Raw genomic sequence first — 243,793 nt, 5'->3', positions numbered from 1 at the left:
GATGGAGCCGTGTATTCCTAAAGGGTCACAGGGACCACCAGGGCGCCAGTGGGAGGCCAACCGCCCTGTCCTCCAGGGACCCGGGAGGGGCACAGGTGGGAGCCCGAGGCAGAGCCGCCACCGCGGTCCCGGGGCCGCGCGTTTGCTTCGAAACCCTAGGTGGCAACAATCGCACGCAGGTGACCGCTACATGGAAGAGGTCAGTCGCCGGGTTAGGGAAAAAAGAAAAAAAAAAAAAAAAGGCATGTAAAACACTCCCTTCTAAAAACAAAGGGCTGCAAATTTCTTTATTTCTCTTACTGAAGAACAAAAATACCCTTGCAATGGCTATTGAGTTTCCACAGGTACGAGGCAGATGCTAGCTAGCACACCCACTTCCAACAGTATGACTTGTTTCCTATCCGTCTACTACCTGAGTGGCGTCAGTGTAGGTTCAGGCACCATTAGGAACGTTTGACCAAACACGTACACAGCACGGACAGAGGATCGCCGGCCTCCCGGTGGACCAGGGCGCGGAGGAGACACCAACAGCGTGGAGAGGACAGCCCAGCCGGCGGGGCCGCGGCGCGCGCTCAGGGCCGGGCCGCGCGCGCCTCGCGCCGCCGCCGCAGCTCCTCGCGGTAGCAGTACGAGCAGTAGTGCTCGGTCTCTGCGCGTCCGTAGAACGCGCAGTTCTCGCGCTGGCAGCGCCGCTGCGCCGGCCCCGCGCCGGGGCCGCCCCGGCCGCCCTCACCGTTCGATCGCGCGGCCGGCGCGTCGGCGTCGGCAAACTCCAGGCCGTCGCGCGCCGCGCCGAAGCCGTTGGTGTAGGTCTGCGACTTGGGCTCGGCCGCGCCCGCCGCCCCCGCCGCGCCGGGCAGGGTTATTGGGACGGCGCGCGCCAGCGACTCGACCGTGTTGACGGTGCGCAAGGCAGCGGCGCGAGCCGGGCTGTAGCTCTGCGACGACAGCGAGCGGTTCTGCTGCGGGTACGTGGCGCACGGCCGCAGCGCGCCCACGGCCGGGGCGCACGCCTCGTCCCGCGCGCCCGCCGCCTGCACGTGGATGACGCTCTGGCGCCCCGGCGCCGGGGGGCTGCGGCCCGGGACCGGTCCGCTGGCACCCGCGCGTCGCGCGCCGCCGCCGGGGCCCGGGGAGGCCGCGCCGCCCGCCGCTGCCCGCGCCGCCCTCGTGCCCGCCGCCGGCCCGGGGCTCGGGCGCTCCTTGAGCTTGAGCACCAGCTGCGTGGGAGGCCCGGCCGGCGGGCCCGGCGAGGCGCGCTCGGGGCCCGGCGCGCCCTCGGCCTCTGGCCTGCGCGGCGGCCGCTTGGCCGTGGAGGTGGCGGCGGCGGCGGCATCGCGGCGCCGCTGCTCCTGCTCGGCGCTGAAGCGCTCCTGCGCGCTGGTCAGGTAATAGCCGATCATCTCTTCGTGGAACTGGTGCCGGTGGCTGGTGAGCAGCAGGCCGGCGAATATGAACTTGCGCTCGCCCTGCATGGCGGCGCGCAGGATGTTGAGGCTCAGCTTCACGTCCGTGCTGTACTTCCAGGCGTCGCCGCGGGGCCCGCCGCCCTTGTCGGCCGGCGACGCGCCCGCCGTCTTGTCCGTGGGCGACGGCGTGGTCTTCTCCGAGGGCGACGTGCTGGCCGAGGCGCCCGACTCCTCCTTGCTGCCCTTGCGCGCCTTGGCCTTCTTCTCCTTGCCGCGCTCGGGCGGGTCGCTGTGCTTGCCGTTGGCGGGGTTGGCGCGGCTCATCTTGCCGTGCACCAGGCCGCCCAGGCCGCCCATGTTCTTCTTCAGCTTGATGCCCAGCGTCTTGCTGAAGCTGCCCAGCTTGTTGGCCACAGAGTCCGCGCGGGTCTTGTCCTTGTCCTTGCGCTGCTTCTCCTTCTCCTTGTCCTTGCCATTCTTGCCGTTATTGCTGTTGGAGTTGCTGCACACCGAGTCGCGGTCCGAGTCCAGCGAGTCGGGCAGGGACTGCACGTCCTCCCCCGCCGAGGCCGTCGGGGACTCCGGCTGCGCCAGAGGGGCCTGCAGGGGAGAGGGAGGGCAGGGACGGGAGGAGGTTAGAGATCAGTTGGCCCCACGCGGCCGGTGGAGGCAGACCCCGCCGCCGCGGTGTGGCTTCCAGCCTCACTGCCCGAAACCCGAGCTGTGTCCCAGCTTGAGAGTCTCCTGATTCTCGATCTAGAGCCGCTGCCTTCACAGCCCTCGTGGGGGCGAGAAAAGAACACCCAAAGCCACGTCATGACATACTCCAGGCAGCTGGACTCTGGAGCCAGACTGCCATCCACTGTCACTCGTGCCATCAGTAACATGGGGTATCGGGACCTGCCTCAGGGAGCCCTGTGAAGTTTAGATACATGTAAACGCTGGAGTACAAAGCACTCTGAGCAGTGCCAGTTTGTCCTGGGTACTGTGTGCCAGGCACTGCCCTCCTTGCTTTCCTCATGAAACTTAAAAAATATTCGTTACGAGCCCCACTTTATGGGTAAGTAAATTTATGTCTGGGGAGGGCCAATTATTTGTAATTTTTGTTTTTTAAACAAATCCCTTTTCCTGGGACTTTACTACTGAGATCACAAAAACATCAGTCAGATACTTAAAGCGAATTCCTCTTAGCATCTGGAGGCAGGGCCAGCATGGGTCCTCCCTGGGGTAGGGGGCCAAGTGGGGCGCCAGCCCCCTGTCTCACAGCCCTCCCCTCATGGAGGGGAGAAAAAGAGGAGAGAGAAGAAGAAAAGGAGGGGGTGCCGAGGAATCGCGCTCTCGGTTCCCTGCCTTTTCCAAGGACCCACACACAGTTTTATAGTTAATTCCGCTCCGTGGCAGCACATCGTGTTCCCATCTCGGCAAGAGAGAGTTTTGTGTTGTGAGTTGCCTACGGTTTGTTTTCTGAGTGGGCGTGTTTATTCCTGTCGCTCTGGAGAAAGTAAGGGGACAAAAACTCCCGTAGCCGGAGCGTGCGCCTACGTCCAGACTCGCAGGCACAGGCGCACAGAGGCACGCGTTGCAGCCCAGCCGCCCGGCGGGGCCGCGGGCAAGGCTGGGATGCACTTCGCCTGCCCGCCCCGGGCCGAGTGCGCCTGCCGTCCGTCCCGGCGCGCGCCAGGCTCACCCGGGTCTCAGAGGGGATCCGGATCCACGTCACATTCATGTAGCTGTGCAGAAGGTTCAGCTTGGCTTCTAGCGACAGGATCAGGCTATCGAGAGAGCAACACCGAGTGAGATGCGCCCCAGCTCGCCCTCGCGCACCCCGCCAGTGCAGCCAGCCAGCCCCGAGGAGCAGGGGCGCCGTGTCCAGCCCCTCCCTGGGAAGCCCGGAGACAGACCGCCCCGTAGGGCGCCAGGGGAGGGGACACAGGGTAGGGTCTTACTGGGCCAGCCGGGCGTTATCATTGTCGTCTTTCCCCCACTCCCAGTCCTTCCCGGGGTCCACCGCAAAGTGCAGAGGCAACAGCTTGTGCTCTGAATCCGTCAGGGGGATCACGGCTGGAACGCAAAAGAGAGAGACCCGTGCCAGGTGGCTCGGGGGCGGGGACGGGAGGCTCGAAGTCCCCGTGACCCCCAGGGAAGACAGGAAAAGGCCACCGAGACCAGGTGTCTCCATGATTGAGGAAACCGAATGGAGTTGTACACAGGACCTCTACGCCAGGAGGGGTGTTAAGGCCCGAGGTTTCAAACGTACCACGGTTTAAAAAGTTTCCTCTTTATGGTGGAGGCTGAAGAGCATTTGGAGACCTGGGCTTGACCTGGGTCAAAAGACAGCTGCCGTCCTTGGGCAGCAGACAAAAAACAGCTATTACTGCTTCTGTGGTTTCTAACGAACGACCCAGGCCAGACAGCGCAGTGAGCAAGGTCACCTGGGAGGGGGCATGGGGCCAGGCCCGCCCATCTCCTCCCAGAGAAGGGGAGCGAGGGCTGCCTGCGCATCTGCTCTGTGTCGCTGCGGGACCCACGGACCCTGTGGCCCTTGCCACAGGGAGCTCACATCCTGTACTAGGGACAGGATGAACAGGTGACATACAGCTCAGGCTGTCAGGTGGTGATAGCGCCCTGAGGGTGAACAGCAGGCTGAGGGAGCTTTGGCAAGCTTTTCTAGGGCTGACCAGTGAGCCTTCTGAGGAGGGAACGCATAGGTGGACAAGGCAGTGAGGAGAGATGGGCTTCACACTGCACCCAGGGATGGATTCATCAAAACACACCCCTGCCCTCCTCAGAAAGGCTGGGCTGGAGGCTGCTGTTTACAGGTTTGTCTGGCATCTGCTGGGAGCTTCTGAGCCTGGTGGGATCAGCTCCCTAGTGACGGGCTTGCTCTTGTTGTCAGGGACAGAAAGAATGCGGGGAGAGAATAGTAGCCATCCCATTTCTGCCCTCTGGGCAGCAGCGTTGCGTGGGGACTGCACTAAGCTCCCCTGCAGGCCTCACCTGAGCATCAGCCCCAGCAGAGTAACACAGCCTGGGGCTCCGCCAGGCCAGCTGCTGTGTGCTGCCCTGAGTGCTGCCTGGGGAACCAGCCTGCCCAAACGCTGGGGCTGGCACGTGTGGGTGCGGGGCCTGGTGCACCTTCAGGTGTGACACTCAGACCCTGCTGTGGCCTCCACAGGGAGGTCTCGCTTCCGCTGTCGCACCGGCCTAGGAGGCAGTTGTGGCCGGGCCCCTTTCTAGAGGGGGAAGTGGGCTAGGAGCTGAAAGCTCATGGATGGGGGCCTCCCTGTTTCAGGCTTATCCTTGCCTATTCAGGCCCTGGAGCGCCTCTTTCCTGCTCCTGTGCTGGCGGCCAGATGTTGCCTGTGCCTGATTGAACACATGGGGCCTCCCACACGCTGCTTTCCTTTGGCACCGAGAGCCCCATCTTTGGGGACACTGAGCCCCCAGGCACCACTCCAGGATGCACGGGGCCTTGCTCCTTCCTGGGGTTTACCTTACCTTCTCCTTACTTCCCCCCCTCCCCCACCCCATGCTGGTCATGAACCTGGTGTCACTTCCCCAAGATTCATGACAAGGGAATCATGGCAAAAACAGAAAAGACAAATCAATAAACAATAAATACATAAAATCTACGATTGAATGCCGTTAATAATTGATTTTCTGGTAAGAAATCAGAAACATTGACTCAGTGCTGCCCTCCAGTTGCTAGAGACACACAAATAATCCTCTTCCTCTACCCCAGCCCCTAACCCCTCACATAAGGGAAACACAGCTTTGCTCCAGAATTTCCTTTTCATCTCGATGTGGCTGGGTGGCACTGTGCTCTGGTCTGGGAGGTCAGGGGCCACTTGGTCTGCCTAGGACACAGACTGCTCAGTCCTGCCTTTGTGTGGCTGTGACACACAGGCTGCCCCTCCCCAGGCTGAGCTGTAGGGTAGTCACACCCAGGGAGGGCTGCAGGATAGCTCAGGACCAGCCTCCCTTGGGCCATACCCAGGAGCTAGTCCCATAGTTCCAAGGGTCACCACGACAACAGAGAGAGGGTTGCCCCGGCTTCCCACCCATGGGTGTGGGCAGGGGGTAGAGGCTCCCTCTGTAGACAGGGCAGCATGGCTCCCTGGAGGGCTTGGTAAAGGCACCCACTCCAGGCGCCATTCAGATGGCCAAACCAGTGTCCAGGAAACGGGCCCAAGGGCTCTTTTAAATAAGCATCCTCTGTGGGTCTTAAAATCAAGCAAATCTGGGAAACATTGTTCTAGAATAATCTGTTAGGAGCAGTTTCTGTGGGTGCAACGTGGGCGATTTGGGGTCTGGTTGTCCACCTTCCCAGGGGAGAGGTGCCTTGAGGGCGCCTGCCCAGGCCCCCGCCCTAGCATTACGAAAGAGCACATGCTTTGCTCGCACCCATGGGACGTGAGCAGAAGTGCTGGGGGAAGCCCTGGGCCACGCGGTTGTGGGGTGGGTGCGCCTTCTCCCATTCACCCCTTCCCGCCGTGATGCCTTCTGATGATGGCAGCCCTACAAGAGATCAGGAATGCGCTCCTGACTCCCCACTTGGAGGGGACCTGCCTGCCCGTCAGGAACACCTGTTTTAGACTTTATCTGCAGGAGAACCAAACTCCTATCACATGAAGCCACTGTGGTTTTGGTTTATTTGTTTCAGATAAACCAGCTAAAGTAGTACAGCTGTACAGCCCCCCTCAGCCTCCCTACCAAAGGGCTCCTGGAAATTCCTACACTCAGTAGCTGGGCTGGAATGGACTTCCCGGACTCCCCACCCTGACACACCCCCCCCCAGCTCCCCCGCCCCAACACACAAAGCAGAAGGTTGGAATCACCTGAAGGTGCTAGAGCCTGACCACCCAGCAGGCTCCTGGCAGCCTCTCAGCCTGGATGTCAGAAGGCGTCTTCTGTGCAGAGGGCACAGCTATGGCCCGCTGGTCAGGGCTGGGGCTGCAGGGCCCAGGAGCCCCACCTGTAGCTGTACAGCCTAGAGCGGCCTCGAAAACAGGCCTCTGTGAGCCTCAGGTACTTCCGTTGCCTCTGCCTCTCACTTTACACACTTACTTTTCCCTGTTGGAAACCTGGCCTCACCCGGTGAGAGGGGGAGTGACGCGGTGACTTGCCCTCTGGTGGCAAATGTCAGGAACAGCAAATACTTTTCAAAATAAACCTGCAACCTTTTTTTTCCCCCTTTGAAAAAACTCTCTTCTATCTTTTAACCTGGAAACATATAGGCATCATCTCAAACTAGCCTGGACAAAGGATAACCGAAGCAGCAACCAATTTTCAGTACTTATTTTCTAAAAAAGAGTGGAGACCTCTGGTTTCTGTTTGGGATGTGAAAAGCCGAAGGAGCAATGTCCCACCAGTATCATAACAACGAGCTAGATGAACTGCAGCTTCACAACTTTCCTGTAACCCGTCTGAGAGCTGAAGTCACAGGCAACGGGCCAGCCACAGATGGAAAGACAGGTGCCTTTGAGGAGGGATGGACATGAGCTTAATTGGACCCCACTAAGCTGGACCCCACTAAGAAGAATTCAGCTAAAATTGTTAACAAGTTGGTAAAGGAAGGGTGTAGCCTAGTGAAAGAATACAGAACCTTGGGGGCCACAGACATAAGGGAAATTCCCAAGAACTTGCAGGCCCCTCTCCATGGGACCTGACCTGGTGCTCAGAAAAAGACTGGCCAGAATTCTGAGAAAGTGTCCTTCACGGACCTTTCCCATCTGCTAAGGAAGGAACTGCAGAGAGCAGGGCAACACACACTGTTGGTCTTAGGGCACTGGGCCTTTCCAATCACTCCCTCCCCCCAGATCCAGGGACACAGCACCCACCAAAGATAGAGGTTTAATCAGAACAACAGAAACATTACCCTTCTGGGCTGTGTCTCCTGCACCCAGGCTAACAAGCTGTAACAGCAATGTACTGCTAGAAAAGGGGCAAGAATATGGAGAGAGACCCTCACCGAGGTGAGGCTCAGCACAAAGGTATAGCAGACAATGGGAAATACCAGCCCCACCATAAACACAAGATACAACTAGAAGGATTTGAAGGCTGGATAACCAGGGCAGCATCACATCCTGACTAGGCTCATCCAAACTCCGTGCAGCAAAAGGGAAGGAATCAGAACGATATGCCTTAGTCTGTACTGCCCTACTCAAGATGGCTAGCTTGCCACGAAACATTTTTGGCATAAGAAAAGACAGGAGAAAACCAACACATTGACAAGAGAAAAGACAGGTCACAGAACAAGACAGGTATGACACAGGTATCGAAACTATAGGATGTGATTTAAAATAACTGATTAGGGACTTCCCTGGTGGTCCAGTGGTTAAGACTTTGCCTTCCCATGCAGGGGGTGCGGGTTCGATCCCTGGTCAGGGAGCTAAGATCCCACATGCCTTGTGGCCAAAAACCCAAAAAACATAAAATAGAAGCAATATTGTAACAAAGTTAATAAAGATTAAAAAAATAAAACAACTGATTAATAAGTTGAAGACTCTAATAGAAAAAGTAGATACCATGCAGAACTTGATGGTTAATTTCAGCAGAGAGTAAGAAAGAGTCAAATCGAAATGCTAGAAATAAAAATACACAATAATAGAAGTAAAGAATGACTTTGAAGGGCTGATCAGTAGACTTTACACACCTGAGGAAAGAAGCTGTGAACAGTAAGATAGGTCAATAGACATTAATCAGATTGAAACAGAAAGAGAAAAAAGGGGTTGCAGAACAGAATACCCAAGGTCGGCGGGGCAGTATCAGATAGTACCAGATCTGTGTAAGTGTAATCCCAGAAGGAAAAGAGGGACAGAATAAAACAGAAGAGATATTTAAATAAATAATGGCTGACATTATTTACCTAAATATTTCCAAAATGAATGACAAACTCCACCACAGACCAAAGAGGCTAAGAAAAAAACAAGCAGGGAAAACAACAGCAACAAATCTGTATACATAGTATATTCAAACTGCTAAAAACCAAAGACAAAGAGAAAATCTTGAAGGCAGCAGGGGAAGAAGACACATTACATACAGAGAAACAATTCTAAGGATCACAGCAGACCTCTCATGATAAAACAGGTAAGACAGAAGACAATGGAGTTATATCTTTAAAGTGCTGGATGAAAAAACCCTGCTAATCCAGAATTCTGTACACAGCAAAAATATCTCTGAAGCACGAAGGAGAACTTTCTCAGACAAAAATGAGAAAACTCGTCCCCTGTATACCTGCACTAAGAAATGTTAAACGAAATTCTTTAAGGGGAAGAATATGTTCCCAGTAGAAACTTGGATTTACACAAAGAAATGAAAAGTGACGGAAATAAAATAAATGAATTTGAAAATAAAATTCAGCTTTCTTCCTTTTAATTACTCTGAGAAGTAAGGCAAAGAGAGCAATAGTGTATTACATGTTTACAGCACATGTAAAAGTAAAGAGCTTGATAATAATGGCCCAGAGGATGGGAGGGAGGGGTTGGGAATACATTGTCATGAGATCTGTATACAACACATGAAGTAGAATGTTACTTGAAAACAGAGTCTCAGTAATTAAAGATGTTCACTGTAAACACTAGGGAAATCACTAATAATTAAAAATACAGGTATAATAGTAAATCAACAGTGGAGATAAATGGAACCATTAAGAAGCTCAATTAACACCAATGAAAGAAGCGAAAGATCCTTAAAAAACTAAAAATAGGGCTTCCCTGGTGGCTCAGTGGTTGAGAGTCCGCCTGCCGATGCAGGCGGACACGGGTTCATGCCCTAGTCCGGGAAGATCCCACATGCCGCGGAGCGGCTGCGCCCGTGAGCCATGGCTGCTGAGCCTGCGTGTCCGGAGCCTGGGCTCCGCAACGGGAGAGGCCACAATAGTGAGAGGCCCGCGTACCGCAAAAAAACAAAACAAAACAAAACAAAACAAAAACTAAAAATAGAACTATTGGGTTGGCCAAAACGTTTGTTTGGGTTTTTCCATAAGATGTTTGGAAAAACCCAAACGAACTTTTTGGCCAACCCAATACCATATGATCCAGCAATCCCACTCCTGGGCATATATCCGGAGAAAACCATAATTCAAAAAGATACATGCACCACAATGTTCATAGCAGCACTATTTGCAATAGCTAAGGCATAGAAGCACCCAAAATGTCTATCAACAGAAAAATGGATAAAGAAGATGTGGTACATATATACAATGGAATATTAGCCATAAAAAAGAACTAAATAATGTCATTTGCAGCAACATGATGGACCTAGAGACTGTCGTACTGAGTGAAGTAGGTCAGACAGAGAAAGACAAATACCATATGATATCACTTATATGTGAAATCTAAAACAAGGGTACAAATGAACTTATGTACAAAACAGAAATAGAGTTACAGATGTAGAAAACAAATCTGTGGTTACCAGGGGGTAAGGGCAGGGGAGGGATAAATTGGGAGATTGGGATTGACGAATACACACTACTATATATAAGATAGGTAACTAATAAGGACCTACTGTACAGCATAGTGAACTCCACTCAATACTTTGTAATGGCTTATATGGGAAAGGAATCTAAAAAAGAGTGGATATATGTATATGTATAACTGATTCACTTTGCTGTACACCTGAACCTAACACAACATTGTAAGTCAACTATACTCCAATAAAAATTAAATTAAAAAGTAAGAAAAAGGAGACAGGGAAAGAGAAAAAAAGAACAAAAAAACAGATGGAACAAATAGAAAAGAGCTACCATTAAATGTAAATAGTTAAAATGTACCAATTAATAAATGACATTGTCAGATTGGATATAAAAGCAAAACTCAAGTATATACTGACTGTAAGAAATCCATTTTAAATATGAAGACATACATAGGTTAAAAGATACTAATAAAAAAAAAAAAACTGGAGTGGCTCCAGTGCAAGGCCTGTTACCAAAGATATAGAAGAACATTACAATTCTCCATGAAGCTATCACAATCCTACATGTGTGCATGGGCTTCAGAGTACATGAAGCAAATACTAACAAAAATGAAAGGAGAAAGACACATTCATTATGGATGGAGACTGCCACTTTTCCCTTAGGAAACGACAGAACAATTAGAAAATCAGCAAAGATATAGAAAACTGAACTATGTCATCAGAGACCTTGAATTAATGGACATGTATGGAACCCAACAACAGCAGAACATGCATTCTTTTCAAGACCCCATGGAATATTCACCAAGGTGGAACATATTCTTGGCCAACCTTCACAGATTTAAGAATAGAAATCATAAAAAGTTTGTTCTCAGACCATAACTAAATAAAACTATGTACCCATAACCAAGAAAGATATTTGGAGAATCCTCAACTATTTGCAATTTAAACAGTGTGCTTCTAAATAATCTTATCGGTCCCTAATCCCTGTCCACCACTGTGATGGTTAATGTTATGTATCAACGTGCCTGGGCTAGGGGATGTCCAGAGAGCTGGTACACATAATGTCTGGGTGTGTCTGGGAGGTGGTCCCGGTAAAGATTAGCATTGGAATTGATAGACTGGGTACAGAGAACTGCCCTCACCAACATGGGCAGGCAGCATCCATTTCATGGAGGGCTTGAAGAGCACAAAAGAGCCAAGGAAGGAGGAATTTGCTCTCTTTGAGCTGGGACATTGATCTTCTCCTGCCCGCAGACATCGGTGCTACTGGTTCTTGGGCGTTTGGAATCGGACTGAATTACACCACTGGCTTTCCTGGTTCTTCAGCTCACAGTTGGCAGATGGTAGAACTTGGCCTCCATAATTATGTGAACAAAGTCCTATAATAAATCTCCTCTTATATATATATCTGTATGTATCCCATAGGTTCTGTTTCTCTGGACATCCCTGACTAACAGAACCACTAATCTGTTTTCCATCTCTATAATTTTGTCATTTCAAGAATGCTATAGATCTAGAATCATACAGAATGCGGTCTTTGGGGATTGGTTTTTTCCCTTCAGCATAATTCCCTTGAGATCCACCCAAGTAATTGCATGAGTCATAGTCATTCATTTTTATTGCTGACTAGGATTCTGTGGTATAGACAGTATGTTGAACCATGCACCCGGGAAAGACATTTGGGTTGTTTCCAGTTTTTGGATATTACAGATAAAGCGGCTATAAACATTTGTGTACAGGCTTTTGTGTGAACGTAACTTTTCATTTTTCTGGGATAAATGCCCAGGATTACAATTGCTAGGTTATATGGTAAGTGATGTTTCCTTTTATAAGAAGCTGCCTAACTTTTCCAGAGTTCACTGAACCATTTTTACATTCTCACCAGCAATACAGGAGCAATCTGGTTATTCCACATCCTCTCCAGCATTTGGTGTCGTCAGTTTTTAAGATTTTAGTCATTCTGATAGGTGTGTAGTGACGTCTTACAGTGGTTCTAATGTTGACCATCTTTTCATGTGCTTATTTGCCATCCATATATCCTCTTTGGTAAAATGTCTGTTCATGTCTTTTCCCATTTTTTATTTGGATGGTTTGGAGATTTTTTTTGCTATTGAGTTTTGAGGGTTCTTTGTATATTTTAGATGTAAGTCCTTTGTTGATAGGTGGTTTTCAAATATTTTCTCCCAGTCTATAACTTGTCTTTCCTTCTTTCTTCCTTCCCTCCCTTCCTGTACCCCCCTCTCTTTTTCTCTTTCTCTTTTTGCAGAGCAGAGGTCCAAGTTATTAATTTCATCTTTTTTTGGGGATCATTCCAATCCCAAAAGACTGCATTCTCTGTATGATTCCAGTTATGCAACATGCTGGAAATGACAAAATTCTAGAGATGAAGAACAGATTCGTGGTTCTATTAGTCAGGGATTTCCAGAGACACAGAACAAACAGGACACATATATAAGAACTCTTGGGGCTTCCCTGGTGGCGCAGTGGTTGAGAATCTGCCTGACAATGCAGGGGACACGGGTTCGATCCCTGGTCCGGGAGGATCCCACATGCCACGGAGCAACAAAGCCCGTGTGCCACAACTACTGAGCCTGTGCTGTAGAGCCTGCGAGCCACAACTACTGAGCCTGCGTGCCACAACTACTGAAGCCTGCACGCCTACAGCCTGTGCTCCGCAACAAGAGAAGCCACCGCAATGAGAAGCCCGCACACTGCAATGAAGAGTAGCCCCCGTGTGCCGCAACTAGAGAAAGCCCGCGCTCAGCAACGAAGACCCAATGCAGCCAAAAACAAATCAGTAAAAAAATAAATTTATATTAAAAAAACCCAACACCTACCTCTAGGTCCATAGTTGTGCATTTTACATTTACTTTATGGTTAATTTTGAGTTAATTTTTGTATAAATGAGGCTTGGGTTTAAGTTTTTTTTTTTGCTTATGGATGTCCAATCACTTCATCACCATTTGTTTGAAAAGACTATCCATCCTCTATTGAATTTATTTTGTTTCTCTGTCAAAATCATATTTTGTGGGGTTATTCCTGGGCTCCATATTCTGTTCCATTGGTCTCTGTGTCGAACTCTCCGTCAATACCAGGTACTGTGTCAGGATCTCTGTATTCATTACTTACAAGTCCTGTACCAGCTACAGGATTTTTGCTCCAGTTTTACAGAAGAGGAAGTGAAACTCTGGTACGTAAGTGACTCCAAGCCAAAGCTGGAGCTGTGATTGAAAAGCAGGTCTGCCTCACTCCACATTGTGTACTTTGTCTTCCACTACTGTGTCACCCTGCCTTTTTTTGAATTATCTGAAATTAGTAGATCGTGAGCATCTAATCTCGTTCATTCATTCATTTATTCATTCAACATTTAATTGCCTCCAGGTGTCTTGGTGCTGGAGACACAAAGATGAGAAAGACAGGACATCTGGCTTCAAGACATCCAGGATCTGGCCAGTGAAGAACAGGAGCCTCTGAAAGGTGGTCCTTGTCATCCTTCTCCTCTCCCTGCTCCCACCCCCATGGCGGCCTTGGCTGTGGCTCACCAGTGCCTGAGAACAACCTCCAGCGGGCCTGACGTAGAGTCCCTGGCTGGGCGAGAACCTTGCATCCTTGCGCCTCTGGGAAAGATCAGACTTGCTTTATGAGGATTTGCTTCATGAGACCTCGAGGTGTAAAGCAATGGCAGCCCTGTCCCCTCCACAAACGCAAGGAAAGTGGTGAGTTCCTGCTCGATGGGCTGCCCATGGCCTCACGCTCCAGACCACCCACTAGGCTCTGATCAGGATGCTTTCTTTCCCACAGACCCTTTCCCCAGAAAAACGTCCCCAGAGACAATTCTCTGAGCCGACTCAGGTTATCAGGAAGCCGGCCATTTCTTCTGGATACGTGTCCTCTCATGCATCAGACGCAGCCCTGGGGGACGGTGTTGAGGGGGGCTTCTCGGAGAGCAGAAGCAGTCTGTCACGCTGGCTGACCAAGAGGTTCCCTCCCCATGTCCGGGGGGCAGGACAGGTGCCTGGGGCTTTGTTTTCCTTCTCTTCTGCAGGAGGATTGATGAAGGCCGTGTCCTGTTCTGACACCATCCATCAGAAGCCTGCAGGTCCACAGGGAGCCTGGGGCAGCCTGAGGGAGAGACGGCACTTCATATGGAGATGGGGGCTGGGCTGATTCAGGAGTGGGGGAGATGGCGGGTGGGGGTGCTCCTGGGGCCACTCTTTCTGTGGCTTAGACACCCTGGGGAGGCCTGGGGGAGCCTGTGTCTGTGCCTCCTGCTCCCTCATCTCTCCAGGCCCCGATTTCCTCGTGAAAGACCCTTGGCCAGTTCTTTCCGTGTAGCTGAGCACAGCTGGCATCTCTCTGGAACTGAGTCTCAGGCGCCAGAGCTGATGGTCCTTGGGGTGACGCAGGTGTTGGTGGACAACTGGACTCCTGGGCATTTGATCAGCAAGACCCAGCTCTCTGAATTCGCGTCCCCCTGCAAGGCCAGGACAGAGCTCACGGCCTTGAAGTTCCACACATGGCTCCTGGTCACGTAGGGGCCCTTCGAGATATTCTTGGGTCAAGAACCAACAATGTCAAAGATGACACCCCTCGTCTGGTCCCCGGGCCCTGGGGTGCAGGGTCTGAGCTAAGAGTTTGGATGCCCCCAGAGACTCTTCCTCTTCTCCAACAGTGAGGGGCCTTTGCAGGTGTGGCCCAGGCCTCCAGGGGCCATGCTCGAGGCTACAGCAGGAGCAGCAAAGGAACGGGGCGAGCGGTTCAGCAAGGCTGCCTGCAGACCACGCGGGGAGGCAAGTTGGCTCTGCACGCCCACGCCGAGTGTGTCTTTTAGTGGCAAGCTGCAAGCCTAGAAAGTGGCTGAAGAGGAAGGAGGCTGATTGCAAAGACAATGCAGGGAATTTGCATTTTTTACACACTTCCTGGTTTCTACAAGCCTTCTTGCTACCATGAGTTCATCTGATTCTTATAATGTCCAGTAACAGTGGGTTGGTACGTAATTCCTCCCATTATTTTATTCAGACAGGTCCACAGATGGGCCAGTTTGATTAGAATATGATGAAGAAGTGATTTTTAAGTAAAAATCACTTTATTTTAGATAGCTATATTAACAAAATTATATTATAAAATCCATTTAAATGGAATATTTAATAGTATTCATAGCCTGTTAAGACCAATTTCTACTTAATGGGAGAGAGGTGCTGTTTATTATAAATCAATCCTGTAAGAAAAAGCACGGTTTGTCGTCAAATAGACTGGAAATGAAATGTCACATTATATATGGTTCAGGAAATCATAAAATGTAGATTGGCATTTAGTTTAACTATGAGCTGTGCATAAAATACAGATTGAAGACAGAGTTCATGTCCTGTAGTGTGGGGTTATTCTGTTTGGCACCACAAAATTCCCAAATTGCTCAGTTTTGTAAACGTGGGGTATTGTTTCTAAGTGGCAAGAGATATAAAGTTTCAGGCTGCTCTTGCAAAAGCTTTTTTTTTTTTTTTTTCAAATATCACATTTTGGGTGTGTTGAGTCTGTTTCCAGTAAATAAACTACAAACTCTGGTGTGATCATCCATGGATGTCAGTCTCAGCCTTCAGAGCTGTCTGACAGCTGCGTGGGCATCACTGTCCAAGCCCCTGTTCACATCAGCATCCCCTCCTCCGTCTGTGACCAGTTGGCTCTTTAGAGGCTGCAGAACGCGGCTCTCTGGGTCACCTGAGCGGGAACCCCTAGGGAAGGCACAGGGACACTGTGAGGGCACCCTGACCCACATGTGGCCCCTGGATGTGGCCCCAGAGGCTCTCAGGCTGTTTGCATTTAGGAGGAAAAACTATTGAAATAATTACTATATATATATATATATATATATATATACATATATATATTTATTTAAAAAGAATAGAAACAGATGGTATTAACATCTCCCAGGAAGCGAGGCACCCCCTCCCCCATCCTCTCCCATGCTGAAGGTCCCTAAGTCACCAGGTGTGAGTTGCCGTTATATCCCAAGCAAACTTTGGCTTGGGTACCACTTCCCGGACCTTGTCTCTGGGAGATGCCTGTTCCCTGATTATCACCCTGTTTGGCCAAGTCTGCTTTTTGGAAGTCGCACCATCCACCATACTAACCTGCCCTAGTGACCCTTCACTGGCTGTGACCATTCCCTGGGGATGGCCCTCCTTCCTCAGTGTCCTCCTCTGTCAAGTGGGCACAGAACATGCAGAGGGTCAAGTGTTGCCCTTGGAAAGGACCTAGACCAGGCCTGCACACAGGAAGTGCCTGCAAGTACTGGCGTGACTGTGGGGTGCAGACTCAGCCCAGGTCTGAGTTTTGCAGAGCCATCTGAGGACATGGCACAGGGAGGCCACGGGCACCATGCTGTGGGCATGGGAGGATCCTTCCTGCAAGCTGCAGAACTAGGGTCCAGGTGTACTGGGGGCACAGGACTAACATCCTCCCCGTGGAGAAAGCAGGGGACCATCAATCATCTGTGGAAGTTACCATGAAAGTACGGGTAACTTATTTACAAAAGTCCCAAAATGCGCTGGCAAAGCCTTGCCCACTCAGCTTGCCCACACCTGACCAATCCCTCCAGCCCAAGCCTGCCCACTGCAAGCAAGCCCTGCCTTCTCCCCATGGGAACCCCAGCCTGCAGGACACAGCGGGGTTCTTCCTAGAAGCCAGCCAACCTCAGCAGCCGGGGGAGGGGGTGGGGGCGGCAGAAAGAGCTGTAAGGGAGCAGTGGGTCCTTTCCCAACATAGTTTCAACACAGGGAAGGACGAGAGGTTCAAAGGACACCTCATGGAATTTTTAAGCCGCCAGGAGCTTGGACACATTCAGATGAGATGCACTGGGCCAAGCAGAAGAAAGGGAGTGGCGGGAAGAAGGCAGTCCCATGTCACATCCTACAACACGTTTTGTCTCGTTCTCAGGCTCCCAGAACATCGTTCCTCAGACGCAAGAACAAGACAGCTGCTCTCTCTGGGCCTGTGATGACTGTACCTGTCAGCCTCCATCCCAGGGTGCTGGGAGGTCCGGGGTGGGGGGCGCCCTCCACAAGGTGTCCTTTGCTTGGGGCAGGGCGACGGCTCTGCTCGGCCATGGGGGACCAGCAGGTGCCCTGGACCTTGATGCTCTGTGTCCTACACCCTTGCCTCCTCCCCAGGCTCCGAGACCACAGGCCTGGTGGCTCGGTCCTGAGCCTGGGCCCAGCTGTGGTCTGAGAGTCTCTTATCTTGGCTTCAGAGAATAATGCCTGGTTCCATGCTAGAAACTGGTGTTACTGTACTTTCTTAGTCCCTCTCCTAGCCGAGCGAGGGCACAGGCTGGGACTCTGTTTTCTTGTCTGCCGCACTGAAGGAGGGCTGCAGGCGAGAGAACCGATGGGGCCAGCAGGTGCGTGACAAAGAGCCCCACCGCCCCCCGGCCCTCCTTCCTAAGGCCTCCAGTCTGAGGACACCAGCCCCTGAGTTTGGGGCACCTGGTAGCGGAGCTTGTTATGGCCACTTATAAGCTGTCTCTGGGGCCCAGCTCACCTGGTGAGGCTCAGCTCCGCTCAGACCCATGCCTGAGGCCTGGCTGACCCCGGGAATGGAAGGAATTCAACTCCAAGCACTTACCATGTCAGGTGTGGGCTGTCCGGTACTGTCACTGTCACAAGTGTGCTGTCACACTGAATACTTGTTGAATGAACCTCCCCCTGGCTCAGGCCCTTGCGGGTGTACACAAGAGAGCTGGAGCCCGCCCACAGCCTGTCGCCTGGACCACGGGCCAGCTGCTCGTCCCCAGACCCAGACCTTGCTCTCAGAGCAGCTGGCGCCCACGGCAGGCTTTGGGGGCTCTCGACCTTGCATACAGTGGGCCTGCTCTTTGTTCTGCTGGGCCTCCCAGTGGGACCACCCCTTCCCCTGGAGAGGAGTTGAGAGACTAGCCACGTTCCAAACATCTGCTGGGACCTGGATCTACAGAGCTTGCAGAATATTACTTTGTAATAAGTCTGCCACCAGCAACAACAGGTCCCAGGACCCCCACGCTTGAGCTGCTGAGGGGTGGGGAGCTCACACACTCTGACCAGGCCCCTGATGGATCTGAACGCAGCATCCGCTGGTCAAGAAGGTGACAGTGATGAACTGAGCCAGAAATAATGAGAAACATGGCAGTTTCTCATTCATTCCCATGGGCTTGAAAAACCTGGTATTCTCATTCTGTCTGAATTGGTTTGCTCTGGTGGCCATAACAGTGGTACACAGAGTGAGGGGCTTAAAGAGCAGACATTTATTCTCTCACAGTCTGGAGGCTGGAAGTCCAAGGACAAGGTGTCAGCAGAGTTGTTTCTTTTTGAGGCCTCTCTCCTTGGCTTGCAGGTGACTGTCTTCTCTGTGTCCTCCTGCAATCTCCTCTCCGTGTGTGTCTGTGTCCTAACTTCCTCTTCTTATAAGACCACCAGTGGATGAGGGTCCACCCTGATCACCTCACTGTATTTTAATTACTCCTCTGAAGACCCCATCTCCAAATACAGTCGCAGCCTGAGGCCTGGGGGTTAGCTCTTCAACACATATATTCAGCCCTTACCAACACCTCTCCCTTCATGACAAGCCAGGGTACCTGAACTCAGAGGAAGGTCCCGTCACTAGTTCACCAAGGAAACGCAGGATCTCGCCTGATACTTTCCTGCTTTTTATGTTTGCAAGGTGGTGGACCTGAGCTTCCTGGAGAGCTGATGAGGGAGGCTTTCCCCGAGCATCATCATGAATTCCTGGACCGAAGCAACTTCATGTTTCTACTCTTTCCAGTGGTGGTCCTCACTGTCCCTCTCATCCTGTGGGAGCCTCGTCCATCAGCCCGGAAGCCCTTCTGACACTACCCTCGCGGTCTTTGAAGATGCCTTGTTTCTTCCAGAACAAGATGCGATAGAATCTTTGTGCATACTTCCTGCCCCAGATCTGGCCATGCTCTTAGACACCGGAGTTTGGGGGCGAACAGGACCTGCTTGCAGCAGGGGATGGCGGCAGGGGCTTGCCTGGAACAGAAGGTGAGGAGGCTGCAGGCAGGATGGAGGGGCCTGGTCATCTCCAACATTCCTGAAACGCCCCACCTGCCCCGAGGGGCCTGCCTGCCCCACAATGTTAAGAGTGTGGTGTGTGTGACAACCAGCCCTCTTCCTGTCTGAGCCATGTCGGGTTTTGGTGACCTGCGGTCGAAGGGGCTCTAACCTGCAACCAGGAAGCCCTGTGAACGGACGGAAGCCCCGCACGGCAGGGAAGGGCAGGAAGGAAGAGGATGGTTTCCCACTATCTTTCCTCTCACTGAGCATCCTTGGTCCTCGTAGGCAAGGATGCTGTAGGGGTGGTGACCTTAGTGTCTGTAAAGAGCTTCCTGGGAGGCTCCCTGGGGGCAGAGTGCAACGCAGCTTGAAGGCACAGAGCTGGAGACATTCTGGAAGGCGGAGTGAAAAGCCCCGGGCCAGGCCGAGGTCTCAGTTCAGCAGGGTCAGAAGGCTCCTGCCTGCTTTGGGGTGGGGGGGGTTCTGGCACAGAACCAGGGCTCTAGGAGAGAAAGCCTCTGGGCATGAAACTTCCTGGTGGCATTTAGATGTTGTGGCGGGAGTGGGGGGGGGCGGACAGGAGCGTGCCATCAAGTCAGCCGCGTGGCGCCAGGTCTGTCTCTCAGCAGGACCGCCCCCGCCCCGGCTCTTCCTCCTGTGGGGGCGTGGCCACGGCCAGGACCGCAAGACGCATGCGCCACCCTCACCCAGGCAGCCCGGAACCTGACATACACGGGCGGTACGCGGCGGCGCTGGGAGTAAGGTTGCTTCTCTTTCTGCGTTGAAAGAGAATGGATTTTCTCCTAAGGAGCACAGCACTGACAGTCTCACGCACCACCGCTTTTTAGGGAATTAAGAACCTAACAGCCAACGTGGTTTATTTCCAGATGAGGACCCAAGTTGGTAAAGAACTCATTTTTGCACTTTTGCTCTTCCCCAGATGAGTGGTCATTGCTGGTGAAATAAAGAGAAGAGTCCAGATGGAACTGCCTGGAAACATCACATCCTCTCCCTGATTCAGAGCTGGCTCACTGAACCCCCACGCATCACCTCACCCCCTTCTTCCTCCACTGCACTCACTTCTCAGGCTGCTCTGAAGCCGGGAAACTGCAAGTATAGAGCTCAGCCTTAGTAAGATGCCAGCACGTGTCGAGGGAAGGTGTTCTTCCCAACTGAAATGACAAAGTTTCAAGAAGAGAGGCATTTGGTCCAGCCTGGAATACAGATGTGATGCCTGGAGCTGCAGCACCTATTCTATGACCATAAGGCTGAAACCACACAATAAGGATGGTGGAGCAGGGAGAGGCTGGAGCCTGAGTACCTGAGAATGTCTAGAGCTGATGCACCAGCCCTGGACCACCTACCTCAGGACTCCCTGTTAGAGAAGCAGCAGCAGCAGCCATTTTCTCCTTTGAGCCCCTTGCATCCCAATGCTATTCTGAACTATCTTCTTTTGGGGGCTAATATCATGGCCTTCTGTGGTTGCTTCCATTTCCTTGGCATCATAAAGGCTGAGAAGAGAGGCTGAGTCTGTTCCCTGAGCAGGTTCCTGACATCTTCTCAGCTTCTCCCCACCATCCTCAACCACTGGGTAACAATAGCAGAATTGCTAGGATCTCGTATTTGCAGAAAGCCCCCGACAGCCTCTGCTGTTGGGCTGGAAGGTAGGACAGTGCCCCACAGGAACCCTGGGGTAGGCTTCCTCTGGTGATGGCTCCCCGGACAATGTCTACTCTGTTCCTCCTGCCCATGGCAGGTCCTTTCAGGGAGATGCTGGGCACTAATGGTGGCCAGGAAGGGAGCCAGTCAAGGCCTTTAGGTTTATCTTAGAAGCAATATTTAAGGATCAGGGGACAGGCCTGGCTTTGGGACAGGCAATGTCATTCCCAGGGGTGACTGAGGACTTCAATGTGTGGAAGTGACCATGGTGGTCACTTCATTATTAAGTGGTGATGTCCTTAAATGTATCAAATGAAAATAGACCAAATGGGAGAGTGGGCGGAAAGGAAGAGGAAGGGCAGAGGACAGGGGAGGGGGGAGGGAATGAGGGTGAGGAAGGGAAGGAGAAAGCATTCATTTCCAGGGGGATGGGTGTTATTGTACCGGCAACAGATAAGGGGACAGGCTGGGAGGGCACATGGCGCCCCTCGGGCAACGCGGTGAGGACACGGCAGCACCCAGGCCCAACACCATCACGCTCCTATGACATGTGCTTGCTGGGCCACACCAGCGACATGCCAGCCACCCACCAGCAACATCCCTGCATCAGCCCAGCACTTCTGCTCAGGTCTATCTGGCTGTTCTTCCCATTTAGAGTAATTGCTCCCCTGCTGAATGGAGCTCGTGACTGCTCGGGAAACATCCTGCCTTGTATAGTACGTGGCTTGATGGGGGTGCCTGTCTCCCCTACAAGGTGGTAAGGGCCCCAAGGCAAGGACAGTGTCATCTTTGGGTCCCCAAACCTGGATGCAACAGGTGCTTCACTGAATGGGCCCTTGGCCGCCCAAAAAATACTGCATGCAGGACCACTGGACTTCAGGCCAGTGGGAGGAGCAGGAAGCAGGGTTGCACCTACCAGCACCCACCAGCTCAGTGAGGGTGGCACAGGGGATGTGTCGGTAGCAGTACTTAAAGCCTCAAAGTCTGCAGAGCATTTGTATTCTTTCCCAATGTGTGAGGGACCTGACGGTGTAGCACAGAGGTTACCCAGCCAGTGGGAGCCGCTACACGTGCTTTGCTTCTGCTTGTGCGAGGGTCGTGAGGACTGAACGGGTCAATGTGCAGCCCTGCACATTGGTCATGTGAGGGCTGAGGAGGCAGGGACCACACTGCTATTAGGAGCAAGGAGCCCACGACACCGCTGCTCAGAACCCACACTGGGACCAGAATCCACTTATGGGAAAAAAGTCTTTAGAGGTGAAACCACCTGCACCTCTGCAACGCTCCCTTGCTAGGCGGTAACCCCTCCACATTTGTCCTTTTATTGAAGAGCACCTTCATATTGGCCTTGAAAGCATCCATAAGCAGTATCTGGAAGGCCTGAAAGGAAGCTCAGTGCCTCTGTGAGGAGGGAGCTGGGCTCTGAAGGCTCTGCTCAGCAACTGGAGATGCCAGCCCTGGGACTTTGATCTCTCCCTGACCACAGAGTCTCTGGGAGACTGGATGAGAGGCCCCACACCTGGCCTGGATCCCTGGTCCTGAGAAGGGCCCTCTTTTTTAAATTTTCTAAATGAAACACAGCCAATTTTATTCAAATTCTCCAAAATTTATACTCGATATGTTAATTGTTTCTAAAATGTTTCACCTTTAAATCATGGATTATTATTTCACCTTTCTTTTAGAGTTTTTTTTTCATTTTTTTCTGTACAGTTCTTCTATAGAAGCCAAAGTCCTGAGTTGCCCAGTTAGGAGCCTCTGACCTACTATCCTGATTAAGTTTCTTCTTAATATTCATGGCCAACATCTGGCTTCTAAATGAAAGGCTTTTGGTCTTTTCAATCACTTGCTGATAGGGTGAGGCTGCAGAGAAAGGGCCCTCCTGTCTCTCAAGAGCCACGGTGAGCTTTGAGAAGACCTGGAAGCCATTAGGGAGGTGCCAGCTCTCACTGGCCAACACGCAGAGAGACAACAGAAAAGGCAAATGGCACCTAGGCCTTAATGACGAAACATGTCTTCCTATGGCTAAAGTGAGACGTCTGTAAATAGCACAGGAAAAGGACGTGATAGTCCCCTTACAGCCAGTGGCAGCCCTGCTCCCTCTCCTTCTGGACTCACATCACCACAGGATGAGCCACCATGGATTTCCTGGGACCACATCCTATGGCAGGGACCCTGAAACTGGTCAGTCTTTCCTTCTTTTAGTATCCTGGGAGTTCTCTGTCTAACCAGACACAGAAGTGAAAAAGGAAGAGCTTCCTTTTATTTGCTCAGTTGGTCACACATCCATCAGCAGTTAACATTCCAAACAAAATCCTGCCATTTCCACAGCAGACACATAATGCATTGACTGAAGACAGGCCCCACATGAGTCTATGTGACTGGTGGTTGGAGTTGTGCAGTGCACAGCCTGTGGGCCCAGCCCGGCAAGCCTCTCTGCAGCATTGAAATGGCTCCTGGCAGGAAACTCCCATGTAATGAATTGAATGGAAAAATCCATCTTTTGATTCAAAAGCTTACTTTAGAGCAGAGGCTGGCAAACATTTTCCATAAAGCGCTCATTAGTAAATATTTTAGTCTTTGCAGGCCACACAGCCTCTGGGGTTGCTTCTCAACTCTGCTGTTAGGGCACAAAAGCAGTAGCCATAGACAATACGTCTTTGAACAAGTGTGGCTGTGTTCCGATAAAACTTTATTTACAAACAGGCAGTGGGCTGTAATTTGCTGACTCTCTGCACTAGAAGGGCTTTTAATTAATTATTTATTTGTTTGTTTATTAAGTGTAAGTTTATTACTAGTCCAGAGTTTTAATATTTTGATCATCTGGTTGGTCTAACAAAGTAGACGGACTTTTAAAAATTACATCTGAGGGCTTCCCCGGTGGCACAGTGGTTGAGAGTCCTCCTGCCGATGCAGGGGACACGGGTTCGTGCCCCGGTCCGGGAAGATCCCACATGTCGCGGAGCGGCTGGGCCCATGAGCCATGGCCGCTGAGCCTGCGCGTCTGGAGCCTGTCCTCCACAACAGGAGAGGCCACAACAGTGAGAGAGGCCCGCGTACCGCAAAAAAAAAAGAAAAAAAATTACATCTGAGATTAATTACATCCATATAGTATATGCGTACATGTGAAAGGGAACCATAGTGAAAGTTATTTAAGGGTGGCTTGATTATTAATTTGCTTCATAATTTAAATTAAAAGTTGTCTGTGGCATTATTTTCTTTTTTAAAAACGGAAGTATGATTGATTTACAATGTTGTGTTAGTTTCAGGTGTACAAGCAAAGTGATTCAGTTATACATATATACGTATATATTCTTTTTCAGATCCTTTTTCCTTAGAGGTTATTAGAAAATATTGAGTATAGTGCTATATAGTAGTTTCTTGTTATTCATCTATTTTATATATAATAGTGTGTATATGTTAATCCCAAACTCCTAATTTTTCCCTCCTCCCCTTTCCCCTTTGGTGACCATAAGTTTGTTTTCTGTCTGAGTCTGTTTCTGTTTTGTAAATAAGTTCATCTGTATCATTTTTTTTAGATCCCACGTATAAGTGACATCGTATGATATCTGTCTTTGTCTGACATCACTTACTATAATAATCTAAGTTTCTTAGTATGATAATCTATGATAACGATAATCTAAGTCCATTCCATCCATGATGCTGCAAATGGCATTATTTTCAATGATAATTTTTTGCATGCATATGGTAGTTTTAGGCAAAACCTATCATTGCTGAGTGCGCTTCCCAGGGAGGTCTCCATATTCCGCCTCCTGCCCCTCCCGGCCCACCCCTTCCCCACCTTGCACTGTTACGTGGCGGCGGGCGTACCTTGTTCTCTCTGCTGGTCTCTCTGCTCCATGGACACAAGGGCAGAGAAATGCGCTTGGTCGTAGGCAAGAACCAGAGGTGAGCAGTGGCATCTGTTGGGAGGCACCTCCAAGGGCAGGTAAATCCCTCCGAAGGGGATTGGAGCAAATGCTGCAGACACAAACAAGGGTGAGGGCATGTGGATCTGGAGGGGGCGTGGACAGCATCCCTCACTGTCCTGGGGGAGGTGACAGGGCGGAGGGAAGGGAGGGCGGGCTCAGGCTGCAGCCCCGGGCGTTGTCATCTGTCTTCTACTCCACAGCAGAGGGGCCTCCACCCACCTGGCAGGAGCTCCCTGGGAGCTAGGTGATGCTTGCCACCAATGGATAGGGAAGCCCAGGCTCACAGGGGCCAGGCCCATTAGGCCCCAAGTCCTGTACCTGACCAGGGCACCCTGCTCCACCTGCCTCCTTGGGCAGAGTCCTCCTGGCTCGTTTGCCCCTGCGCCCTGTCAAGCTGCACCCTAGGAACAAGCAGGGCTGAGGGGATTCTGCTGTGACCTGCCGGGCCTGCCTGCTGCCCTGAGTCTGGCCAAGGTGATCAAAACACCCACCCCAGATGGTCAGCCAGGACGTGTGCTGATGGCCACCTAGAAACTCGTGTTTTCCTGAATGTACTTATTCCTCTCCTGTGTTCACAAAAGCATCTGCATACAGAACAACGTATGTGCTGCGTGAGAGCTTATTTGTTCTAGGTTTTGAGAAGCTCAGTGAGAGCACTCCAGGCCCAAGTCGTGAGTCAGATGGGAAAGGAGGGACAGGGATCAGCTCCTTTAGCAACCGGGACACAGTCTTGTTCATTTCCTTACCAATGGGGGAAAAAGCCTAAATCCTCACTGAAATACAGTAACTACTGGAAATACCTGCCCTGACACGGCATCTGTTTTTTAATTACAAAGAACCTTGCCTCTTGGCCTCAGACTCAGTGACTCACTGCCCTTCTGTGGAAGGAAAAGACAGTCGACATCAGGGATGTCTTTGATGAGATCAGGATTCCTCCCCACCCTTGCTTTGTCTATTATCAGTGACCATGGTTCTGCCCCCCTCTCTGCTGAGAGGCAGGGTGGGTCCGCCTTTGAGAGGGCTGCACCCTCCAAGACAGGTGCAAAGGAAGGAAGTGTGGACCCAGCTCTGTGGGATCTGATGAGTACAGGGACCCCGATGGGAGGCCGGGCTCTGCACCCAGAGAGCTGCAGACCCCGGCAGGCCTGTGTCACTGGGAGTGACCAAGGTACTCCCAGCTCCCTGCCTTCTGTGGTAACCACAGCCACGAGAGGCAGGACACTTACACTAGGGTGACCTTCCTGATCCATCCACCATCCTGGCCCCTCCTGTGTCCCTCCTTTTCAGAGAGCATGGTGCCCTGTGGGCTCCGGCAGAAAGGCTGGAGGGAGGACACACGTGGAGCCCTCCCTGCCTGGGTTGACCCTGCTTCCTCAAGGCCTCAGCTGAAGGCAGGGGCACATTGTGTGGCCTCTCTGAGCTTCGGGCTCCTCGTCTGTAGAGCGGGAGGCAGTGTCTACCCTGGGAGGTAGTGGCCTGGCCGAGGGAGAGGGTGCACATGATTGGCAGTGCAGCGGGTACCGGCCTTGGGAAGTCCTCCATCCCTTCCTCCTTCTCCCCCAGCCCTGGTCCCATCACAGCCTTGCGGATGACTTTGCATTTTCTGCCTTTCTTGTTTCTTCTTTAAGACACATGCGAGGGGCAGGAGGGGACTGGAGTGGCTGAGTGGCCAAGTGGCCCTGGGATGAGGCCGGCACTGCTGGAGGGTGTGGGCAACAGGTGGGCCCGGAGCCCCTCGGGGTTCATCCCCACCCCCACTCAGCCACATTTCTCCTGCCGTGGACACACGGGGTGGATGGACGGCCAAGAGTAATCTCTCCTGGGAATTCCCTGGCTGTCCAGTGGTTAGGACTCTGCACTTTCACTGCTGAGGGCCCGGGTCCAATCCCTGGTCGGGGAACTAAGATCCCACAAGCCGTGTGGCACGGCCAAAAAAAAAATAAAAAAGAGTAATCCCTTATCTACTGGGAGGAGCCAGAAACATGTGGAGTCGAGGAGAAACGAGGAGAAATAAGACCTTTGTCCAGGCAGAGTAAGGCTCTGTGTCCTTCTGGAGGCTCAGCCATTACGTTGGACTGTCCCTTCCTTACTCGGGATGTTACGCTTTCTGGGTGATGAATAAAATACATCTGTTTCATTATGAGTAAACTTACCTTCCCCGCCTGAGTCCCTCAGCATCGTATCTGCTACGACGACGATGGGCCTCCTTAATATGTGGGCAAGGACGAAAACGTGGAACTCCTCCAGACTCTCGTACACAGGGTCCTCGGCGTTGTCCATGCTGGGGACACAGTGAAGCAAGCCTGTCACTGGAGCGAGTCGGGACAGGGAGTGGAGGACAAAACACCTCCCTGTGGCCCTTCCCTGAGTGGACCCTGGCCGTCGCGGCCAGCTGAGGCCACGGCCCCCCTCCACGCCACTCGATATTGGCAAGCACACTGAACCCAGCTCTCCACCCTGACCATGGGGTGGGTGGTCTCAGGAGAGAAGCCGAAGCAGAGAACCTGACAACGTGGGCAGCCAGCTCCCTTTAAGATGCAGTCTCCCTGGGGGCAGAGGCGCCCAGAGTGTGTGACAACATGGGGGCTGGTTCTCTGGGCGGGTTGACGAGGATGCAGTTGGGGCAAGAGGCATGGAGGTTCCCCCTTGGGTTCATGCTCACAACCAGCAGCTTAGGCTGAAGCTTTACCCTCAGGGGGTCAGGTGTGCCTGGGCACGTCTGATGGGCCGGTGGGTCCACTGCTACCAAGGTCTGTGGGCCTTTCTGGGGGATACCCCGACTGAAGATGGTGGTAAGAAGGCTGCCTTGAGTGGTAGTGGAGGGAGTGACAAATGCCCAACCCAGGCCACTCGGACCCTCCCCAGCCATCCCCTGGCTCTTCTCTGAGGCTCAGGGGAAGAGTGGGCTCCAAAACCTGCATCACTCATGACTCTAGGACATGGGCAGAGAACTGTAGCCTTGATGTCTCTCAACAACCAGGCCAGTCCAAAGGGAAGAAGCATGGAGAGAGGAAGGCCAGTGCCCTGAGGTTGATGGGGCCTCTTGGGCACTCGAATGGGGCGGGGCAACCAGAATTAACTGAGGGTGGTCTCTAAGCAGGTGGGGCAGAGTTAGCAAGTGTGGCCCTGCTTGAGAATTCTGGGGTGGGGTGGCCTGGGGAAAGGGTTCTATGTACATAGCCTGCAGCCAACTGCTTGTGTGGCTTCTAAAACAAAGGCTCTGAATCCTTGGGGATGCCTCATAATCACCTGGGGAGTTTTGTTGTTATTGTACCAATAGTTTTTTCTTGTTCTTTTTTTGGTGACTCAGTACACCTTATTTTAAGACTTAAAAAAAAATGGCAGCACCTAAAAGCTCACAAAAAATTTGCAGAGTATAAGTAGCTTTTTTGTCCTTCTGAACCATTTGAAAGTAAATTGCCAACCTGAAATCCCATCACCCGGCAGAACTTCGTGTGTATTTCCTGTGAGTGGGGTTACGTTCCTGCAGATATATTCTCCTGCATCACCATCAGAACTGGGAATTCGTCTAATCACGAAGGCAACAATGCATCTGTCACCGTGAAAGACCCCAGTCACCACGTGCCATCTGCCCCAGTTCTGGATGGTGTACTGCATTCAGCTGTGGTGTCTCTTTAGCAGTCCTCAGTCTGGAACATTCTTCAGGGTACTTGACGTTCAAGACCTAGGCCGTTTTGAAGACCACAGACCCAGTATTGTGTAGAATGTCCATGGTCTGGGTGTGTGTTTCCTCACAATCAGAGCAGATTGGGTCACACTGCATCCTTCTCGTGGTGTCCAGTTGGGTGGATCTCGTGGCCGTCAGCCAGGCTCCCCCTTGCAGAGCTGCTCCCTTCCTCTCCGTAATTAATAAGCATTTTATGGGGAGGAACTTGGAATCTACAGACATATTCCACTCCTCACCAAGCCTTGATACATTTACTGATTCCAGGCTTCTATTTGATTCACTGTGTTATAATCCATCCATGTGATTATTTTGATGCTCAGATACCCACCCTGGTCAGTGGGGCTTGTTCAAGTGGAATCTGTGTCTGTGTGACAGCCCCTGTCATTTTTTAGAGCACATCCTTGCTTTCCAGCACAAGAAGATGGTCAAGGCTGTGAACTAAAAACGCCGCCTGCCATTTCAGTAAACAAAGGCTGTTGCGGCCATCAGACACTACAGGTGCCCTAACGGTGAGCCCTGAAGGAACTCAGGATGGAAGCAGGATGGCCCCCCCTCCCCCATCTAGCAGTCAGCTGTAGCAGCCACCCCCGACGGTGCACACTGAGGGGACCCAGGATGAAAAAACACAGGATACTGGCCCCAGAGAGCTGAGGTACATATCGATAGGAGTGATTTCAGTGAGCCCAGACTCTTGCATCTTCCCATACACAGAAAAGCACTAAATTCCTTAACTTGAGATGTCTGGTTTTCTTTAATTAATAGTAATCTTTTGACGTTCTGACTACCCGGTATTTGTTACAGAAATGCCTATGTATCCTGGTTCCCCTCCTTACCTCTTTGGAGCAGTCCCTCAGAGGCACCTGACAGTCTGTGTCCCTGGCTTAAGTCCTCAGTTCCATCCATCGAATAAAACATAACTCTCAACTTTTAGGTTGTGTATTTTTTTTTCGGTCAACAAGATTCATCTTGTATCTCTTCTGCTTCAGCCCTGGATTTAGCCATTTCTCCTGTTTTTTTTTTTTTTTTTTTTTAAGATAGTGGATAATGGTGTTTAGAAACCAAAATATGATTATCGCTGATGTCATTGCTCCTAGACTCAGTAAGTAGAGCTGGGGAACGCGCGTGTGTGTGCGTGTGTACACACCCACATGTGTACACAGACATTTTCATCTGTCATCTATCTATCCATCCATCTATTATCTATCTATCTACCTATCATCTATCTATCTGAAACTTTGAGTCCCCTGATACTCCCAATTCCAATCTAACACCCCAGAGTTCATTCTACTTGTAACTCCTTTCTCCGAAAGTGAGAAACCTGGTTTCTACCAATCTTAAGCTATTTCCTTATTTGATCCTGGTATGTAAACAGCCCCCAACCAATGCTGCTTCCCTTCCCCTGAGTTGCCCTCTTCACTCTGTCTGGCTCTGACACCCTGACCTTGGTCTCTGTGTCCTACCACCCCCCCACTCTGCCCACTGCAGATGCCCACCTTGCTTTGATGAACCTATGGATTTAGGACTGAATTTTTCAGGGAGGAAAGGGAAGTGGAAGAAGAGTGTGTTAAATGCATACACACATGCTGAGTCTAACACAATGCACTTGGGTGTGCATTTCCAAACATCCTGGGTAGTTATCCTGTCCAGCCACAGCTCAGAGGGTATGTGAGGTCAAGGGCTCTGAGCAGGTGCTCACTCACCCCTGTCACACGGTGAGAGCTCACAGGCAGGTGTATGGCTGAACGAGACAAGCAGCAGCACGGAGAAGACAGAACACAGACTTACAGTCTGCGTACTCAAGAGAAAAATACCTGACCAGCTACGCAGAGGGGACCCACAACAACCACGGTGCAACGTCTGACTAAGTATTAGGCACCACTGTAGTGGCGTGGCTTTCTGCTCATGCAAAACTCAAAGCAGGGCCATTGTATTTCAAACTGAAAAAACAGCACATATTTATTGAGTACTTGCTACAAGCTGGCACCATGAAAGGCACTGCAGAGGCCCCCAGGTAACATCTGTCCATCCAGCCATCTTTTATCCCTCCATCCACTCATCCACCCACCATCCATCTGTTCACCTGTCCAACCATCCATCCAATCATCCATTTGTCTATTCACCCATCCATCCATCCATCTACCCATATATCCATCCATCCAATCATCCATTTGTCCATCAATTCACCTATCTACCCATCCACCCATCCATTTATCCATCCATCCACCCATCCATTTGTCCATCCATCCATCCATCCATCCACCCACCCATCCACCTGTCCACCTGTCTGTCCATCCATCCCAGATCTGTGCTAGGGCTGGAGCATACAGTTTCACCATATACATCTGGAGGCCTCATGGCCAGACATGGGCAGCAGTGATGGGGGTATAGGCCCAACTGGGAAGGGGTTATGGAGATGAGCCTGGAGCAGAGCGACCTTTCTTCACTCCTGTTTTGGTGTTGAACATGAGAGCCAAAAGTCAACTGTGATTCTGCTCAGTGGCCCAGGAGGTTGCAGAGAGGGTCCCAGCTCTACCCTGGGCGTAGCTGGAGAATCCCAATATCCTTCCTTACTTGCTCCAGCTCCTTGCTCCCAGGGTGCAGGGAGCAAATTTGAACTGGGGGTGGGTCCTGGTTCTGTGCTTTCCCTTCAAAACCATGGCCATGCCCTTGTGCTTCAAAAGCCTCAGTGACTATTCCTGTTCATTAAACGCAGGCTGTAACATTGGCTCGACAACTCCTCAGGCTCCTCTGAGGGGCAAATGGGCTCATGACTGGGACGACACTTTGGAACAGTGACCTGCGCATGTGAGTTACTGTGATGGAGCCCGTTGGTAGAAATCAGCTCCAGCAAAACCAGTCCTGAATATTAATGTCCACTTCTCATCCCAAGGCTTCACATCATCTTCCTGTGAGTTTACTGAGCAAATGCTAGATGCGGGATTGTAAATTGGATCTCGCCTCTGGGAAAAAACACTTAAAATCCCTAAAATACAACACCTAATTGGTGTTGACTGTTAAGAAAACTAACACGCACTATAACTGCTTCATCCTCACATCTGGGCGTGTCTGAGAGCTTCTTCACATGCTCTAGGCCACAACACACCTGTTCCCTCTTCTTCAGTGTGTACCTGGGGAGGGGGAATCAGGAGCATAGGGATACCCCACCCACCCAGTGAAAACCCCCTGAGGAAGACAAGGGGTGACCTGGACAGAGGCTGGGCCAGACCCCCCCCCCCCCCCCGGTGGGACCAAGAAGCAAGAGCGGTGGAGTGAGGTCCAGATGGCATGGAAGTCGGTGGCAGGAATGAAAAGGCACAGTGCAGATTAGGGGATGTCCTGGCTTAAACGGCAGCCACAGCCTTAGAGGCCACCCCAGCAAGAGGCCATGTCATGGACAAGGAAGCCGGTCTGGGCAGCCGGTGGGGTCTTGCCCAAGGGCAGTCACCCGGCCGCCCAGAGGCACAGCTTGGGTGCAGGCCCCCCAGGACACTTCCCCTGTCCCCCTCCCCAAGGTGAGGTGACCACACCTCCTGTTTTACTTAGGAAAGTCCTGCTTTATGGGTCACCAATGGCCAGTGGCCACTCTCCCTCCTCCAAATGTACCAATTTGGATGATAACTTGTACAGTCATCATCCATGGTGATTATCTATGGTGACACAGTTATCAGTTTCTGGTGTACCCTCCCATCCAAACGTATAAGCATACATGGATGGACCTAGAGATTATCATACTAAGTGAAGTAAGTCAGAGAAAGATAAATATCATGTGATATCACTTATGTGTGGAATGTAAAAAATGATACAAATGAACTTATTTACAAAACAGAAACAGACCCACAGACATAGAAAACAAACTTATGGTTACCAAAGGGGGAAAGGGGGAGGGATAAATTAGGAGTTTGGAATTAGCAGACACACACTACTACATATAAAATCAATAAACAATAAGGACCTAATGTACAGCACAGGGAACTCTACTCAATATCTTGTAATGACCTATAATGGAAAAGAATCTGAAAAAGAAATATATATATATATATGTGCACAACTGAATCACTTTGCTGTACACCTGAAACTAACACAACATTGTAAATCAACTATATTTCAATAAAAATTAAAAAAATATAAGCATATATGTGTTTGTGTGTGTATGCATACGCGCACATATATAGGAATATGAATGTATGTGCATATTTAGATTCTATACACATACCCTCCCCCTACCTCTAGGTGAAAGGCAGGGCACTACATGGGCTATTCTGACCCTTGATTTTCCTCTTAACAGTACATCCCAGAGAGGCCTCCGTCATAGTATGTGGGTCTCCTCCCCTCTCACAGCTGCATGGCAGCATTTCTGCCAGTGGTGGGACTCGACCCCTTCTCCCAGGCAGGGTTTGGAGCCATGACGACATCTTTGATGAGCTGGCACATAGGTAGAGAGGGGGGCTGGAGAGTCAGCCTGAGGGGTTCACAGGGGCTGAGGCCAGCCGGTGCCCTGCTGTGGGCCTTTGTATCCAGTCAGGAACTGTGTCTGCCCAGACGGGAAGCTTTTCAAAAAGATTTCCTAAGGCACAGTGTAGGCTGCTAGGGCCTTACTAAACGCTATGGCCTGGGGATCCAGGAGGGAAGGATGGTGGCACCCCTGGCACTTTGAGGGGACCAAGAGGGTCTCGGGCTCAGACAGGAGCTTCTCAACAGTGGCCAGGGTAGGCTGGGGGTGAGGGCTCATTTCACTGTCTAAAATGAATAGGCTGGGGTCATTTGTGTGACAAATATTTACTGAGTATCTGCTCTGGGTATAGCACTGTTGCTAGGTGTGTGTGTGTGTGTGCGCGCGCATGTGTGCACATGTATGCAGGTCTAAGCGGTAGAGACAATTAACAGATGATCAAACAAATAACTATCAGGTGTTAATAAGCACAGTAGTAAAAAGGGGCTGCTTTAAACAGGAAGGTCAGGGAAGGCTCCTGACAGATGAAGAGTTGGCTTCAATCGTATTTTCAATTAGCAATGTCTTTAAAAATTTGACCTGGATTCCACATTTGCAAATGTGAGAACTCGTTAGGTGAACAAACATTCTTCCTGCTTGGTTCACTGGTAAAAGTCACAGCACCTTGAGGAATATTTGTAAGACAGCCTCCTTTTCCACAAGGGGCCAAGCCCTGACCCTGCAGGGTGGGCACCTCCCAGCAGTGGCATGCCACTCACCTTTCCTTAAAAGACTGACTTAAGTTCATATCTCTGAGACTGTGCATCAGGTAACCATTTAGGATTCTAGTTATTTCTGAAAAAGTCCAATAAAAAAGAAAGGCAGCAAACATATTATGAAATTATGTAGGCACAGCAATGAAATTATGGAAAGTCAGTTACAAAATGAGCAGCACACAAGAGAGATAGGGGCCTGGGGTGTCAGTCACTCTGTGGGGGCTGCCCAAGAGTCCTTGAAACGGCCCCCTCTCTCAGCCTCTTTTTCTCTTTGTTCAAACAGCCTCTCAGCCTCCATAACCTGTCTCATCCAATGGTGAGCAAGTAAGCTTTTCTTTTATAAAAGGTTAAAGAACAAAATTGATTACTTTCATCACAAATCTCAGGATAAGTTCTTGATTCTTGCTTTTCATGCCTGTTTTGCATGTGATAAGAGCATGGGTTTATATTTGTGGTCAGTTCCAGGTTCAGATCCTGGCTCTGTCTCTTCTGGGCTGTGGGATGCTGGGAACTGACTTAATTTTCTGAAACTCAGGTTTCTGTCATTGGCCATGATAAGAACAGCTTTGCAGCCCTGCTTGACGCAGAACGTAACACATGTGCTCAGTAGACGACATGGCTCTAATTCCTGCCTGATGATGCTATTCTTCCCCATCTCTAGGGAATCCTTATCCTCTAAGAAGGCCAGCCCTCCCTGCACGAGCTCCCAGTCAAAGGCTGTGTGGGAAAATGGTGTGAGCACTCATCCCACGAGGGCTGGCCTTTGCTCCCCGCCTGCTAATGGCTCAGGTCTGGGCACTGGTGTCATGGGCTCCAGGCAGGAATGCCTCCCCTAGGGGTGTGTGGAGGCACAAGTGCTTAGCTCCGTGCCTGCTGCTCCTGGATCTGGCTCTGTAGGTACACACAGCCCCAAGTGGCCAGCACTGAGCTAGGGTTTGGAAAAGAATCAAAAAGAAGCATTGGGTTGGCTGCACCAACAGGATATTGCAGTCTGAAGGGGAGACAATATAAAACATACACAAGTCCTGCATGAGCAGGGTGCAGGACAGGGCTATGTGCACAGTGGTGCATTCTGGCTGGAGGACAGAAAAGGGAGTCCCAGGGATCCAAAAAGTACCTAGAAGATTATAAAAAGAGGGCTTCAGAAAACAATCCCATGAGGTTGTTTATGAACTCCTGGACTCCCCTCTCCCCAACTCTGAGCTGTGCATGCGTGGATCTGTCCTAATCAGTACACCAAAGGCTCTGACGACTTACTGAAGAGACCCCCGCCCAGGTCACAGACTGCATAATGTGAAGCTTAGCCAAATAGGACAGCAAAGCTTTGAAAACCACAGCCCAGAGAAGGCAGGTTGAAATTTATAGTATGAACCTACCTGATAGAATTAAAAAGTCAACATTTTTCTTAGATTATAAACAAGACTCAGAGTCTCATAAGATCCAAAATGTCCAGGATGCAATCCAAATGTACTCGACATATGAAGAACCACAAAAATCTCAATGCCCAAGGAAGAGAACAATCAAAAGACACCAACTCTGAGTTGGTAGATATCGGAATTATCTGACAAAGATTTTAAAGAAGTCATTATGAAAATGCTCCAATAAGTGATGAAAATTTTAGAACCTAAATATACAACAATTGGAAGCAAAAAATTCACTGAGTGGACTCAACAGCAGATTGGAGATGAGAAAGAAAAAGGGTCAGTAAATCTGAAGATGGATCAACAGATGACCCAATCTGAAGAAGAGGGAGAAGAAAAGATTGACAAAATGAGGATTTCAGGGCTTCCCTGGTGGCGCAGTGGTTGAGAGTCTGCCTGCCAGTGCAGGGGACACGGGTTTGAGCCCTGGTCTGGGAGGATCCCACATGCCACGGAGTGGCTGGGCCCGTGAGCCACAGCTGCTGAGCCTGCGTGTCTGGAGCCTGTGCTCCACAATGGGAGAGGCCGCGATGGTGAGAGGCCCGCGCACTGTGATGAAGAGTGGCCCCCGCTTGCCGCAACTAGAGAAGGCCCTCGCACAGAAACGAAGACCCAACACAGCCAAAAATAAATGAATGAATAAATAAATATTTATTTATTTTAAAAAAATGAGGATTTCAGTGACTTGTCAGTCAATGCCAAAGGTGTAATACTCATGTCATGAGGGTCCAATAAGGAGAAAGAGTACAGTGCCCCTAAAAAGAAAAAAATATTTAAATAAATAATGACTGAAAGCTTCCTAAGCTGTGCAAAGATACAAACCTGTAGATTTAAGAAGCTCAGAGAACTAAAGAGGATAAACCTAAAGAAACTCATGGCCAGACACAACAAAATCAAATTGCTGAAACCTAAGGACAGAGGAAAAATGTTGAAAGCAGCCAGATAAAAGTGACACTCTCAACAGGGGAACAATAATTCCAATGACTGTAGATTTCTCATCAGGAACCACTGGAAGACAGAAGAAGGAGAAACAAGATTTTTAAAGGATGTTAAACTAGAATTCTATATCCAGTAAAAATATCCTTCAGGTATAAAGGTGAAATAAACATATTCTCAGATGAAGAAAAGGGGATACATAACCACCAAATCTCCCTAAAAAAAGTAAAGGAAAATGTTCAGATTGAAAGAAAATGATACAAGAAGAAATGCTGGAATATCAGAAATGAAGGAAGCACAACAGTTACAGTCATGATCTGCATACATATTAACAGACTATCCTTTTCCTCTTGAGTTCTTTAATATATATTTGAAGACTCACATTAAAATAATTATATTGGCTGGTGGGGTAGTTAAAGTATGTAGATGCAATACATAAGAAAATTAAAACATAAAGGAGAAGATAAGGGACCCATATTGTGACAAGGATTTTGAATTTCACTTGAATTCCAAAAGGGATTGCTTAAAATATGTATATTGTAATTACTACAGCCACCACTTAAAAATTATATGAAGAGATGTTAAAATCACAAAAGTTAAATTAAAATAGAAACTTAAAAATTCAAATAACTGAAACAAGGAAAGGGGAACATAGGAACAAAAAAAAAACACAAAAGGAAAAAGAGAACAAATAATAAAATGAAAAACCTAAATTCAAGCATGTCAATCATTACATTAAATACAGATTGTTTAAATGCAGCAGTTAAAAGATAGAAATTGTTAGAATCAATAAAAACTATTTGCTGTGTTGAAGAAACTCACTTCAAATATAATGATACAGGTAGGTTAAAGGTAAAAGGATGGAAAATTACAGATCATGAAAATTTTAATCAAGAGAAAACTAGAGAAGCTTTATCAATGTCAGGCAAAGTAGACTTCAGAGCAAAGAAAATTGCCCCAGATAAAGAGAAATACTACATAATGATAAAAGGATAAAATTCAGCAAGAAGATAGAATAGTCCTAAATGAACGTGGATTTAACAATAAGACTTCAAAATACTTAGAAAAAAAACCTGACAAAACTGAAAGGAGAAACAGAAACAGCCACAAGTATAATTGTAGGGCTACAAACTTCTCTCTTGGTAACTGAAAGAACAAGTAGACAGAAAATCATCAAGGGTATAGAAACTTTGAACAAAACCATCAGTCGATTGGATCTAACTGACATCAACAGAATACTCCATCTAACAAGTACAGAATACACATCTTTTTAAAATGCACATGGAATATTCACAAAGATAGACAATATGCTTACTTCTTAACAAAACTGAACACATTTTAAATAATTTAAATCATACCAATTATGTTCTCAGACCATAATGCAATTAAACTAGAATTAGTAAAGAAAGACAACAAAAACATATTACACAATACACTTTTAAATAATTCAGTGGTAAAAGAGAAAGTCTCAAGGGAAATTAGAAAATATTTTAAACAGAATGAAAATAAAATGCAACGTATCAAAATTTGTTGTATGCAGCTAAGCAGTTCTTAGAGGGAAATTTATAGCCCCAAAATGCATATATTACAAAAAAGAAAGATCTCAAATCAATAATCTAAGCTTTCACCTGAAAAAAGTAGAAAAATCAGTGCAAAATAAACCCAAAGCAAGCAGAAGGAGGGAAACTCTAAAGGTAAGAGCAGAAACCAATGAAATTAAAATCTAAAAATCAATAGGGATAATCAATTGAGCCAAAACTGGTTCTTTTAAAATAACTTTAATAAAATTGATAGAACTTTAGCAAGGCTGACCAAAAAAAAAAAAAAGAGAAAGACACTAATTGCTGAGTCTGAAAAGAAAGGGAATATCACTAAAGTCCCTCCAAGATATTTATAAGTTAAAAAAGGGAAAATTACAAACAATATTATGCACATAAATTCAACAACTTAGATGAAATGGAACAATTTGTCAAAAACCACAAGCTACCCAAACCTACTTATTTCTGTAACTATGAAAGAAATTGAATTTATAGTTAATAAACTTCTGAAAAGGAAATGTTTGGTTGCAGATGATTTCATAGGTTCAGTGAAGTCTACCAAACATTTAAAGAATAAATATTACCAGTTCTATACAATCTCTTCTAGAAAATAGAAGAGGAGGTAATAGTTCCCAACTTGTTTTATGAGACTAGCATTACTCTGATACCAAAACTAGACAAAGACAGTAGTATATAAAAAGAAAACTACATTCCAATAACCTCCATGGCCACAGATGCAAAAATTCTCAACATAATATTGCCAAATTGAATGAACAAAATAAAAAGTTCAGGACACCAAGAGAAAGTGGAATTAATCCCTGGAATGCAAGGATTCCCTGCAATGGAATCCCTGGTTCAATATTCAAATATCATTCAATGTAACCCACCACATTAATGGTCTAAAGACAAAAAAAATCCACATGATCATATTAATTGATGTAGAAATGTATTAGATAAAATTCAGCTTTCATTAATGACAGAAACTCTTAACAAAAGGAATAGAAAGAAACTTCCTCAACCTCATAAAAGATACCTACTAGAAACCTATAACAAACATCATATTGATGAGATATTTCTGACTAAGACTGGTAACGAGGGAAGGGTGTCCTCTCTCACCATGTCCACTCAACATCATACTAGAAATCCTAGTTAGTGCGATAAGTCAAGAAAAAGAAATAAAAGGCATAGAGATTGGAAAGGAAGAAATAAAACTATCCCTACTCATAGATGATATGAATGCCTATGTGGAAAATCCCAAGGCATCTACAAAAAACCTCTTAGTGCTGATAAATGAGTTTCATAACATCACAGAATACAAAGTCAAAACGAACATCAAATCACATTTCTATAACTAGCAATGAATAATTGCAGACCCAAATGAAAACACATACACATGTGCATGTACACACACACACACACACACACACACACGTTTACAATAGCTCCAAATGAAATATTCAGGTATAAATCTAATAAAACATGTATGGAACTTGTGTGATGAAAATTATAAAATGCTAATGAAACAAATCAAAGAAGATCTAAATAAATGAAGAGACATATAGTGTCTCCCTAATACATGGAAAAAGATGTGTAAGTAGACTCAACATTTTAAAGATTTCAGTCCTCCCCAAATTCATGTATAGATTTAATGCAGTACCAATAAAAATCCTAGCAGGATAGTTTTCAGATATAGATAAGGTGATTCTATAAATTTGTATGGGAAAGTAAGAAAAAAAAAGACCAGAAATATTGAAAAAAGAGAATAAAGTTGGAGGAATGATGCTACCCAATTTTAAGACTTATTATAAAGTGACAGTATTCAAGAGGGTGATATTGTCAAAAGCATTGACACATATTTCAATGGAACATAATAGAGAAACTCCCTTCAAAACCCATATAAATATTGCCTATTGGTTTTTGAAAAAGGTAAAAGCAATTCAGTGATGAAAGAATAGTCTTTTCAAGAAATGATATTGGAAAGTCAGACATTCATGTGTAAGTAAATGGAACACTGATCTGTTCTCCATCACTATAGTTTTGCCTTTTGGATAATGTCATACAAATGACATCATACATACAACATATAACTTTTTGAGACTTGATCCTTTCATGCAAGTTGTTGCATGTATCAATAGTTTGTTTTTAATTCATGAATAGTATTCCATAATATTGATGTACTCCAATTTGTTTATCAATGGACATTTGAGTTATTTCCAGTTTTTGGCAATTATGAGTAGAACTTCTATAAATATTTTACATAGACCTTTGTGTGAATGTACATTTTCATTTCTTTGGGGCAGATTTTCTCAATCTTGGCACTATTGAAATTTTGGACCAGATAATTCTTTGTTTTGGGGGGCTGTTCTGTGCATCTTAGAAGGTTTAGCAGCATCCCTGGCTTCTGCTCATTAGATTCTAGCAGTATCCAGCCCACCCTCCAGTTGTGACAACCAAAATATCTCTAGACCTTGCCAAATGTCCCATGGGGGCAAAATCATCCCTGGTTAAGAACCACAGCTTTAGGGTAAATACTTAGCAGTAGGACTGCTGGGTCATATGGCAAATGTATTTTTTAATTTACAAGAATCTGTCAAACTGTATTCCAGAGTGGTTGTGTCATTTTACATCACCAACAATGTGATGTAAAATTTGCTTTGCATTCTCACCACCACCTGGTATTGCCAGTATATTTTCTTTTTGACCTTCTTACCGGTATGTAGTGGTTTTAATTTTCATTTCCCTAATGGGGTCTACATTGTATTCTTCAAACTGAGAGGGTCCTGGTTTTCTCCCTGCCTCCCAGGAGTATAGTGACTGTTGGATATTGCTTGGTAATTTAAAATAATTCCTCTCATTAATTCATCATAGAACTAACGCTTACAAAGGTTTTCAATATTTGGCAAGGAGGAAAGGGAGACTCAGGGAGGCTGAGTTGGAAAATGCCTTTCTGTACATTCACAGAGAAAGACAACTGATGGTAAAGGTTTAGTCTGTTGTTAATGAAGGCTGGGATCTGAAATGATACTCCCTTGAAACACATCCTGGAATTGGACTAGAAAACAAAGAGGCCTTATTCTATCACTCACAGAAAAGAGCAAGAACCCAATTCTCTATAAACAGAGACAGAGGCTTCTGAGCCAAGAGGTAGGAGGAAAAGCAGGGACCAGGGAACCTGGGAGGCAGAATACCTGAATTTGAACTATGGGTTTTCCACTCAGTAGATTACCCTGGACAAATCATTTTTATCCTGAATCCAAGTTTCCTCATACTTTAAATGAGAGTTACAATCCTTATCTCACAGGGTTACTGTGATGGCAGAATGAGATAGTGTGTGCGCAAATGCACAGCACATAGCAGGAAATTAATACATGTTGAGTTAATGAATAAATCTTTTTCAGAGCCTATAAAGACAAAGTAAGAAGTTGAATGTATTTAGTCTTTGATTTCATATAATTGTTTTATTTCAAATTAGCCAACCTGGACTGAGTGCCAGGAAGCTGATAGCTTTCTGTCTGATTTATTTCCTTTGATGACATCATTCATTCCATGAATTTAAAGTTAGAATTTTATACCCAGACAAACTATCCACCAAGGGTGAGACAGAATAAAGACAGATTCAGATACGCAAGGACCCAAAAAAGTCTATTTGCAAGTACACTCCTTCTTGAGAAGCTATAAAGCTTGTCACAGTGTATGCTCTGGGAAACTGCAGGGTTCTGGACTCAGGTCTGGGTCTGCATTCTAGCCCCACCAGTTACAAACTGGAGGTAAGTCAATTAATCTCTCAGAGCATTAGTTTTCCAACGTACAAAGGAGGATGATGCCTAATTTATAAAGTGGAGATAAAGGGTGTAAGGTGGTGACACTTAGGTAGTATGTAAGGCAGGTAGGTGCCCAGCGGAGGTTCATGCCTTCCTCTCTCCAATCCTCACTGTGTCCAGTGCAATCCTATAAGCTGTTTTTGTGTTCCATTCCCAGAGGTCCAGGCTCTGGAGGTCAGGCTGCAGAGTATACAGTGCAGTAACCCTGACGTATAAGCTCACAGGAAGGATCTGCTCTACAGTCAGAGACTCCTGAAAGCCCCTAAAAGCTCCAACCTTTTCAAGACTCAAAGGAATGAATTTCTAAGGGTGGAATATCAGACACTGAGATGAGCGAGTGTGAGGTGAATGTGATAACCACTACACTATGGACAGTGAGATGAACCAATGGAGAGTCAGGGAAAAGGAACACATTTCAAGTATTTGGGATGGGCCTTTACAACATACCATATAGGCAGCAGGCAGGCCAACTCACAGGCTGAGTGTGACAATGTCTTAATAAACATTATTTTTACAGTTGTATAAACTTCTTTCCAAACACTTTCAAACCCATGATTTCACCGCCTCATCCAACAGCATCAGAGAATGTGGCTGATTGCTTTCATGGCCACAGAGCCTTCTTACTGCTGTGTACTTGTCTATTTGCAATGTGACCCGGCCCCTCCTCTTATTAAGGATGGAGTCTCTTTCTCTGCCCAGAGGCTGGCTCAGCCATGGGACAAGCAGAGAGTTGAGCCGTGCCTCTACAATGGGGGCTGCCTCCTCTTCCTGCTCTGATCCATGTTGTAAGGAGCCTGAGCCTTCTCAAGGATGAAAGCCCATCTGGACAGAGGCCCAGCGAGAGCCAGAGCTGTGAACCAGGCCATCCTGGACTATGCAGCCCCACCCACACCAACTGCCAGATGCTGCAGTCCCAGGAGCAGCTCCAGGCAATTCCAGACCAGACTGCTGACCCCCAGCATACGAGCAAATCCAGGGGGTCTGCTTTAAGCCACCCAGCTTTGGTGTGGTTTTCTCCACAACCATCAAAAACCGATACAGCCTGGCAGGGACGTTATTACCAAGTGCATTTTACATCTGAACAACATGGATGTTCAGAGAGCTTGGGAGACGGGCCCGAGATCACACGCCCAGCCTGGGACTCTAACCCAGGTCATCTGAGTCTGGGCCTCTGGTCAGGGTCCACCAGGCATCCCCCCTTCCTAGTTCTCAGTTGCCTTGAAACCAGATGAAGCACCCAGAGGCCACCACTAACTAACTGCTTTCAGAGATTTTACCGGTTTTGGAACAAGTAATGGATTCCTCCCGTTGCACACACCCCCTCTTCCCGCAGTGTCCAGCATGGGGGTGGGGCAGTGCTGCACGTGCCAGCCGGTGATGGACAATTTCACCTCAGCACTGCTTTCCCTGCAGACCTGAGGCTGGACTTACTTTCTTCTCTCCTCCGTGTCTTCCTTTTCCTTCTGGGGAGTAGCCCTCTTCCCCATGGCCCCACTTGCAGCCCTGGTGACGGGCGAGCCTAGTTCACCTTTGGTGGAGGGGCTGTAAACCCCAGCAGCAGTGTGAAGGAGGTCACACTTCACACGTCGTGCCTCAGAGGGTCTCTGGAGGAGCAGCAGCACAGAACGTCTGATTTCTCATTTTAGCCACAGAGAAACATACACGTTTTGATTTGCAAGTAGGAGCAGCAGAGACAACGGATCCTGTAGTTCTGAGTGCGCCTGCGTGGAAGCCCCCGCCTCTGCCTGCCTCGGCTCTCACCATGTTTGCCGCGTCTGTGGGTGCAGGTGCCACCCCATCTTTCTCACGCATCTGAACTCAGCAGGGAGCTCACACTGGCCTTGCCTTCCTGAGGTCTTGGAGGGCATCCCACTCTGTGGTCACCAGTCCTGAGCAGCCTGTCCATGGTGGCTCTCTGGCTGGTGGCCCGCCCTGCCCAGATCCCAGCCTGGTCTCCACCCTTGTCCGTGGTCAAGTCGTGGACAGGCATCCCTGCCTCCAGGGTCTCCTGCTGGGGCTTGGCCAGTGAGCCTGGGGACCGGCCACTGCGAGTCGTTGCGGGGGAAGGCAGGAAGCAGGCCAAGCGCATCCCTGGGTCTGGCCCTTGGTCCCTTCCGGCCTCTTCAGATACTTAACCTGGTTGCTTTCTGGAAAAAAAATGATACTGGGCCAGTGTCCATGCTGGGAGCTGCAGTGTGGCATCTGTCTCCATCTGTCCCAGGGCCAGGCAGCCAGGGGCTGGCTGGGCAGGAGCAGTGCTTGCACTTGTCACTCACCATGGTGGCCAGGTTCCCAGGGCATGGGGGGAACACGAGGAAAGCCACTGTAGTTTTTCTCACCATTGTACCTGCAAATGCACTCATTTGCCCAGCTCTCTCCTTTCCTCAGGATAAACTCTGGGAAGTCTGTGTGGCTTTTCTGGTCACTTTTCCTAGTTCTGTTCAGGGGGCTATCACATCAGCCCTGAGCCGAGCCCACTGCAGGCCTAGCTGGTTCTTCTCTGTTTCTCGCTTCACCTCCTCCCCGTTCTCTGGCAGCACCTGTGCCCCCTGAGGGGCCAGCGCAGGCCAGACAGGAGAGGCCAGAGGGCAGCCAAGGCCATCTTGGCTCTCCTCCTTTGGGTGCCCGCTGGGCTTGGGGGAGGTCTTAATGCTGACTCCATTTCCAAGGACGTGCTTTTGCAGGTCTTCAGACCTCCCCCCAGCTGAGGGTCTCTGCCCTCCATTCCCTGGACAGAGGTAGTGGTGCCCCAAGCCAATGGCTGTGCCCGCCCTTCAGGCCTGGCCTTCTCCCTCATAGGCAGAGTCCTGAAGACAGCGTGGCCCAGGCCTCCTCCCAGGATTTGCACTCAGTCTCCGCAACCCTGGAGCCCCAGGGATGCTCCCCATCCCTCAGCTCAGCACGAGGAGGGGACCCTCTTCCCCTTGCCAAGAGAAGACAGAGGCAAAATGCAGAGATGCTGACAACTTGCTTAAGAAAAGTCTCTCTTTTGGACTTTTGCACCCCAAGAGAAGGTGGACCCCCCAGCAGGGGTACACCTCCTAGAAGGAGGAAACAGTCCTGTTCTCTGTGGTGTGACCGCTGAAGAGCTCTCCAGGGAGGTGGATGTGGGAAGGTCCCGTGAGAGTGACTAAAAGCCTCTGTGAGGTCTCTCTCACAGAGCTCAAATGTTACCACAGTAATGTGTCAGAACCAAAACAGCCTTGGTTCTAGAAGCTCCCCACCTGCGTCTGGGATCTACCTGCTGCTGTGGGTCCAGGTGACTGTCCGGAGCCCACACACAGCCCTGCAGACTGCAGTTATTGGGCCAGGAAACCCTGTGCCCTCCACATATATATAATGGAATATTACTCAACCATAAAAAGGAACAAAACTGAGTTATTTGTAGTGAGGTGGATGGACCTAGAGTCTGTCATACAGAGTGAAGTAAGTCAGAAAGAGAAAAACAAATACCGTATGCTAACACATATATATGGAATCTAAGAAAAAAAAGAAAATGGTCATGAAGAACCTAGGGGTAAGATGAGAATAAAGACACAGACCTACTAGAGAATGGACTTGAAGATACAGGGAGGGCGAAGGGTAGGCTGTGACAAAGTGAGAGAGTGGCATGGACATATATACACTACCAAACGTAAGGTAGATAACTAGTGGGAAGCAGCCGCATAGCACAGGGAGATCAGCTCCGTGCTTTGTGACCGCCTAGAGGGGTGGGATAGGGAGGGTGGGAGGGAGGGAGATGCAAGAGGGAAGAGATGTGGGAACATATGTATATGTATAACTGATTCACTTTGTTATAAAGCAGAAACTAACACACCATTGTAAAGCACTTATACTCCAATAAAGATGTTAAAAAACAAACAAACAAAACAAAAAAACCCTGTGCCCTGGCTTGGGAGGGCATGGGGTGGGGGAGGATTGGAGCCCCTGGGACCATTTAAAATCCAGGAGAAACCAGACATGGGGCTGGGACACCACCTGCAGAGCATTTCTGTGCCATGATCTGTGCAGAGCGACAGGCAAAGGGACCCTCCCGAGGCCCTGGCACGTGTCAGAATCCTGCCTGCACCCGGGGTTGCCACCCAGCACCTCTCACGGAAGAGGACACTAGTGGCCAGGATGATGCTTACCTGCTCCCCAAACCTTCTGGTCCGAGTTGCATGGAGGGAATTTAAAAAGACCAGGGCGGGAGTTCCCTGGTGGCCTAGTGGTTAGGATTACAGGCTTTCATTGCTGTGACCTGGGTTCAATCCCTGGTCAGAGTTGCGTGGTATGGCCAAAAACACTTCCATCTTTACAACTGAAACCAAACTAATGGTGAAGGGGTCCTGCGAGGAGGGGGACATTTGGAGGCACAGGGCAGCTACCATCGGGTTGGCAGGTCTCAGCAATGCCCGAGCGCCGGGCGAGTGGTCAGTTGGTCCAGCATCTTCTCCCCCGACCCCATATCCTCAGGGCTTAAGGAGTGGGAGAAAGAGGAAGGGACAGTAGGGGACACAGCCGCTGCCCATCACCTAGGGGCCTCTATGTGGTGGTCCTGCCTCGACCTTGGCAAACCCGAGTCCCTGTGAGGGGCGACAGGGACAAACAGATGTCGTCTGCTGCCTGCCCCCAGTCTCCTGCTCTGAGTCCTCTGGGGCCCCAGGGAGCAGCAGCAGTGCCCAGGCCATGGCCTTAGGAGTCAGATGGCCCGAACCAGCCATGTGACTGTCAGTCAAGTGCCTCCTGGATGGGAGGACTCGGGGGGGGACACAGTATGTGGCGACTGTGACCTGTTATTCTTATCATTACTGCTGTCATTCCCCACATCTTCCCCACCCTGGAAGAGTCACCAAGCAGGATCCAATGTACCAGCGTCTACAGAGCAGCAGGGGCTGGAGGGACAATGGGGAAAAGGATGGCGAGGAACCCTTTAGACGCATCCCAGGCAAGACTCAGCAGTGTGGGAAAGTAGAGAGCAGGCTTTCAGGAATGGATTGAATCTTTAGGACATTTGTCCCCAAATGTCCTAAACAAGACAGATTTTTGGTGTTGACAAGTCTCCCGATTAAAACAAAGTGACAGGGAATTCCCTGGCTGTCCAGTGATTGAGACTTTCTCCTTCTAATGCAGGGGGTGCGGGTTCAATTCCTGGTCGGGGAATTAAGATCCCACGTGCTTCGGGGCCAATAGAACAAAATGTAAAACAGAAGCAATACTGTAACAAATTCAATACAGACTTTCAAAGTGGTCCACATTAAAAAAGCACAAAAAAACAAAGTGACAAAACAACCCTGTAGGAATAGTGTTTACAGGTTCCCTTATCATCTCTAAGCCTTGTCTTTGAAGGGCCTCTGTCTGGTGCTGGCCTGGAAAGCGCTAGGTCCTGCTGCAGAGGCTGAGGACCCAGATGCAGAGATGCATGGGAGCAGGGTAGGGCCTGGGATGCACTGCCTGCAGGGGCTGTCTAGAGCCTCTGATCCTTTCTTGGGTCTCCCGGCTGTCAACAAGCATCCTCTCTTGTGTTTGGCTGAGACTTTTTCTAGGGGGTGACAACCTGGCCCTCGGTTTCAAAAAGCTGGGGCCAAAGGGGCTGCAGCTGCCCTGTTGGCTGCACCTTCATTCCCACGTGGGGACGGTCCAGCCGTGTCTGCAGGAAGAACAGCCTCTGCCCACGTGTGCAGAGCAGTAGAGCCTGGGTGCCAGGAACACGCAGGATGTCCCTGGAGCCCGTCTGGGAGGCGCTGGGCTCACCTAACCATCTTTTGTTTCACTGTGACTTCTTAAAGCCAGAAATTAGATGTTCAGATGAAAAAAACCCAAATCAGCAGCCTTAGGCTTCAGAGACTGGTGAGTGCGTGGGCAGTGTGGGCCCTCCCGAGGCTGGCTGGGCGGTGAGTCCCTCCCTGCTGTGGTGTCGGGGGGCACATGTGAGCTTATGAGATGCACATGGGGACTGTGCACACTTTCCCCCAAACATCTGGCAGGGTCCTGATGTTCCCCGCCCCCCCCCCCCGCCCACCTGCCCTGCATCCTTGGTAGAATCTAAGGTCTGAAGGCGGGGGTCGTCCTCATGTCACACCCAGCTTGGGGGTCCCGTATCCTCCCCAACTTCCCGTGCCGCTGGGGGCGGGGGCACGGCCGGGGCAGCACTTACCCCCCGCCCGAGCCGCCGTGCTTGCTGATGTGCGTGCGTGGCTCGCTGGAGGCCAGCTTCAGCAGCTCTGTCCACTCCCGCTCCCACTCTTCCTCCGTGTACACCAGCCCTGACTGGCGCAAAGGGGGGCGGGCTCAGGAGGGGGCGGCCACTCCTTACGCTCCACCCAGGCGAGCCTCACTTCCCGGTTTCGTCAGCCCCTGGGCCTGGGGCACCTGTTAGTGGCCGAGGACCATCCCCATTTGCTCTGACAGAATTTGTTCAGAACCCCCAATCTCCAACCTCCATGCCGTTGGGAGTCCACCCAGCAATAGGGGTCATTTCCAGGGGTGAGAACGACCAGTGTAACCTGTACACGCACCGGGCAGGGCACCGACCACTGACACGTGTGTAGGGACCCGGGCAGACCCATCTTCAAGGGCTTCCAGGCCAGCAAAGGGCCAGTGCTCACCGAGGTTCAGGGATGAGGATTCCCTTTGGACTGAGCACACACACTGGGGCTGGGGCCGTGGGCCGTGCCAGGGCCAATCTGTGGCTGCACCGGCAGTGACCTAACGGGTGACCATCTAATTCACCATTCAGGTTGGGACAGCCTTGTGAGTGAAGGCGATTGGTTTTCATAATTACACCAGGACGGGTGGGGGAAATGGACGTCTGGTGGCTGTGGGCAGGGCCTGACTGTTGCAATGGGCTCCTCTTTATTGGGTCTGAATTGGGGACGGAGTCATTGCTGCTGATCTCACAAGACAGACTTGGCCTCGGGGCCCAGATCCGGACCCCGCCCTGGCTTTGGCCACGCACAGTGTGGTCCCGGCTCTGCCACGCCGACAGGTACCTACCTCCTTGTTCTGCTGCGTCTGCTGCCACCTCCATCTTCGCTTCAGGGCCTCCCTCTCGGCCCCCGTCCTCATCATGGTGTAGAGAGCTTTCCGCAAAACCAGGTCCCGGTCGTGAAAGCCCCACATTCCTGCAGCCGGGAGGCCCGTGAGGGGCAGAGGAGAGAGGAGGGACGTGAGGAGGAGGGGGCAGGCCGGCAGGCGCTGAGACCACCACCGCCTTCCAGCCTTGGCCCCCGCAGCTGTGTGAGCAGATCAGCTCAGTAGCCAGCTGTTCAGTTCTGACGATTAGCAAGCAGCTGCCCTCTGTGCTCCCTTGTGATGTTTCCCGTGGATGCAGGCAGCGGTGAAGGAGCACGGACCCTCCTTAGAGCAACAACAGTTTCGCTAAGTGCTGCCTGTCTCAGGGGCCCTTGGCTGGCTGCCCTCAGCCTCTCAGGTTTGCTCTGAGGGATATAATGTTTGTGGTTCGGGCCTTGTGTTTGAGTGGGAGAGAGCCTGTGGGGACAATCGGTGATGTGCCCTCACACAGGGCCCAGAGCCAGGATGGCAGTCAGACTCCGGCTTCATCGGGGGTCTGCCGCATCTGATGTCTGTGGCCCTGAGGCATCTCAGCACACATCTGGGGCCCACGGAGAGCACCTGCTTCTGAAGGAAGTGCCCCTCCCGGCCTGTGCCGGGTGCCCAGGGGTCAATAAAGACAAAGCAGCATCTCTGAGTACGCCTTTGGCGCAGCTCAGAAGTGGCCAAGAAACCCAACCAATGGAAGAAGCATCGTGAAAGAGAGATGCAGCTCTGGCTACAGGGAGAGAGTGGGGGAATTCATTCATTCATTCATTTGTTTAATTGAATCCCATTAATTCCACACTTTTTTCACAAGAGGGGTGAGGCACCATTCTGAGTGCTGGGAATATCCACAGCAGCAACCAGGACAGACTGAATTCCTAAAATCTCACGGAGCCCACATTGAGGGGAGGAGAGGCACGTATGGAATTAGCATGTAACACCCTATGTTGCGGGCAGCAGCACCGTCGGGGGGATGAAGCAGGCCAAGAAGGCAGAGTGGTGGGTGGTTTGGTCACGGCGTGAGTGGAGACATTGGAGCAAAGACTTGAGTGGTGAAGGACAGGGCTGAGTCACAGGAAGAGGCCAGGGCTGGCCCCGAGGAGGCCCACGTGGCATACTAGGGAGGGAAAGGTGGCTGGAGCTGGGATGGAGGGGAAGAGGTGGAGACTGGAAAGGTGGACTTAAAGTGAGCTGGGACCCCCTGGAGAGCTTTCAGAGAGCAGTGACCCGCACTGACTGCTGATCAAAAGCCCAAACTGGCTGTACATCCTTTAGTGCAAAGACACGCGGATAACCCTGGGCTGCTGCGGGCTTTCTGTCCAGGGAGGCTTTGGTCTTTTTCTGCAGCACAGGCAGAGGGAGGTGGCTATCAACTCTCCTTTTATGAACAGGCTGAGCTGAGCTTTCTCATCCCTCAGACCTGCCTGCAGCCTCCTCCCAGGCAGGGCAAGTCCCGGGTCCGGTCTACAGGCCATGGCTCCTTGTTTGGGTCTCTTTTGCAAAGAGGGTCTCCTTGTCCCATACATGTTTGCCCACAAGCCTGACTCCAGGATTACCATCATTTCTATGTGTGCCCCACAGCCTAGGTCAATGCCAGGGCTGGTCAGCAGGTCCAGTAAGCATTGCTGGTGAGGGTGGTATGGCCACTTCGGGCAGTCCTGCTCCTGTGGGGTCCAGCAATTTAAATACAAAAGGGGAACAAAGTACTGGGAGAAAAGAACCAACAGGCCACGAGTCCCAGGCTCAGTCTTGGCCTAGCCTCTCTTGCAGCTGGGGTGAGGGCCACCTGCAGAAGGCTTTCTCTTCCCAGGCAGACCTGGAGGGCCTGCAGTGCTCATGGGGAAACACATGCCATCAGACAGGACCACAGTGGCGTGTGGCCAGCTGGTTTGTGGCCTTATCCACCCATGGTCATGCCGGGGACAGTGCCTCTGCATGCTGCAGTTTCAGAAGGACAAAGGCATTTCCATGCCTGAAACTTTGTAAAGAGGCTGCTGGTTGACACAGAGGAGAGATCTCTTCTTTCATTTTCCTTCTCCAGGTTTTATACAGAACAAGATGAAATAGTTCCATAAGAGGGAGATAGTGAATACATTACGATGGAATAGGACACAACTAGCAAAAATATGTTTTTGAAGAACAGCATGGAAAATTCTCAATACGATTTTAAGGGAAAAATGTTGGATTCCAAACTGTGAACACCGTGAGATCCTAATTTCACTGGAAGAATAGACAAAAGTGTGGAAGACAATATACCAAAATGTTAAAAGCAGCCATCGCTGGGCAGTGAGATTGCTGATTGTTATTTTACTATGATGAATGTGGAGTCAACAGACAGAAATGCGTTAGTTTTGAAAGGGAGGAGGTGGGTGGGTACCCTTGTCTTCCCCATCACTCCTTGTCAAGCCCATGGAATGTGGGATGTTCCCTTTGCTCTTGGGCTCCATCCTCCTCTGGGCATCTCGGGGCCCTTTCCAGGTCCCCTCATTACCCTCTAAGCCTTTTCAGGCTCATCTCAGCCCACCTCTTACAGAATAGGCCTCACTACAGGTCTGAAGCAAGGTCTGGGGCGTCCTTGCTCTGGGACACAGCATCGGGTTAAGGTCATGTTTACCTGGGGAGGCGAGTTTGACCAACAAGGACCATACTCTCATCGGAGGGGCCCATCCCTGGAGAGGGTCCTCATACTGCAGGACTGATAAGGCGCCACTGGCACTGATACTGGGGTCCCCGGCACAAATTCAGTTCTGCCTGTGTTGTAAGCCTGGGTCCAGAGGGGTTAAGTGAGCTTCCAGAAAGTCTACCATGACCTTCCATCATCCAAATATTGCCACCCACACTTGTGCATTTGCTGGTGTCGCTTTTTGTAACCAGGAAGCTCGCATCTCCATTGAAGGAGGTTGCTGACCTCTCTGTGGTGTATTCTGACTGTGCCGTGTTATTTACCCAAGCAGTACCTATGTCTGTCTTTTTGTCAGTCTGAGTGCATCAGCTGCAGTCAGTGTGGTGGCCCCAGACCTACCCAACCTCATGCACTGCTCCCCAGACTTCCTGCTCGAGCCCAACAGGGCTTAGCCCCGACCCCAAACACCATGTTAATTTCTGCCTTTCTACTTTATCTATGTGGTCTCCGTGCCTGGAAGGTCCTTTCTTATAGTCTTTCAAGTTCTTCAAGGCTCAGTAAAATCTCACTTCCTCCAGGAAGTCCTCTTTGATTGCTCTAGATCACGATGTCTAATGCCCATCCCTGCAGCTCTGCTCAGGCCTCCTTCTATCAGGACAGGTCTTTTCTCGTGTGTGCTCTATGTACCCACCAAGCCTGCCAGCTGCTTGACAAGAAGGGCAGGAATTGTTGGCTCCATCCCTTGGGGACTCTTCCAGATGACAGTAATGCACGTGGCTCTACTTAGTATATGATTGTCCTTTAATGACGCACAGAGCAGGCCTGGGCACTGCCACCCTCTGTCTACACTGTGGGGCTTACCCAGTGAGGCAGCGTGTAAAAGGCAGTTCCCGTCCCCTGTCGTGGCCAAAGGAAGAAGCCGTTTACAGCTCGTGCACACGGTGGACCACCAGTTCAGGCGACCTGGAACAGAAGCTCACGTTTAGAATCCCAAGACAGGCAAGGATGTTTGCTAAGTAAGCTTAAACATTGGCGGATGATTTTCTAGAGGATTCTAGAGAACTTCATTGGTAAGGTGGAGGGTTATGGCTACTTATTCTAAAAAAATATATAGATTTTTTTCCTAAGATAAAAAACGGCCAAATTCTCCCATCAACTAGCAAGAAACTCAAGACTAAAGCCTTCTCTCCTTGAATCTGGGAACACATTTTACACAAAATATAAAATTTTTCTTTGTGTAATTTCCTTGAACACAGTTTCCCCTCCCAAAATTTATTTTTCTAAAAAAATACCATCCTTCTTTGTTGATGCATACACACCTTTGAGAGTATGGTTTATATTTAATTTTTTTAATTGACGTATAGTCGATGTACAATGTTCCAGGTGTACAGCAAGGTGGTTCAGTTATACATACATGTATATATATATATATATATATATATATAATTTTTCAGATTCTTTTCCATTATAGGTTATTACAAGATATTGAATATATTTCCCTGTGCTATAGAGTAGGTCCTTGTTTATCTATTTTATATATAGTAATGTGTATCTGTTAATCCCAGACTCTTAATTTATCCCCCCTTTCCCCTTTGGTAACCATAAATTTGTTTTCTGTGTCTGTGGGTCTATTTCTGTTTTGTAACTAAGTTCATTTGTATTATTATTTTTTTAAGATTCTACATATAAGTGATGTCATGTTATATTTGTCTTTGTCTGACATTGTAGCCAGTTTGGTAAGTCATGTTAAATTTCATCAACACATCTCGAGACTTCTGCTTGCAGGAAGACAGAGTAGACATCCTCTCCACTACCCTTTCTACTAACTACAACTAAAACCCCTGGACATTAAGTATAAAACAACATGGGAAGACTGAAAGGTGGCGAGAAGAAGGCAGACTGACTAGGAACCTCAGGACTTGAGGCACAACCTGGTGGTAGGTGCCCTGGGTTCCTCTTTGCCTCACAAACCCCAGAGTAGATGCTAGAGAAGGTTACAATCTGGAAATAATGGAGGCTGTCAAAAAATCATGCTCTCTCTAGTCAGAACACCAGGAGAGGGGTCTCTTAGCCAGAGAGCCACTGCTTAGAAAACAGCTGTTCTATTCCAGCCACACCCACAGAACAAACTGTAGCCCTCCCACCACTCTTCTAGCAGAGGCCGAGTGGGGAGCTGAGACTTCATCCTTGCCAGGCTGCCATGAGTCACTCTCTACCCCCTCCCCCACTGCCAGGTGGTGTGGAGTCAGCACTTGAACCCTGCTGGATGGTAATGAGGATTCCACCCTTACCAAATGGAGAACATATGGGGAGCCTGGACTTTCACCCCAATCTGATGGTGATGAGGTTCCCCCACTACCGCCCAGCAGTACCAAGAAGCCCATGCCACATTAGGTTCCAGCAGAGGCAGTGTGGAAAACCTGTAAGTCCACCCCCATCTGATGGCTGTGAATCAATGGCGTCCTACACCTAATGGAATGGTGTCAGAGAAGGTCTGCTAAAACACAAGATTTAAATGATTCAGAGTCTTATAACTTAATACTCAAAATATACAATTTTCAACTGCAAATTATTTACAGCAAGAACCAGGAAGACCTCAAATGGAATAAGGAAAGACAACTAACCAACACCAACACAGATGACACAGATGTTAGAATTATCTGACAGAGATTTTAAAGCAGGCATCATAAAAAATGTCTCAACAAGCAATTACAAACAGGCTTGAAACAAATGAAAAAAAAAAGAAAAATGTCAGCCAAAAAAAGTCTCAACAACAACAACAAAAGAAGATACAAAGAAAAGCCAAATTAGGATTTTGGAACTAAAATAATCCAACAATTGGTTAAAAAAATTCAATGGATGTGCTCGATAACAGAATGGAGAGAATAGAAGAAAGAATATGTGGATGACAAGGTATAACATAGAAATTACAGAAACTGAATAATGGAGAGAAAATAAACTAAAAAAGATCACGTGACCATAGTCCCATAGGAGAGGAGAAATAGGGTAGAGCTGAGAAAAGTATTCAAAAAAATAATCACTGAAAACTTCCCAATTTTTGTAAACAAACAAAACTATAAATATATGAATTCAAGAAGCTGAGAAAATTCTAAATGGGAAAAACCCATGGAAATTCATGCCAAAACACATCATAGTCCAATTTCTGTAAACTAAAGACAAAGAAAAAGCCTTGAAAGCTTCTAAAGAGAAACAACTCCTTACCTATATGGGGAAAACAATTGTAATGACAGTGAATTTCTTATCAGAAACCATAGAGATCAGAAAGAAGTGGAACAATGTTTTTCAAGTGCTAAAAGAAAAGAGCCATCAATCCAGAATTCTATGTACAACAGAAGTATCCTTCAGAAATAAAGGGGAAATCAACACATTCTTAGATGAAGGAAAACTAAGAGAATTTAGGTTTCCAGTAGACCTAATTTAAAAGAATGGCTAAAGGAAGTTCTCTAGACAGAAAGGAAATGACAAAAGAGGAAATCTTCAAACATTAGGAAGGAACAACATGGAAAGAGCAAAAATATGAATGAATACAGAGACTTTCCTTCTCCTCTTGAATTTTCTAAATTATGTCTGACAGTTGAAGAAAAAATTATAACATTGTCTCAATGTGTGTAGAAGAAATATTTAAGACAATTATAGATGGTGGAGGATAAAGGAGCATAAAGGCAGGTAAGGTTTCTATGCTTCATAAAAGTGGTAAAGTGTCAGCACTTTATGTGTATGCTTTGATAAAGTATGTGTATATAACATAATATCTAGAACAACCACTAAAAAGACTATACAAATAGACACACTCAACAAATCCTATACAAACTCCTGCAGAAAATGGCCAGTATTACCTTGATACCAAAACCAGACAAAGAAAATACAAAAAGGAGAAAAGTACAGATCAATACCACTCATGAATATGATACACAATTCTTAACAAAATATAAACAAGTAGAACTCAGCATTTTTATAGAAAAATTATACACTACACTTAAGTGGGGTTTATTACTGGGATGCAAGGCTAGTTTAATATTTGAAAATCAATCAATTAATATAATTCACCATATTAACAGTTTAAAGAAGAAAAATCACTTGATCATATCATCAATGCAGAAAAGCATTTGATAAAATTTGATACTCATTCATGACAAAAACTCCCATTAAAACTAGGAACAGAGGGGAACTTTCTCAACTTGGTAAAGAACATCTACAAAAACCATACAGCTAACATCATACTTAAATGTTAAAGACTGAATTCTTTCCCCTTAAGACTGGGAAAAGGTGAGGATGCTCTCTCTCTACCTGCTCTTCAACATAGTACTGGAAGTCCTAGCCAGTGAAATAAGTCAAGAAAAAGAAATAAAAGTAACACATATCAGAAAGAAAGACCTAGCACTGTCCTTATTTGCAGATGACAGGATGGTTTATGTAGAAAATCAGAAGGAAGCTACAAAAAATACTATAACTCATAAATGATTTTGTCAAGGTCACAGAATACATGATCAACATACACAAATCAATGGTATTTTGACATACTAACTCTGAACACATGGGCCTCAAATTTTTAAATATCATACTATTTACAATAGCTCAAAAATTAAATACTGAAGTATAGGTATAAAATAACATCTTCAGTACTTGTATGCTAAAAACTATAAAGTGCTGATGGAAGAAATCAAAGAAGATCTAAACAACTGGAGAGACATACCATATTCATGAACTGGAAAACTCTCAACACAGTAAAGATGTGAATTCTCTCTAAATTGATGCATAGATTAAATGCAATTTCTATCGTAATCTCAGCAAGGTGTTTTGAAGAAAGACGATTATTACCAATTTAGAATTCTATACCCCAGAAAAATAGAAAGAAAAAATTCATCACCAGCACACCTGCAGTAAAGAATTCTAAAAGGAGATCTCCAGACAGAAGGAAAATGACTCTATGGGAGGCAGGGTATACAAAAGGAATAAAGAGACCTGAAAGGGCAAATATGTTGGTAAATATTGATTGTTTAAAGCAATACTAGTAATGGCTTTTGGGGATCAAATTATATGTAGAATTAAAACACATGACAGCAACAACACAAAATATGGGAGTCTGTAACAAATGACATAAATTCTAAGGTTCATACATTGACCAGAAAGAGGTAAAAGTGCTAACTTAAGATAAATTCTAATAACTCAAAAATGCATGTTGTAAACTCTAGTGTAACCACAAAAAGAATAATAAGAAATGTATAACTAACAAGATAGTAGAGGGGAAAACAGAATGATAAACATTCTTAAATAATTCAAAAGAGTACAAGAAAGAGAAAAAAGAAACACAATAACAAAAAACAAACAACAAGATAACAGATTTAAACCAAAAGAGCATTTATATTAAATGTGGATGGACTAAATATTCCAATTAAAAGACACTGTCAGCCCTCCTTAAAAACCAACTATATACTGTTGACAAAAGAAACTATAAATATAATGACACAGAAATTTGACAGTAAGTAGGCAGAGAAAGATATATCATTCAAAAATAAGTAAAAGTAAAGCTGGCAAACTTTTACTGCTATCAGATGAAGTAGACATCATTAAGACATGAGATAAAGAGGGATATTTCATTGTGTGGTCCGAGCACATACTCTGAATGATTTCAAATCCTTTGAAATTTATTGATACAATCTTTATGTCCCACCATGTAGTCAATTTGGAAAATTGTTTACTTGAAAAGAATATATATTTATTCTGCAATTGGTAGGTGCCATGTGGTATATATGTAAATTAGGTTAAGCTCTTTATTTATGTTCATTTGATCCCTACTGATTTTTTTGAATATTGATTCTATCATTTATCAAGAGAATTCTGTTAAAAATCTCCAGTTTTGATTTTAGATTTGTCTGTTTCTGTTTCAAGTCTGTCAATTTTTGCTTTATATATATTTTAGGCTAAATCTTAGGTGTATACATATTTAATACTGTTATATTTTCAACTGACTTGACTGTGTTGGAGTTTCCTAAGCTATAGGCTCTGAGCTTTGACACAAATCCACTGTGTTCATGGTATCCCCCCATCTCTGCTTCTGCAACACCGATGGGGTTTGGAGGGCAAGGGAAACTGACATAAACATGGAACTCGTGCTGCTTGCTATGCTGTGAGTGATGAAGTCCTCTGTCTCTGACCCAGGAGTCTCATGTCTTTTGCCAGCATCCTTGAACCTGTGTTGGGCTGACTAGCTAGCTTGCAAGCAGAGTAGGATCTTCACAGTTCTGGACAGTTTTTGAAGATGGGGATGAGATTCCAACAGACACCGGGCTTTCTAAAAGAGACAGGACATGGGGCCTCTTGGGCTAGGTTAGGAGATGGGAAAAGATGCCCTAGGATCCTGTAGGGAACTCTCTTACCCAGGTGATAGGCAAAGGGCCAGTGACTAAGGGCCTAACTGTCCTATCAACAACTGTTTAGAGGTGAAGCAGTGAGAGGTAGGGCTGAATGGGGGCTGATGCTCACTCCCTTCCTGTGTGACTCCAAGGAGCCCCCAAAGTTGATACAGGGCTTCTGGTGGACCAGACCATTGGACGTTCATTTGGCTGAACTGCAAAAGTGCTCAGATGTGAAAGTAACTGCACCTGGCTCTCTCCCTCTGTACCTCCTGGCCCCTCCCTACTTCTCTACCCTGACATCAGCTGCTTTCATGAAAAGTCGTAGGGATGGGGCCCAGGTCTCCCTGCCCCAGAGGAGGACCAGAGGTCACATGTACCTGTCCAAGTGAGCTGGGACACCTCATGGAGGAGAGGAGCTCAAACTTTTATGGCTATGTTGGAGAAATGTGCCAAAGTCACCATCCCACACAGTCACCGGGGGAAGGGGCATCTGAGTTCAACTGATGGGGGTTGGGTATGCTCATAGTGGGGAACAGAAGCTCGTGGGATCCTGTGAGCAGTAGCGCCCTTGGGTCTAATCCAGGGCAATCTTGTTGCTGCTTCTACACTTGAATGTACCACAGGGATTAAGTCCACATGCATGGACATCCTATCCCATAAGTGCCAGAGGGGATTCTCCTGATCAGAAGAGCCAAAGGTAGAGAAGGGCCAATGGGGAAAATACTCCTGCCATTTACTCCTTGTGGATGGGTCAGGGCTGCATGTGAGGGCTCTACCCACTGTCCAAGGTTTCACCTTGTAGTTGGTGACTGCTGACCTGCACATCAGAAGCTCAGCCTCGGGGCCTGAACTGTGTGATATCACAGCTCAGCCAGCTGGGTGGCTGATAAGTCCCCCCAAAATTCAGGGGCCTCCTTGCCAAGTCAAGTTCCTTGGGATGCTGTTGGGGATTCGCAATGCTCAGTCCCTCTGGCAGTCAAGGAAAACTGCTGTATCTTCAGCCCCCACACCCCACTTCCAAAAGAAGGCTCCTCCTTAGGCTCTGGGTTGAAGATGCAATGTGCCTCAGCTGGGCATACTAGTTGGTCTTTTATGACCTCCAACTTGCAAATCAGCCTCCTGTGAGTAGAGCCAGCCTATCAGGCTATGTTGGAAGTGGTCCAGCAAACTCTTGGCATATTTGCTACTTTTGGGGGCCCTTTGAGTTCCAAGTGTCTGTGGCCAGTGCTCTCGCTGACCGGAACCTCTGGCGAGGGGAGGCGGCATCCACCCAGAAGTGCCCCTTGGGGTTTCAGGCTTGTCACATCCCTGACGTGGCTACCATGTTCATCCCTTTGGGAAAGCTGCAATTAACCTGCTACTGGACTCCAGCCCAAACTGGACATCTCCCCCGTGGAGGCCCAGTGACCCTGGCCTGATATTCCCATTTTTGGGTGGTCAACTCAGCTTCAGTGCAAAACAAGGTGAGAAGTGCCCAGTGAGCATCACTCATCAGATGCAAATGGTGTATTCAATCACACAGCAGGCCTGGTCACAGCAGCCTCTGGGTTTTACATGAAGAAGTAGCAGCTGCCCCTCCGGAAGAAACTATCCCCCACTCTGAGCCTGAAGCAGAGCTGCTGGCTCAGCAGGGCCCTGGACGCAAGGAAGCCCCTGAATGCCTAGGCTGTGCACTGATGCATCAGCTAAGCTGAGCCTGGTAGTGGTGGCTGGACCATGGTGGCTGTGTGGCTCCAGTGCCAGCTCTGCAGATACCAAGGTGGACTTGGTCATTCTGTCCAGTGGGCAGGGCTCAAGGCTGTTCTCATAGCTCTGGCCAGCACTCCCTGGAGGAAGTTTGCTATGTCTTTACTGACCCTTGGGCTGTTTGGCCTACTGGTTTGGTCTGTTACTTGGAAAACTACAGACTGGTAGATTAAAGACACACTTTTTTGGAGCCAGGAAATGTGATGAGAAATCACACATGCTGATCAAACTATCTGGGTCAGTCTTGTCCACGGGCATGGTGAGGGCCCGTCCTCCGATGAGACTAACTGGAATCAAGCTGCTTGTTGAGGCTGCGCCTCTCAGACCACCATCACTGCTGCCTGGACCCCTTGCTGCACTGCACATGGTGACTGCCACCACACAGGGCCAATGAAGGAAGGACTCCTAGGTCTGATGCAGAGGCTGCCACTGCATGCCACACCTGGGACTCCTGCCAAGAGTCAACCCGTTTGTCTTGTGGTGGAGGAGGATGCCCTGCCCCTGCCTGCTCCTGGAGGGCTGACTGTCAGCTTCGCCTCACCGCTGTTGACACTTTTAACAGAGTTAACTCTGTGACCCTTGAAACTAATCCATGATATGCTTTTGGCTTTCGAGACCACGTTCAGTCTGACAATGAGAAAAGGGAACACTCTTGCACTGCTGGTGGGAATGTGAATTGGTACAGCCACTATGGAGAACAGTATGGAGGTTCCTTAAAAAACTACAAACAGAACTACCATATAACCCAGCAATCCCACTACTGGGCATACACCCTGAGAAAACCATAATTCAAAAAGAGTCATGTACCACAATGTTCATTGCAGCTCTATTTACAGTAGCCAGGACATGGAAGCAACCTATGTGTCCATCATCAGATGAATGGATAAAGAAGATGTGGCACATATATACAATGGAATATTACTCAGCCATAAAAAGAAACGAAATTGAGTTATTTGTAGTGAGGTGGATGGACCTAGAGTCTGTCATACAGAGTGAAGTAAGTCAGAAAGAGAAAGACAAATACCATATGCTAACACATATATATGGAATCTAAGAAAAAAAAATGTCATGAAGTACCTAGGGGTAAGACGGGAATAAAGACACACACCTACTAGAGAATGGACTTGAGGTTATGGGGAGGGAGAAGGGTAAGCTGTGACAAAGTGAGAGAGTGTCATGGACATATATACACTACCAAACGTAAATTAGATAGCTAGTGGGAAGCAGCCGCATAGCACAGGGAGATCAACTCAGTGTTTTGTGACTGCCTAGAGGGGTGGGATAGGGAGGGTGGGAGGGAGGGAGACGCAAGAGGGAAGAGATATGGGAACATATGTATATGTATAACTGACTCACTTTGTTATAAAGCAGAAACTAACACACCATTTAAAGCAATTATACTCCAATAAAGATGTTAAAAAAAAAGAAAGAATGAGATGGGTTTCCATGTGCTGACAATAAAAATCCTTCAAGATATATTAAGCAAAAAAAATAATAATAATAAATAAAAAGGGCACTCAGTGATGGGCTGATAGTCGAGATATGCAATGAGCTTTCCACATTCCCTACCACCCCCAGGTATCCGGTACAGCTGAATATTGGGTTGTCCTCTAAAAAAGAGACTCAAATGATTTCTGGCTCTCCCTCTCTCCTCTTCTGGGTGTGTACCTGTTTTAGTCAGCTCATGGTGCTATAACAAAATACCATAGACTGGGAGGACTAAACAGTGGAAATATATTGATCACAGTTCTGGAGGCTGGAAGTCCAAGAGCAAGGTGCTGGCAAGGGCTCTCTTTCTGGTTTGCAGACAGCCGCCTTCTCACTGTGTCCTCATATGGCAGGAAGAGAGCAAACTCTGGTTTCTCTTTCTCTTCTTAGAAGGACAGTAATTCCATCATGGGGCCCCATCCTTTTGCCATCATCTAAACTTAATTACCTCTCCAAGGCCCCATCTATAAATAACATCACATGGAGCGGGGTGTTAGGGCTTCAACATGTGGATTTGGGGGAGACACAAACATCCCATCCATAATGGTGCCTTAGTATGGCAGTTTGTTCACTGTATGTCTGCCCTAGAAAGGGATCATCCTCATTCAGCTCTTCCCTAGTAATGATCAGGATGAACAGTGTAGGGGGTTACACAGAGCTGGCCGGAAAATTTAATTCCATCCTGACCATTTCTGGGTTATATTAAAATTGCTTGTAAAATTGTTTCCAGTTTATGAATGGTTTTATCTTATATTTCTAATGTTATGTGAAATTACTAGTGACATATTTGGGAATGAAATCTAATGGTCAGCTCTTAGGGCCTTCAACTCTTTGTGAAATTTCAATCAAGTGAGAATTTTTTGTTGTTGTTGTTGCTGTTTTTTGCGGTACGCGGGCCTCTCACTGTTGTGGCCTCTCCCATTGCGGAGCACAGGCTCTGGACACGCAGGCTCAGCGGCCATGGCTCACGGGCCCAGCTGCTCTGCGGCATGTGGAATCCTCCTGGACCGGGGCACAAACCCGTGTCCCCTGCATCGGCAGGCGGACTCTCAACCACTGCGCCACCAGGGAAGCCTGTGAGAATGTTTATGATACCTATTTCCAACAAGTTGTGAAAATACTTAATTAAAACTTTTTTTTTTTTAGGAAAGAATAATACTAAGAGGATTGGAACAGTTGGAGGGGCATCACATTATTTAATAAGCCATCTGTCATTATTAAGAATACATTTTAATAAAGGGTGTTATTGTTTCAGTAAGTAAATAATGAAATATGAAGGATAAGAACTGCAAGTAATACTAGAAAATTACGGCCCTCAAAAGTACATTTAGTTCAGAGTCAGAGAGAGAGTCAGAGCCTAATAGATTACCACATTAACCAAGTTTAATATAATAAACCTTGCCAGGGTTTCATTTAAATGGGGGTACTTATCAGCTCTACAGTGCTTTTTTGACTAAGATTCAGAAATTGCATTTTAATGATAAGTGAGTTTATTAATATAAAATAATGGTACCCTTATTTCTGAAGGAGAACGTATTAAAATTAACATTACAAAATTAAATAGACCAGCATCTATTACGTGAAGACACTGATGCTTATGCTAACAAATTGGTAAATTCTCGCCATGTGCAAGTCATCTTATTAAGGCTAAATGAGAAATGTAATCAAGGGTCTCACGTGACAGTGCCCCTGGATGGCTGGTTGGAGACATAATTAGAAACAACATGTCGGCACTTAGTAATTTTGTTTTTCCAGACTGTGAATTAGCAAGCTGTCTCACCTTACTTTTACAAAGCCTTTTTATAAACAACCAGGCTGGGAGAAATGAAAACTGGGTTGCCACAAAGTGAAAGAAAATGACAAGATTCTTGCTTATAAGGTATGACACTCAACAGAGTGACTGTCACACCTAAGAGCCCGACACATCAAATATGAAAGTGGCTGGACCCCATCCATCCTCTGAATGGGGTCTGAGTTGACAGTGGCTACTCGCAAGAGCCAGTAGGTGCAGCGGACGGGGTGGGGTTGGGGGCCTGTCATGGAAATGGGGGGAGCGGGAGGGGACATGTTAAGAGGCCTGTGGTCTGCATTTATGACTGACCTCCCATTCTTACTCACAAACCCCTGATCTGTCTGGTGTTTCTCAGGTGAGAGGAGATTCCCTGCCTGGCCCTGTGGAGAGCCAAGTTTGATGTGTTCAAGACAATCTGTGCAGCTCCATGCCCCTTGGCAGGGACGGGCGTTGGTGTGGCCACAGGCTGCCACTTGGCCCATGAGATGTAACAGGAAATGTGCTGGGCAGCTACTGGGAAATTGTTGGTCGCCCTTCAAAAGGGAACATGGGGCCTCTCCCTTGCTGCCCTGGATGATGCTGGGTGAGGATGTGTCACTGGGTGCATCTACAGCCACACTATACCCGAGTGGAGGCAGCACTGACCTGCCAGCCGAGGACAGGAGGGAGGAGCAGAAAGGTGGGTGTGCCTGGGTTCCCCACTCCCCCTCACCCAGGACACTGCGGAGCTGCCAGCCCTGCCCCCAGACTTACTGTGTGTGGGGTATAAAAATGTGGGATGGAAAGGTGGAACTCCCGCAGGCTGTGTTAGGGTCTCTCCTGCTCACAGCAGGACCCACGGTACACCCGCCAGCTCTGTGTGGGGTGCATGTTCCCATTTTACAGACAAGGAAACAGACTCAGGGAGAGAAATAAACCTGCCCAGGGTGCACTGACTCTTAAAGGAGCCCTCTCACCCAGGGCAAAATCAGATCATGAACAAAGCTGGTCTAATTCAGTCGGACATGGTTGAGTTTGGGGCAAGCAGTTTTAACGTCTCTGAGCCGCTATCATTTCAAAAAACAGATTCTTCACCAAGTAGCAGAGCTGCAGCTCAAGTGAAGTAAGATTCAGCATGCTGTGCAGCGGGGCCAAAATATATGTGTGTGAGTGTGTGTGTGTGTGTGTGTGTGTGTGTGTGTGTGTGTGTGTATGAAGTCGCAGACCAGTCCTTCTACCAGGCTGCTTTGGAGAGACCAGGGGCACCCAGTCCCCCTTTCCGGTATGCTCTTGCCCTCTCTTGCTGGTTTCTCTTTCTATTTTTTCTTTGAAAGTTTTAAAAAGGGCTGAGAGCAATACTCCCATCCCTCAGGACCAAGCAAATGCCAACTCTCTGTCATAATCTGCTTCAGCTCATGCCTTTCAATGTATTGAATAAAAGAAAACAACACTAAAGATCAAGTTTAAGTTCCCTTTATGTGCCTCCCCAATTTTCATTCTCATTCCTCCCTCCCCAGAGGGACCACCACATGAATTTGGTAACTTTTTCATTATGTAACACGAAGATAATGTCTTTTAAGTCATATCATAAGCAACATTAATATGCCATTAAATGTTGAAAAATGTGTGCTGTGCACAAGGCTCTGCCTCTAGTTTCTACAACAAAACCATATTATCTCCTTCTCTCCCATGTTCCTTCCCCTGTGGTCTCTGTCTCCCTCCCACCCCCACTCTCTGGGCTCACCAGTGTCCAGGCCGAGCAAGCTTATAGAGGAATGGAATATGGAATAATTGGCTGGGACTCAAAAAATTATTATCACAAAAAACAAAAGAAAAGAAAAGATATGGGACATTCTTGTAGAGAGACTAAAGAGCCATAATCAAATGCAACGTAGAAACTTTGTGTCTTGGAATGAAAAACAAATTAAAAATGAGATTTGGGGGCTAATTGGGAAAATATGAATATAAGCTCTGTATTACATAGCATATTAAGTGAATGCTATTTTTCTTAGGAGTGATAGTGTTCTGGTTTTATAGGAGAATTTTCAGAAGATACATATTTGCAATACAGAGTCAAATGGTTCAGCAAAAGTTTTATATACTTATGTATAAGTTTTATATATATATATGTGTATGTTTATATATATATATATATATATATATATATATATATATATAGAGAGAGAGAGAGAGAGAGAGAGAGAGAGAGAGAGAGAGAGAGAGAGAAATAAAGCAAATGTGACAAAACTGAAAATTGGTGATTCTTGGTGCAAGATTTATAGATACTAATCTTCCAACTTTCCATAGATTTGAAAATGAATGCCATGTGAGTCTGTCCCGCAGTGTTACACGTATGAATGGAGACATTCTATTCTGGTGCCAAAGACAATTCCTCACTTGTAAAGGAATTGACTCACTTGTCTTAAGTTTTAAAAGATTGGTTGAATTCAGTTAAACATATTTGGGGGGAACCTAACTGATGCTTGTTGGACTGAACCTAACTGATACTTGTTGGACTGAAATTTTCTCCTCTTCAATAGATGAGTTGGAATTTTAACAGTTTGGTTATAATGTTTTATTTTTTCAGAGGTACAGAGCCCTGAAGCTTACAGGTGACTCCTCTGACACATATCACGTCCATGCCCTTTCACACCCATGCAGACAACATTCATAAATCACCATCCTTTTCAAGGCAGACATGCTAATCAATCATCACTCTTCCCACAAAGGAGACAGAAGACCTGCTCATCCTTGATTCAGAGCTTTATGCAATAATGGCCAAAGTTGACGATCATGCTGGAATGAATTATTCACCCATAAAGTGGGCTTTGGAAAATCTGTATTTGAAGAACTGAGACCAAAGGTTCTAAGATAGTGAAGGGCTTGGAGAGGCAGCTGTCAGAGTGGTTAAGTGCAGGAACTCTGGGGGTAGACTTCATGAGTTCAAATCTCAGTTCCACTGTTTCTTAGTGGTGTGACCTTGGGCAAGTTACTAACCTCTCTGTGTCTTGGTCCCCTCTTCTGAAAAATGGGGATAGTAACAGTATTGACCTAATAGAGTTTTTATGAATAATATATTATTTAACATTTGGAAATCACTTAAAACAGGGCTTGACGTATAGAAAGCATCGTATATGTGTTTTTGTTAAAACAGGTTCAAAACCCTTGGTTAAATCAAGGAGTGTATTTACAAATAAGCCAACGGTAAATGACTGAATGAACCAATACCCTTTGGCTTAAAATGTACCTTCACATACTAAGGTCCTTTTGGGGGTAAGCAGGGTTGCTTTCGCATTCACAGAGGAAATGTCTAAGAAAAGGAAGCTCTTTTTGTGCAGACTGCCTGCTACTGCTCAGTAAGGTCCATTGGTGCACAAGGAGGTGAGGAGCCATCTAGGAGCTCCTACTGGGCTTTGCTGCAGTATTTTTTTTTTAGAGGTTTTGCTTGTTTCCTTGTTTCACCTCATTGCTTCATCCAAAGCTTCACATAATGGTGTATGGCCATCTGATTCTGAGAGGTGAGTGCCAGAAAGAGAAGACAGTCCACCACTTCTTTGGGTGTGAACATAGGTGAACTTTGTTCATTTTCTGATTGACTCACAACTTTGTTCACTTTTGGTTAATTCCTCCCTCCTCCAACCCAAGAGTGACCCTGTCTCATCAACCTCTTGCACCATCAAACTTCACCCAGGCAACAGTACCATTGGCCATTTAAAATTACTGCCTGTTTGTTTTTTAATTTTATTTCGCTGCAGTACTTTTATTGAATTTTACAGAAGTATCAGTTCATAGCACATTGGGAATTTTTTAAAAAGTGGCCCTTCGGTACACATGGCTTGAGAAGCACTGTCTAGAGGTCATTGGAGATGCAAATTACACTCTTGAATCAAGTAGGTGTCTGCAAATAGCATGACAATTTTTTTGCCTACCTTCATTGTTTAGGTTGTGGTATTTGGAGAAAGAGACTTTAAAAAGTTGAGTAGGTGTAAGGGGAAAGGAATACTGTTAGGAATATAAGGGAGGAATAGGAGCTCAGCTAGCCTTCTAGGTACCAAGTCCAAGGGACCAAAGAAAATGACTCTAAACACTCTGAACTATTTCTTACATCCCTACAACCTCCCATGATATTTACTTTTGTTATTCTCTAGTTAATTATTCTCAATTTCTCTGTAAGGCTTAACAAAAAGTAATTTAAAATAATAAATTATTTTAAATTGTGTGCATGTGTGTAGAACAGCAAAGACAGTGGGAGAGGAAGGCTTTGTCGTCCAACATTAGAAGAGAGAAGCTCCCATCTCTGAGACAAGGGGGAGGACATAGGTTTAAAGAGAAAAAAGGATCAGAGAAAATAAAAGTCCTCTGCGTCAACAATCCTTTGAAACATATATCTAAGACTGAAATAAAGTGTGGTAAATCCCTAATGACCAAAAGATAAATATGGAATGGAAATTAGAAATATGCTCTTAACCTGCAACTACCTGTGGGTGGAGACATTTTGCCCATTTAATCACTACACAAGAACCAGAAAAAAAGCCTTGAGGCCTGTGATGTGGGGAATTGGGATTGAGGACCCCTTCCCTACTCCCCCAAACATAAAGTTAGGACCCTCAAAAACAATTCCTTGAGTCCAAGGATTAGAAGTAATTTTCCTACTGGCAAAGGAAGCTGAGAAGTACATTTGTCTCTTCTAGACTGGGATTAGCACAGGAGAAAAAAAAAGAAAGTCCAAAACAACTTCTCCCAGAAATGTTGTAATTATTGACTTGGCTCTGATTTGAGCTAAAATTGATTTGTGGCTTGGAACCCCTAAGCCAAGAAATTACCATAAAAGTTGATTATAGGATGGTAATTTCCCTTGGGAGTCTGGCAAAAACGATCAAACAAATATATTGCTCAACGTCACTGAGTATACTCTCAACACAGGCCATACAAGATTCCCACAGATTAATGTACTGCTCACAACCCCAAATTATAAACCTAACAGGAAACAAGCTATGTAAGAGCCACAGACACAAAATCAGCTATTCATAGATATCTATGAACTTGAGGTTAAGAATTGTCAGCTAGAGACTATAAACAAGTATATTTAATATGTTAAAGACATAAAAGAATGAAACAGAACACGACCAAAGAATAGGAGGTAGGTTTGGAAAACAAAAATAGAAGTTAAAAATGGAAGATGACAATTAAGATAAAAAACTCAGAATCAGTTTAATAACAGATTAGACATCACTGAAGAAAAAAATTAATATACTTGAAGACAAGTCAGAAGACATTACCCAGAATGCAACTAAGAGGGGAAAAAAGAGAGAGAGAATACAAAAAAGAGGTTATGAGACAAGAAGAACAGATTGAAAAGTTCTAACACTGTCTAACTGAAATTTGGAAAAAAAATGAGGCAAGGCAATAGTGAAGAGATTCTGACTGAGGATTTTCCAAAAGAAATATATAGAAATAAATTCACAGATTTAATAAGGCTAAGACATTTCAAGTAAAACAAACAAAAATAATATGTTCCTTAGCAAATCCTTGTGAAACTGCAGAATATTAAAGACAAAGAAAAGATCTTAGAGCAGAGTTTAAAAAGATTATTCTCAAAGGAGTGGCAGACTGACAGCTAATGTCTCAAAAGAAACAATGGAAAACAGAAGTCAATAGAATAATATCTTCAATGTGCTGAATGAAAATAACTGGTAACCTAGGATACTATTTCTAAGAAAAATGTTTTTCAAAAATGGGGGTAAAACAAACACATTTTAAAACTAATAAAAACTGAGAGAGTAACACAGAAGACACTCATCCAAGAAAATTCTAAAGGATGAACTTCAAATAGAAGGAGGATCTGATATGTAAGAAGAAATGAAGAGAAAGAGAAATGGTAAACATATGGGTAACGCTAAATGAACACTGACTGCATAAAACAATAATAATAATGTCTGATGAGATTAAAAACACAGAACTAAAGTATTGATAAATGACACTAACTTATAAATCAGGAGGGGTGGTGAATAAAATGAATCCAGTGTAAGGTCCCGGTATTATCTGGGCATAGGTTAAGGTGTTGATTAATCTGAGATGTGATTCATATGCATGTTAGATTTTTTAAGGCAACCTCTCAATAACAGATAGAGAGTGTATACCTTCAAAATTAGTAGAGGAAAAGAATAAAATGATTAAAAAATAATCAGAAGATTTAAAAGAGGGCTTGTAAAGGGAGAAAAAAACCCACATAGAACAGGGATAAATAGTGGTTACACTAAAAATTACTGCATTCACTAAAAGATAAAAGTTGTCAAACTGATTTTAAGAATAAAGCAACCACATGCTGTTTACAAAAGACACGTAAAACATAGGCATCCAAAGTGCTAAAGGTTAAAGTATGACAAATGGTGCAAATTTTAACATAAAGAAAGCTAGGATAACTGTATTAATATCAAAGGCAAAAAGCATGACTAGAATTAAATAGGCACTTCACAATGTTAAGTAACTCAATTCATAAATATGTAACTTTAGTTGCTGTATCTAATAACATATCTTCAGATTTAGATATGATTAAGTATCTATAAAAATAAAAGAAGATACAGACAAGTGTACAATCACAATGGGAGATTTTAATGCATCTCTCGCAGTAATTAAAAGAACAAGTATAAAAAATAGATATATAAATTTGAAAAACACAATTAATGACAAAATGGACATATGCAAAACAATGCAGTCCCAACAGAAGACTATATTCTTTTCAAACACACATGGAAAATTAAAAAATGGGGGCTTCCCTGGTGGCGCAGTGGTTGAGAGTCCGCCTGCCGGTGCAGGGGACACGGGTTCGTGCCCCGGTCTGGGAGGATCCCGCATGCCGCGGAGCGGCTGGGCCCGTGGGCCATGGCCGCTGAGCCTGCGCGTCCGGAGCCTGTCCTCCGCAACGGGAGAGGCCACAGCAGTGAGAGGCCCGCGTAACGCATAAAAAAAAAAAAAAAAAAAAAAAAAATGAACCATATTTTGGGCTATAAAGCAAAAGTATGTACACATATAGACCATGTGCTCTGACCACAGAGCAATTAAGCTAGAAGTCCATAATAACAGCAACTAGGAATATTTCAAAGATTTTCCATATATTTAGAAATTGAGAAACAGTTCCAATAATTCATGGGTCAAAGAATAAATCAAAGTGAAAATGAGAAAAATTTTGGGGGCTGTAAAATAGTGAAAACACTACATTTCAAAACTTGTGGGATGTAGCTAAAATAATCAGAGAGAATTAATAACTTTCAATGCTTGTAAGAGAAAAGAAGAGGGGCTAAGAATTAATGAATTAAGCATTCATCTCAGGAAGTTAGAAAAGAAACATTAAAAATGTAGAGAGAGGGCTTCCCTGGTGGCGCAGTGGTTGCGAGTCTGCCTGCCGATGCAGGGGACACGGGTTCGTGCCCCGGTCCGGGAAGATCCCACATGCCGCGGAGTGGCTAGGCCCGTGAGCCATGGCCGCTGAGCCTGCACTTCCGGAGCCTGTGCTCCGCAACGGGAGAGGCCACAACAGTGAGAGGCCTGCATACCGAAAAAAAAATAAAAAATAATGTAGAGAGAGACCTTCAAGATGGTGGAGGAGTAAGAAGTGGAGATCATCTTCCTCCCCACAAATACATTAGAAATACATCTACATGTGGAACAATTCCTACAGAACACCTACTGAACGTTGGCAGAAGATCTCAGACTTCCCCAAAGGCAAGAAACTCCCCACGTACCTGGGTAGGGCAAAAGAAAAAAGAAAAAAACAGGGACAAAAGAATAGGGGCGGGACCTGCACCTCTGGGATGGAGCTGTGAAGGAGGAAAAGTTTCCACTCACTAGGAAGCCCCTTCACTGGGGGAGACGGGGGGTGGCGGGGGGAAGCTTCGGAGCCACAGAGAAGAGCACAGCAACAGGGATGCAGAGAGCAAAGCGGAGAGATTCCCACACAGAGGATCGGTGCCGACCAGCACTCACCAGCCTGAGAGGTTTCTCTGCTCACCCGCCGGGGTGGTTGGGGGTTGGGAGCTGAGGCTCGGGCTTTGGAGGTCAGATCCCAGGGAGAGGACTGAGGTTGGCTGCGTGAACACAGCCTGAAGGGGGCTAGTGTGCCACAGCTAGCCGGGAGGGAGTCTGGAAAAAAGTCTGGAACTGCCTAAGAGGCAAGAGACCATTGTTCCGGGGTGCGTGAGGAGAGGGGATTCAGAGCACCGCCTAAACGAGCTCCAGAGACAGGCATGAGCCGCGACTATCACTGTGGACACCAGAGAGGGCATGAAATGCTAAGGCTGATACTGCAGCCACCAAGAAGCCTGTGTGCAAGCACAGGTCACTATCCACACCTCCCCTCCCAGGAGCCCACCACTGCCAGGGTCCCGTGATCCAGGGACAACTTCCCCAGGAGAACACACGGCACGCCTCAGGCTGGTGCAATGCCATGCTGGTCTCTGCCGCTGCAGGCTTGCCCCACATTCCGTACCCCTCCCTCTCCAACCCGGCCAGAGTGAGCCAGAGCCCCCTAATCAGCTGCTACTTTAACCCTGTCCTTTCTGAGCAAAGAACAGACACCCTCAGGCGACCTACATGCAGAGGCAGGGCTAAATCCAAAGTTGAATCCTGGGAGCTGTGTGAACAAAGAGGAGGATCCCACAGAAGCAGCAGATTAAACCTCCACAATCAACTTGATGTATGCTGCATCTGTGGAATACGTGAATAGACAACGAATCATCCCAAAATTAAGGTGGTGGACGTTGGGAGCAACTGTAGACTTGGGGTTTGCTTTCTGAAAATAATTTGTTTCTGGTTTTATGTTTATCTTAGTTTAGTATTTAGAGTTTATTATCATTGGTAGATTTGTTTATTGATTTGGTTGCTCTCTTCTTTTTTTTAATATATATATATATATATATATATATATACATATATTTCCTTTTTCTGAGTGTGTATGTGTATGCTTCTTTCTGTGAGTCTGTCTATATAGCTTTGCTTTTACCATTTGTCCTAGGGTTCTGTCTGCCCGTGTTTTTGTTTTGTTTTTAGTATAGTTTTTAGCGCTTGTTAGCATTGGTGGATTTGTTCTTTGGTTTGGTTGCTCTCTTCTTTCTTTCTTTTTTTAATTACTTTTTAATTATTATATTTTTAATAATTTTTAAATTTTTTATTTTAATAACTTTCTTTTCTTCTCCCTTTTCTCCTGAGCCATGTGGCTAACAGGGTCTTCGTGCTCCAGCCAGGTTTCAGGCCTATGCCTCTGAGGTGGGAGAGCCAAGTTCAGGACACTGGTCCAACAGAGACCTCCTGGCTCCATGTAATATCAAATGGCTAAAGCACTCCCAGAGATCTCCATCTCAACGCTAAGACGCAGCTCCACTCAACAACAAGCAAGCTATAGTGCTAGACATACTATGCCAAACAACTATCAAGACAGGAAAACGACCCCTCCCAATAACAGAGAGGATGCCTAAAATCATAATAAGGTCACAGACACCCCAAAATACACCACCAGACGTGTTCCTGCCCACCAGAAAGACAAGATCCAGCCTCATCCACCAGAACACAGGCACCAGTCCCCTCCACAAGGAAGCCTACACAACACAGTGAACCGACCTTAGCCACTGGGGGGAGACACCAAAAACAACGGGAACTACGAACTTGCAGCCTGTGAAAAGGAGACCTCAAACAAAGTAAGTTAAGCAAAATGAGAAGACAGAGAAACACACAGCAGATGAAGGAGAAAGGCAAAAACCCACCAGACCAAACAAATGAAGAGGAAATAGGCAGTCTACCTGAAAAAGAATTCAGAGGAATGATAGTAAAGATGACCCAAAATCTTGGAAATAGAATGGAGAAAATACAAGAAACTTTAACAAGAACCTAGAAGAACTAAAGAGGAAACAAACAATGATGAACAACACAATAAATGAAATTAAAAATACTCTAGAAGGAATCAATAGAATAACTGAGGCAGAAGAACAGATAAGTGACCTGGAAGATAAAATAGTGGAAATAACTACCACAGAGCAGAAGAAAGAAAAAGGAATGAAAATAATTGAGGACAGTCTCAGAGACCTCTGAGACAACATTAAACGCACCAACATTCGAATTATAGGGGTCCCAGAAGTCAAACAGGAAAAGAAAGGGACTGAGAAAATATTTGAAGCGATTATAGTTGAAAACGTCCTTAATATGGGAAAGGAAACAGTCAATGAAGTCCAGGAAGTGCAGAGAGTCCCATACAGGATAAATCCAAGGAGAAACATGCCAAGACACATATTAATCAAACTATCAAAAATTAAATACAAAGAAAACATATTAAAAGGAGCAAGGGAAAAACAACAAATAACACACAAGGGAATCCCCATAAGGTTAACAGCTGATCTTTCAGCAGAAACTCCACAAGTCAGAAGGGAGTGGCAGGACATATTTAAAGTGATGAAAGGGAAAAACCTACAACCAAGATTACTCTACTGAGGAAGGATCTCATTCAGATTCGATGGAGAAATTAAAAGCTTTACAGACAAGCAAAAGCTAAGAGAATTCAGCACCACCACACCAGCTTTACAACAAATGCTAAAGGAACTTCTCTAGGCAGGAAATACAAGAGAAGGAAAAGACCTACAATAACAAACCCAAAACAATTAAGAAAATGGTAATAGGAACATACATATCGATAACTACCTTAAATGTAAATGGATTAAATCCTCCAACCAAAAGTCATAGTAGAGTGGCTGAATGGATGCAAAAACAAGACCCATATATATGCTGTCTACAAGAGACCCATTTCAGACCTAGGGACATATACAGAATGAAAGTGAGGGGATAGAAAAAGATATTCCATTCAAATGGAAATCAAAAGAGAGCTGGAGTAGCAATTCTCATATCATGCAAAATGGACTTTAAAATAAAGACTATTACAAGAGACAAAGAACAACACTACATAATGATCAAGGGATCAATCCAAGAAGAAGATATAACAATTGTAAAGATTTATGCACCCAGCACAGGAGCACCTCAATATATAAGGCAAATGCTAACAGCAATAAAAGGGGAAATCGACAGTAACACAATCATAGTAGGGGACTTTAACACCCCATTTTCACCAATGGGCAGATCATCCAAAATGAAAATAAATAAGGAAACACAAGCTTTCAATGATACATTAAACAAGATGGATTTAATTGATATTTATAGGACATTCCATCCAAAAACAACAGAATACACTTTCTTCTCAACTGTTCATGGAACATTCTCCAGGATAGATCATATCTTGGGTCACAAAACAAGCCCCAGTAAATTTAAGAAAATTGAAATCATATCAAGTATCTTTTCCGACCACAATGCTATGAGACTAGATATCAACTACAGGAAAAAAAATCTGTAAAAAATACAAACACAGGGAGGCTAAACAATACACTATTAAATAACCAAGAGATCACTGAAGATATCAAAGATGAAATCAAAAAATACCTAGGGCTTCCCTGGTGGCGCAGTGGTTGAGAGTCCACCTGCCGATGCAGGGGACACAGGTTCGTGCCCCGGTCCGGGAAGATTCCACATGCCGCGGAGTGGCTGGGCCCGTGAGCCATGGCCACTGAGCCTGCGTGTCCAGAGCCTGTGCTCCACAAAGGGAGAGGCCACAACAGTGAGAGGCCCACGTGCCACAAGAAAAAAAAATACCTAGAAACAAATGACAATGAAAACATGATGACCCAAAACCTATGGGATGCAGCAAAAGCAGTTCTAAGAGAGAAGTTTATAGCAATACAATTATACCTCAAGAAACAAGAAACATCTCAAATAAACAACTTAACCTTACACCTAAAGCTATTAGAGAAAGAAGAACAAAAAACCCCCTAAAGGTAGCAAAAGGAAAGAAATCATAAAGATCAGATCAGAAATAAATGAAAAAGAAATGAAGGAAACGATAGCAAAGATCAATAAAACTAAAAGCTGGTTCTTTGAGAAGATAAACAAAATTGATAAACCATTAGCCAGACTCATCAAGAGAAAAAGGGAGAAGACTCAAATCAATATAACTAGAAATGAAAAAGGAGAAGTTGCAACTGACACTGCAGAAATACAAAGGATCATGAGAGATTACTACAAGCAACTATATGCCAATAAAATGGACAACCTAGAAGAAATGGACAAATTCTTAGGAAAGCACAACTTTCTGAGACAGAACCAGGAAGAAATAGAAAATATAAACAGACCAATCACAAGCACTGAAATAGAGACTGTGATGAAAAATTTTCCAACAAAAAAAAGCCCAGGACCAGATGGCTTCACAGGAAAATTCTATCAAACATTTAGAGAAGAGCTAACACCAAACCTTCTCAAACTCTTCCAAAATATAGCAGGGGGAGGAACACTCCCAAACTCATTCTATGAGGCCACCATAACCCTGATACTGAAACCAGACAAAGATGTCACAAAGAAAGAAAACTACAGGCCAGTATCACTGATGAACAGAGATGCAAAAATCCTCAACAAAATACTAACAAACAGAATCCAACAGCACATTAAAAGGATCATACACCATGATCAAGTGGGGTTTAACCCAGGAATGCAAGGATTCTTCAATATATGCAAATCAGTCAATGTGATACACCATATTAACAAATTGAAGGAGAAAAACAATATGATTATCTCAACAGATGTAGAACAAACTTTTGACAAAATTCAACACCCATTTATGATAAAAACCCTCCAGAAAGTAGGCATAGAGAGAACTTACCTCAACATAATAAAGGCCATATATGACAAACCCACAGCTAACATCATTCTCAATGGTGAAAAACAGAAAACATTTCCTCTAAGATTAGGAACAAGACAAGGTTGCCCACTCTCAAAACTCTTATTCAACAAAGTTTTGGAAGTTTTAGCCACAGCCATCAGAGAAGAAAAAGAAAGAAAAGGAATCCAAAGTGGAAAAGAAGAAGTAAAGCTGTCACTGTTTGCAGATGACATGATACTATACATAGAGAATCCTAAGGATGCTACCAGAAAACTCCTGGAGATAATTGATGAATTTGGTAAAGTAGCAGGGTACAAAGTTAATGCACAGAAATCCCTTGTATTCCTATACACTAATGATGAAAACTCTGAAAGAGAAATTAAGGAAACACTCCCATTTAGCACTGCAACAAAATGAATAAAATACCTAGGAATAAACCTACCTAAGGAGAAAAAAGACCTGTATGGAGAAAACTATAAGATACTTATGATAGAAGTTAAAGCTGATACAAACAGATAGAGAGTTATACCATGTTTTTGGATTGGAAGAATCAACATTGTGAAAATGACTCTACTACCCAAAGCAATCTATAGATTCAATGCAATCCCTATCGAACTATCAATGGCATTTTTCACAGAACTAGAACAAAAAATTCCACAATTTGTATGGAACCATAAAAGACACCAAATAGCCAAAGCAATATTGAGAAAGAAAAACGGAGCTGGAGGAATCAGGCTCTCTGACTTCAGGCTATTCTACAAAGCTACTGTAATCAAGACAGTTTGGTACTGGCACAAAAACAGAAATATAGATCAATGGAACAGGATAGAAAACCCAGAGATAAATCCACACACATATAGTCATCTTATTTTTGATAAAGGAGGCAAGAATATACAATGGAGAAAAGACAGCCTCTTCAGTAGGTGGTGCTGAGAAAACTGGACAGCTACGTGTAAAAGAATGAAATTAGAACACTCCCTAACACCATACACAAAAATAAACTCAAAATGAATTAAAGACCTAAATGTAAGGCCAGACACTATAAAACTTTTAGAGGAAAATATAGGCAGAACCCTCTATGACATAAATCACAGCAAGATCTTTTTTGACCCACGTCCTTGAGAAATATAAATGCAAAGAAAAATAAACAAATGGGATCTAATGAAACTTAAAAGCTTTTGCACAGCAAAGGAAACTATAAACAAGATGAAAAGAGAACTCTCAGAATGGGAGAAAATATTTGCAAACGAAGCAACTGACAAAGGATTAATCTCCAAAATTTACAAGCAGCTCATGCAGCTCAATATCAAAAAAACAAACAACCCAATCCAAAAATGGGCAGAAGACCTAAATAGACATTTCTTCAAAGAAGATATACAGATGAAGGATACTCAACACTACTAATCATTAGAGAAATTCAAATCCAACCTACAATGAGATATCACCTCACACCGGTCAGAATGGCCATCATCAAAAAATCTACAAACAATAAACGTTGGAATGGGTGTGGAGAAATGGGAACCCTCTTGCACTGTTGGTGAGAATGTAAATTGATACAGCCACTATGGAGAACAGTATGGAGGTTCCTTAAAAAAGTACAAATAGAACTACCATATGACCCAGCAATCCCAGTACTGGGCATATACCCTGAGAAAACCATAATTCAAAAAGAGTCATGTACCACAATGTTCACTGTAGCACTATTTACAATAGCCAGGAAATGGAAGCAACCTAAGTGTCTATCGACAGATGAATGGATAAAGAAGATGTGGCACATATACAGAATGGAATATTACTCAGTCATAAAAAGAAATGAAATTGAGTTATTTGTAGTGAGGTGGATGGACCTGGAGTCTGTCATACAGAGTGAAGTAAGTGAGAAAGAGAAAAATACCCTATGCTAACACATATACATGGAATCTAAAAAAAAAAAAAAAGGTCAGAAGAACCTAAGGGCAAGACAGGAATAAAGATGCAGACCTACTAGAGAATGGACTTGAGGATACGGGAAAGGGTAAGGGTAAGCTGGGACAAAGTGAGAGAGTGGCATGGACATATATACACTACCAAATATAAAACAGATAGCTAGTGGGAAACAGCCACATAGCAGAGGGAGAGCAGCTCGGTGCTTTGTGACCATCTGGGGGGTGGGATAGGGAGGGTGGGGAGGAGGGAGATGCAAGAGGAAAGATATATGGGAACATATGTATAACTGATTCACTTTGTTATAAAGCAGAAACTAACACATCATTGTAAACCAATTATACTCTAATAAAGATGTTAAAAAAAAGGAATACTTATACTAGAATAAAGTATTAGTTGTTTATCTGAAATGCAAAAGAAAAAATAAAACCTAATGAGAACATTACAGGAGATGAAAGATCAATATTTCCCATGAACATCGATGTCAAAATCCTAATCAAAACACTAGCAAATCAAATTTAATGATACACAAAAGGCATGATATCATAACTAAATGAGGTTTACTCCAGGAATGTACGAGTGGGTAAACATATGAAAATCAACAAAATAATCCACCAGCGTACTGAAAAACAGGAGGAAAATCATATGATCACTTCAACAGATGAAGAAAAAGCATTTGATAACTTTCAACATCATTTATGAATGATAAAAACATAGCAAACCAGGAATGGAAGGTGACTGCCTTAATCTGATATGTAGTATCTACAAAAATGCTACAGCTAACATCATATTTAATGGTGAAATAGTACAAATTTCACTCTGAGACTGGAAACTAGCCAAGGATATCTGCTATTAACTATCCAATTCAAAAATTTCCTGGAGGGTCTACCCAATGCAACAAGACAAAAAGAACCACCCCCCACCAACTGGAAAGGAAAAAATAAAACTATCATTCTTTGCGGTTTATAGGTCATGAACCTAGAAAGTCCAAAAGATCCTACAAATTTCTAGAATTTATAAGTAAATTTAGAAATGTTCTAGAATACAAGATCAATAAATAAGAAGAAATTGTATTTCTATATCTCAGCTGTTGCTGGCATTTGAAAGATGTGTTTTACAATAAAAAAATACATAAAATGCATAGAGATAATCTAATGAATAACATTCAAGTCCTTTACTTTGAAAACTAAAAAATATTTGTGAGAGAATTAAGGAACATACCATGACCATGACTAGGAGATTTAACATTGCAGAGATATCAATTTTCTCTCAATTGATCTATAGATTAATTTATATGTAATTAACTTACATAGGTTCCATATTAAATATATAATTATTCTATATAGAGTTCATATACATTAATTTATATAGAAATGCAAAGGCTGTGAATAGCAAAGACAAATCATAAGAAGAAAAACAAAGCTGGAGGACTTATACTGCATGGTAAGACTTAAACTGTGGTCATTTTGTTCCAAGGACAGAAACACCAATGGAACAAAATAAAGTCTGAGTCAGACCACACATATACAATCACCTGCTTTATGTCAAAGTTTACCTTGCAGCATAATAGAGAAAGAATGGTTTCAACAATGGTACCAGGGCAGGTGTATAAACATACAGGAAAACGGACTTTCACCACATGTCACACCATATATAAAAGTTATTTTTAGGTGGGTTGTAGATTTAAATGTGAAAGGCAGGAGTTTTTATCTTCAAAAACCTGGGGTAGGCAAAGATTTCTTAAACCAAAATAGAAGTTCTCGAAGTAAAGAAAAAAAAGGTAAATTTAACTACTTTATTATTAAGATCATCTGTTCATTAAAGTGTATCAGTCAGAGAGTAAAAGGGCAGCCCATAGAGTGGGTGGAGTCTGTGATACACATCTGATAAAGGACTCATATTCAGAATGTGTAAGGAATTCCCACAAATCAATCAAAAAGACAAAGGTAAAAATGGCAAAATCCTGAAAAGACACCCAACAAAAGAGGATATTCAAATGGCCAGTAACATGAAAAGGTACTCAACTTTATCAGCCATCAGAAAATAGAAATTAAAGCCACTATGGGACTACCACACTTCCAACACAGTGACTAAAATGGAAAGACAAAAAATGTGGGCTATCCAGAACCCTCAACAGTGGAAGAGCGAATTGGTACATCCACGCTTCAGAAAACTATTTGAAAAACTGTTATAAAGCTGAATATATGTAAATCCTATAACCCAGCAATATTGTAATAGGGAAGAAACTTTGTATTCTATTACAAATGAATCACTAAAGGGATGTTTCCTCTAAGCTTAAATTATACATAATGGCCCATCTCTGCGAACCCTGCCTCCCAGGTAATGAGCATTAAGCTTAAATACCTCTGTTTAGCTCACAGGAAACATCCTGACCAGGCCCACCTGTGAATAACTGCTGGAGGAAGAAATTAACACCTCCCCTCCGGAGGCTGATGGGAACCAGGAAGTGTTTGACTTTACTCCCTTCCCTTTTAGTATAAAAGAAGCCTGAATTCTAACTCAGGCAAGATGATTTTTGGGATGCAAGTCCACTATCTTCTTGGTTAGCTGGCTTTCCAATTAAAGTTGTTATCTCTTGCCCCAACAATTCATCTTTCGATTTATTGCCCTATTGTGCTGAGAGCAGTATGAGCTTGGACTCCGTAACAATACCACTCCTAGGTATGTATCTTCAGAAACATATTCATGTGTTCATTGAAAACATGTACAAGAATTCCATAATGACACTCTTTACAATAATCAAAAATTGGAAACAACCCAACTGTTATGGACTGAATGTGTCCCCCCATATTCGTATGTTGAAGCCCTAACCCTGGTGTGGCTATATTTGGAGATGGGGCCTCTAAGGGAGTAATTAACGTTAAATGAGGTCAGAAAGGTGGGGCCCTGATCTGAACAGGATCAATGTCCTTGTAAGAGACACCAGAGAGCTCATTCTGCCTCCCTTTCTCCCCTGAGGGTCTTTCACAGGAAAGACCACATGAAGACAAGAAGGTGCTTGTATACAAGCCGGGAGGAAAGCCCTCACCAGAAACGGGATCAGTTGGCACCTTGATCTGGGACTTCCAGCCTCCAGGACTGATAAAAAATATATTTCTGTTGTTTAAGCCACCCAGTCTGTGGTGTTTTATTATGGCAGCCCAGATTGACCATGACACCAAATGTCCATCATAATACGATGGATAAATAATTTGTAGTATGTGCACATAGGCACATCTTGTTCTATTGCACTTGGCTTTAGTGAGCTTTTTACAAACTGAAGGTTTGTGGCAACACTGCATCAAGCAAGTCTGTCAGCATCATTTTCCAGCAGCATTTTCTCTAACTGTGTTTCTGGGTCACATTTTGGTAATTCTCACAATATATCAAACTTTTTCATTATTATTATATTATTACAGTGATCAGTGATCTTTGATGTTACTACTATGACTCACGAAGACTCAGATGATGGTTAGCATTTCTTTAGCAATAAAGTATTTTTATTAAGGTATGTACATTGGTTATTAAATGTGCTGTTGCACGATATAGTATAAACATAACTGTTATATGCACTGGAAAACCAAAAAATTCGTGAGACTTTCTTTGTTGCATTATTTGCTTTACTGTGGTGGTCTGGAACCAGACCCAAAAAATCAGAGGTCTGCCTGTACATTGCAATACTAATTATGAGAAAAAATAAACTATAATTACACTTAACAACATGGATGCACCTCTCATACCCCTCAGGGACCAGGAGCGCCCCTGCTCCCCCTGTCACTTCTGAGCCATCTCTCCTCCCTCCAGACTTGCACCCTCCCTCTAGGGACCCACACCAGCGACATGCCGGGCATACTTAGCAGCATCAACTTTCTGTCACTGCCCCTCAGTCCTGGAGATGTGGGACCTTGGTGCAGGGACTGCCAGCCACCTCATCCCCAGTCACTTCCAGGGATTTGAAAGAGTACTTCTTTTCAGTGGTGTCCCCAAGCACGCTTAATCCTTGCCCCCAGGTTGCTGTATGTCTGTACTGCATCATGTACTCCACAGGCCCTCTGCAGGTGTGTCTACCTCTGGCAGAACTGCATCTCTGTGCCGGGCTTGGGCTCAGGGTGGCTGATACACACTGGGAGATGGGGTCTGGGCCCCCCAGGACTCCTGTGTGCTGATGGGAGGGCGGAGAGAAAGTGTGACCTGAGCTTGAGGGAGACAGCGTCATTACACGAGGTCAGGCGTGGGGCTGTCCTGCCCAGAGGGAAGGGAACGCACTCTCGTAACTTACAGAAGCCACTTTATCTGACCCCACTCTCATCCTCTAGAACACAGATTTCTTCTTTTCCTTCCCGTTCACCTCACGATCTGAGATCCTAATGTAACTAGCACTGTCTCCCCGCAATGATTCAAGGCTCTCCCTGGGGCTTCTGAGAAATCAGGGGAAGTACGTACATTTCGGGGTGGGAATGCCACCTGAAAAGGTGCCCCTTTGATACAATTCAGACAGTGTTCTTGCCCAAATTCTCCTTCTAAGCCCCCTCCTCTTCACCACCACGCTCACCTTCTAGAAAATATGTCCCAGGGTTGGTCACCAATGTGCTCCCAGGTCAGGGAGAGGATGCCTTGGAAATCAGCATGTGTGTCAGATGACACTTCATTATCTTCAAAAACTTAAGCACTAATTAACTGCTCATATATGTCAAATAGGGCACCCCATGAAGCCAGGCTTAACCAGACAGAATCTGCTCCCATCAGACCTTAAGCCCCCTCCTCCAGGGGGGCTGTTTCCCCACCTTGCCCAGGACTCTGGACACAGGAGGGGAAGCACGGTGGTGTGAATTCACCAGCACCGCATGTTTCATCTCGAAGTAATCTTGCACACTAGAAGTCATCCTTCATCTAGAAGGAATCTCCTACACCTAGAATTAACCTTTTGTGATCTGAGAATTAATGCCATCTTCAACAAGCCATCTTCCCTAGACATGATACCTTTCATTCACATTTCTTATGGGAAATTTATCATTTTCTAAATATCAATTCAGCCCACATATCCAGTCACACTTTTCACATAATCGAATCACAACAAGACTTAGTTATACGGCTAGGGGATGGAAGGCAAGATTTTAGTGGTTTGATTTAAGTTTGGTCCTGGAAGTTAAGACTCTTACCCAGTTGAGAGCATTCCTGGGGCTGTTAGTCAGCTGTGGCTACTATGGAAGATCACCCAGCTCTGGTAAATGCCAGCACCTTCCAGCCTCTGGAGAACAAAAATGGCCCAGTGCTATTCTAACATCTCCAGCTGGATCCAGAATGGGATGCCCAAGATAAAGGATTTTTTGCAGGAGAAGTGGGATTGAGAATATGGTTCAAAGTTCTTATTCCAAGCTTGGACAGGGTGGTAGTTCACATCTCCCCACACAATGACTTCATTTAAGAACAGAAAAAAAAAAAACATGGGAATGAATACTGTGAATGTTAAAAAACAAAAAAGAAATCTTGAGCTCCTGCAGAGATGAAAATCAGATGAACATCACTAAGGGAAGGCTGTAGTATTACGTAGTGGTGAGGGGCCATTAATTACTTATTCTGCCTTTTCCAAGTAACATGATAATAGGACCACTTAATTTGGGTGGTTACTGCATAGTTTAAAATAAGATGTCATATGTATCACAATGTTCACTGCAGCTCTATTTAGAATAGCCAGGACATGGAAGCAACCTAAGTGTCCATCGACAGACGAATGGATAAAGAAGATGTGGCACATATATACAATGGAATATTACTCACCCATAAAAAGAAACGAAACTGAGTTATTTGTAGTAAGGTGGATGGACCTAGAATCTGTCATACAGAGTGAAGGAAGTCAGAAAGAGAAAAACAAATACCATATGCTAACACATATATATGGAATCTAAAAAAAGAAAGAAAAAGTTCTGAAGAAACTAGGGGCAGGACAGGAATAAAGACACAGACATAGAGAATGGACTTGAGGACACGGGGAGGGGGAAGGGTAAGCTGGGACAAAGTAGGAGAGTGGCATTGACTTACATACACTCCCAAATGTAAAATAGATAGCTAGTGGGAAGCAGCCACATAGCACAGGGAAATCAGCTCGGTGCTTTGTGACCACCTAGAGGGGTGGCATAAGGAGGGTGGGAGGGAGACACAGGAGGGAGGGGATATGGGGATATATGTATACGTATAGCTGATTCATTTTATTGTACAGCAGAAACTAACGCACCATTGTAAAGCAATTATACTCTAATGAAGATGCTAAAAAAGAAAAGATGTCATTTTGCTTGTCACCCATGAAGACACTTAGATGAAAGAAAACAATGGGACAATTCTCTAGCAGAAAGACGAGCACATTTTTGCCCTAAATATGACCCTGTGATTCCCTTTAATATCCCTGCCCTTCTGCAGCCACCCACACACCCAGCGCTACTGACCTCCCTTCTCTGGGCATCACTGTGCTGTGCACGTGCTTCTGAGATTTCCTCCAATGGGACTGTGATGATTTGCTCCTGGTCTGTCTCCCTTATGTTTCTGCCCATGCTCCAGACTCCCTCAACCACCAACAGTGCACAGGGCTGTGTCAGGGGTGCTGTGGGAGGCCCCTACGATGGGCATATCCCTCCTACAGATTTCATCCCACACTAACTCCCATATTTGCATCCTTAGCCCAGACTGTTCCTGAGCTCCACAGCCACATTTTCAACTGGACAGCAATTTTCCAAGTCTCACCAAGATCTCAGACTTTGCTTCTCCATCCCCCCCAACCCCTCCTCCAAGGGTCTGCATCTCTTCACAGCACCACCATCTACCCATGTGCTAAAGGCAACATTTTCAGGGTCACGCTCGACTCCTCTCTTTCTGCCATTGCCCCATCCAATCCATCAGCGAGACCTGCAGGTCTTTCCTCAAAACAGATCCTGCCTTCACATCTAGCTGCTTCTTATCACCTCCACTGCTGCCCCCATGGCGCTGGGCTAACGCAGCAGCTTCCCGCCATGCTGTTCCTGCTCCTTTTTCCTCTGCAGAGTCCACTCTCAACACGGCAGCCAGGACGTGTCAGTGTGAATCCAAACATGTCACCACCCTTTCTCAAAGTCCTTCCGGGGCTGCACAGCCTCCCTACTGTGAACCCCAAGGCTCAGGAGTGTTCCCTGGCCCCTGCTACCATTCTCTCACCTTCCTTTCCAACCCCTCCAGCCCTCACTCCATCCACTCCTGTGTCCCGCCTTACTTAAATGTGCCAAGGCTTTGATGGTGTCCATGGCTCATTCCTCCCTGCCCTCAAGAGCCCTGCCTTGTGTTCCCTCCCTCCACTTCAGAGCCCCTACCTCGTGGCCTCACGCCATATTGATGGCCCACCTTGTCACCTTTCTTCCCCACTAGAACTTCATCTCCATGAGCGCAGCAATTTCACCTGCGTTGTTCTCAGCGATGGGACACTCAGCACCTGGGTGGGGTGTCTGTGGGAGCGCAGGTCAAGCTTGCCTTGGCTGAATCTGTCTTGGCAGCTGTCCTGCCTACAACTTTAAGATGGAAGGAAGTGAGGCTCCAGGGGGCCTCTCAGCTGGTTTGGGATAAGGCGGGGCTGCGCTGACTCACATGAAAACCTGCACATCTTAGGGCTTCTCTGCCAGATTTGCTCCAATCCAACTCTCCTCCCGTGTAGACAGACTCAACACCACAACTCAGAGGTGTCCCCACACTTTCTGAAGTCTAGACCTCAGTGTCCCGTGTGTGCAGTAACTGCTGTATGCAGACATGCCTCTGCCTTTGGATCCACGAACTCGCTGGAGCATCACACCATCTCATCCACACTGTGGGGGTGTCCCAAAGGGGTGCCAGATGTTACGTTCCAAACTGAGAGACCCATGATCTCTGCGTCTTCTTACGTGTGAATGCAGCAGGATAACCCGGTTGAGAAACAAATGCTTTCTTGCATTCTCATCTTCCTTCCTCTCTCAGGAGGTCAGCGGTTTTATGTCCTGAAAATGTGGCCCTCCTGTTGTCCCCAGCTGTCATGGGGTGGGAGTACGTCATGCCCTCCGGGGTTTTAAGGCCCGAGGAGAATGGCACTCCCTCTCCTGTGGGTTCTGTGGGAGGTGAAGCTTCACTACTCGATACACAGACTCCTCAAACAGGTGGGGCTGCCCACGTGCCTTGGGGAGCTGGAGGACCATTCGGGATACCCGCCCTACGCTGGGCTCCGAGGGAGTGGAGCTGGGTCCCTGGGAGGGACAGCTGGACCATAGGCAACACAGGCCATCTTCTTGGCCCATTTTCTTTCTTTTTTAAAAATTTGTTTATTTTGTTTTTGGCTATGTTGGGTCTTTGTTGCTGCATGTGTACTTTCTCTAGTTGCAGTGAGCGGGGGCTACTCTCCGTTGCTGTGCGCGGGCTTCTCATTGTGGTGGCTTCTCTTGTTGAGGAGCACAGGCTCTAGGCGCGTGGGCTTCAGTAGTTGCAGCATGTGGGCTCAGTAGCTGTGGCATGCGGGCTCTAGAGTGCAGGCTCAGTAGTTGTGGTGCACAGGCTTAGTTGCTCCACAACATGTGGGATCTTCCCGGACCAGGGCTCAAACCCGTGTCCCCTGCACTGGCAGGCGGATTCTTAACCACTGCACCACCAGGGAAGTCCTTGGCCCATTTTCTGGACCACGTGAGCCCTGGGTTCCCGTCCAGCCCCCGGGGAGGGGGACGTCCCCCACCCTGAGGCCCTAGGACAGAGTTTACATTTCCTTCCAAACACAACTTGAATTATGTCTTGAACAAGTAGATATTTTTCTCTAAATTTTTTTTGACATCTGTATTTCCATCTCCCATGAACACAGTAAATAATATTGATTATCAATGGTTGATTCACAGCGATCTGAGCACTAATTACTGGACGGAGGAATGGACACGCTACACCTGGCCACAGTGAGCAGCTTTCTCCCTACTGTTCCTCGGTGGAGCTCTGTCTGCCCCACGGAGAGTGACAGCAGGGCCCAAGGGGCGCAGCCTGGGCCACCTCCCAGCGCCTGGCCTCCTCACTCAGCTGGGTTGGGGGGCTGAGCAGGACTCGCCGGCCTCAGCCAGTATCTCCACCAGGATCCGGCACGGAAAGAGCCTGAAGGATGATCGGGTCTTCCGCTTAAAGAGAAGTTCAGAGAAGTTGATGGACGGTGGTGGTGGCAGGGGGAGAGGAATGAACGTGTATTCTGCTCTCTGTGATTTTCCAGTCCTCACCTTCCAGTCCTCGTTGAACCCTGACGGTCAGACCCTCCTTGCCCAGGATCACATTCCTGAAGGCCGGGGCACCAGTTGGCCTCCCCAAGGCCTCCTGCGGCACTGATGGGGTGCTGTCCGCAGCCCCGGGCAAGCCATCCTGCTGTCCCTTCTCTCCATCCTCTTGGCACGTGACGGAAATAAGGTACTGTGGGCGAATGTAGCATCTTAACTCCTTAAGTTTGGGTTTGTAAAAGGTGTTTTCCAAAATTGGACAGTTAGGGTAAAATAGCACCCTTTGCAAATGCTGGTCTGGAAGGTAAAATGTAAGTGATAAAAACTAATATGTGATTTATGGAAAAAACCCCACAAGAGACCTTCCAAAGGAGCAAGGGCTCTTGCTGAGCATGACAAAGCTGGAGGAAAAGGCTGGCACGGTGGACTCCATGCCCTTTACCAGGACTCGAGCTTTAGTTTTTATTTTTTTAATATTTATTTACTTATTTATTTGGCTGCATCAGGTCTTAGTTGAGGCATGCAGGATCTTTTGTTGTGGCGTCTGGGCTTCTCTCTAGCTGTGGTGCGTGGGCTTCAGAGCTCATGGGCTCTGTAGTTGTGGTGCGTGGGCTTAGTTGCCCCGTGGCATGTGGGATCTTAGTTCCCCCACCAGGGATGGAACCCGTGCCCCGTTCATTGGAAGGCGTATTCTTAACCACTGGACCACCAGGGAAGTCCCAGGACTCAGCTTAAATGAGGCAGCAATTACCGGTGCTACTGGCAACGCTTGGGGCTGAACTTTTGGCAAGGGCTCGGCTGCCGTACCCTTCAAGAGAAATTAGCTCATGAAATATTTTCTTTCTTAACCTATACCAATTTTCCCTTCTCTATGAATAGTGACACTTTGGTTTAAAATATCTCATCTGAATTACTCTCAAAGAGTCATCTTTAAAATAACCAGCCTCCAGAAGGAGGGCTTTAAGATTGCAGGTAATCTAGAGAGGCTGTTTTATGTTTGTCGATCAGTAAAAGACCTGGAGGTAAGACAGAGCCAGGTGTGGGTGTCGGTCTCTGGGTTGCTTTTGGCAGCTGTGCAGCAGCCGAGAAAATGATTTTTCCGTGGTCACAACATCAGATCCAACACAGTTATCAGGATTGCAGATCCTGTTCTCAAAGCAAACACGCCACGGGTGAAGCTCCCGAGCCCTGCGCTGAGACCTGACCGCCAGGTTGCCTAGCACAAGTAAGGCCCCACTAACCACCGTCCCCTCTTTACCTGTGTGGATTTTGTGCCCCCACGGGAGATGCACAGGGGCCTGAGAGGAAGGGCATAGAATCCTCTACATGCATGTCTGAGAACCCCCTGAACGTGTGACTGTGCAAAGATTTACAATGCAAATGATTATGAGTGAGAAAGGGGCCGCGCTTCTCAGGAAGAACCAACATCTGTTGCAGAATTTGTTTGGAACTAGTTATTTTATCCTTAGGCACTCCAAAGAAGACAAGTTTTGGTTTGCTCCCTGAATCTCATCCTCATCAGGATGTCAGAGAAACATTACGGAGAGGGAAGAAACCAAAGTCAAATTTTATGTTTCCTTAACCTGGAGGCTGGGGTGCCGGTGAGGGTGGGAGAGAAGCAGCTCGGTAGGGCACGTGCCATCTAACAGCTCAGCCTCACCAGGCCGGCATCCGTCTTCTCCAAGTCTTTGCAGACTGGAGCACTGAGGCTCAAAGAGGTCACCTAACTTGCCTGTGTCCACAGGAATTGACAGGGTCTCTTATTTCTCTCTTATAAGAAAGCACAGGGTCTTTCTTATCTTTTGTTCCGCACCCAACTGGGGGCCAGGGATTGGATGGGAAAGGAGAGAAGTAAGGCAAAGCAGCCTAGGGTTCTCTTTGTAGGGGGGCTGACCTGGCCAGGCTGTATTAGCGACAAAGGGAACACTCAGGAGATCTGGGCACCACGTGGTCCTTGCTCCACATCCACCGGCTCCAGGCTAGGGCCAGGCAGGGCCCGCAGGCACCTGAGCCCGACAGCGTGTGGAGCTGGATCACGCATCCCTCTCGCCCTCGCCCCCGCCCCTCCTCCCGACCAGGCAGACCTGCCTGGGGGGTACTTACCCGCCTGCTCCAGAGCCACCATTGTCGCCTGCTCGATCAAGTCTCGCTCCACGAAGCTCCGGAAGTCCTCGCTGTACACGCTCAGGTCCGGCAGCTGGAACGTGTAGATGGGCATCTCCAGTGGAAACTGCTCGCTGCTGCACTCGCTCGCCACGTGGGACCGCGCCAGGGACACGATGGCTGAGCTGGCGTGGGAGATCCCGCGCGAGAGCCGCTTCTCTGTGGGGGTGGGGGGAGGGAGACGAGGGGGGTTGAGAGATGCGGGCCTCTGCATGAGCACTCGACACATCCTACACGTGTGCACACGACACACGCGCACACATGCTCACACACGTGGATGTACACACGACACACATCCCACATGTGACCATATACACATGACACACCCCACCCGTGTGCACACATACACGTGCACGCACACATGACACATGCACGTGTAAACACACATGACACACTCATGCGGCACACATACACATGCACATACACACACCACACACAGAGGCACACCCATGGACACCCAAACACCCATTACCCGCCGCAACAGCCCTGCCACCCTCCCGGTGTTCTCTGCAGGCCTCCCTCATGCTGGGCTAACATCACCACAACCTGGCACATGGCACTTAGTCATGAAACCACTTAGAAGGAGGCTAAGGGGAAGTCCACCACACAAATACTCAGCATCCTTAAAGATCACCAGACTTGCTTCCTGGGTCTTAAGTTACATGGAATTCAGCTCAACAGAGCTGCCCTCTTCTGGAATGAAATGCTACACGGGGGACTGCCTTTGTTTTTATGCATTTATATATATTTTTTTTCTTTTTTTTTTTTTGCGGTACGCGGGCCTCTCGCTGTTGTGGCCCTCTCCTGTTGCGGAGTACAGGCTCCGGATGCACAGGCTCAGAGGCCATGGCTCACGGGCCCAACCGCTCTGCAGCATGTGGGATCTTCCCGGACCGGGGCATGAACCCATGCCCCCTGCATCGGCAGGCGGACTCTCAACCACTGCACCACCAGGGAAGCCCGCATTTATATTTTTAAAGTGAGAAGCAATCCACTCGGCTTCCTCCACTGAGGCTTGTATTTTAAGATAGGTCACCTTTATTAAAGTTACTCTGGGAGACAGGAGAAGATGGCGGAGGAGTAGGACGCGGAGATCACCTTCCTCCCCACAAATACATCAGAAATACATCTACACGTGGAACTGCTCCTATAGAACACCCACTGGACGCTGGCAGAAGACCTCAGACCTCCCAAAAGGCAAGAAAGTCCCCACGTACCTGGGTAGGGCAAAAGAAAAAAGAAAAAACAGAGACAAAAGAATAGGGACAGGACCTGCACCAGTGGGAGGGAGCTGTGAAGGAGGAAAGGTTGCCACACACTAGGAAGCCCCTTCGTGGGCGGAGACTGCGGGTGGCAGAGGGGCGAAGCTTCAGAGTCATGGAGGAGAACACAGCAACAGGGGTGCGGAGCGCAAAGCGGAAAGATTCCCGCACAGAGGATGGGTGCCGACCAGCACTCACCAGCCCGAGAGGCTTGTCTGCTCACCCACCGGGGCGGGTGGGGGCAGGGAACTAAGGCTCTGCCTTCGGAGGTCAGATCCCAGGGAGAGGACTGGGGTTGGCTGCGTGAACACAGCCTGAAGGGGGCTAGTGCGCCACGGCTAGCCAGGAGGGAGTCCGGGAAAAGTCTGGAGCTGCCGAAGAGACAAGAGACTCTTTCTTCCCTCTTTGTTTCCTGGTGCGCGAGGAGAGGGGATTAAGAGCGCCGCTTAAAGGAGCTCCAGAGATGGGCACGAGCCGCGGCTATCAGCATGGACCCAGCATGAGACGCTAAGGCTGCGGTTGCCGCCACCTAGAAGCCTGTGTGCAAGCACAGGTCACTATCCACACCTCCCCTCCCGGGAGCCTGTGCAGCCCACCACTGCCAGGGTCCCGTGATCCAGGGACAACTTCCCCGGGAGAACACACAGCGCGCCTCAGGCTGGTGCAATGTCATGTTGGCCTCTGCCGCCGCAGGCTCGACCGGCATCTGTACCCCTCCCTCCCCACGGCCTGAGTGAGCCAGAGCCCCTGAATTAGCGGCTCCTTTAACCCCTGTCCTGTCTGAGCGAAGAACAGATGCCCTCAGGCGACCTACAGGCAGAGGCGGGGCCAAATCCAAAGCTGAACCCCAGGAGCTGTGCAAACAAAGAAGGGAAAAGGAAATTTCTCCCAGCAGCCTCAGAAGCAGAGGATTAAAGCTCCACAATCAACTTGATGTACCCTGCATCTGTGGAATACATGAATAGACAACGAATCATCCCAAATTGAGGTGGACTTTGGGAGCAAGATTTATGATTTTTTCCCGTTTTCCTCTTTTTGTGAGTATGTATATGTATGCTTCTGTGTGAGATTTTGTCTGTATAGCTTTGCTTTCACCATTTGTCCTAGGGCTCTGTCCGTCCATTTTTTTTTTCCACTTAAAATTTTTTTTCTTAATAATTATTTTATATTTTAATAACTTAATTTATCTTACTTTATTTTATTCTTTCTTTTCTTTCTTTCTTTCTTTCCTTCCTTCTTTCTTTCTTTATTTTCTTTCTTTCTTTCTTATTTTTTCTCCTTTTTATTCTGAGCCGTGTGGAGGACAGTCTCTTGGTGCTCCAGCTAGGAGTCAGTGCTGTGCCTCTCAGGTCCAGCCAGGAGTCAGTGCTGTGCCTCTGAGGTGGGAGAGCCAACTTCAGGACACTGGTCCACAAGAGACCTCCCAGCTCCATGTAATATCAAACAGTGAAAATCTCCCTGAGATCTCCATGTCAACACCACTACCCAGCTTCACTCAACGACCAAAAGCTACAGTGCTGGACACCCTATGCCAAACAACTAGCAAGACAGGAACACAGCCCCATCCATTAGCAGAGAGGCTGCCTAAAATCATAATAAGGCCACAGACACCCCAAAACACAGCACCAGACGTGGACCTGCCCACCAGAAAGACAAGATCCAGCCTCATACACCAGAAAACAGGCACTAGGCCCCTCCACCAGGAAACCTACACACCCCAATGAACCAACCTTAGCCACTGAGGACAGACACCAAAAACAACGGGAACTACGAACGTGCAGCCTGCGAACAGGAGAACCCAAACACAGTAAGATAAGCAAAATGAAAAGACAGAAAAACACACAGCAGATTAAGGAGCAATGTAAAAACCCACCAGACCTAACAAATGAAGAGGAAATAGGCAATCTACCTGAAAAAGAATTCAGAATAATGATAGTAAAGATGATACAAAATCTTGGAAATAGAATAGACAAAATGCAAGAAACATTTAACAAGGACCTAGAAGAACTAAAGAGGAAACAAGCAATGATGAACAACACAATAAATGAAATTAAAAATACTCTAGAAGGGATCAATAGCACAATAACTGGGGCAGAAGAACGGATAAGTTACCTGGAAGATAAAATAGTGGAAATAACTACTGCAGAGCAGAATAAAGATATAAGAATGAAAAGAACTGAGGACAGTCTCAGAGACCTCTGGGACAACATTAAATGCACCAACATTCGAATTATAGGGATCCCAGAAGAAGAAGAGAAAAAGAAAGGGACTGAGAAAATATTTGAAGAGATTATAGTTGAAAAGTTCCCTAATATGCGAAAGGAAATTGTCAATCAAGTCCAGGAAGCACAGAGAGTCCCATACAGGATAAATCCAAGGAGAAATACGCCAAGACACATATTAATCAAACTGTCAAAGATTAAATACAAAGAAAACATATTAAAAGCAGCAAGGGAAAAACAACAAATAACACACAAGGGAATCCCATTAGGTTAACGGCTGATCTTTCAGCAGAAACTCTGCAAACCAGTAGGGAGTGGCAGGACATATTTAAAGTGATGAAGGAGAAAAACCTACAACCAAGATTACTCTACCCAGCAAGGATCTCATTCAGATTTGATGGAGAAATTAAAACCTTTACAGACAAGCAAAAGCTGAGAGTTCAGTACCACCAAACCAGCTTTACAACAAATGCTAAAGGAACTTCTCTAGGCAAAAAAGACAAGAGAAGGAAAACACCTACAATAACAAACCCAAAACAATTAAGAAAATGCGAATAGGAACATACATATTGATAATTACCTTAAATGTAAATGGATTAAATGCTCCCACCAAAGGACACAGACTGGCTGAATGGATACAAAAACAAGACCCTTATATATGCTGTCTACAAGAGACTCACTTCAGACCTAGGGACACATACAGAATGAAAGTGAGGGGATGGAAAAAGATATTCCATGCAAATGGAAATCAGAAGCAAGCTGGAGTAGCAATTCTCATATCAGACAAAATAGACTTTAAAATAAAGACTGTTACAAGAGACAAGGACACTACATAATGATCAAGGGATCGATCCAGGAAGAAGATATAACAATTGTAAATATTTATGCACCCAACATAGGAGCACCTCAATACATAAGGCAAATACTAAAAGCCATAAAAGGGGAAATCGACAGTAACACAATCATAGTAGGGGACTTTAACACCTCACTTTCACCAATGGACAGATCATCCAAAATGACAATAATTAAGGAAACACAAGCTTTAAATGATACATTAAACAAGATGGACTTGATTGATATTTATAGGTCATTCCATCCAAAAACAACAGAATACACATTTTTCTCAAGTGCTCATGGAATATTCTCCAGGATAGATCATATCTTGGGTCACAAATCTAGCCTTAGTAAATTTAAGAAAATTGAAATCGTATCAAGTATCTTTTCCGAACACAACGCTATGAGGCTAGATATCAATTACAGGAAGAGATCTGTAAAAAATACAAACACATGGAGGATAATCAATACACTACTTAATAATGAAGTGATCATTGAGGAAATCAAAAAATACCTAGAAACAAATGACAATGGAGACATGACGACCCAAAACCTATGGGATGCAGCAAAAGCAGTTCTAAGAGGGAAGTCTATAGCAATACAAACCTACCTTAAGAAACAGGAAACATCTCAAATAAACAACTTAACCTTGCACCTAAAGCAATTAGAGAAAGAAGAACAAAAAAACTCCAAAGTTAGCAGAAGGAAAGAAATAAAGATTAGATCAGAAATAAATGAAAAAGAAATGAAGGAAATGATAGCAAAGATCAATAAAAGTAAAAGCTGGTTCTTTGAGAAGATAAACAAAATGGATACACCATTAGCCAGACTCATCAAGAGAAAAAGGGAGAAGACTCAAATCAATACATCTAGAAATGAAAAAGGAGAAGTTGCAACTGACATTGTAGAAATACAAAGGATCATGAGAGATTACTACAAGCAACTATATGCCAATAAAATGGACATCCTGGAAGAAATGGACAAATTCTTAGAAATGCACAACCTGCCAAGATTGAATCAGGAAGAAATAGAAAATATGAACAGACCAGTCACAAGCACTGAAATTGAAACGGTGATTTAAAATCTTCCAGAAAACAAAAGCCCACGACCAGATGGCTTCACAGGCAAATTCTATCAAACACTAAGAGAAGAGCTAACACCTATCCTTCTCAAACTCTTCCAAAATATAGCAGAGGGAGGAACACTCCCAAACTCATTCTACGAGGCCACCATCACCCTGATATCAAAACCAGATTAAGATGTCACAAAGAAAGAAAACTACAGGCCAATATCACTGATGAACATAGATGCAAAAATCCTCAACAAAATACTAGCAAACAGAATCCAACAGCACATTAAAAGGATCATACACCATGATCAAGTGGGGTTTATTCGAGGAATGCAAGGATTCTTCAATATACGCAAATCAATCAAAGAGATACACCATATTAACAAATTGAAGGAGAAAAACCATATGATCAACTCAATAGATGCAGAGAAAGCTTTCAACAAAATTCAACACCCATTTATGATAAAAACCCTGCAGAAAGTAGGCATAGAGGGAACTTTCCTCAAGATAATAAAAGCCATATATGACAAACCCACAGCCAACATCGTCCTCAATGGTGAAAAACTGAAACCATTCCCACTAAGATCAGGAACAAGAAAAGGTTGCCCACTCTCACCACTCTTATTCAACATAGTTTTGGAAGTTTTAGCCACAGAAATCAGAGAAGAAAAAGAAATAAAAGGAATCCAAATCGGAAAAGAAGAAGTAAAGCTGTCACTGTTTGCAGATGATATGATACTATACACAGAGAATCCTAAAGATGCTACCAGAAAACTACTACATCTAATCAATGAATTTGGTAAAGTAGCAGGATACAAAATTAATGCACAGAAATCTCTGGCATTCTTATCCACTAGTGATGAAAAATCTGAAAGTGAAATTAAGAAAACACTCCCATTTACCACTGCAACAAAAAGAATAAAATATCTAGGAATAAACCTACCTAAGGAGACAAAAGACCTGTATGCAGAAAATTATAAGACACTGATGAAAGACATTAAAGATGATACAAATAGATGGAGAGATATACCATGTTCTTGGACTGGAAGAATCAACATTGTGAAAATGACTCTACTACCCAAAGCAATCTACAGATTCAATGCAATCCCTATCAAACTGGCATTTTTCACAGAACTAGAACAAAAAATTTCACAATTTGTATGGAAACACATCCTGCACGAAGATTCCCAGGACACAAATATTAAGCCATTACATGCTTCTCTGCCTGGATTTTCTGTTGTCATGGCAATCTCAAAAAATGATGGTCTTATTCTTCACAGTACATCTCAGAGACAGTGTCTGTCTGTCAAACGGATAGTTTTGATTCACCTTCAATTTCATTCTGAGATGAATTTAAGGTGTTTAAGTATGTTGTATTTTGAAGAAGGACGAGAAGAAACAGCAGACCAAAGAGGCCATGTGGTAGAGGATCCGCAGAGCACGTGGGCCAGCCGCTTGTCCTGTTCCAGTTCCCCCAGTGCGGGATTAGAGGAGACCCCCTGCCCCTCTTCCCCTCACAAGCCTTGCTGAGGTCACATCTCTTGCCTTCTGGAATCTGGGAAAGTAGGAACTGCCCCATCCTTCGGGACCTGATGGGTTGCTCAAACACCTGAGGTGACGTGAACCCGCACTTCTCCCAACAGAGGGAATGTGCTGGGCGGGGTCATCCATACACCTTCTTGGCTTATCAATCAGCACCTATTGCCAATTGATGAGGACCTTGGAAACGTTGTGACTCACAGTGTAATATGATGCTATTAAGCTGTTCCAAATATTAAGTATTTGGAGTCTTCACATGAAGACTTCACATGAAGGGAAAAATCTTTTTGAACTAAAAGTAAATTATGTTAAAGATCATATAACAAGAAACAAACAGTCCTAATTCTAACTCCTCCCAACTACCACATCCATGAATGCATATATGTAATCACACACACACAGACACACACACACACACACTCACAAACTGATTCTTTAAACATGAACGCAGCAATCCTTCCTTTGGAAGGATAAATAAAATAAATAAAACAGGAATTACCATGTTCAAAGTTATGCCCCAGAGAAATACAGAGAGCTTTTAAAAAAATAGTGAGGGAATTAGAGAATTTCCCATCCCTTGACAAAGCCAACTCAAACATCTATGATTTTGTGTAGCAGAGGGAACTATACTCAATATCCTGTGATGAACTATAATGGAAAAGAATATAAAAAAGATGTATACATATGTGTAGCTGAATCACTCTGCTGTATAGCAGAAATTAACACATTATAAATCAACCATACTTCAATTAAAAAATAAATTTAAAAAACCCAAAACAAAGAATCAAACAAAAAAAAACCATCTATGATTTAGGCCAGGGGATGTGTCTTAACTCTGTTTTCTTATTTTCTGTATTCTTGAGGCTCTGGCATCCAGGGCCTCCGTGAATGGGGAGAGGATTTCCCTACAGAATTAGCCAATTCTTAGGGATACCAAAGGACTCACGCAGGAGCACATCTTTCCTATGCAAACCAACCAACTCAGAGCCCATACTCTGGATCACCTTCTCTATCTGGTTCTTACACCAGCAAGCCATGTTCCTGCCCTAATTACCCCAGGCTCAGGTGCCAGACAATGAGAGATGGCCCCTATGCCCCAGAGAGCTGCAGAAATTACTCAAACTGGCCAGTCCTAAGTCTGTTTACTCTGCCTTATCTTTCCCACAGAAACACAATACAGGCTCCTGCCCTTGTTTTCCTCTGTCCCCTTGGCCTCCTGATCAACCCTGGTGCTTCCCCGTGTGTCCCTTCAGGGTGTGCCATGCCTCCTGTTTCTAGGGAACTGTGAGTATAAGAACCGCTTCCCCTAAGATAGCCATGGTCTGCGTGTCTCACTATACCTGAGTAAAACAAATCCTGGGTATATTTTAAAGCAGGTAGACAAAACTTTTCTAAAAGGGACAGATATAAATATTTTAGGCTTTGTGGGCCATACAAGTCTCAGTCACAACTACTCAACTCTGTCTTTGTAGTATTAAAGCAGCCATAGACAGTGAATAAATAATAAATAAATAAAGCAGACATAGACAGCCATAGACAGCAAATAAATAAATAAAGTTTTATGGGTTCCAATAAAACTTTATTAAAAAAAACAGGCAGTGGCCAGATTTGGTTCATGAGTCATTGTTGCTGATTTAGAATTTAGAATATGGAGGACTTTATTTTCCATTTTAGGGCACTGTGATTTCAGGAAGAATTCAATTAAAGGATATATAGATCTAATGCAGAAATTACAATTTCTATTTTATTAAAAATACATACGTTTGTTCACAAGGCTCAGTTAATGAAATTATCTTATGATAGACTTCTCTTTTTTTCCCCTTAAATAATATCTGATAAAAATCAGATAGCAGCAGGTATCAGTATAAGGGCCTGATTCTGGAATCTGTGTGAAAACAGAGAGAAGGATCCTTCTAGCCCCTTTCCTGGGAGGGTGAGATAATGGTTTAGATTGTTTGCCACTCGAAAAGGGCAGGAACTGCCAAGTTGTCAGCTCTCTGGATTTCCACTGCATGAGAGATGTCAGGAGGCGGTCCTGTGTGGTTCTGAAGGAACACACAGTCACAGAAGGCCTGGGGGAAAGACTGAACCAAATGATTAGAAGAGGTGGTTCCACCAGAGTCAGAGCTAAGGGCAGAATGAAGGAGAACTTAAGAACAATACAACAAGATCGACAAGTCAGTGACCACACCTCAGCACCCTCTTCCTAACCCACCCAGGAAGCCCACAGGAGCAGAACGGTGGGAGTGGGCTGGGTTCCATGGGTGGGGGCTGAGGGCAGGTGTTCTGGCTGTGCCTTTCCTCTCCCCAGCTAGCCCTTGGTGGCTCACTGCCTGAACCATCACCACCACAGCGTGGGCCAGTCCCACCTTGGCCAAAGCCAGCTGGAAGAGCGTCAGGGCAATGCTCATGCTCAGCTGGGACGGGGCTCCAAGCACGATGGGAACAGGTGGGCTGGCCAGGCCTGGAGCCTTCCCTCTTCTCTCCTACACCCCCTGTGAGCTGACAGAATAGAAGGTGGTAGCCCCTGCAAATGAGCAATTTCTAGAACAGATGAGCTGAGAGGTTCCCTAAGGAATAAAGCCAACTGTGGGGAAGAGAGCCAGTGGAGAACATTTTGAGCCCATATGAAAGCATTCAGAACTCGCCAACCTGAGTGTGCTTCCCCCCATGCTCTCATTCACAGGAAGGCAAACCAGAGCCCATGCCTTTGTCCCTTTCCCCTGATACCATGAGCTAAGATGGCTGGTAACTGCAAGGTGCTGTGTGTTCACAGGGAAAACTTAGGAAACATCTGAGCAGTGCAAACACAGTTACAGAAAGTCCACAAAGTACCCGGGGCTGGAATGCACAGGAGGACATGATTTTAAAGTAAGCCTAGTAGATGGGACTTCCCTGGCAGTCCAATGGTTAAGACTTCACCTTCCAATGCAGGGGGTGTGGGTTCAAGCCCTGGTCAGGGAGCTAAGATATCACATGCCTTGGGGCCAAAAAACCAAGACATAAGACAGAAGCAATATTGTAACAAATTCAATAAAGATTTTTTTAAAAAATAAAGTAAGCCTAGTAAATATGTTCAAAGAGAGAGAATATGAGAATGTGAAATAGTAATAATAACGAGAAAGGCTAATTTGGAATGAAATAATGTGAATGCTGATTAACAGAATGGATTCATGTGAAGAATAAATTAGGATGTTAGAAGAGCAAGTGAAGGAAATCTCTTAGAAGATGTGAAATTAAGATGCAAGAAGACAATGGAGGAATGGAATGGTTTTAAAGGAAAATAATTTGGATCCAGAATTCTTATTCCACTAAACAAAAATGTAAGTATGTCATGTAAACTCCTCTAGGTACTGACAGCGTTAGGAGATTGATCATGCAAAAATTCTTTTAGAAAATAGTCTTTGAAAAAGTATTCTTTCAGCAAAAGATAAATGTGAGTAAATAAAGAAGTTGACTGTGGTCTAAACAAGCAACAGAAAGAACCTAAATATGTTTGAGGGCACATGGAGGCAGGAGGGAGAAGATAAAAACAAAGACACATGTCTTTTTCAGGGTAAAATATAGTTGTTGATAAGTTTTAAAAATTAATAGGGAGAAAACCTAAATATAGGTTTTAATAGAACAGGGGTAAGTATAACATAAGGAGAATGTATAACTTTCAAGCCAGTTGAAAAATTTAATTAGCCAGAAAAGATAGAAAAGGAGAAAGATACATACAAAAAGCATGGTGAATAAAACACACAACATAAAGCAGCACAGATACGACAATAATAAAAATAAGTTAAGTGGATTAAATTCACTGCTTAAAAGACAGACTCGTATTGGATAATAAAATAATACCTGATGATAAATTACTTCCAAGAATCACATTTGATATAAAAGGATGAGGAAAGGTTGAAATAACAGCTGAAAAAATGTCATTCCAAATATGAACCAACAGAAAGGCAGAGTAGAGGTTTAACATCAACTAAAACAGATTTAAAGATAAAAACAGGACTTCCCTGGTGGTCCAGTGGTATGGAATCTGCCTTCCAATGCAGGGGACACGGGTCCAATCCTTGGTCGGGGAACAAAGATCCCACATGCCGCGGGGCAACTAAGCCCGCGCACCACAACTACTGAGCTCATGAGCCTCAATTAGAGCCCGCATGCCTCAAACTACAGAGCCCACGTGCTCTGGAGCCTGCATGCCACAACTAGAGAAGAGAAAACCCCCAAGCCACAACTAGAGAGAAGCCTGCTTGCCACAACGAAGAGCCTGCACGTCGCAATGAAAGATCTCGCATGCCTCAATGAAGATCCTGCATGCTGCCACTAAGACTCAATGCAGCCAAAAATTAAAAAAAAAAAAAAAAAAGATAAAAACAATTATGTGGGACAAAGAGACACTCTATATATTGGTAACAAAGCATATTAGAGCCAGACGACCTAACAATTATGGATACATATGCACCTACCAATACAGCCCCAAAGCGTAGTGGAAAGGATGAAGCTAAGAGAAGAAACAGGTAATGAGTATTAAACTTTCTAACTCAACTGTGGCTTTTCTAGACAACAGAGTAAGCATAGAAGAATAATCCAAGATAGAGATTCCAATGTAGCTTGAATAATAAGGCTGAGCTAAAAGAAACAGACAACATTGACTCACAACAGTTTGGGAGGGTTGACCTAATGCAATAGGAGAAGTGGAATTCATTGTGTAAATATTAAGAGGAATATTAAATTATTTCAGATCCTATGATTATATATTTAGAAAACCCAAGATATTCTCTGAGAACAAACAATTAGTATTAATAAGAGAACTTATGTAATGACTGGATAAAAGATAAATATACAAAAAGTAAGTTGCTTTTCTCTGTGCCTAAACTCTTAACAGAATGTGAATAAATGCAGAGGTATATGCAATGTTCTTGAATGGAAAAACAATATTACAATATGCTAATTATTCCTAAAATAAAATAAAAATCCAATCCAATTCCAATCAGAATTCCAATTTTAAGGTTACTATGGCAGAATAAATATCCAAAAATAGTGAAAAAGTTTTGGAAAAGAACAGCAATAAAGGAATTTGCCTTTGCAGAGAGTAATACTATATGAAACTACAAGAGTCAAGTGTAACAGGCTGGGTGGGCACACAAACAGACAGAGTCCAGAAACAGAGCCAAATACATTTTGGGGAAGTTAATGTACAGCAAAGTTGGCATTTTAGTTCAGTGGGAAAGGAATGCTTTATTCAAGAAATGTGCTAGAATACCTCATTCTCAATCCAGAGAAGCAAAACTAGATCCTTAGCTATTATTCGTAAAAATTTCAAATTTATTATAAGACCTAAGAACAAAGTTTAAAAACAAATATGGGAACATATGCTAGTAACTTTGCACTCCAGGAGAACTTCTAAAGTGAAAAAGGACACCCATTAGCCATGAATGTATAGTAATGTAAACATTCTGTAAGGCAGAATACTCTGTGAAGAGTCATAAGGCAAAAAATGCAGTGGGATGTATATATAGACATGTGTATACATATATATATATATATATACACAAAATGTTTTATAGTCTTCATTATAAAGAATGCTACAAATTGATAAGAAAAATGCAAACAAATCAATGGAGAAATGGGCAAAGTATGTGAACAAGCATGTCACAGAGGGGGAAATCCAACTTGGCTAACAAGCAAATGACAAGATGAAAGTTAAAATACACTATTTTTGCCCTTCGGATTGGAAAAACAATGTAAAACCATCATGAGAACGCCCAGTCCTGGCAAGAATGAAGGGAAACAGCCAGTTTCACACATGGTGAACAGAAATGTGTTTGGGAACGAAGTCTTGAAGTTATCAAATAAAAAAACACATGTGTCGGCACAGCTAATCCACCTTGGAAATGCCAACCTATAGAAATAACAGCACTAGTACATACAAATTACAGGTATAGAGTTTATTTTAGCAGTGCCTATAGTGTCAAAAACCACCACCAACAACAAAATCCAAGAAAAATCAGAATCACGATGAACAGGCATGGTTTAAAAACGATCGTATGCTGTGGAATAAACTATTTAGAGAGAATGTTTGTGATTTATTGTTCAAGGAAACAAGCACTCTGCCAAGTGCATTCGACTCTGATGCGTTTGCACCTTGAACAAGCAAAGTAAGAAGGAGCAGAGAAGACAGAACAAGCTGGGGCCACTGGTCAGTCTCCCTGAGGTTTGGGAGGCGTGGAGAAGAAACCTCTTATGTTTCTTTCATAGATCTTCGCATTGTTTCCTTTGTTACAATGAGCTTTTCTCATTTCTGTAATTAAGACATGGACAACGAAGCACATCGGATGATGAACAGCAATCTCGAACAGGTTTGGAGGCTTCTATGCTACTTGAGAAATAATTGCGGGGAGCAGAGATGTTGGGTCTGGAAAAACCAGGACTCCAGGAGGAATGTGGGGTCCCAGAGAAGTGGACACACTCTCCAATTTTTCTGAGGCGGGAACGGAAGCTGTAAAGGAGTATGAGGTGTGGTGCCCAGAGAGCCCCATCTGCCTGCAGCTGGGAGGCGATGACCTCGCCCTTCTGTTTTCCCCCCTCCCCAGCCCCCAAGCAAGCCAGGGAGTGCTGGCCAGGGAGCTGGTGCAGGGCGGGTCCCTCAGCTGGTACCTTGGGCGATGTCGTCCTGCCTGGGCGGGCAGGGCCGTTCGGCCGTGTGCGCAGGTGGGGGGTGCTCTCGCTCGGGCTGCTTGGGGCACCTGCCCTCGTTGAACACAGGCGGCAGGTTGGCTGTGTGCACCTGTCGGAGCTGCTCATAGTCACTCAGAGCGGCCGTCAGGTCCCAGTTTTTGCCTGGAGACGAGAAATGACAAGACATTACAATACTGATGCATGAACAATGGTCACATTTTAGGAAAGAATCACGCAAAGAAGGGTCTCTGTTAGCACGTGTTCACTCATGAACTCCCCACCAGTAGTTCTCATTTTTCTTTTGGTTCTTTGCTGTTTTTGGTTTTTCACTCAATGCTTTTTAGTATACTCACAGAGTTGTGCAACCATCCACACTATACGATACCAGAACACTTTTCATTACCCTGAAAAGCAACTTTTTAAAAAAATTGAAATATAGTTGATTACAATGCTTCAGGTGTATAGCAAAGAGATTCAGTTATACATACACATACACAGATCTATTCTTTTTCAGATTCTTTTCCATTGTAGGTTATTACAAGATATTGAATATAGTTCCCTGTGCTATACAGTAGGCCTGTGTCGTTTTAGTTCTCAGCTTTCGAAGGAGTAAAATGGCCTGACGCGTATTCTCTAAGAGTAGAATTTCACACCCACACCTGAGATCCATCCCTCTGAAGTATGTGATGTACCTACGGTAGTACATCATGTAGTATCTAAGGATGCTACCCTTAGATTCACACACCCTGCAGAACATTCCACGCCTCTGAAAACCAAGTCATAGAGCTTAATTTCCAAGGGGAGCAAAACATTGAGTGAAAAAAAAAAAAAAATGGAAAAGAAGTTCCCAGTGGAAAAAAAAGGAATGAAAAGAATTCTCATGTTTTCTTTGGGCTTTTGCTCAGTATTTCACCTTTTTCTTGAAGCTTAGCTTGGAGAGGGCAGAGCCTCCAGGGGGCTGTGTGGGAGGCTCGGTGGGAGGCGACCTCAGAGCTCAGGTGCTGAACTGGGTGAGACTCCAGGCGGGACAGCTGTGCCCGTCCCAGGCAGCGCTCAGCAGGGATGGGTGCTGGGGGTTCACAGCATGAGGGGGAGCTCACTGGGGGCTGGACTCAGTGTGGAGGCTCTAATCCCTGACTCTAAGACTTAGCGGACTTCTAACAGAAGGAAGGAGGTGGCACACACCGCATCCGATTCCATTAGGCAAACATGTGCTTCTTAAAGATTTTTTTTTTTTGATATGGACCACTTTTTAAAGTCTTTATTGAATTTGTTACAGTTTTGCTTCTGTTTTATATTTTGGTTTTTTGGCCAGGAGGCACGTGGGATCTTAGCTCCCTGACCAGGGATTGAACCCACACCCCCTGCATTGGAAGGCGAAGTCTTAACCATTGGACCCCCAGGGAAGTCCCAACCATGTGCTTTTTAAAGGCAAAGAATTAAAAGCTTAGCTCTAATTTTAAAGAGCGAATAAAATCTTATCCTCTCCGAATTAACTTCAAATTGCAGTATTCACTATATTGACTAACAATACGATGAATTATGCGGTGTAGACAACAGAATGAGGCTTTGAACGTCTAAAATAATATCTGAACATCTTCCTCTGGTCTTTCTACTTTTTTCTGCTGCAGACTTGCTACTATCAATCAGAATGTTTAAATTCTATCACATGGACATGTACAATTTAATCATATTTTTTTCCTCCACAGTCAGCTAACAAAGATACCACTGAAGCATCTTTGCACATCTCAGTGGGGAAGAACAGGAAACGAAACCATCCGGGTTATTCAAAAAAACCCAGGGTCTGGGGGCACTTTTGTAAGTGGTGACAGGTGGGGACATGGGTGGAATGCAGCCCCACTACTGTTAGTAGTTGCATCGTGCAACGTGGCGGTGATGAGAGAGTCGTTTTAGGGGAACCAGCTGAAGCAGAAATGCAAGCATGCACTTTCACTCTTACACACGACTAACAATCACAGTGTACACACACTGCCTGTCTAAGTGCTTTCGAGTCTAAGTGCTTGTGTCTACCAAATGGGCATCCTCGTTCCAGGGTGCAGTCCAAGAAGGGCAAGACAAGGCCCTGCCTTAGGGACATTATTCCTTAGCAGGGGCAATGACCTGGGTGGGCACCTTGCCCTAAAGTAGGGCCAAGGGTGGCAGGTGCCCCAGGGAGGGCCAAACCTGTGTCCGGGAGGAAGGTCAAGGAGAGGGGAGGTGGAGGAGAGGCACCCGGATTGCGATCCTATCATGAAATGCAAACACGTTAAATATGGGAGTGTGTATTAGCAATGACACCAGCCCCACGAATCCTGGATGTGAAGGGAAAGAGCCCGCATGGAGCACCCAGGTGTAGCTGGGGGTGTCATCGTCCCCAAGCCCCACAAGGAGCAGGCACTGTCCTGGCTCCTCACAAACAGAAAGTGAGGCTTAGAGGATTGCTACACCATAGTGTTTGCATGTGAACCCTCCATTCTGGATCTGTCCACCAAGCTGCATCTCCCCTGCAGGGCTGCCATGGACATAAGACACAGTCCTGGCAGAGCTGTGGCCCCCTAGCTCCTGCTTTCAGGAGCCAGACCGCTGTGCTTCTCCCACCAACTGGAAAGAGCCTGTTCTGCTGTTCCCGTCTGTTCCCAACAGGAGACCCTTTCAGAGCCCCCTGATCCACGTTCCATCACAGGTGATCAGGCCTGAGTATGAAGGCAGGACCACAGCGCTCACACGTGGCTTCTGTGGACCAGAACTCCAGGGTGGGGGTGTGTTCCCACCCTGTGCCTCTGTTAGAGCATCAGCTGGGGCAACGCTGAGAAGCACGTGTCCAGCCATCAGCAAAGGCCGGTCCGCTCTGCTCTCCAACCTGGGGACCTCTCACTCGTTGATTTTTCCCACTTGCTCTTGCATACATTGTCTTCTCCCATCACTGCCCTGGGCTCCTGTTCACTTTGCTACACACCTGCCTGTATCCTTAACCAGCAAGCATCCTGGTTCTAACCTGGGCCGCACCTCTTAGCAAACGGGGATCCAGTGTCAGGTGAGAGCGAAGATGGAGGAGGGGGTGGCACTGTCCACAAAGCCCAGCTCCCAAACGATCCCCAAGTGCTTGATTTCAGATTTTAGAGAACTCCTCAAGGATCCAGGACTCCAGGGTCTGTGCACTTGAAAAGGGTCCAAGAGGCCACTGAGAGGGAAGCAAGCAAGACGGAAGGAAGACAGACACACTCATCAGATGTTTAGGGGGTCAGAGCCCCTCGAGATCTGCTTCCTGCTCTGCCCAGTCCCAAAGACTGCAGCTCAGGACAACCAGGAATGCCAGTGGTGACGGATAGACGCGTGGACAGGGCACGCCCCAGGGATGAGCTTGACACTGGCGGGTTGTACAGGTTGTATCTAAAAGCACGAAACCTAGAGGAGAGGGACAGGAGTGGGCCTCTGGTGGCCTGGGAGCAGGGTTTGGTGCTCAGAGAGCATACATTTCAAGATTCCTTTCATCTTCTCCACTGTAAGTCTTGGAGAGTCCCAGAAGGTGTTGCATGGAGGGAGGATGAGGTAGAAGGGCACAGAGGCCCACCATGGTGACACCACCACAGTGATGCAACGGGCTGAGGCCAGACGGAATCCATAGCCAGGTGACTGCGGTGGCCACAGGCTGTGAGCCCTGAAGCCAGAACACTCATTAGAGGGGGGGATCGGTCCAGCAGAGCAGTAAAGAGCTCAGGCTTTGGGCCTGGACCTACCTCCTGGCTACTTCTGCGACAGTGAATACAGAATACCACCACGTGAAACCTTGGGTTACATTTCTGAACAATTGGGATAATAAAATCCACCTGATGAAAATTCCTAGGAGGAGTAAGTGAGGCGAGGAGACTACATTTGTAAAGTTCTTAGCACACGGAAAGCTCTTAGTGTTACAACCATTCATGAGAAATTTTCACTTATGCCTAACTTCTGTCACTTATGGTTGAGATCCAGCTGGAAAGTGACAGAACTGAGATTCAAATCCAGGTCTGTCTTGATCAAAACCTAAGCTTTTGGGGCTACAGTTCCTTTGAACCTGACCTTGCTTTGGGAGTCACGGCTCCTGGCTGCTGACTACCCTCGAAACCTCCCTCTCCCGTGGCCGCCCATCATGACTCCATAACAGGACTTGCCCTACTTCCCAGATCCCTCCATCCCCACCTTGCCACTGTTTTCACCAGCTGGGTCCTTGCTGCTCTGTTCCCCACAGACTCACCTGTACTATGTGAAATTCTCATTCAGGTGTCACTTGTGCCATCTCCCAAACACCGGCAAGCCACCAGGCTGCTGGGAGGACACCAGAAAGCTTCTCTCCAACACGACATCTTAACAGACGTCTTTACTATGACGCTAAACACTCCATGTCCCCTTTTCTGGCTGCTTTGCCTTTCCCTGTCCTTAAAGCACATGGATTCCCTCCACTTTTCTTCTTGTTTTTCTTTTCTTCTCTTAATTTATAATATATTCTCTTTTGAAGATTAAGTCCATCTCTATGGGAATAATCATAAATCTAGTTACAGTTTGTATCCTAAACTTCAAGGCCAAATGTTCAAAGATGGCAGATGCTAGTCAACTATCCAATCTCTATTCCTGTCTGATTCTATATGCACAGAATCCTAATTTATTTGCAAGAGTAATTTGCACAGTTAGAAATATTCATTTTTCTCCTGCAGCCGACCTGAGGGTTTCCAGTGATGTTCCAACAGTATTTTTCCAAGGACAGTATTTCTGGTAGGACAGTACCACTGTCTGGAAGACCTCAAGGAGATGGAGACAGTTGCCTGATAAATGTTTCCTTCCGGGTGCTGCTTCAGTTTTTTTTTTTTAATTTTTCCCAAATATTTTATTTATTTATTTATTTTTGTGGTACGAGGACCTCTCACTGTTATGGCCTCTCCCGTTGTGGAGTACAGGCTCCGGACGCACAGGCTCAGCGGCCATGGCTCACGGGCCCAGCCGCTCCGTGGCATGTGGGATCTTCCCGGACCGGGGCACGAATCCGTGTCCCCTGCATCGGCAGGCGGACTCTCAACCACTGCGCCACCAGGGAAGCCCGCCTCAGTTTTTTATTGTCATATACAGCAGGTGACTGGGGTACCAGCAGGTACAGGTTTTACCATCTAGCACAGTTTACTGGTGATGTGCTTGTGCTTTAAACTTTTAATTCATTTTATTTTTTATTGTCTTAAGAGGAACATCAAGCAGGGTCTGATCTCAGGTTAAACAGCTTATTTTGTTTTGTCTCTAAAGCTTTACATCCATTAAGGAAAATGATGAAGCAGAGATATATAAGCCCACAGGAAGATGTGAAACAGGAACTGACTAAACTCAGGGAAAAAAGAAAAGAGTTAATTTCAGAGATGAAGTCCAGTTATAAGGGACCAGACAGAAAACAAGTACAGATAGCATAGTAAGGACCATAAAAATGAAAATTAGTAAAGTGAGCAAAATGAAATAGAAATAAAGAAACAAAGGGTTACAGGGAAACGGTAGATAGAGATTATAGGTGAAGGAAATGCCACGTACACATCACTGGAGCCCAAAGTAAGAAATCTAAAACAATGGAAAAGAAAAAATAATTTTAAAACTATGATTAAAAGAGAACACTTTTTTTTACCATATGGAGGTACTTTATTATTTCCTTATAATCAGGCAAGCTCAACAAAATGATATGCTAACTAAATTTGTAAAATGCTGTGATAATAAAGTTTCACGAAATTTTAAGACAAGGAAGAGCGTTTGTCACATGAAACCACATCACATTGGACAGGCACTGTGGTTCACATTCTGGGTGCTTGTGATTCCCTTTTTTGCTGATTCTTAAAAAGAGAAATTAAAAATATACATGGTACCATGCATATATATTCTGCTTTATCTCATCATTTCAGAAAAAATTATTTGCACACAAATGTAAATACTAAAACAATTTAAAACATACAGTCTCCTCAATATCCTTTCATTAATTAAGAAGAAACAAAAATGGATAGCCATCATAGAGTGATCTTGGGTATCCAATCAGGGAAAAGTGGAGGAAAATCAGGAGCAGAGGAGATGGTAGTTTTTGGAGAGAAATCTAAGACCAGCAATCACAGATTGAGCCTTTCAAACGAGAGAACTTCTGACATAAATACTTGATCCTACACACTGAAAGGGCACATTGTATATGAGGAAACTGTCTTAGTATAATCAATACAATGATATAGCCTTATAATATGATTATGATTTAAAGATAAAGAGAATTATTTGAATATTTCAGCAAAAAGGAAAAACAATCAGGCTGGTAACATACTTCTTAGCAGCCAAATTCAATGCCTGAAGATAATGGGCCACATTTACAAGATACTGAAAGAAGTAAAGAAGTGTGAGCTAAGAATGTTTATACCCATATTGGCCATTCCTTCATGGATAAAGGCTACAGACAAATCATTTAAAACAGGTCTGAGTTCAGGAAACATTAGTCAAATGGATCTTTCTTGAGAAAACTACTAGAAGATGAGTTCCAGCCAATCAAGAATGAATGGAGGTTTGGCAAAGGGAAATTGAGGCAGCACTAAATGTAGTTAACTGTACAGCTAAGTAAAAGCAAAGGTACAGATACAAATGACAGAGGAGAACATTCTGCCAAAACAAAAATGGTAGAAAGGGGCTTCCCTGGTGGCGCATTGGTTGACAGTCCGCCTGCTGATGCAGGGGACATGGGTTTGTGCCCCGGTCTGGGAAGATCCCACATGCCGCAGAGCGGCTAGGCCCATGAGCCATGGCCGCTGAGTCTGTGCGTCCAGAGCCTGTGCTCTGCAACGGGAGAGGCCACAACAGTGAGAGGCCCGCGTACCACACACACACACAAAAAAATGGTAGAAAGTAGAAAGTAAAGTCCACTTACAGTTGCTTCAGCTGTACTACATGGGAGTACAAAATAGTACTTAAAGTCAGCAGATCAAATATAAATATGTGAACATACATAATAGTACAAAGGAAAACACTAGAAACATGTGAATGACATACTACTAACTAAACTGGATGGTAGAAGAGAGAGAGGAAGGAGGAAGAAGATATAAACTAGTTTTATTGAGGCAGATCATTGGAACCAACTATAAGGAAAAGGGAAAGAGGATAGTACATCAAGGTAGCAGTTTTAAAAGTAACCACTAGATAAAAATATAACTTTTAAAAATAAAAAGCTAACTGATTCCATTGATCTATATGTCTGTTTTTGTGACAGTACTATACTGTTTTGATGACTGTGGCTTTGTAGTATGGTCTGAAGTCAGGAAGTATGCTACCTCCATCTCTGTTCTTCTTTCTTAAGATTGTTTTGGCTATTTGGGGTCTTTTGTGTTTCCATACAAAGTTAAAAATTTTTTGTTCTTGTTCTGTGAAAAATGCCATTGGTAATTTGATAGGGATTGCATTGAATCTGTAGATTGCCTTGGGGAGTATGGTCATTTTAACAATATTGATTTTTCGAATCAAAGAACATGGTATATATTTCCATCTGTTTGTGTCATCTTCAATTTCTTTCGTCAGTGTCTTATAGTTTTCGTAGTACAGGTCTTTTGTCTCCTTAGGTAAGTTCATTCCTAGGTATTTTTTTTATGCAATGGTAAATGCGATTGTTTCCTTAATTTTTCTTTCTGACCTTTTGTTGTTAGTGTATAGAAATGCAAAAAATTTCTGTGTATTAATTTTGTATCCGGCAACTTCACTGAATTCGTTGATGAGCTCTAGTAGCTTTCTGGTAGCATCTTTTTCTATGTATAGCATCATGTCATCTGCAGACAGTAACAGTTTTACTTCTTCTTTTCTAATTTGGATTCCTTTTATTTCTTTTTATTCTCTGATTGCTATGGCTAGGACGTCCAAAGCCCAGAACTAAACACATGCACTTACAGTCAATTAATCTATGGCAAAGTAGGCAAGAAACAAGGGAGAAAAGACAGTCTCTTCAATAAGTGATGTTGGGAAAATTAGACAGCTAAATGTGAAAAAATGAAATTAGAACATTCTCTAACACCATATACAAAAATAAACTCAAAATGGATTAAAGACCTAAATGTAAGACCGGATACTATAAAACTCTTAGAGGAAAACATAGGCAGAACACTCTTTGACATAAATCTCAGCAATATTTTTTTGGACCCATCCCATAGAGTAACAGAAATAAAACCAAAAATAAATAAATGGGATCAAATTAAACTTAAAATCTTTTTCACAGCAAAGGAAACAATAAATGAAACAAAAAGACAACCTATGGAATGGGAGAAAAAATTTGCAAATGATGTGACCGACAAGGGCTTAATTTCCAAATTATACAAACAGCTCATACAGCTTAATACAAAAAAAAAAAAAAACAATCAAAAAATGGCAGAAGAGGCATATGCCTCTTAGCCTCATCCACCAGAGGGCAGACAGCAGAAGCAAGAAGAACTACAACCCTGCAGCCTGTGGAACAAAAACCACATTCACAGAAAGGTAGACAAGATGAAAAGGCAGAGGGCTATGTACCAGATGAAGGAACAAGATAAAACCCCAAAATAACAACTAAGTGAAGTGGAGATAGGCAACCTTCCAGAAAAAGAATTCAGAATAATGATAGTGAAGATGATCCAGGACCTTGGAAAAAGGATGGAGGCAAAGATCAAGAAGATGCAAGAAATGTTTAACAAAGACCTAGAAGAATTAAAGAACAAACACACAGAGATGAACAATACAATAACTGAAATGAAAAATACACTAGAAGGAATCAATAGCAGAATAACTGAGGCAGAAGAATGGATAAGTGACCTGGAAGACAGAATGGTGGAATTCATTGCTGTGGAACAGAATAAAGAAAAAAGAATGAAAAGAAATGAAGACAGCCTAAGAGACCTCTGGGACAACATTAAATACAACAACATTTGCATTATAGGGGTCCAAGAAGGAGAAGAGAGAGAGAAAGGACCATAGAAAATATTTGAAGAGATTATAGTCGAAAATTTCCCTAACATGGGAAAGGAAATAGCTACCCAAGTCCAGGAAGCGCAGAGAGTCCCATACAGGATAAATCCAAGGAGAAACACAGCAATCAAATTGGCAAAGATTTAAAGACAAAGAAAAATTAGTAAAAGCAGCAAGGGAAAAATGACAAATAACATACAAGGGAACTCCCATAAGGTTAACAGCTGATTTCTCAGCAGAAACTCTACAAGCCAGAAGGGAATGGCATGATATACGTAAAGTGATGAAAGGGAAGGACCTACAACCAAGATTACTCTACCCGGCAAGGATCTCATTCAGATTCAATGGAGAAATCAAAAGCTTTACAGACAAGCAAAAGCTAAGAGAATTCAGCACCACCAAACCAGCTCTACAAAAAATGCTAAAGGAACTTCTCTAAGTGGGAAACACAAGAGAAGAAAAGGACCTACAAAAACAAACCCAAAACAATTAAGAAAATGGTAATAGGAACATACATATCGATAATTACCTTAAACGTGAATGGATTAAATGCTCCAACCAAAAGACACAGGCTTGCTGAATGGATACAAAAACAAGACCCATATATATGCTGTCTACAAGAGACCCACTTCAGATCTAGGGACACATTCAGACTGAAAGTGAGGGGATGGAAAAAGATATTCCATGCAAACGGAAATCAAAAGAAAGCTGGAGTAGTGATACTCATATCAGATAAAATAGACTTTAAAATAAAGAATGTTACAAGAGACAAGGAAGGACACTACATAACGATCAGGGAATCAATCCAAGAAGAAGATATAACAATTATAAATATATATGCACCCAACATAGGAGTACCTCAATACATAAGGCAACTGCTAACAGCTCTAAAAGAGGAAATCGACAGTAACACAATAATAGTGGGGGACTTTAACACCTCACTTACACCAACAGACAGATCACCCAAAATGAAAATAAATAAGGAAACAGAAGCTTTAAATGACACAGTAGACCAGATAGATTTAATTGATATTTATAGGACATTCCATCCAAAAACAGCAGATTACACTTTCTTCTCAAGTGCACATGGAACATTCTCCAGGATAAATCACATCTTGGGTCACAAATCAAGCCTCAGTAAATTTAAGAAAATTGAAATCATATCAAGCATCTTTTCTGACCACAGCGCTATGATATTAGAAATCAATAACAGGGAAAAAAAAGTAAAAAACACAAACACATGGAGGCTAAAAAATACATTACTAAATAACCAAGAGATCACTGAAGAAATCAAAGAGGAAATAAAAAAATACCTAGAGACAAATGCCAATGAAAACACGATGATTCAAAACCTAAGGGATGCAGCAAAAGCAGTTCTCAGAGGGAAGTTTATAGCTATACAAGCCTACCTCGAGAAACAAGAAAAATCTCAAATAAACAATCTAACCTTCCACCTAAAGGAACTAGAGAAAGAAGAACAAACAAAACCCAAAGTTAGCAGAAGGAAAGAAATCATCAAGATCAGAGCAGAAATAAATGAAATAGAAACAAAGAAAGCCATAACAAAGATCAATAAAACTAAAAGCTGGTTCTTTGAGAAGATAAACAAAATTGATAAACCATTAGCCAGACTCATCAAGAAAAAGAGGGAGAGGACTCAAATCAATAAAATTAGAAATGAAAAAGGAGAAGTTACAACAGACTCCACAGAAATACAAAGCATCCTAAGAGACTACTACAAGCAACTCCATGCCAATAAAATGGACAACCTGGAAGAAATGGACAAATTCTAAGAAAGGTATAATCTTCCAAGACTGAACCAGGAAGAAATAGAAAATATGAACAGACCAATCACAAGCACTGAAATTGAAACTGTGATTAAAAATCTTCCAACAAACAAAAGTCCAGGACCAGATGGCTTTACAGGTGAATTCTATCAAACATTTAGAGAAGAGCTAACACTCATCCTTGTCAAACTCTTCCAAAAAATTGCAGAAGAAGGAGAACTCCCAAACTCATTCTATGAGGCCACCATCACCCTGACACCAAAACCAGACAAAGATACTACAAAAAAAAATTACAGACCAATACCACTGATGAATATAGATGCAAAAATCCACAACAAAATACTAGCAAACAGAATCCAACAACATATTAAAAGGATCATACACCATGACCAAGTGGGATTTATCCCAGGGATGCAAGGATTCTTAAGTATATGCAAATCAATCAATGTGATACACCAAATTAACAAATTGAAGAATAAAAACCATATGATCATCTCAATAGATGCAGAAAAAGCTTTTGACAAAATTCAATACCCATTTATGATAAAAATCTCTCCAGAAAGTGGGCATAGAGGGAACCTACCTCAACATAATAAAGGCTATATATGACAACCCTGCAGCAAACATCATTCTCAATGGTGAAAAACTGAAAGCATTTCCTCTAAGATCAGGAACAAGACAAGGATGTCCACTCTCGCCAATATTATTCAACATAGTTTTGGAAGTCCTAGCCATGGCAATCAGAGAAGAAAAAGAAATAAAAGGAATCCAAATTAGAAAAGAAGTAAAGCTGTCACTGTTTTCAGATGACATGATACTATACATAGAATCCTAAAGATGCCACCAGAAAACTACTAGAGCTAATCAATGAATTTGGTAAAGTTGTAGGATACAAAATTAATGCACAGAAACCTCTTGCATTCCTATACACTAATGATCAAACATCTGAAAGAGAAATTAAGGAAACACTCCCATTTACCATTGCTACAAAAAGAATAAAATACCTAGGAATAAACCTACCTAGGGAGACAAAAGACCTGTATGCAGAAAACTATAAGACACTGATGAAAGAAATTAAAGATGATACCAACAGATGGAGAGATATACCATATTCTTGGATTGGAAGAATCAGTATTGTGAAAATGACTATACTACCCAAAGCAAAATACAGATTCAATGCAATCCCTAAAAATTACCAATGGCATTTTTTTCGGAAGTAGAACAAAAAATCTTAAAATTTGTACAGAGACACAAAAGACCCCGAATAGCCAAAGCAGTCTTGAGGGAAAAAAAACAGAGCTGGTGAGCTTCCCTGGTGGCGCAATGGTTGAGAGTCCGCCTGCCGATGCAGGGGACACGGGTTCGTGCCCCGGTCTGGGAAGATCCCACATGCCATGTAGCAGCTAGCCCCATGAGCCATGGCCACTGAGCCTGCGCGGTGAAAGGCTCACGTACCGAAAAAAGAAAAAAATAAAAAACAAACAAAATAACGGACCTGGAGGAATCAGACTCTCTGACTTCATACTACTATAAAGCTACAGTAATCAAGACAATGTGGTACTGGCACAAAAACAGAAACATAGATCAATGGAACAAGATAGAAAGCCCAGAGATAAACCCACGCACCTATGGTCATCTAATCTATGACAAAGGAGGCAAGGATATACAATGGAAAAAAGACAGTCTCTTCAATAAGTGGTGCTGGGAAAATTGGACAGCTACATGTAAAAGAATGAAAGTAGAACATTCTCTAACACCATATACAAAAATAAACTCAAAATGGATTACAGACCTAAATGTAAGACCGGACACTATAAAACTCTTAGAGGAAAAAGAAGGAAGAACACTCTGTGACATAAATCACAGCAAGATCTTTTTTGATCCACCTCCTAGAGTAATGGAAATAAAAATAAAAATAAACAAATGGGACCTAATGAAACTTAAAAGCTTTTGCACAGTAAAGGAAACCATAAACAAGATGAAAAGACAACCCTCAGAATGGGAGAAAATATTTTCAAACGAATCAACGAACAAAGGATTAATTTCCAAAATATATAAACAGCTCATGGAGCTCAATATTAAAAAAACAAAAAACCCAATCCAAAAATGGGCAGAAGACCTAAATAGACATTTCTCCAAAGAAGACATACAGATGGCCAAGAAGCACATGAAAAGCTGCTCCACATCACTAATTGTTTGAGAAATGCAAATCAAAACTATAATGAGGTATCACCTCACACCAGTTAGAATGGGCACCATCAGAAAATCTACAAACAATAAATGCTGGAGAGGGTGTGGAGAAAAGGGAACCCTCTTGCACTGTTGGTGGGAATATAAATTGATACAGCCACTATGGAGAACAGTATGGAGGTTCATTAAAAATCAAAAATTTGAATTACCATATGATCCAGCAATCCCACTACTGGGCGTATATCCAGAGAAAACCATAATTCAAAAAGACACATGCACCCCAATGTTCATTGCAGCACTATTTACAATAGCCAGGTCATGGAAGCAATCTAAATGCCCATTGACATACGAATGGATAAAGAAGATGTGGTACCTGTATACAATGGAATATTACTCAGCCATAAAAAGGAACGAAATTGGGTCATCTGTTGAGACATGGATGGATCTAGAGACTGTCATACAGAGTAAAGTAAGTCAGAAAGAGAAAAACAAATATCATATATTAACATGTATATGTGGAACCTAGAAAAATGGTACAGATGAACTGGTTTGCAGGGCAGAAATTGAGATACAGATGCAGGGAACAAACGTATGGATACCAAGGGGGGAAAGTGGCAGGGGGGTGGTGTGACGAATTGAGTGATTGGGATTGACATGTATACAGTGATGTGTATAAAACTGATGACTTATAAGAACATGCTATATAAAAATACATATATTATTCAAGTCAAAACTAAAATGTAATAAAATAAAATGAACATATTGTTCGAAAAAAAATGGTCGAAGCCCTAAATAGATATTTCTCTAAGGAAAACATATAGATGGCCAGCGGGCACATGAAAAGATGCTCAGTATCACTAATTATTAGAGAAATGCAAATCAAAACTACAATGAGGGGCTTCTCTGGTGGCGCAGTGGTTGAGAGTCCGCCTTCCAATGCAGGGGACACGGGTTCGTGCCTCGGTCCAGGAAGATCCCACATGCCGCGGAGCGGCTGGGCCCGTGAGCCATGGCTGCTGAGCCTGCACGTCCGGAGCCTGTGCTCCACAACGGGAGAGGCCACAACAGTGAGAGGCCCGCGTACCGCAAAAAAAAAAAAAAAAAAAACTACAATGAGGTATCTCCTCACACCCTTCAGAATGGCCATCATCAAAAAAATCTACAAACAATAAATGCTGGAAAGGGTGTGGAGAAAAGGGAATCCTCCTACACTGTTGGTGGGAAATAAATTGGTACAGCCACTATGGAGAACAGTATGGAGGTTCCTTAAAAAACTAAAAATGATCCTGCAATCCCACTCTGGGCATATATCTGAAGAAAAGTCTAATTTGAAAAGATACATGCAGCCCAGTGTTCACTGCAGCACGATTTACAATAGCCGGGACATGGAAGCAACCTAAATATCCATCGACAGATGAATGGATAAAGAAGAGGTGGTACATATATACAATGGAACATTACTCAGCCATAAAAGGAATGAAATAATGCCATTTGCAGCAACATGGATGGACCTAGAGATTATCATACTAAGTGAAGTGAGAGAAAGACAAATACCATATTATACCACTTATATGTGGAATCTAAAAACATGATACAAATGAACTTATTTACCAAACAGAAATAGACTCACAGACACAGAAAACAAACTTATGGTTACCAACAGTGATAGCAGGGTAGGTGGGGAGAGATAAACTAGAAATTTGGGATTAACATATACACACTACTATCTATAAAATAGGTAAACAATGACCTACTGTATAGCACAGGGAACTATATGCAATATCTTATAGTAACCTATAATGGAAAAGAAACTGAAAAAGAATACGAATATATGTATAACTGAATCACTTTGCTATATACTTGAAACTAACACAACATTGTAATTAACTATACTTCAATAAAAAATAATTACATTAAAAAAAAGGAAAAAGGGAAAGAGGATAGTACATAAAGGTAGAATTTTAAAAAGTAACCACTAGATAAAAAACATAACTTTCCTAAATATCAGAAAAACATTTAAAAATAAAAAGCTAATAAAATACAGTGAAAGTCATTTAAATATTTATATATTAATAGTAAATATAATACGACAGAATTAAGACCAACCATATCTGTCATAGCAATAAATTTAAACAGGTTTAATGCAGCTATTTAAAGAAAAGAATTGTCATATTACCTCAAAAACAAAGATCAACTTGTGCTGTATATGGGAGATATATTCAGAAAAGTGATTTAGAAAGGTTATAACTAAAGGGGAGGAACCATGGTTTATCAGGCAAAGATAAAACAATAGCAACAATAATAACAACAAAAGGCAATATAGGGATCATAATCTTATATCACACAAATAGAATTTAGGTCAAAAGGCATTAAGTAAGATGTGGAAGGCCACTTTATAATGCTAAAGGGTTCAGTCCACAGTGGAGATGAATTAATCCTGCTTTTTTATTTTCTGTAGTTTTGAGGTCTTGCTGACCTGGGAGAAATCGCCCTTCTCAGAACTCTCTAATTCTTGGTGATGGCAAATGACTCTCCTGCAAGCATGCCTTTCATATGAAGAAGGAGCCAATCCAGAGTCCACACCCCCAACCACCTCCTCTGTCAGGCCCTCATGCTCTGGGCCAATGTTCCCTTTTGCTAAACACCCAAGGCCAGAGACAGTATATGGCAGCCCCTCCACCCCGGAACCTGCTGCAATGATTCACACCAGCCAATGCTAAATCCACCTACCCCATCTTGCCCATTCCTCCTTGCAGAAACCATAGTAAATCCTAGCCCACGTGTTCCCCTCAGCCCCTTTGCCTTCTGACCCTGGTGCTTCTCCAGGTGGCCCTGGGTGCCATGCCTCCTGCCTCTAGGGAACTGGGAGTAAAACTTTCTTGCTTCATGACAGTCATTTCTCTGTGTGTGTCTTACCAGACCCGGTTAGAACAAATCCCCAGCACATATTAAAACAAGACATAAGAAATACAAATATATGCATATTAAATAAAAAGTAGAAACCATATAAAACAGAAGTTACCATCAGATGCTAAGATAAACACACTGACATGGACTATTAACAAAAGAACACCTGCTGTTTATGGCAATAGCTTCTAAATCCGTGAGACAACCACAACAAAGGTTTGCTTTTTGCTCAGCCCACGAGTCTGCTGTGGGTCGGCCCCAGATCTGTGTCACACCTTCTCACTTCAGGATTCAGGCTGACAGAGCAGCTGCTCTTAAAAACCGCCCATCAGTGTGGCAGAAGGACAGAGATCCCTGGAGCATCTCCAACTAAGGATCAAACACTGGCTCAGAAGTGACACCTCATTTGTGTTCACAACCCCGTGGCCGGAACTAGTCAAAGGGACCATCCAACTACAGGGGCCAGGAGGGGCAATGCACTCATGTCCCCACTAGGGGGAGGCAGAGAGCCAGACATAGTCTGTGAACAGCCTTGATGCAAAACTGACATACATGAAAAATAGCCTTCTTATATAAACAAAAATAAGTTAGAAGACATAATGGAAGAGAACATTCCATTTATGATGGCAACTAAAAGAAAAAATACCAAGAGATGAACTTAAAAGAGATGTGTAAAACACATAGGTGGAAACATTATAATATCCCTGAAAGGCACAAAAGTAGAACCACACACACTATGTTCTTAGTTTGGAAGACTCAGTATCATCATTTCTTCCTAAGCTAATTTGTAAATTTAATATAATCCTGTAAGAAATATAAGCACTTTTTTTTTCTTCTTGGAATCAGACAAACTGAGTTTAAAGTTCATTTGGAAAACTAAGCAAGAATAACTAGAGAGGCTCTGAAACATAAGAGCAGTAAGGAGGGAGGGGCACTTGCAGTCACCAAACCCACTCCACTGCCTCAATAATTGGTATATGAACAATCAGACAAAACCATGGAATGTAAGGGGAAGTCCTGGAGAGACTTAAATACATACAAAATGTCAAAAGGCAAATGTCAATCTGGGAAAATGTTCGCAACTCCTATCACATACAAGGCGTCATCTCTGAGGCAGTTCTGTTCCCAAGAAAATCTGAGGAGAGGGCATGCTGTGGGGGATGAGGTGGCAGGACTGGGTGGGAGCAGCAGCTGAGCCATCAAGAAGGTTCAGTAGGGCCTTGGCTGAATTGGCAGGTGGCACGGGAGTGGGGGTGGCCCTTCAGAGGTGTCCACAGTGTGGTAAGGGGCCAGGCCATTATACTCAGACATAAAGAAGGCACCACATGGAGGCGCCCCCAGGAGGGGGAGAGTCTTGGGTGAGGTGATATTCTCTGGCTGGGATGTCACCTGCAGAGGTCTCAGCTGTGAGCCCCAAGCAGCTGCGGCTCCCCATCTGGGCACACAGAGCAGACATGACACCCTCTGTTTTCTCCTGTGTGGTGTGTGTGCATGCATGTGCATGTGTGTATGTGTATGTGTTTTGCCCAGAAACCAATAAGAAAGAAAAAAGATTAACTACTCAAAAGACACACAGGCAAAGGACATGAACAGACAGTTCACACAGAAAAAGAATTTCATATGTCCATGAAACATACGGAAAGATGCTTGATTTTATTCACAAAAGAAATGCAATTTACAAATATACTAGAAAAAAATCTGAGAAGTTATTTCACACATATCAGAGGGGCAAAATGAAAAGTTGGCAACCACCTGGTTACCAATTTAGTGTGCAAACCATCTTGCTCAGCTGCTGGCTGGTGGAACTATGGAATGATATATCCCCCAAGCAAGACAATTTCCCAGGATTCACCAAAATTACAACACCCTTATCCTGTGATTCAGCCAACCCACTTCTGGGAATTTATCCTATAGAAATACCTATACACATAAATATGAGGTATGTACAATATGGTCACTGCAGCATTGTTTACAACAGCAAAATAATGGAAACAAGCTAAGTGTCCATCTATAGAAGAATATTTAAGTAAACCACAGTCCACTCCCCTGACATAATGTTCTGTTGTTACATGAAGGAATGATGTGGGTCCACAGGAAGGTCTCCAGCATACACTAGGTGTGAAATAAGCAAGGTGTCAAATATTCATAATGCCACCTTTTGAGTAAGGATAGAAAAATACATATATGAATGTTTACTTGCATCTGCTTACCCAAAAACTGGAAGGCTCAATAAGAAACTAACACAAGTGGTGACCCAGGGGTCAGGGAGGAGTCCGGTAGAGGGCTCAGAAGGGCGTACACTTCCTCTTTTGTTTCGAACTGTTTGAATACATTAACTATCTAAAACAAACAGTAAATAAAATTTAAAAAGGATTTAAAGTAAATTACCCAGTATTTTAAGTATTTTGAGTGAGAACTTTTCCATAATGTTTCATCTGCCATATTGCTATAAGTGGAAGATCTTATTTACGTTTGCAGGAAACAATGTCAAATTTCCGGGCCATTAAATGCAGACAGAAATAGAACCAATCGAAATAACCAGTCCGCTAAGCTAGCTGGTAATTATAAGATCAGTTTTAGTTAGTTTATTTTTATAGAAATGTGTAGAAGGAAATTAGTCCAAAGGCTGCCTCAACTAATCTTCCAAGAGGTCATAGTTCACCAGATGCTTGTCCAAAAAATCATAATATAACCAAATTATATGACTGATATTTTGCATATAGAAAACTTAAAAAACATTAGTATTATTTTGTATTCCATTGCCAACTATAGAGAGGCTAGTATGTGCAGACAATTTAAACAAAGGTTGAAGGACAAGAGATGTTATATTTGTGAAACTTCATTCTCTGACTCGCTGCAGGATGGCTTTTGTGATCACTGCTCTATGAAGCAGCTCTTTTCAAAATGACCAATGACTTTGATGTAGACAAATCCAAGGTCACTGATCTGCCCCCATTCATATAGCTGACCTCTCAGCCTCCTTCTTGATTCACTCTCTTTTTTGGGGTGGTGGGGAAGCAGTATCTAATGCACAGCATGGTGTCTGTCACTCTCACTTCTTTCAAGACACTACATTCTCTTACTCCAATGGCTGCTCTCTTCCTCTCCTTTAACAGCGTCTCTTCCTCCTTCACTAAATCTCTAGATGTTGCCATTCCTCAGTGCTCAAATCTGGGCCAAACTCTGTTGGGAGGTGTTGGAAAAGAATTTTTATTTCTGATTTAAAGGAATGTAGACTTAAGAGGAGGGTTGCCTTGTGCTGTTACTCCCCATTCTTACTGACTGGAACACAGATGTGAGACCTGGGGCTGTGGCAATCATCTTGCAAACATGAGGTAACAAGAATGAACATGAAAAGGACAAGAGCTAAGAATAGCTGAGTGAGGGGAAAAAAAGAAGCTGAATAAGAGTTTGGATAGATTACTGCCAGCAACCAGCTAACTAATATAGAGAAAAGAGTCAGGAGGCCAGAGGACTACAATGAGACCTAAGTGTTGTGCATGAGTACAAGGTCTGACATAGGAGGACGTCTAACTCAGACTTGGAGGATGATCAGAGGTGCTCTCTGGAGGATGTCTCATTTGGCTGAGACCTCACAGCAGAGTAAAAGCTATTTTGGCAAAAAAGTCAGGAGCAGGTGAGCAGAGAGAGGATAGCACGTGAGTAAACCTGGAAGTATCATCACCTGGCACATTCAAACACTGAAGGCAGTTATGTGTGAGTGAAGCCCAGAGGGGAGAAGACAGGAGAGGCCTGGTTAGGGAAACTGAAGGATGCAGGGAGACGGAGATGCTGAGAGAGTGCATTCCCTGAAAGGTCTTGTGAAGTTTGCCATGAAGTCTGGACTTTATCCCAGGGCAAAGACCAGTCACTGAAGCATTCCCCAACAGGAGTGGGGCTGGATCAAATTTTTATTGTAGAAAAATTAAGTATTTGCATTTAAGAACAATCACTCTGATGAAACAGCAGACTGCATTAGAACTGGGCCAAGCTAAAGGCAGAAGGAACGTTAGGGGGTGACTGTAGCAGCACAGATGAGAGATGAGATGCCCCCCCGGCGACAGTGAGGACGGAGAGGTGGGGGTTCTCCCAGTGTTTGACCCTCAGGGAGGGAGTGGGGAGGGAGGCGTCCAGGACCAAGCTGACTGGTCGAATGGCTGGCTGAATTACGGTAACCCACAGGTGGAGAGGGACTCAGCCACTGAAGAGAATGAATGTGCCCATACGACTGATGTGAGGGGGTTTCAGTGAAGGATTGTTGACTGAGAAAAGCACTACGATGAAAGTGTGTTCTATACAATCACCTTTGGTGACAGAAGGACCGGCCCTGCCTGGTCCATGCCCAGCATCCACGTGCTTTCCTGCCCCCACTGTCTTTGCACACCCTGCCTGCAATGCAGGAGAGGAACCCACGGAGCTGTTCCCAGAATCCCCTTCCTGGTTATTGTTCTGGGACGGGCTCCAGTGATAGGTATTCATGCAAGATTTGGAGGAGCACCTCAGGCCAGTTTTCTACAGAGGGTTGCGAGCAGATGCCTGGGCAGAGAGCAGGCGTGAGCCTGGCTGGAGGTTTGGGGCCATGCCCCGAGAAGCTCCTGCTTTGGTGATCCAGCCACTGGGTGGGTGGTGGTGGAGGTGCCTGGGACCCCTGAGGCTGCGAGGACTCCCAGTGAGTGCCGGCGACCGCCCTGCACAGCAATCCGTCCTGAGCACAATTTCCTCCAAGGGTACACACTTCTGTGGCTTCCTAACCCTCTAGCTCCCATCCCCCCGGGAATACTGGAGTGGCTTCCATCTTCCCCACCCAATGCTGATGGATACAGGTGGTACTGGACGCGGTGCCAAGAATGCAGAAGTACAGAGATGAGACTGGTTCTCTGCCACTGTGGGAGAGCCAACAGGACTGTGGTGGGCTCCCCTTCCCACTGCACCGGGCAGCATGCTGGACAAAAAGGCGCGAAGGGCTTGGCTCCAGGCACGGCTGTGGAATCAGAGCCCTCACGACCTCCCTTTAGGAACCTCTGAGCTCATATAGCTATGCTGTTGATTCCAAATCTAGACCTTTTTGATGCTGCAAGTGGCTGAGTTGTGCAAGCTTAATTCAAAGCCTTGCCAGGTTTCCCATGAACAAGGTAGGACAGTGAGCAGGAAGGATGAGGGCTTGACAGCTGCATGGGGTCCTGAGAACATTGAGGTGGGTTCTAATGAATGTGGGGACCTTGAGTCTCCTGAGCCAGCAGAAGCACCCCTCCTCCCTTGACTGAGGCTAGCCCCCTGCTGTCTGAAGACCCAGCAATGACCTTGTCTGTGCAGATGCCCTACAGGGAGATGCCCAGATCTTTTTAGTTTTCAGATTTGTAACTAGGAAGATGGCCTGGGAAGAGGTGTCACACACATCAAAAGAGCTGCAAGAATTTCGCCAGCAGAAATTTGAAGGAAGCGCAGAGGAGTAGATTTTACAACTGTTAAACCGGGACCTGCCCAGCATGCGAACGGCAGAAAAGGATCCTGAGTTAATGGCACAGACTCTGGATATGAAGGTCTGGGAGCTGGGTGAGGGCAAGTAGAGCAGGGCGAGTGCCCTGGGGAAGGCATTACAAACACCCAAACCAGAGTCGGCCAGAGGCCAGGTTCAAGACCACAACGGCTTGCAGATTTTCCCCCTCACTTTGTTATTTATCTATCGGTAAGATGAACCGAGTACCCTTCTCCCTTCCATGTCGTAGAATATAAGGAAGGCTAAGCGTAAGCTCTTAATTCAGTCCTCAAGTTACAGTTCATCAGAGATGGTCACAATCCAACCAGGTGAGGGATGAGCAAAAGTCAAGATGGGTCCAGTGCCTCGTGGGCTTCCTGTCTCCACGGTTGGTGGGAAGTGAAGCATTTTTACCTGCATGATGGACGGTGTGGAGTAGGCAGGATGTGACATTAATGTGCTGCTTGCTCATTTAGATATGCGTCAAAGGATGTATATGGATGGGGACTGGACAAAGGGGTGAGTGCCGGAGAGCCCATTGCCAACTCAGTGGCTGCCTCCCCTGCACCCTTCTTTTTCATTCTCTGGAAATGGGGAAGAAGCCTGCAATGACACTTCCCAGATTGTTTTCCTGACAGATTCCAAGAAGCACTCATGCAAGGTTTGCAAGGCTGCAAGAGGAGCAGCAGGGACACACAGCTCCCGGGGTCGGGGGGCTCTGGGGAGTCCTGTCCTCAGTAGCCCGTGAGTCACAGCTGCTTCCAGAGGAAGCCCTCCAAGGAGGGCTTTGGTGCTTTGAGGCAGGAGATGGTGACAGCAGCGCGACCCCGGTGACATCCCTGAGGTTGAGGGTGACTCCCTTCTCACCTGCTTCTCTCCGTGGTTTCCCTGGCCTTCACTCTCCCAACCCTTCAGTGGTGATGTGAGCATCTAGGTGCCTGTATTAAAATCCATCACACTTGCAAAGCTCAAGATTTCCTGACAGATTCTGACTGTATTCATATGTGTGTGCACACATACACATACATGAATATGTGTGTATGTATATATTATACATATATATTACATACATATCTGTAGATAATTATTTGAGCTTGGAGAAAAATACAGAAGTATACATATAAGGTTGCTAATATGGGTTTGTAGCAGCTGAGAAGAAGAAGGTATGGGGAACCAAGCAGAAAAGAAATAAATGATATGTATGTTATAATCTATTAATGCAATATTACACATGTATGCCTATATGGATGGACATAATAAAATACAGAAAAAATAGAGAACAGTAGGTGGGGTCTGGGTGGATGCTTGGCAGACATTCTGAAGGGCAAGGACATACTGGTCCACCCTGTGCTGTCCCTGGGGGGAGGCTCCTGGCCAGTTACTATTAGGTGCCTGTCATCCAACCCTTAATATTACTCTAGGAGCAAATGCATTTATCCAGCTTCTTTCCTCTAAGATAGAAGGACCATGGAGACATGGGGCTATGGATACAGACCACAAAGGCCACACAGAGAGGGGAGATTGATAACTGGGACCCATCAGCCTCAGCTGAGACAGTCCGTTTCTCTAAAATTAACTAACTTTTAACTTGAATGAATGTCTATATCCTAGACAAACAATGTGAATGAGTCAAATATCTCTAAATTCGAAACACAGCTCTGCTGCAGTAACTGGCAAGCCCTCCAATGACTGGGAGCTGGGATTTCTACATGAGAGCCTCCCAGGGCCATGAGGAGCACAGGTGTTTGTCCCGGGTGTCCTGCATACTAGCCCGTGTGAGTCCAAGGCCCGTGGGAAAAGCAGCCAGCATTGGGCACCATGTTCTCATCACAGGCCTGCCTTGACTTTGCTCTGTGACCTTGGGAATCTCTGTCTCCTCTCTGAGCCCCAGTCTTGGCAACCTTAAGGAGAGATGGTTGAAAGTCTAAGGAGTACTCTAAGTCTTAAGATTCTAAAAGTTAGGAAATAATGTAGTGTAGAGGCTTCTGCTGTTTAGAGGCGTGGCTGGAAACAAGATAAAGGCACTGGAAGCAGGTGTTCAGTGGATTTGGAAGCAGGAACGAAATCCACACTTTTTATCATCTATTAGAGCTGTTTAAAGAAACTTGACAATACCAAGTGCAGGAGGGGATGTGGGTCAACTGGAAATTCCATACATTGTCATGAGAATGCAACAGGATATGGCCTTTGAAACCGGTTTGTCTGTTCCTTATAAAGTTGAACATACATTTACTCCGTGATTTAGCAATCTCCTTCCTACGTTTTCACCCAAGAGAAATGAAGACCTATGTTCACGTGAAATTCTGTGATTGTATTCATAAATACCAAAATGGGCAACTGCTCATAAAAACCCCCATGGTTCACCCATACAGTGGATACTCCTCAGTAAGGATGAACAAACCACTGATTCATGGAAAAACATGAACAGATCTCAAATGCATTATGCTAAGTAATTGAAGCTCTATACTGTAAAAAGGAAAAAAAAAGATAAAAGTGCTAATAACGTATACACTATGAATTTCAGACACAAGAGACCAAATCGACACTATTATGGGAAACACTGGCCACAGAGCCAAAGGAGTGGGGATCTGGAATGACCCCAGGGACACAGGCACCTGAGGCTGGACTCTAGACTTGTTCTCTGCACTCACTGTTGTGACCCGTTCCCCTACCATCACTGCCTAAGCCCTGGTCCCCCATTCCCACCCCCCACTGATGCTACCCTTGTGACCTGTACCCATGGCTCCCACAGACCCTCAGAGGCAATCACTCCCTTCTTTGACCACATCCTGTGTATGGCACTGGGACAGGACATCACACTCTGTTTGGCCTCCTTCCCACTCATGGTCCTCCTGGGTCTCCTTCTGGATCCTTCTCAGACTCCCGACCTCTGCCTGCGCCCTGGGGCCCCTTCCCTTCCCCATCCGTACTCGCTCTCTGGTTGTCCTGTCAGGCTCCTCCCTCTGCGTACTGACTTCCCCTGGATTTTTGTCCCTGGGTCAACTCCTGACTCAGCATCTCACCTTGGAGGCTGCTGTGCACCAAACTGTGTCCCTCCAAAATTCATATATTGAAGCCCTAACCCCCAAGGTGACTGCATTTGGAGAGAGAAATGAAGGTTATATTAGGTCATAAAGGTTGGGACCCTAACCTAATAGGGCTGGTGTCCTTATAAGAAGAGAGAGCAACCTCAGAGATCTCTCCCTTTTCACCCCATGAGGGCACAGAGGAAAGGCCATGTGAGGACACAGCCAGAAGTCTGCCAGCCAGGATGAGAGCCTTCACCAGAGGCCGCATCGGCCTGTGCCCAGTCCTGGGACCTACCAGCCTCCAGAATGATGAGAAGAAGTGTCGTGTTTAAGCTGACCAGTCTGTGGCCCTCGGTTATAGCAGCTCAGGCAAATGAACCCAGGCATCCAAGGGCGGCCCAGGCCTGATGTAGCCCAAGCCCAAGGCTTGAGCTTCTCTGGCCTCTGGCCTCACAGAGATTGACTTTGACATGAAAATCCATGCTGTCAACTTTCAGTCTGTTCTCACTCTCACAGCCCACATCAGCCAATCCTTTAGGCTTTACTTTAAAATATATTCTCTCGATCTAATCCCCTCTCAAAATCTCCACCCTTTCTACCTTAGGTCAGCTGCACCTCTTGCCTGGATTATTGCAAGAGACTCCCGGCCCCTGCTGCTCCTTTGTGCCCTGCTCACCGGGCAGCCAGAGTGGCCCTTTGAAAATGGAAACCTTGTCATATTCCTCTCCTTTTAAACCCCAGAGACTTCCAATAACTTTCCAAATAACTCCTCTCTGTCACCCCCAGATTCTTTGCTCTCTGGCCCTGGGGCACCTGTGACAACCCTGTGATGTCACCTCCTCCTCTTGGGGATGCAGCTGCTCCGGTCTCCTAGCTAGGACTGTCTGGCCACAGGGCCCTGGCACTTGCTCTTCCTTCTGCTTGGAATACTTATGTCCCAAACACCAGCACTGTTTTCTCCTTTAGCTCCTTGAGGTCTCTCCTGAGGTACCACCTCATCAGCGAGGCTGTTCTTGGCCATTCCCTCTAAAATGCCATAGACTCTGGGCCCCATGGTCCATATATAGGAATTCCTATATCGAGAGACGCCTCTGCACCCACCACATGCCCAAGGAGCCTTTAAAAAGCGTGCATGGCGGCCTGGGTCATAACAGCAGAAACAAGAAACAGCCCAAATGTCTATTGAAAGTAGAATGAACCAATGAACATTTCGGTCTCTTCAAACAATGGAGTGTTATGCAGCAAGGAAAAGTCAATTAAACTTCACATAACAGGCCAGAGGGATCTCAGAGGCATACTGTTGCAGGAAAGAAGCAAGTCCCTAAAGATTCATATAGTCTCAGTCTATTTATGTAAAGTTCAAAACATGCAACTTGAAACAGAGTATTGACTAGAGATGCAGACACAGTGGGTAAAACCCTGAAGATGCACAAGTGATGCAAGTGAACCCACAACACAGGTGGTGGGGACTGTGGTGGGAGGGGCAATGAGATGCAGTTGGGGAAAAACCCACAGAGGGCTTCCAAATTCATGACAAATTCCACTCCCCCATTTTAAAAGCTGGGTGCTTTAAAAGTGCATTCTTTTTATAATTAATTCTGATAAACATGATTATGTATTGTCTCAGTATTTAATAAAAATAACGTATTAGTTAGTGTAGGTTAAGCTGCGGTAATCAGCAGCCCCCAACCCCGCCCCTGTTCAGTAGCTCACAGCGGAAGGTGTGTTTCCTTCGCACGCAGACTCCATATGGTCACCCTGAGATCCAGGGGCCGCCTGTAACACGTGGCCCCCAAGGCTACCCTGGGGACCCTAGCCCCTCAGTCAGAGGGGGTAGAGCCCAGAAGCTCACACATTTGTCCCCTGCTCCACCACGGTCGCCCCTCAAGCCTCATCCCCTCAGATGGGCTGTGTTGGCCGTGACTGTCATTGTCATGGCCCTTACATGGTGGGAACCAATCACGTGACTGGTCCAAGCCCAGGGGCCTGGGGGATGGAGGTCCCTCTCAGGGAGAAGGGGACGGACTTTGGCAAACCACTAGATGTCCCTACCGCAAACATTTGAAAAAATATGTCTATATATACAACAAATCCTGGGCATGTATATGTGTGTATTACATCTGCACATACATGTATGCATACATATGTATAAGAAGAACTGAAAGAGGAGATGGTAAAACATCGCTGGGATTCTCTTTAAAGGGTATGATCATGAGTGATCTTATTTCCTCATTTTGTTGTATTTTCTTAATTTTCTTTGAGGAATTCATACTAATGTTTGAATTAATTTAATTAGCATTAAAATGCAGGCTTCAGTTTACCTGAATGCTGGGTAAACATGACTTGTTTGTCTAGGTAATTAATTGGCTCCCTTTTGGTTTTGTTTTGAACAAATATGCACATATTCAAAAACCAAAATGAATTTTGAACTCAACCACTTTGGGCAACTGGTTAAATAATATAGAAAAGTAAACGAAAACATTCAATTTTAGCATCGAGTGATGAGTATTTTGTGTTAGCCTGTAAAGTAAGTGATAAGTATTTTGTGTTAGCCTGTAAAGTAAGTATTGAAACTACCAATGTCACAGTGATGTGAAATATAATCTAGTTAGTATATTTTAAAACATACTAATAAAAGAATTCTGAAAAGACAACCTTCAATGTGGTCATGCATATACAGCAACTGAATGAAAGAAAGATAATTTCTATATACACAGCAGATTTGTTGAATTACTCCACAAATGAAATTATTACATTGTTGTGTGGATACATAAATGACTACGAACTTACAGTCCGAGAAGTTCTATTCTGGGGTCTCACACTCTCCAGAGCTTATAAACAAAGCATAACTTTCTTGCATTTCCAGGTGCTTTGGGCTCTGTACACTCAGGACACAATTAATCTAAACAAAGATGCAAGTGCATGATGAAACAGCTTCAGAGAAGCTGAAGCAACATCTAAACCGAACAGCCAGAAGCTCAGGACAGGGACTGCCCCGATGCTGCACTACGAGGAGTCTTCAGCAGACACCCAGCTCCTGAGACACCCCGAGGTGCTGATGATATAAATGTAAGGACCCATGTGTACCTTTTTTCTTTTTTTGGCTGCATTGGGTCTTTGTTGCTGTGCACAGGCTTTCTCTAGTTGCGGCGAGCGGGGGCTACTCTTCGTTGCGGTACACAGGCTTCTCATTGAGGTGGCTTCTCTTGCTGCAGAGCACAGGCTCTAGGCGCACGGGCTTCGGTAGTTGCAGCATGCGGGCTCAGTAGTTGCGGCATGCGGGCTCAGTAGCTGTGGTTTGTGGGCCTAGAGTGCAGGCTCAGTAGCTGTGGCGCACGGGCTTAGTTGCTCCGCGGCATGTGGGATCTTCCCGGACCAGGGCTCGAACCCGTGCCCCCTGCATGTTGGCAGGCGGGTTCTTAACCACTGCACCACCAGGGAAGTCCCCTCATGTATGCTTTTAAGAGGCCAACAGGGCAAAGGTAAGACAGACGTGAGCTGATGCTGTGGACTGGAATGGCTGAGAGGTGTGGACAGAGAGCCAGAGCGGGGGTCTGCACAGAGGCCGACACCCCCATTATTCAAGAGCGGGGAGTGCAGACTTCCCAGAAAAAGAGGAACAGCATATATGAAGGCTCAGAGGCTTGTAAAATCACCTTTTGCCAGAGAATTGCAGAGGTGTTGGGGGCTCCAGAGATGTGGGGGCTGATCAAGGGAAAAAGATATGAGCAGCAGGCAGCCGGGGCACAGGAGAGCTTTCCTGGGCAATGCTCCGACATGTGTGCATCTCCCAGCAGGAGACCGTCCAGAGACTACCTGGGAGTCTCTACTCAGAAGAGGAGGAGCGCAAAGGGACTCCCAGGGAGACAGGGATGGAGTGGAGGCTTCGGTGTCGGGTGATATCGCTCAGCAGCCCGGGGAGTCTCGAGGTCAGGGAGGTCTGAAGGACAGCAGTGGCTTGGGGTCTTACAGCCACAGGCTCAGTCTTATCAACAGTGAGCAGATGCTGGGGGAAGGTCTGCAGGGAATGCAAAGCAGGCAGGCTCTCAACGGCTAACGGTGCGCTCAATGGGGCTGTGTTTAAAACAACTGGATGTGTAAAAACATGAGTTTGGGCGGGCAGGCTTTGGAGCTCCGCGGTCTCAGCCTGCAGTGAAGAACCAACCAACCTCGGAGGCCGTCCTTGGCTCACTGATACAACAGGGGTCAGCGGCGCTGGGCTGCAGGCTGTGACCAGAGAGGACCAAAGTGATACTCTCCGGTGAAGTTTAAAAAATGCATAATTTGATTTCAGTCTCAGAAGGATTATTTTAAGGATCACTTGATTTGGAAGACAAACAAATGAATTCCGTGGGCATCTTGTACCCAGTCACACACCCCGCCTGCCATTCTGCCTGGTGTCTAAGCCACACCGTCCCTACTATCACTTCAGTTAAGATGGAGACCTGTCCAGATAAAACCTCATGCGGCAGACAGCATCCTTGGGGCTCAGGCTTCTCACCTTGTCTGCAGCCAGTCTCATGCTTCTTACTGAAATCAGCAGCAGCAGCAGCAGCTTCATCAACTGAAGTAAGATTTCCTGGCCTTTAATCTTTTTTTTAAAAGCATGTATTTTATTGAAGTATACTTGATTTACAATGTCGTGTTAATTTCTGCTGTACAGCAAAGTGATTCAGTTATACATATACATATATCCTTTTTCAGATTCTTTTCCATCATAGATTACTAGAGGATATTGAATATAGTTCCCTGTGCTATACAGTAGGACCTTGTTGCTTCTGGCCTTTGATCTTGAAATCAAACTCTTAGAGGAAAACATAGGCAGAACACTCTATGACATAAATCACAGCAAGATCCTTTTTGACCCACCTCCTAGAGAAATGGAAATAAAAACAAACAAATGGGACCTAAGGAAACTTAAAAGCTTTTGCACAGCAAAGGAAACCATAAAGAAGACCAAAAGACAACCCTCAGAATGGGAGAAAATATTTGCAAATGAAGCAACTGACAAAGGATTAATCTCCAAAATTTACAAGCAGCTCATGCAGCTCAATAACAAAAAAACAAACAACCCAATCAAAAATGGGCAGAAGACCTAAATAGACACTTCTCCAAAGAAGATAGCAGACTGCTAACAAACACATGAAAGGATGCTCAACATCATTAATCATTAGAGATATGCAAATCAAAACTGCAATGAGATATCATCTCACACCGGTCAGAATGGCCATCATCAAAAAATCTAGAAACAATAAATGCTGGAGAGGGTGTGGAGAAAAGGGAACCCTCTTGCACTGTTGGTGGGAATGTAAATTGATACAGCTACTATGGAGAACAGTATGGAGGTTCCTTAAAAAAATACAAATAGAACTACCATATGACCCAGCAATCCCACTACTGGGCATATACCCTGAGAACATGTACCAAAATGTTCATTGCAGCTCTATTTATAATAGCCAGGACATGGAAGCAACCTAAGTGTCCATCAACAGATGAATGCATAAAGAAGATGTGGCACATATATACAATGGAATATTACTCAGCCATAAAAAGAAACAAAATTGAGTTATTTGTAATGAGGTGGATGGACCTGGAGTCTGTCATACAGAGTGAAGTCAGAAAGAGAAAAACAAATACCGTATGCTAACATATATATAGGGAAGCTAAGAAAAAAAAGTCATGAAGAACCTAGGGGGTAAGATGGGAATAAAGACACAGACCTACTAGAGCATGGACTTGAGGATATGGGGAGGGGGAAAGGTTAGCTGTGACAAAGTGAGAGAGTGGCATGGACATATATACACTACCAAACGTAAGGTAGATAGCTAGTGGGAAGCAGCCTCATAGCACAGGGAGATCAGCTCGGTGGTTTGTGACCACCTAGAGGGGTGGGATAGGGAGGGCGGGAGGGAGGGAGACGCAAGAGGGAAGAGATATGGGAACATATGTAGATGTATAACTGATTCACTTTGTTATAAAGCAGAAACTAACACACCATTGTAAAGCAATTATACTCCAATAAAGATGTTTTAAAAAAAAAAGAATCTGGATACTGATATTCATAAAATCAAAGACAGTCGAGTCAACTGTCCAAAGGAAAGATTCAGTCCTGAAAATTCCAGTCTGCTTCGCTGACCTTCTAATGTTGGTGCCTGTCCACCCTGAGTGAGGTCCCGGCTCTGTGTTCTGTGCCCTGGAGCTGCACAGTCGTTAAGAAACAAATTTACAAAAAAATAAGAAGAAGAAGAAAGAAAGAAATTTACTCCTTTTGGTTTAATTGTTTCTGTTAAAAATTCCAGAGGTAGCAGTTTAAAACTGAAATCAAACTGAATCCTGGAGAGCTAAGAAGTACATCACTTTATGTCTCTTGGATGTTTGCCAACAATCTGTGGCTTCTAAGAAAGCCTTCTAGCTTTTTCCATCCAATCCTACCAGGAGGTCCACCAGCTCCCTCCCACAGTGTATATGTACCCCAAGGCTGGAAATGGAGTCTGCCTCAGCCACCGGGGTCCAGGCGTCACACCCCAGCCAGGTTCTTCCCTGGGGAGCGAGGGCCCTTGAGGAGGACTGGCCCCTCAAAGTGAGCCATTGAGAGCACATTTAAACAGCTGCTCCGGGCAATCAGCCGTCTGCACAGCTGAGAGAGGAAGCCTGCTTGGCCTCCTAGGATATTCTCTGCTTATGCAGATTAATAGTCAAGTTATAACCATGTAGGGATTGGGATTCGGAAGTGCAGTGGCTTCACCCTTCTCAGGTTCCCTGGTGGAGAAGGCAGAGCGTCCAGGAGAAGCAGGTGAGGGTGATGGCAGAGTTGTGTTCAGGGTGGGGACCCACGGGCTCTGTAAGGCCTGAGGACCAGGATACCACACCGGCCCAGCAGGCCTGTGCGTGTACTCTACGGGATGCAGGAGGCACCTACTCTGTGCTGCTTAAGCATTCTGGCACCAAAGAATTCCCTAATAAAGTGAGAGATCCAAAGAAATAAGGAAGGAGTCCTGAGGCCCTTTGGAGGACAGCATTCTCAGTCATTATAACAGCGAGGTCAGCCCCTGCCATGGGCCTGTGTGGCTGCCGTGTGTCCACAGACGAGCGAGGCAGCCCAAGCATGGAGCGGGTGCCGCAGAGCCGCAGGATTTTGTTTTGGGAGTGATGAGACCATTGGCAGACTGGCAGCTGCAGAAAGAATGTTCTGACATTCTTGACTCTTTTAACATATTCGTGGCATCTATATACACTGTGGAATGAATGCCCAGATTCATGTTGAGTTCCATGGTTTTAAGTGCCCATGTGTGTAACCACGGCCACAGCAAGACCTAGACCACGTCCATCACACCAGGAAGGGGGCACATCCTTTCTCAGTCCCTCAGTGGTAGCTTCCTATCGCTTCGTAACAAATGATCACACACTTCGTGGTTTAGGCCAGCATCTACTGATGATCTCAGGGTCAAGGTGTGGGCAGGGCTACATCCACTTCCAGGCTCCTCCGCGTTGTGGTGGGATTCAGTTCTGCACGGAAGCAGCATGGGGTCCCTCTCAGGAGGTCACCGTCAGCTCCCAGAGGCTCCCTTGTTCCCTGGCTTGGGGCCCCTCCTCCTTCTTCAAGCCAGCGATGGTGGGTGGCGTCCTCTACACACTTCAGATCTCTCTGACCTTTTCTCCCTCACTGAACTCACTGCCTCATAATTCTGCTTTCAAGCGCCCTTGAGATGACCTTGTGCCCGCCCAGAAAATCCAGGAAATCTCTCTATTTTAAAGTCAGATGATGAGCAACCAGAGTTCGACTTGCGAAGTCCATTCCCAGCAGCACCTGGATCCTTGTCTGACTGAATAGCAGGGAACGGGAATTGTGGGGGCATCTTTAGAACTTTGTCTATCACACAGCTACTGTGTTGAGCTTCATCTAAATGGAATCCCGCAATAGGAACTCTTCTGTGTCTGGCCTCTTCGCTCAGATTAAGGTCTCTAGGATTTATTCATGTTGTAGCATCAACAGTTTATTTCTTTTCTATTGCTGAGCAGTATTCTGTTTTGTATGGGTATATCATGCTTGGTCCATCCACTCACTTTTGGAGGGGCATTTAGTGGTTTCTAGATTTAGGTGATTATGCATAAAGCTGCTATGAACATTCAAGTACAGGCTGTTTTGTGGACATCTGTTTCCATTTTTCTGCAGTAAACACCCAAAAGTAGAGTTGCTGGATCAAGGGGAAGGTGTATTCCTAATTTAATAAGAAATCACCAAAGTGTTTTCCAAAGTGGTTTATCACTTTGCTCTCCTACCAGCAACACAAGACAGTTCCATTATTCTGCATCCTCCTACCACTTGGTATTCTTTTTTTATTTTTAAGATATTCACCATGTATTTCTTCTTTAGGTCTTTTTTTAAAAAATTTATTTATTTATTTTTATATTTATTTTTGGCTGTGTTGGGTCTTCGTTTCTGTGCGAGGGCTTTCTCTAGTTGCGGCAAGCAGGGGCCACTCTTCATCGCGGTGCGCAGGCCTCTCACTCTCGTGGCCTCTCTTGTTGTGGAGCACAGGCTTCAGACGCACAGACTCAGTAGTTGTGGTGCACGGGCCTAGTTGCTCCGCGGCACGTGGGATCTTCCCAGACCAGGGCTCGAACCCATGTCCCCTGCATTGGCAGGCAGACTCTCAACCACTGCGCTACCAGGGAATCCCACCACTTGGTATTCTTAGCCTTCTTAAATTTAGCCATTTTGGTGGCTGTGTAGTGATACTACACTATCTGTGTAGTATTTCTATCACTACACAGATAGAAATCACTGTGTAGTGATTTCAAGTGACTGACTTGAAAATCTTGCCATGTGCTTACTGGTCATTCACATATCTTCTTTTTTGAAAGTCTTTTGCTCACATATTTATTGGGTTATTTTTATAGTTAATCTTCAGTTGCTGTTTATATATTATTGATATTTATAAATTATATATTATTTTATACATTTATACATTACTAATAATTTGAAGTTCTTATATGTATACAAGTGCTTTATCAGATATGTTACATGAATGTTATTTCCCAGTTTGTGACTTCTCCATTTAACAGTGACTTTTGATTTTGATGAAATTCAATTTATCCTTTGTTCTCCCCTTTACCATTAGTACCTTTTTTGGCCCCTCTGAAGCATGTTTGCTAACTCTAGGGTCATGAAGATTTTCTCCCCCATGTCTTCTTCTAGAAGCTTCATAGTTTTTGCTTCATGTTTAGTCTGTAACCTACCTTGAAGTAATGTACGTATATGGTATGAGGCAGAGGGTCAAGGTTCTTTTTTCTTTCTTTACTTTTAAACATAGTATTGTATAGGTGCTCCTGAACCTATTGTTGAAAAGACTTTCCTTTCCTTTCCCGTGGTGACTTTTCTAAAAACACATCAGTTGACAACGTTGTGGGTCCACTTCCGGACTCTATCCTCTCCTGTGATACATGGCTCATCTCTCCTCGCGGTCCCTCACTGCAGCTGGAAGGCAGGTACTCAAAGTCCTCCAGCTCTCTTCTCCACTGCAGGGCTGTCCTACCCCAGGTCCTCACAGACTCAATGCCATCTCAATCAAATTCCAGACAATTGTTTTCATTTGGGAACCTGACAAGCTGAACTTAAAATTTTTATGTAAATGACTCATATTTTACATTTTACCCTGAAGAGAAGAGCAGAGAGAAGGAGACAGAGGCTTATAGGGCTTGGATTGTGGTCCTAGCAGAAGGGCTAGGGCTTCTTGAAGGGAATTCAGCAGGATTTCCTGATGGATGGATGGATGGTGGGGCGTCAGGAAAAGTAGAGGAGCTCTCAGGCTTTCAGAAAAGCATGACAATTGCCTGCTCTGCCACGGCCTGAGCTCGGATGGGCTGGGTGAACCCTGGAGGTTCCAAGGGAGCCAGAATGGGTTTGCCGGGGACGTGGTTGTTGGGGACCCAGTGAGCCTAGTGGTTCTGCAGCAGTGATGCTGTCCCTAAGGGAGGCTCAGGCACTTGGCCCTTGTGGCAGCCAGAGCAGCTCCACCCATCTGACCTGTGGGCCTTCCCTAAGATTTTAGTCAAAACCACATTCAGAGACCTTCAAGATGGTGGAGGAGTAAGACGTGGAGATCACCTTCCTCCCCACAAATACATCAGAAATACATCTACATTGGAACAACTCCTACAGAACACCTGCTGAATGCTGGCAGAAGACCTCAGACCTCCCAAAAGGGAAGAAATTCCCCCACGTACCTGGGTAGGGCAAAAGACAAAAGAAAATATAGAGACAAAAGAATAGGGACGGGACCAGCACCTTGGGGAGGGAGCTGTGAAGGAGGAAAAGTTTCTACACACTAGGAAGCCCCTTCACTGGCAGAGATGGGGGGCGGCGGGTGGGAAGCTTCCGAGCCATGGAGGAGAGCGCAGCAACAGGGGTGCAGAGGGCAAAGCGGAGAGATTCCCACACAGAGGATCGGTGCCGACCAGCACTCACCCGCCTGAGAGGCTTGTCTGCTCACCCGCCGGGGTGGATGGGGGTTGGGAGCTGAGGCTCAGGTTTTGGAGGTCAGATCCCAGGGAGAGGACTGAGGTTGGCTGCGTGAACACAGCCTGAAGGGGGCTAGTGTGCCACAGCTAGCCGGGAGGGAGTCCGGGAAAAAGTCTGGACCTGCCTAAGAGGCAAGAGACCATTGTTCCGGGGTGCGTGAGGAGAGGGGATTCAGAGCACCGCCTAAACGAGCTCCAGAGACAGGCATGAGCCGCGACTATCACTGTGGACACCAGAGAGGGCATGAAATGCTAAGGCTGATACTGCAGCCACCAAGAAGCCTGTGTGCAAGCACAGGTCACTATCCAGGATCCTGTGATCCAGGGACAACTTCCCTGGGAGAACACACAGTGTGCCTCAGGCTGTTGCAACATCACGTTGGCCTCTGCCACCTCAGGCTCGCCCTGCATTCCATACACCTCCCTTCCCCCCCACCTGAGTGAGCCAGAGACCCCTAAAGAGCCGTTACTTTAACCCCATCCTGTCTGAGAGGCAACAGACACCCTCAGGCGACCTACATGTAGAGGCAGGGCCTATCCAAAGCTGAACCCCAGGAGCTGTGAGAACAAAGAAGAGAAAGGGAAACTTCTCCCAGCAGCCTCAGGAGCAGCGGATTAAATCTCCACAATCAACTTGATGTACCCTGCATCTGTGGAATACCTGAATAGACAACGAATCATCCCAAATTTGAGGCAGTGGACTTTGGGAGCAACTGTAGACTAGGGGTTTGCTGTATGTGACTGACTGGTTTCTGGTTTTATGTTTATCTTAGTTTAGTATTTAGAGTTTATTATCATTGGTAGATTTGTTTATTGGTTTAGTTGCTCACTTCTTTTTTTCTTTCTTTTTTCTCTATTTTTATTACTTTTCACTTTTTTTATTTTAATAACTTTATTTCTTTATATTTTCTTTCTTTCTTTCCCTCCCTCCCTCCCTCTTGCCCTCTCCCTTTCTTTCTTTCTTTCTTTCTTTCTTTCTTTCCTTCCTTCCTTCCTTTCTTTTTCTTTCTTTCTTTCTCCCTTTCTTCTGAGCCATGTGGCTGACAGGGTCTTGGTGCTCTGGCTGGGTGTCAGGTCTGTGCCTCTGAGGTGGGAGAGCCGAGTTCAGGATATTGGTCCACCAGAGACGTCCAGGCTCTATGTAATATCAAACAGCAAAAGCTCTCCCAGACATCTCTATCTCAACGCTAAGACCCAGCTCCACTAACAACCAGCAAGCTACAGTGCCGGACACCCTATGACAAATAACTAGCAAGAAAGGGACACAACCCCACCCATTAGCAGAGAGGCTGCCTCAAATAATAATAAGGTCACAGACATCCCAAACCACACCACCGGACACGTTCCTGCCCACCAGAAAGACAAGATCCAGCCTCATCCACCAGAACACAGGCAGCAGTCCCCTCCACCAGGAAGCCTAAACAACTCACTGAACCAACCTTAGCCACTGGGGGCAGACACCAAAAACAATGGGAACAACAAACCTGCAGCCTGTAAAAAGGAGACCCCAAACACAGTATGTTAAGAAACATAAGAAGACAGAGAAAAACATAGCAGATGAAGGAGCAGGGTAAAAACCCACCAGATCAAACAAGTGAAGAGGAAATAGGCAGTCTACCTGAAAAAGAATTCAGAGTAATGATAATAAAGATGATCTAAAATCTTGGAAATAGAATGGAGAAAATAAAAGAAACGTTTACAAGGACATAGAAGAACTAAAGAGCAGACAGACAATGATGAACAGCACAATAAATGAAATTAAAAATACTCTAGGGCTTCCCTGGTGGCGCAGTGGTTGAGAGTCCGTCTGTGATGCAGGGGACACAGGTTCGTGCTCAGTTCCAGGAATATCCCACATGTCGTGGAGTAGCTGGGCCCGTGAGCCATGGCTGCTGAGCCTGCGCATCTAGGGCCTGTGCTAGGCAATGGGAGAGGCCACAACAGTGAGAGGCCCACGTACCGCAAAAAAAAAAAAAAAAAAAAAACAACGAACAAACAAACAAAAAACCTCTAGAAGGAATCAATAGCAGGATAACTGAGGCAGAAGAACAGATATGTGACCTGGAAGATAAAATAGTGGAAATAACTACCACAGAGCAGAAGAAAGAAAAAAGAATGAAAAGAATTGAGGACAGTCTCAGAGACCTCTGGGACAACATTAAGCACACCAACATTCGAATTATAGGGGTCCCAGAAGAAAAAGAGAAAAGAAAGCGACTGAGAAAATATTTGAAGAGATTATACTTGAAAACTTCCCTTTATGTGAAAGGAAATAGTCAATCAAGTCCAGGAAGTGCAGAGAGTCTTGTACAGGATAAATCCAAGGAGAAACATGCCAAGACACATATTAATCAAACTATCAAAAATTAAATACAAAGAAAAAAATATTAAAAGCAGCAAGGGAAAGACAACAAATAATATACAAGGGAATCCCCGTAAGGTTAACAGCTGATCTTTCAGCAGAAACTCTGCAAGCCAGAAGGGAGTGGCAAGACATATTTAAAATGATGAACAGGAAAAACCTACCACCAAGATTACTCTACCCAGCAAGGATCTCATTCAGATTCGATGGAGAAATTAAAAGCTTTACAGACAAGCAAAAGCTAAGAGAATTCAGCACCACCAAACCAGCTTTGCAACAAACGCTAAAGGAACTTCTCTAGACAAAAACAGAAGAGAAGGAAAAGGCCTACAATAACAAACCCAAAACAATTAAGAAAATGGTAATAGGAACATACATATCGATAATTACCTTAAATGTAAATGGATTAAATGCTCCCACCAAAGGACATAGACTGGCTGAATGGATACAAAAACAAGACCCATATATATGCTGTCTACAAGAGACCCATTTCAGACCCAGGGACATATACAGACTGAAAATGAGGGGATGGAAAAAGATATTCCATGCAAAAGGAAATCAAAAGAAAGCTGGAGTAGCAATTCTCATATCAGACAAAATAGACTTTAAAATAAAGACTGTTACAAGAGATAAAGAAGGACACTTTATAATGATCAAGGGATCAATCCAAGAAGAAGATATAACAATTATAAATATTTATGCACCCAACATAGGAGCACCTCAATACATAAGGCAAATACTAAAAGCCATAAAAGGGGAAATCGACAGTAACACAATCATAGTAGGGGACTTTAAAACCCCACTTTCACCAATGGACAGATCATCCAAAATGAAAATAAATAAGGAAACACAAGCTTTAAATGACACATTTAAGAAGATATATATAGGACACTCCATACAAAAACAACAGAATACACTTTCTTCTCAAGTGCTCATGGAACATTCACCAACATAGATCATATCTTGGGTCACAAATCAAGCCTTAGGAAATTAAAGAAAATTGAAATCATATCAAGTATCTTTTCTGACCACAATGCTATTAGACTAGATAGCAATTACAGGAAAAAAATCTGTAAAAAGTACAAACACATGAAGGCTAAACAATACACTACTTAATAACCAAGAGATCACTGAAGAAATCAAAGAGGAAATAAAAAAATACCTAGAAACAAATGACAATGAAAACACGACGAGCCATAACCTATGGGATGCAGCAAAAGCAGTTCTAAGAGGGAAGTTTATAGCAATACATTCCTACCACAAGAAACAAGAAACATCTCAAATAAACAACCTAAGCTTACACCTAAAGCAATTAGAAAGAAGAACAAAAAAACGCCAAAGTTAGCAGAAGGAAAGAAATAATAAAGATCATATCAGAAATAAATGAAAAAGAAATGAAGGAAACAATAGCAAAGATCAATAAAACTAAAAGCTGATTTTTTGAGAAGATAAACAAAATTCATAAACAATTAGCCAGACTCATCAAGAAAAAAAGGGAGAAGAGTCAAATCAATGGAATTAGAAATGAAAAAGGAGAAGTAACAACTGACACTGCAGAAATACAAAGGATCATGAGAGATTACTACAAGCAACTATATGCCAATAAAATGGAAAACCTGGAAGAAGTGGACAAATTCTTAGAAAAGCACAACATTCTGAGACTGAACCAGGAAGAAATAGAAAATATAAACAGACCAATCACAAGCACTGAAATTGAGACTGTGATTAAAAATCTTCCAGAAAACAAAAGCCCAGGACCAGATGGCTCCACAGGCAAATTCTATCAAACATTTAGAGAAGAGCTAACACTCATCCTTCTCAAACTCTTCCAAAATATAGCAGGGAGGACCACACCCAAACTCATTCTACGAGGCCACCATAACCCTGATACCAAAACCAGACGAAGATGTAACAAAGAAAGAAAACTACAGGCTAATATCACTGATGAACAGAGGTGCAAAAATCCTCAACAAAATACTAGCAAACAGAATCCAACAACACATTAAAAAGATCATACACCATAATCAAGTGGGGGTTTATCCGAGGGATGCAAGCATTCTTCAGTATATGCAAATCAATCAATGTGATAAAGCATATTAACAAATTGAAGGATAAAAACCATATGATCATCTCAATAGATGCAGAAAAAGCTTTTGACAAAATTTAACACACGTTTATGATAAAAACCCTCCAGAATGTAGGCACAGAGGGCACTTTCCTCAACATAATAAAGGCCATATATGACAAACCCACAGCCAACATCATTCTCAATGGTGAAAAACTGAAACCATTTCCTCTTAGATCAGGAACAAGACAAGGTTGTCCATTCTCACCACTATTATTCAACATAGTTTTGGAAGTTTTAGCCACAGCAATCAGAAAAGAAAAAGAAATAAAAGGAATCCAAATCGGAAAAGAAGAAGTAAGGCTGTCACTCTTTGCAGATGACATGATAGTATACATAGAGAATCCTAAAGATGCTACCAGTAAACTATTAGAGCTAATCAATGAATTTGGTAAAGTAGCAGGATACAAAATTAATGCACAGAAATCTCTTGCATTCCTATACACTAATGATGAAAAATTTGAAAGAGAAATTAAGGAAACACTCCCATTTACCATTGCAACAAAAAGAATAAAATAGCAAGGAATAAACCCACCTAAGGAGACAAAAGACCTGTATGCAGAAAACTATAAGACACTGATGAAAGAAATTAAAGATGAAACCAACAGATGGAGAGATATACCATGTACTTGGATTGCAAGAATCAACACTGAAAATTACTATACTACCCAAAGCAATCTACAGATTCAATGCCATTCCTATCAAACTACCAATGGCATTTTTCACAGAACTAGAACAAAAAATTTTACAATTTGTATGGAAGCACAAAGGCCCCCAAATAGCGAAAGCAATCTTGAGAAAGAAAAATGGAGTTGGAGGAATCAGTCTCCCGGATTTCAGACTATGCTACAAAGCTACAGTAATCAAGACAGTATGGTACTGGCATAAAAACAGAAAGGTAGATCAATGGAACAGGATAGAAAGCCCAGAGATAAACCCACGCACATATAGTCACCTTATTTTTGATAAAGGAGGCAAGAATATACAATGGAGAAAAGACAGCCTCTTCAATAAGTGGTGCTGGGAAAACTGGACAGCTACTTGTAAAAGAATGAAATTAGAACACTCCCTAACACCATAGAAAAAATAAACTCAAAATGGATTAAAGGCCTAAAAGTAAGGCTAGACGCTATAAAACTCTTAGAGGAAAACATAGGCCGAACACTCTATGACATACATCACAGCAAGATCCTTTTTGACCCACCTTCTAGAGAAATGGAAGTAAAAACAAAAATAAACAAATGAGACCTAATGAAACTTAAAAGCTTTTGCACAGCAAAGGAAACCATAAACAAGATGAAAAGACAACCCTCAGAATGGGAGAAAATATTTGCAAATAAAACAACTGATAAAGGATTAATCTCCAAAACTTACAAGCAGCTCATGCAGCTCAATATCAAAAAAACCAAACAACCCAATGCAAAAATGGGCAGAAGACCTAAATAGACATTTCTCCAAAGAAAATATACAGATTGCCAACAAACACATGAAAGGATGCTCAACATCACTAATCATTAGAGAAATGCAAATCAAAACTACAATGAGGTATCACCTCACACCAGTCAGAATGGCCATCATCCAAAAATCTACAAACAATAAATGCTGGAGAGGCTGTGGAGAAAAGGGAACACCCTTGCACTGTTGGTGGGAATGTAAGTTGATACAGCCACTATGGAGAACAGTACAGAGGTTCCTTAAAAACCTAAAAATAGAACTACCATATGACCCAGCAATTCCACGACTGGGCATATACCGTGAGAAAACCATAATTCAAAAAGAGTCATGTACCACAATGTTCATTGCAGCTCTATTTACAATAGCCAGGACATGGAAGCAATGTATGTGTCCATCGACAGATGAATGGATAAAGAATATGTGGCACATATATACAATGGAATATTACTCAGCCATAAAAAGAAATGAAATTGAGTTATTTGTAATGAGGTGGATGGACCTAGAGTCTGTCATACAGAGTGAAGTAAGTCAGAAAGAGAAAAACAAATACCCTATGCTAACACATATATATGGAATCTAAAAAAAAATTCTGAACAATCTAGGAGCAGGACAGGATTAAAGATGCGGATGTAGAGCATGGACCTGAGGACACGGGGAGAGGGAAGGGTAAGTTGGGACAAAGTGAGAGAGTGGCACGGACATATATATACACTACCAAATGTAAAACCGATAGCTAGTGGGAAGCAGCCACATAGCACAGGGAGATCAGCTTTTTGCTTTGTGATCACCTAGAGTGGTGGGATAGGGTGTGTGGGAGGGAGACACAAGAGGGAGAAGATACAGGGATATATGTACATGTATAGTTGATTCACTTTGTTATAAACACACCTTTGTAAAGGAATTATACTCCAATAAAGATGTTAAAAAAAGAAACAAACCACATTCAGAAAAAAGCCTGCAATAATGTGACTGATAAGGGCTTAATTTCCAAAATACACAAACAGCTCATACAACTCAATAACAAAAACTCAAACAATCCAATCAAATAATAGGCAGAAAACCTAAATAGACATTTCTCCAAAGAAGACATACAGATGACCAACAGACGCATAAAAAGATGCTCCACATCACTAATTATCAGAGAACTACAATGAGATATCACCTCACACCAGTCAGAATGGCCATCATCAAAAAAATCTACAAACAATAAATGCTGGAAAGGGTGTGGAGAAAAGGGAACCCTCCTACACTGTTGGTGGGAATATAAATTGGTACAGCCACTATGGAGAACAGTATGGAGGTTCCTGAAAAAACTAAAAATAGAGTTACCATATGATCCAGTAATCCCACTTCTGGGCATATATCCAGAGAAAACTGTAAGTTGAAAAGATACATGCCCCCCAATGTTCGTTGCAGCACTATTTACAATAGCCAAGATATCGAAGCAACCTAAATGTCCAACAACAGATTAATAGATACAAAATATGTGGTATATATAGACAATGGAATATTCACCATAAAAAAGAATGAAATAATGCCATTTGCAGCAACATGTATGGACCTAGAGATTATCATAGTAAGTGAAGTAAGTCAGACAGAGAAAGACAAATATCATATGATATCATTTATATGTGGAATCTAAAATATGATACAAATGAACTTATTTACAAAACAGAAACAGACTCACAGACATAGAAAACAAACTTATGGTTACCAAAGGGGAAAAGGGGTGGAGGAAGGATAAATTAGGAGTTTGGGATTAGCAGATACCAACTACTATGTACAAAATAGATAAACAACACTGTCCTAGTATATAGCACAGGGAACTCTATTCAATATCCTGTAATAAACCATAATGGAAAAGAATTTAAAAAAAGAAAAAAGCTTGCAAACAACTGCCAGGGCAGCACGTAAAGGAGAGCTTTACCTAAGGTGCACGGAGTCAGGAACTGGCTCACGCAGGTGGCCAGAAACATGGGTTGGGAGAACAATGTGTGGCTCCCACTGGGGAATCCAGGGGAGGGTGCTCAGGGCCAGGTCAAGCATCAAGCCCAGACAGACAAAGCCTCACCCCTCACCTCCACTCGTTGGGCTTTAGATGGGCTGGTGGACTGGAAAGCAGGTCCTGCCCGAGACTGTCAGGCCCGAGTGAGCCTTCGCAGCAGCCAGAAGCTTCTGTGAGCAAGACCATGAGGAGCAGGTTAGGGAGGCAGCTGAGGAGGGATGCAGGGCAGCACAGGAGGGAGGCAGCTGAGGAGTGCTGAGGACGGGGCTCCGGCCTGGGGGTTCAGTGTGGCTAGAATGTACTAGCCACAGGAGAAGGCCCAATCTTCTATATTTGTCTGTTTCTTTGCTTTTGAGTTTGTTTGTGATCGGAGGGATTTGCATATACCTACTATGTGTCAGGAATTGTGCTACTTTACACCTGACATCTCCTTTAATACTCATGACAGTCCTGCTGTAGACAGGATGATGATGGTGATGTCTGCTTTGGCTTTGAAGAAAACCAAACAGCTTAAAGAAATCAAGCAGCATGGTAAGCTCACACAGGTGCAAGGGATGTAGCCCCACCTGGAACCCAGGTGTGTAAAATGCTCACTCTCTGGACCACAAATTCCTGTTGCCTGGGAAGTGAGAAGGAAGACAAATGGGGCCCCAGGGGCCCAAGAACAAGAGCCAGTGTGGACAAGTTTTATGTACATATTACATTCAGATTTTATATTCTATGTTCTGTGTGTTTCCCAAATTACCTGTCACTATGGTAGAGAGACACAAATTGAATTCTTAAGGTCCAGAAACAGCAAATTGTACATAAGCACAAAAGTTATGTGTGTGTATCATTTTAAAATATACATATGTATACATTATATATTTATAACATATATACATGTTTTCAATCCCAACTGAAACATTTACAACCTATTCTTTTCCTCCAGAAAAGAATGGTCCAGATGAGGCCCTTACTCTGCTCTTGTTCACACAGGGCCCTCGGGGAGTGGTCAGAGGGGACAGGGAGGGGCCAGGACACAGGATCAAAGGCAGAGGCAGAGAAAGGGCTGACAGATTCATGGTGCAGAGTACGCTCATGTGTCCTGTGTGTGTGTTGTGTGCATGGGGCGTATTGCGCACGTGCGAGTTATTTGTGGGGTGGGGGTGGAGCGGGTATGGGTTTCTGTCTATGGCATGTGCATGTGCAGTGAGTGTACGCCATGTGTTGTGCTGTGTGGCATGTGTGAGGTCTGTGTGTAGACTCTGCATGCATTTGTGGTGGGGGTGAGGGGGTGTTTTGCATGTGTGGTATGTATGGCTTGTACGGTGTGTGTGGTGTATTATGTCCTGGATTGCATAGCATGTGTGGTGTGACTGGTGCATGATACGTATGTTGTATGTTGTGTGTGCACATTGTGTGTGGTGTGCATGTGAGATCTGAGTGCACGGTGTGTGTGCACAAAGGGGCATGCGCACCCATGTAAAGTGTATATGCATGTGAGATATATGTATGCACATGAGATGTGTGCACGTGTCATGTGTGTGTGATGTGTATTATGTGATTAGCGTGTGTGCTGTCTGGCAGGGGTTGAACGGTGGGTGTGCAGGGTGAATATGTTGTGGTGTGTGTGTGTGTGTGTGTGGTGGGTATGGATGGTGACTGTGCAGTGTGTGTATATGTGTGTGTGTGTGTATACTGTTGCATGTACACACTTAGCCTCCTGGGGGGCAGCTATTACTCTGTCTCCCTCAGGGCAGCCACAGACACAAAGGGTCGCTGAATCGTGAAGGACGTGGGGGATGCACTGGATGCACAGGGGTGCGCTGGGGACTGCAGCCACGCATGCATTCAGTCGTGTGGGGCTGCCTGCATTTGAAACCCAAGCTGCCCTCCTCTGAGTGCCCCACCCAGGCCCAGATGAGCAGATGACTGATGCTCCGCGGTAGGCTCTGAGCCTGCATCCTGAAGGGGTGGGGCCGGGGGCAGTTCTAAATGTGCACGCACACCAGCAGTGTGGACCCTGCACGGCTGGGGCACCTTCATGCTCACCCACCCCCATCACAAATCTGCTGGGAACTGAGGCCTGAAATCATGGAATGAACTGTGGAAAGTGGAGAACGATCAGTTAGTTTTTCAGACTCGTTTTCTGGAAGGGCTTAATCTATGCCTCGGGCCAAACATTCCATTACTTAAGTCAGGAACTCCGATAGCTACACTCCCGTGTGGTTGCCCCAGTGCTGCATGAAGAGTCTGTCAGCCTTGGTTCTGGAGTAGGGCCCTCCTCCCACCCCACTGCCTTTCTCCAACCACGAGAAAGACTGTGCTGGCTGCACATGGGCAGGAAGTGATGAAGGATGAGGCTCACGCCCCCAGTACTGAGCTATCTCCATGGCGGCTATGGGGAACCCACGAATGTCACACCATGGGAGCAGCGCCAGTATCAACATCAGTGGGCCTTTCTGGATATTCTTAGAGTCCAGTCTCCATTACAGAAGAACATTATTAAGAACACAGCTCATTTATCTCAACCAAAGTTAAACATCTAGATAAGCCTCCACCAAAATCACCGGTTTGAATCCAGTGGTCCACATACATCCTAATATTCCAGTCATGGATGCTCTTGGCTTGCAATGTTTGGCCCAAGCAAACGCAGAATAACCTAGATTTCACATCAGCATCTCTTGCTAGATCCACAGAGTTATTGTGAAACTTTACTATTTTACCATCTTCACTTGCAAAGCCCTGGCAAGTTGATTTTAGCCTCAGGGAGATACAAAGTGCTGCAGACCTGGGGCAGGCTTTTAGAGGCGTCCAGTTATAAACACACACACACACAAACGCACAGAAGTAGAGAGTTGGAAACATGTCAAATTCCTCTCAACATGGGAAGTCACTTAGTACTGTTGGTACATGGAGTTCTTTAAAATAAATTGGTCAGAATGTAGATGGCTAACAAAATTAACTGAATTTTCTAACATTACTTGTAAAATGTAAACCATGGCAGACAATCTGTTCGTGGTTTTGAAAAGTTCCCTTTACTGCCAAAATGTATGACATCTAACAACAGTGGAATTATACATCCTGTACACAATTCATCTGTGTATACAACAATCCTGTAAAGCTACATAGCTGATGTTGACATCTGTCACATTAACTGTCTAATGTACAACTTCTGTTTTGGAAGGCAGTAGTCCATCTGGAGATTAAATAGGTAATATTTACAACCACCCTTTTCCACATGTGAGTTAAGTAATACTATTCTATTTCAAGAATAGCTATATAATGCTGACATCAGCCAGTTTGGGATTCTTTGATTAAAAAATATCATATACAAAACTACTGCATGCTTATTCTAATACTGAAGCATTGATCAGTGATATCACAGTAAACAAACTCAAACCATACTTGGGAGTTTTGTTTCTGGCAATGGAGGACTAGGTTGTTTCAGACCAACACTCACATTGGAATAACTAGAAAACATGGCAAAATGTAAGGAAGAAGGCTGTTAGGTGACATCAGAGAATACAAGGGCAGTGAAGAATTTTAAGGCTAAGATCTGGGAGGAGGCTGAAGATAGGAGAGGTGAGCCTTGCACTGAGAGCCACTTTCCCCACTGCGGGTATCACCAATGATGAGAGCAGTGGCTAAGAGGCTGAAAAGGTGAGCAGAGCTTTCAACAAATCTGGATCTGGGAAGACAAAAACTAGAATTCAGGGCCCATGGAGAAGAACAGACCTTGGTCAACACCCTGGGCTTTCAGCTGGGAACTGAAAGGATGGTATCCCAAGAGTCAGAGTGAACTAGAAGTAGAGCAGTCATGGTATAGAAATAAGTCCAACTTCAGATCACTTAAATCTCTGATTCTCTCATTAAAGTGGTCTTGCATTGCTAATACTCCCATCCAAACTTCCTGAAATAAACAAGTTGAATCACCTCTGGAAAATGATAAACCAGAGTCTAAATTTGTATCACAAAATTTTAATATCTAATCCAATATCCAGCATTTGTTAAAATGATCAGGATTATGAGAAATTAAGACAGGACAGAAAAATTACAGAAAATCAAACAGCAGGAACAGAAAAACAGGAGATCTAGACAAACATATATTTTAAAATAATTATAACAAATATGTTGAAATTAAAGACTTTTGGCAGAGAACTGGGAAATATAAAATAAGCCAAGTGGACCCTCTGGAACTGAAAAATAGAATAACAAAAAATAAGAGCTCAATGGGTATGTTTGAGAGCTGACTTGGTACACACATAAAGAGAATTAATAAACCGGAAGACAGGTCAGAAGGAAAACTCCAGTCTGAAGCTTGTGTGTGCATATGCACATACAGACACACACACATACACATATGCATGCACAGTCAAAGTGGGGGTGGGAGGGTGGCGGATGAGAAATATAAGTGTAAGTGCATAAGCATAAGCACAGACAAGGAGCATCAGATCCAAAATACATATAATTGAGTCCTAGAAAGAAAGAATGCAGTATAGAGGATGGGACAGAAGCAATATTTTTAAAAAGATAATGACAGAATTTTCTGAAATTAATGAAAGATACCAAGCCACAGATTCAGAAGTGGTATGAACGCAAGGAGGAAAAACAGAAGGAAAACACAAGTAGGCACATTTTAATAGAACTGCTGGAAACCTAAGATGAAGAACAGAATTTTACAGCCAGGAAGAGAAAAAAAGACACATTACCTTCAAATGAGCAATAAGGAGATAGACATTGACTTCTCAATGGAATAATGAAGTCCAGAAGAAGATGGAATGATATATTCAAAGGGCTGAAAGAAAACAAATGCCAGTCTAGATCCTTATATCTTGTAAAAATTATCTTCCAAAAGTAAAAGCAAAATTTAAAAAAATCCAGGTAAACAAAGTCTGAGAGCATTTATTGCTAGTGGACCACAGTAAGGAAAATTCTTAAGGGTGTTCTTTAGACAGGAGGAAATGATCCCAGATCGAAGCCCAGAGGTACAGGAAAGAATAAAGAGCAGTGGAAAGTTTCTAAATGTCTAAATGAGTACTGACTCCATAGAGAATAATGTTTCCTTTATGGGGTTTAAAATAGAATCAAATTACGGGACAGCATTAGCATGAAAGACAGGAGGGGGTAAATGGAGTTAAATTCTAAATTCCTTGAACTATCTGAAGTGTCATAGAGGCACTAATTTAAGGGGAACTCTGTTGTCAAGGATGCATGTTATAATCTCTACAGTAACTGCTAAAAGAATAGGAAGGGATGCATGGCTAATAAACTAGAAAGGGAAAATTGATAATAAACATTTTGATTTATACAAAATAAGCCAAGAAGGATGGAAAAAGGGAACAAAGAACAGATTGGAAAAACAGAAAACAGTGCGATGTTAGATCTATAACCAAATATATCAGTTATCACATCCAGTGTAGGTAAACAAAATACTCCATGTTATAGATAGATTATCAGACTGGATGAAAAAAAAAACCCTAATTATATATTGCTTAGAAGAGCTACATCTTAAATACAAGGTGTCAGGAAGGTTGAAAGTAAAAAGCTAGAAAAACATATATGTGCAAACACTAACCAAATGAAAGCTAATGTAGAAATACTCATTTCGGAAAAGTAGATTTTAAGGAAAATAAAACTTTAATAAAGTTAGAAGAAAAAGTGTTTATCATTCTAAAGGAGTCAGTCCAACAGGAAGATGTGACAAGACTGAAGGTACTTAATCTCAAAGTATACAAAGCAAAAGCCAACAGAAAATAAAGGAGGAATATACACGTCCACAATCACAGTTGGAGGTTTGAACAAAGTGCTTCCTCAGAACAAGAGGATGAAATTAGTATAGATTTAAATGCAGCCTATAGTCGGCTCCTCAGCCATGGGAATCCCATGGCTCACACTGCAGACGTGTGGCTCCAGTGTTTCGGTGTTGCCCTTTTTGGTGTGAGCGATGAGGACCTAGGGCCTGGCACCTCTGGCTACTCTTCCTTTCACTGTCTATATAAGTAGTAAACTGAGTCCAAAGGTGGTTTGTTGTATCTTTACCAGATGAGTCAGTCAGTGCTTGCCCTTGTCTTGTTTTGTGTGTGTGTTAGAAACCAACGACAAAAAGATAAACAGAAAATTTTCAAAAGCTTGGGAATTTAGCAGAAATGTCTAGCCTTCAATATAAATACATGAAAAGAAGAGGTTGAACCGAACATCAATAATCTAAGTTGGGGGTTGGCAAATTATGGCCCGTAGGCCAATTCCAGCCTGCCTGTTTTTGTGTGATGCACAGGGTAAGAACAGCTTTTACATTTTTAAATAGTTAAAAAAGAATGTGACAGAGACCATACATGGCTTGCAAAGCCTAGTGTGTTTACTATCTGTCCTTTTGCAGAAAAATTTGCCAATCCCTGATGGAAGTATCCATGTTAATTAGTTAAAAAGAATAGCAATTTAAACCAAAGATAACAAAGGAAGGAGAAAAAGGAACAAAAAATTTTTAAAACAAAGAAAAATCAGTGAGTTGATAGAACTATAACCAAATATACTAAGCATTTATAAAGATAAGACCAGAACTTCAAGAAATAGACAACTAACAATAGAAAGAATTAATAAAGCCAAAAGGTTGTTCTTTGGAAAGACTTAACATAATCAATAACCCTGGAAAGACGGATCTCTCTCTTTCTCTCTCTGTCTCTATCTCTCTCCATCTCCATCTATATGCAAAAGAAGCCAGACACACAAGAATATATATTGTATGATTCCATGTATACAAAGGTCAAGAACAGAAAAAAACTAATCTAAGGTATTAGAAGCCATGGTTGTGGTTACCTGTGGGGAGAAGGAAGGTTAGTGACAGGAAGAGGGAAAGAAAGGGACTTACGGGCTACTGATAATGTCACAGTTTTTGATTTGTTATCAGTGATGGAGTATGAGAATTCATTAGACTGTATACTTATAAGTTTTGTAATTTCTATGTGCATACAATACTTCAATAAGAACCTTTAAAACATTACTTTTTTTGTTTTAAATTGCAAATACTTTGTAACTGACTTTGTACCAGGTTTTGCACAATGTGACATGTTAGGTGGCTACTTAGAATACATTTGATTTTAAAAGCATCTGGGGATAGAAACTAGAAGAATGGGAGCAAGGGGAGATGGAGAGGCTTTCCACTGAACAGCATTTTGTCCCTGTTAGGGTTTGTATTATGTGCATGCTTTACTTATTAAAAAGAAATGAACTATTAAAAAGCGGGGAAAAAGTTATTAATATGCAACAAAATATAAATAGCATATTTATAAATACAAATATAAAAATATAAATAACTATGTAGTTTTATACACTTGTACCTTTTAAATTAGTCTATTATGATTCATTCTTAGTCCAAATTTAATACCAAATTAAAAGCAATGGTATTTATTCTTATAGGTCTGATTATTATCACCAAAATAATTCTGGCAAGAAGAAGAGGAAAGTATGCTAATAGCTCCAAGATCACGACATAAACATTAACAGTTCACAACAAACTGTTAGAGGAACAACCATGACTAATAAGGCAAATGATACACAGTGATAGAATAAAACTTCCTAAATATCAGGAAATAAAAAGAAAATGAATCTGAAACTGGTCTTTTCCAAGGGCTTATCAGTAGTCCATTGGGATCTTTCCAGATGGACTTTGGCACATCTAGTCCTCAACACTGAAATGAAATAAAATTACATTGTGTGAAGGGCATAAAACTGCCATGTGTATGAAGTATTGATAATTGCCCTCTACTGGGACACTTTTATGTGCTTGGTGCTGTACATACATGATTTCATTTAATCACACCACCATTTTACATCTGTAGAAACTGAGGCTCAGATTTAACTCCTTTGTCCAGTGATCCTAGCAGGCCAGGAAGTGGTGGACTAGAACTTGGATACAGGATAGTCTAACCAACTTCAGCAAATTTCACAGAAACACTTCAGCTGATTGATATTCCAATCAGCCCTGATAACAATTTCCCTCCCCTGCCAGTAGCTGCTTCTATCTTCTTCCATGTACAGTAGCAAGACTCCAAGACAGCCCCCCAGAGATCCTACCTACTATTACTTACACCTTTGTGCCATCCCCTCCACATTCTACCAGGGTTGGTTTGTGTACCCAGATATGGCAGAAGTGATGGGATGTCTCATCCAAGATTACATTGTGAAATACTGTGGTTTCCACCTTGGGGTCCCTCTATCCCTCTCCCTCTGTCTCTCTTTCTAAATCAACTCACATCTTCTGAGGATACTCAGGCATGTAGTGAGACACTGATGTCCCCCAGTAAGCGCCAGTGAAGAGTGGAGACCTGCCGGCTACCATGTGAGGAGCCTGGAGCAGATCCCCCAGCCCGTCAAGCTTCAGATGTCATAACCCCAACTTGACTGCAACCTCATGAAAGATAGAGCCAGGACCACACAGCTAAGCCATGCCTGGGTTCTTAGTCCTCAGAAATGGTGTGAGAAGATATATGATTGCTGGTTTAAGCTGCTAAAGTTTGGGATTATTCAGTATGTAGCAATGCATAACAAATACACCATGACACTAGACTTTGATGACGTAAACATTCCTAATTTTAAGAAGAAGTGCTGCAGGATATCACTACATGTGCACCAGAATGGCTGAAGTAAAGAAGACAACAGTACTAAGTGTTGGCAAAATTATGGAGCAACTAGAACTCTCATGCACCATTACAGTGGGAGTGTAAAACAGTACAAACATTATGTGAAAAGGTCCTGCAGTTTCTCTAAAACTGAACACATACCCACCTATGATCCAGCTATATCTACCTATGATCCTAGATAGCTACTCCTATGTATTTATCCAAGAAAAATGAAATCACATATCCATAAAAAGACTTGTACAAGAATGTTTGTAGCAGTTTTATTCATAATAGCCAGATCTGGAAACCACTCAGATGCCCATCAAACAGTGAACAAATAAATGAACTGTGGTATATACACATAATTGCAAGACCACTCAGCAATGAAATGAACTACACGAATACACAACACGAATGAATCTCAAAATCATTCTCAGTGAGATTAACAGGCACAAAAACAGCACATACTGATGATTTGATTTTTGTGAGGTTATGGAACAAGCAAAACAAATCAAGATGGAAAAAAGTTGGAACAATGGTCACTGGGGGTTGGGGAGATGTGGGGATGAGTTTTGACTAGGAAAAGGAGTGAGGGAACTTTCTGAAACCATGGTAGTACTTTATATTTTGTTAACAGTTTGGGTCACACAAGTGTGTGCATTTTGCAAAATTTGTTAGTGGTACACATAAGGTTTGTGCATTTATTGCATGGATTTTACTTAAAAAAGAAGCATAAACAAATATTGTACCCTAGTCGATGGTATTTAAGGTAAAATGTAAGTGATATATCTGCAACTTATTTCAAAATACATGAAAAATTAGATGGATTGATGGGTAGAGAGAAGAATGGACAGAGAGAAAATACATGTGATAAAGCAAGTAGAATAAAATGTTGATTGTAGAATATAGGTGGTAGGTGCATGGGCGTCCACTGAATAAGTCTTTCAACTTTTCTGCATGTTTTCACAATGTAATCTTGGACGGGACATCCCATCACTTCTGCCATATCTGGGCACACAAACCAACCCTGGTAGAATGTGGAGGAGACAGCACAAAGTTTACTTTCATGTAAACTAGTGCAGAACATATGAGAGAAGTGAGATCTGTCTGTATGAAACTGTTTATAACTTGGGGGTGCTAGACAGTGTCTATTTTGACAATGTTTTCATGGACTTGGAATATAATGTTTATACTCGCTTCATGTCAGTTTTACTCTCTACCTCAGAAAGAGATGAGTTCATCAGAGGCCATTCATGTGGAGCCTTCATCAGCCCTACCCCGGATATGCATTTCCAGGGTGGTTAATGTTAACTGGACATTTCAAAAAGGAGACAGTGGGGTGTGTACAATACTTTGGGAAACACGGCCCAGGGACTATCTCATTCAACCTAAAAGAATGTAAATGTTACAATTCTAAGGTTTAGAGCATGAGTTTGGTCTTCTAAAAGTTGATTTAGCTGAAGGTTAAATGTGAGACTCACAAGCAAGTGAAGATCTGAAAACTGTGACATTTGTTCACTTTAGGCTGTCTGGCATTTGCAAGGACAGCTGTGGCTACACATGGAGGTTCTTTGGGAAGGGCACTCTCCCCTCAGTCACCTTGCTTACCCAAGCACAGGAGGAACAGCCTCTGCCCAGATGCTTGTTGGTCTCCCCCGAGCATGGAGAAGGGGAGCATGGTCATTTCAGCCATAAGTGAGGGCAGTGATACCCCATATCCCAGATTCCAGGTGCTGTCTTTAATAGCTTTATAAAATTGACATGGAATAAAATGAACATATTTGAAGTATACAATTTGGTAAGTTTTTACATACGTATATACCACAAAACCATCACCACAATCAAGATAGTGAACACATCCATCATTTTCAAAAGACTCCTCGGGCTGCTTTGTGATCCCTCTGGCCTGCTCCCCCTTGTGCTGTCTGAGGCTATCACTGATCTGTTTTATGTCATTATGGATGAGTGTGCGTTTTCTGGAGTTTTATATAAGTGGAATTGTACAATATGTACTGTCTGGCTTCTTTCACTCAGCGTAATTATCTTGAGACTCATCAATGCTGTTGCATGTATGGATAGTTCAATCCTCTTGATTGCTGAGTAGTATTCCTTTGTATGGCTATACCATATATTTTTTATCTATTTATCTGTTGATAGACATTTGAGTTGTTTCTAGTTTTCAGCTGTTACAAATAAATACAAGAATATCTTTGTACAAGTTTTTGTATGGACAAATGCTTTCTGTTCTGTTTGGTAAATAAATACCCGAGTGAAATTGATGGGTTGCATGCTAAGATACATTAATTTTTCAGATGCCACCAAATTGTTTCTGAGTGGCTGAAGCATTTCACATTGCCACAAGTGTATGAGGATACCAGTCCCTCCATGCGCTTGCCAAAACTTGCTATGGTCAGTATTTTTGGCTTTAGTCATTCAATAAATGTGTAGTAGTATCTCATTCTGGTTTTCATTTGCATTTCTCTAATGACTAATAATGCTGAGCTCCTTTTCATGTGCTTATTTGACACTCATTTATCTTATCTGGTGAAGTGGCTGATCAAATCTTTTGCTCAGTTTTTAACTGGGTAGTTTTATTTTTAATTGAGTTTTGAAAATTCCGTACACACATTTTGGAAACAAAACCTTTATTAGATCTATAGTTTGCAAGTACTGTCTTCCAACGTGTGGTTTATCTTTTAGTTTTCTTAACACTATAAAAAGAAGTTGTTAATTATGATGAAGCCCAATTTATCATTTTTTCTGTTATGAATCATGTTTTTGGTTTTGGTCATATCTAAAAAATCTTTGCCTAGGTGAGTTAACTAAGATGGCAACACAGGAGTCTTTGGAGCACCCCCCCCCCTTCCACGGATGCACTGAAAGTACAACTAAACACAGAGCAATGCCCTCTGAGAGAGATCCAGAAATAAGTCATGTGACTCACATATCCGGTGAACAAGAAAATACCCACATTGAAACAGGAAGAAAAGGCTAAGACACAATCTTGCCATAAACCCTACCTTAGCACTGTGTCATACATTTGGGAGGGGAATCCCTAACCCCCAGCTTCTTCCTGAGAAGCAAAGGGTTTGGACCCCACATTTAGCTCCTCAAATTTTAATACTCCCATCTGAGAAATGGACCCCCCCCAAACACCTAGATGTGAAAGCCAGTGGGGCTTGTATCCAGGAGACCCACAAGACTATAGCAAACAAAGAAGCAGTTCTTAATGGGCACCTCACTGTATATATCCCCTCACCACCAGGACTCAGTGCAGAGGGAGAAGCAAAAACGTCCATCTCCCAGTCTTTGCCTGAAAGGGGTCTGTTTATCTGTGTACTTTAAAAGCTGCTGCCTGAGGGCCAGGCTTCTAATTTAGCATGCATCTAGGGGCCAGCTATGATGCTTCCTGAAGACCTAGGAAGCTGGCAGACACCCTATCCATCTTCTCCTTCCAGCCCACTCCAAGTCACCAGTATCTCCCTCGAGGAGCTTGTAGCCTCATCTGCACCCCAGCTTCTATGGCTGCCACCTGAGGGATAGGTCCCTGGATTGTCTGGATCTGAGAGCCAACAGGGCTTCCACTCATGAATTTCATAGGACTAGAGAAAGTGAAGTAGTTCTTAACAGGTTATCATCCCAAGGCCCGGTACAGAGGGAGCAAAAGCTAAAATGCCACTCTCTCAGTCTTTCCCTGAAAGGGGTTTATCTGCATATTTTATTAATTTTTTTTAAATTTTATTTTTTTGCGGTACATGGTCCTCTCACTGTTGTGGCCTCTCCTGTTGCGGAGCACAGGCTCCGGACGCGCAGGCTCAGTGGCCATGGCTCACGGGCCTAGCCGCTCTGCGGCATGTGGGATCTTCCCGGACCGGGGCACGAACCCGTGTCCCCTGCATCGGCAGGTGGACTCTCAACCACTGTGCACCACCAGGGAAGCCCTATCTGCATATTTTAAAAGCTGCTACTTGAGGGAGAGAAGGTATCTAGGGGTTGGAAGTGATCTTCCCCAGAGACTGGGGAAACTGATGGACATCTCCCCCACCTTCTTTCTCCAGCTGGCTCCAACAATAAAACCAAGACACCAATATTTCCCTGGAAGGGACTTGTACACATGCCTAGAGCCCCATATATTGTGGCTGCTGAATGAGGAATGGACCCCAGGATCTCCTCACTCTGATAGCCAATAGGACTTACATTCATAAGTCCCACAGGACTGTAGCAAATGAAGAAACAGTTCTTAATGGGTACAGGAGCACCCCCCCCACCTCCATCCCACCCCAACACACACACACACACACACACACACACACACACACACACACACACACCATAGCTATATACCCAGGCTTGGCACAGAGGGAGCAGGAAAAGCTGGCTCTTCTCTAAGTTTGTCCCTGGAAGGACCTTAACTATATACTTCCCCAGCAGGTACCTGTGGGTCCAGCTTCTAATTGGCCTGCATCTAGGTGCTAACTATGATCCTTCCCTTGGAACACTGACAGGTCTTGGCGCATTCTCAACTTCTGGAAGCCACTAAGAACAAAAAGGCAGCTTGGAAAAATCACAAAGTTTTGAGAGACAATTAAAAGCTTAGGCTGGGCTGAATGGTAAGATTCATCTAACTACACAAGACCACCCTGCCAAGACTGGGGGAGGTGGTTGTTTTATCTAATGCACAGACACTAACACAGAGAGTCAAGGAAGATGAATAAATAGAAGAATATGTTTCAAACAGAAGAAGAAGATAAATCTCCAGAAAGAGGTCTTAATGAAATGGAGATAAGTGATTTACATCATAGAGAATTCCAAATAATGGCCATAAAGTTGCTCACCGAGGTCAAGAGAGCAACACCTGAACAAAGTAAGAATTTCAGCAAAGAGAAAATATAAAAAGCAGAAATCACAGGTCTAAAGAATACAGTAACTGAACTGAAAAATTCAGTAGAGAGGGTCAACGTTGGACTACATCAAATAGAAGAAAGGATCAATGAACCAGAAGACAGAGCAGAGCATTCATCAAATCAGAGGAGCAAAAAGAAAAAAGAATGAAAAAGAGTGAAGAGATTTTGGGGGGACACAATCAAGAGGATTAATTACACATTACAGGGGTTTGAGAAGAAGGGAGAGAAAGGGGCAGAAAGTTTATTCAAAGAAATAATGGCTGAAAACTACCCTAATGTAGGGAAAAGAACATCCAGATCCAGGAAGCCCAGAGAGTTCTAAACAAGCTCAATCCAAATAGACCCACACTGAGACATATTATAATGAAACTGTTAAAAGTTAAAGACAAGGAGAGAATCTTAAGAGCAGCAAGAGAAAAGCAATGTGTTACGTACAAGGGAATCTCTATAAGACTATCAGCAAATTTTTCAGCAGAAACTTTGCAGGCCAGAAAGGGGTGGGATGGTATTCAAAGAGCTGAGAGGCAAAAACTGCCATCCAAAAATACGCTACCCAGCAAAGTTGTCCTTCAGAATTGAAGGAGAGATAAAGAGTTTTCCAGACAAACAAAAGTTGAACACTTTCATTACCATTTGACCAGCTTTACAAGAAATGTTAAAGGGAATTCTTCAAGATGAAACAAAAGAATGCTAATTAGTAACATAAAATATATGAAGTATAAAACTCACTAGTAGAGGTAAATATAAAGTTAAATTTTGAATACGCTAATTTTGTAATGGTGGTAGGTAAATCACATATAATTCTATCATAAAGGTACAAAGACAAAAGTATTAAAAATAACTACAACTATAATAATTTGTTAATGGATACAGAATGTATAAAGAAATTTTGACAAAATATATGAAATGTGGAGGAGTGTAAAAATGTAGAGCTTTTGCATGTGTTCAAAGTTAAGTTGTTTGAGCTTAAAATAGACTATTATAAATACAATAAGTTTTATGTAAGCCTCATGGTAACCACAAGGCAAAAGTCTACAGTAGATATGCAAAAGATAAAGTAAAAAAAAAAAGAATACCATTATAGAAAATCATCAAATCATAATGGAAGCCAGAAAAAGAGGAAGAAAGGAACAAAGGAATTTTTTTTTAAGAAACCAGAGAACAATGAACAAAATGGCAAAAGTAAGTCTCTATCTATCAATAATTACTTTGAATGTAAATGGACTAAGTTCTCCAATCTGAAGAGTAGTTGAATGGATGAAAAAACAACACCCAACTATACGTAGCCTATAAGAGATTCACTTCAGTTTTAAGGACACACATAGTCTGAAAATGAAGGGATAAAGAAGATATGCCATTCAAGTGGAAACCAAAAGAAAGCTGGGGTAGCCATACTTACACAAAAACCACTTTAAGTCAGAAATGGTAACAAAAGACAAAGAAGGTTATTATATGATGATAAAGGGGTCAATTCATCAAGAGGACATAACATTTGTAAATAACTATGTACCCAACATAGGAGGACCTAAATATATAAAGCAAATATTAACAGATCTGAAGGGAGAAAAATACACAGCAAAACAATAATTGCAGGGCACTTCAGGATCACACTTTCAACAATGGATAAATCATCTAGATAAAAAACAATAAAGGAACATCTGGATTTAAACATACTTTAGAACACATAAGCCTAACAGACATATACAGAACATCCCATCCAACAACAACAGATCACACATTCTTCTCAAGTGCACATGGAACATTCTCCAGGACAGATCATATGTTAGGCCACAAAACAAGTCTTAAAAAATTAAAAAAGACTGAAATCATGCTACGTATCATTTGTGACCACATTGGTATGAAACTAGAAATCAATTACAAGAAAACTGGAAAATTCACAAATATGTGGAGATTTAAAAACATGTTCCTGAACAACCAATGAGTCAAAGAAGAAATCAAAAGAGAAATAAAGAAAATCTTGAAACAAATGAAAATGGAAACACAACACACCAAAACTTATGATTTGCTGTAAAAGCAGTTCTATGAGGGACCTTTTTAATGATAAATGTTTAAATTAAGAAAAAAGAAAGATCTCAATTAAATATCCTAACACTACACCTCAAGGAACTAGAAAAGGACTAAAAGTAAGCCCATAGTAGAAGGAAAGAAATAACAAATATCAGAGTGGAAATAAATAAAATAGAAACCAGAAAAACAATAGAAAAATATAAAGGTAATTTAGAGCTGTTTTTTAAAAAGATAAACAAAACAGAGAAATCTTTAGCTAGACTTAAGAAAGAGAAGATTCAAATAAATAAAATTATAAGTTAAAGAGGACACATTACAACTGAGACCACAGAAATGCAAAGGATCATAAGAGGCTGCTATGAACAATTATATGCCAACAAATTGGACAACCTAGAAGAAATGGAAAAATTCCTAGAAACATAAAACTTATTAAGACTCAATCATGAAGAAATAGAGAACCTGAACAGACTAATTACTAGCAATGAGACTGAATCAGTAATCAAAAACCTCCCAACAAAGAAAAGTCCAGGACTAGATGGCCTCACTCACGAATTCTAGCAAACATTTAAAGCAGAACTAATGCCAATCCTTCTCAAACTCTTCCAAAGAAAAAACAGAAGAGGAAGGAACACTTTCAAAATCCTTTTATCAGGCCAGCATTACCCTGATACCAAAGCCAGACAAGGACACTACAAGAAAAGAATATTTTTGACCAATATCCCTGATAAACATAGATGCAAAATTCCTCAACAAAATACTAGAAAATTGAATTCAATAATACATTAAAAGGATCATACACCACGATCAAGTGGAATTTATTCCAGGGATGCAAAGATGTTTCAACACCCACAAGTCAATCAATGTGATACATCACATTGATGCAATGGAGAATAAATATCATAACATGGATATCTATATCCCCAATGGATCATCTCAATAGATGCAGAAAAAGCATTTGACAGAAGTTAACTTCATTTCATGATACAAACTCTCAACAAAATTGGTATAAAGAAAACATACCTCAACATAATAAAGGCCACATAGGGCAAGCCCACAGCTAACATCATACTCAATGGTGAAAAGCTGAAAGATTTTCCTCTAAGATCAGGAACAAGACAAGGATGCCCACTTTCACCACTTTTATTCTGCATAGTACTGGATGTCCTAGCAAGGGCAATTAGACAAGAAAGAGAAATAAAAGGCATCAAAATCAGAAGGAAGAAGCAAAATTGTCTCTATTTGCAGATGACGTGATCTTATGTATAAAAAATAATATTATATTTATAAAGACTGCACCAAAATGCTGTTGGACCTAATAAACAAATTGAGTAAATTTTCAGGATACAAAATTAATATACAAAATCATTTGCATTTCTATACACCAACAACAAATCATCAGAAATGAAAATTACAATAGCATTTATTTAGGAATAAATTTAACCACAGAAGTGAAAGATCTGTACACTTAAAACTATAAGAATTTGATGAAAGAAACTGAAGAAGACACAAATAAATGAAAAGAGATTCCATTAAGTTGGGAGAATTAATATTGTTAAAATGTCTATACTACTCAAAGCCATTTATAGATTCAATGCCATCCCTATCAAAATTACAAAGGTATTTTCTACAGAAGTAGAAAAAAATCCTAAAATGTGTATGGAATCACAAAAGACCCTGAATAGCCAAAGCAATCCTGAGAAAGAACAAAGCTAGAGGCATCCCACTTTCTGATTTCAAACTATATTACAAAGTGACAGTATTAAAAACAGTATGGTGCTGGCATAAATGCATACACATAGGTCAGTGGAACAGAATAGAGAGCCCAGAACTAAACCCGCATTGTATAAGGTCAACTAATTTCAACAGGGGTGCCAAGAATACACAATGGGGAAAGAATAGTTTCTTCAATAAACAGTGTTATGAAAATTGGACAGCCACATGCAAAAGTATGAAACTGGACCACTATCTTACACCATATACAAAAATCAACCAGAATTGATTTAAGACTGGAACCTAAGACCTAAAGACCTCTCAAGAGAAAATTAGAGAGTTGGATCTTTGACATTTGTCTTGGCAACGATTTTTAGATTTGGCATGAAAATAAAAAATAAACAAGTGGGACTACATCAAACTAAAAAACATTTGCACAGCAAAGGAAACCATCAGCAAAATAAAAAAGCAACCTATGGAATGGGAGAAAATATTTGTAAACTGTATATCTGATAAGGAGTTAATATTCAAAATATACAAAGAACTCCTATAACTCAGGAGCAAATCCCCCAAATAATCCAATTTAAAAATGTACAAAGGGCCTGAATAGACATTTTTCCAAAGAAGACATACAAATGGCCAACAAATATACGAAAAGGTGCTTGACATCACTAATCATCAGGGAAATGCAAATCAAAATCATGATGAGATATCACCTCACACCTGTTAGGATGTCTATTTTAAAAAAGACAAGAGATAACAAATGCTGGCAAGGATATGGAAAAAAGAGAACACTTGTGAGCTGTTGGTGGGAATGTAAATTAGTATAGTCACTATGGAAAACAGTATGGAGGTTCCTCAAAAAATTAAAAATTGAACTACCATATCCGGCAGTTCAATGGGATCCGGCAATCCCATTCCTGAGTATTTATCCTATGGAGACAAAATCATTATCTCCAAGAGACACCTGTACTCCCGTGTTCATTGCAGCATTATGCACAATAGCCAATATATGGAAACAACATAAATGTCCACTGATGGATGAAAGGATAAAGAAAATATATATACACAATAGAATATTATTCAGCCTTAAAAATGGAGGAAATCCTGTCATTTGCAACAGCATGGATGAACCTGGAGAGCATTATGCTAAGTGATATAAGCCAGACAAAGACAAATAATGTATGATCTCACTTATATGTGGAATCTTAAAAAAAAAATTGAACTCATAGAAATGGAAAGTAGAGAAGTGGTTTTCATGGGGTTGGGAGGTGGGGGAAATGGGGAGAGGTTGGTAAAAGGGTACAAACTTTCTGTTATAAGATGAAAAAGGTCTGAGGGGTTAATGTATTAAGTGGTTCCTATAGTTGATAACACTGTATTATATAACTGAAATTTGCTAAGAGGGTAGAGCTTAAATTTTTTTACACAAAAAAGGAAAAAGGCAAACAGTTGATGGATGTGTTAATTAACTTGGTAAGGAAATCCTTTCACAGGGTATACATATATCAAATTATCATGTGTGCACTTTAAATATCTTGCAATTTTATTTTTCAATTAGATCTCAGTAAAGCTGGAAAAAAAACTTTGCCTAACCTAAGGCCATTAAGATTTTCTACCATGCGTTTTTCTAAAATATTTTTGAGTTTTAGGTGTTACATTTAGGTCTATCATCCATTTTGAGGTAATTTTTGTATATGCGTGAGGTATAGCTCAAAGTGGGTTTTTTTGTACATGAATATCCAATTATTTCACCGTCATTTATTGAAAAGATTATTTTTTCTGCACTGAATTGCTTTCGTTTCTTTACTGGATTTCAGGAGTCAATACATATGAGCTATTTCTTGACTTACCAATGTTTCATTGATCTATTTCTCTATCTGTATGCCAATTCCACACTCTTTTGATTATGGACCTTCATAATGATTCTTTTTTTTTTTTTTTTGCGGTACGCGGGCCTCTCACTGTTGTGGCCTCTCCCGTTGCGAAGCACAGGCTCCGGACGCACAGGCTCAGCGGCCATGGCTCACTGGTCCAGCTGCTCTGCAGCATGTGGGATCTTCCCGGACCAGGGCACGAACCCATGTCCCCTGGATCGGCAGGCGGACTCTCAACCACTGCGCCACCAGGGAAGCCTCATGATGATTCTTAATAACAGATATTGTTAGCCTGCAACTTTGCTCTAATTTTCAAAGTTCTTTTGTTTATTCTAGGTTTTTGCATTTCTCTTTGAATATTAAAGTAGCTTGTCAATTTTTACAAGAAAATGCCTGCTGAGATTTTGACTGGAATTGTGCTGAGCTTAAAGATCAATTGGGGGAGAATGACATCTCAACAATATTGAGATGTCATGGATGTGCAACAACTCTCCTTTCATTTAGGTCTTTAATTCTCTAAGCAACGCACTGTAGTTTCAGTGTATAGGTCTTACACACTGTTGTCAGATTTATCCCTAGTATTTCATATCTTTTGATGCTATTGAAAGATTTATATTTTGAAATTTCAATTTCCATTATTCATTGCAGATATACAGAAATGGAATTGACATCTGCATATTAATCTTGTATCCTGTAACACTGCTGAACTCACTTATTGGTTCCAATAACTTCTTGTAAATTCCACTGGATCATATACATAGGTCATTATGCCTTCTGTGACTAGAGATAGCTTACTCTTCCTTTTCAATCTGGATGGTTTTTGAAATTATATTTTCTTGCTTGACTACACTGGCTAGAATCCCCAGGGAAATGTTGTATATAGTGGTGAGGGTTGGCATCCTTGTCTTGTTCCTGGTCTTAGTGCGAAAGCATTCTTTCTTTCACCAGTAAGTATCTTGGTAGCTGTAGGGCTTTTGGTTTGCTTATTTGTTTGTTTTGTAAATGCTCTACATTAGATTGAGAAAGTACCCTTTTATTCCTAGTTTTCTGAGAGTTTTATTTTTAAAATCAGGGATGAATGTTAGATTTTGTCAGACTCTTTACATTCCTATTGAGGTGATCATATAGTTTTCTGTGTTTTGGTTTGTCAATATGGTAAATTACATTGATTGATTTTTTTTTTTTTTGCGGTACGCAGGCCTCTCACTGTTGTGGCCTCTCCCATTGCGGAGCACAGGCTCCGGACGCACAGGCCCAGCGGCCACGGCTCACGGACCCAGCCACTCCGCGGCATGTGGGAGCTTCCCGGACCGGGGCACGAACCCGTGTCCCCTGCATCGTCAGGCAGACTCTCAACCACTGCGCCACCAGGGAAGCCCCATTGATTGATTTTTGAATGTTAAATTAGTTTTGCTTTCTTGGGATAAAACCCACCTGGTCATGATGTATTATACTTTTTATATATTACTGAATTCAATTTGCTAAAAATTTGTTTAGAGTTTTCATATTGATCTTCATGAGGAACATCTGCTCTGGACCGTTTGGTTTTGTATTAGGGTACTACGGCCTCATAGCATGGATTGGGAAGTATAGCTCTTCTTTGATTTTCTGGAAGAGTTTGTGTAAAACTGCTATAATTTCTTCTGTGTGTGGTAGAATTTACCAGTGAAGTGTCTGTGCCTGCAACTTTCTTTGAGTGAAGGCTTTTAACTCCAACTTAAATCACTTTAAGAGATAGAGAGATATCCAGGTTATTTACTTTTTCTTGCATCGGCTTTGGTAGTTTGCACGTTTCAGGGAATTTGTCAATTTCATCTAAGTTGTAATTATTAATATAAACTTGTCCATAATATTCCCTTATAATACTTTTAGTGTCTATACAATCTGTACTAAGGTAATTTCTCATTCTTTATATTGTTAATTTATCTTCTTTTTCCCTGATTATCTGGCTAGAGGTTTATCAGTTTTATTGATCTCAATGAATTACTCTTGAGTTCATTGAGTTGTCTATTATTTTTCTCTGTTCTGTTTCATTACTTCTATTCTGATATTTATTGTTTCATTGCTTCTGCTTGCTTTGGGTTTAATTTGCTCTTCTTTTTCTAGTTTTTAAGGTGGAAACTGAGGTCATTGATTTGAGGCCTTTCTTTTTTTCTAACAAGGTTAGTGATAGAAATTTCCCCTACGTACTGCTCATTTCTTCAGTTATATTTTTCTGTCCCTCACGCCCCTCTTCAGGAATTTCAATTACACATATTTTAGGTTAACTGCACTTCTTCCACAACTCACTGACATGCTTTAAATTTCTTTAATTTTATTTTCTCTGTCTCATTTTGGATAGTTTCTATTGTTATGCCTCTATGATTATTAATCTTTGTTTTTCTGTAATATTCAATCTGCTCTTAATCTCATTGAGTTAATTTTTAAACTCATGTAGTTTTCATATCTGGAAGTTTGATGTGGGTCTTTAAAAATATCTTCTAGGGCTTCCCTGGTGGCGCAGTGGTTGAGAGTCCGCCTGCCGATGCAGGGGACACGGGTTCGTGCCCCGGTCCGGGAAGATCCCACATGCCGCTGAGCGGCTGGGTCCGTGAGCCATGGCCGCTGAGCCTGCGTGTCCGGAGCCTGTGCTCCACAATGGGAGAGGCCACAACAGTGAGAGGCCCGCGTACTGCAAAAAAAAAAAAAAAAAAAAAAAAAAAAAAAATATCTTCTACATCCTTACTTAGATTTTTGAACATACAGAATACAATTTATTCAACTCTGCTGTTTTTACAACTTTTAATAACTCTTAATGTCCTTGTCTGATAATACTACCATCTATGTCAGTTCTAGGTTGGTTTTGATTGAATAATTTCTCCTCATTATGGGTCATACTTTCCCACATCTTTGCATTCCTGCTAACTTTTGATTGGATGACAGACAATGTGAATTTTATATTGTTTGGTGCTGGATGAGTTTATATTCCAATAACTATTACTCAGCTGTGTTCTGGAATGTAGTTACATTTCTTGGAAACAATTTAATCCTTTTGGGTCTTGCTTCTATGGTTTTAGGTGTGACCAGGGCAGTTTTTATTCCAGGGTTAATTATTTGCCATTACTGAGGCAACACCCTTCTAGAAATCACACTCAGTGCTTTTCCTATTTGATGGGTGGGCACAGACACTGTACTTAGTTCTGTGTTGCTGGTGGGCATTGTTCCCTCTAATCTTAGTTGGTTCTTTCCCCAGCTGCACATAACTTCCTTACACACATGCCAAGTAGCAGAGGCAAACCCTTGGTACATCGCTGGCGTTCTTCCTGTGCATCTCTCTCCTCTCTGCTCTGATCTCCTTCACTCCCCGACTCTCAGCTCTGACTCAAGACAGGCAGTCTGCTGGGCTCCATCTCGGATCCTTCTCTCCACACCACATCCTGGAAACACTCTCAAGGCCATGAGCTCGGCAACCACAGGACTACCCTTGTATGTTTCCCATCTTTCAGGGATCACTGTCCTTCATTGTCTAAAGTTCAGTGGCTTGTTTCTTACACACTACTCTCTTCTCTTTTCTCAAGCATGAGGGTAAGCCCATTTCCTAATGCTCCATCTTGGCTGGAAGCAAAAGTTTCCTGATGCTGCTTTTAAACTATTGTTATGGAAAGTTGTATAAGCATCCAGAAATATACAGAAGATTATTATGAACCCATGTGCATCCATCACCCAGTTTTAATAAATAATCAGCTCATGGCTAATCTTGTTTTATTTCTAATCTCACCCATTCCCCCACCTCCCAAATCTCAGAGTGATATCATTTCATCCATCACTATTTCAGTGTGTGTATATTTCTTAGCATAACCTCAGTAACAGTATCACATCTAAAAGTAACTGACAATAATTCTTTAATATCATCAGGTATTGAGCAGTGAGCTGCTTGACTAGGGGGCAGGAAGAGGCTGGGAGAGTGGCAGTGAAGACACTTGGAGGGGGTTAAAGGGACACAGATCCTACTAACTGCATCACATACTCCATTAAGAAGTCCACCCACAAGCTGCTGGGGATGCCTCTTCAATGAAATTCCATTTAGTCTGCGTTACTGAGTACACAGGGCTAGGAGCCCTGGAGGAACATGCCTATCAGGGGAGCAAGGTAGAAGAACACAAAAAGGTGGGTAGCTCAGGTGGAGACATCCTCCAGAAAGACCGAAGTGGATGTGGTTGGCTTTCCAGAGAGGAAGCATTTAATTTCAAGCAGCCAGTGATGGTACCTGGGGTTACAATCTTCCCTAAGGGAAAGGAAACGAAGGATCTACTTAATTGATTAGCGTGCCAGAACAGAACTACCACACATAGTCCTAATGGTCTCAGTTTGTTTTCACAAGTATTTAAATACACTCACCCGTCTAAGGAGAAAATGTTTCCTCCTGAATGGGACCATGCCAGAGGAGGTGTCTTGGAAATTGGATCCTGGAGAGGACATTTTTTTTTTTGTTATTTCAAATACGACTAATCTAACGGCAGAGCTGTCCCCACTGGGGACAGGACAGTAGGGGGAGGAATCTGTGGTTTCATTTCAGTAATCAATTCTAGATTCAAAAGTAATCCCGGCTCTGGCCAGAGGCCATCAGACCTTCTCCTCTAATTCCCACTCAGGATTCACAGTCACCAGGCTGCTTTTTTCTTCCCACTCAGGGATGTGGGACTTGCTCACAGCAGCCCTCTAATCATGCAAATTTGAAAAAAGTTAGAGCAGTGAATTCTCCTGGTAAATTAGGTGACGTGTGTTCAAGACTGGGCTTCAGATCTAGCTTGACTGCAGAGAAAGGATGCTCTGGGTAAATACATGTGGTGAATCTGGCCTTGGGACACTTTTATTTCTCACTGTAATTAAAAGTGTGACCATTCTGGAGCCCAATTTGGTTTCCTGGGTGTTTAATAAGTTAGTGTGGCTCTTGGAGCCAAAGCATCCTGGGTCAGCCACGGCAACTGGCCAGGCTCCAGGCAGAGGGCCTTTGGGCTTCTCCCACCTGTGAAATGTTCCAGGGCAGCCTTGTGGGTTTGCTGGGGGTGGATGATCAGCTGTCAGGCTAAGGAGAGACTTCTGCTAAACACATGCTCCCCTGAGTTGCCTCCATCTCTCCCCCATTTCTTGTGTGTATGCTTTGGAGCATTACTGCATTTATCCAAGCCAGCAGCTGCTGTCCCTGTATCATAGGAACATTCTCAAAGGCCAAACGCAAAGGTTAATGGAATTACCTGTCAATATGACTGGCAAGTGATTGGGAGTTGCCTCTCCATATGAGCTGGACCACTGTTTGCATATTTCCAAACTAAATATACTTCAAACCCAAGGAACCCAGTACTGGAAAAGGGTATATTTCCTCATAAACAACTTTAGAAACTTTGGTTATCAAATTACCAACTCAACTGGTAAACATACATGCATTTCAAAATACGTGGACAACTTCCCGACGTGCATATATATTTTTGAGAATACGATTTAACTCACTTGTCACCATGGTCCTTAATTTTGAAAATTCCACAAAGATTCTGAAAAATTAGACTAGGGACATGTGAAATGTTAATTTCCAGTTAATGTTTTTTCTAAATGCAGCCTGGCTTCTTTGCTCAAGGATATTTGTCCCCCATGGATAGCAACATAAGTGAGGCATGGAAAGAATATCTTGGTAAAGCTGCAAGGCCTGAAATTCACAGTTATTGTAGAAGTGTGAGAGTCGCTTTCTCTTTAAGTAGGGAACTGACACTTTAAGAACCCACGTGTTTGGCCTCCCACTCGAAAATCTTTTTAACCAACTTTTAATATATGTCAAGTAGCCAGACAGTGCCTGGCACATGAATGTTAGCTATCAGTTCTAGTTTTTGAAGAGTCTTTGTGGTCTCTTGAAGTGGTACTTTATTTGAAAAGTTAATTAGTCACATCATAAAATGGGTTACTCAAACATTCCTCCAGTGATTCATTAAAATTCTTCCGAATGGACATAGCATGCGAAATGCTGCTATACTCTACAAGGACACAGTGGGTACAGGAATCAATGGTAGGTGATCCGGTTTTGCAGAAAAAAACCTGGTATTTAGTGTCACAAGTGGATTCACATGTGGTTCTGCTATGTCCTGACTGTGTAAATTCAAGGAATTTTCTTGGCCTCGGTTTTCTTGCCTACGATGGGAAAGCTAAGACTTTGTTAACGTGTTGCATGGATTAAATAAGACATCACATTTAAAGAGCCTAGCGTCTGATATAGAACAATGCCCCATAAATGCTAACTACTGTCATCAACGCTACCGCCCTTGTTTTTAAGAACTCCTTTTTCTTTATATTTTATATATCCCTTTAATTTAATCAGGAAAACTCCCTTTAGATTGGTTCCATTATTAACTTTTTTAAAAAACTGAAGTATAGTTAATTTACAATGTTGTGTTAATTTCAAATGTATAGCAAAGTGATTCAGTTATACGTACATACACACATATATACGTATATATGTATTTTTCTTTTTCAGATTATTTTCCAAAGAACTTCTAATTTAATGAGGAAAAAAAGTATGTGATCAATTATCAAATAAGACACAACCAAGTATCTGTTTTAATAGAAGTCTACAAAGTTCTGAGGAATGGCAAGGAATGACCAACTCATTCCAACTCTTCCTAGAAACTTCTTTCCCGGGTATCCACTCTCTCATACCTCAAATCTTTGTTCAGATTCCATTTTTTTTAGTGAGGCCTTCTCTGACAACCTTAACTTAAAATTGCACCCATACCCGCACCCAATACCTGCTCCCCTTATACGGGTTTCTCCATGGCATTAACCACTAAAATACCATCTAACTCATTTATGCTGTTTATTGTTTGTCTCCATGCACATGAGGATTTCCTTCTGGTTGCTTGTTCCTGGTTCCCAGCAGCCAGATCACACTATTGAGGGGCTAGCATGTACCAATGGTGGGGGGACAAAGTGGGCAAAACCTGGAAGGGTCCTTGCTGTCATGGAGCTTGTGGTCTAACTTGGAAGAGGAGTAGAATAAAGAGTGAGACAGAGTGTGTGTGCGGGGGAGTGGGCAGCACTAGACATGAGCTTTAACACAAGCACAGAGGTGTATGGTGTGTCTGGGGAGAAGGATGGTGAAGGGATGCAGTGGGAGATGAGGCAGAAGGGATGGAGCAGGGCTGGATGCTGAAGGGACTTGAGTGGCTTGTGAAGGAGTTTATTCTGCAGGTAGAGGGGATATCAGAGGAATCTGGGAAACAAAGTCACCCAACCTGAACTTTGTTTCAGAAGGACCACTTGACCAACTGGCAAAGGGAAGCCCGCGGCCAGGTAAGGACACACCCTTCCACCCAGAGGCTGATTGTTGTTCACTTCCTCTGCCTTTGTCTCTGCTTATCCCATTGTCCCTATCCTGCCTTTTTTGCCAGATTTCTATCAGCCTCTGCTACTCTTTCTTCTCACTGGCCTTCCTCTACTGTACTGTGATTCCCATCACTGTGTGTTTTTAACTTTTTATTTTTTTTAAAAATAAATTAATTAAAAACACAATATTTTTTTACTTTACTCTTTTTAAGAATTGAAGTATAGTTGTTTTACAATGTTGTGTTAGTTTCAGATGTATAGCAAAGTGATTCAGTTATACATACACACACACACATATATGTGTAGGTATATATACATTTTTTCAGACTCTTTTCCCTTATAGGTTATTACAAACTATTGAGTATAGTTCCCTGTACTATACAGTAGATCCTTGTTGGTTATCTGTTTTATGTATAGTAGTGTGTATCTGTTAATCCCAAACTCCTAATTTATCCCCTCCCACTTTTCCCCTTTGGTAACTGTAAGTTTGTTTTCCATGTCTGCGGGTCTTTTTCTGTTTTGTGAATAAGTTCATCTGTATCATTTTTTAAGATTCCACATGTAAGTGCTATCATATGATAATTGTCTTTCTCTGTCTGGCTTACTTCACTCAGTATGATAATCTCTAGGTCCATCCATGTTGCTGCAAATGGCATTATTTCATTCTTTTTTATATGAATAATTGAGTATTCTATTGTGTGTATATATATACCACGTCTTCTTTATCTGTTCATCTGTCGATGGACATTTAGGTTGCTTCCATAAAAACACACAAATAGTTTAAAAAACACTACAGAGAGGGTCCATGTACCTTTCACCCAGCTTCTGCCATCACTGAAATTTTTTTACCCTTAGAAAGATCTGAGACCTCACAATGAAAATAGTTTGTTCTTTGAAACACTGACTTTTAGAAAAATCTTGACCCAAATAACTTTGACAATTTAAAGAATCCACCATACGTAGGTAACCATGGCCGTCCCACTTGTAGAAACAGAAGACAGGTTCCAGGGTATATGAAGGAAGGACACCCCACTGCGTCTCTCCTACTGAAAGCAGCTATTCACCTGCTACTATTACTTCATTATTACTTCACCTATTACTTCATTATTCAGAGAAGTAATGAGAGCAGGCAGACTGAGGAAGAAGACCACAGAACTGGTGGTGAGTTTATCACTTTTTATTTCCAGTCTCTCTGACGTGAACTCAGTGCAGCCCAGAACTCAGAAGTGGGCATTGGTTCCAAGAGGAGACCTCTCCTCTGGCTCAAGAAGCAGGAAGGGGGTCTACAATGTTCAGAGAGAGTGTAGAAGTCCCTTATTTATCTTTTTTTTTCTTAAATTTTTTTCCTCAGTTCTCTTGTGCCCCAGACCTCAAGCAATCCTGTGGCAGCAATGGGAGATGGCAGGAAATCAGAACAGGAAGGCAGAGAACCTTCCTCTCTAATCAGAGGAGCTGTGGATCCCAGCGGGTGTGGCGAGCCCCACTGCTGTTGCTCTCTCTCTGGCCTCTGCTCAGCTCTGAGATGGGTGCAGTCAAATCAAGTGTGCAGGAGTGCGGGGCAAACACAGCCTCAGGGTGCTGGCTGAAGGGCTGGAGAGCAGAGTCCCAGGGACGCAGAACTATCGAGGCAATTATGATAAGGAAGGAGCTTGGGAAAGCAACCCCTTAAAGTTGTTTATGAACTCTTGGGCTTACCCCTGAACTGCACATGTATGGATCTGACCCTAAATAGACTCCAGAGACTTGGAGCAGTAAAATATGGGACAGACGACTTGCCTAAGTCCCAGACTGGCCAGTAGGTGGTACATACACCAGACAGATCCAACAGCACTTCTCAAAGACTTGATGTCGAAACCACGATCCACAGAAGTCTTGGGGAACTGAGGACTTGTGGTCTGAACCCTACTGGGTTAATTACTTCCTAAAACAAAAATAACAATATCTGCCATAAGATTTAAAAAACAACCAAAGTCTCAAAACATAATATTCAAAATATCTAGGATACAATAGAAATTTACTCACTATACCAAAAAACCTAGGGAAATCTCAATAGCAATGCTGGGATGCCATAGATATTGAAATTATCTGACCAAGACTTTAAAGCAGTTATTATATTTTCTAACCAGTAAGAGAGAGCAAACACTCTTGAAAAATACAGAAAGTCTCAGCAAAGAAACAGAAGATATAAAGAAGAATCAAGTGGATATGTTAGAAATGAAAAAATTCAACAAATAAAATAAAAAGTCATTGGATGGGCTCAGTAACAGAATGGAGATGACAGGGGATTCAGTAAATTTATAAGTAGATCAACAGAAGTTATCCAGTCTGAAAAATTGACAGAGAAATGGCTGGAAAACAAATTGAGTAGAACTGTAGGGACCTGTAAGACAATAACAAAAGACCTAAGCTTTATATCACCCCAGTCCCATTAAGAGAGGAGAAAAATGTGCAGCAGAAAAAATCTTTAAAGAAATAATGGCTGAAAGGCTGGTTTACTATTAGAAGGCAATCAATGCAATACATTATATTAGCAGTTTAAAGAATAGAAACAACTCAACCATATCAGCTGATGTAGAAGATTCATTTGGAAAAAACCTAACAACTATTCATGATAAAACTTTCAGCAAACTAGGACCAGAAAGGTATTTCCTTCACCTGACAAAGAACATCAACAAAAACCCATTCTATATAAAGCTGAAAGACTGAAAGCTTTCCCTCTAAGATCAAGAACAAGGCAAGGATGTTCCCTTTCACCACTCTTATTCAACCTCTAACTGGAAGTCTTAGCCAGTGCAATAAACAGGAATAAGTGAAGAATAAGAGTAAGGTAAGAAATATAAATAAAAGGCATACACATTGGAAAGGAAACAACATAATTGTCTACATAGAAAATTTCAAGGAATACACACACAGACACACACTCTTGGACAAATAATTGAGTTTAGTAAGATTGCAGGATATGAGGACAACATGGAAAAATCAATTGCATGTTGATTATATACGAGCAATGAACAATTAGAAACCGAACTTAAAAAAAATACCATCTACAGAAGTTCAATTCCTCCCTAGATATATATCTTACAAAATACGTACAGGATCTGATATGCTAAAAACTACAAAATGTTCATGAAAGCACTGAAATAAGGCCTAAAAAAATGGAAAATATAGCTACACTGACTTCATGGGTTGGAAGACGTAACATAGTTAGCATTGATTTATAGATTTAACATAATTCCAATAAAAATTCCAGCAGGAAACTTTATAGATAGAGGTAACCCAATCTTCAAGTTTATATGGAGAGGCAAAAAAATAGGATACTTGAAACACTTTTGAAAAAGAAGAATAAAATTGGAAGAATCATGCTGATTTTAAGACTCACTACAAAGCTATGGTAATCAAGACGGTGGAGTATTGGCTAAGGAATGGACATAGCCATCAGTGGAACTGAACCAGCATCAATAAATAGTTTCCTACAAATACCCTCAGTTGGTTTGTGACAAATGTGCAAAGGCAATTCAAAGGACGAAGGATAAGCTTTTCAAAAAATGGTTTGAACAACCAGTCATCTATACGCATAAAAATGAACCTTACCCTAAATCTCACACGTTATACAAAAATCAACTCAAGATGAGTCAGAAATCTAAATGAAAACATAAAAGTATAAAACTTTTAAGAGTTTACCCAGGAGAAAATCTTCATGACCTGGTTATGCAAAGGTTCTTAGACATGTCATCCAAAGCATGATCCATAAAAGAAAAAAAAATGATAACTTGGACTTCCTCAAAATTAAAAACTTCTGCTCTGCCAAGGGCATTGCTAAGAGAGTGAAAAGTCAAGTGCAGACTGGGAGAAAATATTTGCAAATCACGTATCTGACAAAGGATTTATACTCAGAATATATAAAGAACTCTCAAAACTCAACTCTAAAAAAAATAGCCACCTAATTTTGCTGAGAAATAGGAAAAAGGCTTGAACAGATATTTTGCCAGGGAAAATACACAGATGAAAAATTATAACATGAAAAAAATTCAGCATCATTAGTCACTAGGGAAATGATAACTAAAACAATGAGGAAATACCATTCCAAACCTACTACAATGGCTAAATTTTTTTTTAAAAAGCCAAGAGCTGGTGAGGATGTGGGGCAGCTGGCACTCTCACACGTTTCTGGTGGAAATGCAAAACGGTATTGTACTCTGGAAAACAGTTTGGCAACTTCTTTTAAAGTTAAACATATACTTACCATGTGAACCAGCAATCCCTCCCCTGTGTTTACCCTAGAAAAATTAAAACTGTGTTCACAAAACCCCTGTTCTCAAGAGTATCGCAGTTCTAGTCTAACTGTAAAAACTGGAAACAACTGAATGCCCCCTACAGGTGAATGGCTAAACAGTCCATGGTCCATCTCTACAATGGGTACCACTCAGTAGAACAAAGGAACAAACTATGGATACGCACAACAGCTCAAATGAATCTCAAAATAATTATGCTGAGTGAAAGGAAGCCCGTTTAAAAAGATTAGGTTCTGCGTGACTCCATGTATATAAAGTTCTCAAAAGAGACAAAGCCAAAGTGATAAAAAAACAGAGCAGGGGTTGCCAGTGCCCAGGGTTGGGGAAGGCACAGCATTAAAGAGAGCAGGAGGGGTACTTGGGGGTGATGCGACAGTTCTGTGTTCTGAGAGCGGTCATAATAACACAAATCTATACACATGTTCGAATTCTTAGAACTGTACACCAAAAGTCATTTTCCTGTATTTTCCCTTAAAAAATAAAATTAAAGAAAAAAGAAAAGAGTTGACAACTCTTGCTTCCAATTGAAGCCTAACCAGATCTCAGCAGCGAGGTCAGTACTAGTTGCAAAGAGGGCAACCATGGACAAGATCTTCTGCTACTGTCTGAGCATCTCTACACGCTGCTCACTCCACCTGAGCATTTACATCACAACTCCTAATGTTTACGATCACCCTGGAAAGTGGGTTAGGCTCATTGTACAGAAAAAAACCTGAGGCTTAAGGGAAATGAAATAATTTGCCCTGCATCTCGTAGCCAGTAAATGTTGAGTCTGGACTTGACCCCAGCCCTTGTTGCCAATCTCACTGTAAACCTACTTCTCCATATGACTGCTCACTGAAATTAAGAAAAGCAGTGAAAGCTATCAGGGAGATGTTAGAACAGCACTTTGATTCACATATATCACTGATATTCTCTAAGCATATTTTATGGTAAACCCCGAGTTTGTTTGAAATTCTGGGAGGTTCAGGGAAATTTAAAAACTACTCCCATTTTATCAGAATCCCCCAATAAGCGGCTAATTTTCAATAGGATTGAATAGTTACCTCCAGTCATACAAATCTACAGTAATTCATATTTTTCCCTAAGTGAATGAAGGAATCATTGTGACTTAACACGACTTGACCAAGTATTTGCTAATTTCACAAGTAGGAATTTATACATATGAAGCAAAGATTAACTGTTTAAAAATTTTCCCCTTTCACACACAGGACTCTCCTAAGAAGTTGTAATTGGTTCTTCCCACTTCTTCCCTTTACCCCACCACGAAAAAAGAAATTTCAAAAATACACAAAGTAAATCCATTCTAGAGACTGAAACTAAACATTACTTTTTATTTCATTATGACTATAGCTGAATAACTATCTGAAAACATTCTAAATATGGACTATGCACATTTTTCATGTAGTGAATGATATCTACTCTAAAAGCTTGAGGATGAATTTGCCTTCTTGCTTGTGAATTATTTTCAACTATTTTATTGGCTATTAGGTGTTCTTTCACCAAAAACTTTGGCCTAAAGTATTTTTGTCTCAGCTAAGACAAAGATAAGAAGCTACGGTCTCCAATAAAAGTGTTTTTTTGCATGTTCTCTAATTTCTGCTTTACTAAATATATTTTCTTTAAAAAATAGGTATTGGTAGATTTTGACTCGGTATGTGTAAGCTTTAATGCAAAGCAAAGCTTAGCTAATGGCTTCTGCTCTTTTACTGTAGAGAGTTGGGTGATCTATTCCATTCCCCAAAGAAAGACAAGAATAACAAAAGTGATTTCATCATCCACACCTTCTTTTGCTTTTTTAGGAGTCCAAGTACCACCCTCGTCAGGTAAGAGAAACCTTCTTATCTTTTGTCACTGGGTTGGGGGGTGGGCTGGAGGAGGCCTACCTTCCAGCAGGTCTCTGGCCAGACCAGGTTCTGCCCCCGTGGACCGAACAAAGTCTGACAGGACTGCGTCCATATCAAGAGTCATAGGATCGTGTAGAAGGGCCGCCCAACACTCAGCCGAGGTGGGGTTTGGAAGCAGGCTAGAAACCATCCATCTGCAGGAGAGAACAGAGAGGCAAACATGATGGAGAGAAGAAACCAGTTCTGCTTGTTGTGCCATATATTTGAGCTAATGTGGGACATTGCCTGATTGCCTGATGTGTGACAATAAATAATAAAAGTCAGACTCAAATGTCTTCCCTTTGTAGCTGCCACAGGAGAGAGGGGGCATTCCCAGCTCCGTGCTTCCTACTTTGCGTTCTGTCTATTTCAGTGACTACCGATTGAAAAGGCTGGTCTAGGTTGGTCTAGAAAAATTAAACACCGGATCTTAAGATTCATTTGGAGTCGCTAGATTTCTAATCCCCTTCCAAGTTATGCAGACCTGTAACACTTCCACAAATGTAATTGTGTTGCCACTATATCCCACCTACGCCTTTATCACTGACCCATCCCTGTGCCCACCTCAGCCCTCCCCCTCACTTGGCTCTTAGGAAAGATTCCACATCAATCCAGAGTCGACAGAAATACTACACTTGCTGAAGAGGACAAACCGTTCGCCAACTTTCCAAGAGTTGTCATTCTCACGACAACAATCCAACAAAATTCATAAAGGTCTCAGATTTCCTAGGCAGAAGAATCCCAGGTAGGGGGATAAAACAGTGCCCTGCAGCTTGACCACAGGCCGACTGTGCCAGCCGGCTGCTGGGGAAAACCAACCAGCACACAGCATGTGAGGGTGACTCCCACCAGTGAACCAGGACCACCAGTGGTAATACAGTCATGCCTGATAAAGCACAAATGCACCCTCTGTCTCCTTCAATAAGGGGTTGGCAAAGTATGGTCCACCACTTGACTTTGTGAATAAAGTTGTATTGGAACCAGACACGCCCACTCATCGTACTGTCTGTGGTCGCTTGTGCACGTGGCTGAGTCGAGCAGTTAAAACAGAGACCATAAGGCCCACAGAACCAAACATACTGGACTTCCCTGGAGGTCCAGTGGTTAAGAATCTGTGCTTCCACTGCAGAGGGCATGGGTTTGATCCTTGGTCGGGAAACTAAGATCCAGCATGCCATGCAGTGCGGCCATAAATAAATAAATAAAATAAACAGATCAAATTAAAATTTAAAAACTAAACATATTTACTATTTGGACCTTCACAGAAAGTTTGCTGAGTAAAGATGATGGAAAATGTTATCCTAATGAATATGTAATTAACTTTACATGTCGTGGGGTGAGTTTAAATCCCATGCTATTGATGAGTGTCCCGTTCCTTTTTCAAGATAAGCACTTGGATGGGCTCTGCTCAGAGGGCTAGGTCTGTGCCGACTGCTGCTGCTTTAGAGCCAGAAATGCTAGCCTAATCTCAGCCCCAGCTCTGCCCCTATGATGAGCTGTGTCATGCTGTGTAACTTCTCTGAGCCCACCTGAGCATTTGTAAGAGTTGGAGAAATAAGCTCATTAAAGGTGCCAGGATGGAGGAACGAGAGAGTGGGGCCTGTGACCTCAGAGACACTCACTGTTACTACACCAGCTTGTACATGGCTCTGACTGGGGTGTGATTTTTGAGTTGGTGTGGCTCGAAAATAAGAAAATGCTTTGACCTAATGTATATGGCTCCAATTAGAAGATTGCTGTCTTCCTTCTCTCCATGTACTGGGGCCTTGGCCAGGAGAGCCTCTTCTTTGGTCACTGCCACCTGGGGGACAAAGCAGAAGATAAGAGCATGTTACTCTCCTGACAGTCAGCCAGAGGCTGAGGCTTTGCTTCGTGTCACAGGAGATGCACCTGGGGCTCGGCTGACTGCCTGCATCAAGCCCATTGCCTTCCTGGGCCCTACAGATACCTACTTACTGGGTGGCCATCACCTCCCACGTCTGGGGGCTTCTGCAAGGGGGGTGGTGTCTCAAATTTCTTCCTTGTAGCAAGTACTTATATTTCAGTGAGGATCCCTTTCCCATTACAGAGCTGTTTTCAACCTTAATAGTAAGCACCCCATCAATACATTGAATCTTGCATGTTTTTATTGTTGTAGCACATACAACACATGAAATTGACCATTTTAACCATTTTAAGTGTGCAGTTCCGTGGTATTAAGTACATTCTGCATTACTGTGCGTCATCGTCACCACCATCATCTTCAGAACTTTTTCATCTTCCCCAACAGAAACTCTGTCCGCATTAAACAATAACTCCCATTTCCCCCCTCCCCCAGCCCCTGGAAACCACCACTCTACTTTCTGTTTCTGAATTTGATGGCTTCAGGAGCCTCCTATCAGTAAATCACATAACATCTGTCCTTCGGTGACTGGTTTATTTTGCTTGGCATGGTGTCTTCAAGGTGCATCTGTGTTGTAATAGGTGTTGGGATTTCTTTCCTTTTTAAGGCTCATCTTAGTTCAGGATGCTGTCACAAAATGCCACAGACCGGATGGCTCAAACAAGGGACATTGATTTCTCACAGTTCTGGAGGCTGGCAAGTCCGAGATCAAGGTGCCAGCAGCTCCGGTGTCTGGTGGGAGCCCACATCCTGGCTTGTAGATGCCACCTTCTCCCTGGGTCCTCACATGGCAGAGTGAGCAGGTGCTCTGGTATCTTCTCAAAAGGGCACTAACTGTATCATGGGGGCTTTATCCTCATGACTTCGCCTAAGCCCTATCACCTCCCGCAGGCCCCGCCTCCTATTACTATCACATTGGGGGTTAGGGCTTCAACACATGAATTTTGGGAGGTCACAGAATGCAGGCCACAACAAGGCTGAATAATAATCCACCATATGGATGGATCACACCTTGTTTAGCCATTCATCTGTAGCTGGACCCTTGGTTGTTTCCAACTTTTGGCTGTTGTGCATAACTCAACCTAAGTCATTTCTACACTTACACCAGTGCCAACCTGGGACCAAGACCGGCTTTCACCAACGCTGCAACGCAGATTCATGCCCACACCTCCTCCTCTGTGCCTTGTCCTCCACACAGACAGAAATTAAAGGGTGGGCTTCAAATGACCTTTTCGCCACATTCAAGTACAAACATTTGCGTGCAAGAGGCTGATGTGCACGTCCCCTTGAAGACTTATTTCTTAAACCTAATGCCACTGAGGCCACACATTCACGCGCTGTGACGACACAGGAGGAGCCAGGCCAGTGGGGACACGGGCTCCCGGCCACCTTGGCCATCCTCACCCCCACTACCCCATGCCAGCCCTCCAGAGAGCACTGCTAGGCCCCTCGACCTGCCTTGCATGGCCAAGGCACCCCTGGCCCGTTCTAGCCCTGTGAGGGCCTGGGTGGCCATATCCCAGCTCTGTATCTTGGCCCTTGGACAGAACTTCTCTGAGGGTCTTGCCTCCTGCCCTGGGGACAGGGGTGTGTCAAACTGTTCCCGCTGTGGCTTTGCCTTAGGAGACGCAGTGCAGTCTGGGGATGGGGCTTGGCCCTGGAATCAGTCTCTTGGTGCCAAAGTGGCTCCACCACCACTGCCTGTGTGGCCTCAGGTACACTGTTTAAGTTTACTCATTGGTGGATTAAAATCATAATAGTACCTCTTAGCCGATCTAAAGTTTGAAGGAGTTAGTGCATGAAACACACCGGCCCACAGCACATGCTCAGTAAAAGTGAGCTATTATCCAACCGGTGATGATAAGGACAACACTCTCCTGCCCAGGTCTCCACTGAGGAACCGAACTGCTGCCTCTGGAAGCTCTGAAGAGCTAGCCTGGATGATAGAGGGGATGCATGTGTTCTCACTGCTCTCGCCCAGTCCCGCTGGAAATACCAGCAGGTGTGCTAATTGATTACGTGTAGGCATGGATACAGACAGGCAGGTGCTCGTTCCCGAGAGCACCAGAGGCACGGTGTGCCCCTACCTTGCTGAGTATCACTGTTCAGACACAGGCAGGATGACAGGCACCCTCCTTCCTGGCTGTGCCCCAGTCCCTGAGTCCAGGGCAGATGGAAGTGGAGGCCTGGAAATGCACAGTGGGACTCTGTGGGGAGCCCAGGCAGGGGGGTCAGGGGAGGTGCTTCTGCACTCACCATCCAAGCTCATCCTGGAGCCTCCGGCCCCTTCCCTGCAAAATACAGCGCTTTGGTTAAGTGAGCTAAGGACACTTTCTGTTGTAACATCCTGTGGTTTGAATGTCTCAAAAAAGAGAGAAGAGCAGACGTTTCTGGTTGTTATGTGAAAACTGATAAAAAATGAAACTGAGAGTCCTTCCTTCCATTTCTACATAGCCATGAACTTGCCCTTCTCCTGCTCCCAGCCGCCCTGTGAGGACGACTCCACGTGGGCGGGGGTGTCTCTGTGGCTTATGCAGCAGGTACAGTGAACACAGCATTGTTCCCTTGAGGCCATGGTGGGGGGCCGCCAGCTGCCAGTTCCCTTCCCAAGGGCCACCTATGTGCCTACAAGGGGGCTGTACCCTTGGCTCTGGTCACAAACCACCAGCATGGGGACAACTCTCTGAGAATCAGAAGAGTCACTAACCACGTCCTGAGGACCAGGCCCCTGGCTAGGCATTTTCCTAAAAACATTTTGGGGGACACGCTCTTTATCCTTGAGTAGGTATTTTAAAAAATAATTTATGTGCTCTTTAAAAATATATGTTATATATTTTAATAAATGATTTTATTTATTTTTTTAAATTGAAGTATAGTTGATTTACAACGTTGTGTTAGTTTCAGGTGTATAGCAAAGTGATTCAGTTTTACATATATATAAATATATACATATATATATTCTTTTCCAGATTCTTTTCCCTTATAGGTTATTATAAGATACTGAGTTTAGTTCCCTGTGCTACACAGTAGGTCCTTGCTGGTTATCTATTGAGAAGGTATTTGCATGATTCCTCTCTGTGTGTGAGGTGATGGAGGTTTGAGAAGGGAGAGCTGGGTGGCGCTGAGGGGATGTGTCCTGGTCTTCCTCTTGGGACAAGAGCTGTCCTCGGCCTTTTACCTTCCCCTCAACAGGCAGTGAGACTGAGGTGGCCGTTCTTTTGCTGGGAGCCCTGCGAGGGTCACCCGGGAGCCCAGAGCACAGAGGTCCTTCCCATGCCCTTCTGTCTGGGCAACTGTAGCCTGGCCTAGCCTGTCACAACCCCTGGCTCCCTCTCTCCCTCCCAGGCCCCTGATTCCCTGAGGCCACAGTCCTGGGAGGGTGTGCTGCACACTCAAAGGTGCTCTGGTCTGTCTGTCACATCGAGGATGTCTCTTGTGTGGCTCCCCTCAGCGTCCTGCCTGACTCCTGACCAACCAACCGCAGTCGTGCTCGGTCCCAGCGGTGCTACCCTATAACCCCTGTGACAGTGTAAACTCTGTCACGCTACACACGCAGGGACCCCAACTAGATAGGACAAAAGCTATTGCCACGGAGACACCCTCTTAACACGCGGATCTCTCTTGCGCGCGCACACACACACACACAGAGGACTGTGCACGTCACATGTGGAGGCTGGGGGCCAGGCTTATCCACAGGCTGGGCTATTCCACACTTTGGGAAATATTGCTAAAATGGAAATAATGCTAAAAATGCACTTCCCTCACATTTTATTATGCATTAGGCTTTTGTTCCTTATTAAATCAGCAAGTTGATGTCAAGTTTAAACGATAAGCTCCTTAAATGATAAGGTTTATATAACCAAATAAAGAACCATCCAACTTCCTAGAAAGCACTCCACACATTTATTTGTTTGCTTCTTTCCTTGGGTAAGTTAAGTTTCATTAAATATGAGAACGTGGGCCAGCTTTGAATTTCTCCCTGAGAACTCCCAAGGTTTCGAACCAACAAATGCACAACACCAAGAGTGAACCCTGATGTACATTATGAACCCTGGTTGATGAGGATGTACCAGTGTAAGTTCACTGATTGTAACACATGTATCATTTTGGTGTGGGATGCTGACAGCGGTGGAGGCTCCGTGTGTGGGGACAGGAGTTATATGGGAACTGTCCATACTTTCTGCTCAACTCTGCTGTGTACTTAAAACTGTTCTAAAATGTGTCTGTTAAAACTAGTTTATATATAGTTTTCTATCTTTTCCTTTAATGCTTCTGGATTCTGACTCTTAATCTGAAAAAAAAATTCCCATTGCCAGATTATAGAGGAATTCACTCATGTTTCCTGCTACTAACTGAAGGGTTTTATTTTTTTATATTGAAAGCGCTGATGCAGTTGGACTTGACCTTGGTGCATCAAGTGAGGAATGGATCCAATTTTATCATTTTCCCTGTCTATCCAGCTATTCTAATACCACTTAGGAAAAAAAAAACCCATCAGTGGGGAAGCCCATCTGATTTCAGATGTCTTCATCGCTATATGGTAGATTTGCATATGCAATTGGGTCTATTTCTGTATTTTCCTGTTGCATTTATGCCTAGGTATCCATAAAAGGTATCTTTTCTCCCATTATGTGTGTTAACTGGTTATCATATTTATAAACAATGCTATTGACTTCTGGCTGTTAAATTTATATCCTGCTCCTTTACTAAATTCTTAATTAATGTTTGCAGAAATTTATCCATGGGTCTTTTTTTTCACTTATTTTTGGTTTGCTAGATACACAATCACGTCATATGCAAATAGAGATTGTTACTCTGAATTTTCAGTTCTTAAGTCTCTGTTTTCTCTTACCTGATCAAATTGACTAATTCAGTATAATATTAACTATTCATAGAGGTAATGGGCATCTTTGTTTTGCTCCTAACTTTAGTGGTATTGCCACACTGAGTAAGATGCTGGCTGCTGGCTTTTGGGCTATACACACATGTGTACATATGTTTAGAAAGTACCCATATACCTTACTGAATAGTTTTATCATGGATGGATGTTGACTTTCACATGATATTTTTCTTAAGATCTATTAATAAACTTCTAATAGTAAACCTTACTCATACTTCTGGACTAAATCTCCTTTAATCATTCATTGGTATTTCTTTTCTTGTGTGCTTTTTTCTTTAGTTTGCTAGTTTTTATTTAAAATTCCTATGTTGATATTAATGCATTAGCTTGATACATGGTTTTTATTTTTATGTGCAATCTTTGTCAAGTTTCACAGTCAACATCCTACACACAGAGCAAAATCAGAAGTTTATCTTCCTTCTCAATTCTCTTGCAATAACCTAAGTAGCATTGGAGTCACCTAATATTTGAATGTTTGGTAGATATTCCCTGTGAATCAATCTGTTACGGATGCTTCTTTTGAAGGGAACCCTTTACAACCTCCTCTATTTTTTTTCTATGGAAATTACCCTGTTTAGACTTTCTATTTCTATAGGATTCAGTTGTGTTAGACTGTACTTTCCTACAGATTTATTCCATTTCATCTTAGTTTCCAAATTTATTTGAAAGGAGTTGGACAATGAGAAACATTCTTCCCATGGGTATAAATCCTCTCTATAGCTAAATGAGGAAAACAACTACGATTTGCCAAGGGCCCAGGATGATGTTGAGTATACTAAGGGCTTTATGGGTGGGTTAACTCTCATTCAGACAACAACTCCACGAAGCAGGTGGCTCTGTTCCATTTTACTGAAGATCAGAGAGCCCAGTAGCAGAGTAATGATTCCCACAAAGACCCACTTACACCTAAGGTTGCCATTCACCAACCCTTTATAATGGTATGGGGTCTTCAAATGTTCTCATGTCCAAATGTATGGTGCCTTTGAAACACAGTATGTGCATCGATGTATGATCAGAAGTAAAACATTTCCTTAGTAGACACTCAATCACACCTTTTAATGACTTTTCTCCCAGGATGGAAAGATGGAAAAATGTCTCTCCGAAAACTTATACTTTTGGTAATAGTACTGAGTGTAGGATCTACTGAGGTTTTCTATTGTGTGCATGGAAATGACATGTTAATAAGTGAAATCTCTAATTCTTCAACAGTTCTTAACATGAGAACAGATGTACAGCTGTCATCACATTCAAGGCTCAAGATCCCCAAAGAGTTACAGACTGCTTTTTCCATGCTGCTTCCCACATTAAACTCAAATTAAAGACAAGACAATTCTTAGAGAATCCACAAGAAATAATAATCACCCATTTTGAAGATAATACTTGAACATGGAAGTACATTTTTAAGGCCATGAGACATGGTGGTACTTATTCTGACCTGTAGAGGACAGTGACAACCCTGCAACTGTGGAAGGTGCCCACTCCCAGGAATGATCACCTTCCAAGGGCACTTGGATGTCAGAGCATAACTGCATCCTTGCAAATCTCCAGCAGAGCTTCCCTGCACAATTCAAGCCTCCAGCACTGGAATGCTTGCAAGACTCCCTTGTTTTGAAGGATTTATGCTTTTATTCTCCAGCCTCACAAATCTAGCTGTTACACAGGCATAAAATCTACGTCTGAACCAGACTAACGTGGCATCAACAAGGGTTTAAAAAGATCCAAACAACTCACTAATCAGGTTTATACTTCTACTATTGATTTCAATCATCTTTTTCGGGTCTTCTGGGAAACGATGTACTTGCTATCGAGTTAAAAGAGTCTAAAAAAATGCCTAAAGGGTCAGGCTCCTTCCATGGCCTCATGACAGGAGAGGAACACTTCAAGCAGGTGTATAGGTCCTGGGCTGCCACTGCTGACCTACTTGCCTCCTTCTCTCTCTGAGCATTGTCCTGGAGGGCAGGGTTCCTATTTTTTGCATTAACATCACCATGAGCTGGAATATATCAGAAATTAAGAAAATCTGCTGGGTGAACAAACGAAATAAAAACATTAAATTCAAGTTCCTACTCCATTCTGATGGGTAGACTCGAAAATAACCATAATTCCACTCAGACTAGTATAAATACTATAATATGATTTATAAGCAAAATCATTAGGATACTAGAAAGGGGGCAGTTCCTTCTGCCTGGCAGAATGAAAAAGGCCAAATGTAAGATGAGTTTTTGAGGAGGATTTAGGAAGGCTGAGAAGAAGACATTCCAAGCTCGGTGAGTACCATGAGCACAGGCCAAGAGGCAAAAACCCACTTGTATGTTCCCAGATCCAGGAATACCATGAGCAGGAGAGCTGTGGGTATGGTGACTGCAGGTAAAGGTCAGGGTCAGACCCACTGGCTGTCAGGGTGAGTATCTGGACTCTAACACGAGGCCAGTGGGAAACTGCTGGGAGTTTCTGAGTAGAGAATGGATAGGTGCTGTGCTAGGAAAACAAAGACACAAAAATTTGGTAACAGAGTGAAAAATGGATCAAGAGTGTAGAAAGAAATGGAAAGGTACTCATTCATTTTCTTAGTAGACTTTACCAGCCTACTGCTGGTAAAGTCTTGGTTTATCAGGTCGCAGTGGAGAACCCTTGAGTTTGGGAGACTGACAACATTCCTAGTACCAGGGGATGAATCAAAATGGGTCAAAGCCAGTTGCTGGTAATCTCTCTCCCTTGACCTGGGATCCACCGATCTGGATGCAGCCACACTGAACGATTCTGGTCTATGTGATGGAGACAGGAGTCAACTGGGTTGAGTTTATCGGAAAGATTTTGCTTCCCTGATAGAAGGGGTCAGGCTTAACTGACAGTCCTTTCCCACTTGCCTTTCCTCCTCCTTTCTGCCTTAAGCAAGGAAATACCATCTCCAAGGATACCCGCCATCTTGGGTCTGTGAGGTATTGTAGAAAGTCAGAGGACAAGACGCAAAGTGCAAGTTTGGTGGAGTTACAAGTCCATCCCTGATGGTATCACTGAACATCTGCCCAGGCCCTAGACCTCACCCCTCTGGACTTCCCATCATTCTTCTCATATGAATACCTATTTGTTCAAGCCAAATAAGTCAAATACTTGGTGATTTATAGTGGAACTTATTCCTAGTTGCTACATGAAGAGAAAATGATTCAGATGTCAGAATTAGAAAAGAAGCAACAGAAAAGAGAAAGTCACAGGCCAATGTCATTTATAAACATAGATGAAAACCTTAAAAGATTAGCAACTGAATCCAACTGTAGAAAAAGACATAAAAAGACAAAGAAGGGCCCTGGAGTCCCAGCCCCATCGAGGGTCTTTGATATTGGAGTAAGGGTACAGGGAGATACAATTGGCAGGAAGGCAGTCCTGGGGATTTGTGGAGTTGCCATCCCTGAAATGCTCACCCCAGACTCACGAGAGAGAAGCAAATTACCCTCTTATTAAATCCCCTATTATTTTGTCTCTCTGTCACTAACAGCCAAACATATTAGCCAAATGCTAATATGCTATATTAACACTTTCCAGAAGAAAAAGCATATGGCCATCTCAAAAGATGCTGAAAAGCTCACATCCTTCATTATACTAACTCGAAACAAATCAGGAATAGAAGAAAACTTCCTTTACTTATTAAAGGCTATTCCAAACTTATAACCATGATCCTACCTAATAATGCAAACTTTAGAAGCAATGCCATCAAAGTTCAGAACAAGCCCATGACCAAGTCTTAGGACAAACGAGAACATTTTAAATGGCTGGAACAAGACCAACACACAAAAATCAATACCTTTTTTACATACTAACATTAGCCAATTAATCATTTTTATAAAAAACAAAAAGGATCCATTTCATTAAAATTTCTATAATTAACTAGGGATCACACAACAAACATGAGAGAAACTTTTTTTTTGGACAGAAAACAATCTTTATTGAAGGAAAGAAAGAAAAATAAATGGATGAGAAGACTATATTTTTAAGATTCTAATTCTTACAATAAATTCAATGCCATCACAACAGAATTTTTATGGAATTTGACAGTTTCTAAAACTTAGAAGAATAAAGGAGCAAGAAATTCCAAAGCGCTTTTGATAAAGTTCAAAGTGGATGCAGAAGTGTGTTCCACCACACATCAAACATAAAGTACTTGATTAAAGTAGTGTGGAAAGGGGCAGACAGAGACCAATGAGAGAGGATGGAAAATGTGTGTGTGTGTGAGAGAGAGAGAGACAGAGACAGAGTGAGAGACAGAGAGAGACAGAATGGGAGAGAGAGCTCTCCATGCTACCCACACTGGGCTGACATACGGCAAAAAATAAAACTGTACTTTGTTAAAGCACCAGGATTTGGGGAATGTTTGTCGTAGCATTTAGCCTGCCCTAACTCATACAGAAAGCCTTCTTAAGATACAAAAAGCAAAAGCCCATCACAGAAAAACGTGATAAAACAAATAACAGCAAAAATGCCAAATCGATAAACTTCTGAATGACAAAAAATTCCTGTAAAACTTCAAAATTAGATAGAACAGGAGAAAATTTTGGAAAATATATAATAAGCAAGGGATTGACATTCAGAATAGATAGTGAACATATACGAATAATTAAAGACACATGGAACAAGAAAAATTTGTCAAATTTTACGAATGTGCAGTTTACAGGACGCTCACATGACAAATCAGTATATGGAAAGATAATCAACCTTAGTAATAATGAGGGGAATACAAATTAAACAATAAGATAACCATTAACCATGCCCACCCAGCCCCTACCCCACCAGAATGGCCCCTCAAAAAATTAAGTTTGAAAAGATCAGCTCTGGTGAGGTGAAATGGGTCCTTTTTTCCACCGCTAGGGGGAATATATGGGGCTCATGGTGAGGTCAGTAGAGGGCATTTTGTTCAGTATATAATTTTTTTAATGTGAATAACCTGTAGCTCTGTACTTCTGCCTTTTGGTATCTTCCATAGAGTCAGCCTTGCTCAAGTGCACAAGGATGTGTGAATAAGGATGTTCCTTGCAGCACGGCTAGAAATATCCAAATAGATTGTCAAAGGGGAACGGCTGCATCACCTATGGCACCAGGACATGACCTGCCTCAGAGGTGTCAATATGAAAATTTCTCTAAGGCATATGAGAATGTCCATGTATTATAGAGTAATTAAAAGTAGTGAAGGGAAAAAGAATCTCATGTGTAGGAAAATGTTTGAAGGAGGCACAGCCCTCCTTTTACTTTCTGGCCTTCTGAGCTCTCTGCCCTTGTGCTCATATAATACACATTACTTGAAGCATTGTTTTCCACGGAAACTATTCAATTAGGTAAGCAAGAAATGACAGGTGGGCTCAAGTATGCAAGCAGAAGGGAACAAGAGAAAGGAAAGGCTCAGATTGGTCACGCAGTGATGGGAATTGGAGAAGCAAAGAAGAAAGGCCGGGCCGATTGGACCTGGGTGCTGCCATTCTCTGCAAGAACGACCTTTGGACGGTCACTAAAGCCCCTTGAATCTATTTCCTCATCTATACAGGGGGGAATATACCACACCATCCTTAGAATTTTGTTAAGATTAACTAAAATAAAAATATTACCCCTTCCTCCCTCCCTTCCTTCCTTCTCTATTTCTACCCACCTACATATCTGCCTACTCACCTATCTACCTACCTGTCTACCTTTCAATCTCTCTCATTTTCTGTTTGGCTACCTATCTGATTATATGTTTATCTATCTCACTATATATTCATATAAATATCGGTCTTTCTCACTGTCAGTCTACCCCCCCCCTTTTCCTGATTTTCTATCTATCTTACTACTATCTGTCTATCTGACTGTTTATCTAATCTAGTAACTGTCTGTCTATCTTCTGGTCTCTATGTCTGTCTTTCAACCCATTTGCCTATTTACATATATATGTCTGTCGATGTATTCACCTGATTTTCTGCTTTTATCTATCTGTCTGTCTGTCCACCTTCTTCTGTCTTTCTCTCTCTCTCTACATGTTTATGTCTATCTGTTTTACTGTCTTTCTGTCGATCTAATTTTTCTGTATCAATCAATCTATTTATCTATCTCTGCCCTGCACAGTGATTGACAGAGACTAGCGCCTCATTAACTGTTAGTTTATCTTCCCCCTTCACTTCCCTTCATTTCTACATTTCCATAATCAACTGCTGTTAACTGAGCCCTTTCTCTGTGTTGTGTGCCAGGCATACAATCCAAAATCAGGCCTGGGCTCTGCCTTCAAAGAGTATTCAGGCTGGTGGCTGAAAGGAACAAATTAAAGAAGCAGTGACATTATGTGGTGCTTAGTGCTATGAGAGAGACAAGCCTGTCCTATGTTGGCATGGAGGAGAGAATTAGGGGGAGCTGAGGAAGTTACCTCTCATCTGCAAACCACAGAAGAACTAGGAATTCTTCAACTGAAGAGGAAGAGACCTGGTCTTCATGTGAGTGTGGGTGGAGGAAGTATGGACAGAGCCAGAAAGATAGAACAGGATGTTTACAGGCCTGGAGATCAACAGAGCAAGTACATATTCCAGGAACAAAACTGTAGGGAGCTCACAAAACTCAGACAACAAAAGAGACCAACCATGGCCAAAATAAATGGTGAGATGTACTGTTTGCATGGATTGTAAAATACAATACAGTTGTCAATTACCCTCAAATCATCTACAAATTTAATGCAATCCCATTCAACATCCCAGCAGGATTCTTTGTAGACATGGACAAGCTGATTCTAAGACTTATATGGAAAGATGAAGGAACCAGATTAGCCAAAACAATTTTGAAAAAAGAGAAGTTGGAGGATCCACGCTACCCGTTTAAAAATGCATTATAAACCTACTGTGGTCAAGACAGCGTGGTATTTGGGAAAGGATAGATACACAGTTCAGTGGAACAGAACACAGACAACTGAGATTTTGTATGGGGATGGGGAGGTATGGGGAGGGATGGGGAAGGATGGGGAGCGATGGGGAGGGATGGGGAGCGATGGGGAGCGATGGGGAGGGATGGGGAGCGATGGGGAGCGATGGGGAGGGATGGGGAGGGATGGGGAGCGATGGGGAGCGATGGGGAGGGATGGGGAGCGATGGGGAGCGATGGGGAGGGATGGGGAGCGATGGGGAGCGATGGGGAGGGATGGGGAGCGATGGGGAGGGATGCGGAGCGATGGGGAGCGATGGGGAGGGATGGGGAGTGATGGGGAGCGATGGGGAGGGATGGGGAGCGATGGGGAGCGATGGGGAGGGATGGGGAGCGATGGGGAGCGATGGGGAGGGATGGGGAGTGATGGGGAGCGATGGGGAGGGATGGGGAGCGATGGGGAGCGATGGGGAGGGATGGGGAGCGATGGGGAGGGATGGGGAGCGATGGGGAGCAGCAGATGAAGTTCGCTTGCTCTCCCGCCGCTCTCCTCCTGCTGTGCGGCCCGGTTCCTAACAGGCTGCAGATGGTTAACAGGCTGCGGACGCTTAACAGTCTGCTGGCCCAGGGGCTGGGGACTCCTGGTCTAAGAGACATTTAGATAGAAGTTTCAGTGAGCTGGACATTTACACTTGGAAGTTTCCAGCATACTTACAGTAAGTGAAACAAAGGGAATAGATATCATAGTTCTTTTCCATTAAAACATAATTAAATTTCACAAGCACAGGAGAATTTCAGCTTTTGGGCTTTTTAACAGGCTCCTATTAGTTGAATATTCACGTGTTAGTGACCGGTAAAATTCAGTCTTATCTAAGTTTCTATGTCTCCAAACAGAACAAGCCAGTTTACCTAAACAAAGGAACAAACAAATAAAAAGGAAAAAGACATTTATAGACATCCATCAACCTGGATGGCTCTGAACATTTTATAATAGCTGACATTGAGATAGGTAGATTTTTAAGAACCCAACCAGCTTCCTATACTAACCTGACAAATTTATGACCTGAATGTGTTTAAGCTACTAATTGTGTTCTTTGGATACCTGAGTTCCAATCTTTAGTCACTACAAACACTTATCTTAAAATACAAATGCACACAGCCCTGCAAATAAACTGGGACAATCAATTTTGTCCCCGGCTCTCACTGCTTCACCTTTGAAATGAGGATAGCAATTCCTGTTTTACACGGTGATTCAGTTATATATATATATATATTTCCTTTTTCAGATTCTTTCCCCTTATAGGTCATTATAAGATATTGAGTATTGTTCCCTGTGCTATACAGTAGGTTCTTGTCATCTATTTTACATACAGTTGTGTGTATATGTTAATCCCAAACTCCTGATTTTATCCCCCACCCCTTTTCCCCGGTTGTAACTGTAAGTTTGTTTTCTATGTCTGTGGGTCTATTTCTGTTTTGTAAATAAAAAAGAACTCATAATTTTTAAAAGGTTGTTTCTATACTTAAATGGATGCATACGAAGTTAAAGATATGGGATCAACTGTTTGAATTAAGAAAGAAATGGCATTTTTAAGCAGAAAATATATATGTACAACTCCCCCGAGGAAAGAATAGTGAAACCAGTTTCACTCAAACACGAAGCATTGGATCAAGACCAAATAAGAAGCGTTGCAGCTTTGGAGGAAATGTCAGAGCAAGTTTGAGGCAACTGATTTCAATAATTCTTTTTCTTTTTGCTGGGAGGACAACCCCCCCAGACACTGCTGATGCCCCCCCCAACCCCGGGCAGCCTGGGGGTCGTGGCCACCCTGCTAGAGAGTGGGAGTGAACACCTGACCCTGAGACCCTGGAACCTCAAGGCTCACAGGCTTACGCTTCACATGGGTGGAGCACAGCATCCCCACCCCACGGCCCTACAGTTTGGCACCCGTGGGCAGAGCCTGGTCCCCCAAGTGGACCTCAGGCCCCCCACTCCGCCGCCCTTCCTCATGGCCCGGATATGCCAGCTAGTCCGGGGCTGTTGCAGGGTCTGTCCTTCCTGGGGAGGTGTGGGTGTGTGTGACACAGACAAATACAGTGCCCTGCTCACACTTGCCCCAGAAAAACGTGAGCTCCTATAGGACTCAGGCAAGCGGCTGCAGGAGAGGACTCCCCCTGCCACCCCAACCACCGCAGCTCCTGTCAGGGGCGAGGAAGTGGAAAAAAGGGAGTGGGAAGAGAGAGACTCAGGGTCCCGGCCCAGGGCTGCCAGGGAGGCCCCCCGCGAGGCCCAGGACCTGCCAAGCTCTGGGAGGAGGCTTCTCCAAAGGGGCTTCTCCTTGGCTTCAAGCCGCCTCCGTGCCATCCTCAAGCACACTGGCTGGGAGTGTGCCTCTTACACAAAACCAAGTAACTCAGGTTTCCAAGTGGGCAGAAATTCCCCAGGGTGCACTTTGGGAAAGGGAAAAAAGGCAGCCCTGATATTTCTATCCATGTGTTCAAATGAAACTCAAGTAACCAACAAGGACCTCCTGTATAGCACAGGGAACTGTAGTCAATGTCTTGTAATAACCTATAATGGACGAGAACGTAAAAAAAGAATATATATATTTATATATATATATATATATATATATGTATAAGTGAATCACTGTGCTGTAACCTGAATCTAACACAACGTTGTAAATCAACTATATTTCAAAAAAACAAAGAAACCCAAGTGATTTCTTCTGTGTTTCTGCAGAAGCAGAGATTTGATTTTCGACTGAGCTTCACCCATCCCATCAAGTATTATGTCACACTTGCACCCTAGCCCCTTCCCCAAGGAGCTCATTCCAAGGGGACACAGAGACAGGCAGAGGGTCCCCGGCTCGTGAATGGCTAAGAAGGAGGAAAATGGAAGGAGGAGTTGGGAGACTTCAGGGGAGCTTTGGGCTGGGGTCCATGCCCCACACAGAGGTGTCACCCCCGGGTCTGCAGGACCTAGCCTTTGCCCTGGCTAACCATGGGCCAGCCAGGCTGGCATCACCCCAGGAGGCAGGAGAAGAGGTGACACCACAGAGACATCCTACAAGCTCAGCCTGACAAGCAGGAAGCACGCTGGACGCAGCCACAGGCATCATTTATCAGAGCAGCCCTCATCTGCTTTTAAGAATTGTGGGGAAGGGTGCCAAGGGGGAGGGTGGGGTTAGCAGATGTAAGCTTTTACATAGAGAACTGGTAAACAACAAGGCCCTACTGTATAGCACAGGGAACTATATTCAATAGCCTGTGACAAACCATAATGGAAAAGAATATAAAAAAAGAAGGTATATATATGTATAACTGAATCACTTTGCTGTACAGCAGTAATTAACAAAACAGTGTAAATCAACTATACTTTAATCAAAAAAAAAAAGAAAACAAAAGCATTGCAGGGAAGAAAACGAGACAAGTAAAATGTACAGAGGAAGCATTCTGAAAATACTCTAGCTAGAAGTGTTCTCCAACGGCAATCTTTTTTTCCCTCCTTAAGACCCAGTCTAATCCATGTCCATGTGTAGCTTGTAAATCACATGTATATTCCTAAGCTATTTCCTTGGTAAAATTTCTAAAACATTCTCAAGGAAGATTCCATGGCCAGAGAGCTCAATAAAACCATGGGTACTTAATCTAAACAGAAAGAAATCTAATAACCTTCAGATAAAAAGTCCAATTAGAAACCTGTGACTGAAACGCAAACAGACAGCAGGCCAGGGAGGTCCAGGCATGGCGCAGGGAGGAGGGGACTGTGACAGAGAGCGTGAGAAGTAACCAGAACAGTGGTGGAGGCACCTCACTGGGACATTGTTCGCTGGTGGATGCTTCCTGCCATGGTGAGTTTGCTTCTCTATGCAACCTCCTAACCGCAGGGACTTATGATTTATGAGCACTTATGAGCACTCAGACCAGGGGGATCCTCTGCTCTGTTGTTCAGGTTCATCAGCCTTTTGGCCAAAGGTCTTAATCAGCTTTCATGGCTTACAAACCATCTCAGGGGTGGTGCAGTACCCAATGGGCACTTAGCCATCCTCCCTGTCTCTGTAATAATACCCGGTGAGCACCAACCATGGCTCCAGACCTGCCGGACACCTCTCGCAGGACTTACTCTTGTCTCCAGAGTTAACGACAAGGGCACTGAGGGTTTATGAGGTGAAGCCTTTGCCCAAGGTCATCGGGTCAGTGTATGACAGAGACAAGGGGGCACACCTTAGATGGTCTGATTTCAGAGTCCTTCTCTTGACCACCCAGATACTCCCTTGTGTGATATCTCACAGCCGTGGAAAAAGCGAAAAATGAAGGACTATGTGACAGGAAAGAGAGTCTGATGCACTGATTGAGCGATTGGGTGAAAATTATCTGGGAAAGGGAATTTTCCCATGGCCTGAAAAATCATAATACAACCAGCAATGGATGCTAAAGCCATTGGGTGAAAATTATCTGGGAAAGAGAATATTCCCATGGTCTCAAAACTCACCCCACAGACTACTTATTAATTAGAAAAGAATAAATACGGTAACATCATAAAGGAGAGCTCTGGCAGAAATCACCTTAGCCAGGTGAACTGTTCACTACCAATACCAGGTCACGATGATGTGGTGGGACCACTGATGTGAGGCAAATACACAAGATGTCTACCTGGAGCTAAGCATGAGGGAAACAGTCAGACAACTGTGAGATACTCTATAAAACAAACGGCTTAGATTTTTTAAAAAAAAGTCAGCATCACAAAAGACAGTTTTGGTTCAGGTTTAAAGAGACATAACCAGATTCAGTGCATGTCATGTAATTGAATTCTAGATAAGGGAAAACAGCTATAAAGAGTACTTTGGGCAACCAGGGGTATTTGAATTGGGACTATATATTAGATAATATTACTTTATCAGTGTTGACTTCCACAGTGATAATAGTATCATAGTATACCTTTGAAGAAGACAATCTATGAACTTAGGAGATATATACAAAGTATGTCATGATGTCTGCAACTTACTTTCCCATGATTCACATGATTCAGAGACAAAAACTGAACACACATCCATAACACACAAATCCATATTTACAATCTCTCCATGTGTGCATGTATCTGTTCACGTGTGTATTTGGGTAAACATCTGGTAACTCTGAGTGAAGATTATATGTATTCACTATACTATTTTTCCATTTTCCTATAAATCTGAAGTTTGTCAAAAGAAAAGTAGGCAAAAAAGTAAGTGAAGATATTTGTTTGAAGAGTCATAAGGCAAAAGAATTGCTATGCTCTGATATCAGCTAGATAAAAATTCTAATTTTGGACAAAAACAAAGAACATTAAAAATAAAAGCAATTAATATATTAAGATGAGACTTTTGTCTTTTGTTTAAATGACTCGTAACATTTTAAAAATCAATCATGATAGCTACAGATGGCAACAAAGTTGCTTAATAAATTTTGCATTAGTGTAAATCAAATCACCTGTTGGTCATTCACTACAGCCACATTCTTTTTAAGGGTAATGTTTACTATTCTAAACACAAATCTTAATGCAACATGAAATTCATTTCACAATTTCCTCTTGATGGACTTTAGTGGATAAATTAACATACCATTCCTCCCTGGATTTAAACCTGATTTTCAGGTCATTTGTTCCCGGGACCACTACAAGCTCTGTTGTTGGAGATGTTGACTGCACTTGGCCCCCCAGCACGGTCCCAAGGGACTCCATGAACACGGGACTTACTTTTCAGACACTGAGATTCTCTGGAGGTGGGTGGCAGTTAGGCACCGGGGGCAACGCAGCATCGTCCCTGCTGGAAATGGCCCATTATTACCCCAGTGAATGGCATGAGATCACAGCCCCTGAGAACTCTGGAAAAGACAAGAATAAAAGAGAATATTCACATTCTATTAAAAGTGAGAATTTAAAATTTAAGATTTTTTTTTAATATTTTAAAATTTGTATATTTCAAATTTTAAAATGATTTAAAATATTTGGTATGAACTTGAAATGCTCTTTTAAAAATTTTTAATTAACTTTATTGAGAAATAATTTACATACAATAAAATACATGTATTTTAACAAAATGTGAACAACTGTGTAACCACCACCACAATCAAGATAGAATTTGAACTTGAAATGGTCTTGATAGTGAATCTCCCTCCTTCACACACCATCCCCCCCTTTAATTTTTAAATAAATACAGGCATTGGGGGGTAGGTCAGGATAAATGGAAAAGTCTCCCAGGCAGGTGTCAACTCACAGAAGTGACTGTGAGGTCAGAGCCATGAGAAGTTCACAGGCTATGCTGATGTTCCAGGGCAGGTGCACAGAGACGCTCACAGACAGAACCCTGACTTCTGACATCCCAGGAGAATCTCAGGTGGCACAGTCCATGGGGAATCGCAAAGTTAGGAAGCTGTTCATCATCCTTGCTGGGATCGTGGTGTGATCCTCAGGGAATTTGAGAGGTCAGGCTGATGACAACTCCTCATTCCTGGTGGGGTGCACCAGGCTCCAGTGTGGGGTCAAAGTGTTATTGATAGCATCCTGAGTCAGGAGGGTCCCTGTGGACCATACCTCAGTCCAGGTGAGTGCAAGGTGATCCCCAGTGGTGATGGGGGCAAGTGTTATGAACAGCATCTTGACGCCTGAGATCCACTTGCTTATCTGCAATTTGGGGTTTTTTTTCAGGCATCAGACCCCCAGGATGCTTGTGAGCTAGGAGGACCATGACTGCACAGGTGAGGGGAAGGAGCTGGGTCACCTTTGTGCACCCTACAGAGACTATACCACATGGGGTACAGGGACCGTGCTTTCCTCCATGTTAACACCTAGGTTCTGGGTGAAGTCTGAGGATCTCACCTGCATCTAGGGATTGCCCCTGTCAGGGGGTGTGCCCAGAGCCTGGGGATGGCCTATCCTGTCCCTGCAGGTCCTGAGCCTCCAGAACCCCAGCTGGTTTCTCCTTTGACCTTTCCCATCCACATGGATAAATCACACATCTTCATAAACCTAGCTGAATTCTTAAACAGACGTGGGAAGACACTAAATGCAAAAGAATGAGAATCAGTAGCCAAAACAATCTTGATAAAGAAGAACAAAGTTGAAGGTCTCGCATTTCCTGATTTTGAAACTTACTATGAAGCTATAATCATCAAAAGAGTGTGGTCTGGGCATAAAGACAGCTATATAGACAGATCAGTGGTATAAAATAGAGAGTCCAGAAATAAACCCTTGCATATATGGTCAAGTAATTTTTGACAAGGGTGTCAAGACCACTCAATGAGGAAAGGACAGTCTTTTCAATTAACCGTGTTGGGAAAACTTGGATATCCACATATGAAAGAATGAAGTTGGACCCTTACCTTACACCATATATAAAAATTATCTCAAATGGATCAAAAAACCTTTATGTAAGGCCTAAAAGTATAAAACTTTTGGAAGAAAACATAGAGGAAAATCTTCATGACGTTGGATTTGGCAATGCTATCTTGGGTATGTCACCAAAAGCACAAGCAACAAAAAAATTGGACCTCATCAAAATTAAAATCTTCGTATCAAATGATACCAACAACAGAGTGAAAAGGCAACCCATGAGATGGGAGAAAATATTTTCAAATCATATATCTGATAAGTGATTAATACCCAGAATATATAAAGAACTCCTACAACTCAACAGAAAACCCAAACAACCCAGTTTAAAAATGGGTAAAGAACTTTAATAGCCATTTCTCCAAAGAAGATATACAAATGGCCAATAAGCACATGAAAAGATGCTCAACATCAGTAATCACTAGAGAAATGCAAACTGAAACCACAATGAGATACCACTTCATAGCCACTAGGATGATTATTAAAAAAACAAACAAATAGAAAATCACAAGTGTTGGTAGGGATGTAGGGAAATTGGAACCCTTTTCCATTGCTGGTGGGAATGTAAAATGGTACAGCCTCTATAGAAAGCAATATAGTGGTCCCTCAAAAATGTAAACAAAGAATTACCATATGATATAGCAATTCTACTTCTGGGTTTATCTGTTCAAGCAGAGACTTGAACAAATATTTGTACAGCCTTGTTGATAGCAGAATTATTCACAATAGCAAAAAGGTGGAAGTAACTCAAGTACCCATCAATGAGTGAACACATAAACAAAATAAGGTCTATCCATACAATGAAGGAAATTCATTTAAGTGATATCATATGATATTTGTCTTTCTCTGTCTGACTTACTTCACTCAGTATGACAATCTCTAGCTCCATCCATGTTGCTGCAAATGGCATTATTACATTTTTAAAAATATTTATTTACTTATTATTTATTTGGATGCACTGGCTGTTAGTTGCAGCAGGTGGGCTCCTTAGTTGTGGTTCCAGGGCTCCTTAGTTGAGGCTCATGGGCTCTTTAGCTGTGGCATGTGAACTCTTAGTTACGGCATGCATGTGGGATCTAGTTCCCTGACCAGGGATTGAAGCTGGGCCCCCTGCATTAGGAGCATGGAGGCTTATCCACTGTGCCACCAGAGAAGTCCCCTCATTCTTTTTTTATGGCTGAGTAATATTCCATTGTATATATGAACCACATCTTTATCCATTCCTCTGCTGATGGACATTTAGGTTGCTTCCATGTCCTGGCTAAAGTAAATAGTGCTGCAATGAACGTTGGGGTGCATGTATCTTTTCAAATTATGTTTTCTCTGAATCTATACCCAGGAGTGGGACTGCTGGATCACATGGTAATTCTATTTTTAGTTTCTTAAGGAACTTCCATATTGTTCTCCATGGTGGTTGTACCAGCTTACATTCACACCAACAGTATAGGAGGGTTCCCTTTTCTCCACACCCTTTCCAGCATTTATTGTTTGTAGATTTTTTGGTGATGGCCATTCTGACCAGTGTGAGGTGATACCTCATTGTAGTTTTGATTTACATTTCTCTAATCATTAGTGATATTGAGCACCTTTTCATGTGCTTTTTAGCCATCTATATGTATTCTTTGGAGAAATGTCTATTTAGATCTTCCAAAATGTAGAAAACAAACTTATGGTTACCAGGAGGTAAGGAGGGGGAGGGATAAATTGGAAGATTGGGATTAACATATACACACTACTATATATAAAACAGATAACTAATAAGGACCTACTGTATAGCACAGGGAACTCTACTCAATACTCTGTAATGGTCTATATGGGAAAAGAATCTAAAAATGAGTGGATACATGTATACATATAACTGATTCACTTTGCTGTACACCTGAAACTAACACAACATTGGAAATCAACTATACTCCAATAAAAATTTTTTTAAAAAAGGAAGGAAATTCTTACACTTGTTACAATATGTATGAACCTTGAGGACATTATAAGTGAAACAAGCTAGTAATAAAAGGACAAACATTGTATGACTCCACTTATGTGAAGTAGCCAGAGTAGTTAAATTCTTAGGGGCAGAAAGTAGAATGGAAGTTGCCAGGGGCTGGGAGATGAGGAATTGTGAGTTAGGATTTAATGGATAAAGAGTTTCAACGGGGTAAGATGAAAAAGTTCTAGGAAGGGATGGTGGTGATGGTTGCACAACAATGTGAATGTACTTAATACTACTGAATGGACACTTAAAAGTGGTTAAAATGGTACATTTTATCTTATGTATATTTTCCCACAATAAAATAGTTTCAAAATAAACACACAAAAGAATGAGAATCAAATTAAAGATTGTTCCATTGGCCACACAGCATTCAAAGAAGTATATTTTAAGACTGGGTGCGAGGGGAGTAAAATTTGGAACTTAGGACTATATGGACAAAAGGTGATGTATGTACGCAGACACACAGAGGCTCAGAAAATTCATTGTCCACAGACTCCTGAAAACATTTACAGAGAAAATACTCAAATAAAAAGAAAAATAAATCCAACAGGAGAAGGTGAGATACAACAGCAATGGTGAGTTAAAAGAAATGGTAAGTTAGTATTTATTTAGATTAATCAACTGATTTTTATTAAAAACTAAAGGTTAAAAATAAAAGGACAAAGTGAGTTATCTTATTCTAAACTTAAAACTGGAAATCTTAAAGTAATATTAATAGTCAACAAAATAAAATCAATGTGTAAGGCTAGTCTGACTTTATACATTTACCACATTATAAATTAAAGAGAAAAATCAGATGACCATTTCAAAAGATATACACTGATACAATTCAACATTCATTCATGATAAAAGAAAATATCTCTTAGCAAAGTAGGAATAGAAAAGAAGCTCTTTAACCTAATATAGGATATCGTTCAGAAAACGACTACAATATTACACTTAATGGTGAAATGTTGAATAATGCTAACTGCCTTTCCTTTAAGATCAGGAATAAGATAAGGTCACACTATCACCACTGAAGGTCACCAATCTCCTGGAAGTCTTAGTCAGTGCAGTAAGGACACATAAATAAGTTAATTAATTAAAATAAAAGGTATGAGAAGTTTAAAAGAAAGGAGAAACCTGTCATTATTTGTGGATAATATGACTTTATACATAGAAAATAATCTTGCTGATAGATCATTAGAGTTAATAAAAGCTTTCAGATATAAAATTAATACACAAAATCAATTCTGTGTGTATGAACCAAAAAGATTTGAAAATCAAGCAAAAAATGCCATTTATAATAGCATCAATATAAAGTATGCAGGACTGAATGCAACAAAAAGTGTACAGAAACCTCATGGAGATAAAGTATGTCTGAATAAGTGGAGATATAGATTAGGAAATATTATACTTCTACAGGTTCAATATAATTACATTCAATATCTTAAAGGGCATGTGTGTAGGAGGGTATGGGGGGGTGTGCACATGTGTACGACTTGCAAATTAATTCCAAAGTGCATTTAGAAGCTCTAAGTCCAATGCACATCGAAGAAAAAGAGTGAGGTGGAGAAAGGCCCTACAGGGTAACCAGACTCATCACAAAATGACAGAAGTTAAGACAGTGTGTCATTGGTACAGGGATAGACACATAGAGAAGCAGCCCAGAATAGAAAACCTGAAAAAGGATCACATATATATGGACATTTAATACATGACAGATGATTTTACAGATCAGTTGGAAAAGAACAGACTTTGCATGATACAATGCTAAGACAAGTTATTATGCAAACTGAAATAATGAAATTGGACCCCCACCATACCAAAAATAAATTTCTAAGTTAAGGCTAAACTACATAAATTCTAGAAGAGAATATAGGCAATTTCTTATGACTTAGAGGAAGAATTTTTTAAATAAGACTAAAATGGCTGGGCTTCCCTGGTGGCGCAGTGGTTGAGAGTCCGCCTGCCGATGCAGGGGACACGGGTTCGTGCCCTGGTCCGGGAAGATCCCACATGCTGCGGAGCGGCTGGGCCCGTGAGCCATGGCCGCTGAGCCTGCGTGTCCGGAGCCTGTGCTCCGCAATGGGAGAGGCCGCGACGGTGAGAGGCCTGCGTACCGCACAAAAAAAAAAAAAAAAAAAAAAATACTAAAATGGCTAAAATAAATGGCTAAAATAAATTATTAACTGCTTCACGTGAAAAGTATTAAAACTGTTAAGAAAGTGAGTAGACAGACCACATACTGTGAGGAGATATTTACCAAACATATCACTGATTAAGGAATGGTACTCAGATGATTTAAAGCATTCCTAAGATTTAATAAGAAAAGACAAACAACCCAATGGAAAAATGGGCCATCGAAATAAGTAGAAATTTTGCAGAAATGCAAGAACAAAAAAGTGATAGACACAGACAAAATTCTGACAATCTAATTTTTATGAAAATAAATGAAAAATAAGACCGCATAGAGATAATAGCTTATACCTACCAGACTGGGAAAAATTTTAAATGAACAACGCCATGTATGGACAATAATACGGAGAAAATGTAACTTTCTTTTGATGCTGGTCAAAGGCAAACGTTGTGCAATTGTTTGTGGTGCAAACTGCACGTCCTGACCTAGATGTAATGCACTTGCATCCCAGGAACTCTCCCACATCCTTTGATCCTCACACGCATGCACCAGAGGGCAGACACAAGCTCCTATGAGCACAGAAACCAGCAGATGCTCATCAACTGCCGAATCCGGATTTCAGGGAAAATGAGTGCATGCCGGCTACAAGCATCAACATGGCTGGATAGATAAACTATATTAAGGGAAAGAAGCAAGTCACAGAAGGATGCACACAATCCACTTATATAAAGTGTAAACAGCAGGCAGATCCAGGCACCGTTTAGCTAGGCAAGCTAGATGGTCCCGGACTTATGATGGTTCCACTTACATTTTTTCGACTTTAAGATGGTGTGACATTTATATGCATTCAGTAGAAACTGTACTTCAAAATTAAAAAAAAATTATTTTATACTGAAGTATAGTTGATTAACAATGTTGTTTCAGGCGTACAACAGAGTGATTCAGTTATATATATACATGTATCTATTCTTTTTCAAATTCTTTTTCCATTTATGTTATTACAGAGTATTGAGAAGAGTTCCCTGTGCTATACAGTAGGTCCTTGTTAGTTATCCATTTTAAATATAGCAGTGTGTACATGTCAATCCCAAACTCTCAATCTGTCCCTCCCCCCATCCTTTCCCCTGGGTAACTGTAAGTTCGTTCTGTAAGTCTGTGAGTCTGTTTCTGTTTTGTAAATAAGTTTGTATCTTGTTTTTTAGATTCCCCATATAAACGATATCATATGATTTTTGCCTTTCTCTGTCTGACTTACTTCACTTAGTATGATAATCTCCAGGTCCATCCATGTTGCTGCAAATGGCATTATTTCATTCTTTTTTATGGCTGAGTAATATTCCATTGTATATATGTACCACATCTTCTTTATCCATTCCTCTGTTGATGGACATTTAGGTTGCTTCCTTGTCTTGGCTATTGTAAACAGCACTGCAATGAACATTAGGGTGCATGTATCTTTTGAACTGCGTTTTTCTCTGGATATATACCCAGGAGTGGGATTGCAGGATCATATGGTAGCTCTTGAATTTTGATCTTTTCTCAGGCTAGCGATAAGCAGTACGATCCTCTCTCGAGATGCTGGGCAGTGGCAGTGAACCACCCCATCCCAAGGGTAAACAACCGATATACTTACAACCATCTTGGACCCAGACAGCCATTCTGTTTTTTTGATTTAAGTACAGTATTCAATAGATTACATAAGATATTCAACCCTTTATTATAAAATAGGTTTTGTGTTAGAGGATTTCGCCCAACTATAGGCTAATATAAGTGTTTTGCGTATGTTTCAAGGAAGCTGGGCTAAACTATGATTTTTGGTAGGTTAGGTATATTAAATGCATTATTTATTTGTTTGTTTATTTATTTTTGGCTGCTTTGGGTCTTTGTTGCTGTGCACAGGCTTTCTCTAGTTGTAGCGAGTAGGGGGGCTACTCTTCATTGCAGTACATGGGCTTCTCATTGTGGTGGCTTCTCTTGCTGTGGAGCATGGGCTCTAGGCATGCAAGCTTCAGTAGTTGTGGCACATGGGCTCAGTAGCTGTGGCTCGTGGGCTCTAGAGCACAGGCTCAGTAGTTGTGGCACATGGGCTTAGTTGCTCCGCAGCATGTGGAATCTTCCCGGACCAGGGCTCGAACCCGTGTTCCCTGTATTGGCAGGCGGATTCTTAACCACTGCACCACCAGGGAAGTCCTTACATGCATTTTTTTTTTTTTTTTTTTTTTTTTGCGGTACGCAGGCCTCTCACTGTTGTGGCCCTCTCCCGTTGCAGAGCACAGGCTCCGGACACGCAGGCTCAACGGCTATGGCTCACAGGCCCAGCCACTCTGCAGCATGTGGGATCTTCCCGGACCGGGGCACGAACCCGTGTCCCCTGCTTCGGCAGGCGGACTCTCAACCACTGCGCCACCAGGGAAGCCCCTTACATGCATTTTTGACTCAGGATATTTTCCACTTACAATGGGTTTATTGGGATGTAACCACATCATAAGTTGAGGGAGATCTGTGTAAACATAGGTGATTTAGGACAGGGGTGACCTCTGTGGGTTGGGGATGGGGGACATCCATGAATTCTAGGGTACAATCGTGCTCCTCCTGTATGATGGGTGCATGGCTGTGTATTTTGTTCTTTAAACCATTCACATAGTTTTCAATGCATTTTCTTTGTCCATATGCTATTGTTTATAATAAAAATAAAGAGAGGGAAAGAAAACAGTCATATGCAGAGCAAAAAGTCCTACAAGGTCCTTATGAAAAAGACTAATAACAAAGGTATAGGAATCATCTGAAAAACCTGTAGAACTCCACTGAAAAACATGAATGGACACCCAATAAAGGGAGAATATTTCCTGGACAAGTAGACAGACAGTACTGCAATATCAATTAGTCTGTAATTAGTCTTTAAAACCAGTAGAATCTCAACCAATTTCGCAGCAATCTTACAAAGCCACTTCTAAGATTCCTAGAGAAGGAATGTCAAGACCAGGTGAAAGAGAAGAGGGCTAGTTGTACCAAATTTTAATTTTACTGACTTGCTTCGGACCACGAACCTGTCAGTGTAAAACACCCAGTGGTCTGGACAAACAACCAATTTGTTTCTCAATACATTTGGGCCCAAGACGAAAGGGGAAGTAACCAGGCACTAAACTGAGTTGCAGAGGCAGACCTGCTAGCAGACAGCCTGGGCACAGCCCTGGCATCCTTGGCGCTGGGTCCTGGAGCCTACAGAAGCCTGTGCCAGGCATGGAGGTGGGTGGAAAGGGACCCACAGAAGCGGGACCACATGGGGGTGATCAATTCTGCTCTCAAGCCTCCACAGAGAGAGGTGCTTTGTCTGAAGTGCCAGGTGGGATAAAAAGTCTCCCACAATAATATTTCAGAATCATGAAGGCAAACTACTGAGTATTATATATAGAATGGATAAACAATAAGGTCCTACTGTATAGCACAGGGAACTATATTCAATATCCTGTGATAAACCGTAATTGATTGAAAGAAAAATATATATATAAATGAATCACTCTGCTATACAGTAGAAATTAACACAGCATTGTAAATCAACTATACTTCAATAAAATAAATTTTAAATCATTTCTCCCCCAGGTTCATCATCCACTTCATGCTAGTGGATGGCATAGAAACTCTAGCAGAGGTGATGATTATGATTTTTCACTGCAGCTCCTATTTACTGAGCACGTACTACATACAAGGTACCAGGTTGAATGCATCACAGGATTTCTTTTAATCCCACAAGAACCCCGAGAGGGAGGTCTCCCGTCCCGGCTTGAATGTCTGCTCTTCATGAAGCTTCTCTGTTCCTCCCAGCATCTCCTGGGCTCCCAGAGCCTGTGCACCTCGGAGGCCTGGCTCGCTTGCTGTAAAAACGCAGGGCCCTCCTCCACACATAACCTTTACCCACATGTGTTGGGACAGGCTTTATTTCTTAGCCTTCCTCAGAGCTTTAAAAGAAAAGTGAATTTCTATGAAACGGGCTTTAATTCACACACTGACCACTCAGTTCTTCTGCCACTCAGGAAGGCACAGAAAAAATGTGGAGGCCTCAGTCCTCCTGGAACCCACTTTGATTTCCAGTTCTCTAAGGGAATCAAAACTTGCAGCATGTCCTGGCTAAAGTTTCAAGAAATTTAAATTCAGGAAAAGTCTGTAACAACTTCTGGAAACAAAAGGGAGATTCTCTTTTTGTACTGTAAGATATTGCAAGCACAAAATATGTCTGTAATAAATTATGTAAATATTTGGGAGGCTGAAGTGCTTTTCAACATGCAAGTTCCTCTAGAGAGAAATGCAAGAACATTGCAGTGACTTAAAAGCAAGTTTACATCAAGAACACAGTGAGGGGAGAGAAAGGCTATCAGCCAAAAGGAAGGGTGTTGATGCTTTGCATGCACTTTAGTCCTGGAAGACAAGTTTCTACAATCAAATAGCCATTTTAGACCCGTATTGCTGTCTTGAAAGGCAGGATGTGGCTGGCTTGGACACCGTGATGGTGAGGCCCTGGGAAGCCACTTCAACTCTGCTTCATCTATTACCATGGGCTTGCGCTGTCCCAAGGGTCCTGGTAGAGACCAATGGGGAGGGCCCTCTGAAAATACTCCGGGGATGGAAGGGGGCTCACAGCGGTAAGGTGACATTATTCTAAAGTAAAAATATATGCACAGAGAGGGGCTAAAGATGAAAGGAGGCCAGGCACGCTCCCAGGCCTGACTGCTGGCAAACAGCAGGTGAAAAGGAGTTGTGGTCACCCAGTAGGGTAGCCAGGCTGCCAGTGGCCCAGAGGCTGCCCGATAGACTCCAGGTGGCCCCAGGCAGGTCACCACGCACAGGGGCTCTCTGGCCTCCCTGGAGGTGGCCTCTTCCCTCAGACCACCCAGACCCTGGTGCCTCCCACTCCCACCTAGGTTCTGCTGTGTTTTTCCATCGGGTTTCCCTCTACCTATCCTAATGCCCCTCTGCCCTTCACAAGCCAGGGTCCCTTCAAGTCCCTTATCCTGCAAGAAATCTTTGCTGATCATCCAACCAGAAGACTTTCACTGACCACCTACTTTGCGAGGAGCCGTGGAAGGTGGGGTATAAGCAGGTTGGATATTTTCCCTGAAGACCCTGTGCCTTGAAACAGGAGAGCGGCTGGGAGAGCAGGGCCTGAAGGGCAGCCTGCTCCCTGCTGAGCCTCAGGGGCCCAGAGAAGAGAGAGGAGATGCTGGGCTTGGAACCTACACCCTGAGGAATTCCCAAGAGAAGGGGCAGGGACTAGTATTTATTGAGTGACTGCTCTGTGCACCTGGACTAGGTGTTCATGAGTTCCCTCAGGGCATTCTCATGGCTGCAGCTGAGGAGAGGGCTGGGGGTGGGCACAGACCTCTCCTTCCACTTTGCCTTGGAGGAGAATTCTCAGCAGCGTGAACTGCGCCTGCAAAGACGATGCCCTGCACGCTTCCTGACCCCCCTGCCAACCCCACTCTCAGCTCTGAGATGGATAATACTTTTTCTTTCAGCTTTTTCCCCCTACTTGCTTTAAATTGCCTAAGCACACTCACCATGTGGACTTCACACCAACCTTGGGGCCCACTGGTGGCTCAAGGTGACAGCAGGATGTCAGAGAGGTCCCCTTCCCTCTGCCCTGCCTGTTTCCCAAGGCAGCTTCTCCTCATCCTTTGGCTTTAATGTTCCCTCCTCAGAGAGGCCTCCCAGGACCACTCTTTAAAAAGAATACGCCCCGACCTTTATCCTCAATGACTCACCCTCTCTATTTTCTGTGGATAATCTACAATGACCCTGTTTATCAGTTTACTCATATGTGGGTCAGCGACTATCACTAGGTGGGTGTCCCAGGAGGGCCGTGACCCGGGTCACCACACGGGGACACTGCATGCAGGCCAGAGGGCTTGCTCTGGGCCTAGGGCTCCATCTAGGATGCCAGCTGCTTTCGTGGTGGGCTCTGCCGGGCTGGAAGGCCTCGGGACAACCCATGGGTGCCCATCTCTGTAGGATCTGAAATGACTCTCTTGGCTAGGCAGAATCACTCCCACACCCTGTTCATGCTGCACCAGGTTCACGAAACTGGCCCTGAGCAATCTGCCCTTGACAGTTTTCCTTTCCTTTAACAATCTAAAGCATTTCCAGGGGGTGCCTCTCAATTTCACATTTCCACTGTTTATTACCTTGAAATTTCCCCTACTTTTTTCTAAAGTCGAAGCCTTGCTTTTTCAACTCAGAGCCAGAGTTTCATCCTTGTAGGAAGGGTACAGGAGGTGCTCAGTGAATGGCAATGAAGAAACCCTCCAACTTCTAACAAGGTGTGTCAGCAACCTTTACATGGGTCCCACTCCAGTGGAAGCCACTCTGCTCCACCAACCTGGCTGTCAAAGCAGTGATATTGATGCAGCTGCCGGGAGACTGTACTCACCCGTGTTCCCCAGCTCTGCTCCCTGCAGCATCGCAGCACCCCACCTGATGGCCCGGAACCCAGGCCAGTCAGCTTGCTCAGGACCACACAGCAAAGCACCCAGCTGTGCCCAGCCACTCACTCCATTCCTGCCCTTCCAGCTCTGTCATCCCTGGGGCATTGTTATTTTTTGTTTGTTTGTTTGAAATTGGCAACCTACAAGCATTTTATTATCAAAAGGAACAAAACGGGTGCAGCATGGGAAAAAGAGGGGGTCCTTCTGTCCCCTCAAGGGTGGTGGGCAAAGTAGACCCCAGGGTCTCAAGCAGGTTGGAATCAGACAGAAGTACAAAAGTGGTCACTGTCCAGGCAATATTGACCTGCCAGACACTTACCTCCTCATACACATCTAGGGCCACCTGGAATTGGACATGCATGAGGCTGCAGGGCATGCAGTGCCGCTCTGCCCTGGAAAACCTGACACGGGGCCCTCTGAGACCAACTCACAGACAGAGGCAAATGTCACACCTGCTGGTCTCTGGGTCCTAGCTGTTGCCTCTTGTCGCCTAGAAGTGAGCTCTTCAGCCCCTAATTGCTTCCCCCACGCCTGGATCTGGGAGCAGGACAGGGTCCGTGAAGGGAAAATGCCAGGCCAACCCTGTCGGGAGGAGCCCGCTAGACCAGCCTGTGCCACCACGTGGCCACAGAGGCCCAGGGTCTGTGATTTTAGGGCCTCAGGGGTGACTGCAGACCAGGTTTTGAGAAAATCAGACATAGAGCTGCTTGAAATTGAAGAGTCTTCTGTTTGACCTTGAAGCAGAAAAGGGACTTTTTGAGCGTCTCCAACATGCCAGCCACAGTCCATTTGCTCCATGCTTATATTTGACCATAGGGCTAGCATGCCTACTTTAATGACTACCTCTCCTGGGCCTAGAGGAGTTAAGTAACCTGACCAGGGTCACACAGCAGTAAGTCACCTAGAATCTGAATGCAAGTCAAAGCTTTGACATTGTGCCTCTTCTTGAGATGCTCTGAGGTGCTAATGATATTTTATCCTGCTGTTGGAAGGCCATGGTCAGCTCATCCCCATGTTCCTGGAGCCCCAGAGGCGTTCTGCCTGCCTGAAGGTCCTTCTGTGATAACCAAGCCCACAGGCCTATTACTGCTCCTCCAGAGAGGGCTTTGCTTCTCTCCCAACAATAGCAGCCAAGCGTTCTTCTTTCCTAACCTCTCCCTTCTCCACCGGGGATATTTTCTATTTCAAAATGGTTGAAATTATACTGTGACAATTACATTTCTTATTCAAGATGAAATTTATTTTCACATCAGGAATGAAAATGGTTACTCTCCTCTTCTTTATTAAACTGGGAAATTTTCACACGGAAGCTAAGCAGCGGAGACACTTTTTATTCTAACATCTTGACCTTTAGCAACCTTTGATACCTTTAATTTATGTTGTTTCCCTGGTATCGTGACCTCTGCTGGGAGACAGGCAAGAGCGGTGAGGCTCCCCGTTGTGGCTGTCCCAGAGGAGGTGACCCTCCTTCAGGACCCCATCCTCCCATCCCAGCTCCTCTGCTTCCAGATGACCCGACCCACCTGCACGGAGCAGTGGTTCCCAAAGTGGGTGCCTGGACCACCGCATCAGCATCACCTGGAGATTTGTTAGAAATTAACGTTCTCAGGCTCCACCCAGAACCTGCTGAATCAGAAACCCCAGGGGGGCTGCCTATCGGTGTTTTCACGAGCCCTCCGGTTGGAGAACCACTGAGCTACCCACTGCAGACCTCCTGGGCCTGGCCTCCACACATTCCATCCCCTCTCTCTTCTCACGCAGTCTCAGGAACTCATCCTTTTTTGGTTTCCCAAGAGACCCACCTTCTGCAATTATCCCTTTGCCCCTCCCTTCCCAATACCTGCAAGCTCCTCCTCTCTGCTAGTTTTTTCCTCAGCTTGTTTCAAACATAATGGGGGGTGGGGTGAGGGCTCTTCTTGAAAAGGCATCTTTTATTTGACCTCCTGTCCCATAGAGACAACTCCCTCCTTGCTGTATTACCTTGGCAACTTATTTATTCTTTTTATGCATCACGTTTTCCTTTCTAAAAGTAGGAGTAATAGTACCTGTTAAACAGATAAGGTTGTAAGAGTTTAATGAGATAACATTAATAGAGGGGATGTGCTATGGGGATTAATTCCGCCATCTTGGAATCAGCCTCAGCGGTTTTGCTGAGGTAAGAGGTGTATTTAATGCAGTGATGAATATTGGTACGTTTTTTTGATCCATGTCTCCAAGGTGAATTTCAGGGTGGGTTCGGCCAGCTTGTCAGCATTGTTTATGGATAACAGTGAGATGGATGGTTTTTATCTAGTTTCAGTAAGGTGGAGGGAGGGCTGTGATGCTGAAGCTGGTCTTGTAGCGGTAATGTGCCTATGTGACTGGCGGGGTATAAGAAGTCCCAGCTGAGACTCCATGTGGGCTGCCTCATTTTGAGGCGTTCCTTGTAACCACCTATTATTCCAAGACAGAAGTTACATCTGGTCTCTGCTGCAGGGGAGGCCAGTTGGAGGGAGCCTCTTCCTGGTAGGCAGCCTTTGGCTCCAAAGCAGTCCCGACCTTCATATTTGTTGCTGTATTATATCCTTTCTCAGCAATAACCTGTGGACTCGTAAGTATTGTCGTTTGGGGCCTTATGAGTCTTCTTTAGCAACAGAGTGCTGTCTGGCTGCCACTGTTAGTATAGGTGACATTACAGTTATTTTTCCTTCTGCCACGTTATCAAACACAATTCCTTGTTGAACTGCTCACAAGAATTGTTGTTCATTGCTCTCTTCATCCCTTCCTCCATTCTCTGCACTCCCATCTCCCCTACCCAACTCTGGATCCTGTCCCTACTACCCCACCGAAACCAGAGTCACCAAAGTCACCAAGTCACTAACCTTTCAGCCCTTAGTTTACACAACAGAACACAGCTGCCATCTGGAACCATTCTTTATACACAATACCATCATCCTTCATGATCTGATCCCTCCTCATCTCCCCTCTACTTCAGTTTCTCTCAAATCCCTTTTTCCAACAAACTATGGGTGTTCTCCCAAATCTGTCCCTGGCTCAGCTCTCTCCTTCAGATAACTGATCCATTCAGATGACTCCCAAGTCTCTTGTCTTGTTTTCTTTTCTACCCTTCAATTCACAACTCCCTGAAAGTATGTCCACCTGTACACCTCACTGGTACCTCAAAGACAAGAGAACTTATCTTCCTTGTAAAACATGCCTGTTGACCAGATCAATGAAGATTTAAAAACTGGATTCTCCCTTCCCTTCTCCCTCTCCATCTCCATGGGCCCTGTAGGTGTCTCTCTTTCTCTATGAGTTAGTCTTTCCTCTCTTCTCTCTTTTCTTCTTTGTCTCTTACCTCTCCTCTTTTCTCCCCAACCTGGGCAACCATAAAATCCTGACATTGATAGAGAATGGCCTTCTTTCATTTTCCCTGCTTATTCTCTTGACACCACCATCACCGGGCAACCCGACTTCATGCAGTGGTGTAACAGGATGGCTTCAAGAGTTGCCTCTGAGACCTCACACCTTGCCAACTTGAAGGTATAATGAGAAAGAAGATATCTCCATTGTAGTCTCAAATGTCTCCAGGAAGATGTTTATTAATTACAAATGGCAACTTTATACTAGAGACACTTGGCAGATACAAACTTAATCAAATGATCAAGGTTAATGCAATGGACTAAATGTTCACGTTACGCCCCAAATCATATGTTGAAAATCTAACCCCCAAGGTTATAAGGAGGTGAGGCCTTTGGGAGGTGATTAGGTCATAAGGGTGGAACCCTCATGAATGGAATTAGTGCCCTTATCAGAGACCCCAGAGAGCTCTCTCACTCTCTTTCGGCCATGTGAGGATACAAGGAGAAGCTGGAGTCTGCAAAATCTCTCATGAATTTGGATGCAAAAATCCTTAACAACATATTAGCCAACAGATCAAGCATATATAAAAATAACTATACACCACGATCAAGCAGGGTTTATTTTAGGGATGCAATGCTGGTTCAGTATTTGACAGTCAAGTAATGCAGTCCACCATATTAACAGACTAAGAAGGAAAATTACATGATCATATAAAGTGATGCATAAAAAATTTGACAAAATTCAACACCCCTTCAATGTAAAAATTCTGAGAGAAATAGGAATACAAGGTAACTTCCTCAATTTAAGAAAGAGTATCTACAAAAAACTACAACTAACATACCTAATGGTGAAAGTCAGAATGCTTTTCTGCTAAATTGGGAACAAAACAATGACACCTACTTTCATCACTCTTATTCAATATAGTGCTAGGTGTTCTAGACAGTTTAACAGGTATGAGAAGGAAATAAACAGTGTACATTGGCAGGAAGGAAAGAAAACTTCTGCTACTTCTAGATGACATGATGTTCTATGTAGAAAATCTCAAGGAATCTACAAAAACTCCTAGAACAAAAAAGTGCAGAAGGCAAGGTCCCATGATGCAAAATCAGCATACAAAAATCAAGTGTATTTCTCTATGTTATCAATGAACATGTGGACACTGAAATTAAAAATACAATATCATTTATAATTACTCATTTAAAAATGAATATTTAGTTTATGTATAGAACTTGTAATTTGAACACTACAAAATAATAATGAAAGAAAGCGAAGATCTAAATAAATGAAGAAACACAATGTGTCCATAGCTTGGAAGACTCAACATGCTAATACTAATGTACTAATATGAAGGTGCTAATACTCTTCAGATTGTTATACAGGTTTAGTGCAATTCCTCTCAAAGTGCAGCAAATTTTTTTCGTAGATATAGATAAGATTATCATAATACTTATGTGGAAAGGCAATGGAATGTGAATAGTTAAAACTATTTTGAAAAAGATGAATAAAGTGGGAGGAATCAATCTACACGATATTAAGGTTTACCATACAGATACATGGTGAGAGAGACATAGAGACTGATGGAAAAGAATAGAGAGCCCAGAAATAGACCCACACAAATACACCCAACAGATTTTTATCATGGATAAGAGAACATGCAGTAGTTTTCCTTTCCATTTCTAACAGAGTCTCCCAGGTATCAGGAGATTACTTCCTTCTAGACCTTCCTTGCTCAGGTCAAGAACACTTCAGACATGATCTGGCCCACAGGATAGAGAAGCCCAGGTCAAGAACCCTTCAGACATGATCTGGCCCACAGGATAGAGAAGCCCACTGCCTTGACTAGTTGGGACCCATTTCTCCCATTCTGTTTACTGTAGCTTCGGAAATTGGCATGAAGCTACTGGTTATGAGACAGCTTTTCTTAAAAAATTTATTTATTTAAACATTTGTTTATTTTAAATTTTTAAGAATTTATTTTTGTTGAATAGTTGATTTACAATATTATATTAGTTTCAGGTGTACAACATAGATGATTCAATATTTTTATAGATTATACTCCATTTGAAGTTATTATAAAATAATGGCTGTATTTCCCTATGCTATGCAATATGTCCTTGTTGCTTATTTATTTTATATATATTAGCCTGTATATCTTAATCCCCTACCCTTATCTTGCTCCTCTTCCCTCCCCTCTCCCACTGGTAAACACTAGTTTGTTCTCTATATTTGTTTCTGTTTTGTTATGTTCATTTGTTTGTTTTATTTTTATATTACATATAAGTGAGAACAAAGAATATTTGTCTTTCTCTGTCTGACTTATTTCACCAAGCATAATACCCTCTAGGTCTATCCAAGTTGTTGCAAATGGCAGAATTTCATTCTTTTTTATGGCTGAGTAATATTCCATTGTGTGTGTGTGTGTGTGTGTGTGTGTGTGTGTGTACACAGAATGAGTAATATTCATATATATATATATATACACACACACATACACCCCACATCTTCTTTATCCATTCATCTGTTGATGGACACTTAAGTTGCTTCCATATCTTGCATATTGTATACAATGCTGCTAAGAACACTGGGTTGCATGTACAGTATATTTTCAAATTACAGTTTTCTTTTTCTTTGGATATTTACCCAGGAGTGCAATTGCTGGATCATATGGTAGTTCTATTTTTAGTTTTTTGAGGAACCTCCATACTGTTTTCCATAGAGGCTGCACCAATTTACATTCCCACCAACAGTGAAAGGGTTTCCTTTTCTCTACTTGTTTTTTTTTTTATTGTTATTCTTTTTTTTAACATCTTTATCAGAGTATAATAGCTTTACAATGGTGTGTTAGTTTCTGCTTCATAACAAAGTGAATCAGCTATACATATACATATATCCCCATATATCCTCTTGTGTTAAATAGCTGTTCTTTGTTTCTTTGATTTTATCTTTCAACCTAAATTTACTGTTCCATTATCATCAGTATTGAATTTCATTGGATTAGATTTAGCACACCACAACTCCTGTCTGTCAGAAGTCATCTGGACTCCTTTTGGTTCCACTTGTTGGCCTAACTCTGCATGTTTGCCCACCCCTGCTCCATAGCATTTATGAAACAGCTAGACAGGAAGGAAAACATGGCCTCATAGCAAACTACTAAAGACCCATTTCTAGGCTTAACTAAATCACTAACAGAAAATGTGTTCTTTGGTCATGGCAATGGTAAATCAAGGTTACATTTTTCCATCATTATCATAGGACTGCCATGAGGCATTTACAAGAGCAGAAAGTTATAGCTTGAAGGAACCCTAGAAGTAACCTAAAATCCAACACCTTCATTTTACAAATAGAAAACTTGATCTCAGAGGTAAAGTGACTTCTCCACGATTAACAACAGGTAGTTGACAGTTTAGGGATTTGAACCCAAATCTCCTGAGTGCAGTTTTTTGTTTGTTGTTTGTGTGTGTTTTTATTTAATTTAGTTACATTATGCTACATCTTTACTAAGTGCACTGCAAAAATTCAGATGTATGATGTCTAGCATCTCCCCACAAAAACTCTATCCAGAGAGAAAATGAAGTAGGAACCTATACTCACCTGTAGTAACACCACTTCAAGCTGCCCTCCTTCCTTCTGGTCATCTGTCCCAGAACATTATGTTACTTGGACATCACTGCCATAATTTTGAAGAATCAAATTTTTAAAATAAATTTATTTATTTTATTTACTTTTGGCTGCGTTGGGTCTTTATTGCTGTGTGTGGGCTTTCTCTAGTTGCAGCGAGCAGGGGGCTACTCTTTGTTGCAGTGCGCAGGCTTCTCATTGTGGTGGCTTCTCTTGTTGCACAGCACAGGCGCTAGGTGTGCAGGCTTCAGCAATTTTGGCACACGGTCTCAGTAGTTGCAGCTCATGGGATCTAGAGCACAGGCTCCGTAGTTGTGGCACCTGGGCTTAGTTCCTCTGTGGCATGTGGGATCTTCCTGGGCCAGGGATGGAACTCGTGTCCTCTGCACTGGCAGGCAGATTCTTAACCACTGTGCCACCAGCAAAGTCCCCAGAATCAAATTTTTATTCTTCCTCTTAAAACTCCTAAAAATTCTTAGGGTACTATCAGAGGAAAATCTCCTGGTACCTTGTTGATTTCACACATTAATTTCCACATATCTGTAATCAGCACCTGGTCCTTGGGATAGTGTACTCCAGCTTCTACTTATCTGTAGGTACGGTATAGAGAGAGGGCCTAGTAATTTTCTTCCTTATTTATAACAAATGATGCTAACAACTCATTAAACATTGTTTTCCCACAGGAGTGTGAGAGCACAGGATCTAGTTTGGCATATGGCACCCAACTGCCTCATCCTAAGAGTTGGCACCCCTGGATGCCATGTGTCTTCTATGTCAAATTTCAATTCAAGAGGTTATAGAATGTGTTTTCTAGTTTTGAAACATAATTTCAAGGAATTGTGACTTTTGTTCAAAAACTTTAACTTCTAAATAAATGAGAGCACATGCATAAAATAGAATATTGAGACACTGAAATTGAATTTTTGAAGTTTTAAATGCCATGGGGAAACAACAAGGAAGTAAAAAAAGTTACAAGAAAACCATATATAGCATCACCTCAAGAATGTAAAAGTGCAGATATAAAAGACCAAAAGAAAATATGCTAAAGGCTTATCATGTAGCCAAATCTGCCAATCTATTTCTTTATCATTCTGGGATTACTGTCTGACTTAAGAGGGCCTTTCTGGATAGCCTTCCTAATATTTATTTGTATGATGTGACTTTTTACCCAACATTCAGATTTAAAACCCATCTGAAATTTATTCCTCTATAAGGCATATTGTTGGCATCCAATTCTATATTCATCCAACAACATCGATTAGGGCAAGATATTTATTAAATATGCCATCTTTTCCCATTGAGTTAAAATACATCTATGCTTCAATCTGTTTCTTAAAATTGCCCATCTCTTTCAGTGATTTTTATTATTTTTCATTTTGTGTCAATACTATACTATTTGGACTAGTATAGTTACATAATACTTTTAGGATATGACACAACTCTCCTCTTACTATTCTTTTCCAAGCATCTCTTGCCAATATTTATGGGTTTGGGCTCAGCTACAACAAAAATCTAAGGTACTGATTGAAACTGTATATTGCATTTATATATTAACATCAAAAGGACTGATGTCTTCAAATATAGTTTCCCCATCTATGCACATAGTATATTTCTCCGTTAGTTAGATTTTAAGTCCATTATTAAAAATTTATACTTCCATACCTGTTGCCTTTGGCATGCACTCCTAGGGCAAAATAAAAATACAATATACACAAAGTAAAAAAGAGTTAGATAGATTATTTCCAACACTCAGCCCAAAAATTAGACTTCCTGATGTACAAAGAGCTTACATAGTTGATAAAGAACAACAATCATAATTATAAACTGGTACAGCCACTATGGAAAGCAGTATGGATGTTCCTCAAAAAATTAAAAATAGAACTACCATATGACCCAGAAATTCCACTTCTGGGAATATATCCCAAAGAAATGAAAACATTATGCTGAAGAGATATATGCACCCCCATGTTCACAGCATCATTATACACAATAGCCAAGACATGGAAATAACTAAGTGTCCAAAGAAGTTGTTAGTTGTGTATACACACACACACACACACACACACACACACACATCCTCACAATATATACAATGGAATTTTATTCAGCCATAAGAAAGAAAGAAATTCTGCCAATTGGGACAACACAGAAGGACCTTAGGACCTTGAGGGCATTATGCTAAGTGAAATAACCCAGATGGAGAAAGACAAATACTGTATGATCTCACTTATATGTAGAATCTAAAAAACAAACAAACAAAGAAACCCAAACAAACTCATAGAAAAAGCGATTAGATTTGTGGTTTCCGGAGTTGGGGGTGATGGGTGGGAGGATTAGGGAAAGGTGGTTAGAAGGTACAAACTTTTGGTTACAAGATAAATAATTACTGAGGTTGTAATGTATGATATATTTGAAAGTTGTTGAGAGTAGATCCTAAGAGTTCTCGCCACAAGGATGATATTTTTATCTGTGTGAGGTGCTGAATGTTAACTAAATTAATTGTGGTAATCATTTCACAATATATATAAGTCAAATCATTACGATGCACACCTGAAACTTATACAGTGTTGTATGTCAATTATATCTCAATAAAACTGAAGGAAGAAAAGAACAACAGTCATAGAGGATAATGGGCAAAACCCATTCTTGTAAAAGAGGGATTGGGGACAGCTGATGAGAGTATGAAAGAATACACCACCTAACACACCTCACAAGCAATCAAGGAAATGCAAAACAAAACACAATACTTTTGTTTACTAATCTGATGAGATTTGCAAAACAATAACAACAAAAAACTCTAATTTCCAGTGGTGATGAAGATGTGCATCTCACACATTACTGGTGGGAGTGTAAATTGTAAAAGAATGTGCCAGCATAGGCTAAACATTAAAATGCACACATCCCTTGAATGACACTATTAAGATATTATCTTACAAAAGTAAAGAGTTCTAGTACAGAAAAAAAAGCTGTATATAAAAGGCTCTCCCCATCCTGTGCCCCCAGCATCATTTGTGATAGCAAAATTCTGATCAAAAATAAAGGATGTATAGTTATCCCTATAAAATCCTTTGTTTACTTCTTTGATCTAATTAACATGGGGAGATAGGGTTTAAAATGAGAAAGCATGCAAATGAAACAGGACCTCAGATGAAGACATGTGACCCTCATACTTGCTGCAAGGTATTGGTGAGTGAGTGAAGTCTTCAGTCTCAGGACAACACAAGGTATGGATTAGAACAATATGGCTCCTCTCAAGCACACCCAGCTTGTAAGAATGGAATAAAATAATTTAACAAGGTGAATCTCTAGTTCCAGGACAAGATAGAGTAGAAAAAAAAAACCTGGTGGTGAAAAAGTATTTGAAGAAATAGTGTCTGAAAATTTCCCCAATTTGGCAAAAGACATAAATCTGCAGATTTAAGAAGTTGAGCAAACCTGAAACATTATAAATCCAAAGAAATCTATGCCAAACACAAAATAATCAAATTCCTGAAAATTAAAGACAAAGAAAAAACCTTGAAAGCAGAGTAAGAGAAATGACATCTTACCTATAGGGGAGTATAATTCAAGTGAATGGATTTCTCATCTGAAACCATAAAGACAAGAAGCAAGTGGAATAACATTTTTCAAGTGCTGAAAGAAAAGAACAGTGAACCCAGAATTCTATATCAGTAAATGTATCCATCAAGAATGAAGGGAGAATTAGGGCATTATCAGAGGAAGGAAATCTAAGAGAATTTGTCACTAGCAGACCTACCTTAAAAGAATGGCTAAGAAAGTTCTTAAAATGGGAAGAAATGATAAAAGAAGGGATCTCAGAACATCAGGAATGGAGGAAAAAACACTGGAAAAAACAAAAATTTGAGTGATATATGAAATTTTTCTTCTCCTTTTCTAAATTATTTTTGATAGTTAAAGCAAAAATTATAACACTGCTTGATGTACTTCTCAAAGTTCTATATAGAGGAAATATTTTAAATAATTATAAATAGGAGACAGTAAAGGGACTTAAACGGTGGTAAAGTATCTACATTTCATTCAAGCTGGTAAAATATCAACACTAGTAGACTGTGGTAAGTTATGTATACATAATGCAACACCTAGAGAAACCACTAAAATTCAAATAATTGGACTTATACAGAAGGTGTTCTCTAATCACAATGGAATCAAAATTGGAAGTCAATAATAGAAAGATAAAAGGAAAATATCCAAACACTTGGAAAACTGAACAACACACTTGTAAATAATCCATGGGTCAAAGAGGAAGTCTGAAGAGTAGTTTTAAAAAAATGAATTAAAAGAACGCTAAAATACAACATATCAAAATTTGTAAGACACAGCTAACACACTGCTGAGAGGGAAATTTACAGCACTAAATGCTTACATTAGAAAAGAGTAAAAATCTCCACTTAATAATCTAAGCTCTTGGTTTATGAAACTAACAAAATAAACCCACAGCCAGCAAAAGGAAGAAAATAATAAATATAATAGAAGTCAATGGAATTGAAAAGAGCACAACAATAGAGAGAAATCAATGAAACAAAAAGCTGGTTCTTTGAAAATATCAATAAAATTGGCAAGACTCTAGCAAGACTGACAAAAAAAAGAAGACATAAATTACCTATAACAAGAATGAAATGAAATATTGCTACAGATTCTCAGACACCAAAAGCATAATAAGGGGATATTAAAAACAACTCTATACACATAAACTTGGTCACTTAGATGAAATGGACCAATTATTTGAAAAGCACAAGCTACCACAACTTACTCAAAATGAAGGAGATAATTTGAATATTCCTATAACTATTAAATAAATTTCATTTGTAATTTCAAATCTCCCCAAAGAGAAATCTCCAGGCTCACTTTGTTCCTGAAGAAGTTTAAAGGTTACTACCACACATTTAAAGAAGAATTAATACCAATTCTACACAATATTGAGTATAGTTCCCCGTGCTATACAATAGGTCCTTGTTGGTTATCTATTTTACATGTAGTGGTGTGCACATGTTAATCCCAAACTCCTAATTTATCCCATAATTAAAATAAAAAAATAAAATAACTAATAAATAAAAGAGAAAATGAAATAATAATAAAATGATAACCAAATTTGCCATTTTAACTGTTTTTAAGCTTACAATTCAGTAACATTAAAAAAAATATGAAATACTTCACAAATTTGCATGTCATCTTTGCACAGGGCCCATGGTAATTTTCTCTGAATCGCTCCAATTTTAGTGCTACTAAAGTGAGTGCTGGCCAACTGACTTTTGATAAAGGTGAAAAGGTAATTCAATGGAGGAAGGAGAGTCTTTTCAAAAAATGGATATGTTTGCAAATTGGATATCCATCAGCAAAAAGACAACAAAATAAGCAAAAACCCCTCAACCTCACATTTTATGCAAAAATTAAGTCAATGGAGCATAGATTTATATGTAAAACAAACCTATAAAATCTTTAGAAGACATAGGAGAAAAATCATTGGGACCTGGGGCTTGGCAACATCAAAAGCAAAATCAATAAATTGGACTTCATCAAAATTTAACCCTTTTTGGTCTGAGAAAGACCCTTAATATTAAGAAGATAAAATGACAAGCTACAGAGAAAATACTGGGAGAAAATACTTGTAAACCACATACCTGACAAAAGACTCATATCTAGAATATATAAAGAACTCTCATAATTCAACACTATAAGAAAAACATTACAGTTGGAGCATGGGCTAAAGCCCTGAAGAGACTAGATATAAAGAAAGGCTCCAAAGAAGACGAACAGATGGCCAAAAAGCACATGAATAGATGCTCAATACTGCTAATTATTAGAGGAATGCAAATCAAAACTACAATGAGGTATCACTTCACAGTAGTCAGAATGGCCATCATCAAAAAGTCTACAAACAATAAATGCCAGAGAGGGTGTGGAAAAAAGGGAATCCTCCTACACTGTTGGTGGGAATGTAAAGTAGTACAGCCACTATGGAGAACAGTATGGAGGTTCCTTAAAAAACTAAAAATAGAGCTACCATATGACCCAGCAATCCCACTCCTGGGCATATATCCGGAGAAAACCATAATTTGAAAAGATACACGCACCCCAGTGTTCACTGTGGCACTATTTACAATAGCCAAGACATGGAAGCAACCTAAATGTCCATTGACAGATGAATGGATAAAGGAGAGGTGGTACATATATACAATGGAATATTGCTCAGCCATTAAGAAGAATGAAATAATGCCACTTGCAGCAACATGGATGGACCTAGAGATTATCATACTAAGTGAAGTAAGTCAGACACAGAAAGACAAATATCTATATCACTTATATGTGGAATCTAAAATATGACAAAAATGAACTTATTTACAAAACAGAAACAGACTTAGAAAACAAATGTATGGTTACCAAATGGGAAGTGGGCGGGCGGGGAGGGATAAATTAGGAGTTTGGGATTAACATAGCCACACTATTATACATAAAATAACTAACAAGGACCTACTGTAGAGCACAGGGAACTCTACTCAATATTCTGTAATAACCTATATGGGACAAGAATCCAAAAAAAAACAATGGATATATGTATAACTGAATCACTTTGCTATACACCTGAAACTAACACAACATTGGAAACCAGCTATACTCCAATACAAAATAAAAATTAAATTGAAAGAGCCAACAATTAGAGCTAATTAATGAAAAAATAAAAAAGTAAAATAAAGGCTTTTATGTTTAGAACCATCACTGCTACTGCAGCCAGTATGTAAATGGGGCTCAAGATGATTAAACAGCAACACCCAGGCCCTGTGCCCAGAGAGGTTTGTGGGTGTAATCCAGAGAAGACCACAGAGAGGGACACCCAAAAGGGACCAAGGTCAAGGTGTGCAGACATGGGACCTTCCCTGTTGCTGAACAGAGAGGGGAAGGGATTCAAACCAACCTTTCAGCACTGCCTGCACCAGGGCATCACCAATAGGGACAGAAGGAGTCAGCCGTGCCTACTTGAAGCACTTAAATTTGAACTTGAGCCTATCTTTGCAGTTATGGCATCTGCTCCAGAGGACTGCTGGGTGGAGTGGACAGGCTGTCCTTGGAGGTTCTCAGTGCCCAAATCACGGGTTCCACAATGCCTTTTAAGTGAGTTTCCTATGGTAGTGCAGTGCCAGGCAGGGTTAAGCTGCCAGGAGCTCCTCTGGAGACGTGTGACATACAGGAGAGGGCCAGCGGGTGGCCAACACTCCAGTACAGAAGGGTGTAGCCAGCAGGGCAGAGGTACCCCACCCCAGCGATTCCATCTCCTTTGGGAAGGAGGGGTCACCATGATCACGGGACCACATGTCCGGTCAGTACTGCACTTCTCCCGAAACCAAGCAGGACCCGTTGGGGCTCCTGGGCACAAAAGCCTTTCGGTGTCCCCCATTTCTTGATTACAGGAAATAGGCTTCATTCAGCCTCCATGACCTTCTCTGAGTTCCAAGAGGCAGGTTCAAACAGTTGCTAATCAGGGAAGGGAGGGGATGCAGAGACAAGGGAGTATCAATCGAGAAACAATAGTGCAGCCTTGGGGTAGGGTCCTGGTTTCCCCTCAAGGGATATACATAACAATATCTTTGAGCTGTTTTGCAGATACTGAAACCCCCACCAGCTGGAAGTTAACTATATGCTGCCCACAAACACATAGACACCAGACTGGTTGGAACCAGAAGGTTGATTTCCCCACCAACCAATCAGAAGAATGTCCAAGAGCTGATCACGCCCTCTTTGAACCATTACTATAAAACTTCTCACTACCCCCTCCAGGTCAGGACACACAGTTTTGAGGGCATTAGCCCTCTGTGGCCCCCTTTGCCTGGCAAAGCAATAAAGCTATTATTTTCTACTCCACCCAAAACTCTGTCTCCAAGATTTAATTTGGTGTTGGGGTACAGAGGCTGGATTTGGCTTCACTCCCACCACCCCTAAATGAACTGGCACTGCAAAGGAGTTGCATTTGTGGATGAACCATCTTTTATTACCTATATTTGATGCTCTGGCAACTTGGGGCCTTGCTGATCCTGGAGAAACAGCCTCTCCCAGGGCCAATTCCTAGAGATGGTAAAGAACCCATCCTCAAAAATGTCCCTTCCTATACAAACCAACCAATTCAGAGCCCACATCCCCAGCTACAGACTCTGCTGGGGTTTCACACTCCAGGCCACTGTCCCTGCTGCCCTAATCACCCCAGGGCCAGGAACCCGATAACTAGGGACACCCCCTAGGGCCCCGAACCTACTGAAACTATTCAGACCAGCCAATCCTAAGCCTGCTTACCCTGCCTGGCCTGGTCCTTCCCATGGAAACCACAGTAATGGCTCTTGCCCACATTTTCTCCTTACTCCCTCTGCCTTCTGACTTCCTGGTGCTTCCCCCTGTGGCCCCCTGTGGTGTGGCGTGCCCCCTCCTCCAGGTAACTCTGAGTCACAAACTATCTTTCCAATGGCAGTCATCTGCTGATCTGTTGCTTTACTATGCCTCAAATTATCTATTAATTCACTATATTTTAAAGTATTGGATTGGCCAAGAAGTCCATTTGGGTTTTTCCATAAGATCTTAGGAAAAACCCAAACAAACTTCTTGGCCAACCCAATCATTTGTCCTTGAGGTTATGACTGTCAAACTTCACATACTCAACCTCCCTTTCTATACCATGTGGCTCCATTCTTCACAACAAGACTTTTGGGTTGCTTCATCAAATCCTGAGTTAAAGGGGACCCTTCAGAATACTGAGAGAGATGGAACCAACTCCCAGCTTGGTTTACAGAGTGTGAAGGAAGTCAGCAGCCTGTCCCAGGGAATGAAGCCCACATGCAGGGTGAGACCCCGGGCACCGCAGCAACAGGGGTGGTTAAGCGAGGTGTGAAAGGAAAAATGTTGCCTGCCATATCAGGAAACAGAGGATGTTGCAGCCATCAAGCCATCACATTACAGCCTCCCCAGGGTTGTGAGCCCTGAGGGAACTTAGGATGGAAACAGGATGCCTGACATCAAGCAGTCAGTCACTGCAGCCACCCCTGATGGTGCACCCTGAGGGGACTCAGGATGAGAAAACACAGGATACTGGCCCCAGGGAGCTGAGGTGCAGATCAAAGGAATGATTTCAGTGAGCCCAGACTCTTGCATCTTCCCATACACAGAAAAGCACTGAATTCCTTAACTTGAGATGTCTGCTTTTCTTTAATTAACAGTAATCTTCTGATGTTCTGACCACCTGGTCTTTGTTGCAAGAACTCCTATATGTCCTGGCTCCTCCCTTCCCTCTTCAGAGCCATCCCTCAGAGCTACCTGAGAGGAGGCCTCCCAGGCTTTAGTCCTCAGTTCTGTTCACCAAATAAAACATAATTCTCAACTTTTAGCTTGTGCATTTCTTTTTTCCAGTCAACAGAGGTCTAGGTCTGAGTCTGGGGGCACCGAGTTTCTTCCCATTCTGATTGTAGTTTAGTCAAGGGCACACACAGGAGGGGAGTGTTACTGTGACCAAAACAGAACGAGAAAGGGCAGTGAGGGAATGAGCCTTATGCTAAACCTTGTTAATTGATTGGTTTGTGAGCTGATGAAAGCTTGATTTCCCAAACCAGTAATGGGAAGCATTCCAACCTAAAAAGGTGTGAAGGATGAAGAAGGCAGATTATCCAGCAGGCCCTGGACTTAAAGGGGAAGTGAAGTGGGCGGCAGGCTCTCAGTTACTACATCAGGGTGTAGCCCAGAGTGATGTCATTGCTTTCCCTCCACTCCCATGGAGCAGCTCCCCAGGGCAGCAGCCAGTGCTTCTGGCTATAATATGTTGGGTCCCAGCACCTCACTTTTTTCCCTGTGCTTTAAACCACATCACCTGGTCCTAAATCCCTGCTCAAAATTGTTTTCCTTCCTTTCTTTCCCTCTCTCTCTTGCCTTACCTTAATTCTTTATTTCTTTCTATTTTATTTATTTATTTTATTTTTTATTGAAGTATATAGTTGATTTACAATATCAACTATAGTTGATAGTATAGTATCGTTGTTAGTATTGGGTACACAGCACAGCAGTTCAGTTATATATACATATAAATTGGGTGGACCAAAAAGTGCCTTTGGTTTTTTAAGTAAAAATAAAAGACACATTTTTCATTTTCACGGAGAACTTTATTGAACAACGTATTCACCCTTTTGTTCCACTACCTTCTCCCATTTTCCAGGCAGCCTCATTATTCCATCTTCCCCAAACTTTTTATCTTTTTGAGCAAAAAACTGTTCCAGGTGCCTTTTACAGTCTTCCAGGGAATTGAAATTTTTTTCCATTAAGAGAATTTTATAAAGACTGAAATAAAATGGAAATCTGAAGGTGCAATGTCTGGTGAATAAGGTGGATGAATCAGAACTTCCCAGCCAAGCTGTAACAGTTTTTGCCAGGTCATCAAAGAAACATGTGGTCTTGTGTTATCCTGATGGAAGATTATGGGTTTTCTATTGACTAATCCTGGATGCTTTTTGTCGAGTGCTGCTTTCAGTTGGTCTAACTGGGAGCAGTACTTGTTGGAATTAATGGTTTGGTTTTCCAGAAGGAGCTCATAATAGAGGACTCCCTTCCAATCCCACCACATACACAACATCACCTTCTTTGGATGAAGACCAGCCTTTGGTGTGGTTGGTGGTGGTTCATTTCGCTTGCCCCATGATCTCTTCCGTTACACATTATTGTACAGTGTCAACTTTTCATCGCCCATCACAATTTGTTTTAAAACCGAAATGTTTTCATTATGTTTCAGTAGAGAATTGCATGTGGAAATATGGTTAAGAAGGATTTTTTCGTCTAACTTACGTGGAACCCAAACATTAAAGCGATTCACATAACTAAGCTGGTGCAAATGATTTTCAACATTTGATTTGGATATTTTGAGTATGTTGGCTATCTCCCACGTGGTATAACATTGATTATTCTCAATTATTGTTTTGATTTGATCACTATCAACTGGTCTACCCAACCGTGGAGCACTGTCCAGTGAGAAATCTCCAGTACAAAACTTCGCAAACCACTTTTGACATGTTCGATCAGTCACAGCACCTTCTCCATATGCTGCACAAATCTTTTTGTGCATTTCAGTTGTGTTTTTACCTTTCTTGAAATAATAAAGCATAATATGCTGAAAATGTTGCTTTTTCCTTCCATCTTCAATATTAAAATGTCTACACAAAAATTCATCAATTTTGATTTTTTTTAAATGCACGCTGATATGACAGCTGTCACATGTAATCTAACAAAATTGTTTTGAATGAAGTTAAAGATAACTAAGTGCTACTAGAGCCATCTTCTGGAAGAAACCAAATTTGGTCCTCCCAATATATATATACTGCTTTTTAGATTATTTTCCCTTAGAGGTTATTACAAAATATTGACTATAGTTTCCTATGCTATACAGTAGGTCCTTGTTGGTTACCTATTTTATATGGAGTAGTGTGTATATGTTAATCCCAACCTCCTAATTTATCCCTACCTCCACCCCCCCTTTCCCCTCTGGTAACCATAAATTTGTTTTCTATGTCTGTGAGTTTCTCTTTCATAGATAAGTTCAGCTGTGTCATATTTTAGATTCCACATATAAGTGATATCACATGATATTTGTCTTTCTCTGACTTATTTCACTTAGTATGATAATCTCTAGGTCCATCCATGTTGCTGCAAATGGCATTACTTCATTCTTTTTTATGGCTGAGTAATTCCATTGTATATATGTATGTGTGTGTGTGTGTGTGTATATATATATATATATATATATATATATATATATATATATATATACCACATCTTCTTCATCTATTCATCTGTCAATGGACATTTAGGTTGCTTCCATGTCCTGACTATTGTAAACAGTGCTGCAGTGAACTATGAATGTATCTTTTAAAATTAGAGTTTTCTCTGGACATATGCCCAGGAGTTGGATTGCAGGATCATATGGTAGCTCTATTTTTAGTTTTTAAAGGAACTTCCATACTGTTCCCCTTACCTTAATTCTTATCACCACTCTCCATAATTCTTTAAACCTCACTTGATATAAATCACCGTGAAGCCACCTGACTCTCCAGGGGGAATAAATTCTAAATTGCACGATGATATCTGTAAAACCTTCAGAGTCTTGAAAAAGGGGAAAGAACAAACTCAAGAATGAGAAATGCTTTACCTCCTTAATGCCTCTTAGAGCAAGATATTTTGCTCCCTAGCAAACATACAAAATGCCCCTGGTTTTAAGTTTGAGAGCTGATCCCATGGTTTGCACTGAGGTTCCAGGAACATAATGCACATTTGAGATAACTAGAAATAAAGGATAAATAATGCATTTTGTTTGTGTCATCTCCGATTAAGATGCGCCACTTGCATTCTTTAAGGCTCTCCCTGTGGGTAAGTTGTGAGTGGCTGGGAATTCACATACCAGGACAGCGGCCTGAAAGAGGATTTTTCCTCCCTCCCTCAGCAGCTGGTTACTGTTTCTCTATCCACTTCTTTGGCAAAGGTTGCTTGAGCGCCTACAAATGCAAGCAACTGTGCAGCAAAGAGCACAGCTCTGCCCCAGGGCACAAGGTGGGGTCCTGCCCTGAAGGCTCTTGTGGGTTTACAGGAGGCTCGTGCCACGCAGGTGTGACAGGCCCTGTACTCAGGCACCTTGGCCTCAGGCAGTGCTGATTAGGGAGCTAGCTACCTGCCCAGGTAAACACTCCAGGAAACTGAATGAGCACGACTTGGGGGATATAATCAAAATACAACTTAATTCTTACCTCCGTCTGACCTCTTTAAATATATTCAGTTGGGGGAACTCAGAAGGGGCATTCCTTCCACTGGGTGAGAAACTGGCTATCCCCTCACCCCCTGATTTACAAACACAACCTGAATCACAAATGGACTGTCCTCTGTTCTCCTGGTGTTAATCTCTCAGGATGCATTTAAGGTCAGCCTTCCCCTCTGGCCCATGGTTGGGGCTCCCACCTGCTGTTAAGGGGCCAGGCCTGGCATCTTTTGCTGTTTAGAGGCAGAAGGAGGGTACTGCACACCCTATCCTGTGCCCCAGGCCTGGCAGATGTTGAAGGCTCACTTGCCCTTGTGGGCGTTTTTATTTGCTCCTCGGAGATTCCCAACATGGGGTCACCTGCAGTTTTCTTGACCTAAGTCGCCACATGCCTGCTCTAATGGTAGCGTGTAGCAACTTCAGCTTTCTTAGGAATCTGACGAACATCTCTGGTTTCTTGTTGTTGGGGTGCTTCCGCCCCTCCAAGTGGCCCCAATAAAAGGGCCCAGTGCGACCAACACAGCCTCCAGGAAGGTGGGTTGATCTCTTTCCTCACCCCATAGATGCCCAGGTGAGGCCCGGACCCTGGTCCACTCTGCTGCCAACCAAGAGATGGCCCCTTGTTCTCCAGTGTCCCCACTGATCTTCAGCCTAAGGGCCTTGAGTGAGAGGCAGGCACTTCCTCATTCCCCCATTAGACAAAGGGGCTGACACCTGCATTCTAATGGCCTTTGCAAACACTTCCCGTCACAGAACCCCTTCTCCCACACCTGATTCCTTCCTTGGATCCCTGATCAGCCTGAGAAGTCCAAAAACCAAGGGAGTGATTCTAGCTCATTTCCTTCCCAGCTTGTGAACCTTGGCCCGGCGCCTCACTTTGGGATGCAGTAGCTGCCACACTTCCACACCTGTGTCTAAACTTAAATATTGACATCCTGTTACAGGCGGCTTTACAAAGGAGGTCATACTTGACTGAAATGATGTAATAGAGTATTTGAGAGATTTGTTTCCACAGGAAAAGTGCTGAGTCAATGGGATGGCCATATGAGCACATGTATCTTGATCCCTATTTCACAGCATACAGAAAAACCAAGTCCACATTGATAGTATTTCTGAATGCAAAGGGCAAAACGATAAAACTTCTAGAAAGTAATATAGGACACCTTCCTAAACTTGGGATGGGCAAAGATTTCTGAAACAGGATGCCAAACTACCAACTATTTAAAAAAAGTGATAAAACAGATACATAACATTAAGAACTTCTTTTTGCTCAAAAACATTATTAAGAGGGTAAAAAGGCAAACTACACAGAGAGAAAAGATCATTGAAGTCCATATAATCAAGAAAGGGCTGGTATTCAGAAAATATACAGAAGAAGTTAATAAGAAATAGTTAAATGCAATAGAAAAATGAAAAGATACCTGAACATACACTTTACAAGAGGACATCTGAATGGCCAAGAATCAATGACAATTTGCTCAACCTCATTAGTTATCAGATAAATTAAAATTGCAATTAGATACCACTGGTTGACTAAAATTAGTAAAACAGAAAATACCATTGATGAAGATGTGAAGCAACTGGAGCCCTCCTATGGGGCTGATGAGAGTGTAATTGGTTCAACAACTTTGGAAAATTACTTAGCAGTGAGACAGGAGGAAAAGGGGCAGGACACAAACACTAGATAATGAACAAGGGGCACAGCTGTTGGGATGTGATAGGCTGGAACCAGCTGAAACCAAGGTGTCTTTGAGAAGAGTCCAGCCATTGACCTTTAGCTCCTTATACCTTCAATGTAATACTAAAAATCACTCCCCCTTAAAGCCATGACAGTTCCGAGGAGGACCATAAAAGGCAAAAACTAGGCAGTGGCTCAACTCCTGGGAAATCCCCACCCTACCCCAAAATAGCAAGAATATTCCTCCCACTTGTTAGCCTATGAAATTACTTAACCCATAAAAACCTACAACCCCATGCCCTGGGGCCACTCTCACTTTCTGAGACAGTCTGCATTCTGCCTATGGAGTGTGTATCTCTATAAATCAACTTGCTTTCCCTTTGCTCTGGCTCACTCTTTCCTGCGTGAAGCCAAGAACTTGGTGGTCATAAGGACTCCTGCAGGTCTCAGGATGTGACATCTCCCTCTCCTGCAACAGCAGGATCTACCAAAAGCTGATCATTCGTATACAATATATATACATACTGTATATCATACATATACAGTATGACCAGCAATTTCAGACCTTGGTATATTTCCAACAAAGATGTATACATGTATACCAAAACATAGGGAAGGTATTTCCACAGCAGCATTACTCATAGAGAACTAGAAGCAACCCCAATGATAAACGATGGTAGAATGGGTACATGGGTGTATATTCACACATGGACAAATAGCATGTTAGCAGCAGAGTATGAACGAATGACCCAGTGGTACACACAACAGACATACTATTTGACTCATCACATGAAGTTTAAAAATAAGCAAAAATAATCTACAGGTTAGAGGTCAGGACAGTGGAGAGAGTGGGTAGAGGAAAAAGGAAGCAGGGTGAGGAAAAAACACAAGGGGGCAGAATGGCTGCAGGTAATGCTCTATTCTTTGGTCCGAGAGGTGATTATGAAGCGATATTTGCATTTTATAACTCATTCTGATGTGAGTTTTTCTGTAGGTGTATTACACTTCAATAAAGAGGATGGGCAATAAGGATCTATGGACCATAAAAGAACTCTACGTAAAGTTAATAAATAGGCTCATGAAGGGCTTCTCCAACTTTTGTCTGCACACGTTTTTGAAAAACAGCCTTACTGGCATGTAGCTGGACATTTGCTAGTATGCTATTGATCGTTTCACTCGGGTTGAATGCTTTTAATCACATCAGCAAACCAGTCGGCCCCTTCCTCCAATCCCTTCTCCACACAGCCAGAAAGAACTTGAAAAGATGAATTTATGTCATGGCTTTCTCTGCCTGAATCCTAGCAGTACTGCACTAAAATAAAACCCAAACTTTTAAGCCTTCATGGTTTCTTTTGGTTCTGCAACTTGTGGCCATGCCCACCTCTGCAGGCTCACCTGGCTCCAGGCTCTCCTAGGTCAGCACTTCAGGCTGAGCCTCCCATCCATCCCCAAACACGCGAGTTGATTTCTTCACCCCTTCTTGCACTTGTGATTGACTTTGTCAGAAGAGCTTTCACAGCGCTTCCCCTCCTCCTCCCTTTATTGCACGTGTCTGCTTCAATTTCACTCCTGCTGAGAAGACTTCTTTGACTTCCCTGTCTAAACTACCCTCCCCCTCATTTTATTGGAGGACTAATTACTTCTTCTGTAGCACGATCATAATCTGTAATAACATTGCCCATCCATCCATCCATCCATCCACCTGTCCATCTGTCCATCCATCCTGTGTATGCTCTCTCTGGAGAATTTAAGTTCTGGGAACTTGCCTGCTTTGAATCCCCAGGACCTCGCAAAGTTCAGGGCATGTAATAGCTGCTCAGTAAAAGCATGCTGAAGAAATAAATGAAAATTAAAAAGGGAACTAACCACTCAACACATTCCTCTGCTTTATATCTGAGCACTTCCCCCTTTTGTTAAAATCTAAAGTGACTCTTCCTTGAAGAATACGTAACTATTGATATTTTCATTCAACAAAATTATATTGAGTCCCTCCTAATTCAGCAGCGTGTTGCACACAGAGGGTACACTAAGACACAGACACTGCCTACGTTTTAGTGGTGGAGTGAGACTCAAATACATTATTGTGGTTCATACTGGTTTGTAAAGAAGTTACATAATTGTAAAAAAAATTATGAAAATGAAAACAATCATCTTTTTTTTTTTAGTCAGAAACTCAAAGAAACAACCAGAGAAAAAGGCTTAGAAAGGTTTACTGGTAACTATTCTGACCTACCAATTTTTTAAATATTGCTTAATTATTTCAGTAATGCAGTTTGTATTAACACCTTTATTCTGTGGTCTAAAAGGAGATCATGTTGTTGAGATGCAGTAGCAATGATACAGGATATGATGCAGGAAGTGACAGTGTCCAGGACCTTCACAGAAACGGACATGGCTGGAAGGAAGGGCTAGCAAACTTGCAAACACACCAGCATTAGCACCAGGAGAAGGTGTTGTGGGCAAGAAGGGACACATGCTCTGATGGAGCTCAAATACCTTCCTTACCGCCTCCTGATAGACAATCTCCCTGCCCCAAAACACACACATCTAGTTTCAACATAGCAGCCACAGGGATCCTGTTAAACCTAAGTTGGATCAAGTCCCCCTACCCAGGACCCTCATCCCATCTTACTCAGAGGAAAAGCCAAAGTCCTACCACACCTGGCAATGTTTTGAATGACATGGCGCTCCCCTCTGATCCCCTCTGCTTCCACACCCTGTCCCCCAGTCTCTCCCCTCCCATCCCCTCCTGGCTGTTCCCTGAAAATGCCAGCACTCACCAGCTGCAGGCCTTGCCCATCTCCCCTCTTCCTGGACATCCCGAGCCCAAGCCTCCCGGCTCCCTCCTCTCCTCCTCCAGATCTTCACAATCAGCTCTTGGTGAAGCCTTCCCAGACCTCCTTCCCTAAATGTTCACTGTGGGTCCTCACTGCTTCAAATCCCCCTTCTCTGCTTTATTTGTTCTCTGCAGCTTTGATCACATATATTGCACACATACATGTTGTATTTATTGTCTACTGCTCTCATTAAAATGTAATTTCCACGAGGACATGGAGTTTGTTTGTCTATTCATTAATACACAGTGCCTGGCACAAAACAGGTACACAATACACATTTTAAAAATCAAATTGAAATGCAATGAGTTCTATATTTCCAAGGATGTTTCTTATTTGTTCTTCAGCTCTTCTATCTAGAGGAGCAGTTTTCAGGACGTCTAGTGTATCTTATGGAAAATCTATGGCACGTTTTCTACATAGAAAGAAAAACTGGTGGCCTTAGGCTGTTCTTCACTCTTAAGTCAGTTTGGAAAACTGTCAAGGGATTGTTCATCTCTAAGCAAAGGAAATCCAACAGCATCAGGTTAGAAACAATCAGACTTATTTGTTCTTTTTTGCTTTTAAGTTTAAATGCTAAAACATTTTGTACCCAGAGACTAATTAAGAAATGTATCTGCTCCCTGTAAAGGCTTAATAAAAATGTAAATGGTAATAATATTAATGGTAGATTAATTAAACATTCTAAAACAGAGAAGGAATTTTGGAAGTGTTTAAAGTTACTGACAAGACACTTGCAGATAGGGAGTCGGGTGATTCACCCACATTTTAAAGTAAGTTCCATCTGTATCATATCCAATAAAGTCGCTATTTGTTTCTATATAATCAGTGCGTGTGGCGTATGCATGCTCACGTGTGTGTATGTGCCTGTGTGTTCTCTTGAGATAATCAGGATGCAATATGACAGTACAAAATGAGATGGTTTTACAATGGGGGAGAAAGTGCTAGAACAGTATCATTAAGTTCTGGCAAAGTCAAAGGCGATGCTGCTTCACATGCATGTTTTGTAAGAACGTGGAGCCTTTAGGCTTCGAATTCTGTCCTGTGCAAAATAAGCGGCCTCAGGCTGCTCCTTCCGCTCTGGTGTTCCTGTTCCATCAATATCCCTTTCATACTCTCCTGCCTCACAGTCTTCAGCCACCGTTAGCCTTTTACAGCATTTTTCAAGAACAAAAGTTGAAATCGATTAAAAAAACCTAACTCATTTTCTCCAGCATCATTTGGGAAAGACATTAATTACTCTGTCCAACAAACTAATGATTTTTCTATCCTTGTGATCATTACTTAGTTTCCATTTTCTACCCATACAATTAAAATTCTCCCTTAAATTAACGGAGGCCATTGAGAAGTCACAAAGCCCAGTGACAGCTGCTGTACACAGCTTGCCCGTGTCCCAAGTTGAAGGCAAACGCTCTGCCCATCAGCCTCCGCATTGACGCCGAGGCTCCCTGAGGTTAGGACCTGTGTCTTTGTCATCAGATTCCCCACTCCTAGTACAGCATCTGACTTGAAGGAGGTGCTCAGCAAAAATCTGTTGACCAGCTGACTGAGTGAATGAATAGATAACTGAGAAGAGGTGGGATCGCGTGTGTAAATGGTAGATGAAGGGAAGTTCCACCAGCACAGAGGCTGGCCTCAGCCTGTGGCAAAACCTCATGGTCCCTTGCACGGATGCTGGGCATTGAGCCCAGACGTGCCATGGGGCTGCAAAATGCCCTGCAGTCCCTCTGAGATCAACAGAGGGAGGGGAGAAAGTGCTTCACCCAGAACCACCCGACAGGAAGCGGGGGAGGGTGTGGAGGTGGAGTCTGATGGGCAGGGAGAGGGTGGCACCAAAAACACCATGAGTCGCTTCTATTTCAGCAACCCCGAAACGGCTGTGACGTTTCTGAGGCTGACATAACTCCCATTTCGAGAAAATCTGGGCTGTCCTGGGCCCCACAATGAGTATGTATCCTGTGGCTGTTACCCAAGGCTTCTTGGAGGATGTTCCTGGATTTCCTGGAACACGGGCAGCTCCTCCTGGATGTCCACTAGCTGGCCCCCAAAGTGCTCCCTGGATGGAAATTGCAGGCACGCAGACCTGCTTCTGAATGAATGCACTTTCAACTTAGCAAACGCATAGCCACGTGGCACGGAGTGACAGTCTGCACGGAGCGGTGGCCCTGAAGGCCATGGTGGGAAAAGGTGTGGGAATGCCGGCTTGAAGGCAGCCTGCAAAGGGGGCAGCTGTGGCCCAGGGAGAGTGACCAGAACTGGCCCGGCTGCCACCAGCCAGGGAGCACGAGGACACCAGAGAGTTAAACTGTGTTACAGAGAATTATAGTCTTCTCAGAACCTGTTCCTTGTCATTCCTTGTGGTTATTATTATTATTATTTTTTTTTTTTTTTTTTTTTGCGGTACGCGGGCCTCTCACTGTTGTGGCCTCTCCCATTGCGGAGCACAGGCTCTGGACGCGCAGGCCCAGTGACCATGGCTCACGGGCCCAGCAGCTCCGCAGCATGTGGGATCCTCCCAGACCGGGGCACGAACCCGTGTCCCCTGCATCGGCAGGCGGACTCTCAACCACTGTGCCACCAGGGAAGCCCTATTATTATTTCTTAATCACTTAAATTGCATGTGATCATGTAAAAATAAAATCAATTATGTGGGGCAAAAACAAAACTCTTCCTGCACTGGGGTCCACTCCTGACTGCAGAGGAGATCAGTCAAGAGTGTGTCAGGGGCCGCCAGCACTGCTGGTGCCAGGCTGCTGGGGGGCAACACTGGGGCTGCAGGATGCTCGGGCAAAAGGACCCCAGCAGGACCTTGTCCACGCCTCATCTTACAGGACCCAGGGCTTTCAACTGGCTGTCAAAAAGGAAAGTCCTGGATGCCTCGCCTGACTGTCCTGGTAGCTGTGACTCCAATCCCGGTGCCCCTTGACAGCAGAGTGGTTGGAAAGAGGGCAGGGAAGATGTTGATGGTCAGTGGTTCCCAGAAGCACCTCAGCACTTACCAGGACAGTGAAGCCTACCATGGGAGGCAGGCCCGTGGGGGTGAAGTCGGGAGGGTGATGGGTAAATGGAAGACAAAGGATGCGGGAGAACAAGAGCGGGTGGGAAAAGAGGCAAGGATCAGGGCCTTGTCTAGCTACCTTTGCCTGCATGGGCAGAAACGGCTGCAGGAAAAATTCCTGTAAGCGGGCGTGCTGGGTCAAAATGGAATTAGATGTTACATTTAGATAGATATTTAGACAGATAAATGACCCATCATGAATCACAGCCCCGTTTATATACCACCACCCACTAACCACGTGAAGGCTTGGCCCCCGGCACCCACACCAAGACTGAGTGTCTTTACTCTTTTAAATATTTGCCAACCTGCTGAACAAAATGTGGTACCTCAGACTTTGTTTTTGCTTTTCTTTATTTCCTTAATTTGCATTTCCATGATTACTCATGGAATTGATGAACTTTTCACTGGTATATGGACCATTTGTATTTCTTCTGTGAATCTCTTCTGTATATTCTCTGATTAATTTTACTTGTTTAATTTTCTTATTGATTTGAGGCACTCTTTGTGGATCATGGATATTCAACTTTTAATTACTTTCCCGTGATTGGTTTGTCTTTTCATTTTTTATGATGACTTTTATCTACAGAAGTTGAAAATTTAATGGAATGAAATCTGCTATATCTCTTGTATGGCTTGTGAGCTTGGTGAGCTTTGTGACTTGCTTAGACTACTCTTCCCCCAAGTAAATGCTATTCTCTGGTATTTCCTTTGAATAGTTCTTGCAGTTATTTCCCCCAAATGCTCCCACGCTAACGCATCTGGAATTAACGTCTGTAAGTGGTAAGAGGCCGAGCGAGGCAGTTGCTTCCACTTGGATGGCCATGTGTTCCCACAGTTAAGTGGTGCATCTTTTCAGCCCTGATTTAAAATGTCACGTTTATCACACACATACACAAAGATGCCTTTGATGCAGCCCTAAGGACAAAAGGAATGGGTAGTGTGAGCCGTGGTGGGGCAGGCGAGGGCTTCAAGGAACTGAGAGTAAGTTGAATGTGTGTGTAGTTCTGTGTGCGATTGTGTGGTTGTGTGTGTGTCCGTACATGTGATTGTGTGTGTGGTTCTATGTCTGGTGTGTGCTTGTGTGTATGGGGGTTGTGAACGTGTGGGGCTGTCAGGGGACTGTGTGTGGTTTAGCGTGTGCATGGTTGTGTGTGCAGCTGTGTGGTTGTGTGTGTGGATATGTTTGTGTGTGAGAGGTGTATGATTGTGTTAGTAGTTGTGTGCGTGTGGTTTTGTGTGTGTGTGTGGTTCTATACATGTGAGTGTGTGTGTGAGTTTTGTATGTGTGGGTCATGTATGTGTGGGGGGGCTACGTGTGTGGTGTGTGTCGTGTGACTGTGTGTGGTTGTGTGGTTCAGTGTGTGTGGATATGTTGTGTGAGTGAGGGGTGTATGATTGTGTTAGTAGTTGTGTGTGTGGTTTTGTATGTGTTCTGTGGTTGAGTGTGTGTGACTGTGTTAGTAGTTGCATGTGTGTGTGTTTCAATATGTGTGCATGCTTATGTGTGTGTGGGTTGTATGTGCTGTGTGTGTGGTCATGTGACTGTGTGAATGTTTGTGTGGTTGAAGGGGTGTGTGTGTGTTTAGTTGCATGTGCAGCTGTGTGGTGTCAGCTAACTTGTCTCTATAGTCCACGGGTCTGCAGACTCAGGGAAGCTGCATCTGGCTCTTACAAGGTGACTGGAATCACACAGAATCCCTGACCTTCAGGCTGAGGGGACTTTATTTTTCTCAGCGGGAGCAATTCATTGGATATTTGCATGGGAAGACAACTGAGCCAGATCTTTGGTGAGCAGAACTGCGCTGCGGGAGGCAGGGACCCTGCTCACTAATCTCCGCGTTTCTCCTGTTCCCAGGCACCAAGCAGAAGGGCATCCCTGGCCCCCAGAAATGACGTGTGCACTTATAAGTTGCTTTGGTCAGAGACACATGAGAAGTGACAGGTGTCATTCTGGGTGGATGCATCTCATTGTCAGTCCTTCTCTTATTCCCGCTGCCATGCCTGGTGACCTTCTAGGCGGCCGCGGCTCTATCAGCGTGAGGGTGACGTGGAGCAGGCTCCCAGCACGGCAGACCTGTGACACAGACCTTGCAGGTGACGCCTCTGAGATCTGGGGGCTGTTAGTCACTGTGTCTAACTAATTGCTGTCCTAAGTCTTTCCATTCACCCCATGGCTTCAAACATCCTCTCTACGGATGACTCTACGCTTTAACATCCTAGCACACGCCTCACCCCTGAGCTAGGAACCCTGGGTTTTCTTTTTTGGCTCTGCCTCTCTCAACCTATGAACTTTCCAGTGCCCAGGGCCCCACTGTGGGCTCCTTTCTCTTCTCTGTCTGCACCCTCCCCCTGGGAAATCGATCCCACACCAGGCTTGGGAAATAGCATTTCTGTACCCGTGTTTTCAAAAGACCAGCGCACACCAGTCCAGGACAACCCATTTCATTTCTGGATGGTGCCTGTGTTACTCTGGACTCTCAAAACTCAATACAAATATTGTCCCTGCCTCCTGAATTGCACTCTCGAATTGAACAATAGTGCCTACCATAAGAAGATCCTTGAAAATGTCAAAACTACACGCACACACACAATTTGAAAAAGAGGTTGGAGCAAACGTTAATAATTAAAAAAAAAAAAAGCTTGAACAGTGTAACTAGGAAAGAAATAAAGTAAGGAAAAAAGAAGGGAAAGGTAGATGCAGCAGCTTCGTCACATCAAACAGAAAATGCAAAACCTGAAAACAGAATGCTGTCCTACGTCATCAGGAACCTCCTCCAACAATCATATTTGAAAAGCAACAGAAAAAACTGAAACAAGGACCTGCTGTATAGCATAGGGAACTATACTCAATGTTTTGCAATAACCTATATGAGAAAGGAATCTGAAAAAGGAGATATATGCATATATAAATATACATATGACTGAATCACTGTGCTGTAACCTGAAACTTATACAACACTGCAAATCAACTGTACTCTAATAAGAAAAATTTTTAAATAAAACATTAAAAAGAATAAAAGCATTGAAAGGCTTTAGAAATCTAAATAAATGCAGATTTTCATTTGCTGATAGAGGCTCTTCTATGTGTAGACTTGAAAGTTTTTCATTTGGATATGATCTTTTTATTGTACAGATTTACAATCATGGAAACTTGGTTTGAAGTTGTAGTGGCTTTGAGATTCCCTTTCTACCACAAACTGTTATGCTGAATGCCCTTACTTGTATATTCTTAAGCTCATATGAGACCATGATTTTGCTTCAGAAAAAAAAAAAAAAGGAAAAAGAAAAAAAGGAAAGATGTGAACCCAGCCCCCTTTCTAAGACACATACTCCTCAGTGAATGTGCCCTCAAGGACACAGCTCATGCAGGACCACAGTCAGCAGGACCCTTCAGTGGGGGAGACCCAATTGCTGCATTAAGTCACTGCCCCTGCCAGCCATGAGCACATTCTGGAGGCTATCTGAATGCTAGAGGTGGTGGCAGCACTGCCAAGGCTCCCTTGGTCAACAGTTTGCAATGGGAAGATGGTTCTCATGGCATGATGAGAATCAGTTTCTGGGAAGAGCTGCCTGAATACAAGATAGAAAATGGCAACAATAATAGAAAAATACACTCAGCCTCCCTCACTGTGTTATATCAAGAAACAAAAGTCTTCACTTACAACCTCGCATCAAACCTACGATCAGAATGGTGAGGCCGACAGAGGTGGAGACAGCAGCGTGTGGGATGGGCCACCCTGTGCAGCCTGCAGGGGTGCCGGGCCATCCTGGACTTCCCACTCTGGAATCCCATACTCTTGGTGGTTCGTCCCTCCGCCTCACCCCCATGTCCCAATGCCGGGCACAGAGCAGCTGTGATGACCCCCACTTCTGCTCTCTATTCCTGCCCCCACCATTCTGTTCCCCACAGAGGAACCTGCATGATGTTTGAAATCAGATCATGTTTTCCCTCACCTTAAATTCTAAAGTGGTCTCTTCGTAGATAATGGAATCAAAATAGAAGCTCCTTTCCACGACCTAGGACCACACGTCATCTGGCCTCCGGCTACCATTCTGAGATTTCCCTTCACACCATTTTCCTTCCTTCATTTCACTCACTACACTCCTGCCCCACCAGCGTCTCCCCTCAAATCCTCTACACATGCTTCCTCCTTTGCCTGCAATTTTTCCTGCATTGACTCACACACACATCCTCATGTCCTATGTCACTTGCTAAGAGGTTTCCCCTGGTTAACGAACCTAAATTAAGTCCCACCTGTATCTTCTCATAGAACTCACTTTTTTCCTTTACTCTGCTTCACATTAATTGCAGTATGTGCATGTGCGTGTGGTAATATCTTTATCCTTCATTGTACTGGAAGCTCCAGGAAGGGCTGGGCCACGTCTGTTAATCTCCATTGGGAACCAGTAGTTGGTCCAGCGTCTGGCACACAGACACCTAGAAAGTGTTGAATAAGGATAAACATATTGTTTATTGGATAAATAGATAATTGAAGTTTGTAGCTGTGATGCCCATAGGTTAGCAAAACAGCACGGACTCTTGGGCCTGGCCTGTGTCCTAACTCTGACACTGAGTGTCGTGAGAAGGAGGAGGTAACAGCAAGGAAGTTCAGTGCCCAGTGCATGGCAGGCAACTGGTTACAGTCACCAGTGGCTGCATTACAATTGAAGCTTGAATTTAGGGTAGCAGGGAAGGCGAGAACAACAGGCTGAGGGCAGGGGTTGCTGAATGTGGCCCTTCCATGTTTTTTGTTTTAAAGTTAAAACAACATAATAGATCTGACACCTGGTGTACCTTCAAGGGCATTCCATATGGTGCCCGGAGGGAAAAAAAAAGTACAGCTGAAATTGGGTTTTGGGACTTCCCTGGTGGTGCTGTGGTTAAGAATCCTCCTGCCAATGCAGGGGACATGGGTTCGATTCAGGGTCCGGGAAGATCCCACATGCCACGGAGCAACTAAGCCCATGAACCACAACTACTGAGCCCATGCACTGCAACTACTGAAGCCCACGCACTCTAGGGCTCGTATGACACAACTACTGAGCCTGCATGTTGCAACTACTGAAGCCCGCGCACCTAGAGCCCGTGCTCCGCAACAAGAGAAGCTGCTGCAACGAGAAGCCCGTGCACCGCAATGGAGAGTAGCCCCCGCTCACTGCAACTAGAAAAAGCCCGTGCGCAGCAACGAAGACCCAACACAGCCAAAAATAAATAAAATTAAAACAAAATAAAATTGGCTTTTATTTTCATTCTCTACTTTCAGACTTTAATCCCCTGCTTCCTGTATGCTTAATCCCACCTCGCTTGCATTCCTGGTGGGAGCTGGCTCCTGTGCCTCCCCCAGATCACAAGCACCCTCCCATCAACACAGCTCACCCCCTCCCTGGACCACAAGGCCTCCTTTAAAGCCCTGTCACAGTTCCAGCCTCCCATCCATCGTCTGATCTCTCAACCCTGTCGTCCACATCTGCCCCACCACTTTCCTCTTCATGTGCACATCCTCAGCCCGCCGCCCTTTGTTTTCTACATTATTTCTCCCACTGGGTCTCATGTGCTGTATTTTCACTCTCCCATGATACCAATGATCCCTGCCATGGAGTGAATGTTTGTATCCCCCAAATTCACATGTTGACATCCTAACGTCCATCGTTATATTAGGAAGTGGGGCCTTTGGGAGGCAATTATGACCCTCATGACCTATTAGTGTCCTTATAAGAAGAGACCTGAGAGAGGTGATCTCTCTGTTTCTGCCACATGAGGACACAGCAAGAAGGCAGCCGTCAGCAAACCAGGAAGAGGGCGCTCACCAGAACCCAACCTTGATATTGGACTTCTAGCCTCCAGACTGTGTACAATACATTTCTATTGTTTAAGCCCCCAGTCTGTGGTATTTTGTTATAGCAGCCTGAACTGACAGAGATTATTTCTTGTACTTCAGGTTCTTGTCTGTTAATGGTATTTTATTCTTCTTTTTTCCTCCAGGTCCCTGTCTCCCACTGCATTTTTTTTTTTTTTTTTTTTTTGCGGTACGTGGGCCTCTCACAGTCGCAGCCTCTCCCATTGCGGAACACAGGCTCCGGACGCACAGGCTCAGCGGCCAAGGCTCACGGGCCAAGCCACTCCACGGCATGTGGGATCTTCCTGGACCAGGGCACGAACCCGTGTCCCTTGCATTGGCAGGCAGACTCTTAACCACTGCGCCACCAGGGAAGCCCAGGAATAATTTTTAAATACTCCAGAGTACTCTGTTCTTAACAAGGCCTGCCTTCCAGGAAAACTATTAACCAGAGCCTAACCTGGGTATTATCAGAGCCTAACTGACCTGTGGGAAGGGGAATACACAACTCCAGCCCATTCTAGCCATCCTGCCCCACCTAAGGGAGGAATAAAAACACAGGAAAACACTTGCAAAGTTCAAACTCCAGAGGCACAAGCTCACTAAAAGACTGAGCCCTCATCATAGGACTATACAACACTTCCTCACCTCCCACACCTCATCACCATATTACTAAAAGCCTATTTACAGGCTTCCCTGGTGGCGCAGTGGTTGAGAGTCCGCCTGCCGGTGCAGGGGACACGGGTTCGTGCCTGGTCCGGGAAGATCCCACATGCCGCGGAGCGGCTGGGCCCGTGAGCCTTGGCCACTGAGCCTGTGCGTCTGGAGCCTGTGCTCCGCAACCGGAGAGGCCGCGACGGTGAGAGGTCCGCGTACCGCAAAAAAACAAAAAAACTTAACAAGATAATATCTCAAAATATGGCCAAAAACAAACATAAAAAGGTATCTATAGACTTAGATAGTTGTAACACATATTTCAGCAAAGTGCTAATATCCCTCTACAAAAGCTATTAAGATAAAGACAAATGACTCAACAGAAACTCATGCAAAAGACATGAAGAGGCAAAATACAGAAAAATAAAATCCAGAACGCCAAGAATGCGTAAAAAAGATGTCCACTCTGAGCGGTACATGAGCTGCTCCTGAACAAACAATGCAAATTTGCAACACCATATCATTTTCAGACAGACTGGTAAAGAAGCTGGTGATGACATCCACACACAAAGGGACTGAGGGAACTCTGCACATTTTTGCATTTTTGGTGGGAATGTAAATTTCTAAGCCCTTTGGGGAAAGTTATCTGAAAACAGCAATTCAAGTTCAAAATATAAGAGCTTTTTGACATAGTGGTCCCATTTTGGGAAATATATCTTATAGAAATAAAAGCGGTAGTATATTAGAAAGTGTTCAATAATATCTGATAAAGAATTCTGAAGTGGCAGAAAACTGGAGAAAATCAGAATTCTTCTCAATAGAGAATAACTAGATAAATTGGATGGGCTTTTATGTTTAAAATAGATAAATCAGACTTGATATGTTGATCTGGAAGAACATACGTGACACACAGTTTGCCAAGGAAAGGAAGCTTCAGAGTAACATGGATTACGTGGAATCATTGACATCTGGTTGTAGAAACAAGTGCAAAAGCCTCTTCCATATTTATCAATAGGAGCACAGGTGTAGCTAGCAATCTGTATACAATATCTATTAGCGAAGGAAGTATAAATTGGGTGGCATTATTAACATTTTAAAAATGCTTTTCACTGTTTCACTGGCTGGAAAACTTCTATTACATTTGTGATAAAAAAAATTTGAGAGCATTTCTGCAGAAAGT

General features: G+C 43.6%; 1 protein-coding gene and 1 non-coding gene across 2 annotated transcripts; both read right to left on the bottom strand.

The window, feature by feature from the left end:
• Positions 1-262: 262 nt before the first annotated feature.
• Positions 263-196,704, bottom strand: LOC116749083 (OTU domain-containing protein 7A). The gene is made up of 13 exons (XM_032623057.1): positions 196,595-196,704; positions 178,921-179,015; positions 177,215-177,369; positions 101,738-101,920; positions 88,101-88,319; positions 51,588-51,689; positions 48,041-48,168; positions 47,202-47,293; positions 26,610-26,737; positions 24,356-24,505; positions 3,356-3,470; positions 3,097-3,181; positions 263-2,009 (listed from the first exon to the last, which is right to left on the bottom strand). The coding sequence occupies exons 3-13, from the start codon at positions 177,363-177,365 to the stop codon at positions 573-575; spliced, it is 2,790 nt and encodes a 929-aa protein (XP_032478948.1). The 5' UTR covers positions 177,366-177,369; positions 178,921-179,015; positions 196,595-196,704; the 3' UTR covers positions 263-572.
• Positions 196,705-220,926: 24,222 nt separating this feature from the next.
• LOC116750073 lies at positions 220,927-221,030 on the bottom strand. The gene has a single exon (XR_004348811.1). It is a non-coding gene; the product is annotated as a U6 spliceosomal RNA (small nuclear RNA).
• Positions 221,031-243,793: the final 22,763 nt, after the last annotated feature.

Source organism: Phocoena sinus, chromosome 2 (assembly GCF_008692025.1).
Source record: "Phocoena sinus isolate mPhoSin1 chromosome 2, mPhoSin1.pri, whole genome shotgun sequence".
Taxonomy (NCBI): domain Eukaryota; kingdom Metazoa; phylum Chordata; class Mammalia; order Artiodactyla; family Phocoenidae; genus Phocoena; species Phocoena sinus.
Note: the sequence above shows the minus strand (reverse complement) of the source record. Positions and strands in the feature narration are given on the sequence as shown.

Bases quoted from the DNA above. Each gene is read 5' to 3' on its own strand.
- LOC116749083 (XM_032623057.1), bottom strand. From the start codon at position 177,365: ATGGTTTCTAGCCTGCTTCCAAACCCCACCTCGGCTGAGTGTTGGGCG. The intron at 47,294-48,040 runs GTAGGTACCTGT...GTGTACACGGAG, and splicing joins AGACGCAGCAGAACAAGGAG to GAAGAGTGGGAGCGGGAGTG. The intron at 3,182-3,355 runs GTAAGACCCTAC...CTCTCTCGATAG, and splicing joins GATAACGCCCGGCTGGCCCA to CCTGATCCTGTCGCTAGAAG.